Raw genomic sequence first — 218,056 nt, 5'->3', positions numbered from 1 at the left:
GCTATTAAAAAGCAAAAAGTTAGAATATTTTGGACATGTGATGCAACACCCAGAAAAATACAGCATCCTTCACTATAATCCTCCAAGGAAAGATTGAAGGCAAACGAAGGCCCAGGCAGAAAAAGATCATCATGGCTTCAAAACCTAAGGGACTGGTTTGGACAAAACTCAGCAGCACTTTTTCATGCGGCTGTTGACAAAAATAGGATTGCCAACATAATCGCCAATGTCTGATGATGGATATGGCACAAGAAGAAGGAGGAGGATCCAATATATTTGAAGGCAAGATCCAATCTGGGTTGGTCACCGGGACCAGAGGTTTAGTCTTCTTGAGTTTTCAGACTTGCGCTGGAGCCCATCCTCTGGAGATTTCTCTGTACTGGAATGAATAATGATTGAATAATAACCAGTCAAAAGGGGACTGTGAAAATATCTACAGACCTCTTGCATCCTGGACATAAATTGTTTAACTCCAACCCTCAAAATGCTATAGAGCACTGCACACGAGAACGAGACACAAGGACAGTTTTTTCCCGAATGCCATCACTCTGCTAAACAAATAATTCCCTCAACACTGTCAAACTAGTTATTAAGTCTGCACTACTATTATTCTTCTCTTCCTTATTAGTATCTATCTCTTCCCACTTATTACTATAACCATGTAGCTTGTATCTTTCAATTTATGTTGTTAACGAGGGCTGTGAAAATATCTACAGACCCCTCGCATCCTGGACATAAATTGTTTCAACTACTACCCTCAAAAAGACGCTATAGGGCACTGCACACCAGAACAACTAGACACAAGGACAGTCTTCTCCCCAACGCCATCACTCTGCTAAACAAATAATTCCCACAACATTGTCATATAATTTACTAAGACTGCATTACTATTATTCTCTTCTTTACTAGTATCTATCTCTTCCCACTTATTACTATAACCATGTTGCTTATATCTTTCAATTTATATTGTTTTTGTTTGCTAGTACAATTTGATAGCTTATTAGTAACCTTGATTATCACTAAGTGTTGCATCTTATGATTCTTGATGAATGTATTTTATTCTCCTTATGTACACCGAGAGCATATGCACCAAAGACAATTCTTTGTGTGTCCAATCACACTTGGCCAATAAAGAATTCTATTCTATTCTATTCTATTCTATTCTATTCTATTCTATTCTATTCTATTCTATTCATTATAATATCTATTCTATTCTATTCTATTCTATTCTATTCTATTCTATTCTATTCTATTCTATTCTATTCTATTCTATTCTATTCTAAGCCTGGGAAACAGGTCCCCTGTCAGTCAACAGGAGTGCTGATTTACAACCAGCTTATCAGGTACTGTAGGAGCTCAAGGAAACAACAGACAAAGGCAGCTGGCCACAAAGGTTTGTTATAGAATAGAGGTGGGCAATCCATTTTCCCAAGGAGTCACATCAGAAAACTGGGACTGTCGTGCAGCCCACGACCAGTAGGGCTGTGAAGATGCGTAGGCATGCACATACAGACAATACCTTAAGTTGGGGGGATAAAAATAGTTGCCTTCAAAATAAAAGCAATCCCTACGGATTGGCTTGGGGCTTGGGGGAGGCATAAAATGCAAAATAGAGGGTGCTTCATAGAGCCACTTGGTGACTATCTTTTAGTTCTACTTTGTATGAATGCATCCATCACCTGAAGAGACCTTTCGGATTTCGGTTATAGGGAAATCTAAGCCCAATTGAGACAACAAGCAAACCTGTTTTTAAAATTCGAAATTCAAGCTCGTCTACTTTGCTAGATCATCCTTTAACAACCCCATAATTCCTTGCGGGGTGGGCAACTGAATGGAGCTAGCAGAGTGTTTTAATGGCTGGATGCCCTTCCTGTCACCAATGTGGAGTTTGGTTCAGCAGATATTTTCTCATTGTGCCCAGAGAGAGAAATATCTGCCTCTACCTAGGATCGAACTCGCAACCTCCTGATTGTGAGGCAAGAGCTCCACCTCTAGGCCACTGCACCACTGTCCACTTTGCTGATGCTTTGTTTAAAACAAAGAGACCTGCAACCATCTTTTAATGACCTGCTAAACCACGGAATCTGGTCTGAACATTTGTCTAGGATAAAGCTGCACTTCATTTTCCAAACTTGTTCTTTTCCTTCGTAATTCCTAGAAAGAAAGAAAAAAAACCTTCTCAAACACACTCTACAAATTAAATTCCTGTAGTTTTAGCACCTGGGAGTTGTTATCTCTGCCTCTGCTGTCTTTCAACCATCCGCTACTGATGTACTTTTCTTACGTTAAATAAACAATGCATACCCCAGCAGGTAGAAGGATGAATCACGGAGTAAAAAGAAGTTGGCTTAAATCAGGGGTGAAACTCACTTACCTTCGCTACCGGTTTGCAAATGTGAGCTTATGCGTGCCTCCTCCATGCATGCGCAGAGCCTTCTGCGCATGTGCACAGGGTCAAAAACGTGACGTGATGCTGTCCGGATGGGTGGGCGGAGCCTCCCACCACCGGCGCTACCAGTTTGCCTGAACCATATAGAACCAGATGAATTTCACCAGTGGCTTAAATCCTGTCCTCCTAAGTAATTTTTTTGCTACAAAAGAGCCAGTAAACAGAAACCAAATCCAAGAAGCCATTTTATTGAACAGTCTCTGCTCATAATAAATAGAGCTTTGGAACAGAAGAATGGAGTGATCAGGGAGGGCATTACACAACAAAGGCAGTGGAGTCACAGGAATCTTCCCCTGTGTTCTAAACACAGAGACACACATACACACACACACACACACAGCTTCACTCTTCTCCAAGCATTGCTTTCCATGTGGACTACAACCGCAACTAACAGAAACATTGGAGTGTAGGCCTCAGCCAACAGAAGCATTGGCTAAGATGATTGATATTTCTGGGAGATGAGGAACTCCCAACCCCGTCTCCATCACTCCTGGGTCAAGGAGTGGATGATGTCTTTCACCAGCATGGTACCAATCAACATCTTCTCACTGTTGATGGTAAGCTGTGCCGAGTTGTCCGATTTCTTCTCCAACGTGATCAAGATGAGACACTCGCCGCTCACTGTTTTAGCAGCGAACCTGGACGGGAGAAAAACACCCAAGAAAAACGGCAACAAAAACATTTAAGAGTGGCTGCAAATAATGGAATAACGCTCCTAACCAATATAGCTTTCTGAATGTATTGAATGCGAATGCCCATCATCTCCAAGGTAGAAACCAGCAAGGCTAAAAAAGGCAGAAGATGATTGGAGAAAGGAAATCGGGAGTTTTCAAGCAAGGTCAGAATGCTCTAAATACTCCGTGTTAGTCTTCAACTTGCCACGGTTGACAAATACTGAGCATTGGGCTAAAATCATCCCAGTAGTGAAATGCTACCGGTTCGCACCGGTTTCGGCGAACCGGTAGTAAAAAAAGCTAACGGCTCCTCCGAACTGGTATTTCTGACGATCAGCTGTGCCGCACGATTTAAATCCTGCTTTCTAGTGAATCTAAACCGCGCGGAACAGCTGATCCTCCCCTTGTTCTACTTACCTTCCCATGCCTCCTTTTGGTGTGTACTGCGCATGTGCGCAAGCACAGTTTGTGTTTGGCACGCACTGCGCATGAAGCACACATGCGCGGCCAGCGAATTAGTAACAAACCGGTTCAGATTTCATTACTGAATCATCCAGTTGGTTTTCATGCCCAAGACATGACTAGAACACAGTTTCCCAGTGATTGGCCCAGAGTCACCCAGCCAACTTTTATGCCCAAAGTGGCACTAGAATTCACTGTCTCCTAGTGATTGGCTAAAAGTCACCCACTCGTCTGTCATGCCTAAGGTGGGACTAGAATTTACAGTCCCTTGCTTTCTACCCTGGTGTCTTAACCACTAGACCAGAGGTCTTGAAACTTGGCAGCTTTAAGACTTGTGGACTTCAACTCCCAGAATTCTCCAGCCAGCATAGCTGGCTGGAGAATTCTGGGAGTTGGAAGTCCACAAGTCTTAAAGCTGCCAAGTTTCAAGACCTCTGCGCTAGATCAAACTGGCTCTCTTTGGGCTCAAAATCTTTAGCAAAATAGTGAGATGTCCAGAAGACGTACTTCCAAAGAGAGGATCTGCAATGGATCCAAGGAATCTCTCCATTCAAGAGAGGATCCAATAAAGGCGGCCAGGACTAGGAAAAAAAACAGCAGCCATTTCTTCACCTGTACTCTTTGTCCGAACCGCAGGGCACCCGGCTAACATTCGCAGCCGCCGTCACCTTTTGCACAATCACGTGGTCGCTCTGGCAGGTGTCCGGGAGAGTCAGCTTCTCTGTGATTTCACTCATCCCTGTTAGCTTCCCTGGAGGTTAGAAAAGACAAAAACCATAACAATTCAGGCATTTTTTTCCCAGCGTTGTTGTAACTTGAATGGCCACTAAGTGAATGGCTGTTAAGCTGTGGATTTACCTTTACTGGGCACTGTGAACTGATTCCCCCTTTGTGGACTAATGTGTTTCAAAACGAATGCCATCTTGTGCAGGGATGGGCAGCTATGCCCATGGGTGGGCATCAGATCCTTTAGCAACGGGTTCGCTGCCTCATTGCTGGATGGGTGTGGCCTAGTTAGCTGCCTGCACCATGGGGAGAGGGTTGTTTTTCGCCCTCCCCAGGCTCTGGAAGCTTTCTTTGATCCTCCAGGAGGGCAAAAACTGCTTGCCCCGTTTCTGGACTTCCAGAACCTCTGGTAGGCCCATTTTTTACCCTCCCAGACCCTCCGCACGGCCCCTGCACTTACCTGGAATGGTGAACGGGCCGCGTGGAGACTCTGGGGAGGGGACGGGTGGGCGTGGCCAGCCAGGGGTGGCATTTGGGGGTTCGCCGAACCCTGGCAATCCTTGGCTACAGGATCGCCCGAACCCCCAGGAGCCGACCCCTGGCGATGCCAATTTTATGATCTGTGGACTTCAACTCCCAGAATTCCTGAGTCAGCATGGAGTCAGCTCAGGAATTCTGGGAGTTGAAGTCCATAGGTCATGAAATTGCCATTGTTATTCAGCCCAGATCATCAAACTAGGACTAGGAGATCTACATTGAAACCCACACTTAGCTATGGAAAGGGTCACTTTGGGTCAATCACTGTCCTTCAACCCAACCTTTCTCACAAGGGTGTCATGACTGGAACAAGTCAACAACCTCTCTTAAGGAAAGACAGCCATAAGTCAAGCAAGCAAACAATCCTAGCTTACTCCTTGACGTGTTATGTACAGAATCCAAAACGGTGCCTTCCCTGCAGTTTAGCTAAATGAAAGATACCAGTTAAAGCTCTCCAAAGTGAGGTGGAACCAATTGGCAAGTCAAAATCATGTCTGAACATGCAAACTCTTGTGGAACGTGTTGTACTCGCTAGAGAATTGTTGCATTTTCAACACTAAGTGGAGACCCTTCAAAAGTCACAGGAACCTTTTTAATATCAAGCACCATTCCAGAATTAGTATTTTTCATTAGCCACGGGAACAGGCAACTTAAAAAAAGTAGGTTAAGTTAATTAGTGGAGCCAGCTTTGCAGGAATTAGAGGGCTTGTCTGTGAATTGGGCCTGAAGAGTGAAGTTCTCATGCCAAGAGGTGCTTCAGGGGGGGCATGCAGAAAAGTCTGGTGCTCAACAGCAGCCCAGGAAATGCCAGAGGGTCTGTCCAAGACACGGGAGGGCAGGAAGGCGACCGGGATGGAAGCAACAGCAAGGGGCTCAAAACCCAACCCCAGTCCCTCTTATCAAGAAATCTACCTGACGTGCCTTGTGGTGAGAAGCAAGGTATAAAAGACATGCAGAGGTAGGCAGAGAGAAGCTAAGGAACAACCATGCTGGAAGCCTTAGACTGGATTCACACAGTCCACTAGGCCAGGGGTGTCCAAACCCTTTTAAGATGTGTGGACTTCAACTCCCAGCATGGGAAATCCCAAAAATCGAAGTCCACAGATCTTAAAATTGCCAGGGTTGGACACACCTGCACTACGCCATGTTACCTTGATATTTTATTTATTTATTATATTTATTTATTATATTAACCAGAAGTGGCTGGATTCAGACAACACATTAAATCCCCCAAACAAACAAGGCATGGTGTTCTGGGAGTGCAGTCACACGATCAAATTTTGGGCGCCTGGCAAAAGGAGCACACCGCTGCTTTCTGCATCCCACAGTCATGCGACTGGGTTTGACGACAGTTTTGCCAAAAACCAAAGTTACGGTACTTCCAGTGTTCGGCAAAACTGCACCCCTACTGAACCAAGGACCGCGTCTAGATCATGGTTGTCCCAAAGGTGCAAACAAACATTGCGGTCCTGAGTTGCAAAGGTGCTTTTTCAAAAGGCAGCCGGACTTCCTTTTTCCTTGAAGACATTTCGCCTCTCCTCCAAGAAGCTTCTTCAGTTCTGACTGAAGAAGCTTCTTGGATGAGAAGCGAAATATCTTCAAGGAAAAAGGAAGTCCGGCTGCCTTTTGAAAAAGCACCTTTGCGACTCAGGACCGCAATTTTTAACAACCGCACACAGCGCCTTTACAACCACTACAAAAAAAAAAAAAAAAAAAAGATTGTGAAATTGTAAAATATGACCGTCACGACTTATGACTGTGATGGGCAGGCTCCAATACGGTGATAAGTCGAGGTCTACTTGTATTGATCTTTAATTAGGAAGCTAGGAGAAGCAGAGGGCGGGGCTCAGGTCGGCAGGAAGAGGCAAGAAGGGTGTCCAAGACAGAAGCCATCCTAGCACCAGGAAGAGGGAAAGGGTGGGATCAGTGTGTTTGGAAAAGCAGTGCCTGTGCTTAGGGCCAGGCAGGAAGGGAGGCAGGCGAGCAGCAGGGCTATTTGGACAGCAGGAAGAAAGGAAAGAAAGAAAAAGAAGGAAGGAAGGAAGGGAAGGGAAGAAAGAATGAAAGGGAAAGAAAGGGAAAGAAGGAAGAAAGAAAGAAAAAATAGAAAGAAAGAAAGAAAGGAAAAGGAAGGAAGGAAGAGGAAGGAAGGAAGGAAGGAAAAAAGAAAAAGGAAGGAAAAGGAAGGAAGAAAGGGAGAAAGAAAAGAAAGAAAAAGGAAGGAAGGAAGGAAGGAAGAAGAAAAAGAAAGAAAGAAAGAGAAAGAAAGAAAGAAAGAAAGAAAGAAAGAAAGAAAGAAAGAAAGAAAGAAAGAAAGAAAGAAAGAAAGAAAGAAAGAAAGAAAAGCATTTGGGGAAGTGCGGCTAGCAATGTGGCCAAAGGAGCAGAGGTGTGTAGCATCTGTGGCTGGCACTTACCCACGACCGTCCTTAACAGATGCTCTATGAAAAAAAAAAGGAAGAATGCACGAGGCAGCGGAAAAGAACAGAGCACAACAATTAGCACCAGCAGAGTCCAGGGGTGCCGTCCCTACAGCCAAGCAGGGCAGGAGGAGAACATGAGGTCTGCAATGGTTATTCTCCTTCTGGGGAAGGAGGCTCCTCTCCCATGTCTCTATTGACCAAGGAAGGGCGATGCCCACAATAAATTCACAAGATGCTTAGGAGAAAAAGAAGGTGGCACGGGTAACTGGAGGACAGACAGATAGGCCTCAACAAAGAAAGGCGATCTATCGATCGGGGGTGTTTGCAGAATACAGTTTAAAAACACCTGAAAGGCACATAAAAAGCAGGCAGAGCTTTGATGGTGGCCACCATCTTGATGTCTTTGACCATATCTTGCAAATACCTCTACCCCATCTACATGGTTCTTCAGAGGTATATTTCCCATGAGATTGTCTCCCAAGGAAGTGTTGTGGTGTGCTGGCAGCCAGCTGAGCAGAGTCAGACAGTGAGGAGGTTGGGGAGGAACTTGGGCCAGTCCTGGGGGCTGGGGAAAGCTCGGTCGAGGGCTTTGCATGAGAGGCAGAGAGGGGGCCAAGGCCATCTGATAGTTATGTGCTGCCTCCGGAGTCTGACATCAGCGAGGCAGAAGAACAGAGGGAGCCTGTTCCCAGTGTGCGCATGCGCAGAGCTGCCAGAAGACAGGACCAATTAAGAAAACAGGGTTGACTTGGGAGTAAGGCTTGGAGATGATTGGCCCCTCCCATAAGACATAAAAGAGGAGCGAACGGGACGTGAGCTTTTGCAGGAAGCAATTAGTTCATCTGGTTGGTTCAAGCTTTGAAAAGTTCTGTTTGACTCTGTGCCAAGTTTGGCCTTGCCCTGCGTTTGGCAATTAGTTCTCTGGCAGCATTCCAAGGGAGATAAGGTGGGTGTTTATAAACATTCCCCTGAAAGACTGTTTGTGAAGCCTTGCGGACTGGGAATGACAATAATTCACAGCCATGTGAATAAAAGAGGTTTTGCCAGGACTAAGATTGTGCTTTCTACTTTCTAAGGAAGCCTAGGTCAGAACAAGAAGTCTGATCAACTTTGGAAGCGGTGGGAAACGGTCACTCCCCCATTTGAAGAGGCTGGGGTCTGTCTGGCCCTTGGTGGCAGCATGGGGGGGGGGTGGCTGTTTCCCACCACTTCTGTTTTATTTTTCAGGGTGTGTTTTTTTTTCTGCAGGGGGGCGGGAGACGCCTGTTAGCTTTGGAAGCCATATTAGGCCAGAAGCTTCCATGCTGCCACCTTCTCATGTGTGGGAAAGTAGGAAGGGAGATTTAGTAGAGGGAATGTAGTTAGATAAAATAGTATTCTTCCTTTCGGTCAAGGTCATGGCGATCCTGCATCTGGAGAAGGAGTGGTTGGAGTGATGTCTCGAGATGGGACGGATGGTGATTGGAGCATGTGATCGACTGAGGAGTGAGGGGATGGTTTTGGGGGTTTTGATTTACTGAGGGAAAACCCGAACCTCTCAGATTCGGGTTTTCCCAAGATGTGCTGGTTTACCTATTCTAGTAAATAGAACTTTGAAAAATGCTTGCTTTAGAGTTTTAATTATTTATTTATTTTATTTTATTTTATTTTTATACCGCCCTTCTCCTGCGGACTCAGGGCGGTGCACAGCCGAAATAAAACATAACATATAAAATTTAAAAACAGTTTAAAAAACAATTAAATAATTTTGGCCCAGTAATTAAAATAACCCAATTAAAACCAAATTCAATTAAAACTGAGAGGATGGGATCAAGCCACTTGGGAGTTGGGGGGTTTTCTGGAACGCTGACATTTGGTCCTGGATGGGCTGCTCACCGGAAAAGTTCATATGAGGCTGGAGAAAGGCATGAAAGAAGCCAACATGGATCTCCTTCAGCAGAGGTTTGTGAAGCTCTTTATGCGAACGCCATGAAGTATCTGAGTCTTTCCCTGTTTCTCCTACCCCCCAAACTCACTTACCTTGCTCCTTCTTGAATTCATTTTCGCTCATGAACACTGGAGCCATAAGCTCCCCAACTGGCGATTGGATGGATAGGTAGAACTGGCGGGTATGTGTGCTGGAGACAGAAAACACAGCAGCCAAACTGAGCTAGCATTTAACAGTGTCTAGAGAAATTAACATTATTTGCCAAATCACCACTAAAACTCTGCAATTCGTCTCTTACAACCGCTGTTTTTTCCCCTTCCTATTCTTTTTACCGGTTTCCTGCTCCCATGTTTAAAATTCTTTTATACTGTTGGTATTTTAGAACGGGGAAATTCTCTGTATATAACTTTCCCAAGATCCTGTAAGGAGGTTTTGTTTTAAGTATACGTTTCCAAACTTGGAAGACATGCAGATGGATGAACTAATGGCCAGAATTCTCCAGCCAGCATGCTTCTCCTGGGTTGAAAATTCAGGGAGTTGAAGTCACATTGTGGAATAGAGAAACATCAGCTTAGACTCAAAATGATATCTGCCATTCCACAGCTCAATCAGTATTTTGTTGGTTTTTCGACAGCACTTAAAACTCACACCTGCTTCTAGACAATCGTAAGATTTGGTCACTGTATAAGCAATTCTTCAAGACCATCTCTTGCCAGCTGAGATTTTAAACTTTTCCTTCTTCTATCACTTTCTCAAACACCTATTTCATAAAAAAGCGATATTTAAACGGAAAGCTTAACGGGAGAGCTTAGTCACGAATGCTGCTTTATTGATGCTTTGTTTTTCCCAACCTCTCTGGGATGATTATGATTCAGCTTGTGACTCAGCAGGCAAAGAGGACAAAACTTTGAACCCTGGGCTGCCAAGACAAGACAAATGCAGCGCTGGCAGAGAAAGCTGGGGGGGGGGGGGAAATGACCAGTAATCCTTCAATTGAGTCCAACATTTCTGTTGTTGAGTGAGACATTTATATGACGCGGGTTTTGTTCCATTCCACGACCTTTCTTGCCACAGTTGTTAAGTGAATCACTGCAGCTGACAAGTTAGTAACCCGGTTGTTAAGTGAATCTGGCTTCCCTGTTGACTTTCCTTGTCACAAAAGGGGATCGCAGGACACTGCAGTCGTCGTAAATATGGCCCCAGTGGCCAAGGGGCTGAATTTTGATCACATGACCATGGAAGAGTCTACAAAGGTCGTAACTGTGAAAAACGGTCATAAGTCACATTTTTCAGTGTCTTGAGACTTCGAACGGTTACTAAAGGAATTTTTATAAGCCGAGGACTACCTGTATATGTAACATTTGGATGCGATCACCCTTTGGTCACCCTTCTGACAAGCAAAAATCAATGGGGAAGCCAGATTCACTTCACAACCAGGTTACTAAGTTATCAACTCCTCACAACTTGCGGAAAGAAAAGTCGTAAAAATGGGGCAAAACTCATTTAACAAATATCGCCCTTAAGCAACAGAAATGTTGGGCTCACTAAGTGGCCTTAAGTCAAGGACTACCTGTATAATCAATCAACTGAACTCATTGGGACGGGGAAGACTTCTGAAAGCAATCAATTTTGAGAGTGCCTGTAACCTCCTCACAAAGCCCCAAATGTGTCCACTAATCCCCCCAATGATTGCTGAGTCCTAGTTTGGACTGTAATTACGGGATTGATTCCCATCACAGGTGGAGATGCCCATCCATTTTTAACACAGGGCTAGGCAAATCCTCATGGAGGATTGGACCAATCATTGACCTTCAATGGACTCTGCAGACTTGTAATCTGATGGCTTGGTTGCTACCACCACAATCAGAATAAATTGCTGGAGGGCAGCCCTGAAAAGCAGACACATTACCTTTCCCCCTCCCCTTAAGGTAAAGGTTCCCCTTGCACATATGTGCTAGTCGTTCCCGACTCTAGGGGGCGGTGCTCATCTCCGTTTCAAAGCCGAAAAGCCAGCGCTGTCCGAAGACGTCTCCGTGGTCATGTGGCCGGCATGACTCAACACCAAAGGCGCATGGAAAGCTGTTACCTTCCCACCAAAGGTGGTCCCTATTTTTCTACTTGCATTTTTTATGTGCTTTCGAACTGCTAGGTTGGCAGAAGCTGGGACAAGTAACGGGAGCTCACCCCATTATGCGGCGCTAGGGATTCGAACTGCTGAATTGCCGACCTTTCGATCAACAAGATCAGCCACTGAGCCACCACGTCCCTTTCTCCTCCCCTTACAAACTTCCTAAATCCATCTAGTTGGCATCTGTACGATACCAAAAGTAGGACTTGGTAAGTTCTTGATCTCTTGCAGCAGGACTCATCCTTCAGTTTTTCAGTCCCATCTGTCCTGTATAGGAAGTTGGGAAAAGCACAACCCTGCAGCAAAAGGAACTACAGCAGGTACTCACCACAACTGGAAACTGGCCACCTGGGTAGAGTCACAAAAGTCTATGCCCATCACCACACTGACCGTTTCCCCAGGGGCCAGAGACTCTGCAAGCGGAGGGAAAAAAGAGCCAGAGAAAGATGTTAGAGGTGCCATTGTCTACACTGTCAGGTTCCGATGTTATCTCAAATAAATTTCATTCTCAAACACAAAGTCTTTGATGAAATCTCTCATTTATTGAAGAATAACCATCTAGTCCTGAACTCATTTGCAGCCGAAACTGATCCTCTGATCCCAAACCCCTCCCTTTCCGTTCCTCAAATCTTAGTGTCTCATTGGCCATCTTCCAAGTCCATCTTTCATCTCGGCTACTTCAAGTCACAGGAATTCCCCCCTCCCCCCATCACCTAGGTGACGTTATCTGCCGGGGAAGAGAACTGGGTGAAAAGCCAAGCTACTACTTCTAACAGGTTCTTTCTCTTTCATTTTTTTCCCCCACTCATTCATGTCAGCGCTGGGGAAATCATAGTTTGGAGCGCTGACATACACCTCTACCAGACCAGGGCAACGAAGAGATTTCCTCAGCTCTCAAACAGCGTGCAGTGAAGCATGTCAAATGGCCAGAAGCAAGCCTAAATACACTGGAATAGTTGCATTTCTTGTCCACAAATTAAACACACCGCTAGCACTGATTATGTTGCCTAGTTAGGGTAATGAAACGTCTTGCAAGAAAACAAGCAAGCTCAGAGAGAACCAAGGAGCCCTTAAACACATGGGCTAAAATGCTGTATTCTCCGACGTGGGATTTTCCACGTAGACAGAATTATGACTCCATCCAAATTAGAAAATGCTGGGAACCGTGCTTTCAATCCACCAGGGAGCAACAGGTTATGGAAGGGTCCTTTCATTAGCTTGGCCAAATGATCACTATCTATAGAACAGAATATCTGTAGCTCAAATCGAACGGTGGGATCCTTGGTGCTCTCTGAGCTTGGTTGTTTTCTTACACTACCAAAAGATGATGTCATCTAATTCAGTCGTCTGCAAGAAAACCACCAAGCTCAAGAGAGTATGAAGAATCCCCAGTTCTCCTCCTTCTCTTCCTCCACTTCCTTTTCCTCCACTCTGCCAACCCCACTCTCTGCTAGCACTGATGAGGTTAACTAGTTGGGTCATGAAATGTCTGCAAGAAAACAACCAAGCTCAGAGAGCACAGGGAATCCCCAGTTCTCCTTCTCCACTCTAGCACTGATGAGGTTACATAGTTGGGGCAAGAAATGTCAGACAGCACCAAGGGCCCCACAGCTCAACCTAAGCTACAAATATTCTCTTCTATCAGTGATCAGTATCTCCTAAAGGTAAAGGTAAAGGTTCCCCTCGCACATATGTGCTAGTCGTTCCCGACTCTAGGGGGCAGTGCTCATCTCCGTTTCAAAGCCGAAGAGCCAGCGCTGTCCGAAGACGTCTCCTTGGTCATGTAGCCGGCATGACTCAACGCCAAAGGCACACAGAACGCTGCTACCTTCCCACCAAAGATGGTCCCTATTTTTCTACTTGAATTTTTTATGTGCTTTTGAACTGCTAGGTTGGCAGAAGCTGGAACAAGTAACAGGAGCTCACTCCATTACACGGCACTAGGGACTCGAACCGCTGAACTGCCAACCTTTCGATCGACAAGATCAACCTCTTAGCCACTGAGTCACCATGTCTCTTCAGTATCTCCTAGGCTCACCTATCGATGCCTCCCTTCCCAACACTGTTCACCATTTATCCCAGAAAAAGCGTTATACACACATATCCCGTACCAATCTCCTTGAACTCCTGGATACGCATGCCTGAGAGAAGTTTGGGCTCAGTCACACGGATGTTTTTCATTTCAGTTGCCATGTTATTGCAAATCTGGATCTGCACAGCTACCATGCGAGGGTCAGGAGCAAAAGGTTGCCGGCTGAAATAGTATTCCACTGAGAGTCCTTCTCCGGTCATGCGATGCAGCAGCTCGTATTTCTTCACTGCCCCAAAGACGGGACTGATCATCTACAGATGGAAGAGCAAAAGAAGAAGAAAAAAAAAACATCAATTTGACGCCATCAAATGGGAACACAAAATTAAAAAACATCTCTCTTCAGAAATTACTGCGTTTCTAAGGATAAAAATAATGATCTCTATGCCCGATTGGTTTGGGGAGAAATCTATCTCCTTTTAGAGATGTACCATGTTTCCCCAAAAATAAGACCCTGTCTTATATTTTTTTGAACCCTAAAATAAGCGCTTGGCCTTACTGGCATGCGCTCAAAAGCCCGATTGGGCTTATTATCAGGGGATGTCTTATTTGGGGGGGAAACTGGGTAGTAGCACCTCTTTACAAATCAGCAGCTATCAACCCTAATGAAAGAAAATTCCGAGGCTTGGATTTTCTCAAAGTTCCATTTTATTAGAGATGTCATATTGGCACATCTGGGAAAACCCGAATCTGAAAGTTTCCAGGTTTTTCCCACCCAAAAGAAAGTTCAAGTCCCTGCCCAGCACCCACATGTCCATCTCATGATCCAATCAGGCACCATCCAAGACTGGATATGCCTCCCAGTCACCTCATCACAGCTGCAGGGCAAGGTGTCCTTGACTCTCTGAGAAGAGAATGTTATTTTGACTACTTATCACCCATACTCTAGACAATCCCCCCTCCCATTTTCCCACAGTAGAAAATATGGCAGGCCTGAAGGCCCAGATGTAAAAGATGGCTTCCAGGTCTGACACTAGAAGCCAAAGAAGCCACCAGAATGACCGTCAGCATCTCAGTAGGGTTCTCAGATGTTCTTCCCAGTCCTATTTGCTATGGATTGAACCTGGGATAAGCAAGGTCATAATGCTGAGATCTCTCTCTCTTCCTTGCTCCATTTCAGGTCATAGACTCCACACCCAAGAATCAATTTTCTAACAAGCAAAGCCAGAAAAAGCATCTTCATACCTTTAACACTTAGGCGCAGAATTATCCTAACTTGAGCTGTCTTGCAGCCGTATCAATAAAAGAAGAGCAATGCATAGTGGTTAGTACGTTGGAGTATGTTGTGGTCCGCCAGCGGCCAGCAGAGCTGGCAGCAGATTTGGACAGTGAGGAGGTTGGGGAGGAATGTGGGCCAGTCCTGGAGTCTGGGGAAGGCTCAGACGAGGACTCTGCATCGGAGGCAGAAAGGGGGCCAGGGCCATCTGGTAGATATGTGCTGCCTCCGGAATCTGACATCAGCGAGGCAGAAGAACAGGGGGAGCCTGTTTTCAGTGCGCGCATACACAGAGCTGCCAGTAGGCAAGAACAGGTAAGACCAAAGGGGCGACTCGGGAGTAAGGTTTGGAGATGATTGGCTCCTCCCATAAGACATAAGAGAGGAGCAAATGGATGTGAGCCTTTGCAGGAAGCGATTTGTTTATTCTAGTCGGTTCAAACTCTGAGAAACTCCGTTTGACTCTGTGCTCTGTTTGGCCTTGCAAAACTAATTGGCAATTAGGTCTCTGGCAGTGTTTCAAGGGAGATAAAGGTGGGTGCTTATCAGCATTACCTTGAAAGACTGTGGCAGACATCTGTCGGACTCTTCACAGAATGTTTGTGAATTATTACGGGCTGTGAATGACCATAATTCACAGCCATTTAAATAAAAGAGGGTTTTTTTGGGACTAAGCATGTGATTTAAGCTTTCTCAGGGAGCCTAGGTCACAACAGAGTAAATCTTGTGAAGTTCAAATTCTAAGGTCCAATCTCAACTCAATCGAGCTTGACTCTCGTCCCAGTTTTAAAAACATGTTCTATCTCACAAGTAGAACTGTAAACGGGACTGTAAATGGATGGACACTACATTTGCTTCTTTTTGATTATTAATAGCCTTTAATGTCTACCTTTCCAAACCAGAATCAGAGAGGTCACTCACAGCTGTAGTCAGAGAAGTGTCGGTCAAGGTGAGTCCTTCCAGGTCGGTCACGAGGCTAGAGGAGAGAACTGGGCTGCTGGTAATTGGCTGCAAAGATGGGGGTGTGACTGTGGGTTGAAGAAACGGAAAACCAAGAATCAATATTGTATACTTCAAGACCGAGTCAAAGTTGGGGGAGAAAATAATGGAAATTAGACCAGACATGGTTGAGAATGAAAATGGTTTAGAATAGTCACTCAATGCAAGCTAGATAGACTTCAGCACCATGGACAGATCTCATAATTTAAATAGCCGCTGACAGCCATCCCTAAATTGCTACTGAGATATTGATGTGTCTCCAAGACATGTTGAGTAGGTAATAGTCAGCCATGGATACGTTATAGATCCATGAAGGTGAAGGTGGAGGCGGGGATACGACTGTGTAATTAAATGCTTCTGCATCAGGAATGGTTGATCCACTAAGCCAGGGGTGGGCAATTGTGGCTCTTTTACAACCTGTGGATTTCAACTCCCAGAATTCCCGAGACAGCTTGGCTGCACTAAGCTAAAGGTCTCCAAACTTGTCAACTTTAAGACTTGTGGACTTGAACTCTTAGAATTCCTCACCCAGCAATGCTGGGAGTTGAAGTCCACAAGTCTTAGAGTTGACAAGTTTGGAGACCCCTGCACTAAACTTTGGAGCCCCTGGAGAAGGAAGTCTCCCATCATTCATGGAAACAAGACAAGTTTCCTGCAAAGGAAGGAACACAATGAGGGGGGAAAATAGGTACAGAAGAAGAACAAAAAAAAAAAGCCAGATTTATGGCTCTTGGACATATCGTGAAACAACCACCTGGAAGCTCATTTAAAGCAGCCTCCCCCAAGCTCACACTTTCCAAATGCACAGACTTCAGTTCCTACAACATTCCAGCCAACGCAGGCATGGATAAGGGTTTGAGAAGTTTAAATCCATACATCTACCAAGTGCCCAGACTACAGAAAGCTTGATTAAAAAGTAATAAAAGGTAACCCAGAGGAATAGTCCTAGAGAAGGATTAAGAGGAAGAGAGAAAGATTAAGAAGGAGGCTCAGAAGAAGGGTTGGGTGAGGGATGCTTACAGTCATCCAGATCAAGCAGAGAGATCTCCTTTGATCCTTTCTTGGGTGTTTTAAGAGGAGGTTTCCTGCTGGAAAGCTGAAAGAGAAAAGACGAAAGGAAACAGAAGTCCGAGATGGAACTACAACTCCAGGCAGGCCTGATGGGGTTGGGAACTGTACAGGTTCTGAACATCAAACGAAATTAGATTAAACTGGAGACGTGCTCAATGAGAGAGTTAAATAATATGTTTTTAAATTTATTTATTTACTTACATCCCACCTTTATTATTTTTATAAATAACTCAATGCAGCGAACATATAAAACGCTCCCTCCTCTTCCCCACAACCACCCTGTAAGATAGGTTGGGCTGAGAGAGGGACTGACCTAAAGTCACCCATCCAGCTTTCATTCCTAAAGCGAGGCTATAATTCACAGTCTCCTGGTGATTGATTCAAGGCCACCCATCTGGCTTTCATTCCTAAGGCGGGGCTAGAACTCACAGTCTCCTGGTGATTGGCTGAAAGTCATCCAGCTGGCTTTCATGCCTAAGGCAGGACTAGAACTCACTGTCTCCTGGTTTCCAGCTTAATGTCTTCCCCACCAGACCAAACTGTTCTTGCATGAACCTGGTGCCCACATTTTTCATCCATCCCACCCTTCTCGTCCCTTACCAGCTTTTTCTTCTTGGACTCCTCCGGATGAGGTTCTTCCGGTTCGGACTCAGAATCCGATTCGGTGGAGCTACTTTCAGACAAGCTGTCCTCTTCGGATGAGGAGGAGGTCGAGTCTTCCTTTGCTCCCTGGGGGGATAGCTTTTTCTTGCTCCTTTCCTTTCCTCCTCCTCCTCTTCCTCCTCCCTCTTCCTCCTCACTAGCATTTAGAGGAAAGAAATAGAGAATTGAAACATGGGTCGTGTTGTGACCCAGGTCCACGTAGTTAATATTAAATGCAAAACAGTTCCAAAAGACCAAGCAGATTTTATTAAAACAGCTGAGAATTAACTCATTCTCAGCGTGTTCCAAATTAAATGAAAGCAAAGTCCTCAAAACACCATTCTTTAGTTTATCTCTGACCTTGGGATAATTAGGCAAACTGCCAAAGGCTTTTCTTGGCAACAGTTCAGGAACAGAAGATGCTGACAAGGAAGAAATACAGAGAAACAGGAAGCCAATCTCTCAACGTTGTTTTCCGGCAAAGAGGCCAAGAGCCATTGCTGGTCTTTTAAGCCTTATGGGAGGGGCCAATCATCTCTTGGCCTTACTCCCGAGTCGTCCTCTCTGCTTTAGCTGCTCCTGCCTTCTGGCAGCTCTTCTCATGCATGCACTAAGAACAGGCTCCTCCTGTTCCTCTGCCTCTCTGCTGTCAGCCTCTGGAGGCTCCGAAGTCCACGCATCACTCCCCGATGGCCTTGGCCCGATCTCTGCCTCCGACGCAGAGCCCTCATCCAGGCCTTCCCCAGCCTCCAGGACTGGCCCCTGTTCTTCCTCAGCCTCATCGCTGTCTGACTCTGCTGCCAGCTCCGCAGGCTGCTGGCGGACCACAACAGGTCGTCTCATTACTTGTTGAGATGGTGGACATCTTTTCCAAGTCCACATTGCCCAGTCATTGGCTCCGAACTCCACTTTGAATAGAGCTGGAAGGGATCTTGGAGGTCTTCTAGTCCAACCCCCTGCTCAAGCAGGAGAACCTATATTATTTCAGTGGCTGTCTAGTTTCTTCTTAAAAGCCTCCAGTGATGGAGCGCCCACAATTCCTGAAGGCAAGCTGTTCCACTGGTTAATTGTCTTCACTGTTAGGGAAGTTTCTCCTTAATTCCAGGTTGTTTCTCTCCTTGGTTAGTTTCCAATCATTGTTTCTTTTTTTTAAAAAAAGTTTTTAACTTTTATTTCTTATACACATATTGTAAATGTACATTCTCTTATCCATAATTGATCCTACATACATACATACATACATACATACATACATACATACATATAAATACATACATACATATAAATCAAATTAATATATATATATATATATATATATATATATATATATATATATATATATATACACACACATATACATATTTTTCTAACAAAAGCATAAAAATAAGACTTTTTAATTACATTTGGGGTTGCTCTTCTACCCTCTTTTTTCCCTCTTTTCACAACAAACCTTCTTCTTCTTTCTTTCCCCTCCGTCCCTCCTCTCCTACTTTCTTCCTCCTCCTCTCCTTTCCTTCCCTCCTTCCCCTTCCTCTCCCCCACTCCTCCCCTCTTTCCCCCCTTTCTCACCTTCTCTTGCCCCCCTATCCTTTCTTCCTCTTCTTCCCCTTTCTTCCGTTCCCAACCATTGTTTCTTGTCCTGCCCTCTGGTGCTTTGGAGAATAATTTGACCCCCCTCCTCTTTGTGGCAACCCCTCAAATCCTGGAATACTGCTATCATGTCACCCCATGTCCTTCTTTTCTTTAGACTAGCCAAACCCAAATCCTGCAGCCATTCTTCCTATGTTTTAGTCTCCAGGCCTTTGATCCACTCCAGCTAGTGTGCAACCATGTGATTCAAGCCTCATCTCTTTTTAAGTGCCACGCAACAAATATTTTTTTTTTAAAAAAGGGTGGGCTGCATTTTGGACTTTGTGGCCCAGCCCAGGTGGCAGAGGTGACTTCCCAAACTTCTCCCCGTTTGTCTGCACCCAATGCCAGCCTCGCCCGGTGACTCTACCTGCCAGCGCTCTCCTCCAGCAGACCTTTCCGGGGAGTTTCCCTCTTCTTCTTTTTCTTCTTCTCCTCCTGCTCCTCCTCCTCCTCCTCTTCCGACTGGTCTTCGCTGTCTTCCTCATCCTCTTCTTCACTGCCGGATCCCGATCCACTCTCACTTCCGCTTTCGGATCCACTCATGGTCTCAGGCTCTGTAAGCCACAAAAAGAAGAAGAGAGAAGGAGTTTGAGGATAGCTATGTTCTCCACCTTGAGTGTTACTGATTAAAATAATAAAGGCAGGATTATTTAAAAAAAGTCGATTTAGTAAATAGGAATAGTACTCAAGACTTATATACCGCTTCACAGGGCTTCACAGCCCTCTCTAAGCGGTTTACAGAGTCAGCCTCTGGCCCCCAACAATCTGGGTCCTCATTTTACCCACCTCGAAAGGATGGAAGGCTGAGTCAACCTTGAGCCTGGTGAGATTTGAACTCCTGACTGTGGGCAGAGTTAGCCTGCAATACTGCATTCTAACCAGAGGGAGGGAGGGAGGGAGGGAGGGAGGGAGGGAAAGAAGGAAGGAAGGAAGGAAGGAAGGAAGGAAGGTAGGTAGGTGGCAATAGCACTTAGACTTATATACCGCTTCACAGTATTTTGCAGCCCTCTCTAAGCAGTTTGCAGAGTCAGCCTATTCCCCCAACAATCTGGCTCCTCATTTTACCCACCTCAGAAGGACGGAAGACTGAGTCAACCTTGAGCCTGGTGAGATTCGAACTGCCAAATTGCAGGCAGCCGGCAGGCAGCAGAAGTAGCCTGCAGTACTGCACTCTAACCACTGCGCCACCGCGGCTCATAAATATATAGCCCCTGGTTTCCTTTACAGGTAGTCCTTGACTTATGACCGAAATTGACCCTGCAATATGGCTGTACGTTGTGACAGTTATTAAGAAGGTGATCACATCTAATTTCGTGATTATTTTTTTTGCCGTGGCTGTTAAGCAAACATGGCCGTTAAGTGGGCCCAGGGTTTGTCATGGGGCATTTTTTGCCGGAAACAGGAAATAAATGTCAGTTTCTAGCAAAAATGCCATCAATCGTAATTTATGCACCCGTAGCTGTAAATGTGGGCTGGTTGCCAAGTACTCAAAATGGGGGTCATGTGAGCACAGGGATGGGATGGGGTCTCCGGCCATCATAACGTTTGAATCTGGGTCGTAAGTGGCTTTTTCAGGGTCTGTTATTACAGGTAGTCCACGAATTACAATTCATTTAGTGGCCATTTGAAGTTGCAACGCCACTGAAAAAAGTGACTTATGAACTCTTTTCACACTTATGACCGTGGCGGCATCCCCATGGTCACGCAATCAAAAGTCTGGTGCTTGGCAATTGACTCATATTTCTGACGGTTGAAGTTTCTCGGAGTCATGGGATTCCCTTTTGCAATGACAAGCAAACTCAACGGGGAAGCCAGATTCACTTTTTTTTTTTGGTAAAAAAGTTTTTTTTTTTTAAAGACAAACAAACATTTAGTACATCATTCATTTCTTCCATGTGACCTCTCCAAAAACTCCTCCTTTTCTATTTATCTCTATCTATCTTCGTTCTCACCAAGTCCATTACAAAAATTTTCCACTAATAGAACGTTCTAGTTGTAACATTTTTTTATCTATCTCTATTAAAGCTTATTTATATCTCTTTTCTAACCAATAGTAAATTGATTCCATATCTTAAAATATTCTGAGTCTTCTCTTTCTTTTATCGTCATAGTTAATCTGTTCATTTCTGCACAATCTAAATTTTTTTTTAAATTACTTCTCCCTCCGATGGTATATTCTCTGGGAAGCCAGATTCACTTAACAACCGGGTTACTAACTTTAACAACTGCACTGATTCACTTAACAACGGTGACAAGAAAGGTCGTAAAATAAGGCAAAACTCATTTAACATCCGTCCCGCTTAGCAACGGAAATTTTGGGCTCAACTGGGATCGTAAGTCAAGGACTACTTGTCCTTCAAACAGTTGCTAAGTGAAGAGTCATAAGTGGAGGACTGCTTGTGCTCAACTGAAGCCCTCCTCCGCCATTCTCACCACTGTCAGCAGATTCCGTCGCTCCCGATTCTCCCTCTGAATCCGAATAGAAGGGTTTCTCCACCTTCTCCTTCCTCTTCTCACGGCTGGTGCATTTGGTCCATTCCGGGACCTGGATGGAGCCATGATGTAGGAAACATCATTGCAAAGACGGAACTGAGCACGTCAAAAAAACCTACTACACAAAGGAGCAAAGAAAACGAGACTCGAACACCAGAGACCGGGCTCGGTTTCACGCAGTGGATTCCCTGCACGGATATTACCTCGGTGCAAAACAACCAAACGAGTCAGCATGCGGGAGAGGAACATTCAGTGGCATCTCTTTGGTTGCAGCTGGTAGTGCATGTACGCCGTTGAGCCCACGAGAGGGAAGAGGCATGCATCCTTATCAGAGGGGGTCTAGAAGATGTTCATGGGATGCAGCCCTCAAGAGTGTCAGCTAAGGTGAGAGAATCTGAGTGATGAGGCAGAGAAGATTGCGTATTTCTGCAGATTGGCATGACGGTCATGCACTAATAGCTGCGCGGCAGGAGCTCTGAACAGCCATAATTCAGTGAAATTTCAATTTTAGTGGCCTGTGCATACGGTAGACATGGCATGCAACGGACCAAATTTCCACAACAAAACTTGCAAAAACTCGGTAACAAACGTGATTCAATCCATCCTGCCTTTAATGGACATTGGGGAAGATCTGGAGACCTCCCTCCCTCCACCCCATCCGTTAAAATGAGATTTCATTGCACCTGAAAAGCAGGCGTGTTCAGAGTCCAGTTCAAATTATGCCTCGAGGAGGAAAAACCTGAAGTTCTCCTGATGCTGCTGGACAGCAATTCCCAGCAATGGCCACCTTGTAGTTCAGGAACCTCTGGAGGTTTACAGGCTCCTCACCCTTGCTACGTTTTTACTCCACCCAGCCTCCCTTCAGAAACCCCAAATCTCTTCCCATCATCTCCTAGCCTAGTTCTTTTAACTCAGGGCTCTCCAAATGTGACAATTTTAAAACTTGTGGACTTCAACTCCCAGAATTCCATGCAGGCTGGAGAATTCTGGGAGTTGAAGTCCACAACTCTTAAAAGTTGCAAGTTTGGAGACCCCTGTTTTAACTGTCCAGGATAGATTTTTGACCTGCAGCCACTCTTGAAAGATTTTCTTGGGTTTATGTGTCTTAATTTAGATCAGAGATGTCCAATCTTGGCGACTTTAAGACCTGTGGACTTCCAACTCCCAGAATTCTGACACTGAACTGAAGAAGCTTCTTGGATGAGAAGCAAAACCTCTTCAAGGAAAAAACAAAAACAAAGAAAGGAAAGTCCAGTTGCCTTTTGAAAAAGCACCTTTGTGACAACTATGACCTGGAATTTCTATCGATATCCCTCTCTGATCTGCTATGAGAATGGAAATGTGGAACGCCTTCACTAAGAGAGGTCCTGTAGCTTTTATAAACATGTTTTCAAAATAAATCCACGAGGTAAATCTGGGCCCTTTTTTTTTAGTCCATCAAAAAGTATTTTCAATCTTTAGGATTGAAGTCCTAACTAGCACACAGTCAAGAGATGCACAGCACAAGGGAGAGAAGCTGGAAGAGGAGGAGGAAGAGGAGAATGGAAAAGCATCAACTATCACTGCACACACAAGCTCCACCTCTTTGGGTCCACCCAGTAGCCCAATGTGGCTTCCTCTAGGATCAATGAAGTCTTCCTAAAAAAATAAGCATGGGGTGTAGGAACCAACCTTTCACCAAAAAACAGAACAATACATACCACGGGATAATGCAAGCCCAGTAACCTGTAGAAGGTACGGTGGCCTCATCTGCCACAATGACTCTTGTACAAGTCAAAGACTGGATCATTGACATGTTGACACCCAATATTTTCAGAATATCAATGAGCAGCACCGGTTTCAAAGGATCCCCACATCCCATCATCAATGAAAGTGAAGGCTAGTCCTACCTCCACGTTGCGCACAGAGGGGTCTGGAGCTTCACTTGGCCAATCAGGAAGCTCCTGGTAGCCCACCGCTTTTGCATTGAGGAGGTGTGAAAGGGAGCCCAGCTGGAAGTGGTCACGATCTGGAAGGAAGAAGGCAACCGGCAAAGTCCAACCCGTTTTGAAGGCCATGCCACCATGGTCCTTCAAAGGTTCCCGTATTTTTGGCCCGTCGCCATGCCTTACCTTTGAAAGAGGACTCCAAAATGGGAGCAGGCTTTTGTGCCAGGAAAAGCTTCTTGGCGTACTTGCTGAGGGCACCGCTCTTCTCCGTGGGCACAATGAGCTGGCGGATAAAACGGGCACGATCCCGAATGTCATAGTTCTGGTCGTACTTGGCCAAATTCAGCACGTACTGGGTCAGCAGCTTACTCTGTAGGTGCCACAGCAATGTGGCAGAGAACAAAAAAAGAAGGAAGTGATGGGTCAGTCTCAAATTACTAGCTGGGCACTTTGGGCACAATAATTCCTCGCAAAGTCTTACACCAAAGGCTAGATCAGGGGTGAAATCCAGCAGGTTCTGGCGAACCGGTAGCGGAAATTTTGAGCAGTTCGGAGAACCGGCAAATACCACCTCTGGCAGAGTGGGATGGGAATGGAGATTTTGCAATATCCTTCCCCCAGGAATGGGGAGGGAATGGTGATTTTGCAGTATCCTTCCCCTGGAGTGGGGTGGGAATGGAGATTTTGCAGTATCCTTTCCCTGCCACACCCACCAAGCCACACCACACCACGCCCAAGCCACGCCCACAGAACCGCTAGTAAAAAAAAATTTGGATTTCACCACCGGGCTAGATATCGGGAGATTTCAATTACATACATAAATATTATAAATAAAATTAAATTTTATGTAATAAATAAAAAATAAAATTATTAAATATAATAAAGTTAGAAGATCTTCCAAATGTAAAACATTAATAATTGCAAGGGAATTATTTTATATCATTGGAACGTGGATTTTCTTCACTTCTTCCAGCTCTTAATAGCTGAACTCTCCATCTGGAATTCTTTTGACTTTATTTTTAAAAATATATGCCTCCCCCTTGCAAGGATCTCTGGCTTTGTTAGGATAAAACTGTTTCTATTTGTTTTTTTCTTCTTTCCATCTGCTAAAACATGTAGATGTTCCCCCTTAAGGTTGGAAATGGATTTAAGTCGCAGCTGGACTTTCAAATTGAGTGAATTAACTCTTCATTTATTAGATTAAATATACAGTAGCTGGCCTGTCCAATAGTTTCTGGACTTTTTTTTTTTTTCTTCAAAATTTTCTGGACTAAGGATACCATCTGAAATTTGAACCCTTGATTGGAAAGTTGTTACGTATTAAGAGGGCTCTTTTTTGAGATAATTAACTATCATCCTAACATGTGAAATAGTTCCAATATAAAATATGTCTACCTATATTTTGTTTTACTTTGTAAGTTAGGAGGCATTTGATATGTATCTCCTTGACATGTCTATGACAGAACCTTTAGATATCAGCCTACACTACCTGGTTATTTTTAGAAATGACCTTTGTTAGGATAATGATTTAAGAGCTGACCAGCTGCTGCGGTGATGTAATGCTGGAAATGAGTCAGCAAGGTTTTTGGGCTGATATCACTTTAAGAGCCTGTAATAAGAAGTGGCCCTGTTGGGGCGTATCTCTCTCTCTCCATGTGTGCTTCTGTGCTGTAATTGCTGATTGCTGTTTGTTTAAGGTCTGACGTGTATGTATATAGTCTTTGTAGATAAAACCACTATTTAAATACAAGCCTCTGTTTACTGTATTCGCTCCTGGGTTGTCTCACATAGTCACACTGCGCGCACTCTGATAATCTTACCTGCTTAGAATTGGTCAGATAAAGTTTGGCTGCCAGATTGATGACCTGAAGCTTCACAATGTCCTCTTCGCTGGTGAAGGACTTGGCCATCTTGCGCAGAACATCTGGGGCAATCTTGGGCACATGTTCACAGTATTCACCAATCAGCCATAAGATGCTGGCCCGGGCCATGGGAACCTATACACAAAGGAAAGTGACATCTGGGCTTTCTTCATCCTCTTACGGTCCATCACATGCCACCCAAGTAGAGGCCGGAGATTCCTCTTCCTCAGCTCTTGCTCAAACCTGGATGTTATCTGTCAGCTTGGCCATATGCTTGATGATCTCACTGTGTTGAGATGGCTGCATCTGTAGAAGCTTCTTAATCACCACGACTGATTCGGCCACCACCAGTTCTAAGTAGGATGATAGAGAAAATACAACGGTAGACATAAACCAGACCAGCTCAACTCTTGGAGAAAATGAGATAAAGGTCTCAGGAGATCTGAGAAAGCCATCACAGGCAACTTCACAAGACTTCCTCTCGAGAACATGGCAATGAGTCAGATACCTGGCCTCCCTTTCTTAACCTACGACCTCAGAAACAGCACAGGATTCTAGTTTCTGGTTTAAATGGGGATCATCTACATCAGGGGTGTCAAACTCAAGGGCTACAGGCCGGATCTGGCCTGTGGGTGCTTAAATCTGGTCTGCGGGGCCAGGCTGGAAATAGCAAAGGACCGGCCCGTGGTGCCTCTGGCAGCCAGAATGAGGTGCGGGGGTGTGTGTGTGCATGCAGCCCCCGCACAGCCCGTTTTCGGCCTGGATGGCCTCCTGCAGCACTTTGCCGGCTGCAGGAGACCATTCAGGGGTGCGGGAGTCTTGCACGCCCCCCCACATCCCATTTTGGCTGGCAGGGAGCTTCAGGAGGCGTCCGTCCTGTCTCCCCCCTCCCGGCCGGCCCACAGCGGAGAACTACAGTGCTGTTCCGGCCCTCGAAGAAATCCAGTTTGACACCCCTGATCTAGATGGATGCAGTGCACACCTGAGATCTAAAACTAGACCTCATCACCTCCAGAGCCCCTTTGAAAGTGGCCACTAGTTTTCCATTTCCATGTGTGGGGGAAAAGGGCCATTTTTAATGGAATTGGTGGAAGGATGGTGGGAAGGGAGGCTATTAATTACTGTTGTGGTCTAATTCAGGGGTGAAATGCTCCTGGTTTGCCCGATCCGGTAGTGATGGAGGCTGGTGGTTCGGAGAACCGGTAGCAAACATCCCTGCCCCCCCCAGCTGCTTTTAAAAGCATTTTTTCTACAACCTCTTCGGCCGAAAAAAATGCTTTTAAAAGTTAAAAAAAAAAGCCTCTGATGATCACACGCTCAGCTGAGATCATCAGAGGCTTTTAAAAGCATTTTTTCTACAACCTCTTCAGCCGAAGAGGTTGTAGAAAAAAAAATGCTTTTAAAAGCCTCTAGCGATCCCAGCTGAGTTGCCTGATCGTCAGAAGCTTTTAAAAGCATTTTTTCTGCAATCTCTTAAGGTTGTAGAAAAAAAATGCTTTTAAAAGTAAAAAAAAAAAAAAAGTTGGCCACGCCCACCATCACATTACCCACCCCGCCACCAAGCCACACCCACAGAACCGATAGTAACAAATTTTACATTTCACCACTGGTCTAATTGCACTTGAACTCTTTTTTATATTGATAATATGCCATCCAGAGTTTCATTGGTGTGAGTTGGGGGAGGGGAGAAAGATTTCAATTTTAATCAATCCATCCATCAAAAATATTGCCTGCATCACAGTGCTATCCATTTTTTGACCTGGTTCCATCATCTTTGGAGTATAACCACACACAAATGCACACGCACAAACACACACACACACCAGAGTGCGTCCTGTGATTTGTCCACATTATTGCAAGACATTATGTCGATTTGAAGAGCGTGATCTCACCATCTCGGTTGGAGAGCAGCTGAACGAGTCCGTTGAGACACGTGTCCCGAACTCGGCCGATATTAGTGGCGCAACGGCCAATAGCCTGGATTGTGGCTGCCACAAAGTCTTTATCCATGCTCCGGATGTAAGTCTGCAGGAAGAGAAGGAACAAACATCTTGCCCAACGTATCCTAATCCCATCTGTATCCTAAACCCAATCCTATATAGGATTGATCTAGCCCAGTGGTTCTCAAACCTTTCCTTCACCAATCCCCCCTTTAAATACCTGTTGTGGCCATGAACCATGGCCACAGACCCCCAAAACTTAACTCAAGATTTAAATAACATTTCTTCAAGACTTCGCGGACCCCCTGTGACATCACGGCCCTCTATAGGTCCGTGGACCACAGGTTGAGAACCACTGATCAGGTTGAATATTCTCCTTGGAGCTGAAACAAGTTTTCTTCCATAGAAGGGGGAAAAAATCCTAACAGCTGGGAGTTTGCTTTGATGTCTAGATTAATTTCGTATTTCAAAAGTAAACGTACCACAGAACTTAATTCAACCCGAAAATCCTTCCTAGACTACAATTCAATAGATGGATTTGTACCACATCTCAAATGCCTTGCTTCTTTCGGAATATGTTTTAATTTTATAGGACTTCTAAATTAGAGGTGATTTTTTAGTAGCCTGGACAGCATTTATTACAGCTCACAATTTTGTTTTACATTTTATGCTTTGCTAGCAATGTTTCCTGGTATTTAGGCTTGCTTTGAACTTAATAGCTTAATAACAAGCTTTAAATCAATATATTTAATTGGTCACAAACAATTCATGATATACTGAAACATTATAATCTCTGTCAATAAATTATTGTATTTTACTCCTTTATCCCTTCCCTTTTTAGTATTTTCTTTAAACATTTTTAATAAAAATATATCAAAACAAAAAGAATAATTGCTTCAGATAGAAAAGTTCATTATTATATACATTATACCCTGAGGTGGAAAATCACCCTGGGCAACAATTTTCTATATATTACCTGAAATTCCCGCAAAATGGTAGAAATGTTTGTTTCGTTAGCCAAGTTGGTCAAAACTTCCAGCTGGCAGGATAGGAGGAAAAAAGCAGAACAGGTGAGGTTTAAACATCTTTTAATATCATTGCTTCTTTGAGCATGCAGAAATGCAAGCAAATAATTAGAGCTAAGCCAAATAAAGATTGGCAGTTAGGCCACAGCAAAATTAAATAATAGGAAAACTTGAAGAGAATTTGCTAGCTGTCCTCTAAAGAGAAAAACTAAACAGCCAACAACGTGTTGGGGACACTAGAAAGTTCTTCTTTTTCATTCATTTTTGTCCTAAATAATAAACATGGGGTAAATCTCACTATTAGGTTTGTAGCTGGTGTATGATTATGCATCTCTTACTTAGATATAGTCTGCTTTTTGAGAGGACACAAAAAGACCTTAAGCCATGGTTCAATAAGCCATGTGGCCCGTTTCAGATGTAACATTCAGCAAACCATGGTTTACTAATGAACATAGCTGGGTCCATCCATCAGTTTAGGATTAGTGAAAATAAGTCACATTAGGGCTTTGTACCCTATATAATTTTCATCATAGATTAACACCATTAACATACAATATTGTCAATCTTTCACTTTTAATGTCTTTTTTTCCCCATCTCTGCTTTAGTTGGTAGTTTTTAATATTGAAAAGGAAAAAAAGTGTTATTTGGAAATAGATACCGTATTTTTCAGAGTATAAGACACACTTTTTTTCCCCTAAAAGAGGCTGAAAATTTGGGTGTGTCTTATACTCTGAATGTAGGTTTTTCTAAGCTTTTTTTCAGCCCTAACGAGGCGCTAACGAGTGAAGCAATCTATGCTTTGCCTGCTCCCTCCGACTCTTAGCTGTGAAGCTTTTTTTCAGCCCTAACGAGTGAAGCGAGCTTCCCTGCTTAGCCTGCTTTTCTCATTGCTTCTCTCTCCAAAGATCAGCTGTGCTTTAGAAGCTGTTTTTTATCCCTAACACTCAAAACCAGCAAACTAATGTGCTGAAGCTGACCAGACTAAGGACGCTAGCCAGATGAATACCTGGTAGGCAGAATTTTTGTTTCCTATTTTCCTCCCCAAAAACTAAGATACGTTTTATACTCCAAAAAATACAGTATATTTTTGGGGTACGGGATATCCAAACATCTAATATACCTTGAGGATTTTAATCTGGGTGGGATCAGTTGATCGGATGTAGAAGCTTTTGAGGTAGGGCTCAAACATTCCCTGGAGAGGGAGGAGGAGGAGGCGGCGGAGGAGGAAGAAGAAGAGAGAGAAACAGATTCAGTTAAAAAAATCTGCAAGGTTCTCTGGGTTTCTAGAAGTCAAAAAAGATTCTCTTCGGGATTTATAATTGCTCCCTCTCTGACAAATGGAATAAGTGGAACGTGACAGACCTCCATAAAACCTGGGCCCACATTATGTGAATAATTCCCACCTAGAAAAGAGGCACTTACCCTACGCTTGATGGACATGGTGGCCACATTCTGAAGCACCACATATTGAACCTCACTGCAAGACAGAGAGACAGACAGACAGACGGACAGACATTAATCAGGTTGGACCGTCTTGAGATCTGTTTTCATCAAAAATAGGGTTGACCTTAGTTTGTCTAAGAATTTTGGTGAATATCTACTTTCCTTCAATCAATTATTCTCCAGAAGTGATGGAATTACAACTCCCATTTCTAGCCAGCAGATAGGAGTTGGAATACCTGTGTACTACAGTGCTAGTTTGAGAAAAAAATTATTAAACTGATGGCTATATAACTGATAGCAACTTAACATCTACAAATAGTATACTTTGGGGAAGTGGAGATGGAAAAAAGGGAAAGAATGAATGGACTGGAACCTTGTGAGGGGGAAATGCCTGGGACATTGAAAAGAGCCATCTTATACTATAGTATTTTGTCCTTTCTAAGGGACATCCAGGTTCCCAACATTATGACAAAACAAGACGCAATCCAGAGTTGTTGGAAACTGGCAGAAATGCCCTGATTTGGTCACTTTCCTTCAGAAAAAGGAAAATGAGGTTCTGGGGCTGTAGAAAGTGGGAAGGAAGTATCTGCAGACCTGTGGCTTCTCAGGAGTCGCACCAGGGCCTTAGCAATGACCCCAACTTCAGCCTTGGGAGCAAGATGGAAGTAGAGCTGAGCAACTGACATCACCACCTGAAAAACAGAGAAGGTCATTGTGACACAAGCCGGTAGAACCACCAAAGATGTTCATCTGCTTGCTGTAGTCACCAAAATGAAATAAGGCCATCAAGAAGAATCAGCTGAACGCAGAACCTCCAAAATCCCCAAATGCAAGGAATCTGGGGTGGACAGCAGACCAGTAAGAAAAAAGAAAATACTCCGTGGAGGAAGGGAAAACTCAGAAATCATCTGTTCTTCTTGCCCAAAATTCTTAAGTAATGCCTGAAACTTGTGTCAAAGTTATCAACACTCGGGATGGGTAAGAATTGCCACCAGATAACTGTTTTTTTTTCACAGAATAAGGTCAAGTTTCACTTTAAGATTTTCAAGACTGAGAGAAAAGTAAGAGCCATGCAGTGGTTAGAATGCAGTATAGCAGGTTAACTCATTGCTCACTCCAGGAGTTCGATCCTGACCAGTTCAAGGTTGACTCAGCCTTCCAACCTTTCAAGGTCAGTAAATGAGGACCCAAATTGTTGGGGGCAAGAGGCCGACTCTAAACCGCTTAGAGAGGGCTGTAAAGCACTGTGAAGCAGTATTATATAATATACTATATTAGATTAGGTATATTAGAACTGCAGAAAGAAACAATTACTACCAACCTGCCTTCCATTGAGGACCTGTGTACTGCACGAGTCAAAAAGAGAGCTATGAAAATATTTACAGACCCTTCGCATCCTGGACATAAATTGTTTCAACTCCTACCCTCAAAACGATGCTATAGGGCACTGCACACCAGAACAACTAGACACAAGAACATTTTTTCCCGAACGCCATCACTCTCTTAAACAAATAATTCCCACAACATTGTCAAACTATTCACTAAGTCTGCATTACTATTACTATTAATCTTCTCATCGTTCCTATCACCCATCTCCTCCCACTTATGACTATAACTTGTTGCTGTATCCTTACGATTTATATTGTTTCCTAGTATGATTCGATTGCTTATTTGTATCCTATGACTATCATTAAGTGTTGTACCTTATGATTCTTGAAGAATGTATATTTTCTTATGTCTACTGAGAGCTTATGCACCAAAGATAAATTCCCTGTGTCTCCAATCACACTTGGCCAATAAAGAATTGTATTGTATTGTATTGTATTGTATTGTATTGTATTGTATTGTATTGTATTGTATTGTATTTATTGTATTGTATTTATTGCATTGTATTTATTGCATTGTATTTATTGTATTGTATTTATTGTATTTATTGTATTGTATTGTATTGTATTGTATTGTATTGTATTGTATTCTATTGTATTCTATTCTATTCTATTCTATTCTATTCTATTCTATTCTATTCTATTCTACTATTTTCACTAGGGTTCAGCTAGCTCCACCCCATTCCTATTGGCCCTGCCCCCTTTTCTGAGGCCAGCCACAAAATGGCATAACCTTCAAGTTCAATTGGCATGACTACCGAGAATGCCCTTGCATAGGGTCTATCTCCCTTTCTTCTTTTCTTTTTCACCCGTTTTGGTGCCCCCCCCAAGAGAGGGGAGGGGGCTTCTTAATTTTCAAGGCAAGCTTCCCCCCAACCCCCAACCCCAGAAAAAGGGCTCACTGCAGCATTGCGGCTTTGCAACAAGGGTTTGGTGTTGCGCAGTAGTAACCGATGGTCAGGATCCATCACGTAAGGCTTGCGCTTTGCCAAGGGCGTTGACTTGGCCTTGTCGTCTTTGGCATCTTCTTCTTCGGATCCGTAGAAGGTTTTCTCAGCGCTCTCCTCCAGCAGAGATTCCTGTCCATCAGAAAACAACGAAAGGTATTTGAGGTGGAGCGCATGGTCCTTTGTCCCCACCCCAATCTGCAAACAACCTCTAACCTGCTCTACATCGCTCCTTTAGTTGGGCTCATTGAGCCCTCAACCCGATCGTCTGATTTAGTTCCCATCGTTACGTGAAATAAAATGGCTTACTTTTTGCATAATATGCTAGACTCCCAAGAACAAATAAATCGCATTTTGGTTCAGTAGGGATGGTCTGAGTCACCGAGTATACAAAGACAATTGTGCTTCTTGCAATCACAAGCTATTCGGCTCTGTTCTAGTCAAATCGAACATGTGGTGGGAACTGGGACATCCTGTTCTAAGAACATAACAAGGCCCTGGGGGGAGAGGGGGCAGTTTTGCACAAAAACAGGTAGGGTGCCCTTGAAATGTAGATGCTTCAAGTTCTCATGGCTAATAACTCTGACCCCCAGTCACCCTGACAGTATTACGGTTGGATGTTTGAACTGAGAAAAGATTCAGGGAATGTAAATAACCAGTTTGTTGATTTCCCCATAACCTTTTCTCCAATGCACCATTAAGTCTCTGAAAAAGAGATTCAGAACATTTCCGTTTTAATGTCCCTCTGGGATACATTGATTCTAAGCTGAAAATATGTTCCCTTGTTAGGATTCTTGTACCCCTGCCTGTCAGGCCCCAAAAACCAAGAAAGACCCGTGGAAGGACTTCTGAGCAATTTCCTTTATTGTTCTCCTCACCTACAGACAGAAATCCTGCCAAACCAAAGCAATTTTTTAAAAAAAATTTTTTTGATTTATATGCCGCCCTTCTCCGGAGACTCAGGGCGCCTTACAATGCATTAAGCAATAGCCTTCATACTTTTGTATATTTATACAAAGTCAGCTTATTGCCCCCACAATCTGGGTCCTCATTTCACCTACCTTTGAAAGGATGGAAGGCTGAGTCAACCTTGAGCCTGGTGAGATTCGAACTTACAGTAATTGCAGACAGCTGGTGTTAATCACAATGCTATCAGTCTGCTGAGCCACCAGGCCCAGTTCACTCTTGGCATTCACTCTCAGAATTGCTTCTTAACTCTTTTTTTTTCCCCCTCCCAACCAGACTTGGCCGTCTCTTACTCCTCTGGAATGCGGCTCCTCCCTCCAGGGAATCCAGACTGCATTCCACCACACTACCCCTTTCCCATCTCAACTGCATCGTGTCAGAAGCACTGAAGTGCTTCCGGATTGAAAGGATTAGCTGGTGACATCACGGTTGCCCGTGAGATGCCCAGTTGGGGGGGGGGTCCTTTTATGTCTTCAGCAGGAGCTGGAGCAAAGGGTGGAAACTCACCCCGCCTCATGGCAGCACTTTGGGTCTCGAACGTGGGCTTGCTAACCTCCAACCCATCTCAATAAATCTTGCTGAACAGAATCCTCTGAGAATCGTGCTTGGATAAAGCACCACATCCTATTCAGGGAGCTACTAAAGGATCTGATAGGGCAGGGATATCAATCTCAATGCCCCGGGGCCCGGATCCGGCCCAGGGAGCCACCCTGGAAACAGCAAAAGACTGGCCCGCGGTGCCTCTGCACAGCCCTCCCGAGCTGTTTTCGGCTTCAACAGCCTCCTGCAACCCTCTGCCAGCAAACATGGAGTCCGGGCAGGCCACCACCCCCACCTCCGAACCCCATTTTTGCTGGCAGAGATCTGGGGGCTATCACGGCCAAAAATGGAGCCACGATTTTATTTATTTATTTATTTATTCAATTTGTATGCCGCCCCTCTCCAAAGACTCAGGGCGGCTCACAATGCATTTAAAATCATTATAAAAAACATTTAAGAATTAAAAACATTAAAAACATTAAAACTCATTCACACCATTCATGGCCGGATCTCGCCGGATCGCAAGAGCGAGATCAACGGCCCCAGGCCTGCCGGAAGAGCCAGATCTTCACCGCTTTCCGGAAGGCCAATAGGGTGGGGATGGTCCGGACCTCAGGAGGTAACTGGTTCCAGAGAGCCGGGGCAGCCACAGAGAAGGCCCTCCCCTGCGGGCCCGCCAGCCAGCATTGTTTAGCTGACGGGACCCGGAGGAGACCGACTCTGTGGGATCTTACCGGTCGTTGGGAGTTATGCGGTAGAAGGCGGTCTCGATGAGTGATGTCAAGCTGGCCACGCCCACCTCAGCCACACCCAGCCCCCCAAGGTCAAACACAACCCTGATGTGGCCCTCAATGAAATCAACCTTGACACCCCTGTGATAGGGGGACATCTATGTCACCTGCTCCTTGACTCACATTCAGGTTGGGGCTGAGGAACTGGGTGCGAGCATAGCGAGTCAGCATGTTAATGATCACCACTTGGCCCCATTCCTCCACATCGATCAGCAGGTTGCACAGCTTGCGGTAATTCTTGTGAATAAGGTCAATGCGCTCAGGGCAGACTTCCTCGAAGGCCATCACCACGCTGCCAGCCACCAACTGGACAAGAGGACAGAGAACACAAGTCACAAATGAAGAGCATGGGCAGATTCAGAGGGAGGAGGGGAGCAAGCATCTTTTGTAGATTTCTTCCACAATTGTGAGAAGGCTCTTTCTTGGCCCTATTAAAGGAGACCAAGTGACTGTAAGTCCCTTTTTAAAATGGATTTTTTTTTTTTTTTAGTCTTCCCTATCAGTTCATCCTTCTTTAAACTCTTGTAGCACCCTGAACACAAAAATGAAGCATGAGGTTTTATGGATTATCCGGCGCCTAATAATAGCACTTAGACTTATATAGTGCTTTACAGCCCTTTCTAAGTGGTTTACAGAGTCAGCCTTTTGCCCCCAACAATCTGGGTCCTCATTTTTACCGACCTCGGAAGAATGGAAGGCTGAGCCGAACTTGAGCCGGTCAGGATTGAACCCATGGTTGTGGGCAGAGTTTGCCTGCAATACTGCATTCTAACCACAGGAAGGAAGGAAGGAAGGAAGGAAGGAAGGAAGGAAGGAAGGAAGGAAGGAAGGAAGGAAGGAAGGGCACTATCAATAACACTTATATACCACTTCACAGTGTTTTACAGTCCTCTCTAAGCGGTTTGCAGAGTCAGCCTATTGCCCCCAACAATCTGGGTCCCGATTTTACCCACTTTGGAAGGATGGAAGGCTGAGTCAACCTTAAGTCTGGTGAGGCTTGAACTCCTGATTGTGGGCAGTTAGCCTGCAATACTGCATTCTAACCACTGGGAAGGAAGGAAGGAAGGAAGGAAGGAAGGAAGGAAGGAAGGAAGGAAGGAAGGAAGGAAGGAAGGAAGGAAGGAAGGAAGGAAGGAAGGAAGGAAGGAAGGAAGGAAGGAATAGCACTTAGACTTAGAGCCCTCTCTAAGCGGTTTACAGAGTCAGCCTCTTGCCCCCAACAATCTGGCTCCTCATTTTACCCACCTCGGAAGGATGGAAGGCTGAGTCAACCTTGAGCCTGGTGAGATTCGAACTGCCAAATTACAGGAAGCCGGCAGGCAGCAGAAGTATTTATTTATTTATTTATTTCATTTATTTGTTTAAATTTCTATACCGCCCTTCTCCAATATAGGACTCAGGGCGGTGAACAGCCGAAAATAAAAACAAGACATACATACAAAACATACAAAATCTAAAAACTGATTAAAATAATTAAATCTTTTGGCCGTGATTAAAACAATTCCAATTTAAAATCAGTTTAAAATTTGACTCAAGCCAGCCCAGCTAGTTGAAATAAATGGGTTTTCAGGGCCGGACGAAAAATCCGGAGGTCTGTTATTGTACGTAACTCTGGGGGGAGGTTGTTCCAGAGGGTGGGTGCCACCACAGAGAAGGCTCTCCCCCTGGGGGTCGCCAGCCGACATTGTCTGGCGGACGGCACCCTGAGGAGGCCCACTCTGTGTGAGCGTACTGGCCGGTGGGAGGCTATTGGCGGCAGAAGGCGGTCTCGTAAGTACAGCACTGCAGCTCATAATCCAAACAGTATCACTTGGGTAACCTATTAATCTAGAACAGTCATGCTCAATTTACTGGTTCGCACCTATTCGGGAGAACCGGCTGTTAACTTTCTAAGCAATTCGGAGAACCAGTTGTTGGAAAAAAATCTCCTTTTGTTTTTTTCCCACTTTACAGGGCTAATTCTGTAAGAGTCTAAACTTTATTGCCCTGCTTACAGAAACTGCCTCTCAGTTAACTCTTATTACATCTAACAGTGAAAGGTTCTTGGCAGTATGCCCAAATTTACTGACTCCGGAGGGGATTTTCTTCCCCCCCTTGCTAGGGCTTTGCTGGGGCTTGACTTTCTTAAAGGGGAAGAGTTGTTTTAAGCTTTTACACTGCTGTTGGGAGGAAATACTCCCCAGCACTTTGAAGAAATGATTTAATAATGAAGCAGAGCTGCCGGAAAGAAGCTTTCATGACAAGGAACCAAGAGTGACATTCAGACATTCTTGGCTAGCTAGAAAGATTGACGTTCAAACATGAGTTTACATACCCTTTCTGAGTTTTGGTCTAAAACTGGTTTTTGGTGACGTTTAATCCTGTGTTTATTGATGGGATAATTTTTCCTATTCAGCTTTGTTTGGAAGGAAAAAGGTTAATCTCTGTGCTTGAAAAGGAGGAGGATTCAGAAACCTGGCTAGTTCCTGTGTCTATTTGTTCTGGTAATAGTTTAACAAGCAACAGATACTCTGTTTGCTCCTTTGCTTCAATCTAGCGCTAATTGCTTTCTTTGTTGTTAGGCTTATCTCAAGTGTTTACACTTGAACTTGCCTGGGGAGTGAGCTCAGGCAATGAGCTTGTGTTTTAGTTTTAAAAGGATTTAAATGGTTGTGATTTAAGTATTTGTATTGTGTTTGATTAATAGATTAACAGAGTTGGGAGGGACCTTGTAGGTCATCTAGTCCAACACCCAACACCCCCCCCACCCCGCTCAAGCAGGAGACCCTACACCATTTCTGACAAATGGCAGTCCAATCTTTTCTTGAAAGTCTCCAGTGATGAAGCTCCCACAACTTCCAAAGGCAACTTCTGTTCCATGGGTTGATTGCTCTCACTGTCAGAAAATTCCTCCTTATTTCTAGGTTGAATCTCTCCTTGGTCAGTTTCCATCCATTATTCCTTGTTTGGCCTTCAGGTGCTTTGCAAAACAGCTTCTCTTCACTAGACTAGGCATGCCCAGTTCCTTCAACCGTTCATTGTATGTTTTAGCCTCCAAGCCCCTCATCATCCTGGTTGCTCTCCTCTGCACTTTTTCTAGAGTCACAACATCTTTTTTATAGTGTGGTGACCAAAACTGGATGCAGTACTCTAGGTGTGGTCTTACTAAGGCTTTATAGAGTGGTATTAGTACCTCATTTGATCTTGATTCTGTCCCTCTGTTTATGCAATTTAGGATTGCGTTGGCTTTTTTAGCTGCCGCTGCACACTGCTGGCTCATATTTAGCTGGTTGTCCACTAAGACTCCAAGATCTCTCTTACAGTCACTGCTATTAAGCCTAGTTTCCCCCAGTTTTATATGTGTGCTTTTGGTTTTTCTTACCTAAGTGTAAGACTTTACTTTTCTCTCCGTTGATTTTCATTTTGTTAGATAGGGCCCAGTGTTCAAGTCTATCAAGATCCATTTGGATCTTGAGCCTGTCTTCTAGGGTGTTGGCTATTCCTGCCAGCTTAGTATCATCTGCAAATTTGGTGAGTTCCCCTTCTATTCCCTCATCTAAGCAGTTTATGAAGATATTGGATTTTTTTTCCTGCCTCATGGTTTTTCTATCTGGGGAGGGGGTCTTCCTTCCCTGCTTTAGTGGTTCTGGCACTGTCCTTTTGGGGTGTACTTCCAAGAGGCAGGATGCAAGCTTGGCATTTTTTTTACTGTCTTTCTGGGGGGCATGTGATCTTTCCTTAAATCTGGATGATTTCCTTAGGATATCTTGTGAGGTGAGTGAGACCAGCTGGTATCTTTAAGTGGTGCAAATGGTCCTAAGGATTTCTTCACTTGGGTGTGCTCTTTCTGGAGAGCTTAAATGACCTCTCTGCCAAAGGGTTTCACTTTATGAGCAAGCGTTGGCAGCTGATAGTTATCACTGCATTTTAACTATTTTAATTCTTCAAGGTGCTCTGGCACCCTGCCCGATTTGTAACTCCGTCTTGCAGATATTTCTAATCTAATTATTGGTATTTAGGGCAGCTTTTTGCAAGCCTAGAAGCTTTTTGTATTTTTGTATCCTTGACTTACAACAGTTCATTTAATGACCATTCAAAGTTACAAAGGCACTGAAAAAAGTGACACAACTGTTTTTCACACTTACGACCATTGTAGCATCCCCCATGGTCACAAGAGGCCAGGCGAGGTGAAGCCCCGCTTGACATGAGTGACATCGAGTTGGCCACGCCCACCCAGCCACACCCACCCAGTTGGTCATTAGGGCAGAGAACCGGTTGTTAAATTATTTGAATCCCACCACTGCCTTATGAATATTCCCATCCCATCCTTGATCCCATCCTCTCAGTTTTTTAATCGAATTCGGTTTTAATTGGGTTGTTTTAAATTCGGGCCAAAATTATTTAATTGTTTTTTAAAATGTTTTTTTAAATTTTATATGCTATGTTTTATCCTGGCTGTAGACCGCCCTGAGTCCCGCAGGAGAAGGGCGGTATAGAAATAAAACAAAATAAATAAAATAAATATATTTTATTTTATTTTAAATTTGATTTATATGCCGCCCTTCTCCGGAGACTCAGGGCGGCTTACAATGCGTTAAGCAATAGCCTTCATATTTTTGTATATTTATACAAAGTCAGCTTATTGCCCCCACAATCTGGGTCCTCATTTCACCTACCTTAGAAAGGATGGAAGGCTGAGTCAACCTTGAGCCTGGTGAGATTCGAACCAGCATTAATATTGTTAAAAGTGCATGGACTTCAATTCCCAGGATCCCCTTCTCAGCATGCTGTGGAATTCTGGGAGTCAACCAGGGTTGGGAAATGCTATCTCAAGATGCCATTCCTAAAGCGTTTTGCAAATTCATTTTTTTTTTTCCTTTCTCAACTTTCTTCCCTTATCTCCAGAGACAGTGTTACTCACCGTGGTCTTATCGGCCAGCAGCTTCTCAATGACCTCAATTAACTGGTCTTTCTGGTCGGAATCAAGGCTGCAAGGAACAGACAAAGCCATTGGGTGCATAGACTTTTTCTTAAAGGCTGAGTCAACACACCGTGTCCCTACCATAATGTGAATTACTTCACGTTGGGCTGAGCTTTGGCCCGTGAGATGAAGACAAAGAGATGCATTTAAACACGATTCACTGTTTGAAATTCACAGGCCAACTTCATCCCTTCATTCACACAGAAACACGCCTGTCTGTATATATGTTGTGTGTCTCTGTGTGTGTGTATGTTTTTTTTTTTTAATTTTGATTTACATGCCGCCCTTCTCCGGAGACTCAGGGCGGCTTACAGTGCGTTAAGCCGTTAAGTTGTGTTTAACGCACAAAAGCCCACAGTAAAATCTAGGACCACATGACACCCTCAAAAGCTTTGGCAGTCACTCCAGGGCTTTCCCCAATTCCTTCCCACAAAAGGAGACCATCATTAAACCCATCGTGTTAAGTGTCTTTAATGAAAATGAATTTATTTAATCTCCCCATATTTATTTAGCTTTTACCCTGCTTTCTGGTGTATTTGTCCTTGCTCTGTTATGCTATGGGAAGGTGCCTCCCTGCATACTTTTCAAAGAACAAACATGGCACCGGGCCAGAAATTTTGCACACCCCTGTGCAAACAGGCGGTCAAAAGGATGTAAGCCAAGCACACTGTAATACGGTATTTAACACCTGTGTGCTAGCCTCTTGGTCAATTGCTTTAGCACTTATATCTAACCGATTAGATTTAGATTTTTTTAAAACCCTGCATTTATTATGTGTATAAATAACTCAAGGCAGCAAATATATCTAATACTCCTTCCTCCTCCTATTTTCCCCACAACAACCCTGTGAGGTGGATTGGATTGAGAAAGAGAGGGACTGGCCCAAAGTTACCCACCCGGCTTTTATGCCTAAAACAGGACTAGAACTCACCATCTCCTGGTGATTGGTCCAACTCACCCAGACAGCTTTCAGGCCTAAGGTGGGACTAGAATTCACCATCTCCTGGGGATTGGCCCAAAATCAACCGGCTGGATTTTATGCCTAAAGTGGAACTAGAATTCACAGTCTCCTGGTGATTGGCCCATACAGTCAACCAACTGGTTTTTAAGCCTAAGGCAGGATTAGAACTCATCATCTTCTGGTGATTGGGCCAAAATCAAACTACTGGATTTTATGCCTAAAGTGGGACTAGAATTCACAGTCTCCTGGTGATTGGCCCAGAGTCAACCAACTGGCTTTCAGGCCTAAGGCGGGACTAGAACTCACCATCTCCTGGTGACTGGCCCCAAATCAACCTGCTGGATTTTATGCCTAAAGTGGAACTAGAATTCAGAGTCTCCTGGTGATTGGCCCAGAGTCAACCAACTGGCTTTCAAGCCTAAGGCGGGATTAGAACTCACCATCTCCTGGTTTCTCGTCTGATGCCTTCACCTCTAGATCAAGGAACCTCAAAAGACCTTGGTTTTTGCACCCTTGCCTGCTGCCCAAATCTCTCAACAGCTGCAATTGGCACAACCAAGCCATGTTTCGGAAGAGATCACCCCTTACCTGTACAGCTTAGGAATGGCGTGAGCTGCGGTTTTGCGCACATACGGAGACATGTCCGATGCCGCCTCCTTGATGGCCAACATCATGATGGGGACAATGATGGGGACACGGATGCTGGAGAGGACCCGGAGGGCGCTGGCTCGAATCAGCTGATTGGGATCCTGGAGCCAAGAAGAAATTGGGAAGGGGACCCTCTCAAAGGGCTGCCAAACATTCTTCCCAGCTGGAAGATTTCAAGCGAACCCCGCTTTCATAAGGACACAGGTAAACCTGTTGGATGTCAGAGGCAACCACCTCCAGTGCTCAACGCATTCGGACATCCCATTCCACTCCTGTCCCCGTTACAAGTAGTCCTCGACTTACGACCAGTTGCTCAGTGACAGTTCAAAATTACAACAGGTACCCCAAGAGCTACTTACAACCTGATCTCCCAACATCAGGTGTTCCCCTGTGGTCGTGCGACAACTGGCTCGCATTTACAGTCATTTACAGCAGGGGTCTCCAACCTTGGCAACTTTAAGACTTGTGGACTTCAACTCCCAGAGTTGAAGTCCACAAGTCTTAAAGTTGCCAAGGTTGGAGACCCCTGATTTACAGTGTCATGTGGCCACTATTTATGATGATTTTGCTGGCCCCGAGTGAATAATCGGCTTGCTTAATGACGGACTGCTGGGTTTGCCACAAAAGAAAAGTCGCAAAATTGAATCCGGTCTGATCCCTTTATGACCATATCATGACTGTAGTCCCGATGACAGTCCTAATTCGAAGACCTTCTGTATCGGCACACGCCCTACAAGAAGGGATTGTCCTCCGAGTAGATCAATGACCAACCTTGAGTCCTCGCTGGAAAGTCGAGATTGATAATAAGGCCAAATCTTGCTGTTCTTCTGCATATCGGACAAGGTAGACGTAAACCAGTTTCTTCACCTGGCAGGAAAATGGCAAGAAGGATCAGGCCGGAACTGAGAACTTGGCTTATGTTCTTCCTTCAGCTATCAACCCCTTCCGCTTGGCAAAGAGTCGGACGTGACTTAACAACTGAACAATAATCAACCAACATCCACAGGATTAAGCAGGGGTTTGGACCAAGACAATTGCTTCCTGGTTTAAACCGGAAGTCCCCAGCAGCATTAGCATATATGTCGCATGGACCTTTATTCAGAAAATAATTTTGAGTTTACTAAAACTCTCATTATTACTTAATATTTACTTAGGCCAGAGGGAGGCAACCTGGTGCCCTCGGAAAATTTTAGTTGGCGGCTCTTCCTGTTTGTTGTCATGTGCATATACCGTATTTTTCGGAGTATAAAACGCTCCGGACTATAAGACGCACCTACCTTTTTTGGTGAGGAAAAGAAGAAAAAGAAATCTGCCTCTGCCTCCCAGCAATTTTGCCTCATTGCAGCAAACAGCAAATAGCCTAGCTAGCATAGCATAGCTGAAAAAAAAATCTGCTCCCAGCAATTTACCTCCTTGCAAACAAGCAGCAGAGGCCTGCGCAAAACAGCTGAGAGCAAAACAGCTGAGAGTCGGGAGGCCGATCCAATCAACTTGTGCTAATTAGGCTGTGGTGAAGCTGAAACGGGCTGTTTCTTCTTGCTGCTTGCTGCAAGGAGGTAAATTGCTGGGAGGCAGAAGCCAAAGGGTGGGGGCCAGTGGGTGGGCGGGGCTACATTCGGTGTATAAGACGCACCTAAATTTTCACCCCCTTTTAGGGGGAGGAAAAGGTGCGTCTTATACTCTGAAAAATATGGTAATAAAAATTACAATCTGAAAACCTAAGGGGTTCTCCGCCTTGCTGAAACCCATCAAAAAATTAGAAGCATCTTCAGCAGAGAAACATCCTTCTCTGGCTCTCCTTGGCTATGCTGCACTAGGCCACGAGCCACCGTTGGCTAACCACACGACTGGAGTTTGGTTCTGCTTTTTTCAGTTTATTGCAATGTGTAGACTGAGGGAATGCATGCACGAGATGACTTACCTCTATATTCTTGCAAGCCACGTTTTTGACCACGGCTGGAAAGAGGTCCGATGCGTTCTTGCCTCGAGCTATCATCTGGGGGCAGGACAAATAGCCATGGGATGAGTTAGTGGAGAATGCGGTGTAGGGAACATCCATCATCAAATGCTATGGTCCCTTTGGACCAGGAGTCCCCAAACTTGACAGCTTTAAGACTTGTGGATTCAACTCCCAGAATTCTTCAGCCTGCTGGCTGAAGAATTCTGGGAGCTGAAGTCCACAAGTCTTAAAGCTGCCAAGTTTGAAGACCTCTGCTTTGGACCCTTCTTGTGATGGCAAGCTACCTCTCTGAAAACTTTAAATCTGTTTCTCAATTTAGCAATTTTAAGATGAGTGGACTTCAACTCCCAGAATTCCCCAGCCAGCCATGGCTTCTGGGAATTGAAGTCCATTCATCTTACAGTTGCTAAGGTTGAGAAATACTGCTTTAGATAGAAAGCATGAGATGACACACTCTCGTAGTCGTTTTTGGCCTCAAGATCCACTTCATAAAACCTCAAGGGATTGTATTTTTTTTTGACCAGGAAACAAAAGGTGGTCATTAAGTGGAGAAAGGATAACCTTCACACAAGTCCTTCAAACCAGAGAGGAGGGGGATGCTGGATCTTGTTCTCTGTAAAGAGAAGGAGAGAACTTCATGCTGGACCATAAGTTGAGTCTTGGGCATCTTCTCAGAATCAAAGGGTGCGTATCTTAAATAGAAGGCCAGATCCTGAAGATGAAACTCAAATATTTTGGCCACCTAATGAGAAGGACGGACTCCCTGGGGAAGAGCCTAATGCTGGGAAAGATTGAGGGCAAAAGAAGAAGGGGACGGCAGAGATCGAGGTGGCTGGATGGAGTCACCGAAGCAGTCAGCGTGAGCTTAAATGGACTCCGGAGGATGGTAGAGAACAGGAAGGCCTGGAGGAATGTTGTCCATGGGGTAACGATGGGTCGGACACAACTTCGCAACTAACAACAACAACAATCTTAAACAGATGTGACAGCACTGAAGAGATACTCACTGCCACAATCCTCTTCATCGCTTCCAGCTTCAAGGAATCCTTGTTGCTGTCCAGCATCTCCTTGAGATCATCATGTCTGGAAAGAAACACAGAGACCGTTGCAGGAATTCAAAACAATGGGAGTCCCGGTGTATTTGACCCAGTTTCTGGTGAACTTGGTAGACTTCAGGGGCTGAATTCCCACCTCGGTTGAGCTGGGAGCTATGTCCAACTCAGTGGAGGGAGCCAGAGAAAAGAAAGTCCGATTGAGGGAAGGAGGGGAAGAGATTAAGTTCCCAATTCTAAACTAAAGAAAACCTGGAAAAAAGGAAGTCCACATTTTTCAACCTCCATTATTTTAAGCATGCCCGCTGCGGCAATTCTGGGAATTGAAGGCCACACAGCTTAAAGTTGGAAAGGTTGACAAACACTGGCCATAATATCTGGTCAATTGCTGTCCAAAGATGATCTTATTTACTGGGTGAAAAAGAAAGATATTCACAACATGCCAACATATATAGGTTTAATGAAAATAACGAAGAGTAACTCTATGAATATTCTGTCCAAAACAGAATTCAACTTTCTTCTTCCCAACAAAAAAGTCAAATCTCTCAAGTGGGTTTATTCAACTGGGCATACAGTATAAGCCATCATGGGGTTTGCTCAGATTTTAGCTGAAGGTTACGTGAACCCAACTAATCATGGCTTAGTCAACCAATCATTGCTGAGTTCGTTCATGAACACAACAATGGCCAGGATTCAATCATGTAGACCCATGCTTTGATCAATAGGCCAGAATGTTGAGCTACCCTACAAGCTATGATTCATAAAATGGATTCATATATCTTCCTCAATCCCTACCTACCAAGATAAGGGCTTATTGTATTGTGTGAACCCAACACACAGACAGATCTTCAATCTGTGCTTGCCAAGAGATTCCAAAACATGGCAGAGAGAAGATGGAGGAATACAGGTAACCCTTCTTATGACCAGATGCATAATGACTATTTGGACCCCCGAAAGTTACTTATGATCCAGATTCAAACCTGGCCCATGGTCACGTGTTCATATTCTAGCCCAAATGTATAGTCACTTGCAGCATTTTGCAACCACAGGACCACAATTTAAAATGTTTTTCCCTGAAATTGTCACTTACTTCCCATTTCCCCAGCAAAAAACACCCCACAGCACACAATTAAGGGTTCCCTTAATAATCGCAACATTCAGTTAATGACTTTGCAAAATAGGTCATAAAATTGGGTGCGGTCACATGTAACATGCTTAATGACCATCGCGATTCGGGACCAAACTATGGGGCTTAATTATGGTCATAAGTCGAGGACTACCTGTAGAAGGTAGCTTATCGGTCACGCCATCCAGAGAGGAATTTGATCTCAGGGACTTGTTTATACCCAAGCAATCCAATCCCACAGAAGGCTGTGAAATATTTATCACACGGTGAATTCATCCGGAGCAACAGGAAAGTGAGAAGGCAGAGACAGTGAGAAAAGTAGCACTAAGAAAATGGCTTGTTTCACTGTGACTGAGGCAGGTTGCAGAAACCTGGCTTGATTCGCAGCTCAGAAGAACTGGCAAATCCAGCCAACAAGAGTTGATCCAATTAGGCACACTTAAAACCATGTTGGTCACATCTTGCTCCAAGCTGAAAGTAACATCCAAGCCGGTCAAGGAATCCTTTGCATGTCTGAATGCACTCAACAGGCATTGCGATGAAACCGCTGCCCATAGACCCCAATATAAAATGGTGTAAAGCAGTAGAAAGGGGAATAATTCAGCAGTAAAGGGGAGGGGAGTGTGAAATAATACTAGAGAATGGTAACTTACAAGAGACTGTCCCTGCTCTGGAAATGCAGCCTCAAAATGCAACCAATTATAAGCCAATTTTCTTTTTCTTGATACAATTAATCAACTTAGAATAATTGGGCACCAATTCCCCTCGCATGAATGCCAAAATATCTGCAGCACTCACAACACCCACTGGCGTGACTAAATCCTAGCCCTTATTTTATAAGCCACAATGGCCGAGCTCACATGGTGCGTTATGACAGAAAGAAACCATGATTAAACAAGCCATGATTGGTGAACCCAACTGATGAAGGAAGTAAAATAGACCATCCTCTGAACTGATTCGGGGTGGGGGGGCTTCAGCAAGGGGGCATGGGATTGCAACAATACTCTGCATTATCCAGTTTAGGGAATCCCTCTACGAATGTGAGATTTTCATCTTATCAAATCATCATCCTTCTTCTCTCGGGGTCCTACATTAAAACAAAACCCAGCAGGGCATTTTGCTGTCCTCCCCTCCCCTTCCGCAGAAGGGGTTAAGCCGAAGAAACACCATCCAAGATTCACCCAACACTCACAGCTTTGGTGTTTCTAACGTCAGCGGTTATTTTCCCACTAACTGAATTATAATCAGTTTTCAGCAATGCCACCCCTGAGCTGCAAACTACATTTGCACAAAGCTGCGATCCCACGAACTCAGGTCCGACGTTAACCCAGCTTTAGCCTTGTGGGACCAACAAGAGTTCCTGTACTTGGGTTTTTCCCCCCAGGGCTGTGTGAACCCAACACCCCCAGTAGCCTTTGCATGACACACCAGAGAGTTCTACTTTTCCTTCAATTCTCACCACCGACCTGAATCTCTCCCAAAAGGCCAGTTTCACAAAACACCTTAGCCAGGAACCAGCTGAACCCAAGCTCCCCATCGTGAGGATAGCTGCTGCAACACTCAAACAGCCTTTTAAGGTTAAGGCAGAGCAACCAGCTCACTGCTCCCAAGTGAAGTCTGACACGAGAGTGGCTGGCTGGGCAAACCCGGGTCTACTTTGTCTTGGGAATGCAACCCTTTTAAGGTTAAGCCGGAGCAACCAGCTCACTGCTCCCAAGTGAAGTCTGACACCAGACTTCGTGGCTGGGCAAACCCGGGTCTACTTTGTCTTGGGAATGCAACCCAGAACTCAACTGGTTGAAACCTCCCCTTGATTGATTGGCAGGATGGGGGGGGAGAGGGAGGGGAGGCAGAGGCGGTGGTCCCTTGAGCCAAGCCCCTCCCTCCCTCCCTCCTTGCCTCTCCCCCTCCCTTTCCCCACCATACCGGAGCGGCTGCGCCACGCTGCCCTCCAAACTGCGCTCTTGCTGCTGCTGCTGCTGCTGTTGCTGGTGGCCGGCGGGGGCGGCTTCCAAGTCGGGCCCCTTCAGCAGCCTCAGCTCGTCGCCTTCCAGCGTTCGGTACCAGCTCTGCGGCGCTCCATCGGGCACCAGCACGGGGCTCTTGGCCTCCTCGGTGCCCGCCGGCGGCGCCTTGACCAAGTGGGCTGCGCCGGCGGGCAGTTGCTGCAGCAGCTTCTGCATGGTCCGAAAAGGAGGAGGAGGAGGAGGAGGAGGAGGCGGCTGGGCTTCCCCCTCCACCCCCGGAGCGGCTCTTCCCCCCAAACAGACGCCTGCAAACCGCTGGAGCTCGCCGGCTCAGCCGCCCAGCCACGTTAGCAGCTCCGCCGCCTCGCTGGCTGGCCCGGCCGCGGGCGGGGCTTCGGGGAGCCGCCAGCCACTCCGCTCGCAGCCGCCCCGCCTGCCCGCTCCGCTGAAACCAGACGCCGCGCCGGCCGCCGACTCCTCTAGCAGCAGCAGCAACAGCCGCCGCCGCCGCCGCCAAGGCGTTGGGCGCAGCGCCACCTGGCGGCCCAAGGGAGGAGCTGCCTCGCTCTGCAACCCCAGCTGGGGTCTGCGAAGGAGCGCTCGGGGAAAGGGGGAGGGATGGCGAACCGGGAGGAGCGGATTCCTGGCATGCGGGAATGGTGAGGGGGGAGGGGGCAGACGGCCTGTGGGTCCCGCAGCAGGCTTTCGGGTACCCCTGGAAATATTTCGGATGCCCATGGGTTTGTTTCCTCCGCACCCCACCCCCTCCCCTTGTTAAATTCTTACAACCACCCTGTGAGGAGGGAGATTCTCAGTCATCCAGGTGCCGGTTGTCCCAAAGGTGCGTTTTTGTTTTTTTTTCAAGAGGCAACTGGACTTTCTGGTTCTTTTTCTTTTGAAGACGTTTTGCTTCTCATCCCAGAAGCTTCTTCAGCTCAGAGCTGAAGAAGCTTCTGGGATGAGAAGCAAAAGGTCTTCAAAGAAAAAGCAAGATCCATTCCCCACCATCCAGTCAGAACTGAAAAAGTTTCTGGGATGGGAAGCGAAAGGTCTTCAAAGAAAAACAAGAAAGTATAAATCCTTCCATTCCCCACCATCTACTCAGAACTGAAGAAGCTTCTGGGATAAGAAGCGAAACGTCTTCAAAGAAAAAGCAAGATCCTTCCATTCCCCCCCTCCAGTCAGAGCTGAAGAAGCTTCTGGGATGAGAAGTGAAATGTCTTCAAAGAAAGAGCAAGATCCTTCCATTCCCCACCATCCAGTCAGAGCTGAAGAAGCTTCTGAGATGAGAAGCAAAAAGTCTTCAAAGAAAAACAAAGTATAAAGCCTTCCATTCCCCACCATCTACTCAGAACTGAAGAAGCTTCTTGGATGAGAAGTGAAACGTCTTCAAAGAAAAACAAGAAAGTCCAGTTGCCTCTTGAAAACAGCACCTTTGGGACAACCACCTGTGAGGTAGGCGAGGAGTAGTGATTGAAATTAACTCCAAAATAACATCTGAGCTTACTGGCTATGAACCCGACAACTTATACATGAAGTGTCCCAAAAGACTTTTGCACATATACACAAAACTAAGTACCATAAGTAACTCTTAAGTGGCCCGATTGAATTTAAATTGTGGATTGATTCGGTGCCAACAAGCCATTTTTTGACTGCTAGCAGCTATGTAGATAGATTCCCACCCCAAATGCATTACTTTGTAAGCTAAAGACTGTGCTGGCTGGGGATTATGGGAGTGGTAACTCCCTGGCAAGCATTTGATAGGGTCGAAAAGGGCGGAGAGATGAAAAATATGAAGATGGAGGCTACAACTGTACAATCAAATCCCTCCCCCCTTTTAATGTCGCACAATTGCAGCTACCAGATTGAGCCTTTTACCCCCTTGCTCTAGAGCAGTGTTTCTCAACCTTGGTAGCTTGAAGATGGGTGGACTTCAACTCCCAGAATCCCCCAGACAGCAGCGCTGGCTGGGGGATTCTGGGAGTTGAAGTCCACCCATCTTCAAGCTACCAAGGTTGAGAAACACTGCTCTAGATGCAACTCTTAAAAAATGCACTCGCAATGTAAGACCATTCCCCTCTGGAATAAACCCCTTGAGTTCACTGGGACTTCTCATGTAGGTTGGGGTGCAGAGCCATGGAGATAGCCTGCAAAGGGAATTTTGAGATCCCTTAAGTCCAGGGAAGGAGACGGTACAAGCAGCCCTCGATATAGGACTATAATTGGGACCAGAATTCCCTTTGTTAAGCAAAGCAGATGTTAAATGACTCGTGTCCCCGATTTTACAATCTTTTTTTTGCCACGGTTGTTCAGTGAATCTGGCTTCCCTCCCTACTCTACTCTATTGACTGGGCTTGTCGGACGCCAGTTGGGAAGGTTGCAAATGGTGACCACATGACCCCCAGAACACTGCAATCATCATCAACTACATAGAGCAGAGCAGAGCAGAATATAGCATAGCATAGCATAGCAGAATAGAGTAGAGCAGAGTAGAGCAAAGCAGAATAGCATAGCATAGAATAATAGAGTAGAATAGAAGAGTAGAGTAGAGCAAACAGAACAGCATAGAATAGAATAGAAGAATAGAATAGAATAGAATAGAATAGAATAGAATAGAATAGGATTAGAGCAGAGCAGAACAGCATAGAATAGAATAGAAGAATAGAGTAGAATAGGAATAGAAGAGTAGAATAGAATAGAGCAGAGCAGAATAGCATAGCATAGAATAATAGAGTAGAATAGAAGAGTAGAGTAGAGCAAACAGAACAGCATAGCATAGAATAGAAGAATAGAATAGAATAGAATAGAATAGAATAGAATAGAATAGAATAGAATAGAAGAAGAGTAGAGCAGAGCAGAGCAGAACAGCATAGAATAGAATAGAAGAATAGAGTAGAATAGGAATAGAAGAGTAGAATAGAATAGAGCAGAGCAGAATAGCATAGCATAGAAGAATAGAGTAGAATAGAATAGAGTAGAGCAGAGCAGCATAGCAGAGCATAGAATAGAAGAATAGAACAGAACAGAACAGAACAGAACAGCTTTACTGGCCAAGTGTGATTGGACACACAAGGAATTCTAGTAGCCTGAATTTTGATCATGTGGCTGTGGGGATGCTGCAACGGTCGTAAATGGGAGGACCGGTTGTAAGTCATTTTTTCCAGAGCTGTTGTAACTTCGAATGATCAGTAAACGGATAGTTGGAAGTCTTGTATCTTAAAGCTGCTGAATCTGAGAAATAGGGTTAAAGCCTTTCTCAATAATTTGACTCTTCCTATGAAGCCAGTTTCCTCATCTGGTCTGACATGTAAAGAGGATGTTTGCTATTTGGCAACAATTCCACCTAGCAGGCCTCAATTTATTCCCCATCAACTTTCCCCACTTCTAGGCACTTCTCTTATCTTCCCCACAGTTAGTGTTTCAGGGGTCCAGGCTGCATGTGGCAGCTTGAGGGAAGGGGCCGTATTGGCTGAACAATACGCAAAGGCCCTCTCCACACAACTCAACAACCCATAATGTGCTTTGCTTCTCTGTGGCTTCTTCCCTGAACTTAACCAACTCTAATCAAGAAACCATTATCAAGCCAACCACAGCCAAAGGCCTGCAACACTGTTTTGCCTACAGCAGGAATTTCTATCTTCTTTTTCTACACTTCCTTTTATTGCCTTGCTTTCTAAGCTACCTCAAGCTTCCTTTTAGGACAGACCCTTCTGTTCTCTTGTTTTGTTTTGTTTTTTTCTTTCTCCTCTTTTATCAAAATGGCAAGAAACTGCCTGCCTGGATGGTTTTTTTAGCCTGCAGGGGGGGAAAAAACAATACATATAAAAGGTTCAGCACCCTGGACAGTTCCGCAGTTTTGAGTTGGCTTCCTGATGCCCCGAAATGGTAAACTGAGAATTACAGGGAGACAAAAATGAGGCTGAAGGAACGGTTTTCAGCTAAAGAACACAAAACTAGAGAGGGGCTACAAATGTTCCCCTCTCCGAAAGAGGGATCAGAAGTCATCCCAATAATGAATTCCTTCCCTCTTGCAACCACGAGAAGGAAGCGGAGAGAAAGGGAAGGCAATTCATTCATCCAAGGAGCACGTGAGCTGTCCAATGTACCGCACAGAAGTGGCGAAACTACATTTATAGTCTTGCTCCTAAGGGAGAGGTCTTTCTCAACCTAGACCCTGGATTTTAATCTGCCAGCCCCTCCCCTAAAACACTCACACACACATAAAAGCATGTCTCGTTTGGTGACGCAGGTGATGAGAAAAGTCAACACATTTGGCAAATGCCCAATTGAGCAAAACTCACCTTGACACAAATTCCAGAATTATTGAGCAGCTGAGTTTTTCCGCTGAAGAACACACAACCAGGCACCATGCTGGTAATGTGCACAACCACACACACCCCCATTCAAAATCTACCATGCAATGATATATGTGTCATTCAGTTCTCCCTCCCTCCTGCTCATGGCAACTTGAAAGCTTTGCAAGTTGACAATATGCTGTGGTGCCTCAACGTTAGAACAACAACTTTCCTACTTTTAAACACATCCTACCAGAAAAACACAAGGTTTGTACTGGCAGAAGAATTCGGTACCCTTAGGAACGCCCAACTTTCATTTAAAAGCGCTCGCAAGTTTCTAGTCCTTATGGGGGTTCAAAAACAAACCAAAACATTCTGACGCACATAAGTCATCGTTAACCAACTCATGGGAGAAATCTTGCTTCTCACACAGGGGGACCCCAGCAAAGGAAGAAAAGCACCAGAAAGCACAAAATGGGAAAAGCTCATTTCTGCATGAAACTTTTAAGGAGCCACTTTCAACAAGCAAGAATAGTATGACCTGATATTAACTTAGTCTCATATCCATCCATCCATGCATCCATCCAAAGATTTCTTTCATACTGAAAGAAAGATTCAAACACATTTTTAAGGACAGTAAAAATAGCCTGCCTTGATCCAAATAAGATCCCAATTATTAGGCTGAATTGGGTACAAGGGGAGTGAACCAATTGGCTTCTCTATCCAAGGCCACACAGCTCATTCACATGTCTTGGAAAAAGGGCCTGCCCTCAGAGACTGTCTCTGCTGACACAGCCATACCTCCATCTTCCTGTTCATTCTGCCATGTTATCCCTGCCCTACCAGGCCTTAGATCTCTTCATGGCATGCCAAATCACCCAGATGTGGTGTATAGGATGAGTCCCCACATGAGATGAGGGCATGGTTCACTGAACAAGCCAACACAGACTGAATTCTTACAGCACGCTAAACCATAAACCATATTTTAAATCTTGATATGTCTTCATACACTTCATGAAGTCAAAACCACATTGATTTACACAATCTGCCCAGTCAGCTAAAAGATTAGATTTTTGTGACCTTTTTTTTTTTGGTCAAACAGTGGAATCAAAGTGTGGTTTTCTTTATTCCAGGTTACCTTGAACCAGAGAGCTGGAACAAAGCAGGGTTATTTTTTCAGTGCTAAAACCGCTTCAAGTGATACCACCTGTACAGAAAGGCTGTTCTCCCATCAGTATCCTAGGCAGAAAACATCTCAGCTTCTACTCACAAAAACGAGTAATGGCCAGTGCAAGAAACTAATATGACGACTCAAATTTTAGAAATACAAAGCTGTGATGCAGAACCAGAATCAAAATGATGCTTCTCCAAAGGGGATCCAAATATCACTCAAAACTCTTGTGGGATGGCATTGACCATTATATCAGGGGTGAAATCTAGCAGGTTCTGACAGGTTCTGGAGAACTGGTAGCGGAAATTTTGAGTACCACCTCTGGCTGGCTCCAGAGTGGGGTGGGAATGGAGATTTTGCAGTATCCTTCCCCTGCTATGCCCACCAAGCCACGCCCACAGAACCAATAGTAAAAAAATTTGGATTTCACCACTGCATTATATCCAACATGGAACTGCCATTCTCCTTCTCTCCCCCAAAGATCAGCCTCCCTCAAGCTGGTGCCTTGCAAATGCACTAGGACTACACCACCCAGAATCCCTGCCCGCGGAGAAACGGTACGATCCAATGGCAAGATGGGAATTTTAGCCTCAAACCCAACTTTAGCCTAATACCTCACTCAGAAATGTTAGGCCGATTTTTCTTATTGTTTCCCATCCATCTTTCAGGATGACTGGGGATAATATTTGGAGGGAAGGAGAGTGGAGCACTCCAGGATTTGACCCCAATAATTTGGATGTATGTATGTATGTATATATCAATGTATGTTTTCTGAGGTTTTTGCGGGTGTTTGTATGTAGGTCTTTGGTTATTCGGGTTTTCTCCCACGTAGAATTGGAAGTGTCTTGGCACTTCGTCGAAACGTCACCAAGACACTTCCAATTTTACGCGGGAGAAAACCCGAATAACCAAAGACCTACATATCAATGTATGTATGTAAGGAGAAGAAAGCAATGTATGTATGTATATATGTATGTATATAAGTAAATAGAGATATAGATAGATAGATAGATAGATAGATAGATAGATAGATAGAGAGAGAGAGAGAGAGAGAGAGAGAGAGATTTAATTTATTGAACTTCTGGATTGCCCAGGATCTCCATCTACCCAGGATAAAAATCAAATCAAATATATATCAATCTTTAAACAAGACAACATTCTTTGGCTCAACAAGGCAGGTCATCCAGAGCCAACTCCGAAGCTTTGGGACAGGTGTTTCCCCGCTTCCCCCCACCTCTTTCCCAAAATGTTTTCCTTGACTTCCCAGCCTATCCTATCCTAGAGATTCCTGGTGGTCTCCCATCCCACCACCACCAAGGTCAGATCTGCTCCGCCTCTTGAGAGACCAGCCAAGGACGTTCTACCACCCAGGAAGGGCGTAATCCCCCCACCCCCCCAAAAAAAGCCCACTCCCACCCACTCCTCCGTTTCCCCCCCCCCGCCCGGGATTTTTTTTTTTTAAAGCGGGAGGGGTGAAGGACCCCTTTCCTGGCCCAGATTGGCCCGGAGGCTCCTGGCGTCATTGCCCCAGATGGGGTGAGAGGTGGGGGGGGGTCTTAGAAGCGGCGCCGCGGAGCAGCCAAAAATCTGGGCCATCCTTCCTTTGCAAAGCAGGGAGGCATCAGCTGCGTTGGGGAGGGGGAGGGCAGAGGAAATCAGACCCACCTCCCCACCCACGGTGCTCCGAGGCGGGGAGAGGCCCGGGGGTGCAACGCTCCCCCCCCCCAGTTCTCCGGAACGCGATCGGGGCTGCGCTGCCGCCTCCCCCGAGGGAGAGCCGCACCTTTTGTAATCCGATGAGAAGATCCCCCCGCTGGCCGGATCGTGCCCGTACTCCGGCTCTCCCAGGCTGGACGAGCCGCCCTTCTCCTCGTTGTAGGCTTGGCCGGAGGACATGGCTGCGGGCGGAGGAAGGGACGCCTGGGCCGGCCTGGCTTGGCTTGGCTTGGCCTGGCTTGGCTTCCACGGGGGACGCCCCGGCAGCAGCGCCTCTCGCTCTCGCTCTGGATGCGGCTGATGTCAGCGGCGCGGGGGAGCGGCTGCTGCAGCCGGGTTGGGAAGCGCCTCCCCGCCCCTTAAAGGGGCAGGCCGGCTGGCAAGGGCTCGCCCCCCCTCCCCACCGCCCCCCAACCAACCTTGAGCTGGCGCGGGAAGAGGAGAAGCGCTTGCCCCTCTTTCGCAGCTTTGCTCCTGGTTTGCAAAGAGGGCAGGGCTCAGCCTTGGGGCCTGTAAACCGGGTTGGAAGGAGGGTGGCAGTGTGGTTGGGTGGCTTATTCGGCAAGCCGCGATGGGCAGCTTGATGGGTCAGTGGTTAGAATGGAGTATTCCTTCCTTCCTTCCTTCCTTCCTTCCTTCCTTCCTTCCTTCCTTCCTTTCTTGTGGTTAGAATGCAGTATTACAGGCTAACTCTGCCGGCTGCCAGCAGTTCAATCCTGACCGACTCAAGGTTGACTCAGCCTTCCATCCTTCCAAGGTGGGTTAAAATGAGGACCCAGATTGTTGGGGGGCAAGAGGCTGAGTCTGTAAACCGCTTAGAGAGGACTGGAAAGGACTGTGAAGCAGGATATAAGTCTAAATGCTATTGCTATTTCCTTCCTTCCTTCCTTCCTTCCTTCCTTCCTTCCTTCCCTCCCAGTGGTTAGAATGCAGTATTGCAGGTTAACTCTGCCGGCTGCCAGAAGTTCAATCCTGAATGGCTCAAGGTTGACTCAGCCTTCCATCCTTCCAAAGTGGCTTAAATGAGGACCCAGATTGTTCGGGAGCCAATAGGCTGACTCTGTAAACTGCTTAGAGGGGGCTGTAAGTCTAAATGCTATTGCTATTTCCTTCCTTCCTTCCTTCCTTCCTTCCTTCCTTCCTTCCTTCCTTCCTTCCTTCCTTCCTTCCTTCCTTCCTTCCTTCCTTCCCTCCCTCCCTCCCTCCCTCCCTCCCTCCCTCCCAATGGTTAGAATGCAGTTTAACTCTGCCGGCTGCCAGCAGTTCGATCCTGACTCAAGGTTGACTCAGCCTTCCATCCTTCTGAGGTCGGTCAAATGAGGACCCAGATTGTTGGGGGCCATAGGCTGATTCTGTAAACCGCTTAGAGAGGGCTGTAAAGCACCGTGAAGTGGTATATAAGTCTTAAGTGCTATTTCTATCTTCCGGGCATAAAGCGATGGGCTGGTGCGCTCTGCAAAGCTCTTTGGGGGTGATAGGCAAGAGTTGAGTTAATCCTCGTTTTGGAGGGAAAGGAGAAGGTTGCATGCCAGGCATGGAGGATAATCTAAGGGGTTTGCCCAGAAAATTCCCATCCTTTCTTTCTCAAACATTTGCTTTGTTTTATGGATCCCTTCAGTGGAAAGTCCCATCATTCACTCTAACCTCAGAAATGCAGAACCGGTTTTGCTGTTCCCCTAAATGGTCTTTCAAATGCAAACCTCCTTTCTCTTGCTAATGGAAGGAATCTTGCTAATCAACTTGGGCTGATTTCCAGGACACCGTTAAAAGTAGATTCTGAGTAGAATGGACAATCAGCTGTTGGCAGGGGTCACCAACCTTTTGGACCTCAGAGACCACTAAATTCATAATTTTAAATCCCGCGGACCATTAATATGACCTGCCTAATGACCAGCTGGGATGGCGTGGCAAGGTGGTCATGTGACTGGGTGGGTGTGGCCAACTCGATGTCACTCATGTCGAGAGACACCTTGCCAGCCTCTACTCACTGCTCCTTGCCTGCCCACCCGGGCTCCTTAGGGGCCCAACAAGAAGCAGTTGTTGGAGCTAAGCAGCCACCACGAGAAAGAGTCGGCAAAACAGCTCAGTTCAAATTGGATCTGACCGAGAAGGAGGCTCAGAAGCACCACCTCACTGAGAACTAGGAGCATAGGCTTTCCAAGCAGAGGGAAGACCTGCGGGAGTGCAAAGCCAGGTACCGGCGCCTGGAGGCTCAGTGGGCTGAGATGGTCAGCCAGTTCCAGGCCATGATGCAGTCCCATTGGAACAAGGCCCTTTGGCTCTTCGCCACCAGCGGCGCTTCCCTCCAGCCTTCGCCCAAAGCCCCACACCAGGAGGCTGAAGCTGACCCCAAGTCGGAATTTCTGCCCCCCTCCAACCTACACAAAAAGACCCCGAAGGGGAGACTCTCTGCAGCAACACAAACGTTCATTGCACGTATCCGTCCTGGGGGCCATAGCTTGAGGACCCCTGATTTAGTGCAATATAAAAAATGCAAATAATTTTTCTGCAGACCACCAAAATTTTCTCGCGGCCCACCAGTAGTTCATGGACCACCAGTTGGTGACCACTGGCTGTTGGTGTTCACTTCGGAAGTTGGCCTGCACTCATTGTGACAACAACCTTGCCCTTGAAAAAAATTTGGGGTGTCTGTTGCTAAAAATAAGTTACCTTGTCCGAGGCCAACTCAGCCATGCTTTCTGACCGCTGTTTCTATGATTTTATTGCTGGTTTCAAGCTGCTCATTTGCTACTGGTTGGTGTTGTGGATACAGTCTTTAGCCTCCACAATCTGAAACACAAATACTCCAACATCAGCATTAATTATTGTACTGTACATGACATGATAGATGGATAGATAGATAGATAGAATTCTTTATTAGCCAAGGGTGATTGGACACACAAGGAATTTGTCTTTGGTGCATATGCTCTGTGTACATCAAAAGAAAAGATACATTCGTCAAGGATCATAAGGTACAACACTTAATGATAGTCATAGGGTACAAATAAGCAATCAGGAAACAATATCAATATAAATCCTAAGGATACAAGCAACAAAGTTACAGTCATGCAGTCATAAGTGGAAAGAGATGGGTGGTGGGTACGATGAGAAGATTAATAGTAGTGCAGACTTAGTGAATAGTTTGACAGTGTTGAGGGAATTATTTGTTTAGCAGAGTGATGGCGTTGGGGAAAAAACTCTCCTTGTGTCTAGTTGTTCTGGTGTGCAGTGCCCTATAGAGGAGTTGTTTTGAGGGTAGGAGTTGAAACAGTTTATGTCCAGGATGCGAGGGGTCTGTAGATATTTTCACAGGCCTCTTTTTGACTCATGCAGTACACAGGTCCTCAATGGAAGGCAGGTTGGTAGCCATTGTTGTTTCTGCAGTTCTAATTATTCTCTGAAGTCTGTGTCTGTCTTGTTGGGGGACATGACATGACATTATTGAATATACTTTTGAGCTAGCAACCAACCAAAAACAATAAGGAGAGCTTCAGGCTGCTTCCTTTTTTTGCCAAGCTTTTCCCAATGTACATCCTTTTCTCTCAGAAATTGGTGATTGGAAAGCATATAAATATATACATGATGCAAATCCAATAGCTATTGCAATTCCAAATTAAAACAGCAGAGGGAGCCACACACCATTACTGGTATCCCTACCAAGACTTTTTGGCTAATCTTTCCATGCCAATAATAAGCCAATGGAATATCTACAGCCTGTAAATCATACTTTGATGGTAGTCCAAGAAGAAGGGGGTGGTTGAGAATGTCCATCCTCTTTTTGGACCCACTCAATCATTTCATCTTGCGTATGGGAATCACGTGACTAAATGTTCTTTGTATTCCATTTTTGGAGAATTGCATGAAATTAAATCCACACCTTGAAGGCATTACAAGAGCTTTTATCTTTGGCTGCCAATGATCTCAGAAGGCAAGTTGACAGTCCCCATCTTCATCGTTCTTTTTGGTCTACTAACCACCGAAAGGAGGATGCCCCACTGAAAATGATTGAAAGCCAACCTTTGTTGCAGAGCAAGGAAAATGTTCCTGGCTATCTGGGAAACCTAATTATCTATGAAACAGGAGCCAGGCATTATGTTATTCAGGTGGAGGTCACTGTGGGCATGACCATTGTCAGGGTTCCAAGTAACACCCCCAACGAAAGAAAACTCTGAGGCTTGAAGTTCCTCAAAATTCCATTTTATTAGAGATGCCATATTGGCACATCTGGGAAAACCCAAATCTGAAAGCTTCCAGGTTTTCCCCACCCAAAGGAAAGTCCAGGTCCCTGCCCCCTGCACCCACATGTCCATCACATGATCCAATCAAAACACTGTCCCAACTGGAGATGCCTCCCAGTTCCAGCCTTTCAGGTACAGGGCAAGATGTCCTTGACTCTCTGAGAAAGGAATGTTATTTTGAGTATATATCACCTGTGCTCCATACAATCCTCCCTCCCAGCTTCCCACAGTAGTAAATGTGGCAGGCCTGAAGATCCAATGAAAAAAATGGCTTCCAGGCCTGACAACCATATGTGAAGATGTGGCTACTATAAGAAGCTTGATCCCCCCCATCCTCCAAGATATTATTGGCAATCTTCAACCAGGGTTGAATGGTGAGCTTGAGCAGACTGATGCAATCACGCTTGGGGAAAATTGATTATTTATTCTACTAACGCATAGAGAAGAAAGAAAGAGAGAGGCAGAGAGAAGGAGAGAGAGGGGGGGAGAGAGAGAGAAGGAGAGAGAGGGGGGAAAGAGAGAGGGGGAGAGAGAGAGAGATGCCATGTGCGGTCCAGTCTTTTGACTTTCCCATTACTCTGCTTGTATTTCCCCCCCCCCTTGCCAGATGACTTCACTTTAAGTCTCTCTGCTTAATGGGGTTAACTAAATGATTTTGAGGGGCAAAGGATGGCCTTATTCTTTAAATACTTCAATGACAATTAGATTGGCTTCAGGCAGTGATTATTGGCCTAATGACAGATGGTGGGCCAAGCTAATCCACCATCTCTCTCCCCCCTCCCCAAATCCCCACTGGAGAGATGGATTTTTTTTTTCCCCCTCAACTGAGTGGACTCAAGACCAAGGTGCAAAGGCAGCATCCGAGTCAGCCTTTCTCTCAAGGAAAGACCCAAATATGTGCTGCTGCTTAACAGATTTCACATATACAGTAGGGGCCAAAACTGTGGAAACCTTTTGGGCAAAGTGTATTTTTTTAAAATACACTTTTACAAGTGGGAAAAGTGTATAATGATCAGAAAAACCCTTCTCTAGTTGGAAGGTTGATGGTATGCCACAGTTGGTCGTTTTTCATCTCAATCAAGAGCCACAGATCTCATGGAATTAAGCTGGAGCATTATATAGAGAAGGCCTGTTTCATCTCCGATGTGCTGACACCAGCATTTAATTCAGGAGCTGATCCCCCCTCTCCTTCTCTTCCACTCTTCCTTCTTCTCAGCGTCAGTGACAGTTACGTAACAGGTTATGACAGTAACCCTCAACCTGACAGCCTCGCACATTTTGAGATTTGACAGCTTTGGCTTTTGGAAATAAACACTAAGGCTGTTTGCAAGCAGGTGGAGCTCAGGGCTGCGAGAGATTTAAGCATCGGAATTCCTTGCCTTTGAATTGTCTTGGCCAAAGCTCTGAGTTTTGCAGCTCACCGCATTTGAATGCATCCGATAAAGTGAGCTACGGCTCACAAAACTTATGCCTTTAATAAAATGCGTTAATCAAAAACGGTGCTACCAGACTCCTGAAGAGTTTTGATAATATAAACAAGAAAAAAAGTGCAATGAATCTCACCCCTTCCAGTCCGACCACATCTTTTGTTTAAGTAAGTTGCTTGCGAATGTTCTGACCTAGGCTTCCTTAAAAAGCAGGAAGCAGAGTCTTGGTCCCGGCAAAACCCCTTTAATTTACACGACTGTGAATTCCTTTCATTCACAGTCAGCAAGGCCTGGCAAACAGTCTTTCAGAGGAATATTTATCAACACAAACCTTATCTCGCTTGGAAAGCTGCCAGATAACTAGTTTGCAAACGCAGTGCAAGGCAAAACTTGGCACAGGGTCTCTTAAAGTCTCGAATAGAATTTTCCACTCTTGAACTGACTGACCAAATGAATTGTTTCCTGCAAAAGCCCACTCGCTGTTCGCTCCTCTTTTGTTTCCTATGGGAGGGGCCAATCACCTCCAAGGTGTGGCTTTACTCCCAAGTCGACCCTGCTTTCTGAGTTGTTCTTGTCTTCTGGCAGCTCTGCGCATGTGCACACTGGGAACAGGCTCCAGCTGCTCCTCTGCCTCACTGCTGTCTAGCGCCCTCTCTGCCTCCGACGCAGAGCCCTCATCCGAGGTTTCCCCAGCCCCCAGGACTGGCCCAAGTTCCTCCCCACTGTCCGACTCTGCTGCCAGCTCCATTGGCCACTGGCGGGCCACAACAGCGAATCACTAAACTTTCAAGAGGAACGGATGATTGAAAAACGGTTCCTTGATATAGAATGATAAAGTTATGAACACAAAACTGAGCTAATAAATAATCTCCACTATCTACAGGTATCTACAAATATAATCTCTAGAACTTCTCATTGTTTTGAGGGACATCTCATACTACGTGTGGTCTTATGAACCTGAGGCCTTCCCATTTTACATCGCAGAGAGAGGATGTCGGCTTTTAATGTGTTGTGGAACCCATGTCTTATGAGAGACCGTTGCAATATTCCTCTCTGAGGGAGATGGGGGGGGGTTCAGATATGTGGGAAAGAAAAGAAAGAAAGAAAGACAGAAGAAAGAGAAAAAAGAGAAAAGAGAAAAGAAAGACAGGAAGGAAGGAAGAAGGAAGGAAGGAAAGAAAGAAAGAAAGATGGAAAGGAAAGGAAAGGAAAGGAAAGAAGGAAAGGAAAAGAAAGAGAAAATCCAGCTATCCAGTTTGGAGGACAAGAACATCAAGGAAACACATAATTACCATTTATAAAACCTCACCCAGAAGGTGGAATAGGAATAGCAGAGTGACGAGTCCTAAAACTGTATTCCATCCAAGTTCAAACTGATGGCCTACCTCTCGTTACCTTGGATAACTTCCAAAGCAAGGTGATCAGATGTCAGGGCTTAGTCAGATACAGCCATCAAAAGTACCATAAAGCAAGAACTGGGAGGTAAAATCCGGGACAGGGAATTAGATCCATGAAAAGCGAAGATGAGTCTCCCCCAGTGAGATCCCAGCCCCAAACATGACCTCTTTTACAGGTCAACCTGAGGGGACAAAGCAGGCAGGGTGTCAAGGCAGGGTGATATGTCAGAGCAGGACAAACAGCCTTCGTGAGAAATGTTTAGCCTGCTGTAATGATTCCTTTGCTCCGTTGACTCAAATGGAACCTTGGAATTTGCATCAGACAAGCAAAAAAGAGGAGGAGGAGGAGGAGGAGGAGGAGGAGGAGGAGAAGCGGAGGAGGCAGAGGAGGAGGAGGAGGAAGACGAAGAAGAAGAGGACGAGGAGGAGGAGGAAGACGAAGAAGAAGAGGACGAGGAGGAGGAGGAGAAGAAGAGGAGGAGGAGGAGGAGGAGGAGGAGGAGGAAGAAGAAGAAGAAGAAGAAGAAGAAGAAGAAGAAGAAGAAGAAGAAGAAGAAGAAGAAGAAGAAGAAGAAGAAGAAGAAGAAGAAGAAGAAGAAGAAGAAGAAGAAGAAGAAGCAGCGGAGGAGGCAGAGGAGGAGGAGGAGAAAGACGAAGAAGAAGAGGACGAGGAGGAGAAGAAGAAGAGGAGGAGGAGAAGGAGGAAGAAGAAGAAGTAGTAGTAGTAGTAGTAGTAGTTTTCTTGCTACTAAAGATTTGAAAAATAAGTTCTGGGATATACAAGAGTTTATTTTGGGGGAGGGAGCTATAGTAGCAGTGTGCATCTGGCTGTCTTCCTGGTCAGAAAGGGCCTCCTAGAGACATGGAGATCAGGGCTGTAGATTAAGGACCTTAGTGCTAATGTCTGATCAAGCATCCTTCAGCACCATCTGTCTCGGGCCAGCACTGACACACTCAGAGCTGCTCTCTCAATCCTAAAGCTAATTGTTTTTTTTGTTTAACTAGCAGATTCTCTGCAGCTTGCTTGCCTGTCTTCCTCCCCCCACCCCACCCCACCCCTTCCCCTGCCCAGAGTAAAAGGGATTAGCTGAAGGATTGGTTTGCACCCATCAAAATCTGCTCAAACCTGTGTGCTTTAAAAAGGAGGCCGCTTGGAGAATCGGGACCTCCAACCGCCCAACTGTTGGTTTTTTTTTTTTGTTTTTGTTTTGGCAGCCTCGATTCTTTGCAAAAGCTTTGCCAAACAGTTGGCTATAAAAAGGAATCCTTTTAAAATGAAAAAAATAAAATAAAATAAAATAAAAAGCTTTGTGATACTTAGATTGTCGCCTTGGGAATTCCGAAAAGCAGAGTGGCAGATGCGTTCACAACAACCGGAATAGTCAAATAACAGAAGGCGGTGTCAGCCTCGCTGGAAATCAGAAAGTTGCTACAAAGCCTGAATGAATCAAACTATATCCTGTAGCTTCTGTCTCCCCCTCTGTGCGTAGGGGAAGACGGCTGATGTCCTTCTCTTTCTTTTCAGAGCTGGAGCTATGAATAGCACTCAAAATAGCAGGAAGGGGAGGCAATGGCCAGCTTGGAAGGACTCGGAGCTTTGCTGCAACTCAGTAAATCTTCACAGGAAAACAGTCTAAATCAGGGGTCAGCAACCTGAGGCTCTGGAGCCGCATGTGGCTCTTTCACTCCTCTGCTGCGGCTCCCTGTCACTCAAAATATGCGTCACAACCACCAATGTGCGACACCCGCCGGCACGTGATTTATTGAGCTTTTCAACCCCCGGTAGGCCAACCATGGATAAATCCAAGAAAAGAAAAGTTTCAGAAGAAAACAGAACGTTTAATTCAACTACATATGCTAGTTTTGTGGCCACTTAAGAAATAATCGGCACGGGAAGGGTTTTGTGGCTCCTGGTGTTTTCTTTTCTGTGGGAAACGGGTCCAGATGGCTCTTTGAGTGTTTAAGGTTGCAGACCCCTGGCCTAAATGAAGCGGTATTGCATAATGGCGCAATGATGAATAAACTAGAATGATGATTTTACTTGCAGAGCAGAGTGGGTTCTACTTACCTTTACTACTGGTTCGCAACGGGGCCGCACAGGTTGACTGATTGTGGGCTGTCCAGTATAGGCAATTCTTGACATACAAGCATAATTGGGACCCTAAGCGATATGGTTGTTAAGCAAGACATTGTGTAACTGGATCCAGTTTTACAACCATCGTTACCACGGTTCTTCAGGCTTCTCCAACTGACTTTGCTGGTCGAAAGCCAACTGGGAAAGTCACAAATCATGTTTGCAAGACATTGCAACCATCTTAAATGCAAGCCGATTGCGAAGTGCCCGAAATGTGACCGCAGGGATGGTATGACGGTCATAACCTTGATGGGGCACAAGTCGCTTTTTCCGAAGCTTTCATAACTTTGAACCTTTGTTAAACGAACGATCGTAAGTGGGGGACTACCTGCATTCAGCCTCAGCTCATTCCTTTTTGCCACGTCTTCTGAGATCGCAGAACCTTGGTATAGAGCAGGGAGACAAGGAATGTTGTGGGTCTCATCCTCCAAGGAGATATATCTGACGGGATCCAGAAGAAGGGACTTTTCTGTGGTGGCTCCCCTTCTCTGGAATGTCATCCCTCTAGAGATTAGACTGGCCCCCTACTCTAATACTCTTTCAGAAGGCCCTGAAGACGTGGGGGATGTTTCTTATTCTCTTATTTTTTTTTCTCTTATATTGTGCTTTTGTCTTGGTAAGCCGCCTTGAGTTGCCATGTGCGAATAGGTGGCAATATAAATTTTCTAAATAAATAAATATGAGCCTTATATTCTGTGTTGCAATTGCTTCTGCTTCACCTTTCCCTTCATCAATAATACAGAACCTGCTTGCCGAGGTAGTACGCTCTTCTCGCTGAAAAAATCTGCCTTATAAAATATTCAGTTGTGATCAGCAGCTGCCCTTGTAGGTTGACTGGATTTTTCTTACCCAAAACCTTTGCTCCTCCTGGGTAGGACCCAGAGTTGAGGACAAGGTGGTAGAATCGGAGCAGAGGCAGAACTAACGTCTTGGGAACCCAAGCGGACCTCACCCTGCCTATTTGGCGACCAAATAAATGAACCTTCCAGAAAAGGAATCGTCTCTCCAAGAAAAACAATTTAGTGGCAGATGTGTGAAGCCAGAGGACGTAGAAATGGTGCACCCAAAGCCCCTGCCAAGATGGGGCTCATCGCATTCTGCTGTCATCCTGAGCTCGCTGACGGAAATCTTCAGAAATCTTTCTCGTTCTTTGATTATGGAGCTAATGGTCCCACCTTTGAAAACTAAAGATTAAGAGGATGACAGACAGGCAACTGCTTACACAGCGTTAATGACTAATCTTTCCTGCTACACTACAGGAGCCCCGAAGAGGAAGGACTCACACATGAGCATAGCACACATCAAGCACACATGAAGTATCCAGAAGAACCAGGGTTGAGATGGTCTAGAGGACGATCTGTTTAAGAGGCTTGGAGCAGACTTGAGTTTTTCTAGCGAGTCTACACCGAAGGCGTTCTTCTAGGAATTTATCCCAGTCTCTTCTGGAGAAAACTGGCCAGCTCACAAGAGTTTCCTGCATTTGGGCCTCCCAACTCAAAACTGAAGGAGAAGTCAGAACTCTGCACAAAGAACCCGTAAACCCAATCCTCTTGTCCCACAGGTCATCGGCCACTGTTATGACTGCCTCCCCGGTGAAGTCGTTGATGAACAGAGGAATGGAGGCCAGCCAATTAGGTAAGTGATGGTGTCACAACTCTTCAGACCATGTTGTTTTTTTTTCCCCTTTCATTTGGGCCAAAAACAGCTCACCCAACTGCAGGAATTGGCAGGAAGTTTTGCCAATCCTGCTGGGAAGTTCAGCGATATCCTTAAGCGTGGTGGCGAAGTTACGTCTCGTGCCTCAAATCATTTTTCTTTCCCGTATCTCAGGTAGCGGTACGCAATCTGTGGAGCACAGACCAAGCTGGGGGTTCCCGCTCAATATTTGTCACAGTGTCTTGTTGTTCAACAGCGTTGTTATTAATCAACTCGTGTGGGAATTTAGTTAGGAGCTGGTCAAGCTCAGAGTATCACTAGGTTAGTGTAGATGCTGAGCATTGTAGGGCGCATTTCTTTCTTAGTTGCTAAGAAAGCATCAGAGCACCATTGAACACCTGGGAGAATCTTCAGGCAGGTACAATTAAGTTCCGGGGTGGATGGACCACCTACTTCGAAATAGTGGGGAAGGAAATGGCTGAACCATGGAAAATTCTCTCCCCCATCTTCTCTGGATGGATAGAAGATTGGAGTTACTTTTTTTGTCTACATCTGTCAATTATGACAAACTGAACTTGGAAAATAAGTAAATAAATGTAAAGCAAATCAAGATTAAAAAAAAATAGAGCAGCAAGGCAAACATAAACTCCAGCAATATGGAGGTGAACTATCCACTGAAGGTGCTTTAACCCCTCACATTTTCTGTTGAAAATCTGTTGGCTTCACCTCCTTTGTTGTGTGTTGCATCTTTCCGGTCCTTAACTGCCCTCTTCTCTGTTCTCTGTAGAGCTTAGTCTGACTCCTGGCAAAGCAGGGAGCCCCGTCTTGCTCTGCAAAGTGTGTGGCGATACCAGCAGCGGGAAGCATTATGGCATCTACGCTTGCAATGGCTGCAGCGGTTTCTTCAAACGCAGCGTCCGACGGAAGCTGGTTTATAGGTAATGGATACTATTGTTGGGAGTAGAGGAAGGGTAAATGATCTACAATCGTGCACTCTTAACTGGGGTCAAGCTGTGAGAAGATGAAGGGGCTTTCGAGACACGCTGCCTGGCAGAGAGGAAGACTGCAATCGGTTTCTGCACATTTTCATTTTTAATTCTGAAGGACCACCACGGTCCAGGCGTGGTCTCACTAAATCCAACCAACCACCGCACTATATTTTGTCCTTTTCAGACTTCATCTTCAGACTGCGGGGAAAGAAATCTAGGATATAAAAGCACACCCATCAGCCTGCAATGTTTTGACATTTAGGGAAGAAGAGAGGGCAAGGAAGTCAAGTTCTTCTCAATGGGAGCAACTGACACCGTGATTGGGACTTTTCTTGTAGGGATTTCCCAATCGGAGCCCTTCTGGTAGAGACGGGTCACTGTTCCGTTGAAGAGCCAGTCAAGGTTGGAGGGCCCACTTTTGGTCAATTCATTTTGTTTCTAGTTTTAGGCAAAGGTAAAGGTTCCCCTCGCACGTATGTGCTAGTCGTTCCCGACTCTAGGGGGCGGTGCTCATCTCCGTTTCAAAGCCGAAGAGCCAGCACTTTTCTGAAGATGTCTCCATGGTCATGTGGCCAGCATGACTAAATGCCATAGGCGCATGGAACGCTGTTCCCTTCCCACCAAAGGTGGTCCCTATTTTTCTACTTGCATTTTTTACCTGCTTTCAAACTGCTAGGTTGGCAGAAGCTGGGACAAGTCACAGGAGCTCACCCCATTACGCGGCGCTAGGGATTCAAACTGCTGAACTGCCGACCTTTCGATCGACAAGCTCAGCGTCTTAGCCACCGAGCCACCGTGTCCCTTACTTTTAGTTTTAGAGGAAAACCCTTCCAAACAAATCCTTTCTAGGCTTTGGAGAATTGAGCCATACAATTCAGTGCTAAAATGGACCACTAGTCCTGTGATCTCCTACATCAGTTTAGTTCCTCTTTGTACTTTGTGCTCCTCTAGTGTTGCATGGAGAAAGCACGTTCACCCAATGCAACGTGCCGAATTTGGGGATGAGGTGAAGGGATATCCTTAGTTTTGCATTCTTGTCTCTGATCCCACTTTCAGGAGCCTGTGAATTATGACCTCTAGTTTTGTGATGCATCTTAAATCTCCTCCACTCCTCTAGATATGCTATTTTTCTGTTTTCAGGTGTGGATGGGACTTTTCCCGCCCTAATCTCAAATCCAAGGTGCCGATTTTCTTCTCAATACTGAAACGTCAATGCTTGGTGTGTCTCTCGGCTTCAAGAGGACAAATTTCAATTTTAAAGAAGTCGATGGAGACTAAGCGATTCTAGAAGCATTTGGCTGTTCTGTGACAGCAGCTTTCAGGGAACTCACCGGATTTAGCCTTTCTGTAGCTCTGGATTTTCTTTCAGTTTTTACTTTTCTTGGAACAGGTGTTTGTTTTACATAACACAGAAGCCCATCGCCCTCCTCCCATCCCAAATCTAGAATTCCTGGCAGGTGCATCTAATAGAATCTTATCTTGTCCTCTTGACAGGTGCCAGGTTGGCAGTGGAATGTGCCCCGTGGACAAAGCGCACCGAAACCAGTGCCAAGCTTGCCGCTTGAAGAAATGTCTCCAGGCGGGCATGAATAAAGACGGTAAACCTGAATGTGGGAATTCTCAGTTGAGCTGTAAACTGGACAGTTGAAGTCTCTGGCAAGCAGATCTTACAGGCAAACCTTCTCCATCTGGTGCCTTGTAGATGTGGGAATTCATTAATGATATATTTATATCCCACTTTATTTGATACAACTCAAGGCTTTGTATGTAATGGCTCTTCTTCCTGTTTTTCCCACAATACCAACCTTGGGAGGTGGCTTGAACTGAGAGTGACCGGCCAAAAGTCCTCTGTCTGGCTTCCGTGTCTAAGGAAGGAACTGAATTCGGAGTCTCTCTGGAGCTCCAAGAACTAGTGATGGGTTCAGATGAGGAGGGGGAAGACACAGGTTCTAGTCCCATCCCAGCCATGAGAATTCTCTGGGGGACTTTGGACCTGGAATTATTTTTCTTTCAGCCCTATAGTTAAGGTGGAATAGTGGTGAAGGATCTAGATCAGGAGTTGGGAGATTCACCATAGACCTTGGGCCACTTGTGGTTTTTGAAGACACTAGCACAGGGATCAGTAACCTGTGGCTCTGGAGCCGCATATGGCTCCTTCACCCCTCTGCTGCGGCTCCCTGTCACTCAAAATATGCGTCAAACCACTAATGTGTGACACCCGCCGGCACATGATTTATCGAGCTTTCCAACTCCCGGTAGGCCAACCATGGATAAATCCAAGAAAGGAAAAAAGTTTCAGAAGAAAACAGAACGTTTAATTCAACTCCATATGCTAGTTTTGTGGCCGCTCAAGAAATAGTCAGGCACGGGAAGGGTTTTGTGGCTCCCGGTGTTTTCTTTTCTGTGGGAAACGAGTCCAAATGGCTCTTTGAGTGTTTAAGGTTGAAGACGTCTGGACTAGTATAAGGGTTTGAAACTAAAGGATGATCCAATCAGCCCAATGGCTTCTGTTAGGTGAACACACTCAAGAGGAGGAAATGAAACTCTTGTGAGCTGGCCAGTTTTCCCCAGTCGAGGCTGGGATAAATTACTGGGATAAATTAAATGACTAGATGGCTCAGTGGCTAAGACCCTGAGCTTGTCTATCAGATAGGTTGGCATTTCGGCGATTCGAATCCCTAGTGCAGGTCTCTGTGTGAGCAGGGGGTTGGACTGGATCAGTGTTTCTCAACCTTGGTAGCTTGAAGATGGATGGACTTCAACTCTCGGAATTCTGGGAGTTGAAGTCCACCCATCTTCAAGCTACCAAGGTTGAGAAACACTGGACTAGATGACTTCCAAGGTCCCTTCCAACTCTGTTCCTGTTACTAGAAGAACACCTTCAGCGCCGACTCCCCCAAGTCTGCCCATTTTGGTGCTTATCTTGACCGTCTTCCGTTTCCAGCGGTTCAGAACGAACGCCAGCCACGCAGCACGGCTCACGTCCACCTCGACTCCACGGACCTGCATTCGGAACGGCAGCCAGAACATGTGGCCGCCACCCAGGGGGCTCCGACACCACCCCACCACTCCCTGCAGAGCCACAGGGTTCCCCCCGGCTGCTCTGCAAGTGGGGTTTTGCGGGCCCAAGCGCTAACTCCCTCCAACAACCACCGTTTCATGGCCAGCCTGATGACGGCGGAGACCTGTGCCAAGCTGGAACCAGAGGAGGGTAGGTGGCTGGTGCTTGAGAGGGGGACGAGGGAGGAGGTCTGCCTGAAGGGGACTCTTAACAAGTGGGTGAATCTAACCCCGCAGAATTTAAGATTTGCAAACCACAGCGCCCCCTGCTGGTGCAGTCCTAGCTCTTCCAATAGTGGTGAAATCCAATTTTTTTGACTGGTCGTGGGTTGGTGGGTGTGGCAGGGAAAGGATACTGCAAAATCTCCATTCCCATCCCACTCCTGGGAGAAGGATATTGCAAAATCTCCGTTCCCACCGCACTCCTGGGGGAAGGATACTGCAAAATCTCCATTCCCGCCCCACTCCTGGGGGAAGGATATTGCAAAATCTCCATTCCCACCCTACTCTGGGGCCAGCCAGAGGTGGTATTTGCGGGTTCTCTGAACTGCTCAAAGTTTCCACTACCGGTTCTCCAGAACCTATCAGAACCTGCTGGATTTCACCCGTCTTCCAAGGTAGGTTTAAAATTTAGGATGAATTCAGAGAAGAGGTCAGCCGTTTCTAGACTTGTTTCTGCTTCCAGTCTTGTGTTATCGACAAGCAAGAGAGATTGTGGGGAGCCTGGAGAAGGGATGGAAGCAAGGGCAATCAGGAGATGGAAGGCGAATCCATCGGCAGCTTATCTCACAAATAGAAACTCAGCTCAGGCGGGGAGAAAACTGTGGGAAAACCCTTCAAAGCATCTGGAGTCTCTTTCTTAAAAGAAGGATTTCACTATAAGTGTGGAAAATAATTCCTCTTCGTTTCCAAGATTGTGGTTTTGCCCCCAGATTAGTATAAAGATAATTTTAACGATGTCTTTGTAGTTGTTTCTTTCATCCTTATTTATTCATTTGATTTGTGTAGCCACCCATCTCAAACCAAGTAAATCATAAAAATCTTGTATGACAAGAAGACGTTGCATCTGTCATTGCTGTCTGAATCAGGAATTCTGACTTCTGGGCTCCCATTTAGAACTGGCGCCCAAACAAAATATTGGTTAAGCAAGAGAAACATTTGGCAATTCCTCTGTTTCATAGGGACGCGGTGGCTCAGTGGCTAAGACGCTGAGCTTGTCGATCGAAAAGTAGGCAGTTCAGTGGTTCGAATCCCTAGTGCTGCGTAACGGGGTGAGCTCCCATTACTTGTCCCAGCTTCTGCCAACCTAGCAGTTCGAAAGCACCTAAAAAATGCAAGTAGGAAAATAGGGACCACCTTTGGTGGGAAGGGAACAGCGTTCCGTGCGCCTTTGGCGTTTAGACATGCCGGCCACATGACCACGGAGACGTCTTTGGACAGTGCTGGCTCTTTGGCTTTGAAACAGAGATGAGCCCTAGAGTCGGGAACGACTAGCACGTATGTGCAAGGGGAACATTTACCTGTTTCATATTTTAGTGTTGAGGGTTAGGGTTATTTCTCAATTTAAATGAAGTCAGGTTTCTTTTGAGAAATTTTTGCAAAAGGACCTTTGGTTTATGTACTGCCCCTAAATATCACAGTATGTAGTATTTCCCCAGAACAGAGGTCCAGATGGGTTATCAATGTCACTGCGTTCTGTGTGTTTGCCAGCTGAGCTTCCATTCTGAGACTTATGGTAGACTGATCTGAGTCTTATCTCTGAACCACTGCGCATGTCCACATTCTTCTCACTTTTTCTTTTTTTTTCTTTTGTTCGTCTGCCAGAACTTCTGCCGGCAAGGCAGGGAAGTTTGCCAAGATGTAATTAATAGCTAGTAAGATTGTTTTTTTTATTTCTTTATAATAAAATGTGTTTCTTAGAATATATCCCAGCTTATTTTCTCTTAAAGTATGCTGCAAAGGAAAGCCACGGTCCATCTCTAATTAAGTGCAATTACCCCCGGGGGGGGGAGGGAAACGGGATTTATACACCCTGACAATCAAGAGTTCACCAGAGATGCTGACATAGCCGATACAATGGTCACTATAGAAAACGTCACTTCAAAAGATACTTGGGGCTTAAATAATGACAGTACTGCTTCAACTTCTTCACAATTATCATGCCACAACTACTTGCAAATCCTACTAATTGCTGCAGATGATACTGATGGGCTATTTTCCTTCACAGCAGAGGAAAACATTGACGTGACAAGTAATGAACCGGAACACGTGGGGTCAGAAGCTCCCCGGTCCCCACACCCGGCCGCCGGCCCTGAAAGTGTTTATGAAATCTCTGCCCGACTCCTTTTCATGGCTGTGAAATGGGCAAAAAACCTTCCCGTTTTCTCAAACCTACCTTTTCGTGATCAGGTGAGCCTTCCGAGTCAGATCTCGGAACTGACAGCTTTAGCCAGGAGGATGTAGCATGTAGACTTATATACTGCTTCACGTATATGTTTTACGGCCCTCTCTAAGCGGTTTACAGAGTCAGCCTATGGCCCCCAACAATCTGGGTTCTCATTTTACTGACCTCGGAAGGATGGAAGGCTGAGTCAACCTTGAGCCAGTCAGGATCGAACTTCCTAGCTATGGGCAGAGTTAACCTGCAATACTGCATTCTAACCACTGGGAGGGAGGGAGGGAGAGCGGGAGGGCAGGAAGGAAGGAAGGAAGGAGGGAAGGAAGGAAGGAAGGAAGGAAGGAAGGAAGGAAGGAAGGAAGGAAGGAAAGAAGGAAGGGAGGGAGGGAGGGAGGAAAGAAATAGCAATAGTACTTAGACTTATATACCGCTTCACAGGGCTTTACAGCCCCTCTCTAAGCGGTTTAGAGTCAGCCTATTGCCCCCAACAATCTGGGTCCTCATTTTACCCACCTCGGAACGCTGTGTCAACCTTGAGCCTGGTGAGATTTGAACTGCCAAAGTGCAGCTAGCAGTCAGCTGAAGTAGCCTGCAGTACTGCATTCTAACCACTGCGCCATCTCGGCTCCATGTAGTTTTGGAGTTGAGCCAGTGAGAAAGCAAGTCTTCAAGAGAGGCTGGTTTCTAGGAATTAATATAACCAAAGGTAGATGGTTATTTCCACTTGCAATTATTTTCTATATACGGGTTGAATTTAGAGCTTGGGATGCTTAAATAGAACGGTCTGTTTAAAGAGATTCACTGGAAACCAGTCAAGAGAAACCAACACGGGGAGTATTAAAGGAATCTGGCAGCCGTGACCGGCATGTGTGATGGAACGCAGTGAGGTGGTGAATGTAGTAGAAAGCAGATTCCCAGGAGGGCGAGGAGGCATGTCAGAAGAGGCAACTCAGCCCCCGATATTTTATGTGAGAGAACGAGGATGAAGACAGCTCCTCCTCAATAGTTCCCAGAGTTTATCGTAGATGCAGGTAGTAGAGGTTTCAGACTGGCAAGATTTTGTCTTATTAGGTGTGAAACGGGAAAGAACTCAGCTTGAAAAAAAAATCATGTGTTAGTTTTGGGCCAGACACATGTACAGATCAGGGGATATAGCCGTTATGGGTTTGGTGAAAACTGCTCGCAGTTGGGACGGTTTTTTTATGAATTATAATCCAACAGGAGGATTATAGAAGGAAAAAAGGATGTTTTGGCTGAAATACTTAACAAGGTTTATTTGGGAACAGGAATGACTGCAGCACACCTTGAGTTTTAAGGACTCAACTCCGTGTCCTATCTCTTGCAGGTGATTTTACTGGAAGAAGCTTGGAGTGAATTGTTCCTGCTATGTGCTATCCAGTGGTCTTTGCCTCTGGAAACCTGCCCCCTCCTCTCTTTGTCAGAGCTGACCTCCACCTTCCACGCCAAGGCGGTGCCTGGAGGAAGGGACATCTGTGCGCTGCAAGAAATAATTGCACGCTTCAAAACGCTGGCGGTGGATCCCACTGAATTTGCCTGTATGAAGGCCATTGTTCTTTTTAAACCAGGTGAAGCCAGTGGTGGCGATGGGGGAGGCAGGGGGGGCGGAGGAGAAGCACATCTGGGTTACAGGCAAAGTTAAAAGAAATGTTAAGGGAACCAAAATACAAATCTCTATGGAGAAGTACACAATTTTACAGTCTAGATCAGTGTTTCTCAGCCTTGGTAGCTTGAAGATGGGTGGACTTCAACTCCCAGAATCCCCCAGACAGCAGCGCTGGCTGGGGGATTCTGGGAGTTGAAGTCCACCCATCTTCAAGCTTCCAAGGTTGAGAAACACTAGTCTAGATTACACCGATAAGAACTATGATTAGGCTGTGTTTTCTTACCTCCTGATTTTGTCTAGATTACATTTCTTGCTCTGCCTAATCTCTTATTTGAAAATTTAATCGATTTTGCATATAATACACACACACACACAGAGTGTATGTGTGAGCACATTTGTGCACGAGTGTGTGTATTCAGCCAGCACTCCGAAATTTAGAAAACAGAACCTATACTAATTAGAAACATTTCTGTATAACTATCACAGACCCGAAGAACGTAAAAATTTGCACCGAGGAGCAGATCTGTTTATCAAAGTAGCACTGCTTGAATTTCAATTTTGTATCTTTTCTTTTAAGAAACAAGAGGACTGAAGGATCCAGACCAGGTAGAAAATTTGCAGGATCAGTCACAGGTGATGCTGGGACAACACACTCATATACATTATCCTAGTCAGCCAGTCAGGTACCTAGAGATACGAGCTATTTTCTGTGTTCCCTCAAATTTTGTCTCAAAACTTCTTTTAATTTTGTTTTTTTGTGTGTGTCTCCAAGTCAGTTTTCGACCCCTGGTGATTGCAGGGGTCCCCGCAGTTTTCTTGGCAAGTTTTTTCAGAAATGGTTTGACATTGTCTCCTATAAGGTTGCAAAAGAGTGACTGGACCAAAAGTCACCCAGCTGGCTTTGTGTATACATCCAAATAAGTCTTAATATTATAGTCCTTACAGAATTTGGTTTAAAAAAAGGCAACCACCTCTTTATTTATTCTTTCAGCAATAGTAACATGATAGAAATTTTGAGAGATTCTGAGCAGAGGCTTCGGAGCTTCAGTGGCACCCTGGCTAAATTTGGGGTACCAGATTTAAGAACTTTAGTTTTTATTTATTTATTTATTTGGTATTCTCCTGCTTCTTTGATACAATTCTAGTATTGCACGATTGGTGAAGTAGCTATAAATGTCTTTTCTATATCGCCTCCTAGGTTTGGAAAATTACTACTGCTGCTCCCTTCGCTGAAATTTATTACTTCGGAACGCATCGAGGTTCTCTTTTTCCGCAGAACCATTGGGAACACCCCTATGGAGAAGCTGCTGTGTGACATGTTCAAAAATTGACAGGCGAACGTTTTGGAGGAGTGGCTGAAATTCCTAAGCGGGCTCCTCCGTTTGAAAATGCAAGGAGGGGGAGAGACAGACGAGAAACCTGTCCAGATGTTTTGGGATTTGGGCTGGAAGCCTTCAGTGATGACAGACAATGCTTCATATTCAGAATAGAGCTGGAAGAGACCCTTAGAGGTCTTCTAGTCCAAGTCATTCAATTACAAAAGGCGTCCCACAGCACAAAAACTGCTCCCGATTCACTAGTGCAAGAGACGACTGTGTGGGAATGATACTGTTGAACTGTAACGTTGAACTATTGAATCCAAAGCTAGTCAGTTACTACATTCAATTAAACCAATAGTATGGTTAAGATAGCCCTTGACGTACAACCTTTCGTTCAGTGACCACACTGAAAAAGTGACTTCACACTTTCGACTGTTGCCATATGATCAAAATTCGGGCGCTTGGCAACTGACTCATATTTATGACGGTTGCAAGTGTCCTGGATCCCCTTTTGTGACCTTCGGACAAGCAGTGTCAACAGAGAAGCCAGATTCACTGAACAGCCGTGTTACCCACTTAGCAACTGCTGTGATTCACTTACCAACTGTGGCCAGAAAGATCACAGAGTGGGACAAAACTCACTTAGCCACAGAAATTTTGGGCTCGATTGTGGTTGCCAGTAAGAGGACTACCTGTACGACCAAGCTCAGTTTTCTGTCAGAAAACAGCTGAAGTGCCTCTTGCTAAGAAAATCCCATGTTCCTGACTGAGGCACTTTGCTAGCTTGGATGTAGAACACAAGAGTAGTTGAGGCCCCGACCTCATCCCGGGAATGTTCAGCTATGCTGCTTTCCACATGATGCAAGGCATAGATGCTCTCATGGAACCTCTGACAGGATCCTCAATCTTTATTTTTATTCAACTGTGCCCACAGGCCGCCTTTCCATATCGTATTCTGGCAATAAAAACTGGAAATGTAAAGATGAGCTCAAAATCAAATGCCCAATCTAGCTTGGGAAAAATGGGTCTGATCCTCTTCTTAGCCTGGTGGATATCAGCAGCGAGGGCGTCATTAGCAATCTTGTATAAATGTTAATAAATGAGTAGCTTGTATTACTGCTTGGCGTTGGAACTCCTTGTTCCTTAGAACAGGGGTCTCCAACCTTGACAACTTTAAGACTTGTGGACTTCAACTCCCAGAATTCCTCAGCCAGCACATGCTGGGTGAGGAATTCTGGGAGTTGGAAGTCCACAAGTCTTAAAAGTTGCCAAGGTTGGAGACCCCTGCCTTAGAACACCAAATTTTATTGGCTGACCAAGTTTATGTAGGCTTCCACATGCAGGATTTGCTGCCCTGTTCCGTTTTCCTGACATTTGAGCGATCACACGATCATCATCCCATGTAGCAAAATTTATCTTCGGCAAGAGTAGGGTTTTAATAGGCCCTGGAGGCTGTTTCCTCCCATCTGGAAGAAGCACGCTGGCTTATGGGCTTTGTTGCCTCTTTTCCATGGAACCGCAATCAGCAGCGGTGAAAACAAATCACGTGAAAAGTCCTTGGCTGGATCGGAAAGTGGAACGATGCTCTCTCCATTACACTGTATAGAGTTGATTTAGGTTTCCAGGTTAAATCCAGACAACCACACTAATATTCAGTGTTCAAGGAAGCAATTGGTCCCTTGGAATGCTCTCTTTTGAATCTGTATCCACTTCTCAATGAAAAGCAGTTAAGGGTGTTCATGGATAGCGTAGCAGACACTCCACTGGAGTTGAGAAGCTAACCAAGTTTTCTAAGCAATTCTTGGTGTCTGGAAACCAAGGAAGCTGCAGAAACACTAACATGGCATTCTTCTAGGAACATAGCAATACAATATATTTGCTGGGTGTCTACAAACATCAACAGGTAGGAAACACATCTGCCACTATCACTTTATTTTCCATTCTTTTGTTCTTTAATAAGCTGGGGGGGGGGAGGTTGTTATTTGTTCATAAAGTTGTTTTTGTACAGCCATAGAATAGTGTTGTATTTATGAAATATTACAGAAATTGCACTTCAAATATGACGGCCTTGTTTCAGGAAAAAAAAAAGTAATAAAATAACATTAACAAAGGGAAAATAAAACCTTTCAGACGTGGAAATTAACAAGCGTGCTGGCTGACCCAGGTTAACTGCACATCATCCAGCTCCGTGAGCAAAATAAAGCATTTATAGAATTCTTCTTCTCACAGGTAAAATTTATAGAATATGACACAGGACAAGTATATCCTTTTACAATACATAGTCTGCTTTTAAACTGTACACTCAGTATACTTATAAATTACTTTTAAAAATTTCCGTTAAAAATAATTATATGCAGCCAATGTCCTTCCTAGTGGGGAGTACATTCACTTTAATATCTTGGGTGGGAACAGAGCTGGTCCATGAACTTTACAAGGTGGTTCTGGGGTGGAGATGCTAAGAAAAGACGGAAAACTGGAAGACAGCAAGCAGATAGAAACCCAGGCAGGGATTTCTTGCTGCCTGAAATTCAGAAAAAGTTCAAACAAAAGTCTCTCTTGGATATCGACCGCTCCCCTCCAATGCTCCCCAGACCAATCCTAAGGACAGAGCTTTACGCTGGAAGAAAAGGGGGGAAATTAGCCCCCAGGATCGGAGGCAAAGCCTGGAATTTCTCAGCACAAAAATCAACTGAGGGTGGAGGGAGGAAGAATCCGGGGTGGTGGTGGTAAGGGAAGGCAGGAAAAGGTCTTGGTGCACATACTTGGAGGAAGAGTAAGGCTTGCATGGTAAATGTGATATATGTGGGGAGGGATTGGAGTGTGTGGGGGTGGGTGGGTGGAGAGGAGGTGCTTTTCGGTAAAGAGGCAGCTTTAGGATCCATTCACTTAACAATCTCCTGCTTACCAAAATCTTGACAGTTCCTTTTCTAGTTTATTAGAGCTCCTTGGAATTACACTATCCCCTGCGCAGAAAACCCAACTTGCAGGGATCACAGAAATGTTTCTCAGCCTCAGGAAGTTTTAAGATGTGTGGACTTTAATTCCCAGAATTCCCTTCATTCTGGGAATTGGTCCACACATCTTAAAACTTCCTGAGGTTGAGAAACATTGAACTAGAGGCTAAAGCTACTGGGTGCATCACTGCAGGTTCTAAGACTCCAAGGAAAAATAAGAAAAAGATAATCTCCACCAGGTTTGCAAAATTTCAAGAGGTGGGCGTAAAATTCCTCACGTATACAAAATCCCCCTAAACCCTGAAAATGGAACTCATACATTGGACATTCTCTCCGCAAACTGTCCATCAGGAACATCTACTTTGCTCAGAAAACCAACAAACTCAATACCCAAACCTCAAGAGCAAACAGGAATCCAACATCAGGTTTGAAGGGGAAAGTTTTGCCTTTCTGAAGTAGGAAAAACACAAAGAGATTCTTCGGTCAACAGCTGAACAAAACTGGATCAACCTAGCAAACGCCATCTTCGGTCATTGAAAGAACCGTTTGAAATCTCGAATAAGGCCTCTTTATAGTAACACGAACTGTTATAAATATGGGGATTTCTTAATGAGAGTGACATTGCCATTAAGTCAGAGTGCCAATTCTGACTTATTCAACTTGGATGTTTAAAACAACGTTTGACGGGTTACAACACTGCCTGTCTTATATATTTACGAGGTCAAGAGCTCTAGCTTTACATGGTGCCAGATTAAAAACTAAGTCAGTTTTTGAGAGACGCAACTGTGATTCAGCAGACTTAAAAGGCTCCGGGATCAATTTGTAGCTTCCTTCTATACTTTTAAAGAGGAGGGGGTGGTAGTTTTAAACCATTCACCGCTGCAACACTCAGTTGGTCAAAGCTCTTGGGTAGGAAATGAGAAATATATCAGGATCAGCTTGTCCTTCAGATAATACAGGTGTGCGGGGTTTGTAAAGAGGACCAATGATCTCAGGTTTCTGCAGGTGATCACAACATGCTGTCCTTTTCGACAAGTATAAAAAAAGCGGTGGGCTTCGCAGTCTTAACTTTTCTGCCGTACAATCAAAACAAATCAGCGATGGGTTTAACTGAAAAATGGGGCTTCCCAAAGTCTTTTAAATAGACCCCTCTGTTGTCCTCAAGGAGGGGCCCTTCTTCTTCTATATTTGTAATATAGCAATTTTTTTCACAACGTACAGGTGGAATGATCTATTGTCATACCGGTGCAAAACACGGCGACTGTTTATTGTTCCACACTGAAAAGATCCCAGAATTACTTCTAGTAACTCATGTCTGCTCCTCCTCCTCCTCCTTATACTTTTCTGGCTTAAATGTCCCACATTAATAAAGTCCCACATTGTGGAAAAAGAAAACAAACATAAAAAGTTATATTTACATTGAACTTCAGTAACCATAATACTAACAAAAGAGCTTCAAGTAGTCTCTCACTTTAAAAAAATAATAAAATAAAATTGCGCCATGGTTTAATACTGATGCGTAGCAAAGAAAGCGACGTTAAATCATGTGTTAAACTGACTGATTTCAACAGCAGCCTTCCTTATGCTTGTGTTTTGCTTGAGTGGCGTTTTCTCAGCCGGTCAAGAAACTTAAAGAGCTTGCTCAGCTACCAGCATGGAATTGAGCCAGAGACACAGTCAGAAAAGTAAACGGTTCTGTTCCCTAATACTTTCTTTTAGTCTTATCTTAAACGAGTCGGATTTTCTGCCCCAAGGGACAGGACCTATGCTGTGATTATGGCTACTGGAAATTCGGCACAAATATTTGGCTTTGACATACCTGGAATCAAACTGGCATTGGTTATTCTGACACCATCAACCCAAAAGTTTAAACCAAGAAAAACTAGATTAGATAAATAACTCTTGTTCACAACGGAGGTGCACCTGATGTATCTAAGAAGTGCTTGAGTGAAAATGAGCATTTCCCACCACATCTGACAATGCCATGGAGTGCATTATAAACAGCCCTGAACAAAGGCCTCAGTCTCCTTTCTTGCTGTCTCGTTTCTTCTAGGAAGTTCATTGCTTCTCAATCCCAGTGCAAAAACCTAACCCCAAAGTCAAGAGCTTTGACCCTCAGGATCAAGAAAACCTCTCTTGAACTCCGGCTGCCTTCCTGATGTTCTCAGCTGGCTGGCTGGCATACATTCCCTGGCCCATTAAAAAGGGGGAACGCCAAACCTGGTTCACCGGCCATCATTCCCTCCAGCTCTGCTGCAAATTTCACTGCAAATTCCCAGCCTGACTCGCCGAGTTCCAAAAGGCTAAAGTCAGCTAAGGCCACAGCTGAACTTTCCTCCGCTCGTTCTAGATGGAAGAGGGAGGCTCCCTGCTTCTCCACTGGCAACGCGATGCTAGGATTCCAAGCAACGAATAGGGAGGAGATGCTGACTTGGGGGACAGCAGTTGTCCTACAATGGAGTGGCAGCAGATGGCACTGAAGTGGAGGGAAGATGCGATGGAGGAGATGCTTGCCGACTCATACCATGAACTCGTTATTTCCTAGAAGCACCAGTTGCTGAGGGGTCATGTAATCAGCAGCTTCGGGGTGGCGCTTCCGGCCTGTCCCAGCAGACCCCTCTGGGAGTTCTTTGGCTTTAGGGGAGGAGATTTTCACATTCTTCAGTTTCTGCTTGCCTTTCTCCGGATTGAACGTCCCTCGGGTGGTGAACTGTGGCCTGTCGTCCAGGACCTTGGTGTGTCCTGGCGATCGCTCCGATGCCCCAGCGTCCCCAGAGGGAGCCGCTCGATAAAAAGGCGATTTGGAATAGATTTGGAATCGTTTCCTTGTCACGTGAGGCAGGCAGGATGAAGAGGAAGAAGGCGAGAGGGATGGAGAAGAAACCAAGGAATCCACTGAGTCCACAGACTCCTGCTGCTTGCGCAGTTGCCTTCGGGACCGAGAGGTACTGACCGGGTCTGCCTTGCCGGGTCTTGCCGGGTTGAAGGCTAAACTTCTGCCTGGTAGGGAAGAGATACGAGGGATGTTTAAAAGTGGCAGTAGGGATGCACTGACAAGGAGACAAAATTTCCTGGTATGAGTCCAAAGGAAGCTCTCCTGATTCCCATCCATGGAATCAAACATTGTGGCTTATTTATAGACTGCCTGGAGGGAACATTTTCCATTAAGTGTTTTCAGAATATAGCTTGTCTTCTTCAAGTCTTCCTCAGATTTGATCAAACAAGTGTAAAGTTTTAACTGTATACTATTATACCTATATTACTGAATGATCAACCTCGTGTACTAATGACGATTCCCTTAGGACACCTTCTCCAACAAATTTTATTTACCTGATTTGTCCGAAATAGCTCCTTCGGAATCAAAATTCAAGTTTTCAGAACTGTCGGCAGTGCCAATCGAAGCCTCAGACTCTAATGTTTCATCATCAGAGGCTCTGGGCTCCAGTGCCAGCATCTCAAAAGTTAGTTCTTCCCTGCAGGGAGAAAACACAAAATAAACGGAAAGAACTGGATAGAGGGAAAAACAGCAGCAGAAACTAGGAAATAAAGGACTATTAAGGTCGTGAGGGGTCCTTGGTGCTTTCTGAGGTTGGTTGTATTCTTGAAGATGTTTCATTGCCCCAACTAGGTAACATTGTCAAGCTAGAACAGCACTGATGATGTCACCTAATTTGGATAATGAGCTATCTGCAAGAAAACAAGCAAGCTCAGAGAGCACCATCATTTATTATTATTTTTATTTTTTTATTAATCATATTTCTATGCCGCCCACTCTCCGAGGACTCTGGGCGGCTTACACCAAAGACAGTATACTAAATATCCTCATTTTACCCACCTCAGAAGGATGGAAGGCTGAGTCAACCTTGAGCCGGTGAGATTTGATCTGCTGATCTGCTGAACTAGCAGTCAGCTAAAGTAGCTGCAGTACAGCACTCTAACCACTGCGCCACCTCGGCTCATTTCAGGAGGACCCCCTCATTTCAACACTGAATATTTTCCTTTATTGGAATTAAGCTTATGCCCGCAATAGTCAATCTGCACCCAACTTGACTGATATGGGTCAAGCATTTCCTGAAATGTAGCAGACAAACACCCCCAATCTGATTGGTCCAGCTACTTAGGCTTCATTGGTCCAGTTACTTAAGACTCACTTCTCTTTCTGCAGGCTTTCGATTTGCTCTGCCAGCACCTTCTCTTCCTGTTGCATGGCTACTTGTTGCTGTTCGGTGACCTCCATCTCCATGGCCTCCTCGCTGCTCAGGGCCTCTTCGGGAGCATCCGCCATAGAGGGCAACCGGACTCCCGCTGGGGATGTAGGGCTTGAGTAGGTGCCTCGGCGTAGACGCCCTTTGCCCTATGCATAAAGTAAGGCTAATGAGGAATGCGGCCTTCGATCAGCTTTGAGATTAGAAGAATTCATCCCCAGTATATGTATGAGACAACCAGCAAGCAAACAATTTCTTCAAAGACAGATAGGACAGGAAGCAAATATAAATCCAAGGGCATAGGGACTATTTTTGGAAGTCCTCAAAAATACACTTAATCTATAAACCAGAAGTTATTTCTATGGATTTACTTTATAATAGAGTATTTCAGGTTGCCAGCATCAAAAAGTGGTGCAAGAAAGGAAACTGGATTAAAGTATTTTAAAGAACTCTTGTTTATACCATCTTTTAGCTCACTCCCTTTTTAGGACATTGGAAATGCTGAAATGTACTGAGCACTATTTTAATGAAAGAATCCCTCTAGGCAGGGGAAAAAAATGAGAACAAAGGAAGCCATCAACAAAATACAGATAATCCTTATCCTTGTATTTTTCAATGAAATTCTACGAATAAACTAGTAGAAATGGATCACTGTGAATATGAGGAGAATTTATTTCTCTGGATACAGAGCCAAGAAATATGCCCATTTGGTTCATCCAGATTCTCAAAGATCAACAATACATATACAGTATCTGTCCTGGGGTATATTGCAAAAAAAAAATAAAAAAAATAAGCAAACACTTTTAGCCCCTTCATACTTTCAGCAGCATCATGTTCAGCAGCATCATGTTGTTATGTCAATCAGGGGATCTCTAACCTTGGCAGCTTTACAACTTGTGGACTTCAACTCCCAGAATTCCTCAGGCAGCATGGAATTCCTCAGACTTCCAACCTCCTTTGAGAATGGAAGTCCACAAGTTGTAAAGCTGCCAAGGTTGGAGACCTCTGATGTAAATGATTCCAAGAATTGTTAAATCAATTTCGAGATTTCCCTTTCTGGCTGAATAAGAATATATTTTGGGATCTATGTTTTTTGCCAAAATCATATTCAGATTTTCCTTTTAGAAGTTGAGGCTCTGATTAGATATTAGCGAAGCTGCTTTAATATTAACCTTAGGCAGGGCTTCTATGCTGTCTGACTCTAAAAAGGAATCTTTCTTCTATGCTTTGCTTGAAAATTCAAGCAAAGGCAGGGCCAGAGGATGATGTGTTTGTTTGCTGAAAACTGGAAAGGTTAGAAGGCGGGGGGGAACCATATACTGAATTCCTGTTGTGCTTCAAAGGATTGTCTGTGGTCTTAATATATGAAATTGGTCTAGGCCAGAGGAAAGTATGAAGATATAGATAAAAGAATTTGGGAAAATAAAAGAGGATACAGAAAAGAGCTCAACAGAACAGTTCAAGAATTCAAGGGAACAAATTCATGCCAAATTTCCATTAGCTTTTCAATTTCTGTTAAGACCCTGCCTCATTCTCTTCTTTACTATAGTGGGGGGAAAAACACAACTCAGCAAATATTCTTCTCTAAAAACATTTCCTGTGCCAAACATTGCAGAAACCCCTGTCAAAACGGACTCTCTTCTATCTTAAATGGCTACTTGTCTTCCTCCTAATCTGTCTAGATGAAAATGGCCTTATATGCATTCCCTTTTGATGCCTTTTTGTTATCGCGAGAAGTGGACGGCACCCGAAGAGTTGGAAATAAACACACACGCACACACATACCACACACAAGTTATGAAATATGGGCCATGGCCATGGAGCATGCAGAAGGCACTGGGATGGATGGCGAGTTATGGCGTCAGGTCAGTGCGTTGCAATTCGGATACATACCGGGATCGAACTGCGGGTTATGCTCATAAATCTAACGGCAATTAGTACAGGCTTCTGGATTAGAGAGGACAGGAAAAGGAAAGGAAAGGAGCAGGTTAGAGTGCACACGCCATCAGCTGACTCTGGGAGTGGCTGGGCATGGCGGTGGAAGCTGACTCTTTGCTGCAGCTGCTAGAAAGCGCAAAGGAGCCGCAAGCCATTCTATGCCGCAAGAGAGGTGGCGAAGCATTGGCTGCAGTCACAGACGGGACTCCCCAAGAGAGGGTGCCCAGTAGGCCTCACAGCCACAGCTTGTTCAAGCAATGCTTCCCTTGGCCTCCTATCGTGAGGTCAGCCAAGCCCCCAACCTCCATGGACCCCGGCCGGCCTGAGAGGAGGCAAACTGTGGCCGTTTCTAAGCAGAGCAACTGCTTTTCAAGTCAGCAGCCTAGCTAAGAAGCATGCAAATTGTTCTGCGCCTGATAAAAAGTTCATAAGCGGGGAGAGGGAGTGATTTATTACGAAGAGCTCAGCGGGGGGCCAGAGTACAGTCTGCACACCGCATTGTCACCCCAGAGTCTCCCACTGGCACGTGCAGGTGGAAGAGAGGAGAATGGAAGCCTTTCCTGAAAGCAGATGAGTTAGGGGAACAGGGACTAATCATGGAGAAAAGCCAATTACATACAAGCTAGAGTGGTTTGAGTTCACTAAAGCAGGGGTCTCCAACCTTGGCAACTTTTGCCAAGGTTGAAGACCTCTGCACTAAAGGGTATCTGGAAATTAAAAAAAAAAAACCTTCAAGAACCACGAGTTACCTATATAAAGTAACAACCGAGTGATCCCGGTTGCTTTGAAGAGCCAGATATTAGTGCTTAAACCAACTTTTGCATTAGATTTAAATCACATATTAAAGAGCTTGAAATGTGCAAAGAGTTAGACAGATGGGAAGAAAAGGTTAGAGGGGAGAGAAAAGAGAGAGAGAGAGAGAGACAGGTATCGTTCAGTTATTATTATCCACACCCAAGTTAAGTTAACTCTCACACAGGGAATTCTTTAATGTTCCAGAATCTAGGCTATTAAACTAGTACGGTATTAGTAGGAGAGACAAACACAGGTGATCTTCGTCAATATTTCTCTGAACAAGGACACTGGTATCAATTCATGTGGGATAGGAAACAGGGAAGATTGGGTGATGGAGCATTGTCTCTACTTCTTCGTGATCTGGGACTAGGTCAGTCTGTCATGCAGCCAGTCAGTCAGTCCTGCCCCTTACCATGGACCTGCGGATCAAGGACAGTCGGCTCTTTGCTTTGTTCTCTGCAAACTCCAGGCTGCTGATATCCTTGAGACGGGCCCGGTATTTGTTCATCTGTTCTATAACAACCAACTCTACGCAACTGAAAAGAGAAAAAAAAAATCATCAAGAGGGAAAGTTAGGGCTTGAAGGCCAGAATCTAAGCGATTGCTGTCTAAAGCCTAGACCAGAGGTCTGAAAACTGTGGCTCTGGAGCTGCATGTGGCTCTTTCACCCCTCTGCTGTAGCTCCGTTACTCAAAATATGCGTCACAACCGCCAATGTGCGACACCCGCCAGCACGTGATTTACTGAGCTTTTCAACCCCCAGTAGGCCAACCATGGATAAATCCAAGAAAATTAAGTTTCAGAAGAAAACAGAACGTTTAATTCAACTACATATACTAGTTTTGTGGCTGCTCAAGAAATAGTCAGGCACGGGAAGGGTTTTGTGGCTCCCGGTGTTTTCTTTTCTGTGGGAAACGGGTCCAAATGGCTCTTTGAGTGTTTACGGTTGCAGACCCCTGACCTGGAAACAAAGATCTTTCTTGCTGTGAATATTATAAGTGGAAAAAAAAATTGGAAGAATCAATCTATGCACGCAATGTCTTCTTCTGGAATTTTCATTTTTGTAAAATGTTCCTCCCTAAATTATGTGAGTGACATCAGTGGAGTTGAACCAGTCATGGCTGGTGGCAAGTCTTTTTTTTTTTTTTTTAAATTACCTGATGGTTTTACTGACATCCTGAGCGCTCTGCAGAGGGTCAGTAGTGTCTGGACAACGGAGGATACAGGGAGCAAAGACAATGGCCAGAGCATTAGCTGACATTCGATTCGTTTCTTCTTGTAGAGCAATCCTAAACAGAATAAAAACAGAATGGCAGTGAAACTTAATGACAGGTGCTCATAGCAACCCTCACTTGTTGCGAGGTGGGACAAACCCATTGAGTGGAACCTAAGAATTAACACAGAGGCCAAAGAGAAGAGACAGGGTGGACATCAATAGGTGGAGTGAGACAATGGCCGATGCTGGGGAGAAGCAACAATGCCAGAGTTTTAGCTGTTCCTTCTGTCCTTCCCAGCCATTCATTTCTCTTGGATGATAGATCTCTGTGTGGCCTACTTTCTGTCCCATATTTCTAAAACTAGTCCAAACCACAGTGCCTGTCTCTAGCCTAATGTTTCTCAACCTTGGAGGATGTGTAGACTTTGACCCCTAGAATTCCCTGGGCACCATTATTTATCTATATTATCTTTTTATTACCCAATCATATCAACTCACTAAAAGAGAACTGTGGTGACCCACTGTTAAACTAACACGTCAACATAACGAACTGAAAGGACTATTTGCCTTCCAGCTTGATCGTGGGGTTATAAAGGCCTTTTGCTTTGATGTGTGTGCCTTGAGAAAAGCTTTTTGTCACCCAGAATAATGTGTAGAAATGGCTGGCTTTCCTGGGGGAATTATATAATAAGCATGATTGAAAGCCAGATGAAGATAGGCAGAGCTTAACTTTCCAAAGCTCTCTGCAAATAAGCCAGTCTTGGCACACAACTCTGAAAACAGAACCGCCTTTCAAGATTGCAGGTCTCACCAAAAGCTGAACGTGGGAATATATCTGCAGATAAAGCTGACATTCACAAGGAAATCTCTTTATATCCTTATCTTGGCTATTGATACCTGACAAGGTGAAAGATCAGACGTTCCAAGGTATTAAGATGAGTTCGGGAAAGCTGATCAATGACTGAGTAGACACCGCGGATGGCCTCTTTCCTCTCCTGCAAACCTGCAGAAAACAAATTTCACTCACAAATTAAGGCGAATATACCGTACGTATCCCAGGATAGTATTGCAGGATCCAATCTGGGTCGATCGCTGAGACAAGGGTTTAAACTTCCAGTCCTGGTGACCGATGCAGATTGGATCCTGCAACATTTCATTCAACTCATTAGGATTGTGGCTTGCTCTGTCTCAGGAATGAGTATTTTTACAGCAAGCGAAGCTTATAAAATATTATATACACATCTAAACACACGTATCTTGCAAGTCCACTACTGCTCAGGATTTAAGGAAGACTCCAGAAAGGGAATCTCTGAGCAATGAGCCAGATTCTCAAAATACCTTTGCAATTCAAGTGGTGTTCTTAAAGAAGAATACATTGGGAAATCCTACTGCGACTCAAGGCAGAAGATGATTTCCATATAACTGAGGGGTTTGAAATATTTAGGTGAAAAATCAGGATATAATGTCTGAAATGCAGAGAAAGAAGGCAGAGTATAGAAGTGGAATGATTGGTTTAGTTTGGGGTCTCATCAAGGAGATACACTGCATCGCAGTGGGATGCCTCAGTACACCATCCAAAGCAGATCCCTAGAAAAAGCATCATTACGGTTTTAGCTTTCATCGTGACAAAGAATTTTCACAGGTATTTTGTATAGAAATCTTTTCCAGGATAAGGAAAAGCAAGCTGAAGAGATAGTGAAGTAGTGGAGAACATAACTTTCTCAGCAGAAACAGCCTGGGTTTTTTTCTTAGCTTCGCTTTTAATATTTCCCAAAGTCCTACTTCATCTAGGTGTGACAACAACTCCTTACCCATGGCTCGCAAAAATTCTTCATAGAGTTCAAATGTCATGAGAGGATTAGGCAAGTCCCTCAGCCATTGCTTGAACACACTGGCAATGACATGGATGTTGTAGTCATCGAGATTCACTCGTTCGATATCTGGTTATTGGAAAGAATGAAAGCGAGAAAAAAATTAAAATCAAAGGAGAAAAAGCAAAAGGATACTTCACCATGTACTCTAACACGTTGGTGCCAATGTAAGAATTAAATCATGGCCAAGGTACGGTTCGTGTTAAAATGCTGGCTTGACAAGCAGCAGTCCTGCATTCGAGATCCGTGTGCTGCCATGGTGCAGGGTGAGCTCCCGTCCTTTGCTCCAGCTCCTGTCAGAGACCTGAAAGGAGCCCCTAACTGACCATATCCAGGGCAATGGTGATGTCACTGGCTAATCCTTTCAACCTGGAAGCCCCTTGGTGCCTCCAACACAAGTGTGATGCGATGTGATGGCCTAGGTTCCTTAACCAATAGTATAACTGACTGCAAAAAACAGGAGTCAAAATTTCTGAACTTAAGATATAGGTTTATCCTAGCTTTGATACCTAAGGGAGGAGTAGAACTCATAGTTTCCCAGGTCCTAGTCCTTCATTTTAATCAATACACCAAACTGACTCTCAAACATAAATCAAACATGAACCACAGCTACATATTAGCTTTAGCCTAAGATAGAATTAACTAGAGGTACTGTATGAGTCCTGCTTCAGCACTGCCTAAACCCTGAGCTAAATCAAATTGAATACTGTTGATCACCAAAATATTAAACTTTCTGGCCATCATCTGCCCTAAAGTTTCAGCATCTCTAAAATAAACTGTGTTCACTGTATTAGGCCAAATGCCCGATCATTTTGAGGGACCTGTGTGACACAGACATCAGGGTGGAAAAAAACCCCACAATAATGCAAATTCCGCTTCTCTAAGCCTCCTCACCTGTGTCAAGACCCTGCCGTAACTCTTTGATCTTATTTGTTGATCCAGATTTCCGGTAAATGCCCTCTGTATACAAAGCATGCATTTCTATGTAGCTGGTGAGCTTCTCAAACACTATTGGCACAATCCGTTCTTCGCTGGTCAGGCGAGAGAGTTCGACTCCAAACTGGCGTGAAGAAAGCTCTGGGTCATACTATAGGGACAGGGATAATGCAATCAGCGTTACAAACACCTCACAGCCACACTGTCCAAATTCCAACAATATTCGCATGGGTCTAAAGCTGCTAAAATGCAAGGATCAGAACAGTCCTGCTTTAAGATTACAAGCTATGCAAAACATAAAGCAAATATTTAGAGTAATGGAAACATCTCAACATGCTTGTTTAATGAAAAGAAGGACTAGGGGAGACAAGAAAGCAGTGTTCCAATATCTCAGGGACTTCCACAAAGAAGAAGGGGTCAACTTATTCTCCTAAGCACCTGAGGGCAGGACAAGAAGCAATGGGTATAAACTAATCAAGGAGAGAACCAACCTAGAACTAAGGAGGAATTTCCTGACAGAACAATTAATCAGTGGAACAACTTGCCGCTAGAAGTTGTGGGTGCTCTTCCAACACTGGAAGTTTTTAAGAAGAGATTGGACAACCATTTGTCTGAAGTGGTGTAGGATTTCCTGCCTAAGCAGGGGGTTGGACTAGAAGACCTCCAAGGTCCCTTCCAACTATTCTATTCTATTCTATTCTATTCTATTCTATTCTATTCTATTCTATTCTATTCTATTCTATTCTATTCTATTCTATTCTATTCTACTTCACCTTTCCCCAAGTCCTTGCTGTCTTTGCACGGGTTTAGCATTTTAGTCATAGTCTCAATTCAGAGCAGTGGAGGAGCAGGCAAAGGAAAAGCAGAAAACAAGCCTTTAACTCCACCATCTCCCCCAGAGTTTTCGGCCTCCCTTGTTTCTGGCTTTACAGAATGTGTCGCAGTAGATATATGAATTAAGAATCAGCAGCTAGACAGGTGTTTCTCAACCTTGGCAACTTTAAGATGTGTGGACTTCAACTCCCAGAATTCCCCTGGCCTGTATGTGTGGCATACGGAAACGAGAGAAAACACGGTACCTTTTTGGAGCATTTTGTTGTGGTCTTCTGGCAGCACTTTCGGTGGCAAGCGTATTTGCACACTGGAATTAAGAAAAATGTATTTAGTATGCACATAATAAAATGCAGTGACATTTTATTGCATTATAACTTTACAAGAGCTGACAAGGAGACTCTTAACTGGATTTTGCTGTATAATTAGGCTGTGGAATGTAGCAGGCTAAATGCTTCTCCTCTATACAGATTCGGCACTTCCTATAATACAGCTTTCCTTTGGTTTCTTAGTTATAATTACAGCAAAAATTAAAACTATAGTGCAATACTTACTACTGGCCTTTCTTTATTTGGCAAGGCATTTGAACGAAAATTAAAGGAGCTAACAATCTCCCAAGGAAAGGAAATGTAAGAAAGAAGAAATGTAAGGAAGAAAAAGAGTGCAGAAGGATTAACAGTTTATACTTACATTTGCAAACAGCGGCCCTGTCCATGATCCATATCAAGGAGGAACAGAATTCACAGTAGGTAGGGATGCTATATTGAGTAGCCTTAAAAATGTGGCCATTATGTTCTTCTACCTAGTAATGACAAAAAATGCAATTTGACATTTAACAGCAGTTGAAAATAAAACTGAGTATTTATTCTACTGCACAAAAATATTTCATATAACTGTTATTTTTTTTAAAAAAAACAGGCTGGAATGCTGGAGGAGTATTCTTGGCAATGTTGACCATTTCTCAGAAGGTTCAATAATATCATCCATTAGTTCATTCATTGAATTTCTACCCCACCTTTTGTTTCAACAATGAAAGTTGCTTACATGTGATTTTAATCAGATTTATGATTCATTCCATCCTGTTTTATCCTGTCTCAAAAACTGTCAAACCTTCAGGATCTTGATCACTGAATGCCAACATTGACATACCTGGACTTGCTGCAAGCATTTAAACATACATAATAAATGTCTATATAATTTGTAATATAATTTGCTTCACATTAAAAGGAGGAAGTATTTCAGCTTACTATGTCTGTTTCCTTCTTTCGTCTCTTCTTCCTTTCTGTTTTTGTCACCTAAGACAACAAGAGACAATATCAAACAGTTCAGTATTCTTTGAAGACTTCTGTTTCTACTTGCAAATTTAAATCTGTTTTCTTACATAATCTTCATTTACAAAGCAAATCAAGGAGCTATTAAAATCAGACAGACTGTTCATCAACTTGCTCATGGCTCATGAATTAATTAGGGCATCTTTTGGAAACTTGACACCGTTCTTATCTCATTTACTGCTTCTTCTCCTGACCAAGATATTCCTATAACATTCAATATTTCATTATGTGGGCATTACTGAGTCAGAACTGAGAGACTTAACAAGTGTCAAGTAGGCTCAGAATTCCGCTGTCATGGCTTCTGGCAGGAACAGGGATATTTGGAAGGAGATATTAATCTTTTTTTTTTTAAGTAGCAGAATGACCTACAACTGTCCCTTCTACGGCTTAATACTAATCACTATATCTTTGCTTTTCCATGCTGCTGGTTCTCTCCAACATACTTCAAGAACAGAAGCCTTAAAATATGCATGAACATGTAGACATACAATTATGGTTTGTTCTGTTTTTTTTCACTCTGGACCTTTTTGTAACAGAATGGTATGTACGCATTCTGGTTACTTCAGATTCTTCATTTTCAATATAGCATATTATATTTTGTGATCATAAAATGTTTTGTAGGATCCAATCTGGGTTGGTCACCGGGACCAGACCAATCTGACCCACCCAGATTGGATCCTGCAACATTATCTTGCATTCGCCTTCATTCATGATAAAACTTTGTATACATTATTGCAAAGCCAGCCTTTCAAATTCTATTCGTCAATAACAAGAGGCAAGGAAATTATGTTATGTTAGCAGCATAAAGAACTTTCTGAAAGAGTGCTAATGACCAGATGACTGCAAGGAATATAGATCCTTCCATCCTCCACCGTTCAGTCAGAACTGAAGAAGCTTCTGGGATGAGAAGTGAAACCTCTTCAAGCTTAGATTGAGTCAGAACGGAAGAAGCTTCTGGGATGAGAAGCGAAACCTCTTCAAGGAAAAACAAAGTCCAGTTGCCTTTTGAAAAAAGCACCTTTGGGACAAGGTAGATGATTCTTCACAGGGCATCCAGAATACGGTCCTCCTGCCAAAGGGATGCAATTTGAGGTTGTGATTGTGGTGGATTAGTTTACCTTTGCAGCAGAATAATCCAAAGGCATATATTCCGTCATGTATTCATCCAGAAACACCTTAAATGTATTGACCCAGACCCGTACGGGGGATTCACTCCAGTTCCTCTGTTCGAGTTTCATGGTTTTCTCTAGAATCTGCTCAAACAGCGCATAGAGATCCTTGTAGCGGATGCTCTTCCCATCGCCCATCTATTAAAACATGGAGAAACGAAGGTGAATGTCTGAACGTTCCCACAAAGAGGATAGAAATGTATTAAAACGTTCATTCACTAAAATAAATAAACATTTGCATCCAAAGAAAACCGTTAAGCACAGTCCTGAAATCAAATCATAGAAAAGGCAGGTCATAACGACTGATTGCCTAGAACTCAGCAACACAAGCAGGGGTCTTTTGCTTCCTTGCATGATGACTGAACGGGCAGGAAAGGTGTTGTGTCACAATTCTGGATTCAAAGTATTACCTCAGAGCAGTGTTTCTCAACTTCGGCAGCTTTAAGATATGTGGACTTCAATTCCCAGAATTCCCCAGCCAGCAAGGCTGTCAGGAGAACTCTGGGAGTTGAAGTCCAATCATTTAAAACCTTCTCAAGATTGCGAAAGACTGCCCCAGGCATTGCTTTATTGAAGTTTGAGGAAACTGGCACTATAAAAACACACTGCATAAACTCTATTTGCAAAGCTCTGAGTGTCATCTGAGACGCTCCCTCTTTTTATAGCAGAGGTCTTCAAACTTGGCAGCTAGAGCCAGCTATGTTGGCTAGAGAATTCTGGGAGTTGAAGTCCACAAGTCTTAAAGCTGCCAAGTTTCAAGACCTCTGCTTTATAGTCATAATCACACTTCCTATGATATCTGCTTGAACCCCTCTTACTAATTTCATTAAACAAATGACTCATTTGCTTTCATTCCATTCACTATCATTTGGATGATGAGACCATTTTTATTCTTGATACTGCACAAAGAAGCATCTTCCTGAACATTTGACTTTTTTCTTCCTGACTTTCTTCCTCCTCCTTTATTTGCAAAAGCAGGAAAAAAATTTTTTTGTTACATGATACACAATGATCAAGATAACAAGAAGAAGCAGGAACATCAGTTAATAAATCTAGTTCCGCCTTCTATCAAAACCAAAATATTATCATTGTAAACAATTATCTTCCCAAACATCAAGAGCGGCTTTTGTACAGTTTGGCTGCACCAGGAACTTCTGTCATTAGTACTTAATTTTAAAACATAAATAGTTATTTAACTTACTGCCAAAGCAGAAGAGTAGAAACTGAAGATATTTTGCCGGAATTCTTTCAAAGCTTTTTTAAATACCACGTCCACAAGAGTGTCCTTCTTACAATCTTCGCTATCCAAATCATTCATCTGAAAATAATGAAATTAAGACTGTTTTTCAAAATTTTACCATGTGACCGATTTAGTGATGCAGAGCAAGCACACAATTTCCAGGACAGCAGTAAGATGGCTACATGAAGGCTACCCTGTTTTATTTAATGACAAAACTTTTGACTGTTCTGGGTCCAGATGTAAACAGTGCTCTCCCAAAGATGTTATAGCAGTAACTTGCTTTATCCTCCCCTATCAGGAAGAACACTAAAATCCTTCCAGATGTTTCCATCAAGAATAAAAAGCAATACATTCAAGGCTTATTCAGGAGCAAGGAGACCACTGGACTATGAGCCATGGTGGCGCAGTGGTTAGAATGCAGTTCAGCAGTTCAGCAGTTTGATCCTGACTAGCTCAAGGTTGATTCAGCCTTCCATCCTTCCAAGGTCGGTAAAATAAGGAGCCAAATTGTTGGGGGGAAATATGCTGACTCTGTAAACTGCTTACAGAGGGCTGTAAAGCACTGTGAAGTGGTATATAAGTCTAAGTGCTATTGCTGTTGCTAACTGCTATTCAAGAATGAGAAGGGAAAACCTTCCCTACTTATGGCTGGTATTTCATTGCATTTTAGCCTGATTTTTTTCCCCTGCACTTGCTTTCCCTTTTCTTACATGTGTTTTGTTGTTTTTCACATCGAAGAGGCTGGAGCTACCGTATTTTTCAGAGTATAAGACGCACCTGTTTTCCCCCACCAAAAAAGAGGGTGAAAATCTGGCTGGGTCTTATACTCCGAATGTAGCCTTGCTCAGCCTCTCAAACAGAGGTTCCAGAGGCTAAAAAAAGCCTCTGAAATGGAGCTTCAGAAAAAAGCCTCTGAAAGCCTCTGTTTTGGAGGCTTTCAGAGGCAGAAAAAAAAGTTTTTTCTGAAACAAAGTTTCAGAAGTTTAAGAGGCAGAAAAAAAAGCAAGGCGCAGAGCTCACAACCAACGAACCTGTTGCTAAAATTCACCTCTGGGAACAGCTGATGGGAGGTATTCCGGGAGGCCGATCCACCCACCAATCAGCATTTTTCTTATTTTCCTCCCCAAAAACTAAGGTGTTTCTTATATTCCAGTGTGTATTATACTCTGAAAAATTCAGTATTTCTCTTTTAACTAAGCTCTGCTGCTTCAGATATAAGGTACTGTTTGACAAACAGGACAAATATACGGCAGATAAAAGTCCATCCAGAGGCTTCCATGAAGTCCATAAAATCAGCTTGCAAAGACTGCATACTAAAAGTCAGTAATGATTCTTAGCTGGTAAAGCTGTCGATTTAGGTATGTAGCATGGAATATATACCAGTTACCTTTTTCAAGAGGAACTCGTCCATGCTTTTCAAGTCACCGGCACTTGTTATGATCTGAAGAGCGTCGTTCTGCCATTGTGCAGGTTCCATAGTTACGTTGCTGATTTTCAGGCTGCGTTTTCGCTTGACCTTTGGAGATGGCTCTTTGTTTTCTTTACATTCCCTTCGATAGATGCCCGACAGTTCGGGACTCCTTGGAGGACTCAGCTCTGCATGTGCAAAGAAATGTGCAAGTTTTGCTCAGAATTCCCTTGAGAACAACAAGCAGAGCTATCTTCCTAATCAGGAAATGGGAAAATTGGAAACACTAAAGTCACGACACATCATTTCTTTAGCATAATGGATAGAAAGAGCTGATGCATGAGTGCCTGAGATTCCCACCTTCACTGTAGGGAAATCCTAGAAAATTTAGGATTCAAGGCAAATTAGATAATTCAAGGAAGAACTCTGCTGGTGTCTGGAGTTTAGAACAAAGTCTTCTGACAATCAGTAAGGAGCAATTCATGAGCCTTTTGGATTTCTGATGAAGTGTAAAAGAACCAGAAGATTATTCAAACACTGGACATGACTGTCAATACAACCGATTGACAAAGTTGTTCATTGAGAAAGTATTTTGTTTATTCACAATGTCTCGTGCACAAAGCAGGAGTTGAATTTTGAGATCTTTTCCCATTCCAAGATTCTGTTACATCTAAAATAAGTCACAAAGCTGATTTGCCAAGCCAATCTTTGTACTTCTGAAACTCTGAATTACCAGTTATTTTTTGTCTTTGCAACCTACAAAAGAAACACATTTAAATCTTTATCAGCTCTCTAGCTGACCTTTTCATTAAATCAGTGTTTCTCAATCGTGGCATGTTTAACATGGGTGGACTTCAACTCCCAGAATTCCACCTATCTTAAACTTGTCAAGGTTGAGAAACACTGTAGTAAACCACCTGTTTACCTTCTTCAAGCTGGAGTCCCGGAATCATGTCTCTTCCTGGTGCATCTTGGTCAGGATACAGTTCCAGCAGCTCTGACTGGGTAGCAAGCTTCTCCCTGCTTATCTTCTTCTCCCCCTGCCTTCCTTTCCCCCAAAATCTCATCTTGGCTCTTTGAGGTCTAGTAAATGACAAATGGGAAGAAAAGTTTACTCAAGCCATGTTGATTATTTTATCCAGGTGCAGAGGCACACGTACCAGCTGGCCACTCACACAGCACAGTGCGACCCGGTAGTGGGCCGCGGACCACTGGTCTATACCGAACAAAGATAACTTTGCTTATCCTTCGTTCCTCACAATTTCTCTCTTTCAAGCATTATAACTGAAAGAGCTTATCTATATTGTTGAAAAAGAAGGAAAAGAAGCACTGAATCATGTTTAATTCAGACTTGCTTTTTTTTTTCTTGTTGGAAAATTTATACCTTCTGTCCACGGATATGATCTTCTGGGCAACTGGCAGCATTCCAATCTCTCCTTGAGACATTGTTTTGTGAAGCTTTGCTTGGCCTTCATTGGATGCAGAACGTTGTAACATCTGCAATAATTTCAAACATAGCAGAGGATAGAATCATTTGATATTCTAAGGAGACGCAATTGAGCTATACAGCGCTTTGAATACTTAAGCTGCTAAAAAGAAAAAAACACCACTCCCTATGGCAAAGATGCTTTTCATCTGATTGACTTCTCTTCTCCCTGTCTGGATTATAGCCATAGACTAGAAGATGCAGCACAACATTCCGTTACTATTAGTTCAGAAAATCAATACTGAGAGGAATAGCAACACATTAATATAGAATCTTAAGGCAAAAGTAATTGGCTTTTGCATAAAAGTGTGCAATTACTGAAGGCAGTTATGGAAGGTATTCCTAAAAAACCTGGCTCCTGGATTTTTTATTTTTTTTAAAAAAAGAAGTCTGTTTGAAGTACCTTTTGATTCTTTAAAAATAATATTCTCTTTGATGTATTCATGGAAACTGCCAGCTGGTGAATGTTGTCTCCACTTAAAATTTCTCATACATTTAATAGTTCAACTTTTTGGAGGGGAGATCCTTTGATTATTATAAACAATATGGAAATTGATATATATGACTCACTGCTGAAATATCTGAAGACCCAGTTAGGGACAGATCATCATAGAGAAAAATCTATCTATGATGGTTGTTAAGACTCAACAAACTTGATGGGACATAATCCATAATTCAAAATAGTAAACTTTGAGAAAAACGACCGCTCAAAAGGAAAACAAGTGTGAGAGGTCATTATATTCCAGCGCTCAAGGATCAATTACTTTCCCATTTTCGATTAGAATAAATACTTTACAGTGATAATACTGAGGATGGTGATTCACTTAAATACGTTTTTTCACATAAAATGTTGTGCTGAATCTGCTAGAAAGAAGACTGTAAATTACTGCTGTTCCAGATCTAATTTCATCTCAGCAGGGAATGCTGACAGGTCAAATGAATGGCAGGATCTGGCACATATCCGTTGGAAAAGCAGTATTACTTAATGCAAAGGAAATGGCTTCTAATAAAAGTCTTTTCAAGGTTTTGCAACTGTCCAATTTTGAAAAATACAATTCACTGAAAAGGGCGGGGAAACGCTGATAAATAAAGGGAACAAAGAATCTGGTTCCAGGTACCCATCTGGGAAACCACTCTTACATCTTTTAGCTGCTATGCTTCGATTTTTTTCTCAATCCCAGCAAGAAAGAGTAAGCCCTTATAGCTGTTTTTATTTTCCTGGCTCGCTTGCAAAAATGGAAAAAAAGAAATACGTTCCATTTCCACCCTTAACAAAAAGATGAATTGTAAAAAAATTCGTCTCCAACTGCATTCAACAGACATAATAGCAGGAACAGCATAATCTCCTAATTCTTCTCCATGCTGAAGATAATTTGGGAGTTGTACTTCCACAAAGATTTTTTTTTAAAAAAAGATATGCACCCTCTGTCTCTTTACTTAAACAAGTGGATTTAAGGCTTGCTTCAGTTGCATTACTGGGGACAAAAAGCAAAATCCAGACAAGTTGCAACAGCAGGCTCTGCCAGAATGCTAAAGAATTCAAAATATTTCAGGTTCCTTTAAAAAAAAAAACAAGTTGCATCTCTTATCTCTGCAATATTCAGTCTTGTGCATGCTTAAATTGGGATAGTGGCAATCATCCTAACCTTCCCTTCAGGCCTCGTCCACGCCAAGTGGTCAGCTAACCAAAAGCAGAATAGCTGACATGTAATAATGAAAAAGAACAATCAATGCCAAACATATTGTAATGTACTCAAAGATGATGAGCAACGTGCAAAAAAAATATATATGGGAAAAACAGGGACTTGAGAGGCTTTTGTTCACCCACAACTGGTGTGGAGGCGATAACCTATTTCTTCTTCCTCGTGACATTAATCAACTCAGTTCTAGCAAAAGAGAGCTCCTTAAATGACACACCTCTTGTGCTGAAAGCTCAGAATAAACAACCTTCATTTCATGTGCTGAAAATATGCACCAATGTGACCTGATTAAAAACAGCCTTGGCAAATACCAGCCATTAATTTTCCGAACAGTAATGAGCTGCAGGACGATTTATCACGTCTAACAAGACAGTTGATAAGTCTTTTCCGAACAACTAGAACAGACAGGCAAAATAAAAATACAAAACCTAACAACAAAAAACCCTTCAACAAAACACAGGTGACAATTTTAAACACGTCTGAGCAATATTACATATCCGAACAATAAGTATATGTACATTTGAGCAATATTACATATCCGAGCAATACATTTACATTTAGACATCTATAATTCACAACTTGTATGTAACAGCGGTCATGAAATTCAGCATAAATTTAAAAAGCAAGAGCTTGAGTGTGCATGCAGATGTAAGTAGTTGTGCTAAACCACTAATGAAAAAGCTAATGGGGCGCCAAGAGAAGCATGGAAGGAGAAAGGATGCAAGATAAGTGAAGATCTCTAGGAACTATTTGCATGCAGAGGACATCTGTTAAATGGTGGCAGGAGAATAAAAAGAGTGTTTGAAAAAGTGAGAAGAATGAGGCTCCTTCTGAACAAAGTGTTCTCCAAGCAAACAGTGATCCCAGCACCTTGACATCTCAGCCACGATTCCCAGTCTGAAACTAGTTAATGTTGGTGGAAGCAGCACTGTAACTTCCAAGAACACAGCCCATTCCCTCTGGTTATGCCGTCTGGAGCAACTGGGCTCCTTGGCTTTACCATTTCTGTCCGAAAGGATTTTATAATCTTCCCAGGGAGGATGAATTGAATGGAAACATGATCTCGCATGCTCTTCGACATCTCAATGTGAGTAACAGGTCTCTTCAGCAAGCAGGAAAGTTCATTCAGATTAAAAATGCTTTTTAAGCCTTTTATTCATGATGTCCCCCTACTGTAAATCCCATCTAACTTTTTAAATTTTCTGCCTGCTTTACTAAACCAGCCGTATTTCTATTCAACTGAAAGTTGCCTTTCATCCCAAAGTAAAGTCTAGGCTGGTTCTATTGTCTACCTTGAACAGGATTGGAAGGTTGGAAACTGGCAAGCTAAGCAATAGAATACAGGTAGTTCTTGACTTACAAGCACAATTGAGCCCACAATTTTTGTTGCGAAGGGAGACAGTTGTTAAGTGAATTTTGCCCCATTTTATGAGCTTCCTTGCCACATTTAATAAGTGAATCATTGCCGTTAAGTTAGTAACATGGTTTTTAAGTAAATCTGGCTTCCCCATTGACTTTGTCAGAAAGTCGTCAAAAGTGATCATGTGACCCTGAGACGCTGCAAATGTCATAAATATAAGACCGTTGCGAAGCGTCTGAATTTGGATCACGTGACCACGGGGCTGCCGCAATGGTTCGTTAAGTCTGAAAAAACGGTCCTAAGTCACTTTTTCCCCACTGCCGTTGTTAACTTTGAGCGGTCACTAAATGAGCTGTTGTAAGTCAAGGATTACCTGTATTCTGCCTGCTTCATCTTTACTTGCTCAAAGAAAACCCAGCGTGCCGGTGGAAGGGGATGATGGGGAGTATGACCGCAGGGACCTACTGCGGAAACCATGGCTAAGGGAGATGACGCTGAGAGGGGTCAGCATTGGGTGACTGTGTTCTTAGAGGTTACCATCCCATAATCTCCATTACAGGATGGGAGAAACAGCAGTAGAAGGTGTCAGTTCTGCTGAGGGTTAGCCAAGAAATGCCCCACCGCTCCCCGCTACGACTGCTTGTGGAATATATTACCATTTCAGAGTCACTATGACAGGGCTGCCCGAGCCTGACTGCACAACCTGGCTCAAGGTGAGGTGGATGCTCAAAGGAGAGAAGGAATTCAAGATTGTCATCACAATCCTCTTCCTCTGTATCCCCCTCCCAATCAGCAAAAGCACCTCTAGTCAAGAAATTGGAGCGTGTCCGTGCCATGCGGGCTTTCTTTCTATGGACTGGTCGAGCAACCTGCTTGACACCAAATGATAAAACAGATGGTATGAAATGAACAAACAAACAAACAAACAAACAAACAAACAAAAAAAACCCCACCACCACACAAGTCAAAGGATAAGGAACATGGAACCATAAGGGTTTTTTTTAAAAAATAAATCCTCCGAGGGCATCATTTGTTTAAATGACGTGCTAAATTGGACCTCAACAAACAATGAAGGACAGCAGAAATAAGGTGTGTGTGTGTGTGTGTGTCGGGGGGGGGGGCATTTGGGAAAAGTAGAAAAAAAATGCCCTAATTGCTTTTAATATCATTTCGATGACGAGCCAGTTCAGACAGAACATGGACCTGGTTCTCAGTGAAGTGTGGCTGAGTTGCACATTAAAACGCAACGGGAGATTCACCCTGGCACAAAATCTAGATAATCTGATGCCAGAGAAAAAATATGTGACTAGATTCTCCCTTGTTTTCTTGTTTGAACACTCAATTATGGGAATCCCTGCCTACCATCTGAAGTGTACAGCTGAGAAACAGCTTTGATACCACATAAAAAACCTAGGTCAACAATACCAAAAAAAATGTACTGTGGTATACCACTCTTTAATCTTACATCTGCTTTCCAGCTGATAAGACCCTATATTCCTTCCTACAGAGCATTGCCTCCAGTGGTGGGATTCAAATAATTTAACAACTGGTTCTCTGCCCTAATGACCAGCTGGGTAGGCATGGCTCGGTGGTCATGTGACCGTGTGGGTGTGGACAATTCAACATCGCTCACATCGATGGGCGCTTTGCCTTAGCTGTTACAATGTAATAAGGGTTAACCAGAGAGGCAATTTCTGTAAGCAGGGTAATAAAGATTAGGCTAGAAACACCACCAGAACGTTTCCTTCCTGACTTCCTTACAGGATTAGCCCTGTAAAGTGGGAAAAAAACAAAATAAGATTTCTTCCAATAACCAGTTCTCTGAACTCCTTAGAAAGTTAACAACCGGTTCTCCCGAATAGGTGCGAACTGGCTGAATCCCACAACTGACTGCATGCTAACGGTATTGATGGTTTGGAGGGATAGCTGGGAGAAATAAGTGATTTTACTGCTGAAAAAAAAATATGTTTCTTACCTCTCCTCTATCTGTTGTTCTGGGAAGTTTCAGTGGCTTTTTCTGTTCTTCTTTTGGAAGAAGCAGAGGTGCTGAAGATCCTTTATTCAAACTAAAAAACAAAGCGATTGCAAACTTACTTGCAGTAGACCATATACAGGCAGAAGTTGTTAGCATGGGAAAGCAGTGATCAACTTCCTATAAGGCTACTGTATCGAGTTTCCCTAGAACAGCAAAGAGAGTGCCTTGTAATTTTACTGCTGTTTGGTTCAATCATCTAGAGCAGTGATGGCTAACCTTTTTGCCATCGCATGCCAGGAAGGGGGGGGGCACGCATGCGTGTGCCCACACTCATAATTCTATGCATTCTGCCCCCCCCGTACATGACCCCCCCCTCGCTCCCGGCATGTGATGGCCCAGTAGGCCCTTTTCTCTCTCTCACCTGGCTCCAGAGCCTTTGTAGGAGTCTGGGGAGGGTGAAAATGGCCTCCCCCCCCCCGGAGGCCCTCCAGAGGCCAGAAACGGCCCGTTTGCCAACTTCTGGTGGGACTGGAAGGCCTGTTTTTTGCTATCCCCAGCCTCCAGAGCCTCTCTGGGGAGGGTGAAAACGGCCTCCCCCCCCGGAGGTCCTCCGGAGGCCGAAAATGGCCCATTTCCCAACTTCTGGTCCCACCTTCCGGAAGTGAGCTGAGCTCATGTGCCCACTGATATGGCTACGTGTGCCACCTGTGGCACGCGTGCCATAGGTTCGTCATCACGGATCTAGAGAATGGGTGGTCAAAGTTTTGAGTTTAAAGGAACATTAAAGGAATATCTATATTTTTGCTTGTAAGATTTGAAGCCATCAAAGTGGGATATTTTGTAAACATTGGATGGATGGGAGAGAAATTCAAGGCCAAGAAAAGAAGAGTCAAAAGTCTGCTAACTAGAAAAGACAGGAGAGAAGAGATCCGGGATCTGAACCTTGGGACTGACATAAATATGAGGGGTCCTTGGTGCTCTCTGAGGTTGGTTGTATTTTTGCAGTTTTCATTACCCAAGCTATGAACACCCTAGCACTGATGATATTACCTAGACTGGTAATGAAATGTTTGCAAGAAAACAACCAATCTCAGAGAGTACCAAGGACCCTTCATTCCTATCCTGAGTTACAAATATTCTCCTCTATCACTGACAAATATAGAGCAGATTTCATGTGTGGAGGGAGGGAGGGGGGAGGGAGAGGGAGGGAGAGAGGGAGGGAGGGAGATTTACATCCATGCCTGCTATGAAGCTTTGATGCTCTGAGAACTCTCTCTCTCTCTCCCTTCCTCCCTCCCTCCTCTCTCTTATTTATTTTCTTTTAAGGCTTCTATTTTCAAGGAAGATCTAAGTAGCAGTTTTATGGAAATGTAACATACAAGCATCCATTATCGTACTCACGTATTGCCCAAATGAGCATCCTTTGGTGTAAAAAAAATGGAACCAACTCTAGTTTGCTTAGAAGAGCTTTCCTTGCCCTGGCTAGGAATTCGAGGCAGTCTGAACCGTTTTTCCCTCGCAGGTAGATTGCTGACACTTTCCCGAGACTCAATACCCATTTGCAAATTCAACCAATCTGTTCCAACAGATTCCAGGATGACTGGAGTCTGGCTTTCCTTTTTCTCTGGGATTTTTTCCTTCAGGACCGTCTGGCAAATAGGGGGACTTCCTTTTTTGGGGCCAGTAGGAGATTTAAGGACCACCGATGAGGTGGCTTCTGTCTTTGTTGCAAGTCTTAGATCTCCCTTGACTTGAGGATGGGTGATGAATAGAGGTGGACCTCTGTCCATTTTCTTTGGTGAGGTGAGAGGGGTTCCATGGCAAGAGTCCCGAATCCTATTCTGTTCATTCTCTTGTCTCTGAAGCTCTTCAAAAACTTTATGCTGCTTCTCCAAAATTTCTGTCTGCTGTCGTATTTGCTCCATCATCTCTTTTTCGTTCTGCATCTGTTTTCGTTTCCGGCGTTCTTCTTTCTCAACATTTAACTTCTCCAACTTTTCGATAACCGTATCCGAGAGATGCACTTCTGTAGCTGTAACAGCTGGGAATTCTCCACTGCTGGACATTTGACCATTGTCATGTAAGGCTGTGTTTTGTGTGGTCCTTTCCAGTTGAGGATTTTTTTTGGTGTCTGAGAAAAAAAAATTGCTCCCTATTTCCATTTGTTTGTTTCTTAGATTATTGTCCCTCACTGAATGGCCAACTTTCAACTTGTCCTGTGGCGGAAGATAAAATGTAGGCAAACTACAAGAAATTAATGATTCTCTTGTATGCTTATTGGAGACAACGTCGTAAGAGTCACAAACTGACGACCGCTCTTTAACAGCAAGACAGTCAAGTAATTCAGAACTTGAGATCGACCTCTTTCTCTCTGTCATAGTTTTATTTATAGTAGCAGCAGCAAATTTGGAGATGTCTTCTTCTTCTTCATCATCATCATAATCATCATCAAATTTCGGACTATCATGTAGTGATTCTGTGGGATGTACATTGTGATCCAGAGACGAGAGGGGGTCCCGGCTTAGGTTCTCTAGACTTCCGCGAGAGCTTTTACTCTCTGGAGTTCTTCGAGGAGATGGCATCCCTTCAGAAGCGAAGTCAGGGGACAACTGGTGCTCCTCTGATGGAGAAGTTCCGCTACTGGATCGAACCTTTAGCAACTCCAAGCTAAAAATGGCTTGTTCCAGTTCGCGCATCCGCCGGCTCTCTCGCTTTGCACGAACTCCTTTTTTTTGGTTGAGATCTTCCAGGGACTTTGGTCTTTCTCTGACAAGAACTTCCTCTTCCATGCTCATTCCGCTCTGGCTGTTGGCCCTCTCATGGTGTTTGTGCAAGGAATTTGATGGATCAATTCTATTGTCCGTAACCGATGTGTAGCCTTCTATGGCTTTCACTCTGTTTTCCAATGAATTCTCTTCCCATTCAGAAGGGTCTGAATCCTTAATACCTGAGTTATACCCTAGTATTAATTTATCATCTTTACTTGTTAGTCGATTCTTTAGTGATGCTTCACTCAATTGCTGCTCTCTTAATGTGGTAAACCTGTTCAAAGAAGAATAGGTGGAGAAAGAGCTCAGTTATGATGATCACAAATTTGTCAATCTTCCTTTCATTTGACCTTTTCCCAATAGCTTCCCATTCTATTTCTTCTAATAAATAGGAAGCATCAAATATGCATAAAGACTAGGGCATGTCCCACAGTTCTCCTGATGATGGGAACATGCATATTCTCATATATCAAGAAAAAGGTTATATCTTTTTTTCTGTTCCGGTGCAGTTTATATAAAGGCAACAATTGATAGGATTGCAATTATTTTTAACTCAGGATTTACTGCAATGGGTGAAGCTTTACATATAGCTTAGTACTATCCATTAACCCAGTTCTTCCTCAGCTTAAGTACTTTCAGATGAGCAACTCCTAGGATTCTCCAACCAGAATGGCCATTGTATCAAGGTTGGAGGAGACTATATGGACCACAATCCTCATTCACACACATGATAATGACTGTGGTGGTTAAACTAGATTGGGGAAGGCCGATTATACTGGTTGATTGGAGAAGTTGTAGTCCATACATGTTGAATGCAGCAGATTATGGAAAGCCGATCTATTATGTTAGTAGCTTATAACTTTATGTCCCCTTTAGAACTATTAATGAATCCTTAATTAGTAATGTTAAGAGAAGGGATGGAAATTTCCAGATGCAAAGCGTATGTTTAACTGTTTGAAATATGATCTGTCCTCAAATCTTTATTTACAGGGGCTATGTTCATAATATATCTGTACGTGATTTGGGCTTACTGCAATGTATGAATCTAGTCATTATGATTTATCAGCCATAAGATATAGCTTGCTGTACTGTAGTTGAACTAAGGAAATAGCCATTTCTTCTACACACCATAGTGAACAAATGATATACATACGAATCCAGATAAAAGTTTTATTATATTGTAAACCAAATCATTAGAGGGCACTGAACCAATAATTGTAAGTTTTATAACTAGGTAAAAGGGCTATTTTATGCAGCAGCATCAGAACATGATAATAAAGAATTAAATTTGTTTGTTCTATTTAAATATCTCTTTTATCACCCATCCGGTCCCAATACCACCATTTGAACACGTACAGTGGCGGATTAAGGCTCACTGGTGCCCTAAGCACTGACAAATCTTGGTGGCCCCCTCCTTTGTACATACTGTACAAAGGAAGCCAAGCTTAGGCTACATAAAAGTTCTACTCACATCATGTATAATATTTGGCTGCCATTGTTCATGTTTTAGTTTAGTTTTATCTTTTTTTTTTATTATTTTTTTACAAAACTTGTTTTTTTTCTTTTCTTTCTCAACTTTGTGGTGCCCCCTTTGGGCCTGGTGCCCTAAGCATGTGCTTAGTCTGCTTAATGGTTAATACACTGCTGGACACGTATGTCCTTCCCAAAACATGGCATGCATTACCTCTGCCGTGCTTTGTAGCCTCTGTAGGCTGCTTGCAACAAAATGATTTTGTTTCTCTTGGCTCTGTAGAGAGTCCTTGTGCGGTAGCTCCGCCAGTGCGCCTGGATAGAGGTTGCCGCAGCATGCCTACGTCTTAAGCAGTCCCGCCAAGAGCTCTGGATAATGAAACCTGCAATCCGCATCTGCTGGAAACTTCGCCGGGCCATGTAACCTCGCCAGGACGCCTGAAGGACCACAGCAGCTCGCTCTAAAAAGGCTGAATGGTTCAGGGATTCTTCCTCCATTTCAGCTTCCTTCCTTCTCTGATAATGACGCCAACAATGCTGCCCAGGGTATTAAAAAAAAAAAAAAGCAAATACTTTATTGACACAATAATGAGTTTTTATCCAAAGCCATTAGCTGGAATAGTTCTTGTTAAGGCTTTTCTAACGCTTAAGTACCAATTTCTAATATTACGGCAATCCAATTAATTACAAAAATCTTATGTTTACTGGCATTTTAAAGTGTGTGTTTTAACGCAGACAGAAGTACATACCAATCCATACAAGAATTTTATTCTGGCAGTGAGGATGAAGAAAGATGTTCAATTAAAGAATAGTTAGTAATTTTCTTGCACATGGTATGAATACATTGAATAAAGCCCTCCATTTCTAAAGAAGGTTGGTTTAAGATTTGATGCATTGTATGAATCCAGAAAAAAGATAAATTCAATAATTAGCTTAACTGTGTTGTTTAAAGGCAACAGTTACCTATGTTGAGAGTAAGGTAATGTTGTGGCCCACCAGCAGCCAGCAGTGCTGGCAGCAGATTCGGACAGTGAAGAGGTTGGGGAGTAACATGGGCCAGTCCTGGAGTCTGGGGAAGGCTCTGATCAGGGCTCTGCGTCGGAGGCAGAGAGAGGGCCAGGGCCGGATGCCAGTTATCTGCTGCCTTCGGAGTCGGATATCAGTGAGGCAGATGAACAGCTGGAGCCTGTCCCCAGTGTGCGCATGCGCAGAGTTGCCAGACGAAGGGAACAGCTAAAGAACAAGGATCAACTTCGGAGTAAGGCCACAGGTGGATGATGAAGGGCCCCTCCCAGAGGGAATAAAGAGAAACGAAAGTGGAGTAATTGCAGGAGACAATTAGTTTGCTTAATTGGTTTGTGACTCTCCAAGACTCCTTGCCAAGTTTTGAAGATATCAGCCTGGCAGCTCTCCAAGCCAGATAAGGTCCGTGACTGGAAATTCTCCCTTGAAAGACTTGGCTGGATGTGAATGTGAAGAATTCACAGTAACTTAATAAAAAGGGTTTTTTGTTGGGACAAGGGGTCTGCTTCATGCTCTTGGGAAGCCTAGGTCAGAACAGGTAAACAGGGTTTAAGCTTAAGAACAGCATACAGTTGGCCCCCACCTGTATGATGACAGCAGCCTGCCTCATGCTCAGGAAGTGTCTCCTGTACAGCATCGTCCGGAACCAGCTTTGTAATAAGATAATCCTTTGCAAGACCTCCTCGTGCAACAGTCCTTGTAAAAGCTGTCGTCCCTGTTCCTTCATGAACACCTGATGGACAATTGAACAATCACAATTAATGTCATTCCCTCTGCATATTAGCAATCTGACACACATATGTGTTGTCAGCCCTGGAGCCATTTTCCCCTGGCACCTTCAGGGCTGCCCCAGCGGAGATGAGTCGAGCTGTGGGAACGGGAGTGGGGAGGTAGAGATAGCTGGGGGGATTGTAGCCAAAATAAAATTATTTCCTTTGGGAACCAAGGACTTTCCCACTAGGTGCAAGGAGGTGGGATCTGAGACCAAGTGACCCTTGGACTGTGACCTGATTGGACCACAGGGTCAAAAACAGGATGTAAGGACATCCCGGTGGATGGGCAGAGCCTCTTGCTGCCGACGCTATTCGTTCGCGTGAGCCGGATAGAACCAGCCGGATTTCACCACTGGTTTAGAGTCGGGTTTCCCCAGATGTGCCAATATGACATGCCTAATAAATCTATACTTTGAAGAATATGTCTGCCATGGGAGTTTTAATTCCATTGGGTGTGTTACTTGGAACCCTGACACTTTTTTCTCCGGTAAAATATCTGTGCATGTGTCAGGAGACCCAGCCTGATTCTTTCAGTCTCTTTTTACAGAGAAATTAATTCGGTTCTAATCATCCCTCAGATATAATGATAAAAAGATGGGTTCTTTGAAATCCAAGCTTCAATTCACAGGACTTTTTTCAAGGACTCATGAGGAAAGAACATCCCAAAATCCCCCTTTGAAAAGTGTCTGGAAACAGCAGTTGGACCTTACCATGGTTCGCCCGACTTGGAAACTATCTGCGTTGGTCTTTATCTTTTTGAAGAAGCCTTCAATATTCTGCTTAGATGGGACAGTGCCTCGTGGGAGAAGTACATGGAAGTGGTCTACAAAATCCTGGCAATTTAGACACACCATCACCATATTGTTACATTTATAAACTCTTCGTATGTCAAGCATAAAAGGAAATCATGTTAGCAAACTGTATCTAGATTTTTCAATACGCAAAAGTTTGTATCGCTTGAATCTTGAAGAAATACAAATAGGCTGAGGCAGCTCACAAGAAATACTGCCACGCACAACTCTGTACATTTGGAAGCAGGTTTGGATTTACAAATAGCTCCAGCAACAACCTTTATGGTCTTTTTTTTTTTTTTTTTTAAATAAACAAAACTAATTAAACACAGCCAGTTCAACTGCTTTCAGATTCTTTATACTAGCACCATAACCTTTCAGAGAATCAAGAAAGAATAATCTCACCTGGAAAGAATATTTACAGCTATATCCTGACTGTCGGATGCGTACTGTCTCTAGCATTCCTGTGTATCGCAGCTGTCTAAGCACCAAGTTATCATTGAACCTCAAGGGGAGCTGGAAAAGCGAAAAATACAATTTGAGCCTACAGAACCAGCTAGGTATGATAACTCGTTTCTAGGTTTGCGTGTTTTTAAATGGAGCCAAGACACTTTCGCAAAGTAGCAAATTGTCCCACTTTCTAAGCCTAATAGTGTTGTACAGTTTTGTCCGCGTTACTACTTGACAAAAAACTGAATCGGTCTCAAAACCGAATATGCAATCATCTACAAGCGTAGCTTAATGCCCATCTTGATGTGAATATCTATGAAGATGTTAATCCTGTGCCATATTTAGCAACAAAAAGGCATTAGGAAGTTAATAGCATTGCTTATGAAATCAGGAATATTGTATCATGATATGCCTAATAGTCATTGGACACAAGACTGCATCCTTTTTTGTAAAAAGTATTGTAAGTTTTACAGATTTGTCACAGCAAGATGACCTCACATCTATGAACTCTGCACTTACAGTTCCAGCCAAGAGCCAAACTGGAAGAAAAAAATCACGGAACATTCCACATTAATGTTGCTTCAATAATATGTTTTCATCCGGCAGATAATAAGGGAAGGTTTTACACCTACCAAAATTATTCAGTCTGCAAATTGATTCACTAGAGGCCTGTCCAAAATCAGGATTTTAAAGTTAATTTTTCTACATTACTATTCACGCTGACTTAAAGCTCTGGTTTTTTAATATCTCATTTTGATATTTGCTATTTCAACCTGCCTTTGTGTTATGACTGCTCTTAGGGAGTGCATCTTATTCTGCTTTCTGTAATCTTTAGCTATGTGACAAATCGCAGGTTTGAATGTATTTCAGCTGCAAATCACTCGGTGTGGGGGAAAGGTTTACCTTCTCAGCGTTAGAGCGGATGCATTTGACAAAATAGGGTTCTGCCTGTCCAAGAGTCTCCATCAACTTGGTAAGTGAAGCCTGCAAAACAAAACATAGTGTTGGCTTTTGCAATCGTTATTTAGGCTTTGTGAGAACAGAAGCAGATATCCCAAGAAAACCATCTAGCAGCTGCGGTGCTCAAACAGTGCAGAAAAGAGGGAGGATTGAATGGAGGTGCTGAAATTTGTTCGTGCTTAACTATAAGCTTTAGTTAGTATAGAGAGAGAGCTGGCTTGGTGCCATTATCTAGACCAGCATGTTAAGATTCCTCCTCCTCCTCCTCCTCCCACTGAACCAGCCCAAAATAACATTGATTTTCTCTGAAAGTAGAGCCACCCAGGACTAAATACCTAAAAGCAGGGTTTTTCAAACTTAAAGTGTTCCATGACAACTGATGGGGGTCCATGAAAAACAAAAGTTTTTTTCTTCTTCTAAAGAGCTATTAAAAAAAAAAAAGAATCTCTAGAGGCTTTGCCTCTTGTTCAGCTGTTTCTGAGAATTTTTTCCCCCTAACCAACAGAATCCATAGCCTGAAAACGTTTGACTGACATGCTTATTCCCCCCCTCCCCTCCACCCCCGAATTTACACTTCTTGAACCAAACAACTGCAAGGAAGTAACCTGGAACTGGGCACTGATGCTCGGAGGTTTCTTCTTCTTGTGAAGATGGAGAAGAGACTTTGTGATACGGTCGTGCAGAGTCAGGTTTGTCAGGTGCTTGAGGGATTTCACCTCCAGCAAGTGCTGAGAAAGCAGAGAAGAAGCAGAAAAATTTGGAAGAAACTTAAAAGGGCATAAATCAGTTCAAGTAACACCCTTCAGAGAGGCATACTTCGAAATGTAGGGCTACAAACAAACCAACCCACATTTTTGCCCTGGATCCCAAAGAAGGTTAACCAGCATAAGAATTTTCATATTATTTATTATCTGTTGATAAATATGTTGCCATGTTTCCGCCATGGTCAACAAATTACTTGTCTGGTAATTAAAGTCTGGAATAAATTTTATAATTGGTTAGATAAGAAGAAGAATGCCAAAAACAAGGGATAATGAATATCTGGAAATGTATATATCAATGTATATTAATATATCAATGTATATTGAACTTGTGAATGTAATATTGGTTTATTAAATACATGCATAGTTGGTTAGGAAGTAAAATACTGTATACTTGATATATAATGAAGTAGGAGATATGTAAATTTGTAAATAGAGCAAGGAATAGATTACTTATTAACTTGATTTTGACGTAAATGTTAGAAACAAGAGACGTTGAGCAATGTCCATTGTTTTATTTTTAAAACTAATAAAATAATAATAATAGGGAAAAAATTATTTATGCATGAAGAATTATTACATCCATGTGAGAAAAAGCATTCTTTGTGGATGGAGTTATGTATGGATGAGATCCTGTAAGCAAATGAGTAGATGATCTCTATGCTACGTTTTGAATAGACATTTATTTGTATGCAGGGCTTGTAATTTTTTACACCAGATGGGGAAGGACTATTGTGCCTGAAATAACTCTTAACTACATCCATTAGCAGTGGATTTCAGCCAAGGAATAGAATTCTCTCACCTTTGGTAGGCTGGGCTTGACTTTAAAGTTCTTGTTTCGCCTATGGAAGATAAGAACCAAATAAAAGCAGGTTTACACTGTTAATCTGTAAACATTTCAAGACCAAAAGGCTTGATTTGGACGTAACATCAAGCATGAGCTCTGGGTTCACGTGACTCCTTATTTCTTCTTATAAATATATATATATAAACTTTGAGACCAAGTACATGCACTGATTGATACGGAAATGTTAACATGATCAAGTTTTTCAAACCATCCAACATCATAGAACAGGTTACATTATAATCCTGGACACTATACATTTTTAATAAGCAAAACTTCTAAAAAGTTAACCCATTTATTTTAGTTGCCCATTTATTAAGGAAATTACACCATATAAGGGGATTTAGATGGTGAAAGTTATGACATGACGAGAAACTGTAGACAGATTTTGTTTCTTCCAATTTAAATCCTAAGAGATCAAGCTTATATTAAAGGATTTTCTTTATGTTATTGGGCTTATTGGGGGCAGATTCTGAAGAGGAATGTTATGGGTACCTGAAGTAGCTCGTAAGCAGCTTCCATGTTCACTTGATAGTATCTCATGGAAGTTCAATCCACAACATTAATCTCTAGTGCACAGCTGAACAACCAGCAGCCTTGAAGATGTTATTGGACTGAAAGTCGGCTCATCCTCAATCTGTTCTGGTTAGGGCTTATAAAAGATGACATCTGGAGAGCCACATCTGGACCAGAGTTTCTCTAGCATTCCAAATGTATATATTAACCTCTTTTGTAGAGCTCAGGGACTCTTACTGCTTTATAATTTTTTAAAAAAATCTGTTTTCAGATGCACCATGCCATCGATGTTCTTAGCAATATCAACTATCAACTGATCATTCTATGCCCCTGAGATACAGGTAGTCCCACACTTACAACAGTTCGTTTAGTGACTGTTCAAAGTTACAATGGCACTGAAAAAAGTGACTTAGGACCGATTTTCATACAACCGTTGCAGCATCCCCCATGATCAAAATCTAGATGCTTGGCAACATGATGGTTGCACTATCTGGGGATCATGTGATCCCTTTTTGCGGCCTTCTGACAAACAACATCAATGGGGAAGCCAGATTCACTTAACAACTTAACAAATGCAGTGCCTCCCTTTAACAACTGCGCAAGAAAAGGGGGGAAACTCACTTAACAGGTGTCTCCCGTAGCAACATAAATTTTGGCTCAAGTGTGGTCATAAGTCGAGGACTACCTGTATTGAGGACCCAACTTTTTTTACCCTCACTTGTCCTACATCTACCGTTATCCAAGCCACCTTTGGAACAAAGACAAACAGTCACTAACATGAGAATGCCGTGGGCACGCTCCAAAAGCTTGCTGCTAGTCGAATTCACAAATATCCCATCTTTGTCAAGGAAACTGCTGGGGCTGGAGAGTCGGCTCTGTCTGAGTCCCATCCTGCTATTCCACACGCCGTAGGCATCGCTGAAATGTATGGAAGTTGTACACTTTTACTTTTTTTACTTTTCACAGAGAAAGGGAAAGAAAAATGTCAGTCATTGAAAAGGAGAAATGCATCAAACAGCACAGTCCTGGCATCGTAGCAGAGATGTCAAATTTCTTCGGCTGTCTGATGGATCCACTTACCGCTGGCTTTTCTCGTTAATCGTGTTAACTCCCTGCAGGTCGGAAAGGGGTGTTCTCGGCCGTTTCCGAGCAATACCTGTAGTAGCACATCAATAAAAAAAAAAATGTAACGTTCCATTTTGCGCAAATGAAATTCACTGGATCACATTTGAAAAGGACTATTGAAATGTAGGCTAAAAATGGAACATGCTGGGAACAGGGAGACAATAGGATTTTATTATGGGGTGAGGTGAAGTGATATATTTGACAGGCTTCTAAAAATAAAGGAAACCATTTTCTACTCAGTTGCCATAAAAAAAAATGACTTATAATTCTATATACGAGCCATATTTTAACTTGATGCATATCCCTTTTTTCAGAGGCAAAAAGCAAGAGGATTTTGTCAGTCAAGTTGCCTGGCATTAAAATCATTGGCTGTCATAATTAAGATACCAGTTTCTATGCAGATTCTCAGTCATCCAGGTGATGATTGTCTCAAAGGTGCTTTTTCAAAAGGCAATTGGACTTTCTTGGTTTTTGATTGAAGACGTTTTGCTTCTCATCCGAGAAGCTTCTTCAGTTCTGATTGATGGTAGAGAATGGAAGGATTTATATTCCTTGCAGTCGGTCTTTAGCATTTTCACTCTTGCTTGCAGATGACTGCAAGGAATGTAAATCCTTTCATTCTCCATCATTCAGTCAGAACTGAAGAAGCTTCTCAGATGAAAAGCGAAATGTCTTCAAGCAAAAACCAAGAAAATTCAGTTTCGTTTGGAAAAAGCACTTTTGGGATAAGATACAAGTTAGAATGTATTTTTAAAAAGCTCTTAACCATGATCAGAATATCTGAAAATTGTTTCACTCTCCCAATTACCTACATTTGTTAATCATCTGAGAAATACGACCATGTGACAGTAATAACTTTTTGCAAATTGAAGCCTCTGACTGCTGCGAACAGCAGCAATTTTTCTGGTGCCTTTTTTTTAATATGTTATGAATCATAGCTGCTGCATATCTTTAGCAACCAGAGTTTAACAAGGACATTTCGCTATTTTTGGTCTCTCCATTCCTGCCTGAAGCACAATCTCTATGGAGATCTGTTTGATCAATAACCGATAGAAGATTGCACTTATTCCAGTCTAAAAGCCTTTGTCCTTGGTTTAAAAATATTGCCCTTCGTGCTTTAGAACGGCTAATGCTTTTTTTATCATCTGAAAGTTCACACTACAAATATGAATGTTTTTGGTAATCGTTCTTCTGACCACAAAACCACAAGCTTCTATTCTAATTTTACCTCCAATGTGAATTCACTTCGTGGTTTTAAGAAAGCCTTGTTTCAAACTGTGGTCTTAGTTTACTTCACCGGGTGAACAGCACTTCACATTCTTTTTAAAGTAATAAATTTTTATTGGAAGTTTCAAAACAGAAAGATAAAAAGCTAATACAAAGTATGACAAATATAGAAAAGAAAAGGTAAAAGTAAAAAATACAGAGAGAAAAAAAAGGCGGAAGAGAAAAAGGAAGAATAGATAGATCTGATATATAAATATAAAAAGAAACAAAAAAATCCATAAAGGTGTCTGGAGAATTCAGAGGGCTAACACAGCCTCTGTCTGTAACTCTAAAGTAATTGTGTGTAATTGTGCCGAGAACAGCTGTGTGATTTGGGAAAAAGACAAGATTGCTATAAAGATTTCTAGACAACGATCATTGTAGCAGTGACACTTATCTATTCTTCTATGAATTACATGCTTAGAAAAAAACCCTCCCCCTCTACAATAACAATTACTGTTATTTTCAGGGTTTGTTGTTATAAGCGTATCCTGACATTAAAAAGTAGATTATAGTTTTGAGAATCAGTGAATTTCATACAGGTTGTTTTTTGGTTTTTTTTGCCCTCAAAATAAATTAGCTAAGCTAAGCTAATATGTAAAATGGGACAGGATTTACAACTATCAACTGAAATGGATATTTTTTTTCCAGCCTTACTGGAACTATTGCTTATTTTTGACTACAAAGATCTGGAGAAGAAGAGCAAAATAAAACACTGAGACAAAGCTGTAACTGTTTTCTCAAGTTTTTCATTAGTAACAATTCCAACTGAAAAGTTACAAATCTGTCTGTGATCATCAAAAATGTGTTATTTCATGGATTCAACAAACTAAAACATTAGCTTTAAATCTTATTTTATTCATCTAAGTAAACCAACATGGTATTATTGTAATTCCCCCCCCTTTTTTTAGGAAGTACTCATTTACACCTCTTAAAATTAATACTTAATTTCATTTTTCTTTTGCAGCCTTTAAACCAACATGTATAATCTAATGCAGAGTTCCCCAATCTTTCTGGCTTGATGGATGGATGTGGGGGGGAGGGAGAGAGGGGATGGTCCCACACGGGTGGGTGGCAAGCGCACGCACCTGTGTAGCTCCAGTTGCGCGGTTTTCACACGCGCCCACCTTCATGTACACGAAGCATGTGTGTACATGCTTGCCCGCTGCTCGTGCAAGTGTGGATGCGTGTGCATGTGCTCGCCCACCGTTTCCATGGCCCGGCTACAAACAGCTCATGGCCCACTAGTGAGCTGTAGTCCAGAGTTGGGGACCCCTGATCTAACGCATGAATAATACAGTTCATGCACACTTTAATGAAGGACATTATTAATAGGCTGTAAGAAAATTCAAAATCAGGAGGTAAAGGACAAATTATCTTATCAATCTGTGCCTGTTAACTGGGAGTCAGAAACAAGAAGATCTCTGCAAATATTTTTGCTGGGTCCATTGACCTGAAATTGGTGGTGACATGAGATTATTCCCCAATAAAAGCCTAAGCAAATCATAGATGTATTCAGAAGAACAAAGAGTAGCAACGTCTGAGATTATATCAATCATAATTTATTACATTATGCATTTACCCACATGGAAAGCCAAGTTTCTGTAATCTAGGAAGTAAATAAACTGTAAACCTCAAAGCTTGGCAGAAAACAGGTAATTTTACTTAACAGAGAAATGCAATGATTACATTAATAGCTTTGTAGTATCTGAATTTGTCTGGTCACTAGAGCCAACAATTTTAGAAAACCTGAGTATTGTATCAAAATCACTAAACTTCAGTGTAAGTACAAAAAAACAGAGAGTCAGCCAGCCAATATTTTATATAAAAACTACAGAATTCTGGTTGCCTGACCTCGAAAAAGGATGCTGTGGAATCAGCACAAGTAAAAAGCAACTGAAGAAGTGGTACCCTCCCAGCAACTCTCTTCCCTCTAAGCCTGCAGAATAAAAACCTTTACTGCACGGGCTGAGAGCTGTGGTCAAAACCACAGAATAGGGGAATAGGGTGGAGGGACATCAGGCTGGGGAAGACCAAGACTAAGAGCTAAGGTGGCTATTGAGCCTCAGTGGCACAGTGGTTAGAGTGCAGTACTGCAGGTTACTTCTGCTGACTGCCGGCTGCCTGCAATTTGGCAAGTTCAAATCTCACCAGGCTCAAGGTTGACTCAGCCTTCCATCCTTCTGAGGTCGGTAAAATGAGGACCCAGATTGTTGAGGGCAATATGCTGACTCTGCAAATGGCTTAGAGAGGCTGTAAAGCACTGTGAAGCGGTATATAAGTCTAAGTGCTATTGCTATTCCTTCTGGCCCCGAAAAAAACCTGATTAATGAGGTGACATTGCGTTTTTTTTCAAGATTTTGAACAGCATGAAAAGTGATGAGTTTTCCATCTTGAACCCTAGAATTCAATGCTTAATTAGGAATAGACCTGGAGGATAAACAAGTACCATTTCGGATTAAATACTGCACAACTTGTTAGATTTTGCTATCATACCATAAGGCAATAGCTACCAATGCTGATGCTTAGTGTACTTTCATGAATAGTTTGATCAGTAGCTATTTACCATAATGATAATTGGGTCTTTACATTTTATTTTCATTTTAAGCCATAACTAGACTGTTGGCTTCAAACTCTTTATGTTGGATTAGATGGACTTTTTATAGGGACTAGCAGACCAATTCTTATGCAGTTTTATTCAGACCTGTATTTGAATTAGAAACACAGCTAGAGAAGGTTATATAAACCCCCTAAAATTACTCTCCCAAATCACACCACCTGGTCCCCTTTCAAAAGCAAAGAAGTTCTCCTATGTATGTCAAGACTTACCATCTACATGATCTTCACACAGAGCACCCATCTTTGCAGGAGATGGCACTCCAGGATATATTCAAGATATACATGAGAGAGAGGCATTTTCTTTATTCATATATAAACAACGATATGTCATTTGCTACAAACCTGTTTACTCAAAGAAGGGAAGCAATAACAGGCTTCTTGGGACAATTTGTTGAATTGTTGACCCCAAAAAATATCTGCATTTGTTCCTACAGGAAGAGTCAGGCACACTTTGGATATAAAATCTAGCTGCCCCTTTCTGAAGAGCAGCGATGAGGCATATGGTCATTCAAATGAAGTCATCTCGCCATGGCGTATGCAAAGCTGTTTAATGAGCAAGTTAGCATCATGGTACCCTTCGGCGGGCTCTCAATGTAGCTGTTACACTGAAACACCATGCGCTGCTCTTTATGGCAGAGGGGGTTATGTTTCATGCTGCTGGACCCCTTCTCCTCCCACAACAGGAATCCAGCTGTCATTAGTAACAAAGGCAAGGGGGGCCTGGTTTTCATGCAGGACTAGTTCATTATGTAACAAACAGAAGTGAGGAGAAGGAAATGGAGACCAAGGGCATCTTTGCCATTCTCTAGAATGAAAGGAGTTCTCTGACAGCTTACCGGTTTCACGTAAGCTGCACTAAAGCCGTTAAATCCTAGGTAAATGTTATTGTATAAAAGGGGAGAAAAAAGGGAATGAAAATATGGTCAGAGTCTGCTATAAGATTCTGGATATATATATATATATATAAAGATTTAATGCTTTTCAGCAAATTCTTCCTTCAGCATCTCCTTTGTTTACTCTAAAGGCCGCTGCTGCAGAAGAATTTTGAGCCAATCTCCGGGAACTCTGGGAAATCATCAATTGTTACTTTGACCATATGGTTCAAATGCTGTGGATGGGTTTGCGATTAAGGTATGGTTCAGGGCATCGACAGCTAATCTCTAACGTTCACCTTGCCTAGAAAATCCTTGAATCTAAAACTACCTTCCAAATAAATGCTCTCTGGTTTATCGTTTCACACTGTTTAAGGTCTGCTGTGTTAGGTCGTTCTGAGCATGGCTGCCCACCCTGGCTAACACAGCCTGCTCCTGGTTTCCATTTCCTGCTGCGTGTGAGTGTCATGTCAGAGAGATGGTGGTATATGGCGCCTTACTGTACTTCTCCTCCTTGCATCTCTGTAGAATCTCTAAGCTCCTCTGATGAACTGGGTGATGGAGAAAGCTAAAACTATCCACATTTTTCAAAACAGCATCATCATGCCCTTCGGGAAGCAAAACAAAAACATGGAGAAAAGAGAAAGATTACATAAGCAGAAAACCAAGGAAGAGTCAAGAACAAGCGCGGACAATGCCTGACTGACGAGGAGTGTTTCAAAACTCACGGCCCCATTTTGCCCGTTCACTGCTTCAAGGAGTTCTGGTGAATGGACAAGGTGTGTTATTTATTGAAGAAATGTAAAGTAAACCCTAGACAAGGGGTGTCCAACCTTGGCAACTTTAAGGCCTGTGAGTTCTGGGAGTTAAAAGTCCACAAGTCTTAAAGTTGTCAAGGATGGACAACCCCGCCCTAGAATCTTTCATAATTTAAGTGCAGAAAAGGTAGCTGGAATGGCCTAGGCCAGAGGTCTTCAAACTTGGCAGCTTTAAGACTTGTGGACTTCAACTCCCAGAATATTCCTGCCATGTTTGGAGACCCCTGGCCTAGGCAGTTTTCATAAACAACAAACAACACTGAAAGTGCTGCAGATTATAACGTGCATTTTGTTCAAACTTAATATCCCTACCGTTTTAATCAAATATGTGTATATCATATATCCTGATGCTTGATTAGCTCAGATATAAATGCATCCATTTCTGGTGATCAAAACCAATTATGCATTTCCGCAGTGCTCCTTAACGCATGGAACTTTTAGCCACAAAGCCACAAACTTCCAATTCCAGATTAGTCTGCTCATTCTTGACTTGCAAGAATCATATTCAATGAGCTTATAATTCTGTACTGGAAAGGTCAAATTTTGCAACAGAGACATAAAATGTTAGACCAATTTAAGCCGTGTGCCTTATCTGCAAGAAATCCTTCAGATAGGACTGAAAAGAAGAGCCAATGCAGGCTGGGAAAAGTAGACCAAACAGTAGCCAGGGAAACAAAAGACTGAAATTCCTCCAGTACAGCTAATATAAGACTAGCTTTTCAAATGGAAGTATATAATTCTCGCATATCTAAGGAGCAAAGCAGAAAGGGTTCCAACAGTGTAGGTGCTGTGCCTGTTATGAGCTTTGAAGGCATTTATGTTGGCTATCTTGAACTCTACAAAGCTAGATATGGGTTGAGTCTGCCTTGAGTCTGCCCTGACTACCCCATAGTTTTCTTGGCAACGTTTTTGGAATTGGTTTGCCATTGCTACCCACTTCTAGGGGCTGAGACAGAGAGACTAGCACTAGCCCAAAGTCACCCAGCTGGTTTTGTGCCTAAGGCAGGACTAGTACTCAAGAGATGGTTTCTAGCCGTGTATTTTTAACCACTACACCAAACTGGCTCTTTCTGACACAATTATTGTAAATTTGTCCTGTATGTTTGAGAGATTATGTATTTCAAGATATCCCTCTTTAATTAATACCATTTGGACATGGCAACTGATGGCACAAATTCCAACAGTTTTCTTTTTCTTGGTTAAATTACTAGCCAGATTCACACATCACTTGAAGTGACAAACTATAATGGGTAGAATACAAAACCCAATGAAGCCAGAAACAGCCATTTATGGTGTAGCGTGGACATAAATTCAGCTGTTGTGTCTTTGTAATGGAATAGATCTGTACTGGCAGAAACAGTGGAGCAGCACAAAAACAGCGCAGAAGAGAAAGACAAACCAAATTCCAAAGACAATAGTTGGTAGCATGATACTGACAAAACGCTGAAGACAAAAGATTTAAAAAGAAGATGATTCTAGATCAGAGACACCCCAGGAGTGCTAATCATGTCCAAACCGGTGATTTTTTTAAAAAAAATATATAATTATAAATCTTGAAAGTTGGTGATTATGGAATTGATCATCTGACATTCATCTTGGAATTTGACTCTCTTATTTGAGAAATTATCATTAGATTTTCATGGATTGTTTCTCACTGAAAGTTTAATAAAATGTGGAAAAAATTACCTTTAGCTATCAAGGCACAACCTGCCAATATAATATATATATTATTATTTACAAATTCAGTGGATTACGCACATTGCTGACAATAACGTATGACTGATTCTATATTCTCAGATTTGACCACAAATGCACATATAGAAAAAGGCTACTATAAGGACACAAGTACTTCGGAAGCAGCATTGCAAATGAATATTAACATTTCAACCCAAATCTGTTTTCACAACTGCACATTGAACAGCAACAAGAATAATATGAAAACCAGACATGGGCATGAGATACTTCCCATCTGTGGTCTGAATTACCTTAGGTAGATTTTAGAGGAGAATTCAAAAAAGCCTTGAGGCTTTTCAATTCACACAATCTTAAACCAGAAGGAGGACGAAGGGGAGAAATGTACAGTAAAAACAGCATATAGACTGTTCATATTGGAAGGCCAGAGGCAAGAACTGAAATCAAGTTATCTCAACTGTGCTTAGACCCCTCAGATAAACTTGATAAACAGATTTAATTTTACTTATTCACATAACTTCTATCAGTAACCAGACTTGGACTGTAAAATACACGTAATTCTCAATTAATAGATGCCAATTGCCAAGTGCCCGAATTTTAATCACGTGGCCATGGGGATGCTGGAATGTTCCTGAGAAAACCAGTCATAAATCAGAGGCTTTTTTCAGAACCGTTGTAACTTCAAACGATCACTAAACAAATGGTTGTAAGCCAAGGCCTTCAATTTCTTTAAATAGTAGATGGGAGTGAGATACTATCAAACATTATGCACCGATCTTAACATTTCCGTACATGGGCAATGATATATATATATAAGTATATACGCTGTATACAAAACCATCTATTTAAAGAGCTGCTGGTTCCTAGGAGGAAAAACCCTGCAGAAGGGCTATTTTTTAACGGAGAAGATGCATGCACATCGTTAACAATTCCTTTACATTTCGATAACACGTTTATAGAACATCCACTTACAAATCCGATATCAAACATATGGATTCTAGAAGGAAGAGAACTTTCAAAGGAAAAGTAGCAGGCAAGGAAAGCATTAGGAAAAAAAAAAGAATTCTTTGCCTCTTCTGTATTGATAACTATCTCCTTTCTAAAATTATTTTTCTTTCCTAAAGCCACTTTCATCAATATATATTTTGGTATTAGAGTTTATATATAAAGATTAAAAAAAGAAGTTTTTAGCATAAGAAAACCACAGGAGAGGAGCATAACTGCCAAGTTCTTTTGTGCTCAAGACAATAATTAGTAAGTGACAATTCACATTTTAAAGAGCACATCCAGTATTTTTTTCCTTATGTAATAACAGAGTATCTATCCACTGGAACTCTGAATCTAAACAGGTCTATTTCCCTGTATTGCATCATTAGATAAAATTGGAACAAACTTTATTGTAACCAGTGTCAAAAAAAATAAATAAATAAAACATAAGAGAGAAAGGAAAAATGTCTACCATAAAACTTATATCCTTTTTTGCTACTTTACATCCCTTTGTTTGGTGCATGTGAAAATAAGAAAAACAAAAAACAAAATGGAGGAAGAAAATAACTTTGTGGCATACAATATTTAGCAAGGAATTTGCCTTGCTAAACCTGCAGAAACACTGATTGATTCTGTATGGCTTCAAAGCAAATCCTTGCAACTTATGCTGAAATATCTGTATCCATTAGCAACAGATGAAGGCACCATCCTCTGAACTCATGTCAAAAATAAGAATTTGGAATTAATTGGCTGGGGAATCATTAGTACTTTCTACTAATGAGAGACAGAGATGGGAGATCTGGGCCAACTCTTGAAACTCCTGAGAATCAGGTTTTGTTTCTCATATGGCATTTTTCTTACCACAATTCTTGTTAAGAGAACACAGCTACAAAACATGAATGCCATTACTTGTAAGGAAGAAACTCAAGTGTTACTACTTGGACCCACACCAAGAAATTTGGGTCAGTTTCAATTTCCCAACAAATCCTCACAACAAAAAAGCTACATTTCCTGTATATATTTAGAAAGAGAAAGTGCACATGGATTTATCCAGATGTGAAAGTAGAGCAAAGCTCTTATTCTTGATTTTTGAGCCCCCAGATCCCTCTGCCACAAAGCTTTTCTGGAACAATGGTTTCTTAAACATGACTGGCAAACAATACATCCTTGCAAGAACTGAAACTTATTAAAAAGAGCCCCAGATGTTCATGCAAGAACTATTTACTCTGTTTCTAAACTAACAGCTGCTAGACTTTATTACATACATTTATAAGCATACTCGCAAAATTTGTATTCTATGAAGTTTATGGAAATGCCAAAGATTTATTTGAAACATTCTCTTTTGTGTAAATGTTTACATATTCTAACCGTATAACGCAAAGGGAGTTCTGTGCATCCTGTGTGATCCTCTCCAAATGCCAATTTTTAAAACAAATACATTTGTTTCAAACTAGATTTCAACTTTGGAAAAAAAAAAAAAAACCATTGCTTACCAATTTGCTTCCATAGCAGAAAATACTATTTGAACCTTAAGGAAACCATCCTAAATTATTGACAAAATTAACTTTCTCACCAGCATTCATCTAATCAAAAAAACTGTCTATTTGGGGCTACAAATTGGCTTTTTAAAGAGTACAAATGGAGTTTTCTAGAAAGCTTGAGAAAGGATATAGCTATACTCAAGTTCACAGTAGCCAGCAAACTTTCTAGGAAACAGTAAACAAATAATGGGTAGAAACAAAACAAACAATTGGCTCTTCTAATAGTAATAAATAAACAACCAATTCAAGCCAACTAACACCCTAATGGATTAAATCTAACACATCACTATTCAAGAGCTTAAAACAAGCCTCTGCACATTGTACTGCCAACAAAAACAAAAACGACACTCAAAAAATCACCCTGAATATTTACGATCTTAAATTTTTATACTTTATAACACGTTTTTTTCTTTTTCTTATGCCAAAATCTTTGGAATCTTTTTAACATATATTTTAAAGATTCTTTTGGCTATTTCTTAAAGAGGCAGACTGGAAAACAAAAGCTGTTAAAAAAAATGCAGCATCTATAAAGAATCCAAGAGGGATAGCCACTTTTGAGAGCAGAGTACAATGTTTATTTATTCAATTTATACGCCGCCCATCTTGTTTGACACGTACCAGTTTTCTTCTCAATGTACTTCTGCCCAGCAGCTCTAAAGGCAACCACAGCTCTGAAGAACGCTCTGAGGACAGCCCAGCGAAACACCGAAACGGGATCAATCCCTATCATTCCACAGATAAAGGCACTCTTGCTGCTCCTAAGGAGGGCAACAATGTCAGGTCGCATATGATCTGTATTTTTCTCCCGGAAGTCCTGATGAGAAAGAAGAGAAGCAGAGCTTAGCATGGTCTTTCCTTTAAATAGTATTTTCAGAACTTTTAAAAAAAATTTCTTAGTCTATCATACTATCTTGGAATGTCCCACAAGTCTCCTCATCGGAATTGTTCAAATAGTAAGCTGGTTTGATCTTGCCTGATTTTTTTTTAACACTTAGAATTGGAAGAGGTAATTCGGGTCACTGAATTAAATTGTCTACTTTATCCTGAAATCTGCTTTTAAAGCTTCCCAACAGATACCTCTTCATCCTCTGCTTGGACATACCCAATGAAGAGTGGCCTCGAAACGCAAAAGGGGCAACATGTAAATTTAATAAATAAATAACGAAAATGAAGGAGACCATCACTTTCCTTAAATGGTGACTCTTGAGATCTAAACTCATTCAAGATCAGTAGTATTCTCTCGGTATGTCACTATCAAACTCCTGTGTCTTCAACCAATTCTTATAATTGTTTTCTGAGGATAATTAGTGCGGTGGTCAAATACAAGCTTTGCAGGAAAAAGATTCAGATTCTGCCATCTCCAGATTGGAAGAAGGAGGTGTGCTCTTGCTACTGCAGATAGGTTCAACTAAGATCCTAGATTTTCTAGCCATATCTTCCCATTCTTCCCAGTCTCGTCAATGGTGAAATTCAATTTTTTTTTACTACCAGTTCTGTGGGCGTAGCTTAGTGGGCGTGGCAGGGGAAGGATCCTGCAAAATCCCCATTCCCTCCCCATTCCAGGGGAAGGATATTACAAAATCTCCATTCCCACCCCACACTGGGGCCAGCCAGAGGTGGTATTTGCCGGTTCTCCGAACTACTCAAAATTTCCGCTACCGGTTCTCCAGAACCTGTCAGAACCTCCTGGATTTCACCCGAGTCTCATTCAAACCAATAAAATAAGGACAAGCAATCAAATATAGTGTTAAACAGGAAATAAAGTAGGACAGTGTTTCTCAATCTCAGTCACTTTAGTATGTCTGTATTTCGACTCCCAGCTGGAGAATTCTGGGAGTTGAAGCCCTCATTTCTTGACTTAAAAGGACCAAGGTTGAGAAATACTGAAGTAGCAGAAAGACGAGTGATATTGAATAAAGTGTATTTTATACATTTCATGTATTAATCAAGGGAATTAATATACATATATTTTAAAATAAATTGTTAGCAGAGATGAAGTTACAGACCTTCACACCATATTTAACTTTCCCGGCATAGTGTTTTATGATAAAAGCAGGTTCCATTACAGCAGGAAATTCTATGTAGAGATTCCCTTCATGCTGACGCTTAAACTTGTCTAGTAACGTCTGATTGGTTGCTTGTGGAAAACTAAAATAAAAGAAGAACATTAATGTTTTTGCTGATACATAACCAAGCTGTCATAAAAAGGGGCATATTCATCTGAAAGTTCAAATTTCAGATACTCTATTCTGGTCTTAAATTTATTAGTATTTTGAAAAAATGTTATTTACAACACTACACTAAATAATATTTTTTTATAGAGCGTAACATGTCTTCATGAATTAAACTAATTTTATTCCCAAATCTAACTAGGGAATATAATTTTCCATGAAAAAACAAGAACATGATTCCAAGATAATATCACTTCAGCGACTACACAAGTGGTCTTCTAATATTTGGTGCCAACTTTGTAGACATTTGTATAAATTGAACACAATTTTATTATAAAGAAAAAAAAATCCCTGAGGCCTCTCACTGCTAGCAAGTAAAAAAAGAATGCATTTATTCAAACTATTTTTTTTTTTACAATTGCAACTTATTGATTTTTAACTCAGTATTTTCCGGGGGGAGGGGGAGGGGCTCATTTCCCACTAGTCCTCACCAGTGTTTTTTTTTTTACAATTGCAACTTATTGATTTTTAACTCAGTATTTTCCGGGGGGAGGGGGAGGGGCTCATTTCCCACTAGTCCTCACCAGTGTTTCTCAATCTTGGCAATTTTAAGATGTGTGGACTTCATTTCCCAGAATTCTCCAGTCAATGTTTTAAAGTAGCCAAGGGTGAGAAATACTAGTCTATACCCATAACCTCATAAATGTCCCACTCCAGCCAGCTGTGTTATTCAGGCATCTTTATAATGTGACATGGTGGTGCTGGGGAAAATCTCCATTAGTTTCATCTTTGGTTCTATCAAGGAAAGAGTCAAATGATGTTTAAGTTTCACGAAGGAACAGTGAATTGCTACTTATTTAATTACTGAATTTATGTTGTTTTATGGCATTTTTAAAAAATCTCCAGCACAAACATAGTAAGGCCAATCCTTGGATGCTAAGTATTTTGAGTTGGTGTAGGAAGTGCCATGTCTATTTCATCTTGGCAATTATATGTAGTTGGAAAAATCCAGCTCAACAAGTTATAACATACTTGTTATAGTAAGCCGGTACCCAGAGATGAAACAATTCACGTTAAAATGTGTTGTCGTAGCTCTGAACTGTCCTATAAAGGTAAACAAACGATCCTGCTCTCACACCATAAGATTAGTCTGGTCATATGAATCTGCCTGTCTTACCATAGAGATACCTTTCAAACCTGTGAAGGTTTCTTATTTTATTTTCTCCTTTTATGCTGTTACTCACTTCCAACATCTGATAACTACAAAGCTGGGAGGGAGCAGACTCACTTGCTTTCTTCATCCAGTAGATGGAGCAACCCTGTGGGCTTTTTACTGATGAGGTTTATACAGCCAGAGTTGTCGATATAGTCTATGTTATGCCAGCTGATGCCTTCCAGTCTGTATTCCTCCTGGTGTTTGGGGGAAAAACAAATGAAATCTAAAATCCAAGGAACTGTAAAGAAACTAGTCACAGACCTTTTGAACCCCCAGGTCACATAAATTCGGATCTGGTATGGAAGCCCTCCTCATGTATTCATGTACCTTCATATGTACCCTTTCATTGTCTGACCCATATTTCTATATAACTACAGACTATAGGTTAATTGCTGCTATTAGTTGACTAACATCGTAATTTAGTCAATAGACTCAATTGTCCATGTGTCCAGTTTGACAATTTTAAGACCGGTGAACTTCAACTGCTGGCTGGGGAATTCTGGGAGTTGAAGTCTATGAGACTTAAAGTTGGTGAAGCTGGACACCCTGGCATTAATCCATCTCTCATTGGGTAGCTCATCATGTGGAAAAACTTGCCAATGGGAAGCCCTTGGCTGTTCCAAATGTAACCATGTGATCTTTGGATTTCAAGTTGCCCGTCCATATTCTATGCAGGGAAAAATCGGGTCATGTGCTTTTAAGACTGAGCAGGCCTATATTTGAAGGCCATTCAATGATATGACTGTGGCATGTGCTATTGACTTTGAAGCCAAGCAGAAGATGTGGAAAATACTTTCTTGGCCCGGTTATAGGAATTTCTGGGAGGAGAGACATAATAATAATGTATTCCCATTTCAAGGTAGCCAGGAAATAGGAATCTTGGAATGTAATTTAATGCAATTGGGCTATTATAATATAATCCTGAAAGCCTATCACAGTCCCTCTTACTTCAAGCACAATCTAACACAATCAAGATAGGTCTGTTTTAAATCTTTTTCTCACTGTTTCTTTTTTTCTCAGGACTCAAAGATCCTTTCTCTATTGGCTTGGCGTTCTCCTCCTTCTTCTCTGAGTCAACCCAACATTCCTTCATATAATGGGAGACATTTAATTATGTGGGCATCTTTGGAAAACTAAGTTGCCCAAGAATGCAAGGCCCCACATGTCCCTCAGTGGTCTTGCTGACTGTTTCATTTTCCAAAGGGCTGAAGAAACAAAAGATATAGGATCTCCTAGGTCTGATCCTAACCGAGAAGAAGAGCTATTGAAAAAGGAAAAAGCACTAGGAACGTTGAGACCAAATGACTGTATCGTCTTGAGGTTCAAGTTGTTACAGTAAAAGGAAGGGGAATATAGTTAAGTTACATTACGGGAACAATCATAAAAAAGTAATAGTTTTTTCCAGGCTTACTTGCTCCAGTTTAAAGATATGTTGGTTAAAATAGTGCTGTAAACGTTCATTTGCAAAATTAATGCAAAATTGTTCAAAGCTATTACTTTCATAATCTTCAAAACCAAAAATATCAAGTACTCCAATGGACAAAGTCTGCAAGACAAAAAGAAAGAAAGAAAGAAAGAAAGAAAGAAAGAAAGAAAGAAAGAAAGAAAGAAAGAAAGAAAGAAAGAAAGAAAGAAAGAAAGAAAGAAAGAAAGAACAGATATACTGCATTTAATACTTGAACTTCCTGGGTCATCTAACAATAAGGTTGCTATGGCATTTGCAACCATTAAGTCAGTGCCTCCGTTAGTTGGAAAAGGTCAAAAACTCCAACCCAAACCTTCCATCGATCACACAGTAGCCCTATGCCATTCTTTGAACCTCACCACTGTAGACAATGCACTTTAACTGATCTTGAAAGAAAGTGCAGTTCTGACTAAAATATATCACTAATTACCAGACCTCTCCCTCTCCCCATACTATTTCTGGCATTATGCCTTTTAACTTACTTCTCAAGAGAAACTGCAATTACCAGGAAGCATACTTTACTAGATAGATGGTTAATAGCTAATAGATGGAGGCCTTACTAATCACAGGAGCTATTTTCACCCAGAGTAAAATTTAAATAAAATGATCAATGCCATAGACATTTTCCAAGAGAAGCTAATTTAGGACTTGTACTGAGAACAAAAACCATACACGACTATGATGATCAAAAGCTTTTAACTTTTGTTATTTAATTCTCAAATAAACACATTTCCAGGTTTTAAGGCTGAGCTCTTTGCTATTTCTATATGATTTAAGGAAAAAGTGTTTTGGAATGAAACAAAATTCTTTAGATTTATTTTCTGAGTAATTAATTAGCATGAAGAGCTGCTGCCTATAAAATTGCCAAGAGTCAGGCACAATTAATTGGTTAAAACAACAACAAATTAATTTAGAATGTTTTTGCACATGTCCATGTATTCAGCTGTAGAAAGAGATAAGCTTTTTAAAAAGTGGACTTGTCTGACTTATAAAGGTGCAAGCATATACACTGGCACAAAAGAATATATATGAATTAGACAACATTAAAAGGTTATAGTTCTTATAATCTGCATGTAAGCTTTTAATGTAAAAAAAATGTAGATATAGTAGAGTAAAAAAAAAATATACTGGTAATTTTGTGCCACAGATTTTATTAAAGTTTTTAAAAAGAGAAAAGCAACTGGGTGGGAGGAGGGAAAAAAACTAAATGTTTTGCTATGCAATAAAAGCTTCTATAATAAGAAAATTAAACCAGCACATGCTATATAGAATTTACTCCGCAAAGCAGCAGGGTTTCTGTGGCATGTAAGTTCATCAGCATTATATATGCAAGTTTTATATTAAGTCTGAACAATGATCTGTCCTAAACTTGAGCTGAACATTATAGTTATCTGCTCAGGGAGCATTAAGTGCATAACCCCAACTGGATTGATATAGGCAGAAAAACTCCACATTAAACATTGAATGGTGAAAGAACATTGTGAGCTTACGGTCTTACGACATTTGAGAATAATTACTGTAATCTTTCAAATAAAACTGGAGAAAATGGAGGAATTAATCCTATGCAATAATTCAAATTGAGTACACTGCAGAATACACTGCAATAATTCAAGCCATGCTCAGCAAACAGTAATCACTGAGGCACAAAGTAATCTACATTATTTAGCCCAGGAAGAGACTGGGCTGGATTGGTGGCTTTGTATCAGAACAGGCTTCTGTATGTAAGGCAGTATTTTCCTTCCCTCAAGGACATCAACGCATCTAATGCTGTAAAAGTTGTGTGTATATACAAAAACCAGTGTGTGAAATTCTTCTAGAATATATAGTATATTATCAGACAGTTGCCCCAAGTGGACAGTGAGGAGAGATCTCATCCAGCTTTCTATCGCATGGGGTATTCATGAAAACAATGCCTAATAAGGATCCTCTATGGCAGAGTTGGGGAACGATGACCCTTTTATAACTTGTGGACTTCAACTCTCAGAATTCTTGAGCCAGCATGGCTGACTCAAGAATTCTGGGAGTTGAAATCCACAAGTCATAAATGCACTATCGCTCCCCACCACTGTTCTATAGAGACATTTTGCTTCCTGTATCAACAGTTAGCCCTATTTCTGTGAGATTTTGCCCTGGAGTGGATGGCAATTCAATTGTTAAGAGTAATTTTTAACTTGTAAACTGCTTCATTTTAAGAAGAAGAAGCAACTTACATATTATAAACAATTTGCAATTTAGTCTCTGGTTTACTTGCAACATTAACTTTTGGCCGTCAAGTCATTTAACCTCTCCAAAAGGTAAGTGGGCTTACGTGTGATTGTTTCTGTTTTATATTTTAAGGGAAAATGCTCATAGGGACCTTTGGTTCTCTAAAAATGCTGCTTCTCTGAGATAGTATAATCTACCAGCCTCAAACCTAAGTCAGCTGAGTCAATGATAGATAGAACCTTCTTGAAAAAGACATACCTTGGTGCTTTCTTCTAAGTCCTTGGTATTCAAAAGTGCATGGTTAATTCTAAAAACGATCCAATCAAACAGCGCGCTGTACAATGATTTGGCCATGGAATTCCGTACTGTTATAGCCTAGGAAATCAAAAGAAATCATTGGCAGTCAAGCCAAATACTAATTATAAGCACTTAAGACTTATATACCGCTTCACAGCCCTCTCTAAGCGGTTTAGAAAGTCAGCCTATTGCCCCCAACAATCTGGCTCCTCATTTTACTGACCTCGGAAGGATGGAAGGCTGAGTCAACCTTGAGCCTGGTGAGATTTGAACTGCCAAACTGCTGGCAGCTGGTGATCTGCAGAAGTAGCCTGCAGTACTGCACTCTAACCACTGCGCCACCGCAGCTCTTAATTTTTCTTCTCCAAAATTTTCAACAGCCTCCCTGTTCTATGACTAGGCATGTATATTGCTGCAAGCTCATACAGTTTCACTTTATGCTTGAATGATATTTCAACACAACACAGTATCTCTGAAGTGGAACCAACACATTCAGGTGGGAGAAAGATAGAAGGTAGGTGGATATTATTATAAAAAAATTAGTTTCGATGTTACAGAAGAAAAGGTGAAATCTGTGCCTTCTCTTTCCTCATTGTTTCCTGTTTTCTGGCTCAAGTATCTCTCATTTTAACAATAGCAGATTTCAGAACTGAGTTCTCATTGTGATTACAGACAATATAAATGTTGCCTCTGATGGATGCTGCTTAAGCTGTGATAGAGAATACAACCTTCAATCTATCTGAAACAAAGTGATTCCAAGCAGCTAAAAATACACTACAATGTGATCAATTCAAGGTTTTTGCACCAATAGAGAAATCTTTTTAAATGTCCTACATTAGTGTTGGCGAACCTTTTCAGCACCAAGTGCTGAAAGGGGAGCACGCGTGCATGCCAGAAAGTAGAAGAGCAGCCGCCAGATGCACATGTGCGTGCTGGGAAGATGATCTTTGCATGCACACCAGAAACCGGAAGACCAGGTGGCCAGTGCGCGTGTGCATACTGGAAACCTGAAGATCATGTTCCTGGCATGTGCATGAGTGCTGAATGGCTGCTCTTCCTGTTTCCGGTGCTCCCATGTGCATGAAGACCAGCTGGCTGGCACGCTGGAACCCAGAAGAACAACGGGTGACAGGTTGTGTGCCTGGAGAGATGGCTCTGCATGCCACTTCCGGCATGTGTGCCATAGGTTTGCCATCCCAGTCCTACATGAAGGCCCAGTTCCTCTGAGTGTGCACTCTTAACGGTCACTGTGCTCAACGAAGGAAGCTACGGAATGGCGGCAAAAGTAGCTTCTTGAACAGCAATGAGCTAAACAAATCACACAGAAAGTCTTTAGGACTACACATACTATAAAAATCCACACCTAGAACTGCCTTCATTTCTCTGCATCTGCTTTGCTATAAACATCCTTCCACTTTAAAAAAAAAAAAAAGCCAAATGTGTCAAAAATCACTTAGTAGCTATCTTAGCTATTGCCTGCATTTCCTTTTGAGGAGCCAGCCTCACGTTTTGAATTCCTGAAGCTAGAACAACCTGTTCTCCATCAATCATACTTAAACCCACACAACTATATTGACAGGCAAGGAAATAAAAACAGGAACAGAACCTTTGCAAATCTAGAGAATAATTTTCTATAACTTGGCTCTGCCGGTTATTGGAATGTGGTGCTTTCTATCCATTTTATTTTCTTGTAGCTGCCAGAAATGTCATGTTTTCCTGTAGCTTGCAGAAAATATGTAGGCAACTAAAACCGACCTTAACTTAACAGAGTGGTTTAGCTGTACTGTTGAATGAACACTTAAAAATATGAACTTTTTTTTTCAAAAAAGGAATAGATGGCTGCCATATTATCTTCTCTTCCCTCCAGTTTCTTCTTCTCAGACACTTCTTCTGTTTCCTACACTGATTCATTTCTTACATGTGCTGCTAATGTAAGTGGCCAAGTCCACTACATGCAGAAACCACTGCAGAGTGACTCATACAAGAATCGTGACCATTTTTCAACCTCAAATATGCCTTAATACAGTTCTGTATATTAATATAGCTATTTGCAAAACCATTTGCTTCTGTGCAGACAGGAACATCTTTTAATCTTAGAAGACGAGTCTGTATAGTATTTTATATTTTTTCTGATTCAATTCTCCCGCTCGGGTCTTATTTCAAGGAGAGCATTGTATCATAGCGCCTTTTGTAACAACCAGATCTTCATTCCAGAAGTCCATCTTTGGTCAAGAACAGCCCATCTATGCAACTGTTCATGAAGTCCCATCTGCTAGGAAAAGTACATATTCTTATTTAGCACATTCACTGGTTTGATAAATTCCAGAATGACTGCATGTTGTAGAACACTAAGTCACCTGAATGAATGTTAAAACATACAGTGCGGCCACAGGTAGAATGCACCTCCCTAAATGTTTTTGAAAAGCAAAATCTTTCACTTCTGGGCCTATTGGCTGGGGCTGGGAGGAGATGCATACCATTCATCCCTGAGCTAGGAAACAGAAAAGGCAGGACATATTTTATAAATTCTAAAGCAATGACTTATGTCATCACAAAGGCAGTTTAGGGGGACTATTCCCTATTGTACCAACCAATCAATATCAGAAAAATGTCTTCCTGGAAGCTTGCCTGGAACATCTCAGGATAAGAGCTGTTAACCGGTGTAGATCTGGATGCATGACTTATCCAATAGAGTTAAAATTCGTACACAAAATATGAACTAACTAAAAGACCTGCAATATTGTTAGGTTCTCTGATAGTGTTATTTATTTACTAAAATGTCTATGCCACTCAATTTCCATAAGCTCTGAGCAATTTACAAAAACTCAGCATAAGCATCGTGCACCAAGAACAAGGAATCCATGACCTACCAGATGTTGCTGAGCTACAATTCCAGCAATATCAAGCAGAACATGTGTTTCAGAACCATGAAAAAAGACACAAGCAGGAGGCAGCGATTAAAGCAGGGAAAATAAAGCATTGCTTTGTTGTTTGCTTCTTGTTCAACCGTTAACTCCATCCGGTTCAATCAAAGGTTTATTTGCCTATTTTTATTACATCTTTCAGCTCACAAAAATTAAATGCCGTTTGTATTACAGTATCAAATTATGTGGCAGAATGTCACATGATGATTTAATTAACATGACTGTACTGTTTTATTTCTGATGATGAGATGTTATTAAAAGAGGTTGACTTTATGCGATGACTGACATGACTCATCAATATACTAGAGGAAAATTAGCACGTTGAACTTAAGGCATGTTCAATTGAAGGCCAATCTTGAACACTGCAAAATGAAATACAGATTAATCACATGATTTAAATATTCAGATTTAATGAGGTCGAGGGCTTGGCTATCTAATGGGCTGTTTATCAATCTTTTCCTGCAAGAATATTCAGGCATTTCTAAAAAAAAATGATCTCATGTAATTTTCCACATTTCGGATGACTGCTACACGTACCTCTGCCAGTTTGTATGGTAATACAAGCTTTTCTCCTACAGTCACTGTTTTTCTTGTAATCAGCGCTTCAAGCAACATTTCTTCTTTCACCTAAAAGAAAGTCATGATTTTAGACTCATCGTAGGGTTCAAGCTTTGAAAATAAACCAAGTAACCTTTCTATAAGGAATTTGAGGCACATTTTCACTACCACAGATCCACAGAAGGCCTTTACAAAAAATAATGTGTTCTATAGTTATTCATGAATGCTACTCTGTGTGTTAAAAGGAGCTTTTTTTAAAATCAATGATGCTAAGGACCTTCATGAATTTTAAAATGACACATCATCTTATGTGAGACTAGAGGAAGAAACAGTATGGTGTGCTTTCCACACGCTCTCACATAAAACCATGTCTAACAATAAATATCCTCTTCTTGGGAGGGACTGATGGCGGCAGAGAGCTAACTGATGGATAGCAGAAAAAATGGTAGTGCCACAAATAAAGCAACAGCAGTTCTAGAGATAACACCAGGGCTACAATGGAGGGGTCAGTAATGCTAAGTGGCACCCATCAGACCCACCAGAGCAACTTTGCTCCTCAAAAGGCAAAGACACAAAGTTTTGGGTTGGTGGGACACCCCAAAACAGAAAAGGCAGCCGTCTCTTGCTATGAAACTACTGGCATGTAGAAAAAATACACTTAAGATCTGTGGCAGAAAATATTGAGCAGACTGTATATTTGGAGAGGTTAAACTCCCTTGTGAGTTATGATTCACTGAAAGGATTTCATTCCAGTTGGACAGAGATTCACATTCCTCTAACACAGTATCTGTAAAAAAGGCAGCATTTATTAAACATTGCTTTCCTACAACACTCTCTGGCTAGTAAAATAAAATGCAAAATACCATCTCAAGGAATCCTTGGCCTGCCTCTCATTATTGCAGTTTTGTTCCAGTTTCAAGATGGCTCAGATTAGAAGATTTTGTGAACCTCTGACCTTGAGTTCGTTTTCAAAAAGGCAACTATGAACACACGATACTTTAAATGATTGCATATTTTACAGCAAAGAGATTTTTAGCTAGCTCAAACCACGAATATCTTAATAAGCCATCTGTAGTAAAGGACTCTAGTGATAAAGAAGAATTCTATAAAATAAGTTCAAGATCAACCAATTAACTGGCTTCCGATGCCAGATGATGGGGAAAGATTTCTATCTTTCAACAAGCACTTTAAACACTGAAATAGATGGCCATCACATGAGATATATTTTGCAAACTTCTGTTTATTCAAAGTTGTTTCAATAATATCAGTGAAAAGTCCTACTAAGTAAACGTGGATAAATTGGAGGTATTATTTTATGGAGGACCATTTAACCTCACTTATTTTACTCCAGAAACTATCGTGTTTCCCCAAAAATAAGACCCTGTCTTATATTTTTTTGAACCCTGAAATAAGCGCTTGGCCTTATTGCCATGCGCTCAAAAGCCCAATTGAGCTTATTATCAAGGGATATCTTATTTTGGGGGAAACAGGGTAATACACTAACAATACTGAATCCAATTAACTTTCACATTTATCTTTATATATTATGTGGAAATAGAAGAATATATAGAAAGGGGGGGGGAGTGGAAGGCTTATTATGTCCAAATGTGGTATCTTACCTCAAGTAACTCTGAGACAATAGGCAAGACTTCTGGATTACAGATATCTATGGAATCATCTCGGTAGGTTTTCTTCTTGTAACAGATGTTACCCAAGTGTAGTATTGCTGACAGAAGGGAAAATATTCTAAGAGTGCAAAACAGGAACAATAAATGAAAGAAACTAAATTAAATTAAGTTCACCAGTGTTATTACATATTAATGAAGTTGGTGTTTTTGTATCTTCAACTTAAGCCATGTTGTGGTATATGTATGTTTCCCTAAATCACATATAAATCAATTCTCATAAATTGGATAAATACATATGTAAGACAGATTTTCCTGCTTTTCCATAATTTGTTATATGGGAATAATTAGAAAATGCCATCCATGATTAATAGGGTAAAAATGGTTCATATTTTTACTAACAGACACAATGTCTGTCTGGCACAATAACTGTTAAAAGGTCAATTCACAATCACCTTCTAAAGAGAAATAACTTACTGCCTGCGGGTCTTGGGAAGAAAGCCCACCATCTCCATAGCTAGCTGCAAACGTTCAAAATCATGCTTCAAGTCTTCACCTTCAACAGAGAAGCAATCCTATCGAGTCCAATACAAGGAATAATTATTAGGGGGTGGGGATGGGGACAGGCATCCGAAAGTTATACAAATATTAACAATACAATATAAAGTTCAATCCGTACAACACTGGATGGTGAACAGATTTGGAATCGGAATAATCGTCAAACTGTACTGGAGTCCATTCTCCATACCACGCTTCACAATGTCATGTAACATGAGAAACAAATTTAGTTATAAATAAGTAGTGGAGGAATTGCCAGCTGAATGAAGGATTCCTAAGATAACTTTTAAGAAAAACACATGCTGGGACATGACCATTTCTGAAAGGAGGAGTAGGTCTAAAAGAAGCAACATTCTGGCGTCTTCCTAGGTGCCTTCCATCTTTGTAAGAATTACTGTGTTCCGTTTGTTTACATGGAACAGTAAACACAGTTCATACATAGGCTCTGCAGTTAAAAAACAAGCAACTGTAGTGCTCTGCAGTTAAAAACCAAGGGAGAAGACAAACTCTAGATATTCTTTGCCATTCAACTGCATTGTGAATGATGCAAGATTCCCCCCCCCCCATGGGACTTATCAATCACTGCAATGCTTCAACCTATAGAGTTACAGGCTGCATACTTTACAGTATTTTTACTCATTCGAGAGTGGACATTATATTACATAACCTCCAATTCAACAGAGTGGGCTTGAACACTAACAGTTATTTGAAGAATCTGTAAAATGTTTTTTAAAACAAAGCTGAACTATTTCAGAGGTCCATGCAACACTCAACCTCCACCCTAGCACTGCATTCCGTTTTCAAAAATGAAATAACATGTAAGTATCAGGGAAAATGTCTATTTCTATTATTTATACCTTTCTACTCAAGATTAATAGATATGAAGCTAACTGGGGCATGAGGTAAGACAGCTTCATTCTATTCTCTGCTGTTTCTCACGACAGCATTTTTAAACTCTGCATGTTTAATTCATGTGGTGATGTTGCTGTATGAACACTGGGACAGATTTTTTTTGGTTCGGTGCAGTTTGTTAAGACTATTGCAGAAGACTGCAAAAGACTGAGCTTTTATTTAGAAAGAGAGTCTGAGCATAGGAGACCCTATTTTATCTGGTAAGGATGTAAATCAAATTGATACTTGAAGAGAAGAGGAACAAAGGGGTCACCAAGAGCAAAAAGAAACCATGAAGAAAATACAAAGCAAAGTTGGCAGTTAAGTCCTAGATCAATAGAGAAAAGAGAAAAGATGAGCGCTACAGTCTAGAATACAAGACTGTAGTTCTACAGTCTAGAATACAAGACTGTAGTTCTTGTATTAAAATACAAGAACTTTGTATTTTAATAGAAAAACTCAAAATAGGTCAAGGATAAGGAGAGCATTTTTACCACTGTGCTGATTAATACTTTAAGGGTAGCCATTTTAATTTCCAGGAACCCCAAGTTTGACGGACCAGAAAAAAGCTTCAACAATATAGGACAGACCTATTCTGATAGCCCTCTGCTTAACTGAGCAATATTCACCATCAGGCAGGCTAGCAGAAAAAATGATTTCACATCTATAGTTTCACGCAATAAATCCAACTCAGTTCTACAGAGTTGAGCTAATTGAAATCTTTGCCCTCAACCATTTGCTTCTGCTGATTTAAAAACAAGTATTTTACTGAGTCATCTAGTACTTGTAGTTTAAAAACAATAAAATGGAAATGGAAAAAAAATATTCTCAATAAAAATGAAATAAAACATTATTTCATTACATCTTATTTGTAAACAAGTTAGAATTGTTGACATGCAATTAGAACAATCATGCTTTTGGAAATAAAATGGGAATTATAAAAATATTAAAAGATCAGAGCAGTTAATTCAAATGGAATTAAAATGATTATTCTCCAGTTACTTAAATAATTTTTTCCTTTCACTTTACAAACTACACTTTGGTTACAACTTGGAGAGGCCTCTAGGAGTTCTTTCCAAGGCTGTTATTACTATTGTTTTTTTAAAAAAAATATTGAGTTATAATTCTATGTTGACCATCCACAGTCACTATCATGAGATGAACAGTCATACAAATTGATTTAATGCATACATAAAATCAAATATAGTCCTGGACCTAAAGTTAAATCAATTTTACTGAACAAAGGAACTCTATTCTACTGATGTATCTATAGCTGCATGCACCTAGTAATTAGGGTTTTCTAAGCCACAATTAACTGAGGATAGTGCCAAAGTGACCTGGTTTACTCATAAGGATTGGACATAATGGATGGATTTACATATCCTGCTAAAACAAGAACAAAACAAAACAAAACTTGGGTGAACCAGGTCCCTGAAATCAGATAGGATTCAAGAAGTAGCATGGATTTTAAAATCAATGCATTTCTCTCTAAAGCAGGGCTGTCAAACTCATGGCCTGCAGGCTGGATGTGTCATGCGCTGGGCACGCCCGGTTTAGCAAAGGGGGAAAAAAAGTCACGATACGTCACGTGACGGCGCAAGTTTGACACTCCTGCTGTAGAGAATATATTATATCAAATATTATCCTGCAAAAATTATTCTGGGCAAAGTTTATTTGTCTGTATTTTGAAAAAAACAGAAGCAAGAGAAAATGTTATAATCAATTCTATTGGCACCATCCTACGGCACGATACCTTCCCATTTTTAAAAAGATAACTACAGAAAAATGACCCTGAAAACTACTTAAGAGAAAACTATTTAACAGTTGAGGCCATCAACTGTTAATAAAAAGCAACTGATTCTGCATTTGCTTTGCATCTTGGAGCAAAGCCGAAAGGCAAGGAAAGGCCTGTCACCAGTAACCCAGGATGGATGGATGGATGGATGGATGGATGGATGGACTCGTACTGACCGGCTCAGAGTCATAGTAACAGTCATCCCAGCTGTGTTTAGGGGGTTTCTTTGTCATCTGAAAGCAAGGCAGATTGGGTAAGTAGCATTCCAAATCCCACACAACAATCTCTTTCTACTTGTCTTCTGTGTCTGTAAGCATTAAATGTCAGGCAAATTTCCCACTGCAGAAATGCGTCACTATGTTCCTCTGTGTTACTGTACTGTTCACCTTGCTTTGAGAAAGTGTACTCCACACGATTTTATCATATGTTACTGAAAAGCCTTTTCATTTTATAATTAAACTGGAGGATATTGTAGAATGTGTTGGCATTTCTGCATCACTTAAGAATGTTCCATCTTATATATTTTGTTCATTGCCCAAACAATTACATAAAGCAGATCAACTATCTTCCAACCTTTTTAATGTAGTGCTGGTGAAAAGGCAGACAAGTCTCTGCTTGGGGTGATGTACAAATTCTGCAAAATAAGTAACTGAATAACGTACTCCAAGACCAAGCAGAGCCCTCTATGCACTCTACAAAATTACCAGCACTTTTCTGATTAATTTCCAATATTAAAACGATTTGCAATTTTTAATGATTTTACAATCTGAATTAAAATTAAGATTCCCATCTTGTTAATTTCTTATTGTGACCAAACAGAAGTCATTTGGGTAAAACTGAAACCTAAAATTACAATTCATTTTGTAAAACTAATGATATCAAGGTTGCCAGATTCTCTGGCTATCCATCCCAGGAAGCTTGTAAAATAGGAAATCAAAACAAAACTTAAAAGTTCTACTTTTTAAAATTTCAAATATACCTGTATCACTCCTTCAGTGATAATTCAGTCACTATTAAGCTATCTAGGGCTCTATTTATGATTTCCACACTCGTTTTCCTACTGAAGCAATGAATAACAAATGCAGAGAGGAATCATTACTAGTGATCTCACATTATCTTATACTGAAAAACCTGCTGTGTTTTGTACCATTTGACTAGTGGAAGGAAAGTAATTTAGGATTCAATCTTAAAAGTATTTAATTATGTTATGTAATTCTAATGGGATAGCATTTTACCACCTTAACTGTTCTTCCATCTCAGTTTTATTGCATTCAAAACCCCTGGGTACTCAAGGAAATAAATTATATAAATGTTGTGAAATGTTAGTATAAGATGCAGTATCCCCATAATTTCAATTATTTACAGGCAGTTGGGATTAATAGACATTTGTAAATATATTAAAATATCATGCTACCAAACAAAAGGATTAGGAAAACGTGCAAGTTGTTTAAGATGTGCAAACATGTGAAAATAAAATAATAAACATCTATTAGCTGTTAATATTAAAGTTGCTTGGAAAATTATATAGTCTTTTGAAAACCTATGATCCAATATCTTTTATTTCATAATAGTTCTCTATTGTAATGATCAGTTGCTGATCATTTCTGAGCAGATGACATGAACAATAATTTTAAAATACCATTGCAAGAATAGCCCATTGCTCTAAAGTAACACACATGTACACAAAGCTGCTTCCATATTCCCACCTGATTAAGGTAGTGATACTCATCAGGCTGTTTAAGGTGAAAAGCAGATTTCTCTTCTTCGCTTGCTCCTGCCAGCAGGTAATAAAATACATGGTAGTTCCTGATAACAAGTAAAAATGTATTACGGTAAAAAATGAGTAACAACAGATAGACAACAGTGGGAAATATACACATTACTGTCATATCAGGAAGGAACTGGAAAAAAGGTGATTAATCAACAGCATGGGGTACTTTGTATTACTGGAACTCATGGCTGCAAGTATAAAACCTACATCTAGTACTACCTTGTCCTTGCTTTTTCTAAATCCAAAATTATATGATTATATATACAGGTAGTCCTCCATTTACAATTCATTTAGTGACTGCTTGAAGTTACTCCCTACGCACAGTCACTCAGGCACTCGTCACTTCCCGCCTGGACTACTGCAATGCTCTCTACATGGGGCTCCCCCTGGGGTGCACCCGGAGGCTCCAGCTGGTCCAGAATGCGGCCGCGCGGGGGATTTTGGGGGCGACGAGGCGCTCCCACGTGACACCTCTCCTGCGCGAGCTGCACTGGCTTCCGGTGGTCTTCCGGGTGCGCTTCAAGGTGTTGGTGACCACCTTTAAAGCGCTCCATGGCTTAGGGCCGGGGTACTTACGAGACCGCCTTCTGCCACCAATAGCCTCCCACCGGCCAGTACGCTCCCACAGAGTGGGCCTCCTCAGGGTGCCGTCCGCCAGACAATGTCGGCTGGCGACCCCCAGGGGGAGAGCCTTCTCTGTGGCGGCGCCCGCCCTCTGGAACAACCTCCCCCCAGAGCTACGTACAATAACAGACCTCCGGATTTTTCGTCGGGCCCTGAAAACCCATTTATTCCAACTAGCTGGGCTGGCTTGAGTCAAATTTTAAATGGATTTTAAATTGGAATGTTTTAATCACGGCCAAAATTATTTAATTATTTTAAACAGTTTTTAGACTTTGTATGTTTGTATGTATGTCTTGTTTTTACTTTGGCTGTTCACCGCCCTGAGTCCTACATTGGAGAAGGGCGGTATAGAAATTTAAACAAATAAATAAATAAATAAATAAACAATGGCACTGAAAAAATTAATTTATCACTTAATAACTGCAGTGATTCATTTAACAATTGTGGCAAGAAAGGTTGTAAAATCGGTCAAAATTCACTTAACAAATGTTTCACTTAGCAACAGAAATTTTGGGCTCAATTGTGGTCGTAAGTCGAGGACTTCCTGTATAACAAAAACAGAGCAGTAACAATAAACTACCAAAATAGGAAAAAGTGCTCCAAGATTATTTCCTAAACAATGTATACACAGATGTGTATCTTAGTTATTTCTGACTTGTTAAGTTTTGTACAATTATTCATAAATCTGATCTCTTTTTGGGGAGGCTGGTGTGCCATTTTTCAGTTTTCAATACGGTGGAAGATATGTGCTGAAAATAATAATAAAGAAAAACCCCACAACCTTCCATCTTATACAAATTGCTGGAGGGGGCATGGGGAGGAAATAACCCACTGTTCTCTTTCCTGTCTCCGGGTAACAAGCAAGTACAATTTAAACTGGAGTGTTAATAAACTACTGCAGCACATATTTCCCTCTAACTTCCTTGCACATTGAAGGGTGTGCAATCTATTATGAAGAACAATGTAATTTCTGAGCAAGAAACACAACTGTTTATGTGAGCCATTGCTCTTAACCTGCAATCCTTGCTTAGAAACTTCTGGAGTTCTAGGAGCCCAAGAATTTCATGGGACCCTTTATTACTAGCTACTAATTTCCAAGAAGAGAAAAACAGGATTGTAACAACAAGCCCTCAAAGCTGGGACATGAATTAGTCAGTAATAAATACGTCATTCCATATTTTGGATGAAAACCATTGCTTCCAAAATGTGAAAAGCAGGCATGCACAGTTTATAACTGTGAAATAATTATACTCTGAAATTCTAATAGTTGTTTCGATTTATCTTCCTTTATTTGTTCCAGTAGCTTATATGTGTTATTTCATTAGTTACTCACCTCTCATTATGTTCCTGATAGACTAGTCTGGACTTTTCTAGTAGATACTTTTCAACATAAGCTCTAGAAGAAAAAGGAATGGCAAAGCATTGTATGAGGAAGAACACTGTATTGGAGGGGGGGAGCCCTAATTCATACAAGGGATGAAACAATCCTGTATACAAGGGTAGCTGAATCCATCTCCTTCACTTCCTTACTTGGTAGCATTTTCCATTTCCCAAAAGAAATGTAAGTACCCTAAAGACTGCAAAATTTGGGCTTCCTTTAAATTGTGCTGCAAAATATGGTGACCTGATGAGTCATGGTGATGTAGTCTGCTCATATTAGTATTACAGTATTGCATCCATCCTGGAGCTATTTAATTGTTTAACTTTTAGATTAGACTCTTATTTTTTTTTTTTTAACGAAGTTACACTTTCTAAATGGTACCCATGCATTAGAAGGATGGGATATGATTTTTAATATAAATACTCAGAAGACATATGGGACAAAACTGAATTATATATATCTCTTTTACCCCAACTTGGCTGGACAACCTGTAGCACTATCCATTAAATGGATACCATCAAATGTATTTAACAGATAAAAGAAAACGAAAAGCAATTTGCTAAGGCATTGTAAAAGCAGTAGGGTCATGAATGCCCAAAACATCCTTCAGTAACGGAGATAACATTTTTAACAGTTTTTAAAATTTATTTACATGTTGCAACATCATAGCAATATATATTAATATTCTGTATTAAAGAAAAGGTCAGATGGATATAATTTCCTCAGAGCCAAAATCAAGGTACTACTCCTATTCTTGGCATCTCAGATGAACAATTATGCCAAAAATGTTATAGAAAAATACATGTCTTAATGCCTTCTGACTGATACACCTGGAGGCCCAAAATTGTACACATTTATTAATCCTAAATGTGATTGCAGAAAAAAAACACAAGATGTAGCAACAAAAACAGGATTTTTATGTCCTGCTTGCTCTTAGAACTCCAGGAAGATAACAGACGACATAAAAACTGGAACTATGACAGTGTACTGCTCAGGTGAACTACTAGTTTTGTTTCCTTGTTTTTGACAAGGAAAAGCAATAGATTTAAAGAAACTGAAGTAGAGAACAAAGGGAAAAAAATGTCTGCCTCTATTTCTCATCTTTATTTTAGAAGATTAGAGTTTTTACCAGGCCATTAATAGAATTGGAAGATTCTATCTAAACAGCTGAAAATATAGCACAATGATCAGGCTGGCCTTTCAAAACCTGGAAATATTTTACAAAGTAATATCACAGAATAAGTCCCACTGTTTCAGAAGTTTTTCTGCTTTAATATACTTTTAAACTGTAATAGCTCCAGAAGATTGTCAGACGATCATCAATTTTTGTGCTGGTCCTTCATATAATTGAGCATATTTTCTTCTACTTCCCATTTTAAGGCTAATTAATAAAGCCTTAGTGCAGAGGTCTTCAAACTTGGCAGCTTTAAGACTTGTGGACCAACTCCCAGCTATGCTGGCTGGAGAATTCTGGGAGTTGAAGTCCACAAGTCTTAAAGGTGCCAAGTTTGAAGACCTCTGCCTTAGTGGAATCAATCTAGAATAGCTTATTTTCTGATCTGAAGGCACAGTACCTTAAATTAGGGGTTCTTAATTTGCTTTCATAACATTGTAACGGTCTTGAAAAAAACATTTCTTTCAGATTCAAACAGCTATGAATGATCTGTATTATCCAAACCAGAGCCAAAGAATTCTAAAGAAAAATATCTAAGTGGAGAGTGGAGTTGCTCAACAATTTATTATATCAATTAATTAAAAATACATATTTCAGAATTTTTTCCATCTCCCCTGTGATTGAACTGAAAAGTTGTAATGAAAAGAATGTAGGAAGTTACTTTCCTTAAGAAAAGATACCTATATCAAGCCAATTATTTCTCCTACATGACATGCCCACATCTTTCGCAGACAAGCAGCTACAGCCCAGATTTACACAGGATGTTTTACATTCTAATCATGCATATAAAACTACTAACAGCTGCAAACCATTCATGCCTAAAGCTCTTTAGTCACTGCTCATTGCCACTTACCCACGCACAGTGCCAGTCTCCTGATAATTTACTTGAATAAATTTGCCAAAGCGACTTGAATTGTTGTTGTGTGCTGTCTTGGCATTCCCAAAGGCCTGTCAAAATAAGAAGAAAAGTAAGTGTCACAAACCTACCAAAACAATTCACTGCAGAGATAACATGGAGATGAGGATCTGCCATTTCCTACATGCCACTGGCTTGTGTCATCCTACCAGGAACTGAGTTCAAATCAAAATGACCCCGCAGCTGGCTAAGGCCAGCAGGGCTGAATGGAAGTGACATTGTTTCACAGAGGTTAGAGCAGGGGTCAGCAACCTGTGGCTCTGGAGTCGCATGTGGCTCTTTCATCCCTCTGCTGCGGCTCCCTGTTGCTGGTCAGCTCCACAATTGATAGGGCTTTCGGTTAGGACAGGTAGAGGAAAAAGGACGTTGCATTAAGAGACTCTATGGTGGGGGAACTGGACTTCCGGTCGGCTCCAGAATTGAATGGGGGCTTCCGGTTAGGACCTTTGTGGTTCTTCGAGTGTTTAAGGTTGCCGACCCCTGGGCTAGAGAATAATCTGGCCACACCCATACACACAGTGAAGCCTAGATCTCCATTCTGAAACTGTGCCTCAATTGCTTTGAGATACAGGTAATCCTTAACTTTCAGCCACAATTAAGCCCCAAATTTTTGTTGTTAAACGAGACAGTTGTTAAGTAAATTTGGCCCGTTTTATGACCTTTCTTGCCGCAGTTGTCAAATGAATCACTGCAACGGTTGTTATTAATATGGTTGTTAAGTGAATCTGGCTTCCCCAGCCAGCCTTTGCTCGTCAGATGGTCGCACAAGGGGATCGCATGACCACGGGACCCTGAAAGTGTTATAACTATGAGTCAGTGGCCAAGTGTCTGAATTCTGATCACATGACCGTGGAGATGCTGTAATGGTTGCAAGTGTGAAAAACAGTCATAAGTCACTTATGTGACTTCAGTGCCATTGTAGTTTTGAACAGTCACTAAACGAGCTGTTGTAAGTTGAGGACTACCTGTACAAACCAGATCTAATGTGAGCTTCTGATGTATGTTATACCCACAGTGACCTGGGATAAATCCTTGACTGTTATGGAGGCCCTGATATCACAAACTGCGGCTGGCCCATCCTCAGAAAAGACAAACTGAAGTCTTCAAGCAAAGAAAGTCTGGACAGATTGTCCCAAAGGTGCTTTTTCAGGAGGCAACTGGACTTTTCTTGTTTTTTCTTTGAAGACGTTTCGCTTCTCATCCAAGAAGCTTCTTCAGCTCTGACTCAGCTCTGATGAAGCTTCTTGGATGAGAAGTGAAAAGTCTTCAAAGAAAAAACAAGAAAAGTCCAGTTGCCTCCTGAAAAAGCACCTTTGGGACAACCATGGCCTGGATGATTGAGAATCTCCATAGACTTCTGGACAGATTCATCTCCAACCCAGCAGCTTGGAGAGGATCAGATTGTGCCGCACAAGGAAAATAAACTTTATTCACAATCAAAGCTTCATACCCAGTTGCTTAAGGGATAGTGCCTCTGGCAAGTTGCAAGGCCTCACTAACAATGAGGATTTGATGATGAATCATGCTCCAATTCAATACCAAACTGAATTTGGTATTCAAGAAATACATAATTTAATTGGGTTAAAAAATAATATTCTTATTAATAGAAAGTATACGTTATCTTCTCTTTCATTTCCCTATAAACATCTGCTTGGGGGAAAAAAATGGCAAGTAGCAACAAGTCTGTCTTCAAAAATATGTGCGACAGGCTTGGAACATAACATAAAAGAGACTCTAGAGCATAAACACAGCTGTAGTCAACATTCCCTGCATTAAATCACTTACATGGTTTGGATGTATACACTTCTTGGAATTTTACATACTGTTGACATTAATTTTATCATAACAGGCAAGGCATCTGAGAGAATGTTATATGTATTAATTCTTATAATTTAGACATTGAGAAAAAAAAAATCACCATACATCAACTCTAAGATACCTCAAACACTAGCTTTCTTTGTAGTTTCTTGAACAGAAAGATTACGTCCTGTTTCTGCAAAACCAGATCCTAATAATGTCCCTGACTGTTAATCACGCGGAATCTACTTCAAAGGAATCTGGAAAAATCTAAGAATTTTTGTGCTAAATTATCTTTGCCAGTAGGCAAGTTTGGAGAAAGCAGAAATATACAGATACTATTTTCTCAGTAATTCAGTATCTCTTTTTACCAGGAAAGAAACATTTAGAATACTGTTTAGCTGAGTTGCAACTCATCAGGCAATATATTTCTACTGTTGTATCAACTTTGCTGTGGGAATCAGGTTAATGCTGGCTAAGAAAACTACATGCATTGAAAGATCACTTGCTGTTCCTATGCATACATTCAGGTTTTCTATAATTATGAAAAAAATATAGCTTGAGTTGTAAGACGAGCTTAAGAGGAGATAGTTTTAGGACAGAATTCTTCTAAATATTTGCAGAGACTAAAATTTGCCAAAAAAATTAGTCAAGCTGCACATTATATTTGTATTGGTGGTATTCTTCTTGCTTTTACACTTAATAAAACAATGTGTCTGGTTATCTGTTTAAATTTAGAATTGATCAACTGAACTGAATGGCCACTTGCTCCTTTTGTACAAATTTTCTCTTACCATTTCATTATGTTTAAAGATTGCTGTTCACATACTACCTTGGTGTTCTGTAAGGTTATGGTGCCAAAGAAGAGATTTCAGCTATAGATCTGAGTAATTACTATAGCTGAAATCTCCTCTTTGGCACCATAACAGATAGTTTTTTGACCTTAAAGACCTGGGCTGTTAGAATAAGGAAGTTTCACTGTGAGTTAATAGGTGGTTATTAGTCCAATTATATAAGAATGGCAGATTCACAGAAACCTACTTAGGAAAAAAAAAAGCAAATAGCAAAATAAATTGTAAGCAGAATGGAAACAGTTTTCATTGCCTAGATTAGAGGGCGCCTAGATAGGTGATAGCTGAATTCTGGGGATTGAAGCATATGTATCTTAAAGTCACCAAGGTTGGGAAACCTTGCTTTAAACCCTAAATTAGCTCTGTTCATAGTGCATCAGGGGTGTCATTTTCTCCACATCCTTACTAGCTCCCCAAAATGTAGGACAAAGTTTGCTTTCTGTTCTGTGATTGCTCAGGTCAGAGGAACATGGATTTCACCAGTAGCTTCAAATAAGGGGGCTTTTTTAATTGAAGGAACCATGGCCCTGTCAATACATACGTATTTTTCAATTTATATATTTTTTATTTAATTTTTTATTTTAATTTTCTCTGGCTGGAGAATTCTGGGAGTCGAAGTCCACAAGTCTTAAAGCTGCCAAGTTTGAAGGCCTCTGATCTATAGTTTTCTTGGCAAGATTTCAGAAGAGGTTTGCTATTTCCTGTTTCCTAGGGCTGGGAGAGAATGATTGGCCCAAGGTTACCCAGTTGGATTCATGCCTAAGGCAGGACTAGAATTTACCTTCTCCCGGTTTTGGCCTTCTCCCACATTTGAAAAATACATTTTTCAAATACATTTGCTAATTTTTTTTTAGAAGGAAAGGTATCACATGCAGGCAATGTATATCTTTTATTTTTCTACTTACCGTAGAGTTATTATCTATTTTTATTTTTATATATTTCTGCTAACTCAATTTTAAATACTTTTATTTCTCAAAACTGTCACAAACCCACAACTATAAATTGTGTTAAATTGCATTAATAAAGTATGAGGAACTGTAACTAACTGAATCCAAATATTCAACTGTGCCCCACTGGCTACTGAGGAGTAGTTAAAAGTAGTTAAAGATGAAATACTCTTTTATTCACAGAATGAATCCTTTGTCTCTGTCACTAATATGTGCAGCCTCAAGTAATTTCACGTGCTGATCCTAAGGATTCAAGCTGAGATGGAGTGAATCCTCTAAAGAGTGGGGTATTGTCTTCGGCAGATTGCAAGTAGCAGTTGTCACAGTGAATACACAATGTTTCATGCCAGTATTAATGTTTCTTATTCAGAGACATTTGGTTTAATCAGTCTGAATAAGCAAGGATATTGGAGAAAGTCCACTTTGTCTCCATAAATAGCTAGAATTGACAGAAACAGATGCCGCCTATCAGACACATTTTTACCCCTATTTTGAAGGCTCAAAGAATCCCCCAAAGACAAATGGAAAAGGCATGAAATATTAAATTGAGGGAACGCGGTATGAGAAGAGCTATGTAAGTGTGTGGTGGCAAAAAAAAACATCAAAAACTATTCTGGTAGCCGCAGCTCATGAGAGTGCATGCCTTTTATGTAATAAAATGTTATTCGTCAGAAAAAGTGCTACCAGAATCCTTTCAAATCAAGTAAAGGAATTATGCAGCAGGCAAATGTAAGCAAGGATGATGGCTGTGAAACAGGACTGTATAAGGAAGAATCCTAGACAGACAGAGGATGTATGGCAAGATGGGAGATGATGGAGCTGCTTAGGAAACAGCTAATAAAAACAGGAACTTGTTGATGGGGGAAGGGAGAGAATTGGAATGAAGGTAGAAAAAAGGGAAATTCACTCTCATTTATGCTGGCTGTGCAGGGAAGGGAATAACTAAGTGCAGATGTTGGAGTCAAATAAGCTTTTTCTTTTTAAAGACCAATGCACCTTTAGAGGGCCAAATACATCTAAGATCCAAATCTACTTGTAGTCATTCCTTGATGAATATCACTGTTATAGCTAACACGCCCCCTAACATGTTGAAACAATAATCAATGGACATATGTTCCCTATATGGGGAGCTGAGATACTTTCCTCTTAACAACTATAGACATTGGAACGCAAACTAGTCCGCAGTTGGATGCAGTATATATATGGAAAATAGTATTGAGGCAGTTCAACAATAAATACTGGCTTCCCAGAGGTGCTCTACAAAGTAGACATGAAAATAATGTAATTATTAACTTTACTGGAATAAAATTCATATGTGGGAAGAACGCTGAGGCCAAAAACTATGCTTCAAGCTGATTCTAGGCATCTTGTAAGAAGATGTAAAGATGTTTTTTGGGGATGTAAAGTAATGATAAAAAGGTGTGGAATATTGGGCAAAGGCACTCAGAGTTGAGATTTAGGATTAGTTAGCATCAAGGAGAACATCTATGGTTCTGCCCTCACTTGCATCTGGCAAAACTGGAAAAGTAAGCAACCTTGGCTGACTTCAAACTGACAAATGGGAAAGAGCTTTCCAATGTATGATGAAATCTGCCTGAAAGCAATCAACGTTTTCCTCTTGACAATACTACTAAGGTTTTTAATTGTGCAGGTGACACCAAGAAAACAACTAACCAATAATCCACGCATCAGCATTGCCCAACTTCTCAAAACTTGAGTACAGGTAGTCCTCAGCTTACAACTGTTCGTTTTGTGACCATTCAAAGTTACAACAGCCCAGAAAAAAGTGACTTATGGCCGTTTGTCATGCTTATGACCGTTGCAAGCACCCCTGTGGTCATGTGATCAAGATATAACTGACTTATATTTACGACAGTTGCAATATCCCCGGGTCATGTGATCTTCTGACAAGCAAAGATAACGGGGAAGCCAGATTCACTTCACAACTATGTTACTAACTTAACTGCAATGATTCACCTCACATCTGTGGCAAGGAAGCTCACCAAATGGGGCAAAACACACTTAGCTGTCTCGCTTAGCACCTGAAATGTTGGGCTCAATTGTGGTCGTAAGTCGAGGCCTATTTGTATATGCCTTGGAATATTCGATCCTTAGCCTAATCACCTTTTGTTTTACAGTCCCAGGATAGCTTGAAATACTTGGCGTCATGCAAAAGAAACACAAATAATCTCTGCCTTAAATGCGATATTCTTATCCACTGCCACTCTTAATCCTCCAACAAATATAAATCTGCTTGATGAGGAACTAACCAGGGGTGGGATTGAAAAATTTCAGCAACCGCTTCACTGCCCGGTTGCTGGGTGGAAGTGGCCTACTGCACCACGGCGGGGGTGGGTGGTCGCTCTCCCCAGGGTCCGGAGGCTTTTTTTGAGCCTTCAGGAGGCCGATAACGGCCTCCCCCAGGCACTGGAGGCCGGAAATGGGCCCGTTTCCAAACTTCCAGTAGGCTTGTTTTTCGCCCTCCCCAGGCTCCAGAGGCTTTCCTAGAGCCTCCAGGAGAGTGAAAATGGCCTCTCCTGGGCACTGGAGGTCCTCCAGAGGCCGGAAATAGGAATGTTCCAGACTTCCGGTAAGCCTGTTTTTCGCCCTCCCAGAGCCTCCGTGCGCACCCTACCCTTACCTGGCATCCAAAACGGGCAGCGTGGAGACTCGTGGGAGGGGAGGGGTGGGGTCAGCCAGTCCTTGGAACAACCGGTTCGGCAAACCAGATTAAAATTAACATCCGGTTCGCCCGAACTGGCTGAATCCCACCCTGGAACTAATGGTCCTGTTCCTTTAAAATTATTATTAGGCAACTATATCAGCATCTTCATCTAGTCTTCTATCAAGAAAAGTTCTATCATAAAGTTTTGAAGAACACATTTTCAATACTCAAAGCTTTCTACTTACTAAATTTAGCAACCAAGCTATCTACCTCTGTGATGTGCATTCAGCTTTGCTTACCACACGGTCCTTTTGTGTTTACTAAAAATAAAGGTCAACTATAGTTAGCGGCAACTTAGAAGACAGGAAGTGTAAAATAATTATTCTCCACTTTAGATAAAACTATTCTCTATGTGTGGTAAAACATTGCAGTCCTTGCAATAATTATGATCGGTTAAATAAGCAGTGGTGTGTAAGGAAGTGAGATATTACGTAAGAAAAACATTATTTGAAAAGGCAAATTCAGTCAATTGAATAGTTGGGAGAACTTTTAAAGATGGGTATTATTTCACCATGATTCTGGATTTCTTTCCAAAAGAACAACAATTTTTAACTGTACTAGGAAAATAACTGCCATTTGGGAATATTACATATTTGTTTATTTGTCAATTAAAAGATATCGCAAAGTTTCATAATCTTAAATTCATTCTCTTTGAAATTTGGCAAAATCGGTCATTCCTTTCTGGATAAATTCTGTGTGATGTCCACCCAAGCCTTCCCAATTTTAGCCATTAGAAATGAAGTTAGTAACAATGAAAGCCAGAGGGTTCGATCAGTTTTTCTTGTAAGAAAGTCTTAGAGGTTAATGAATATAGGATCTCAGCAATTTGTCCCATATCAAGCTTTTACTCTGATCATGTTTAATGCTGAAATCAGCAATTTTAGCAGATGACTTCAATATACTGTATATTCAGTGCTTTTGTCCTTGTGGCAGAAACTGAGTTGGCAGAACATGCTATTTTTATAAAGAAATACAATCTACTTATATTACTAGGAATATATTAAACTGAGATGGAGAACACACTGGTATATATATCTCATGAGTGACCAATCACTGAAGTGTCTTATATAATGATCAGTTGAGAAGGTCAGTAAAGCCTAACACAATTCTAGATATCCCCTTATAGTGCATTCATCTATTAAGTCATTTTTTAAACTTTTAACAATGGATGGTTGGCTACACTTAGTAGAGGTAAAATTAGCATAATTTTTACTATTGGCTCATCGTAGAACAGGAGACTTATTATATATGCCAGTTTCTTCTGGTAGATGGGTGGCTAAATCAGTTTTGTTTTATATAAATGTGTTAAATGAGTATGAAGTGATAGTTCTCTGCTGATCCACAAACACTATTAACAAACTAAAAGCCCATTTATAGCAGTTCTGCTTCCTCATTCTTCAGATTTAAAAATCAAGATCAACAAAAAATGGAGTATAATACCTAATTATTTCAATCAAATTTGGCACTCTTGCTTAAAAAGATTCAGACAAATCCTCTAATTTTAAATTTAAGTTTCTTTCCACAATAATGTTATACTTCGGGGTGACAAATGTACAATATAATCCATAATTTTTTTAAAGAAAAGATTTAAGAGGAGGATGACGGTGGATCCTGCTCTGAGTTCTTTGGTGAATTTTTTTTAAAAAAAAAGCACATTCCAATCTAATGTTTTCCATATGTATTTCACCAGCAGAATCCTTACAATAGGAAGGAAAGCTTTGCATAGCTTTATCGATTGTTCCAAGACAAGAATAATGATTTGTTTATTAGAAAACCCAATTGTTTTAGCACATGTTAGGGAAAAGAAAACCTTTATCATAAATTACAGGTAGTCGTCGACTTATGATCACAATTGGGCCCCAAATTTCTGTCGCTAAGTGAGACATTTGTTAAGTGAGTTTTGCCCCATTTTACAACCTTTTTTGCAAACAGTTGTTAAGTGAATCACTGCAGTTGATAAATCACTGCAACTGGCTCTTAACTGAATCTGGCTTCCCCATTGACTCTGCTTGTCACGAGGCAAAAGGTGATCACATGACCTTGGGACACCGCAACGGTCATAAGTATGAACCAGTTGCCAAACTTCTGAAATTTGATCACATGATCGGGGGAGGCTGCAAAGGATCGTAACTGTGAAAAACAGTCATAAGTCACTTTTTTCATTGCCACTGTAACTTTGAATGGCTGCTAAAGTTCAAGGACTATCTGTACAGTAAGATTTTAAGATTACCTCCAGCACTGGTCCAGCTCCAAGAATGATTTGTTCTACTCCACTTGCGAATCCCTTTTGGCTTAGTGCAGTGAGGTGATGAATCAAGAAATTTGTGCTCTGGGTTTTGCCAGACCCGCTTTCTCCAGAAATGACTATACACTGGTTCTTCCGACGCAGTAGCATGGCATGATACGCGACGTCAGCCACTGCGTAGATATGGGGCTCCAGCTTACCCAGCTGATGATTATCGTACATCTTGACATATTTAGGGTTATAAATGGGAAGGAATTTGAACGGGTTAATGACTATTAAAATGCTTCCAACATAGGTGTAGATTTTTTCTTGCTTAAAGCGGTTTCTAAGGTTTTCCAAGAGGGTCCTCTCGTTCAGATCTGGCAAAGCACATAAATCATCGTAATCCTTGTACTGTGGTTGGGGAAGGAAGCCACGTTCCATCATCCTGCGCCGTTCTTCGGTGACCTGCAACCAGGACTGGAGACTGGCGTAATGGATCGATCCATCCAGGTTCTTTTCTCTTAGAAGAAAACGATAGTCCTCTCCGCTCAAGCGGTTCTCCAGGGCCATCCGCGGCCAGAGCATCATGCGTTGGACAGGGCAGTCGGTGGGGTTGAGGATCCATTCCTCCCCACCAAATTCCTTCACTTCGGCCAAGACGTAGCATTTTGTTTTGTCCAGTTGCAGTTTATTAATCAGGGAGTCTATCACCTCAGCAGCAGTAGATGTTTTCCGTGCAATAACAGGACAATAAATGGTCCCTTCGGCAATGTTCCCAGGGTAGATATGTAGTGTGTGCTCTGTGTCTTCAAAGCGTCTTCTTCCTCCGGTATCATTTCCACTCATATTGGACTTCTTCCCATCAGTAACTGCAATCCATCTTTAATAAGGTTAGATAAGAGATCATGGCGACAGTGCTACAATAAAAAAAAGAAAGAAAATATTTTAAGGACATTGAGTATTTATAGAACAGACAGAGATTTCAATTATAAAATCCCCTTCTAGAACCAGATCTTTTGAAACAGTAGGGAGAGAAGTGGAAAGCATATGGAAAGTACATGTTCTGTCGCTAGACGGGAGAAATTGGAAAGAGGTCATTCTTTAGCAAACCATTTTAATGAGATGTGGGTGTGCTTAATTTACTTTTTTTTTATTTCACCCTCAATAATTAATATGTTGATCTTCTGTAATCTGCTAGGGACCAAATTAATAGTCACTAGCATCTAAATAAAGGCTGTATAGGCCAAAACATTGTGCCAACAGAGAACATATTTCTTTCAAATACTGATTTGGTGATGAAAGAAATGCAACATTATTCTAGTTTATTCATAAATTATTCTGAGGGAATTATATTCTTACATTCATTGTGAATTATCTACAGTATTCATATAAATCTGATTTATTCTCATATACAATAATGGTGTTTCAGTAACTACCTTTGTATGCTTACAAGTGTAAACAGGTCTTCAATCCATTGAACCATTTATTTATCTTTCTAAAGACAGTATATTAGGGCAGGTCCCTAATGCCCCATCATAGAATTATTACAGCACAAAGGAATATGATGCAGAGAATCATGAAGACAGGAAACTTGCCGCATTGAGCCAGCCCTATCTAAGTTTGCCCTCACACCCTGGAAACACATCATGCACACAGAGAGAAGGAAATTCAATCAGATGGAACTGGTGCCAGCTTGCCCTGCAGTTCTGCTCATGTGGTATGTGATCTTGCACTGGCAGAACGTATTGATCAAAATGTATACAGCCATAAACACTATTTGCAAGCTACTGGCTTTAGGCTTCAGCCTGTAAGAACATTTAAGGCAGCAATTGTGTCACGACTAGTAATGGGACAGTGATTATTTTATCGAATATTGTGTATTACTGTAGATCAGTGGTCCCCAACTTTCTGACACCAGGGACCAGTTTAGAAGAAAAATGGTCTTTTATGGACCAAGGGATGGGGTGGGATGGTTTCATGCACAACCTAGATCCTGAGCATGCTCAGATGAAACTTCACTTGTTCGCCTGCCGCTTGCATGGCCCGGTTTCTAACAAGCCACAGACCGGTACTGGTCCATGATCCAGGGATTGGGGATCCCTGTATTATATGATTAGCTTAGACAAAGGTATTTGTATGGGGTCTATAGTCAGGCAGGAAAGCAAGCCATTCCCCATCATAAAAGTTGTAAGGGAGCAGTGCTTGAATCATAAAAAAATTCAGCACAGATCAGAGATAAATAATTTGATTCTGGATACAATAAAATCTGAATGGTCTTTCCAGGTTGTTCCTGAGAAGGATTCCTGTTGGTAGAAAGTCTGTTTAATTAGCTCACGTGCTGCTTCATTAAATTGTGGGTGGGGGGGGAGAGGAAGGGTTGCTGTAAAGGGAGAATCACTGCTGTGTTCAGTAAGAGTTTATCAATAGCATTAGTGTCCTTTTGCATTACCTGAACAAACAAGATGTTAAGTCCCTCTCTACTTTCATGCACTGCTTTACAGTTGTGAGTATATTATTAGAGGTAACAAATAAAATACAGGGTTTCAATTGATATTTTTCAGTTTAGGTTATTTTTGAATTTCCTCTGCCAGTAACATGAAATATAGATCTTAGAAAGTCGATTAGTGCCCAAGTATTTAGTATGCATTCATCAGCAATTCAACTACTGGACATTAAGCTTTCAAGTATCAAGTAAGTAGGCATTTATGCATAAGCCTAAATCCATCTGTGGACTCACTGAAGTGACTAATAAATCAAAGCATTCTCTAGAGCAGGGGGGTCTCCATGGCTGGCTGGGGAATTTTGAGAGTTGAAGTCCACAAGTCTTAAAGTTGCCAAGGCTGGAGACCCCTGCTCTAGAGCAACATGACCCTGTAAAGCAAAACCAAGCTAGAAACGATTAGCTAGAGAAGCAAATTTGCAAGATGCCAAACAGGAAGTTTTTATAGGCAGTCTTACAGGATTAGCAATCCCCTGCTTCCCACACCACTAATAAATGCATACACAACACAAATGCTTAAATAGCATGCACGATATTACATTTATGCTCACGCATCAAATGACTATGTCACTTTTAACTGAATTAGGTATTTCAAGGCAACAGAATATATTATAACAACATACTGAGCTGAACCAATTTCATACAGTCAATTTGGAAGTAATTTTTCAGGTGCTCACATTGAGATATATCTCATAAAGTAACCTGCTACCAGTCTTTTTCAGCTGATAATAAGGAACTGAATTTGGAATTTATCTGATTTATACTCGACTTCTCTGCTCTGAAAGTCTCCAGGCCAGTATAATATGTGAGAATCAGTGCCTGATTCCCCCCCCCCGCCCCGTCCCCCAATTTGGTGAATTCAACTGTTGTCATATTCAATCCCTGAATGCCAAAGGAATTAAAGTATCTCCAGAAGAAATATATTGTAAAGAAGCTGAATGGCTTTAATTTTAACTGTATTTCCATCTAAATACAGTTAAAGCCATTCAGCTTCTCACAAATCTTCATCCTTGCACTGATTAAATCCCGAAAAACTCCACACCAGAGTTCTAAAATAAATTGAATGTGAATTCGGTAAGTTTTTAACAAAAATATACATTAGTAACATTTCCCTCTATAACAAAATAGTAAAAAGCAGTCACAAAAACATAACAAAAACATATCCAATAAGGATATTATAGGCCATTATTAATACCTGTTTTGAGTAAGCTGGAAACAGAGGGATAGGTCTATTTGGTTAAAAAAAAAAAAAAAGTCAGCAAGGCTATCTTAACTATAAAGAGTTTGACAGTGTCAACAAGCATGCTGATAAGATTTTGAAACACTTTACCAAAGGATCTATGTAAAATTAAGATTGAGAGAAAGGTGCTTTTACATACCAAATATTCCAAAATAATCTGATGGATAACTTCATTAAAACCTTGGTCTCAACAACTGGCCATAACTATTTAAACTAGCAGCCCACAATATAGATCTGGAATGTCTAATGAAATATATTGAGCAATGCCGTACACTGCAGAAAATTATACTGATAATAGCAGTCAGTAATAAGGAGGATCTGACTAGAAAATCTGCATTGTTCTGTTGCGACCAAACGTCTTTCTATGGGGAAAGGAAATAAGCCACTGCTATTTTCAGACATATCCTTACATTTTTCATAATTCTATTTTTATTGCTGCCTCCTGAAATGCAATTCCAAACTTATCTAAAAGAAGAAATGGGCAGGCTTTTGCTGGCTGAGAGATCATACCTGGCACAGGAAGAGGTAAGGGCAGGAGCCGATATCCTGATCATGCAAATTATCACGGCCATGTCATGAACCAGATAGGATGGAATTTGCAATTTCTTTTCCCAGTAATTTTGCCAATTTTTTTTTTCAAGGTACGTTGACAATGGCAATAATCTTTTATAATCACTATTTGAAATGTAGGAACACATCAGCGCCAAAGCAAGCTCTGAAGCTACCTATTAAATGCTCTTTAAGGTAAAGGTAAAGATTCCCCTCACACATATGTGCTAGTCGTTCCCGACTCTAGGGGGCGATGCTCATCTCCGTTTCTAAGCCGAAGAGCCAGTGCTGTCTGAAGACGTCTCCGTGATCATGTGACCAGCATGACTAAATGCCAAAGGTGCACGGAACGCTGTTCCCTTCCCACCAAAGGTGGTTCCTATTTTTCTACTTGCATGTTTTACGTGCTTTTGAACTGCTAGGTTGGCAGAAGCTGGGACAAGTAACAGGAGCTCACCCCGTTATGCGGCACTAGGGATTCGAACCGCTGAACTGCCGACCTTCTGATCAACAAGCTCAGTGTCTTAGCCACTGAGTCACCGTGTCTCTCTTCAGATTTAGATTTAGAAATGCTCTTTAGATTTCCCCAAATGGCTTAGATACAACTTGTCCTTTTCTGGAGGTGAAAAACCAAGAATGGAAGGAGCCGCGTTATGAAAGGATTTGAAACATATACTGTAATTAAGGCAATCCAGAATAGTTTGAGCAACGGCATGCAAAAATCCTGAAGAACACACTTTCAAGATTACCACCATTATCTAAATTCCAACAGAAATCTCTGATTTATTCTATACACTTTCCTCAACTTTAAAGAGCCTCCATTTCCTTCCCACCCCAAAATGGTGGATCAAGAAAATTGCTTACATTAGAATTATATCAACTGAAACTAAGTCACATGTCCTGCATTACTGGCAAGTCTGGATTTATTCCACTTCCTGAAATAAGCACACTATTAAAAAAAAAAAAAAAGGAAACCACAACTTCTCCTATATAATTAGCATTTTTCTGTCTTCTTCAGACATGTCCGTTAAGAAGCACCTATCAACTGGGAATTATTTCCAGGGTTACAAAAGGTAACAAAAGCAACTCCTTTGCTCACTTGAGTTTCTTGCACAATTGCTCATGCAACTAGTTGCTGCAGAATTTCTTTACTTATTTAACTTAAACTATCTCCACTAATTATATCATTTAAATAATGATAGGTGAAGCACTGAAATAATGCCACTCACATTTGCAATGTGTTTCTCACATATCTCTACTCATTCCTGCTTCAAAGTTATGAGTCGCTCTACGAGGAAGATGGGCAGTTTCTAACAATAATTTCAAGGTATTTGGCAGACAAGAAGTAACCAAACTCCACATTATTTAAACAAAACAGACTGACTATGTAGCAAAAGATTACTTGCAATTCTAATGTTTGTTTGGATTTTAGCTTTACTGTTTATTAAAGCAGCATTTGTATTTTTTCACCCATAAAAATGGAAATGCTGGTGTCTAAGTGTGATTACATGCGTTTTGATTGCTGTGAAAAGAAATGCACCATCATTGGAGGCTCCCACCTAAGATTGAATGACTGGGGGGTTGTGAGAATTTAGAAGGAAATAACCCATTAAGAACTAAATCTATATATATAAAAGCGAAATACCACTCACGCATCATCACAAAATCTCCAGAACTGTAAAGCCTACAAACTTGAAATTTGCCACGTATGTTCCTCTTGGCTTCTAGGTGCTCACTAAGAAAGGATTTTTCAAAATGACCATCAGAGCATTAGTATTTCCTGTATTATTATTAATACGCTCTGATGCTAAGGAGTTCTACTCCCCCTCCCCACCTGAAAAGAAATCTGTTACAAATGCAGAGGAGTTTCAGTTTCAGTTTTACTTTCACAGGAGCTTTACTACACAGCAGCTTTACTACAGAACAGTTGAGCTAAGCCACGGCCAGGCTCCTTCCTGTCTCCTTCTTGTTCACACAGCAAATACTGTTTTCACTTTCCAAACAGCCCTCTGATGCTAAGGAGTTCGACTCCCCCTCCCCACCCGAGGAAGCCTCCCCACCCAAATGCAAAACCCAAGCAGAGGAGAGGAGTTTCAGTTTTACTTTAACAGCAGCAAGCAGGGGATAGGATAGGGGAGGCTTCTATGAGGCAAGCCTGAGGGAGAGAAGGGGGATAGGATAGGATAGGATACTGTGGGGCAAGCCTGAGGGAGAGAAGGGGATAGGATAGGAGACGTTTCTGTGGGGCAAGGCTGAGGGAGAGAAGGGGAGAGGAGAGGCTGATCATAACTACTTAATTTTCAAGCTGTGTCGATTTATCCAGCCCAATAGTTTCATAGCACGGGTATTCAGCTAGTGCATAATATAATTTGCTGAGCAGCACATTCAATCCATGATGATTTGAATGTGTACCATGGACTGATAATTGGATTTACCATGAAGTGCCTTTCTGGCTATCAGGAAAGGGTTAATCCACTTTTTCTAAAGCAGACTTTAAGGTTGCTTTCTGTCCTACGTCCCTTTGAATTCAGCCTTACATATTGACTTTACTTGAGAATGGTTTAAATCCTTCTCCATCACATGTTTGAGAAGCCATCCATTTGTGTGTGTGATTCTGAAAGTCAGATGCTTCCTGTCACATGTTTGCTATGCTATCTAGCAAAGCAAAGTGCTTCTAAATTCAGGCATTTCCTCTCCCCCCCCTCCCATGTTATTTCATTCAAATATTGTGCTGTCACTGCTTTTCTGGTTACATTTACAGAGGAATATCTTGAATAAGAGTACTTTGTGCACTAATGCACATTAATTACGAAATGGGGAATACAACAGTACTCTTTTTGTAATTTGTGCTGCAGATCATTCTAGGGTTGACTTAGCACAGGGGCGATGCTTTTCCAACACAGCTTATAAACTCGTCTCTTGAAAGAGTCAGTACTTAAGAACTATCATTCAGAGGACAGGAAAGAAATGTTTAAATTAAAGAAAATGAAATATATCCCAAATGAAAACACTAACAACTAGAACTGAACATAATTAAGACTCCTCATTAGTGATCTTCTGAATATACAAATAATCAAATTAAATCAATGGAATTATACAAATGCCGGTCGTATCTCAGATAATGTTACTTTAGAGATTGTTTCCAAAAATACACACATTATTTATAATCAGTTATACAATCTTAAAACAACTCAATATGCTGTAGATTGAATTTATCTTTAAGAACACTGTGGTCATATTTGTTCTCGGCTAGTTATTATTCACAAGCTTAACCCTTGCTAATTATACTTCTGCAACATATGAAAGCGTGATATTGTAGAATAGCTGAATATTACCATGCCAACAAAAATGGTGGTTCAATCTTAAAAAAACAAACAAACAAAAAAAACACCTGCACAAAATTAGCTCTGTTTTTTTCTTGAGACAAAGCAAGTGCATTATGTAAATGCCACCGTGGTAAAAGATCAGATGCTAAGAAATATAGCCTACTGTTTCTCTTTTAAAAAATTACATTTACTCCATTTTGCTGGCTGAATTAGAAACTTCAGGCAAGCAGCATTTGACACAGCAGGCCACTGCCAGAGGGGAAAGCACTGAACAAGCCATCCATTGAATGGGCAGCCTGTTCTGTCACAGTCCACTAGTAATGGGTCAGTCACAGGGCAGATGCTACCTCTCAGTCTCAACTGGACGCTTGACTACTTGGGTATTTGTCAGTGTCACTTATGAACTCTGAAGGTCTTCTGATAAGATTGGCAGCCAAAAACTACACTTAGGTAGAAAGCTTATTTTCATGCTACAGCTATAATAACCGTGAACGCGGCTCAGATGATTAATCCAAAAAGATGCCCAGCAGTAGCCACACTGAATGAAGTGACACAAACACACACGTGGCCACTAAGGTACCCTAGTCTTAAATCAACTTCACCTTGAGGCCATTAGTGTTCCCATCATATGTAGATGAGGTGAAGACTCCGACTTTTTCCATCGTAGGAGATAAGGTGAAGACGCCAGCTTTTTTTCCTTTCTCAAGAAAGAAATGATCTCACTTGTGTCCAAGCTTGATAAAGAAAACAGAAGGGAGCAGCTGCTATTGCTCCCTTTCTTCATGCTTCATATTTTAGCATGGAAGTGTGAAATTTGTTTTTCTCTAAAGCCCAATGCAGAGGCAAGACAGAAGAGTTGGTAGTGAGGACAACAAGAGGCAAAATATAATCTTCTGGAAAGACAAAACTGCAACCTGGAGTCAGCAGGAAAGCTTAATCTGCATCCTGCAGTAGAGTCCAGTTTATGGAATCTGACTTGTATATGGAAGAATCATAATCATCCCTTAATGTTCTGGAAAAAGCCTTCAGCAGTGAGATAATCAGCTTGTACAGTTGTATCTTTGGGGAGGGGGAGGGGGGGAGGAAGAAGGAAAAAAAAGGAATAACAGCACAAATGGTAGAAAAAGCTTGCCAGACATAGAAGCATAGCAGGACCATATGGCTATGAAGAAAAATCTGAGCTGCAGACAGTGTGGGCGTTGTTGCTCAGAAGAGTTTGGTAACATAAAGTGGAAGTTTTCCCATAAGATAGGAGTGGATATTAAGGAAATAGGTGCAAACAACAATCCCCAGTTATCCTGAGAGATACCCAAGAGCAGCACTACAGCAGCAAGGCCAAATAATGATTGCAAATGAGCCCTATAGCAAAAGAAAAAAGAAATTAGAAAATTAGAGGTCCACATTTACATAAAAAAATTGAGCATAAACCTGCAAAACTGAATGGTTAATGATTATAAACAAACATGTTATCCTAAAAATGATATGGTAAAGATAATTAACTCTTTACAAGACAGCACAGCTTTAGTTACTCACCAATGCACAAGTGATTACCCTCTAATTTTACATGCAATCTCTAACCTACAATTGGAGAATTTGTTAATTCCTTTTACCCAACAACAATAACAACAAGAAAATTAGCTTGAAGGGGTAAATTGTTATGTTTAGTGACAAATAGTTAGCAAGATTCAGGTTCAAAATGTGTTCCCATCAGGGAACCCAGCTTCTGTAATTATGAAAAAATAATTCCCACAAAATTAAGAGTCATCTTCAAAGTGATTCATCTTAAATATGAGGATTATTTAAAAAAAACACATGAAGCCCTGTTGTTTAGACATACTTTGGAAAAATCTACCTAACATAAATCCTACTATAGCTGAACCAGAGCTACTTGTACTTCTGTTTGTCTTCCTCCTGATGCATTTAAAATACTTCCAGTTACCAGAAGCTCGCAGAAAAAATATAGAACTTTAAAATGTATTACATTACAATTTGAAAAACGGATGTAATCTATTCTAGAGTAGAAACTCTGAGTAAGTCTAAGATCAGTTAGCAACAAAATACATGCATTTATGAAATGCTACCCGGTTCGGTGCAAGCAGGCATAAATGTCACATCTGTGGGATTGGCATCCAGAACAGCATTTCATTACATCTCTTAAAAAAACGCTGAATATTTTTAATAGTGAGATATGCCAATTAGAAAAGATAAAGTCAACACAGGCAGTTCTACTAAAACCCTCCAAGAAGGGAAGGGGCAAACTGGTATGAACAAAAGACATGATCAGTAGCATTAATTAAAGGGTTCCTGGAAATTTGATCGTATCAGTTTCTCAGCAATAATATAATTCACATTGCAACCCTACACATATTCTACTTCCTTAGTGATTTTTGGCAGCAGCTTTTTCTAAAGAACTTCTGGAAAACAGGAGATGGAGAAAGAAGAAGCTGTGTTGCTGGGTTACTGAGGGTAGAAAGTGTCTAGCATGCAATAACAGAGGCAGCAATGTGAATTCCTCCAATCAGCATGTTTATTCGCAATTCTACCTTCTGCTTTCTGCCAAATAACTCTGAAAGGGCCTTAGTTCTGACTTACAGTTTTCCGGATTCTTTAAAAGAATTAACTGTGGATGCCATGTTTTAAAATTTCCGAAAGAAATTCTATCAAATTCCAAAATTTTCTTATACCCACCTGTTAATTGGGGATGAATAATTGGGAGGAAATTCTCATATCAATTTTACAAACTTCCTAATCTTGCTTTAAGCATAATGAGATGTTATATGTATTTTAGCTGAATCCATTTGATTTAGAACTCAAACAGGGCCATTAAAAAAAAACAACTTCTGATCTCAAACTTTCCAACATATTTTCACTTTCACAAGAGCATATAAATGGCTCTTTCTGCATGTGACAGGACATTAACAATGTCTTTGAAACAATAATGAGGACAAAAAACTTTCTCCCCCAGAAGGATCACTGCACATCTCACTAACTTTAAATGACTGGCCCTTCAAGGCCCAATCTCTCAATTCCTAGACACCGAAGAGAAAATGAACTATAATTAGGATTTCTAATAATATTTTATGGGGGGGATAGGGAACATCTTCCCATAAATTAAACAGAGAATATTGTTTCAGGAGTGATCTCAACTATAGATTAGGGGGTTATCATAGATCCAAACAGCTATCCATGCTAACCACTGGAAAAACCCACATGATGTGGGAAGGAAGTAGGACAGTGGGTACCCACAAAGATTCCATGACAAACCCACTGGGGCAAAGCAGAAAAAATGGGAAGCGGCTATACTGATGACCATGTTAACCAAGCTGCTGAAAGCTTTCCCTTAACTTGTTTTGTAAATGGAACAAGAGAAGGGAGTAAATTTTAAAACAAAAAACTACAGCCAAGAGCTCACTTCAACTCCTCCCAATGTCTAGAAATCTTCTCAACCAGTCATCTGAGAAAGTACTTATGGTCTTTAAAAGCAAACAGTAAAGGTTGTTTCATATCTTTATTTTCCTAACCATTATTTTTAAAGTAGTCATTTCTATACTTATCTAATTCTTACCTCAAACTTCCGAAGATTAATAAGAACACTTTGCTCTAACTTAATGAGACATGAAAATACTCAGTTAGCTTCAGTAAAGCTATATTTGCCACATTTTTCTTCTCCATTATTTTCCATGATACACACAAAAACACACTAGTGTCAAACACTGTGCAGAACACAACTGACAAGGTCCCTGAGAGAAGGCATGACATTCATTCAAGAAAGACAGGACAAGGTAAAAAGAGAGCTTAAGGAGTTACTAAGAAGAGATAGAAAAAGAGGGATGCTGCAGCAGCAGCCATGAAAACAAGCACACTAAAAATGACTTTGAGAGAAACCTATCAAGTGAGATCATGAGGCACTTCCAACATAAAAAGCAATATTGGGGGAAAGGGCGCGCGACAACATTTACCGTTTCCTGAAAACCATCAGTTGCAGTTTCATTTCAAAATCCTTCAGTTATGCCAATGGTAAGCGTTCATGTAAATGTTGCCCACTGACAATAAATTGAACTATCTATCATTACTCAGCTAAATTCATTCCAAGCCATAAGCTATCAGAAACATCGCTGGATAGTCTAACTGACCCTGTCTTCTTTTTCTGGTATCTATAATTAGACCTAATTTATCCCGCACGCACCAGAAACATGCCCTTTCAGAGCCACACCCAAACAACTACTGCCAATTTTAGACTTTTTTCTACTTTAAAAAAAACACAGATTTGATTGCTTGACAAAGGCTGAAGAAACTAATAAACACATTGTTTCCTAGAACTAGAACACATGTAATAAGGTTTAAATTTTAGAAGATGCATTTATAATCTGTATTACAAGTAGTCCTTGACTTACGACAATTGAGCCCAAAATTTCTGTTGTTAATTGTTAAGTGAATTTTGCCTCATTTTACAACTTTTCTTATCTCAGTTGTTAAGTGAATCACTGCAGATGATAAGTTAGTAACCTGGTTGTTAAGTGAATCTGGCTTCCCCATGGACTTTGCTTATCAGAAGGTCACAAAAGGGAATGACATGATCTTGGGACACTGTAACTATCCTAAATATGAACCAGTTGCCAAGTGTCTGAATTTTGATCACATGATTATGGGGATGCTGGAAAGTGCCGTTGTTAACTTCAAATGGTCACTAAACGAACTGTTGTAAATCAAGAACTACATGTAGTTATAACAGTCTTCCGCTTCACTATAACACAGTAACTATGAGTTACCTAAAATGCCCACGCTGGAAGAATGATGCTTAAAAAGAACTATTTAAAACAATGTAAAAAAAGAAAACATATTATTTATTGCTGGATATGTGGAAACTATATCACTCACAGTTGTATCTCTGGGGTGCTTTTTAGGCCAAGGCCCACATTTGGGGCTTTGGGGTTGTCTGTCAAGAGATTGAGCAGGATAAACAATTGAGCTGGGTTACTTGGTCAGGTAAGCCAGGACACAGAAATGAGTTCAGTCATACCTAATTTTGATATAACTAAAACCAAATTATTTTAACCTGATTATTCCCTGTGGATAAAATTCTCCTGTTATCACATCAAACTTGTGGCAAATGTTTGAGAGGTGGAGGTCACACTGAAGGAACTTAATTAAGGTCAGCATGATTCTGTAGCTTGACTAGGTACTTTTGTTCTAAGCCATGGTTTGTTTCAACACAATTCATTGAAAATACCAGAATGGCTTTCCTCATACATAATGTAACACACAATTTTACAAACACAATAGCTGGGCTGACATATCATGCAAACAAAATTATTATGTAACATAATGTGTGAATCAAGAAAGCAATTATATAAAGCTCTCAGTTTGTTCTAAAACTTTGCTGGGCAAAGAGTGCCTTTTTAGAATTTTAATAGTTAGCTCCTCGTTTCTTCTCCAAATACAGGTCATGCACAGCTTGCCAGATAAAGTTATTTTTCTCAGCTCATTCAGATGGCAAAACTAATGTTAATGAGTTTAAATGATAAAAATAGATGTTCATTGAAAACTGGAAAGGAATATTGTTGGTAGAAGCAATTTACTTAAAATGGACTAATCTTTCTCCTTAGGGGTCTTTAAAAAAAAAAAAAAGGCCAGACAGCTATTCTTCATTGAATCTAGGTTGCGTTCATCTCCCATTTGTATTTTATTTAGTCCAAAAACTGATGCTAAGGAACTTTTCGGGCAGCTTAAGTTCCTCACCCAAATTATTACAGTTTGAATTTGATATTTCTATAACCCATTGTATGCTGTACTTATGTAAAAATCAAAAACCCTATCCCTGTAAAAATATTGTTGCACCAAGCTCTTCCTTCAGATGGGAATAGGCGATAGGGCACTCAAATGCAAAATAAATTAGCTGACAAAAATAACAAAACAAATACTGCAGTTCAAGTGATGCTGCATATTATAGTAGAAGTTTTCCAACAGTAATGGGACTGCATTCTTCCATGATTATGTAATCTACTACTTCACACAAGTTCTATGGCACATATCCAATAAATACAAACGGCTGTGATACTGAAAAGGACAGTTTAAAATCCACCATATTTTGAATAATACTCCTTAGGGCCTGTAACCACAACTGAGGTTATCTTGGGCACTGTTAATTAACTGTGCAGTTTGGCGATAGAAACTTTAGATCAACACTGGTGACTTTTTCCCCCCAGCAAGCTGCCTTCCTATAATTTATGCAAAATTTAACTGTTTGTGATCAGCAAGGATCATGATCTCTTTCCAAATAATATTTTTTTTCTGCAGCTCTGCATCTGAAAACGATTTCTGGTTTAAATAGAGGCAAAAAAGTACACTGACTTAAACTGATCATTTTTCTGATTTCTCAAATAAAGGTATAAAGGTACATGAGTGAAAACTGCCAGGAAACCAGTATCCTGACTTACAGATAGTCTCTGAAAAATCCATTGAGATGACCAATCGTATAGAACTTTCTTTTCTAACTTAATTCTCCATGGGAACATTGCCAAGAATACTTGGTAATGTGGAAAACAGCACATCAAAACAAAAAGCTGCAGAAACTGAAAGCGACAGGTACTAACAAGGACATTAGATTCAGTGTCTGCATACAACAGCAGCACAGAACTACACACAGAAACAGGTGAGGTGCTCACTCAGGAAACAGAACAGTGATTGGTACATGCAGGTTGGGAAGCAGCATTAGCTGAAGTTGTAGGCAAGGAAAAGGGGAGAAAAAATCATAAGGTCCACTTAGGAATCCTTTCACTCAAGATTCTGACCCAGTCAGTGGATGGAAACAGTGGTGGCTGCTCTAATCATTACCTTCACTGGAACCTGGATGAAGCAGGCATGTCCTTTCAGGTCTTATTAGGCCTCTGGGGAGGGTTGAGGGCCATTGACTATGGTGTCCTTCTGGTTTGTCAGTTGGAGCCACCAGTTATTGGGGTCGGGGAAGATAAACTACTTTTGCAAATGAAACCTGAGCAACTTGAGAGAAGCAGCTACAAAAGACTTCAGGATGCAGTTTGAATTCAGATATATGACTTGATATTGCCAAAGCACTGTTCTCTCCTCTCACAGGAACCTTTGTTGACCATGATGTAGATCAACATTGTAGATAAAAACTAATTTAGCAGTACTGTAAGATAAAATTGTGACTCCAACAGTCAGTGAAAGCAACTGAATTCCGACAGCTATGCTGCATTTGAAACTCTTTTAATTGTATTGCTAGGGAAACAGCGATGAGTCCTACTTATAACTAGTCTCCACCAGCGCAAGGGGAAGTGTCCCAACTGCTTCAACATTCATGGAAGCAAACTGACGAAATGCGTAAGGACAAACGGCACTTGGGGTCATAAGCCTCATGATGAAGGCAATCCCATAGCATGAATTTTAGCAACTTCCCATTTCTGAATCTGCTGAGAAGTCCAACATTCATCATCCCATGATGAAAACAGCAAGTCCAAGTTCCAATTAGTTTTCATCACGTTTTAACTAAAGAACAGCTAACTAATGGGCAAAAGTGATTGTATCCAAGAGGCATAATACTGTTTAAAAACAAACAAAAATTAAACCAAGAAAACAAAGTTTCAAAGTCATTTTTTAAATCAATGGAATTTTAAAAAAATGCTGGCTGACTATGGAGTGTTTATACAAAGTAAATGCTTTTTCTTCCTTCTATTTTCTCCAAGAGCTACTAAAATATTGAAATATTTCTGTAAATTAGGACTTTAGAAATTATGTAAAGCATCTTCTTTTGGAGCCAAGTAAAAACACTTGTTTATAATGTTAAAACATTTCCAGATTTTTTTAAAAAAGTTTCATTTGTACTAATGATGCATTAAAAAAAATAGAATATTTCTCTGGAGAATTCATTCAAATAGGAAATACTGGTACATTATGAATTTAAGTGGATCTTTTGATAAGCAATATCAGCCATACAAGAAAGCAGGCAGCAGCTTCATTATGATTCCAAGTTCTGTATCTTTATTACAGCTGAAGATCAGAGGTTCACCTACTTCAATCAATGGCTTTTTAAGCAGTTTATTTCTGATGCTGAGAATTTTGTTTTAATAAAAATGTTTTGCCTGATAAATAATAAAAAGTTTAGAGAAAATATGTACCGGTAAAATATTAATAAACATGCCATGCTAAATCAATAAAACGGAATTCCCTTTTTTTTAAGCATCTTCAGATATCACAGGTAGCTGCATCAGGCTGACCTCAAAAAAGCTAATTAGGTTGAAAGTACCTGGATGAGAGGCCAAGGAGAAATCCCAAAACTATAGGCTAAACTGAAAATTTTTAAAAAAACTTCAAAAGCGAATAGTTTCCATAGTGTTGCCAAGAAACCTACATTGTCATCATTGTATGTAATCACCAGAAGTCAAACTCAAATTGAGGCTGTCTTTTCCTTTTACCACAGCAATTTCAAAAGAGAGCTTTAATAGAGCATTATGACTTTTGACTACTATGTTTCCTTAAGAGAACTGATAATATTTAAGTGACAGCAGCTTTCTAATATATTAATTTGTTGTATCTCCTGTATATTCACAAAATCTTCCAAATGTTCTATTATTTCATTAATTTTCTTCACGTAAATTTTTGATGCCAGGACTCCAAAAATATGCCTTATAAAAATTAAAGGCTGAATACATAAATTGGTGAAATGGTATACTAAAATCTCTCTAAATTAATACAGTATCTGATTTCAGAATATCTTTTAAAAGATTCTATGGAACACATTCCAAATTTAGGCTGTCTTCACCTATTAATAGCAATATTGTAGAACATATAGTAAATGAAATAAAATGACTATTAGTATATGAGATGCAGAAGATGGTTTTAAAGAAGTTGGCATCATTTTCCTGAAAAATTTAATGAACCTGTATTCATTACAGTGAGTTTGACACTACAGTAACCATCAACCATCAGTAACTCATTATTTGCTTACTTTATTCAAATGGATGAATTCATGCACATTTAAAATAAAAAACTAACACCCTACCTGGGTCCAATAAACCCAGAGCCACATACTAGTCAAACATATTTTTCACAAATCTGCACAAGTAAGAAAAATATGACGTTTTATTCATATAATCCTGCACCAAATGCCCAATTCACCTTTGTGGAATCCCTTCCAAGTTTTTCAAAATACTGCATTCATCCTCCACAGAATGGAGAAAAGGAAGAATGTCTTCCTAATACAACCCACACTGCTGTGCTCTTTGTCACTTCATTTGCATTTTGATAAATCTGAACAGCCAAACTGTAAGGCTCCTTAAAAACGAAAAACAGATTCAAGGAAAACAATTCACTCAATGCAAGAAAAGTAGAGCACAGAGACTGCAAGCACTAAAAAGCAGGACAACGGGGAAAAAGAGAGAAACTGGCTGCAAGTGAACTTAAGAGGCTGCCAATCATTTTTGTTAATACTGCTAAAGACATAAATGTTTAAATTCCACAGCACTGGAAAACCCAGTTTTAAAATACATTTTAAATAAATATTCCATGTGACACATGGAGGAAGCAAGAAGATTATGCTCCTTTTCCCATCCTGAAGATTAAGGCAAAGACTGATGGATTTAGAGACTGAATTCACAAAAAACCACTGCATTAACTACTGTCAAAGGAGTGCCCTCCAAGTATGCTTTCCTATAGCTCTCACCGTTCCCAGCCAGCAGGACCCACATCCACAGCCATTCACAATCACAGTCACAGGAGTTTTATTCCACAGCAACAGTTGAGAACGGATGCAGCATCCATGCGGTGTCATGCCATGTCTTCAAAAGCACCCTTGAAGAAAACCACCACGGTAAACGGGAGTATTTTATTTTTTTTATTAGTTAATGCAGGCATGGAACCATGTTTCTCAGCAATAGATCGGAGAGACCCTTTACCAGTTTGACTGGACTGCAGCATTCCTGAAGGCCTGAGCCCCGACAGCAGATCCTAACCGCTGTCCCAAATTCGGCTGCCAAATCAAAATTGGGGAAAGAAAAAAAAAAAGAAAGAAAGAAAGAAAGAAAGAAAGAAAGAAAGAAAGAAAGAAAGAAAGAAAGAAGCAGCTTCCTTTAGTGGCTTATCTAGTAAATACAGCAGCACAGATAAACAAATAATGCCATTAGAAAGTTTTTACACAGGAAGAGCCTGTGAGGATGTGGAGCAAATCCATTGCTTTCTTTCTTTCTCCTGTGGTTTTTTTCTCCCCCCACCCCCTTAAAATACCTCCAAACCTCCTTAGGAGAACAAGGGGGGGGGGAAAAGGTGGGGGGGGAGAAGAGACTTATTTCTCTCCTCTAGCACAGCTTGGGATTCCCCCCCCCCTTCCATGGAGGTGGGATGGTGTGGGGGGGGGGAAATCACAATGCAGCTGCTGCAGCCCAGATTTCGACCTCGCACACCACACGCAATGCAACAGCACAACCATCCTTTCTCTCTTTCACCCCCCCCTTTTTTTTTGCTTTTTTGAGAGGGGAGTGGGGGGGGGGCTGGAGAAAAAAACCGGCTCTGACAAGAAGGAAACCCTCCAAAAATGGATGCTCTCATGTAACAGAACAGCGGAGGGGAATGGGGGGGGGAGAACGGAGTGGGGGGGTGGGTGGCAGGAAAGTGGAGGCTCCGTGACCTTGCAAGGCAGGCAGGCAGGCAGAAGAAGGGGTGCAGGGAAGAAGTGGGGGGGGGTGGGCGGGGTGGAGAGGGAGGGGGGGTCTCTTCCAGTAGCGAAGGAGGAGGAGGGGGGGGAAGGGCTCCCCCAGGAGAGGAAGGATCCGGCAGGCTCGGAATCGGGAGCCGCCTCGAATGAATGAAGCCCCCCCTGCGGATGAGAGGAGCCGCCGGGTCCCCCCCCTTCCCTTATTGGTGTGTGAGGGAGGGGGTGTCGTTGGGGTATATTTATCCAGCCCCCCCCCTTTCTTCTTCTTCTTCTTCTTCCTCACCCGCGCGCATCCCTCCCGTCCGGATCTCGGCGGCCCCATTTCCTCCCTCGCCATCCCGGAGGAAAGAGGCGTCGCAGGTGCGGAAGGGTGGCGGAGAAGAGCGCCCGCTCGCCTGCCTGCCTGCTCGGGTCTTTTCGGGCGCCTCATCACCAGGGCTGAGGGGAAGCCGGCGGAGGGCCGGGCAGCGGGCGAGGCTCACCTGAGGGACCGCCGCATCGCTCGGCCGCGGGTCTCTCTCTTTTTTTTTTTCTCTCTCTCTCTTTTTTTCGTCCCTTGGCTTCGTGCCGGCGAGGGGCAGCACCGCCACCGCGACGGCCACCCGCCCTCCTCCCCGCTTCGGTGGGGAGGAAACGCCGCCTCGCCTCGCCTCACACAGCCGCCTCAGCCGCCGCCGCCGCCGCCTCTCGCTGCCTCGCGCGCGCACGCGCACGCGCACGCGCCACCGGCCGGGCCCCGCCCCTCCCTCTCTCTCTCTCTCTCTCTCTCTCTTTTTTTTTCTCCCCCGCCCCCTCCCACCCAGCCTGGAGCTGACGTGACGCGCGCGCTCGCGCAACCCAGCGACCGCGAGAGGCGGAGGTCTCCTCCGGCTGCTGCCGCCGCCGCCGCGCCCCGAGTCAAGCCCCGCCCACACCTCCTCCTCTTTTTTTTTCCCCCCCTCCTCCTCCCAGGGGGCGGAGCGAGGAGGAGGAGGAAACAGGCAGGCCCATCGGAAAGGCAGGAGCCGCGCGCGCTCACCGGTCCCCGCCCGCGATTCCCGTCGGGGCTTTACGCGAGTGGCGTAGCGCGGGATGTGCGGAGGAGGGGGGGCGGGGTGGTGGAAGCCAAAGGAGGAAAGCGGCGCCTTTTTTTGGGGGGGGGGATTTTGTTTTACGACGCTCGGCTCCGGCGACGTGCTTGGCGGCCGCCCCGGGCAACCAACCCCCGGCGAGGAGCGCGAGGCCCGGTGGCAGGTAAGGCGCCTCCTGAGGGTAGATTCCTCTGAGGGGGCAAATCGGGCGGCGGGCCCGGCTGGAATGAGCGGAAAGGCCGCCTGAGGTGGGGAACCCTGAGCGTGGCCGCGGCCCGGCCTGGATGGTTGAAATCCTGCCGCCTTTTCTCCGTGAGGGAAACCGTCCCTTTCCCGCCATTCATTCGCCCTCATCCCGTGTTAGAGGTAGTCCTCGATTTACGACCACAACAGCGAGCGCCCCCGTCGTTAAGCGAGACATTTGTTCAGTGAGGTGGTTTTTTTTTGCCCCATTTCTTGACCCAGTTGGTAAGTGAAAAACTCCAGCCTTCTCGATACAGGTAGTCCTCGACTTAAGGCCACAATGGAGCCCGAGGTTTCTGTTGTTAAGCGAGGCATTTGTTCAGTGAGTTTTTTGCCTCATAGGGCGCGACCTTTCTTGCCTCAGTTGTTCAGGGAATCACTGCGGTTGCTAAGTGAGGAGCCCGGTTGTTAAGTGAACAGTGGTCTAAAGAAGTATGAAGGCTATTGCTTAACGCATTGTAAGCCGCCCTGAGTCTCCGGAGAAGGGCGGTATATAAATCAAATTTAAAAAAAAAATAAAAATCTGACTTTGGGGGGAGGGGGGGAAGGTCGCAGAAAGGGATCGTGTGACACACACACACACACACACGCGCACCCAGATGGACACAGCAACCGTTGTAAGTGTGAAGCCAACCGTCTGAATTTCGATCAGGTAAGCTGTGAGGATGCTGCAAATGGTCGTAACGGTGAAAAAAAATCTCATTTTTCAGTGCCGCTGTAACTTGGGGACGGTCACTAAGCGAACTGCCGTAAGTTGAGGACTACCTAGGAAGCCAAGTAAAATAGGCCTAGATCACCTTGCCTGCAGGGAAATTCCGTAGGAGCTAATAGGCAATCGCAGCTTTTCTTATTCTACCTGGTGAGATGGCAGCACCTAGCTAACCTTGGCTGATCTTGGGAAAGCTTAAACAAGGTTCATCTCAGTTAATCCTTGGAGGAGACACCACTGGGAAATGTAGGCTAAAAAAGCAACTCGGAAAGCAGCGGTAGAAACTACTGTCATCTTTACCCTAAAAAAAAAAGCTACATGGATGTGGCCATGAGGTCATCGGAGGTTGTGCACAAGATTTTTCTTCTTACTCTACAATTTTCAAGGCTATTTTACTTTTTTTTTTTCTTTTCCTCTCCTACCACTGGAAAGTTACTTGGCCTAAAAAAAGGTTCCTGTATGCCTAGCCCTTCATAATTGCAGGTTCTATTTTTTTTTTCTTTGTATAGTATACTTAAAAGTGCTTTGTTGCTGCTTCCAAGAAAATGAGTTGGTATCTAAAAAAGATTTCCTTTAGATATAGAATTTATTTGGTGAGTCACTGCCGAGAGGTTTCAAGTAACAGCTAATGGATAGAATGAGCAATACTTGGCTATTGGGAAGAAAAGAAACGCAGACAGGAAATGAACAATTTCTTGCTGTGGGTCAATGCCGAAAACCACCATGTTGCTCTTACTGACAGTTGGAGGCTAAGCAAAGAGAAGGATGCAGCATCCATGGTGTAGCAATTAATCTGTGCAAGTCCGGATTGTTGACTCAGGTAATCATAGATGCTCCTGTTCCATTTTAGTATTCCTGTTTATGGTGATCAGCATTATGGGTCTTAAATCCACAAGAATGGGAAGCTCTGGATGCATTTTTTAAAAAAAGGCAAACACCAGTTCATTATAATAAGGGGTCTCCAAACTTGGCAACTTTTAAGACTTGTGGACTTCAACTCCCAGAATTCCTCAACCAGCAGGGTTGAAATCAGTGGTGGGTTGCTCCCGGTTCGGACTGGTTCGCAAGAACCGGTAGTAAAACTGGCGGGAGGCTCCGCCCACTGACCCGGATGTTATCATAGGTGATCTGCGCATGCGCAGAAGAGCACACACGCGTGGGCAGGCGTGATGCGAACCGGTAATAAAGATAAGTAGAACCCACCCCTTGTTGAAATCCACAAACCTTAAAGTTGCCAACTTTTGAGACCTGCATTACAGAAGATCTACTATATAGATCACTCATGTATATCACTCTTAATGCTCATTATTTTCAAAAGGCAATTGTTTAGTTATTGCCTTTGAAGATCTTAACGATTACTAATACATACAAGTCATCAGTGAATTTCCTTTGTCTTTTAATTGTATGCAGGAAAACTTCCCATTCCTTCCTAATGAGTAAATAAATCAGCACATGCAGCGTCTTTCCTGTTGTAATGAATGGGTGTTCTCCAGTTTTCTCTGAGTCATGCCCAGGGGACAGCGCTCACTGTCAGTTGTCCGCTTTCAACATACAGAAGTATTTACAAAAGCAGAACATCAAATAACTTGAAGGCTGCAGTCAGTTTTTTAATTCCTTGAGAAAGTTTTAGTGGCCCCGACCTTTAGATAAACAAGAATACGATCAGGCTGGAAAATAAGCAGTTTTGTCCCTGAATTCAAGCGGGGGACTAAAGGAAGAGTCAATTTGTTTTCCTTGAGGTCGAAAAATATTTTAAAATCCAGTCAACATCTAATCAATTGCCATGCTCCAGGGGTGGTATTCACTTACCTTTGCTACCGTTTCACAAATGTGAGCGCGCTCGCTCGCTATGCTCACACGCGCCTCCTGCACACATGCGCAGAGCCTCCTGTGCATGCGCAGAGGGTCAAAAACGGGGTGTGATTACGTCCAGGTGGGTGGGCGGAGCCTCCTGCCACCAGCGCCACCGGATTGCGCAATCCGGATAGAATCAACTGAATTTCACCACTGCCATTCTCCCATTTGGCAAATCAAACGTTAGTATGTTCTCTAGTTTTCACATTTAACCTTTTTCATTCAGTAGCTCAGATGCAGGAGCACTTCACACTTCTCATGTGTAAAATGTCTTTTTTCATCTCTGTTCCTTTTAGGCTTTGGGCTTTCTCCAGCAGCCGTAGCCCTGCTTGCACAGAATGGACCCTGTTGTCCTGAGTTACATGGACAGTTTGCTGAGACAATCGGACGTTTCTTTACTAGATCCTCCCTGCTGGCTTAACGACCACATCATTGGGTTTGCCTTTGAGTATTTTGCCAACGGCCAGTTCCGAGACTTCTCTGACCAGGCCTGCTTCGTGGGCCCGGAAGTGGCTCAGTTCATCAAATGCACCACCAACCAGGAGGAACTGGCTGTGTTCCTCGAGCCTCTCGACCTGCTGCACAAGAAAATTGTGTTCCTGGCTATCAATGACAATTCCAACCAGGCAGCCGGTGGCACCCACTGGAGCTTGCTAGTGTATTTCCAAGACAAGGACAGCTTTGCTCACTATGACTCCCACAGCAGGTGTAACTCAGCGCATGCCAGACAGGTTGCCAGGAATTTGCAGTCCTTTCTTGGCAAGAGGGGCAAAGCTGCCTTTGTGGAAGAGAAGGCTCCAGCGCAGCAGAACAGCTACGACTGTGGGATGTATGTGATCTGCAACACGGAGGCCCTGTGCCAAGAATTCTTCCAAGGGCCACAGGAACCAGTGCTTCAGCTCTTGACTCCTTCGTACATCACAGGAAAGAGAGAAGAATGGAAAAAACTCATTGCTAGGCTCTCCAAGAAGTGACTTGTGACTTTCCAGCGATTGGTCTCTTTTTAAGAAAAAAAAATCTCGTTTTCTGTGCCTGAGAGGAGCACTAGTGCACAAGATTTCTTTTTCCCTACAGAAAGAATGTACTTATCTTTGCACTTCTTCTGCACTGTTGTTATTCTGCAGGGCTAAGCCCTGGGAAATGGCGACGCCATCTTCCCTACAGTTTGGAGCAGCTGCCGCTTAGCCTAACCTCTGTATCCTCCCAAATCCCCGTGACGCTCAAGTTCTTTGTACGCCTGTGTGTGTGTGTGAGTGAGTGATCCAGTTTCAGTGATGTCAGTGGCAGAGACACGGCCTCTGTGCAATTACAGCAGCTTTCAGTGTCTCTTTCGGAAGCATCTGTGAATGTCTGGGAATGGAGATCAGATTTTTATACGGCTGCAAAATTACTGTTATCGCTTGTATCCAAAGCTTCAGTCTTCAGGCTGGGAAGTAGAGGTCCCTTATTCCTGCTTTTCTGAAAAGGAAGTGGGATAAAGCTATTTATTGTGTGAAGTGTTTTGCCTGCCTCCAGTAACTATACGCTTTTCTGTAGTATGAGGAAGCCAAATTATTGTACAGTACAGCTGCCTTGAAGGCAGGAGTCGGCTCCTCTTTATTTCTAGCTCCATCTCCGCCTCCTGTTTATTTACACAGTAAGGATTTTTTAAAAGGTGCTGTACTTCTGAATGAATGGTATGATGAAACTATTAGAGGGAAAGGAATTTTCCCTTCAGTATCTAGACCAGGGCCCGGGGGAGATCAGAAACTGAAATTTCTGCGTATCACTTTGAGCACTTTGACCTAGAGAGTGCCTTAATAGTGCACTGAATCTATTTCCCTAAATTATATTCCGCTGGAGTGAAGTCCAGTAAGGCTTAGTTTTGTTAGCTAAGATTGCATCCTCTTGATTTCTGAATATATACCAGTACTTGTATGGCAGGAGGACTTGAGTGTTTTGTGCAATGAAAAGGTGACGTTGACTCACATTCCTTGAGAACTGCAGATGCAGACAACTGGCTGGCGCGCCAGAGGTTCTGCTGCAGAGATTCAGCAACACATTAGGAGAAAAGTTGTAATAGCCACCGAAGCACAGGATTAGCGCTCACCCATTTCTCAAGTCTTTTTTAATTGCTGAATATGTGGGATTTGGAGTGAAGGTAGAATCATGACTGAGATTCCTCCATGGTTGTGCGATATAAATTTGCTTCCTTCTGCTGAACATTTGGCTGGGCTGAAAAAAATAACCTCTCGTTTGGTAACATGCCAAGTCAGGTGGTATAGCCTTAAAGCCTATATTACCTGCGTCCGCCCCCCCCAATTAAATCTTGTTTTATTGATTCTTGATGGATGCTGCCTCAGCAACAATCCTTTTTTAAACATTGCACAAGGAGCATCTTCAACAGGATTTAAGTATAACAAGTTCCGTTGTTTTACCCTATGTTGAAACTGTTGAGCAGAAGCACTTGGTAATTTCTCTTATTTGCATAATCGCATTATGTTTGGGAAAAACCTTTGGTCAAAAATTAAAAAGAAAACTTCTCTGAAAAGCTATGCTCGGTGGCAGTAGTCTCGTTTTGTTTCCATACAATTCTTGAATTGTGGAATCCACACCCAGCTGGAAGAGCCACTTAGTTCTGGAGATATTTTCTGAAAGATGAGGAAGCTTCTGCAGACCCCGATGAGCTGTTAAGAGTGCAGTAATAGCTCATTAAAATCAAGGATGCCTTCAGAGGCTTTTTTGAGGCAGCTCCTTCATTCAGTCATGGAATTCTAGGACAGCATCATCCACGGCTGCTTCTCTCTTGCCCCCCCAAAGGGAAGTCTTTAATAGCTCCCTAGGAACTCTTTGGTAGCAATCTACTGTTAAAACTCAGGTCCTTCCATTTGGGTATTTTTAGCAGCAACCTTCACCTTAAAGGCAACTCGCCATAATTACTAGATTGTCAACTTCCTGACGGTGCAGCAGCATGAAAATTCAAGTGTTATGCCATGGTGATTGGGGGTGGGTTGGAGGATCTTGGCACTCCTACGTCTGTAAACAGAATTCAGAACAAAAGAGTGGGATTAAGGAAAGTAACTGAGGCCCTATGTGGATTCTTTTATTTCAGTTTCTGCACCAACTATTGAGTGCCTTCCCATCCACCGAGGATAGGAATAGCAGAGAAACACTAGAAATGACCAATGAAATCAATTTGGATCATTGTTGCATGGCTGGAAGTGTTTTTGGCTCTCAGCTGGGTTGAGGGAAATGTACTCCTCTAAATGTCTGTGGGGATTGTCAATCGTCCAGGTGATGGTTGTCCCAAAAGTGCTTTTCCAAAAGGCACTGAAGAAGCTTCTCGAAGGAGACACAAAATGTCTTCAAGGAAAAACAAAAAAGTCCAGTTGGTATTCTTCTAAATGACCTTTTGCACCATTGCATCAAAAGGAGTCTCCAACATTTCTGGGCCTATTTATCTAGAACAGCAATCCCCCCCCCCCCACCTTTTGGGCATCGGGGCCAGTTCCATGGAGATAAGTTTTTCCACAGATCAGAGGGTGTGATTTTCATGTGCTACCTGCCTCCCACGGGACTTCATTTGTTTGCAAGGCCCAGTTTCTGGCATGTTGCAACCCCGGTGCCAGTTGAGGATCGGGGATCCCTGATCTAGAAATCATATAATTCTAAGCAAGAAGCTCCCTGCCAATTGTCCCGAGTGCAGTTGTGGTCTTATTGCTTGAAAGGCTTAGTACGGGAGTCCAAATGCAGCAGCTTCCTTTAGGTGCAGAGAAAAGCAAACAACTTTGGATGCCAAGGGCGTCACCAGGTAGAGAAAGACAAACACTCTAAGATGCCATTCAAGAGATTCTAAGACTTTCCACCCGTTTCCCCCCTTTACATTGATTTTCCCAAATGACCAACTGTTCTCCCCGTCTCAGCAGGTGGAGCAATAGGGATTCTCCCCCCCAAACATATGAAGGCCTGTAGCCTTTATGGGACAGAAGAGACCAAGAGGCTGCAAGTTGTATTTGAAGGCGAGACAAACTCGGAGGAGCCACAGAAAGGGTAGGTTAGCCATAGCACTTAGATTTATATACCGCTTTACAGTGCTTTACAGCCCTCTCTAAGTGGTTTACAGAATCAGCTTCTTGCCCCCAACAATCTGGGTCCACATTTTACTGACCTCGGAAGGGTGAAAGCTGAGTCAACCTTGAGCCGGTCAGGATCGAACTGGCTGTGGGCAGAGTCAGCCTGCAATGCTGCATTGTGACCACTGCACCACCAGGGCTCTTGTGTGCAAAACTGAACCAGGCAAGCAACGACTGCAGCACCCCTTAATCTCCCACATTGCACACACACACACACAAAGCTATTTACCTTAAAAAAAGATAAAAGTTACTGCGTGATCCCAGTCCTCCCATTATCATTGCTGTGTGTGTCTGTCATTCATTACTAGATTACCTATGGCTTCTGGAAGTCAGCGTCCAAATGCAACAGGGAGGATGACGAAGAGTGGGAAGACTGTTAATGGGTTAAGCAGTTTGGCTTACCTTGGGTCAATCCCTCTCTCAGCGCAGCCCACCTGATAAGAGTTATTGTCATGGGGAAAATAGGAGTATTAGGTTTGTCACCTTGAGTTATCTGTAAAGAAGGAGGGATAAAATAACCCCTTTGCAAATAAGCTTCAGTGGGAAAAGGGAATGATAGCAGATTCAGCTGTAATTGTCGCCTGGAATGAATCACCTTGCTAGTCAAGAACTTTACGGGGTGTTTTCTTAAGACAAAGCAAACACTCCTCAGAAGGATTATGAAAACCTGAAGGAAAAACGGGCAGCCCATCTGCAGTAACGCAGGAGTGGCAATTAGCAGTCCCAGTATAGAAATATGGTCCCAGTTCCCTGCACCACCATCAGAACCGGAAGCAAGACTTGCCTTAGGGATCTAGAACGCACAATCTTAAAAGGAACGAGTTACATAACAAGAACTTAGATTGTCTCTGTATGCTGATGCCTTTTGTTCCACCACTTTGAATATTTTAAGATTCAGCCTGGGGTGGACTTGGCTAAGGAGCTCAGTGGATGTCTCCTAGCTTTGGAGTTGTATGCAAAGTCCACAGGCAAAACCTCTACTAACACGAGGGGCACGGCATCCCTTCGATCAGTGGCTGAGAATTCCCTTCATCCGTTCTATATTCTAAAAACAAAACAAGTTAAGCTGTGTACTATAAAATCAGGTTGCAACGTTACGGTTTTTTCCACAAATATTTTCCGAGATTTGGGGAGCCCAAATCCATTGGGACAATCCAGTTTCTGAAGCTTTTCCAATCTCACATCTGTACAGATAGCTATACGGATATCCTTCTGGTGGATACGTCTGGTGGATCCGAAGAGATTTTTTTTCATCCAGGAAGCTGCAAAATTGCCTTCATAACCTTTAGCCTGCTCCATTTTTTTTCTGAATGAATAGGTAAACGCCGATATGTAAACATTTTAATCCTTGTATTGCACTTCGATAGCCTGGAATGTGCAAAGCATACTTGCATTGCAAGAAAAGCCAGTTGGAAGCCAAACACCTACTCGGGGAAGGGTGCAACTTTAGAATCTCAAAATTTTTACCTTGAGAATTAAGAAAAGGAAACAGAGGGGACTCTTTAACGTTTTGGCAACATTTCAAATACGTATATTTTATCCCGTTTGTCCTTCAGAAAGATTGGAAGATTGCACACGACCTCGCATTCATTTCTGGAACTGGCTCTAACGAACTTCATAACTAAAAAGAAAGTTGAAATCCAGACGTCGCATAGTCCTGGGTCAGCCTTTTTGTTCTACAAATACATTAGATTACTGTTGATTTTGTCTGAGTCTGCAGAGCAAAGGAAATATATCCATACAGGAAACAATCTGCAGGAAGACTAACAGAATGAAACAAATAAACAAACAAAAATAGCTGGTTTGTGATTTCGCTTATTTCTAGGCACTTGAAGCTCCCGTACCAACCATATTCTGGAATGGGTGATCTGAACTGTACAGCATCCTAATCACAATCCCAGCTGCTTACAGGGAGAGTAAAATCCCTGTTTTAAAATGATGGGGTCCCTGACAGCTGCTCTTGTCAAATACTTCAGGCTGCAGAAGAAATAAAGCTTGTTTAATTTCAATTGCAAGGATGCTAGCAAAGGACTCTGGGGCCCTCTGGTGTGCACAAGTGGGAACTGCACCTTTTTAATTCCCAAGGCTAGACAAAAACTCTCCATTCCTTTCACGTATTCTGTACTAATTTTTAGACTACTAATTCCCCATCCTACCCTTCTTTTAAGAGAACCTGATAGGGTGGCAAGTGAAGGCAGAAGAAGAAAAAAATAGATTATTTTAAGGAATAATGGAAAAGTGTTCTAATCAGAAAAGGTCCAAAAAACCTGAATCATGCTTGAAGCATGAGTCATGCCTTATTTTAAAACAATTAAGTGCCATATGCCACTTAATTGAGGGCTAGATAAGGGGACAGTCCCTAGAGAGCTTGACTGATGGCAAACAAAAAAAAAAAAGGATCTGCTTAATGATTTTGGAGGAAGCTAGGATGGGAAGCAGAAAACCTCAGAAAAAGGCAGCAAGAGAATGTCGAGAATTAGTTTCCCAAATCCACCTGATTAAGCCATGCTGGCTGAGGAATTCTGGGAGTTGAAATCCACAGGTCTTAAAAGTTGCCAAGGTTGGACACCCCTGACCTAAGACAAAGAGGATTATGGGTAGTATCGACCTTCTACACTGCTTTTAGTACATGACACACTCTTAATTTCTTTCTGAACTGAAATACCATGAAAAGACCTTCCCAGTTCTGAGCTCCATGGCTGCATGTATTAGCCCCGTGCCAAATGCAGCCGTGTGTGCAGAGAGTGCTCTTAACCCATCATCCAGGGCAACAGATGTCCCCTAATCAGTCTGTCAGAAATTGTGGGGCTGTTCGGTCAAGAGGCGAACCAGGGAAATCTCCAGTCGTTTAGCCAATGGGATAGCAAGAAGAAGGAAAAAAAGCTATTAACGCTGGCTCACAAGTCCTCCAGCAAAAGCTAAGCCGATTAAATCTCCCTTAACAGGACAGGGAACATCAGAATGGCGCATTTCCAATTTGCAATCATGTGCCAGATAAGGACAGAGAAGAAATAACATTTGCTCCACAGTTTTTAAAACAAGTCGATGCAATTGACACGTCGTTCTTGGGGGGGGGGCAAATGCGCAGATCAGAATCGAAGCTGCCCTTCCCAAATGTTGGGAGTGCGGCTGTCAGCGATAACATGCAGAAAGGAGAAAACTGCAGAGGAAAGCTAGGTATGGAAATAAGCACTGCAGAGACACCCCCCCCCAAACACACCCTTCAACCCTCCCAAGGTATTTTTAGAACATGAAAGGTTCCGCTGGCGTTAAGATGCTCTGCAAAGCTCCGAGTTATTCTTGGAAACGGTGCCGGAGAAACGGTGTTCTGCATCAAATGAGCTACCATTTAAAAAAAAAGAGAGAGAGAGAGAGAGAGATTATCTTTTTCATGTTTTAATCTGCCTATCAGGGCAGAAGTTCTAGCAGGCATGAAAGAAGAGGCCTGAAAATTATTCACAGCGACTGATATCTGCCTGCCCACCCCCCCGCCCCCCAGGTCCCACAAGCGAAACCCCGATGCTGGTATTTTAAAAAAAAAAAAAAGAGAAAGGTTTGCATTTTTGCCATTTTGAGTCTGCACCAAACGGCCATTGGCAGCTGAGAAACTCGGACGTATGACCTAAATGGACATGTTGGGGAAGCATCGGTATAGATTATGCAATTGGCATAAAGCTGAGAGCTCAAGGGAGGGATTAGCAAACGCACGGGTACAAAAAAGCTTAACGGGTTTTCTCAATTCCAGCTCTTTTGAAAGAAAAAAGAAAAAGGATGCGTCCCTCCACCATCATCTAGCCCGATCCGGTAGCGATGGAGGTGGGTGGTTCGGAGAACCAGTAGCAAAAATCCCTGGCCCATGCCCAGCTCCATGTCCAGCTGAGCCGCACGATCATCAGAGGCTTTTAAAAAAAAAATTTAAAGCATTTTTTCTACAACCTCTTCGGCTGAAAAAATGCTTTCAAAAGTAAAAAAAAAAAAAAAGCCTCTGATGATCGGTGGCTCAGCTGGGATCGTCAGAGGCTTTTAAAAGCATTTTTTTCTGCAACCTCTTTGGCCAAAGAGGTTGTAGGGGAAAAAATGCCTTTAAAAGCTTCTGGCGATCCCAGCTGAATTGCCTGATCGCCAGAGGCTTTTAAAAGCATTTTTTTTCTGCAACCTCTTCAGCCGAAGAGGTGGTAGAAAAAATGTTTTTAAAAGAAAAAAAAAAGCCTCTGCCGATCAGGCAAGTCAGCTGGGATCGCCAGAAGCTTTTAAAAGCATTTTTTTCCATACAGTCCATTCGGCCGAAGAGGTTGTAGAAAAAAATGTTTTTAAAAGTTAAAAAAAAAAAAAAAAAAAAGGAAAAAAGTTGGCCACGCCCACCCAGTCACATTACCCACCACCACCACCAAGCCACGCCCACAGAACCAGTAGTAACAAATTTTACATTTCATCACTGGATGATACTTTAACTTTAATTTAAACTTAAATATGGTTCATACGATGGTTTTTCACATTTTAGATCGTTTTTTTGAGGGAAATCGGGAAGTACTCGTTAGTATCAACAATTTAACCATAGCGGGGGTGGGGTGGGGGGAGGGAATCGGATTTTCATACTGACTGGGGTTGCTGTTATCAAATTTATCTCAGGTATCAGATTTTTAAAAGGTTTGCTTCCGGCTTTATGCTTTCGGTAGCCATCGCCAAACCGATGGCCTTCCAGCCAAAACAGGAAGCCATTTCCCTTGCTGCCATAATCAGCCTAGGTCTCATAGAGGACAAAGCCCCCTTCCCCCCAAAATGTTCTGAAGCGATTATCCTGAATATTTTTTTTTTTTGAGAAGAAATAAAAACGACATTCGCATTAAGAACAATACTGTGCCTTTATAACGTGCCTTTTGACTGCATTCAAAGTGCCTCCAGGAGTTATTTTCGATAGGGATAGACAACGTGTTGTTAAAAGAGCGAAAGGCAATCCATAAAGCTTCGAGAGCAAACTGGGTTTTGAGCTCCTACGACGACCTGCTAAATCTTGAGTTTCGAGCACAAACATGCAAAAATGACGGGGGGGGGGGGGAATGCAGCGAAGGGACAACCTATACCAGTGATGGTGAACCTATGGCACGCGTGCCACAGGTGGCACGTGGAGCCCTATCAGTGGGCACACGAGCATTGCCCTAGCTCAGCTCTGGTGCACATGTGCGTGCCGGCCAGCTGATTTTTGGGCCTTCCAGGCCCACTGGAAGTCGGCAAACGGGCCATTTCTGGCCTCCAGGGAGATAGGGAAGGCTGTTTTCGCCCTCCCCAGGCTCCAAGAAAGCCCCTGGAGCCTGGGGAGGGTGAAAAACGGGCCTACTGTGCCATCACATGCCAAAAGCGGGGGGAGCGCAGGGGTTTCGTGCGCGCTTGCAGGGGGTGGGTGAGCACACTGAATTATGGGTGTGGGCATGCATGGGTGCGGACACCCCGACTCCCCCCACTTTTGGCACACGACGGCAAAAAGGTTAGCCATCACTGTCCTATACTTTCTTTCCCCATCCGGTTGCACAAATACCTTCCAACCAATAGGCTCAGCAAAGCTTTTCTTGTCGTCACCTAGGGTGAGCGTTGACAGCCTTACATGATGGGTCTTTGCCGTGCCTGCTGGCCGTAGCTTTTTTTTTTTTTTTGGTCTTGCAAACCCCCCTCACTGGCCAATGAAAAAAGGGTCCTTGTCTTAGCAGCGCTTCTCCCAAAATAACAGACCGATAAAATCAGGGTTACACTTTCCCAGCCAACAAGGGGGGAGGTTGAAAGCAAATTGCCTAAACACCTGAGACCTTATTGCTAAGAGAAGAAACCGACCAGCTGTCCGGCAGCCTGGCGGTCCCTGGGAAAGAGAAGAGGAAGAAGAAGAAGAAGAAGCCGTAACGGGCCGCTTCTGTCCAGGGATGCTGATGAAATGGCTTTCGGCCCCCCTGTTCATTCGGAAGCCCCCTGGTAGACACCGCAGAGCCTTTCCACCAATGCCCCACTTTTTCGACCTTTTGTTCGGACCCAACTAGCTGCCAACAGGAGTGTCATTTGCTTCCGATCAATAACGCCCAAAGGTCCTCGTGCAGAATCGTGGGACAAACTGGGAGGATCACAGAGGGATGCCAGGAGACCATCTAGCTGTTGGCACCAAGAGCCGTCCATTCATCTTCAACCCCACCCTCCCTCTCCATACAAGACGCTCCCTTGAAGAATCCAGCCGTCCCTCCCAAAGTGACTTTGGTCTCCTGCTCCAACCCCACCGTTTATTTCCAGCAGATCCTTTTCCTGATGGAACTTCTACCTTGGTCGAATTCCCCACTTGGCCACCAAGAGGTCTTCCAGGGCCCGACAGCTAAGTTTTCTCACCCTGTTGCTGGGTTGCAGCTAACCGGCCATTGTAGAGATAAGGAAGATGACTCTAATGGAGATAGGCATCTATCCCTCCATCCTTCCCTCCACTCACTCATCCCCTCACCCATCCATTCATCCCTCCATCCTTTCAACTCACCCATCCGTTCACCCATCTATTCATCCCTCCATCCTCCCCTCCCCTCACCCATCCATTCATCCCTCCATCCTTTCAACTCACCCATCCGTTCACCCATCTATTCATCCCTCCATCGTTTCCTCCACTCACCCATCCGTTCACCTATCCATTCATCCCTCCATCCTTCTCTCCACTCACCCATCCCTTCATCCCTCCATCCTTTCTTCAACTCACCCATCCGTTCACCCATCCATTCATCCCTCCATCCTTCCCTCCCCTCACCCATCCCCTCACCGATCCATCCTTCCCTCCTCACCTATCCAACCCATCCGTTCACCCATCCCTTCATCCCTCCATCCCCTCACCCATCCATTCACTCATCCCCTCACCCATCCATTCATTCCTCCATCCTTCCCTCCACTCACCTATCCAACTCATCCGTTCACCCATCCCTTCATCCCTCCATCCTCCCATCCCCTCACCCATCCATTCATTCCTCCATCCTTCCCTCCACTCACCTATCCAACTCATCCGTTCACCCATCCCTTCATCCCTCCATCCTCCCATCCCCTCACCCATCCATTCATTCCTCCATCCTTCCCTCCACTCACCTATCCAACTCATCCGTTCACCCATCCATATATATATATATATAACATCTGGAAGTGACTCAGTTGGACACCTCCCTAGTGCACTGAACTATAAAAAGGGGGAGGGGATACAATCCGTATAGCCAATCTCAAAGTAACTGTAATCATCCTGTAGAGTTGATTTCACAATCTGGTCTACTTGGTGGGGTGGTCTCCCCTCCCATCAAAGCCAAGCTACAGCTTCTATTTTAAGGAGGCAAACCAAAAAGGAAGGGCATTTTGGGCTGCAACTCAATCACCGAGACGCTTCTTCTACGTTTCCTTTTCCCGAAAGACCCTAATGTAGCTGCCTACTCAACAGCTCAGCATATGTTCAGTTGGCCGCAGTCCATAAGAACCTTGGGCTTGCCTGGCAGCCGAGAGGCACCCCATCTCACCCACTCAAGTGTCACTTTGGCTCTCTGGAAATTTTGCAGGGGTGCAAATCACTGCAGCAGCATTGTTAGTGCAAGAAAGCCGGTCCTTCTCCTAAGGAGAACTCGGAATACTGGGATGTGAAAGGGCAAGGACGGGACAGCTCCACCCCCCTACTCATCCTTAGTAAAATATCATTTACTAGTCATCTTCGTTGACTGGTTGTGTTTTCATTGCAGGAGTAATAACTATCCGGCCACTCGCCTTCCACGGGAAAAGAGGCCCTGAGTGCTGGCAACGGGCACACCCAGGAGGAACCCTCTCCGGAGGAGAATCCGGCCATGTCTACCTGGCATTTCAAATAGCCCCTTGGAGAGAGAGTGTCCCGAGAGCCATGAAGTTCACGGGTAAGAGCAGCCGAGTCCTTCTAAGTGCTGCTGTTCCAAAGTGCAAGGAAGGACCTTGGAGAAGTCCTCTAAGTGCAGTCTCCAATGCTGCTGGCACTGTTGAGAGTAAGTTCCATAACTTCGTCATCGCTGAGGAGGTCACCTCTGAAATTGTGGCTGGAACTGCCACTCTTGGACCAGACTAGCTAGGACCTTTTCGGTCATGGCCGTAAGCATCCCCAGCAGCCTGGTAGATGTTCTAGCAGAGTCAACGCAACATGTTAAGACTCCAACGGGGTTCTTGGAGGTGAGGAAGCACCTAAGGTGTTCCTCACTGCTTTGGTCCAACAAGAATGGAAAAAGAACCAGAGTCCCACTTGCCCCGTCTTCATAGCAGCCACGTTACCTACTTGGACCCGAGTTTAAGGTGAAGTTTCATCTTCTCCAATCTTCCTTGTGCTACAATCATCTGTCGAAAGAAAGAAGTCCAAGCTGCTTACACAGAAAACAACGAGAACTTCTTCACTGTAAAGTCATCTACATGCATCCTTTGGGACAGAATTTCATGTGTGCAGGCATCACGATGGGTGCTAGTCGAGCCTGTCCTTTGTACCTCAGTAACTGTCCGGTTTGGCACAGTAACCAAACAGGACAGACGCAGACTTCAACGGATAGTTAGAACTGCAGATGGGCCTCAAAATATTGGGCAAACTTTTGGCTTTCAGCAATGAGGGAAGACAATAAAGCAGTGTGCAGACTGCAAGTTACTCACTCCTGTTTTACACAAGTGGAAAGACATAATCTTTTCTGGGAAACAGAATAACAGGATAGGAAGGGACCTTGGAGATCCTCTAGCTAGACCAACCCCCTGCTCAAGCAGGAAACTGCTTGAACAGTTGTAACTCGAGAACTACCTGTATTAAGGGCACGGGGCAGGAAGGACCCCCTCGCAGGCTGTCTCACTGGGTCTGATGGAAGATTTCTTTTCATTCTTGAGGAATTGAATAGAATAACAGAGTTGGAAGGGACCTGGGAGGTCTTCTAGTCCAACCCCCTGCTTAGGCAGGAAACCCTACACCACTTCAGACAAATGGTTGTCCAACATCTTCTTAAAAACTTCCAGTGTTGGAGCATTCACAACTTCTGGAGGCAAGTTGTTCCACTGGTTAATTGTTCTAACTAGCCAAGAAGTTTCTCCTTAGTTCTAGGTTGCTTCTCTCCTTGATAAGTTTCCATCCGTTGCTTCTTTAGTTTGATTTTTTTTTCCAGTTTGAAACTTCTAGTTTTATTTTTTTTTTTTAAACCTGGTTTATTTTCACTGGTTTCCCCCAAACTGGCAATCTATCACATTAATACGGCACTTTTAGCCTCACAAAGAATTAAAAGTGCAATGCATGTTTGGTAGTCCACCTTTTGGAGATAAAATTGGATATAAATCTTTGTTTTTCCTTTCCTTTTTTTGGGGGGGGGGGATATTCAGATATTCTGAAACCTCAGAATATCTCTTACCTTTGAGATACTCGGGAAAGGTAATCCTGGTTCAAGGAGGAGAGTTGCTCCTCCAGCCGGAAGATTCGGAAGGCCAGGTACAATGAGGACAACACCAAAAGGCAGATTCTGTGGATCAAGACCCCCCCACCCCCAGAGAGCCCCACTTTAGATCTGAGCCAAGAGGGAAATGGAAAACCACAGAAAAAATGGGAAAATTCATCCCTTCGACTTACAACACTATGAAGATTTTCAGCAGCTGATAATCAGCTGGTCTCAGTTCTGCTTTGTAGCTTTGGTCCACTACTAACTCCTCTTCCTCCTCCTCCTCCTCCTCTTCTTCTTCTTCCTCCTCTTCCTCCTCAGAGTTTACGGTGCTTTCTGGAACAGAAGCACATAGGGAGAAATTCAGATCACACAGAACCCCAACTGGGAGGTTGGAGACTCCAGAAATGATGATGTTCATCGAAGGGTTTGTAGAAAGAGCTCTGTTCTGACCTAGGCTTCCTTAGAAAAGTAGACAGCACAATCTTAGTCCCCGGCAAACCTCTTTTATTCATACGGCTGTGAATTATTGTCATTCCCAGTCCGAAAGGCTTCTCAAACAGTCTTTCAGGGGAATGTTTATAAACACCCACCTTATCTCCCTTGGAATGCTGCCAGAGAACTAATTGCCACACACAGGGCAAGGCCAAACTTGGCACAGAGTCAAACAGAGCTTTTCCAGAGCTTTTACCAACCAGATGAACTAACTGCTTCCTGCAAAAGCTGAAGTCCCTTTTGCTTCTCTTTTATGTCTTATGGGAGGGGCCAATCATCTCCAAGCCTTACTCCCAAGTCGACCCTGTTTTCTTAATTGTTTCTGTCTCCTGGCAGCTCTGTGCCTGCGCACACTGGGAACAATCTGCCTCGCTGATGTCAGACTCCAGAGACTCCAGAGGCAGCAAAGAACTACCAAATGGCCTTGGCCCCCTCTCTGCCTCTGATGCAGAGCCCTCGTCAGAGGCTTCCCCAGACTCCAGGACGTTCCTCCCCAACCTCCTCACTGTCCGATGTTCCTCCATGTTCCTCCCCAACCTCCTCACTGTCTGAAACTGCTGCCAGCTCTGCTGGCCGCTGACGGGTCACAACAAGCTCAGTCGCAATTCTGAACTTGTAATTTCACCGATTGCAACCAAACTAAAGCTGCAAGCTATGGTTTCAGTCGCACGTCAACCCCTCCTGATGACCTTGGGAGCACTGCACACCCTCTGGGCCGGTCCAGGAAGATGCCGTCCCTCCATCCCAGAAGGTCCTTCAGAGTTCCCCGCACCTGATACCAGGGGCTCCTCCGAGTTGCAGGAGGTCTCTTTAGCACTGAGGCTGCTGATCGAAGTTCGGTGGATACACTGGAAGCCAGCATCTGGGAGGGCGAGCGAAAGTGACGCCGTGGACCTCCTCCTCCAATTCACCTCTGGGACGATGACCGCCTGTTGGGAAAGCATGTCCATGGTTGATAAAAGCAAGTGGCAATTGCCTGAATTTTTACTGATTTTTTTTTTTTAGTGAAACATCAAAGTTAGTGACCCGGAAGGAGATCAGCGAAGTATTTCTGATTCTCGTCTCAAAGATGCTTTTCAAAAAGGAAACTGTACTTTCTCATTTTTTTTTTCCTTTGAAAATGTTTCACTCCTCACCCAGTTATAGAATTGAAGAAGCTTATTAGCAGTAAGACTTAAGACTTATATACCGGTTCACAGGGCTTTACAGCCCTCTCTAAGCAGTTTACAAAGTCAGCCTGTTGGCCCCAAACAATCTGGGTCCTCATTTGACTGACCTCGGAAGGATGGAAGGCTGAGTCAACCTTGAGCCGGTCAGGATCGAACTTCCTAGCTATGGACAAAGTTAGTCTGCAATAGTGCATTCTAACCACTGGGAAGGAAGGAAGGAAGGAAGGAAGGAAGGAAGGAAGGAAGGAAGGAAGGAAGGAAGGAAGGAAGGAAGGAAGGAAGGAAGGAAGGAAGGAAGGAAGGAAATAGCAATAGCATTTAGACTTATATACTGCTTCACAGTGCTTTCTAGCCCTCTCTAAGCAGTTTACAGAGTCAGCATAATTGCCCCCAACAATCTGGGTCCTGATTTGACTGACCTCGGAAGGATAGAAGGCTGAGTCAACCTTGAGCCGGTCAGGATCAAACTCCCTCTGTGGGCAGAGTTAGCCTGCAAAGTTGCATTCTAACCGCTGTGCCACCATTCTCTTGGATGAGAAGGGTGAAAGTGACTGGGTGACTGACTGAACAGAGGTTTTCACACAGAGGTTTCCTCCGGGCCTTTGGGTGACCAAACGCTGTTGTGAAGGAACTCTGCAGTTTAATCTTTCAGAAATCAATCTTACCAAGGCTACCGCATCTGGCTCTTCGGTGAATTCTTTCAAACTCAGACTTTTTTTGCTGGAGACCTGTAGAGAAAGTAAACACCAAAAGTGACCCTCAAAACGACGCTATAGAGCACTGCACACTAGAACAACTAGACACAAGAACAGTTTTTTCCCAAACGCCATCCCTCTGCTAAACAAATAATTCCCACAACACTGTCAAACTATTCACTAAGTCGGCATTACTATTAATCTTCTCATTGTTCCCACCACCCATCTCCTCCCACTTATGACTGTATGATTGTAATGTTGCTGTATCCTTATGATTTATATTGATATTGATAGTTTCCAGCTTGGGAATCGAATGGAATGGAATGGAATGGAACAGAATAGAATGATAATTAGAATAGAATAGAATTCTTTATTGGCCAAGTGTGTTTGGACACACAAGGAATTTGTCTTGGTGCATATGCTCTCGGACCCTTGTTCTTTAGTTGTTCCCTTCGTCTGGCAACTCTGCACATGCGCACACTGGGAACAGGCTCCAGCTGTTCATCTGCCTCACTGATGTCTGACTCCGAAGGCAGCAGATAACTGGCATATGTCCCTGGCCCCCTCTCTGCCTCCGACGCAGAGCCCTCATCAGAGCCTTCCCCAGACTCCAGGACTGGCCCATTTTCCTCCCCAACCTCCCCACTGCTGCCAGCTCTGCCGGCTGCTGGCGGGCCACAACAATACCTGCAAGTGGGTGCAGACACGCCGCAAGACATCGTAGACGCTGTCTCTGGAAATGAGGGACACAAAGATGTACTGCAAATAAAAGAGAACACGAGATGTGTAAGAAGTAGGGAAAGTCCAGGCCATGTCAGGCTCCAAACCAAGAAAGACGCAGGGTGGATCTTCCAGGCTGAGCTCTTTTACAACCTGTGGACTTCAACTCCCAGAATTCCTGAGACAGCTGGGCCACAATTGCCCACCCCTGCCCTATACCATTTCAGACAAACGATTGTCCAATCTTTTCTTAAAAGAGTGGGGTGGGAATGGGGATTTTGCAATATCCTTCCCCTGGAGTGGGGTGGGAATGGAGATTTTGCAGTATCCTTCCCTGGTCACGCCCACCAAGTCACACCACGCCCACGGAACCGGTAGTAAATAAATTTGGATTTCACCACTGCCCACAAAAATCTGGATCCTCATTTTCACGACCTTGGAAGGATGGAAGGCTGAGTCAACCTCGAGCCGGAATTAAACTGCCGAACTGCTGGCAGCCGGCAGTCAGCAGTAGCAGCCTTGCAGTACTGCACTCTAACCACTGCTCAATGTAATAGCCAGCGATTCTTACTTTTCTGCTGGCGTTGGTGGTGATGGCGAGTCCGTTTGGCAACAACCGGGCTGTTTTGTGCTTTTTGATTAGTTGGACAGAGACCACGGGGATAACAACCTGAAATGAAAAAAAGAAGCTGTAGAATGTCAAGTTGCAAAATTTATTTTAGCATCTAAACCAGAAGTCTTCAAAACTTGGCAGCTTTAAGACTTGTGGACTTCAACTCCGGAATTCTGCAGCCAGCATAGGAATACGCAGGAGCCTTCTCCAGGTTCGACGAGTACACAGAGTCAAAGCCAACAGGCCAGAGAAGAAGCCCAAACTGTCCCACCTTTGTGGCCTCCCCTTTCCCCTGTGCAGGCTCACCTTGATATCCTTCCCAAAAAGGTTTGCGTAGAAACAGAGCCAGTTTGGAGAAATGTAGAGGCGGCCTTGGATAAGGATGTCTCGCTGGAGAGCACAGGAGCAGACTGGAAATAAAACAGACGGAGGCTGCAGTGCCAGGAATGCTTTTAACCTCAAAAGTGGTCATCAGTTAAAGGAGGGGATGGACGGATGTCAAAGGCAGCGCTGGGAGATTGACGACCGCCTCGTAAATGAAAAGGTAAAGCAGACCAGGGGATGGAATTTTAATCCCAGTTGCCAAATTTTTTGGAGTATAAGACGCTCCGGACTATAAGACGCACCTACCTTTTTTGGTGAGGAAAACAAGAAAAAGAAATCTGCCTCCCAGCAATTTTGCCTCCTTGCAGCAAACAGCAAAGAGCCTGCTTTACTTTCATTTTCGTTTTCAGCATAGCTTGATTAGCACAAGAAAAAAAAAAATCTGTTCCCAGCAATTTTCCTCCTTGCAGCAAGCAGCAGAGGCCGGCTGAACAAAACAAAACAGCTGAGAACAAAACAGCTGAGAGTCGGGAGGCCGATCCAATCAATTTGTGCTAATTACGCTGTGCTGAAGCTGAAACGAGCTGTTTCTTCTTGCTGTTTGCTGCAAGGAGGTAAACTGCTGGGAGGCAGAGGCTAAAGGGTGGGGCCCAGTGGGTGGGCGGGGCTACATTCGGTATATAAGACGCACCTAAATTTTCACCTCCTTTTGGGGGGGGGAAAGGTGCATCTTATACTACAAAAAATACAGTAGTTAGTTTCCTTTTGAAACTTTCCAGCACCTTTGGAAGAAACAATGCTGGGGAACGATCAGGACAGAGACCTGGGGTTTTTTCTCTTTACCTTTCACCACGCTCTCTTCAGTGGGGATATCCTTGAATAACTTGTGATACTGAGAATTATATTTATTGGGAGCCTAGAGAGAAAACAGATCCAAGTGTCAAGAACATGCCAAAGACTGACCAAAAAGCAAGTCTGGAGTGTTTTAGCAGTTGTTTCACTTCCTTTTTCAAAAAAAAATTTAAGAAGAACAGACCACATTGAAACCACATCATAAAAAAAAAAGAGAGAGACAAGACACTCTTGGCCTTAATTGTTCCTTTTAACCATTGCTGAATCAAGCAAACCAGGAGTGGCCGAGTTCACGCAACACACAAAACCTTCAAAACTGTGATTAGGAAAATATTAGAATGTGCAGAAATGAATAGGCTAATACTTGCAATTAAAGAGAAGGAACAAACTGAATATTATATTGTATGGGAACTATTTTACTGATGGCTAGAGGAATAAATATGAAAGTTAGAAATAAAAGCAGATTAGTGAAATATAGAAAATATATTAATAGAATTAAATAAGTTAAGAATGAGTATTGTTAAAGTATTAGATATGCTATGTATATCAGTATTAAGAGTAGATGAATACTGAATATGGCTGTAAATTTTAATTGGTATTGCACAAGACATTTGTACCCAGACGACAAACTATTTAATGGAAGATGGATTGTTTGTATTAAAATAAAATAAAAAATGTATATATATATATATATTTAAAAAAAAAAACTTCTTGAACTTGGCAGCTTTAAGATGGCTGGACTTCAACTCCCAGAATTCCCCAGCCAGCAGAAGCTGAACCCATGCATATTGACGTCCTCCTCATCTATTCCAACATAGCTATCAAGGAAAGTGGCCAAGTGGTCCATCAAAATTATGACCGTTCTCTCTCTGCCTGGCTTACCGTGACTTCTTGGGGACATTTCTTGAGTTCTTCATTCTTTACAGCATTGTTCAGATTCAAACTGCAATAGAGATGGGGAGAAATATCACTGTTGAACGTCTTTGTGTCCGTATAATCACTGTTCATCAAGGAGTCTCATGCAGATACCCATAAACAGAAAATTTTGGGGGAAAAGGATTCATTCATGATGCTAGCTCCCAGATGGAGAAAGGGGGATGTTTGCTGAATTCTGTCCTTCCAAAGAAGGGGAAAGATTCAGGGGTGGGCTTCAAAAATTTTAGTAAGGGGTCCTCTGCCAGGTTGCTGGGTAGGCGTGGCTATGGTAGGCGTGGCCTAGTCGGCCTCCTGCACCACGGCGGGGTGGGTGGGTTTGCCCTCCCCGGGCTCCAGAGGCTTTTCTCGACCTCCAGGAGGGCGAAAACAGCCTCCCCAGGCTCTGGAGGCTGGAAATGGGCCTGTTTCCGGCCTTCCCGAACTTCCGGTAGGCCCGTTTTTCACTTTCCCGAGCCTCCGCATGTGCCCTGCACTTACCTGCATCCAAAACGGGCTGCGTGGGGACTCCTGGGAGGGGCAGGGGAGGGCCAGCCAGGAGTTGAATTTGGGGGTTCTCCGAACTACACAGAATCTTAGCTAGAGGTTCTCCCGAACCCCCGTGAACCAGGGATGAAATGCTCCCGGTTTGGACTGGATCGCCTGATCCGGTAGCGATGGAGGCTGGTGGTTCAGAGAACCCTGACCCCCCCCCCATGCCCAGCTGAGCCACACAATCATCAGAGGCTTTTTTTTTTTTTTAACTTTTAAAAGCATTTTTCTACAACCTCTTCGGCCGAAAAAATGTTTTTAAAAGTAAAAAAAAAAAAAAAGCCTCTGATGATCGCGCGGCTCAGCTGGGATCGTCAAAGGGATCGTCAGCTGATGATCCCAGCTGAGTTGCCTGATCGGCAGAGGGTTTTTTTTCTTTTAAATGCCTCTGACGATCCAAGCTGAAGTCCAGTTGCCTCTTGAGAAAAGCACCTTTGGGACAACTGTGACCTGAATGACTGAGAATCTCCATCGACATCAATGAGGGAATCTGGATTTGTTTTAACGGCTCTGCGTTACAGTTAAGAACTGCAGTGATTCCTTTAACAACCATGGTAACAAGGGTGCCACAACTTATTTAATAGCCGCCTTCCTTAGCAGCAGACATTCTGGTTCCAATTGTGGTCATAAGTGGAGGTCTACCTGGATTCAGGAGTACATCTTTCAACCTGCATCTTGTACCAAGATGACCGAGCGTGCAACCTGCCAGGAAAAGCAACGGATGGATGTTCCTGAGAGAAAAGCTGGCCTTGTTCCAGGTGCTTGGCCTTCCTGCCAAGTGTGAGTGAGGCCATTCTCACCTGCCATTCGGAGAATCCAAGTTCTTTTCCTTGTGCCAGGATTCCAGCTTGTCCAGGCTGTGCATCAGCCCTGATTTCTCATGCATTGGTTTGGAACTGCAGACAAATGGAAAAGGGAGAGAGAGAGAGAGAGAGAGAGAGAGAGAGAGAGAGAGAGAGAGAGAGAGAGAGAGAGAGAACACATGTCAGAAGGAAGGGGGGTTTGAGCAGTCTCACTCAAGTACTAACAGAATAGTGGAGTTGGAAGGGACCTTGGAGGTCTTCTAGTCCAACATGTCAGAGTTTCTTGCAAAAATCAAATCCAGAAGGACACACAGATAACTGATTCAGCTGGATTCATTCGCTTCTTTATATACATAATAACAGATGAAGTATTTACAATACCAATAGTTGATTCTTTCAGGCAGAACACAAGGCAGGAGAGAACAGTTAGTTTCATTTCAGCAGAGCAGACAGCATGCAGACTGCTTAGTTTCAATTTCTATTTCAATTCTTACGGGACCGCCTTCTGCCACCAATAGCCTCCCACCGGCCGGTTCGCTCCCACAGAGAGGGCCTCCTCAGGGTGCCGTCGGCCAGACAATGCCGGCTGGCGACCCCCAGGAGGAGAGCCTTCTCTGTGGTGGCACCTACCCTATGGAACAATCTACCCCCAGAGATACGAGTGATCTCCGACCTCCGGACTTTTCGTCGGGCCCTAAAAACTTATTTTTTTCAGTTAGCCGGTCTGTCTTGATTTTAGGGTTAGTTTTAAAATTTTAATATTGATTTTAAATTGACAAGTTTTAAATTACAGGCCAAATTTATAAATTATTTTAATCTTTATTTTTAACTGTGATGTTATGTATAGATGTTTTTATTTTGGCTGTTCACCGCCCTGAGTCCGAAAGGAGAAGGGCGGTATAGAAATTTGAATAATAAATAAATAAATAAATAAATAAATTCTCTACACAGACTCAGAAGCTGCAGACTAAGACATGCCCTGGCTCCAGTCTGTCTCAGTTCCCAATTGGCTGACTTAGTTGCTATGCCTATTCATTGGCTGACCTTGTTACCATGTCTCTGCCAATTCATGAATAATTTGACAGAACACCCAGCTCAGGCAGGAAACCCTATATCAGGGATGTCAAACTCAAGGTCCGGGGGCTGGATCCGGCCCGGAGGGGTAGTTAGATCACAGCCAAAAACGGAGCTCAGGAGCCCATTTTCATTGACAGAGGGCTTGGGCCACCACAGGCACCCCCGACACGAGTGACGTCGAGCTGTCCATGCCCACCCTGTGCACACCCACTCCGGCCACCCGAAGTCAAACACAACTCCGATGCGGCCCTCAATGAAATCGAGTTTGACACCCCTGCCCTATATCATTTCAGACAAACAACTATTGAATCTCTTCCTAAAACCCTCCAGATTATAGAATAAAATGCAAAAACACAAAAAGGAAATAGGAGGACAGAGTGGGGAGGAGAAGGGAAAGAAAAGTGAGGAGGGAGAAGAGAGAAGGAAAAAAAAAGGGTTGACTTCCGTCTCCCTCTGTTGTAGTAGAATAAAACATTTAACACCGAATCTCAACTTTTTACTTTTCCATAATGGGTATAAATACACCCAATGGGTGTAAATAGCCTCTTTATCTGAATCCCATGGAAATTTCAAGCCACAGACCACTGCATAAGAACTGAAATAATCTGATTACTGTTTTTAAAGGTAAAGGTTCCCTTCGCACATACGTGTTAGTCGTTCCAGACTCTAGGGGGCGGTGCTCATCTCCGTTTCAAAGCCGAAGAGCCAACGCTGTCCGAAGACGTCTCCGTGGTCATGTGCCCGGCATGACTAAACGCCAAAGGCGCCCGGAACGCTGTTCCCTTCCCACCAAAGGTGGTCCCTATTTTTCTACTTGCATTTTTTACCTGCTTTCAAACTGCTAGGTTGGCAGAAGCTGGGACAAGTCACGGGAGCTCATCCCATTATGCGGCGCTAGGGATTCGAACCACTGAATTGCCGACCGTCCACTGACAAGCTCAACGTCTTAGCCCCTGAGCCACCGCATCCCTTACTGATTACTGTTTACATCACTGCTATTTATATATAAATCATGTACTGATGCATCAATTGTGTAGGTGCGATTTATATGTTTATGTATCTATATATGCACACAAAACCATCATAAATGCAAGGTGTATCTGTCTTAAGGTGTAATGCGTCTTATTTGCTTTGTCTTAGAAGGAAGAATGAATTTACCATCTGCAATTGTGTAGTGAACAACAAACTTAAAGTGCATTTAGCATTGTGCGAAGGCAACCATTGCTAAATGTTCCGGTTTAGGATTATGGGGTAAACTCAGGCAGGTTTTAGCAAGTCCTGGACAGTTTGAAGGACTGGGTTATAAACTATTAATTCCTGAATAATAAGAGGTACCCCTTTGTAGGGATTTATACATAAAAGGAAGCATAGTCTGCCCTTTTTATAATATAATTATTATATTTATATGTTGCTTGTTGCTTGTATCCTTACGATTTATATTAATATTGTTTCCTGATTGCTTATTTGTACCGTATGACTATCATTAAGTGTTGTACCTTATGATTCTTGACTAATGTATCTTGTCTTTTTATGTACCCTGAGAGCATATGCACCAAAGACAAATTCCTTGTGTGTCCAATCACACTTGGCCAATAAAAAATTCTATTCTATTCTATTCTAAATCTTGTTATTGTTTCAGAATAATGATGTTTATATGATATAGCTCTTATTAACAATATATATTATTTAAATAGCTGAAAATAGTGTTTTTCAGACTGGCAACTTTAAGATGTGTGGAGACTGGGAGTTCAAATCCACACATCTTAAAAGCTACCAAATTTGGAAAAAAAACCCAAAAAAAAACCTGTCTTAAAATATTACAAAATTGAGAAAAGAAAGAAAAAAATTCTATCAGCCATCAATTACCATTCAGCATGTTATTATTACAAGCAGAAAATTACTTGGCTTTTTCATCTACAGTTAAATATAACATTTAAAAAAAAAAAAGTACACACCAAAGTACTGATGACATGATAACGGTTTATTATTTTGTGCAGCTAAATAAAGCAATCAATTCATCCAAACTCATCCATGTTGTTTTTTTTTAATTCATTCTGGGTGCATGCAAAGTTGAAACCGCAGATACGGGATTTCTGCTTTTGTCAGAAACACGCAAACTGTTTCAAGATCAGAAGCCACGTTACAAGAATTTGTGTCCGATTTCTAACCGTATATAAACAAACACACGACTTGGAAAAAGTATATCGTCCTGGCACACGCTGAGAGTCGAGAGCAGCTCGCAACTCCTTGAAAAACCTTTTGCAAACAGCTTCCACTAAACAAATAAGTTATTTCGATCTCATTCTTGGCCTCTGGCCTGGTCACCTTATCTGCACAGATAGCTGGCTTATCAGGTACCAGCTTAGCAGGTGGCTTTTGGGAAACCCAGAACAAACAGCCCTTGAGCTAAAGGTTATCCTCCAAAGGCCAAAAGCTGCAATTCAATGGCTCAAGTGGGAGCAAAACAGCCAAGCCATTCCAGATAAAAAAAAAATGGAAAAAGAACGATTGTCAACACAGGAAAAAACGAGTCAGGAAACGGACTTAGGAGAGGGAAGGGTGGTAGCAAAATGGATCTGTTGGGCATTAAAATGGATCAAGTAGGCCTCGTAGAACTGGAAGAATGCTCTTAAGATTTAGGAAGCTCTCTTCCTCCCTCCATCAAAGCCTTCCAGGTCATCTCCAGGTCTCTGGACAAGGCTCAACTCAGGGGTGAAATCCAGCAGGTTCTGACGGGTTCTGGAGAACCGGTAGTGGAAATTTTGATTAGTTCGGAGAACCGGTAAATACCTCCTCTGGCTGACCCCAGGAGTGGGGAGGGAATGGGGATTTTGCAGGATCCTTCCCCCAGGAGTGGGGAGGGAATGGGGATTTTGCAGGATCTTTACCCTGGAGTGGGGTGGGAATGGGGATTTTGCAATATCCTTCTCCCAGGAGTGGGGAGAGAATGGAGATTTTGCAGTAGCCTTCCCCTGGACTGGGGTGGGAATAGATATTTTGCAGTATCCTTCTCCTGGAATGGGGATTTTGCAGTATCCTTCCCCTGGAGTGGGGTGGGAATGGGGATTTTGCAGTATCCTTCCCCCAGGAGTGGGGAGGGAATGGAGATTTTGCAGTATCCTTCTCCTGGAATGGGGATTTTGCAATATCCTTCTCCCAGGAGTGGGGAGGGAATGGAGATTTTGCAGTATCTTTCCCCTGCCACGCCCACCAAGCCACACCACGCCCACCAAGCCACGCCTACAAAACCAGTAGTAAAAAAAAATTGAGTCCCACCACTGGCTCGACAGCTGGGAAAGGTGGAAGGAAAGAGGAGAAGGGGACAACCATCAGCCAGGTGAGCAGACTCGGTTACAACGGCTGTTGGGGGCATCACTGGGAGACCTGAAGGACCAGGTGAAGGATAGATTATTATGGAGGAAATGTATCTATGTGCCACTTGCTTGGCAACGCTTCGGAAACTTTGCCAAGAAAACTGCAGGGATTTGTCTAAAGCAGGGTTTCTCAACCTTGGCAGCTTGAAGATGGGTGGACTTCAACTCCCAGAGTCCCCCAGCCAGCAGGGGAAAGAAATAACTGCGGTACAAAATAACGCAGGTGGGTTCAGTTAGGACCCAAAAGGAAGCGTCTTCAGCAGACTTAACTGGATTAAACAGGATCTTACGGGAGAGCCTCTCCATTTTAGGAAACGGCTGTTTTGAGTTGTACACGGAAACGGTTTGCTGACACAGGCAGCGGAAAAGAATTCTGCTCCACTAGCAGCAGATAAAAAGAGCCTTGGTAGTACAGGGGTTTAAGGCACCCTGTTATTAAGCTTATTAAGACCAGCTGCCTGCAATTATTGCAGGGTTCGAATCTCGCCAAGGCTCAAGGTTGACTCAGCCTTCCATCCTTTCTAAGGTAGGTGAAATGAGGACCCAGTTTGTGGGGGCAATAAGCTGACTTTTTATAAATATACAAAAGGATGAAGGTTATTGCTTAGCGCATTGTAAGCCGCCCTGAGTCTCCGGAGAAGGGTGGCATATAAATCAAATTAAAAATAAAAAATAAAAAAAAATATCCAGTCTTTTAAAATTTCTGACCTTTGTATTGGCACACGCTCCAGTGAGTTCTAATTATTTAATAAGTCTATAATAAATAAGTATATGCACACAAATACAGACACACGCACTCTTGAACGCCAGTGTATATGTGTAGCCTTGGGGATTTTCCACTGACGCAAACAGGAAATCAGCCCGTCCAACCTAGGAACAGATTCCGTCGCCCCAGTTCAGCTCTACCCCGCATGCGCACACGCCTCTCGCCGGCCAGCTGGTTGTCAGGTCTCTGCCAAGCAACACCAAGCTAGAAACACCAAGCTAGAAACAAGAGACAGTGAATTCTAGTCTTGCCTTGGCCATGAAAACCAGCTGAGTGACTTTGGGCCAATCACAGGAGACTGGGAGTTCTAGTCCCTGCCTTAGGCATGAAAACCAGCTGAGTGACTTTGGGCCAATCACCAGGAGACTGGGAGTTCTAGTCCCCGCCTTAGGCATGAAAACCAGCTGACTGACTTTGGGCCAATCACTAGGAGACTGGGAGTTCTAGTCCCCGCCTTAGGCATGAAAACCAGCTGAGTGACTTTGGGCCAATCACCAGGAGACTGGGAGTTCTAGTCCCTGCCTTAGGCATGAAAACCAGCTGACTGACTTTGGGCCAATCACTAGAAGACTGGGAGTTCTAGTCCCTGCCTTAGGCATGAAAACCAGCTGAATGACTTTGGGCCAATCACCAGGAGACTGGGAGTTCTAGTCCCCGCCTTAGGCATGAAAACCAGCTGAGTGACTTTGGGCCAATCACCAGGAGACTGGGAGTTCTAGTCCCTGCCTTAGGCATGAAAACCAGCTGACTGACTTTGGACCAATCACTAGGAGACTGGGAGTTCTAGTCCCACCTTAGCCATATACCAGTGTTGGAAGGAACCTTGGAGGCAGTGGTGAAATCTAAAATTTGTTACTACCGGTTCTGTGGGCGTGGCTTGGTGGTGGTGGGGTTAATGTGACTGGGTGGACGTGGCCAATTTTTTTTTTTAACTTTTAAAACCATTTTTTTCTACAACCTCTTCCGCGAAGAGGTTGTAAAAAAAAATGCTTTCAAAAGGCTCTGACGATCCCAGCTGAGTTGCCTGATCGTCAGAGGCTTTTTTTTCCTTTTAAATGCCTCTGACGATCAGGCAACTCAGCTTGGATCGTCAGAGGCATTTAAAAGAAAAAAAAGGCTCTTCTGATTGCTTTTTTCCTCCTTCCACCACCACTGTATGATTCCTCCACTTCCCAAATACATGCACCCATGCTTTCCTGAGGAAAAACAGCAGGAGCACGTCTTCCCCCAGCAAAAAAGAAAAAGAAAAAAAAAAGTTTAATTCCGTTTGCAGGATCCACTGAGGAGCCTCTTCTAAAGCCCCTCGGATTGTTTGTCTAGGCAACCACACAGGCCTAATCTCATTCCTCCCCCCCCCCCATTGCATTCTCAGCCCTCCTTGCAATTGTGCTTCAAAGTAGGTCAGGACATACATGGAAATGAGCGGAGGAGGACAGGAGGGGTGGAATTGGGGGGGTGGGTGGAGGAATGCAGCTCTCTCAGCCAGCCCTGGTTCCCCTAGGTAGGCACCCAGAGAGAGACACACAACACACACAGAGACACACTTTCAGAGCGCAAAAGAGACACCCACACCCACACCCCTGCAATGCATCTCAGCTGCTCTTGCAACCCCGGTGTGTGACCCGAATCAATATTCAGGAAGGCTCTCCTTGAGCCAACAAGCCAAAATGTCCCAATTCACACACGCGGCAGCCCTTTCGGAGAATTAAAAAGCAATCCAAATAAACACCCTGGAAAGAGAGAGCAAAGCCTGTTTGTGGTGTGTGCGTTGTGTTGCTAATCAACACTTACGGCACGCACCGTGCCGGAGGGCAGATGAGTGCTTCAGCCTTCCATCCTTCTGAGGTCGGAGAAATGAGGACCCAGATTGTTGAGGGCCAAGACGCTGACTCTGTAAACCGCTTAGAGAGGGCTGTAAAAACTCTATGAAGCGGTATATAAGTCTACATGCTATTGCTATTCCTTCCTTCCTTCCTTCCTTCCTTCCTTCCTTCCTTCCTTCCTTCCTTCCTTCCCTTCTTCCTTCCCAAAGTGAGCCTGCAGTATTGCAGGCTCACTCTGCCCACTGCCATAAGTTCGATCCTCACAGGCTCAAGGTTGACTCGGCCTTCCATCCTTCTGATGTCGGTCAAATGAGGACCCAGATTGTTGGGGGCCAAGATGCTGACTCTGTAAGCCGCTTAGAGAGGGCTGCAAAGCACTGTGCAGTGGTATATAAGTCTAAGGGCTATTGCTATCTTCCTTCCTTCCTTCCTTCCTTCCTTCCTTCCTTCTTCCCTTCCCTTCTTCCTTCCCAGTGGTTACAATGCAGTATTGTAGGCTCACTCTGCCCACTGCCATAAGTTCGATCCTCACAGGCTCAAGGTTGACTCGGCCTTCCTTCCTTCCAAGATTGGTCAAATGAGGACCCAGATTGTTGGGGGCCAAGATGCGGACTGTCTAAACCGCTTAGAGAGGGCTGCAAAGCCCTGTGAAGCGGTATGTAAGTCTATCGCTATTGCTAATCAAGGAAAATGACATGAGGTAAAAGGAAAACAGACACAGGAAGGGACACAGGAAGCCAGCAGTGCTGGCTGGGGGATTCTGGGAGTTGAAGTCCACCCATCTTTAAGCTTCCAAGGTTGAGAAACATTGGCCTAGAGACTCTTAGCGGCACCCCTGCAATCACCTCAGCGGGGAGATCAGAGACTATTGAGCAAAGCAATTAAAATAAGGCCACCGATTTCCAGATTGCACCGGAAATTTTCTCTCTGCTCTATATGATACGATCTTCATAACGTGGGCTTGGAGCTGGCTAAAGGAAGAAGGTCAGAAGACTGTTTTTTTGATCTTCAGAAATGAGCCTTTCTTGGAAGGCTTGTCGCTATTTTGCGGCCAACCACCCCCTTGGCTAATTTTAGCTACTCAACATCAATAGCAATCGCCCAGTTTATCCTGTAAATGGAGGAGGGAAAGGAAAGGTTGGGCTGGATTTAGTCAATTAATGTTCCCCGGGCCAGGATGCGAACAAAAAACTGGAATCACGGAAGGGTGAGCTAATTGCAAGTTGGAAACTAGACAACAGATAGAAAACAGATAGGAGCCAAGATCTACTAAAGTAGTTTTATAGGGGAGACTTAGGCTTAATTGCAATTTGTGAGGGACTAGTATCCTGTAGCATCCTACAGCCTAATATCCTATAAGGTAAAGGTTCCCCTCGCACATATGTGCTAGTTGTTCCCGACTCTAGGGGGTGGTGCTCATCTCCGTTTCAAAGCCGAAGAGCCAGCGCTGTCCGAAGACGTCTCTGTGGTCATGTGGCCGGCATGACTCAACGCCAAAGGCGCATGGAACGCTGTTACCTTCCCACCAAAGGCGGTCCCTATTTTTCTACTTGCATTTTTTACGTGCTTTCGAACTGCTAGGTTGGCAGAAGCTGGGACAAGTCACGGGAGCTCATCCCGTTACGCGGCACTAGGAACTCGAACCGCTGAACTGCCGACCTTTCGATCGACAAGCTCAGCGTCTTACCCACTGAGCCACCATGTCCTATAGCCTTACATTTTAAGGATTATGGGTCTACCGCATGGGAGGGCAAGAATATATCTCAGCTTTTCCTAAGTTGAATGACTTCCGGTGGACTTCAACTCCCAGAATTCCCCAGCATGGCAATTGCGGAGAATTCTTGAGTGTTGACATCGACGTATCTGGGAGTTGCTGTTGCTAAGACTGGGGAATTCTGAGAGTAGAAGTCCAAACATCTTAAAGTTGCCATGGTTGACAAACATTGATTCTAGAATCTCGCAAATATGAGCTCTTGAAGAGGCAATAAAAATGGCGTGCGAGGGGAAAAGTCAGCATTTTTAGGCTGAATTCCTGGTCTGAAGCCTGATTTGTATTCTTTATTTTTGGAATCTCTGGCTGGCACATAGGCCCCAGGAGACCAATCTGTTTCCCGGGGGAAGAAAAATCACGGAAACCCAATAATGTGCCACTGGGCAGCAGCACCCCATCTCACTGTAACCTGATAAATATTTTCTCTTCCGCTTCCTTTTTCACCCAACGCAAAAGCACCTGGGCTGGTTCTGAATCAAAATTCCATTAGACATGAAGAATCTCTTCAAACTTTCGTTCCGTTCTCTGGTGTGCTAAAAAAATGCAGCCGGTGCAACTTCACAAAACTTTCCAAGTTCATTTTAGGCCTTTTGCGTACAAACCGACACAATCAAATACTATTAGTGCAACTGAAGCCCTTAACCAGGGGAATGTCAAAATTCAGAGCAGAAACAGAGTGGATTTTTCTTGTACTAAAGAGCACCAATGAGAGTGACACTTATGAGAAAAAAAGAAAAAGAAAAAGAAAAACCTAACTTGACAGTCAACTCAAAAAAGCTGTAGTTCTACCTTCTGTGCCAAATCTTAGGGTGGAAGGCAAATAAAAGTAGAAAAAGGAAAACAGACGGAAAATGAACTCCTCCACAAGACCAAAGTTCTTCTAACCCAGAATGCTGAATTAATTTTTTGCATTTTGCAGAGAAAAATCACTCTTACTTCCTTTTGCAACTCCTACATTTTGCCCCCTGCCCTGTGTTTTCTACTTTCTTTCCTTCAGTTTTTCTTTCCATTTTTTTCGTTAGGAAGTTCTTCTACTTTAAACTTTTCTATGCACTCTTTGTAAGGCACTCTAAAAAAAAAAGCCTAAAAACTCAAAAGTCATCAGATGAGTGATTTTGGGCCACCAGTCCCTCTCTCATCTCTCTCTCTCTCACCTCGCAGGGTTTTGTCCATTGCTGTGGACAAAATAAGAGGAGGAAGGAGTCTTCGGTATGTTCACCGCCTTGGGTTATTTATAAAAAAAAATAAAGGTGGGATAGAATGAAACATGAATAAATTCCTTCTTTACTTCCTCTTGTACAACTCTGAGTGTTGCAGTTTGCAACCTAAGTAAATAAAAGAAATAAAAAAAACTACGTGCTGAAGCAACAGGTGATGGAGGAAATCGCCCGATTTGCTGATCTCCATTAAAGCTCTACCCACTCAGGAAAACCCCACTGGAGACCTTTCTGCAGAAGGATTCATCAATGCTTGACTCAGGTTGACTCAGCCTTCCATCCTTTCTAAGGTAGGTAAATTGAGGACCCAGTTTGTGGGGGCAATAAGCTGACTTTGTATAAATATACAAAAGTATGAAGGCTATTGCTTAGCGCATTGTAAGACACCCTGAGTCTCTGGAGAAGGGCGGCATATAAATCAAATTTTAAAAAAAAATGCCCCATGGCTTAAGTTGCCGTCTAGTCCTAGTTGTTTTGACTATCCAAGTCAAACTTCAGTGCCACTGCCAGGAGCTGTACAGAAACAGAGGTTTTGCTCAGACTTATGTGGATTTTTGGTCGCCATCACAAAAAAAAAGGTACAATTTGTCTGAGTGCATTTTCAGCTGGCATTTCTCAAGATAAGGGAAAGGGAACAGCTAGGCCAGCAAAGGTTGAATCGGGCAACAATAAAAACCAAGAGGGCATGTGGAGCATCCAGAAGACGCTCAGCCTCGCTTTGTCCATTCCAGAAAGGATGCAGAAATAATCTGAATTATATATTCTGAATAGTTCAGAAATCAGAAATAATTTAAATTATAGCAGAAAGAAAAAAACAACAACAACAGCCCCTCAAATGGGCACAACTGCCACAGTGGCGTAGCCTGCCCCACCAGTCAATTGTCTTTTTTTAAGAAACCGGTGCCCCAGATAAGCAACATTGCATCAAGGATGAAGATATGCTTAAAAGCATACATCTGAATCCCTTGCCAGCCAGCCGAGGGAGGGAGTTACCAGCATCTATCCCGATAAACACCTAAGCCAGTGTTTCTCAACCTTGGAAGCTTGAAGATGGGTGGACTTCAACTCCCAGAATCCCCCAGCCAGCAGCGCTGGCTGGGGGATTCTGGGAGTTGAAGTCCACCCATCTTCAAGCTTCCAAGGTTGAGAAACACAGACCTAAGCACAACTTAAACAAACATTAACAGTTGCTAGGAATGCAACTTTAGAAGTGTAATAGGAAACTTGCGTTCACACAAAATGCTTCGCCTACAAACCCAGGTTAATTGCGGCATTCGGGTACAATAAAACCCAATGCTTCCACTTAACCCAACGCCCGGCCTGCATTAACATACTAAAAACATCTGGCTGGGTTCTTCATAAATCGCTGAACCTCAGATTAAACAATCTCACTTTAACCTAGTCTAGCGCAGGGTGGATAAAAATCAATGATTTTTTTAAAAAAATCAAAAAAAAAATCAATTTTTTTGATTTAAATTGGATTTTTTTTATTTAAATCAGATTTTTTTGATTTTTATCGAATTTATTTTAATAAAAAACTTTTGGGGTAAAAATCTATCGTAAGATAGTTTTCTGTTTAAGATACATAAATAATTTAGTTTATTCAGCATGTAATGGAGCTTAGTTATGTAGCAGGAGGCTGTATATTCTGCAACACTGGGACTATCGGTGAGTTAACAGTGGATCAAAGGAGTAGCAGAGATGACAGTTGCTCTTTAAAAATTATGATTTAAATCGAGTTGATTTAAATCAAGCCTTTTTACTAGTGATTTAAATCATGATTTAAATTGTGATTTAAATCAACTTGATTTAAATCAAATCCACCCTGGTCTAGCGTGTTGCAAAAATTCTATCCAAAGTCAGCCTTTCTTTTCCCCGTGGTCTTCAGTCCGTCTCCCGCTGCTTATCTGCCCGGATTTCACTCATTCACACCATCCTTGCAACTTTGCACCAACTCAAGACACTTTGCAACTAGAAACAATCTCTGACTCTTTCAACCCTACCACCCTCAGGAATTTTGGAAAGACCCGGGAGCTGAGGAGGTCCCCTTTCCCCGTGCTGTTTCTTACCAGCCCCACATCGAGGTACGTTGTGCTGCCATCCCTCGCCGGGCTCAACTGCTCAGCCGCGGCCGAGAAGCCGAGTTAGACAAGGTGAGAATCCGGAAGCTGGCAACTGACAATTGAGGCATTCTTAGCGAGTCAGCCTTCAATCTTACGGCACCAAGGTGATCTCCTTAAGACGCTCACCGGTGGGCAGAAGCTTTCCGTAAGAGGAAATTTGAAGCTTAAGAACAACACGCACCTGGGGAACCAAGCGCATACTTGTTCCGCCGAGAAGGTGTAAAAATACAGGACTGTACGCCCTCATTACACACGGACAACAGAGAACGAAGTTGGAGAGGGATGTTTAATGTCCTGAATCCATCCACCTTCGTTTAGGAGATGTATTTTAATTCTGGGTTTGGACAAAAAATCTAATTATAGTGATATGCAGGTTATTGAAGGGGACGGAGGGACTAGAGTCGTGATGGTGACCCTCTGGCACGCGTGCCAGAGGTTCCATGCAGCGCCCTCTCTGACGGCACGCGAGCTATCGCCCCAGTTCAGCTGCGTCGCGCATATGCACGTGCCTCTCGCCAGCCAGCTGCTTTTTGGGTCTCTGCCGCGCACGCGTGGAGGGCAGGGCTTGTGTGTGGGGTCACGCCTGCATAGGGGGAGCAGGGCACGTGTGTGGGGGTGCATGGATGCGCGGGGGCTGTGGCACATGCGCGGAGGCCGCAAATGCATTGCATTTTAGGGGTTAGCCATCATTTAAAGGTTAGCCATCACTGGATTAGAGGGACCGCAGAGCCATTATTACAAATAACAAAAGACCACCTACGAAAACAATGCTCCACATGCGTGACTTTCATTTGGCGCTGCAATATTACAACATTCAATCTCTGCGTCGGAACAAAGCGCTAGCAACCTCCAAAATGTTAGGAATTCAAAACAAGCCCGATCACCACTCTGTCCCAAATATTTTGGAATCATTCCAAGCTCAAAATGTCACTTTCAAAATAGAGCCGTTTTTGAGCTCAAAACTCTTCCCGAATGGATGGAGTCGGTCTGGGACTCTTTCGGTGGGATAAGAACATTCTGTTCTAAATCCAAACTTGTTTTGAACTCAAGACATTTTCCACGGCCCTAGAAAATATCCGGGAAGTCTCTCTCCTCTTGAAAAGTGATCAGCAACTATGTTGAAAGAGAGACAGCACAAACAAAATGCATTTAATAGAAGCCTGCTGGCGCAGCAGACTAAACTACTGTTAAAAGTAGCATTTAGCTTCCAGCTGCCTGCAATTACTGCGAGTTCAAATCTCACCAGGCTCAAGGTTGACTCAGCCTTCCAATCCTTCCGAGGTAGGTAAAATGAGGACCTGGATTGTGGGGGCAATAAGCTGACTTTGTATAAAAAAGAACACCGCTGGGGGGTGAGGGGCGAAAGCCCTACTAAGCAGGTATATACAAAAGTATGAAGGCTATTGCTTAACGCATTGTAAGCCGCCCTGAGTCTCCGGAGAAAGGCGGCATATAAATCGAACCAATAAATAAATAAATAATAAATTTAGGGAGCGTGTGTCTCCCATTATTTCAGTGAATTTCCTAAATACCAAAATATTTTAAAAGCTGTGTCAGAGGAGGCAGCCAAGAAGCCTAGATCCTTGCTTCGTCAAGTGGGTAAACATTAAATCTAAGATTTCTCAGTCAGTACAGTTTCTAGAGAGAAGCTCCCTGAGGATGGGCTCCACCAGGAGTCCGAAAGTTCAGAAGACAAAACCTCTGGTCCCAGTGACCGACCCAGATTGGATCCTGCCTGATCCTGGGACACATATATTCACTTTCGTTCATTTCTCGGCAGGGTGGATTGGATTTAAATCCACTCGATTTAAATCACGATTTAAAGCACTAGTAAAAAGGCTTGATTTAAATCCACTCGATTTAAATCATAATTTCTAAAGAGCAACTGTCGTCTCTGTACCGCAGCAGCTCCTTCTCTGACTCGCTGTTGACTCACCGACAGTCCCATTCACTTTAATGGAACGGCTGGTGATGTGACAGTGACACAAGGTGAGGGACGTGGCGGGCAGCAGGTGAGTGGATGCCCGCTAACAGGTGCTGCCATGATGGATCTGAAATGACAGGTGCTTTTCCAGTGTAAGGACTCGTTCTTGCTGGCAGTTAGAATCTTTAATACTGTTATTTGCAAGCAAAATGAAGGTTTCCTATTTAGCTTGCAGAGCTTGGATTCCCTGAATGAGTTTACCAAAAATGTAAATATTGCAGAATATACAGCCTCCTGCTACATACCTTATTTTTCGGAGCATAAGACTCACCTGTTTCCCTCCCTAAAAGGGGGTGAAAATTTAGGTGCGTCTTATACACCGAATGTAGCCCCGCCCACCCACTGGCCCCCACCCTTTGGCCTCTGCCTCCCAGCAGTTTACCTCCTTGCAGCAAGCAGCAAGAAGAAACGGCTCCTTTCAGCTTCAGCACAGCCTAATTAGCACAAGTTGATTGGATCGGCCTCCCGACTCTCAGCTGATTTGCTCTCAGCTGTTTTGCACAGGGCTCTGCTGCTTGCTGCAAGGAGGTAAATTGCTGGGAGCAGATTTTTTTTTTCTTGTGCTAATCAAGACGTCTCCGTGGTCATGTGGGCGGCATGACTCAACGCCAAAGGCGCACGGGATGCTGGTACCTTCCCACCAAAGATGGTCCCTATTTTTCTACTTGCATTTTTTACGTGCTTTCGAGCTGCTAGGTTGACAAGAAGCTGGGACAAGTCACGGGAGCTCACCCCATTACGCTGTGCTAGGGATTCGAACCGCCGAACTGCCGACCTTTCGATCGACAAGCTCAGTGTCTTAGCCACTGAGCCACTGCTCATAAAAGGACATAAAAGGGGGTGCAATCCCCCCCAGGAGAGAGGCCAGGTATGAAACAATAGGAGTGCTAAGCCTCTGGAAATTAATTTAGCATCCAGAGGAAAAAGAGGGCTTAGCCTCATTCTTCAGCTTTGAAACTAGGTGGGGAGCAGGAGGTGGGGGGGAGTCTTAAGGCTGGCTGGTCAGCTCTTAAAGCCTCTATTCACCGTACCTGGAAGCTTCTTTAGTTACTTATATTTTTAGAAACAGTTAAACAAAGGGCCATTCACAGCTGATCGCTAAGAAGTAAGCTCCTTGGCCACAAAAGATCCATTGCTCCTTTCCTAGGCAGTCAGCCAGCAATGAGGAAGGATTTTGACACCAGATTTTTTTGGCCCAAGAAGATCCACGTGGCAATGCTCACATTCATTACCTTAAGCAGCATCCAGCGAAGGATCCCAAGGGCTCTACTTCCACCTGGAAAATTTCCCCAGGTTATCCCAACTGATCTAGGGGTAGCCTCGGTAGCCTTTTCTGCAAGAGCCCCAATGTTGGGATGGGACAAGAGTCTTATAAATGGGCACACAGGAACACAGCGAGTTCAAAAAGGATAGCCATGCACCATGTTCTGCTGTTCGCTCTACATCGTATCCTTTCTTTCTTCTTTCTTTTATTAGATTTATATACCGCCCTACTCCCGAAGGACTCAGGGCGGTGAACAGGCACAAAAATAAAATACAAAAATACAAAAATTTAAAAGCAAAAATAAAACCAGATTAAACAATTTAGCCCGAGACAAATTTAAAACATCCCAATAATTTAAAAACAGATTTAAAAGTTTCAATTTAAAAGAAAAGGGGGGAAAAGGTTAGGCCAGGCCAGCTTGCTGGAATAGGAAGGTCTTAAGAGCGCGGCGGAAAGTGCGCAGATCCGGGATCCTCCGTATCTCCGGGGGGAGCTCGTTCCAGATAGTGGGTGCCCCCACAGAGAAGGCCCTCCCCCTCCAACCCTTTAGGTTGGAGATCCTAAACCAGGGATCTCCAATCTTGGCAACTTTAAGCCTGGCAGACTTCAACTCCCAGGAATTCTGGGAGTTAAAGTCCGCCAGGCGTAAAGTTGCCAAGGTTGGAGACCCCTTTCCTAAACCAAACACACCAGGGAATATTTCAGAGATATAAGGTAAAGGTTCCCCTCGCACATATGTCCTAGTCATTCCCGACTCTAGGGAGTGATGCTCATCTCCGTTTCAAAGCTGAAGAGCCAGCGCTGTCCGAAGACATCTCCGTGACCATGTGGCCGGCATGACTCAACGCCAAAGGTGCATGGAACGCTGTTACCTTTCCACCAAAGATGGTCCCTATTTTTCTACTTGCATTTTTTACGTGATTTTGAACTGCTAGGTTGGCAGAAGCTGGGACAAGTAATGAGAAGGGAAGGGAAGGGAAGGGAAGGGAAGGGAAGGGAAGGGAAGGGAAGGGAAGGGAAGGGAAGAGAAGAGAAGAGAAGAGAAGAGAAGAGAAGAGAAGAGAAGAGAAGAGAAGAGAAGAGAAGAGAAGAGAAGAGAAGAGAAAACACAGAACATAGTCAACCTCTATTGCAAACAGGAGCAATAAAAACGTTGAGGTTTGTTCTGAATGCCCATAAACCCAGTTAGGAAAGCGTTACATGCTTATTTTCCAATCAGGCTTGTAAAGGGGGCCGCAGGACACGAAGAGGGGACAAGGAGAATCAGAAGAAAAATGTAAGCTACCGGATTGGAGGTGGTTGTAGGGGTATGGCCCACAAAGTCAAATTTATTTATATCTTGCCTTATTTTTATAAATAACTCAAGGCGGCACTTGGCACTCTCTTTTAAGATTATCTATTTGTACTTCCCACTGATTCACAGTCACAGCTCGAGAACCGCACTGGGATCTTGGCTCGTGTCTCTGTTTTCCCAATGGGGCACAGGTCTTTTCTTAGCTCAGATTTCTGATTGTCTTTAAAGCAGGGTGGGCAACTATGGCCTCTTTATGGCCTGTGGAATTCAACTCCCATAATTCTTGCTTTAAAGCAGGAGGTCTCCAACCTTGGCAACTTTAAGCTTGGCGGACTTCAACTCCCAGAATCCCAGCTTTGCTGGCTGGGGAATTCTGGGAGTTGAAGTCCGCCAGGCTTAAAGTTGCCAAGGTTGGAGACTTCCTGTTTTAAAGGGTGCCAGCCGCTGGGTTCCTCTGAGAGGGGGAAGATGGCACAAGAATCTACCAACCTGCCAGGATCAAATCCGGCTGGTCAAAAGGGAAGATTTTAATTCTGTGTAATGGGCAGCATCTAAGCCAAGACGCAGCCTCTTCTGTGTGTGTGGTGCCAGAGACAAGACTACATACAGCAGAGGGATGAATGGCCGAGATGGATTGAGGGCAAAGACACCCGTCTGATGCCAGCCTGCACGGCCTCCCCATTCCCAAAAATCTCAAGATTGCCAGACGTCCCAATTTCTCAGATTCCTGGTATCCTCCGGGGAGAGCGTCTCTGCTCCGAAGAGATATCTCTGCCAACAGGAACAGAACCAAGCAACCCCAACGAACTGACATGCCCACGTGGCACAAGAGGAAAACATTGGAAGGGAAAAAGAACCAGGCATTTTGTCCTAACGGGGCAGAGATGGATTTGCAAGACGGCAAAACAACAAAAACCCCACCACACCAATTCTGCGCAAAGAGGCCAACCTCACTACCAACTCACAAAGCCTATTCAGAAGCCTATTTAATTTCGTTGTACGAGGTGCGATGACAGTAAACGAAACGAAACGAAATTGGGAACAAGAAGCATCTTCAGCCAGGAAGGAAAGCAAGAGACGGCAAAGAAAGCAGCCACAATTGCCCATAAGCGCAACCAACGGAAAGCAGAGCAGAATATAGAATAACAAGAGTTGGAAGGGGTCCTGGGAGGTCTTCTAGTCCAGCCCCGTGCTCGGGGCAGTCCTCAACTTACAATACCATGACAGCAGCCCTGAAAAAAGTGACTTATGACCGTTTTCCACGCGCCGGGATTTACGTGATCAGCTTTTGCAACCTTCCGATAAGCAAAGTCAAAGATTCACTTAGCAACCGTGATATTAATTTAACAGCTGCAGTGATTCATTTAACGACTGTGGCGAGAAAGGTCATCAGATGGGGCAAAAAATAACTGGGCCTGGTGGCTCAGCAGACTGATAGCATTGTGATTAACACACCAGCTGTCTGCAATTACTGTAAGTTCGAATCTCACCAGGCTCAAGGTTGACTCAGCCTTCCATCCTTTCTAAGACAGGTAAATTGAGGACCCAGTTTGTGGGGGCAATAAGCTGACTTTGTATAAATATACAAAAGGATGAAGGCTATTGCTTAGCGCATTGTAAGCCGCCCTGAGTCTCCGGAGAAGGGCGGCATATAAATCAAATTAAAAAACAAAACAAAACTCACCGAACAAACGCCTCACTCAGCAACATAAATGTTGAGCTCACTTGTGGCTGTTGGTTGAGGACTACCCCATCCCATTCTGGACGAATGGCTGTCCAACCTCTGCTTGAAATCCTCCAGGGATGGGGGCACCCACAACTTCGGAAAGGCAAAACATTCCACTGACAAATTGTTCTCACCTTCTGCAACTTAGCACCATCAACCCCAGACTGAGCCAAACTGGGTAATCTCAGTTTGCAGGAATCACTCCGTGTCCCAGCCGCCCAGCTTGACCAGGTCCAGGCTCCCCTCCCTCAGCAGAAATTAGGACACCCAAAACTTCAACAGGATACTTTCTTCCAACCCCCCCCCTCCCTTGTTCATGTTGATAATTGCAGACAAAGCAGGGATTGTGAAAAGAGAAAGAGCAAAGAAAGGGCTGGTGCCAATTCTGTGGCTCACCCTCTCTCCCTCGGCCAACCCGGAGACAGGATGCGGTTTTTAAGGACCGAGAAGCATCAACTATGACATTGGTGGAACTGGGAAACCTTTGAAGCAGGGTGGATAAAAATCAATGATTTTTTTAAAAAAATCAAAAAAATCAGATTTTTTAAATTTAAATCGGATTTTTTTTTATTTAAATCGGATTTATTTTAATAAAAAACTTTGGGGGTAAAAATCTATCGTAAGATAGTTTTCTATTTAAGATACATAAATAATTTAGTTTATTCAGCATGAAATGGAGCTTAGTTATGTAGCACAAGGCTGTATATTCTGCAACACTGGGACTATCGGTGAGTCAAAGGAGTAGCAGAGATGACAGTTGCTCTTTAAAAATTATGATTTACATCGAGTTGATTTAAATCAAGCCTTTTTACTAGTGATTTAAATCATGATTTAAATTGTGATTTAAATCAACTCGATTTAAATCAAATCCACACCCTGCTTTGAAGGCACCCTTATTGGTACCGTCCAAATTATTTAAAGGGGTCTTGATGTCAGCTGGAAGGAGGAGGCAAACTTCCCCAAATTTTATAACGGTTCTTTTTCTTTCCCCCCTACTTACATATTCGTATGTCTTGGATTGCAAGAGAACAAATTTAAAAATAAGAGTTTTGATTTTAGATTTTGGGTACTGGTGGGGAACCCGTTCTGATATTGAAGTGCAATTCCTAAGCTGCTGGAACTGGGGAAACAAGCAGTATAGCATGTTTCATAATATCTGGACTGAATTTATTTGCAATTCCCAGACCAATGAAACACAAAATCCAGAATTTAAACCATTAAAACCACTTCTGCAATGCCCATACAAACCAGACAAAACTTCATGGAGACCCTTCTGGTTACCATTTGATTTTTTTGATATCCCACCCCCACCCCGTATTCTGCAGACCTGCCAGCTATCTAAAAGTGACTGTTTTGGATCTACTTAAAAAGTTCAGCATTCTTTGCCAGCCTAATTTTATATATAAAAAATAAGCCACATAGCTGGCCAGGAATTCTCGTCCTTTAACATTTGCCAACCCTCCCCAAGAGGGAGTCATAATCCAACCCAACTGGACAGAATTAAAGAGCAGCAATCTGTTGTAAAGAACAATTCAACATTATAGTTTTGTCCGTGAGGTTAGGAGAAAGGAAATTCTCTCTATTAGAAAGCAGCGGAGCTAAATTGGGGATCTAAAGTCACGTTTTGCTGAGAAGCTGGCAACTCTGTTCCCCCCCAACCAAGAAGAAAGCCAATTAAAGTTTATTTCTTTTACAAGCCTTACAAGAGAGTCAGTTTGGTTTAGGCCTCAGGCTAGAAAGCAGGAGACTGTGAGTTGTAGTTCCACCTGGGACACCAAGCCAGCTGGATGGATCTTGGGCCAGCCACATGCTCCCAGCCCTAGGAAAGAAGCAATGGCAAACCGCTTCTGAAAAACCGTGCCCAGAAAGCTGCAGGAACTTGTCTGGGCAGTTGCACTGACTCAAAGTGGAAAAATTGCTCCACTCCAAAACTGTAAATGGCATCCGGTGCCCATTAATCATCTCTTGCATGCCAGGGCTCAATTCCACACTTTTGTTGTCACAACAACCCTCCAAAGTGGGCCAGATTAAGCAGGGCCACCCCAGGACACCCAGCATTTAAGCAGGGAATTGGTGGAGGAGCGCAGGAGTGGCTGTCCGGATGCTGCTCAACTCGTACAGATAGTCCTCGACTTACAACCGTTCATTTTTAGTGACCGCTTTCGACAGTTACGACATCACTGAAAAATGACTCACGGCCATTTTTTACACTTCACGACCGTTGCAGCATCCTCACGATCACCTGATCAGACGCCCGTCAACCGACTCATATTTATGACCTATTGCAGTGTCCTGGGATCATGTGATCCCCTCCTGGGGGAACCTTCTGGCAATCAAAGCCAACAGGGAAGCCAGACTCACTTAATAACCGCGCTACTGCGGTGATTCACTTAACAACTGTGGCAAGAAAGGTCGTAACGGGGGGGGGGAGAAACTCACTTAGCAAGTGTCTCACTTAGCAACGGCTGGGCTCAAATTGCGGTCCTAAGTCGAGGACTAACCTGTACCAGACTCCCCATTCCTGCTTTTCCTTTAAGGCAGTGTTTCTCAACCTTGGAAGTTTGAAGATGGGTGGACTTCAACTCCCAGAATCCCCCTTTCCTCTTCCCGCCACACCTCCTTTCCTCGCTGGCTCCGCCTCCAACGACCAGCTTCTCCGACCTCAATCCTTCCCGGGAAGGCCGGGTGACCCCGCACTCCTTTCCCGCCAGACCCTCACCCTCTCCCGCGTTCCCACGACGGCAGAAGGCAAAGGCCAAGCAGGGCTTCTGCAAGGAGGTTGTCTTACCCGAGTTAGACCCCTCCCCGAGCAAAGACGGTCTCTTTCACTCCTTTCCCAGGAGATGGGAAACAGACACGTGTCTGCACACACACACATGCACACATATACACCCTGCCTCCCGGGTTCAGCAGAAAGCCAAGCCCCCGCAGAGCTTTTTTTTTTTTTTTTAATTTGATTTATATGCCGCCCTTCTCCGGAGACTCAGGGCAGCTTACAATGCGTTAATTAATAGCCTTCATCCTTTTGTATATTTATACAAAGTCAGCTTATTGCCCCCACAAACCGGGTCCTCAATTTACCTACCTTAGAAAGGATGGAAGGCTGAGTCAACCTTGAGCCTTGGCGAGATTCGAACCTGCAGTAATTGCAGGCAGCTGGTCTTAATAACCAGCTTAATAACAGGGTGCCTTAAACCCCTGTACTACCAAGGCTCTTGGTAGTGCAAGGAGGTCGCCTTACCCGACTTAGACCTGCCCCCCTCCTCTCCTCTTCCACTCCTTTCCCAGGAGGCGGGAAACAGACACGTGTCTACACATGCACACATACACACATCCTCCCGGGTTCAGCCAAGCCCCCGCAGAGCCTCTCCAAGGAGGTCGTCTTATCCGAGTTAGACCCCCCCTCCTCTCCTCTCCCACTCCTTTCCCAGGAGACGGGAAACAGACACGTGTCAGCACATGCACACATACACACACCTCCTTCCTCCCGGGTTCCGACGGCGGCAGAAAGCCAAATCCCCGCAGAGCTTCTGCAAGGAGGTCGCCTTACCCGAGTTAGACCTGCCCCCCTCCTCTCCTCTTCCACTCCTTTCCCAGGAGGCGGGAAACAGACACGTGTCTGCACACACACACACACACACACACACCCTGCCTCCCGGGTTCCGACGACAACAGAAAGCTAAGCCCCCACAGAGCTTCTGCAAGGAGGTCGCCTTACCCGAGTTAGACCCCCCCTCCTCTCCTCTCTTCCACTCCTTTCCCAGAGGGCGGGAAACAGACACGTGTCTGCACATGCACACACACACACACCCTGCCTCCCGGGTTCCGACGGCGGCAGAAAGCCAGGCGCCCGCCCGAGTCAGACCCGCCCTCCTCTCCCCCACCCACCCACCCACCCACCCACTTCAGCCCATCCCGACGTACATACAAAGGCGGCGGCGGCGGCGGCGGCGGCGTCTCCGTCAGTTCCGCAGCTTCCTCGGGGCAGCAGCAGGACAAGGGCCCTCCGACCCGCCATCCCGAGGCGCGGCTGAGGCCCGGAGCTCTTTTCCCGGCTCGCGAGTCACGGCCTCGCCTACCGCCCCATTCCCACGAAGCGGCCGACACGGGCACCGGGGGACTCGCATAGCTGCGCGGTGGCCGCGGCTCCCTCCCCTCCTCCTCCCGTCCCCGATCGCCTGCGGCGCGCCGTCACTCCCGGCGGGCTCGCGATTGGCCGGTTTAGGCTCCGCCCCTCTCGGCAGCCTATGAGCGGCGGCGGTCCGGCTCCCGCCTCGCGCCGCGATTGGTTGCTTTCCGACACCGTCGCTGCAAGGCCACGCCCCACCAGAAAGAAAGGGGGGGGGAAAAAGGTGGGAGGGGGAGCAGCCGGCTTGGGAAGGAGAGGGGAAAAAAAAATAAAAAAGGCTCCTTCGCTCTTAAAGGGGCCGCTGCCTCCTGAGGACAGAGGGGGCTGATGGGGTGGGGGGTGGGGGGTTCCTTCTCGGGCAGAGACCCCGCGGCGTCAGGGGCTGCAATGCAAGGGTGCAAAAAGTCTCAGCCCTTTTCTCCAAATCGGATTGCCGTTTCTGGGGTTTTTTTTTTTTTCCCTTTGAAGACGTTTCGCTTCTCATCCAAGAAGCTTCTT

The 218,056-nt window shown here is 43.0% G+C and overlaps 5 protein-coding genes and 1 long non-coding RNA gene across 38 annotated transcripts; 3 read left to right on the top strand and 3 right to left on the bottom strand.

Annotated features, from left to right (window-relative positions):
- Positions 1-2,616: 2,616 nt before the first annotated feature.
- Positions 2,617-54,525, bottom strand: AP3B2 (adaptor related protein complex 3 subunit beta 2). 11 transcript variants are annotated; one of them, XM_087878194.1, is made up of 29 exons: positions 54,219-54,450; positions 43,832-43,907; positions 42,786-42,860; positions 41,636-41,731; positions 40,805-40,965; positions 39,196-39,262; positions 34,419-34,601; positions 31,954-32,130; positions 30,261-30,358; positions 29,646-29,700; positions 29,344-29,415; positions 28,175-28,237; positions 27,151-27,283; positions 25,502-25,611; positions 25,217-25,393; positions 23,580-23,766; positions 23,358-23,476; positions 23,050-23,106; positions 21,409-21,520; positions 19,343-19,529; positions 17,302-17,500; positions 16,651-16,726; positions 15,553-15,659; positions 13,438-13,669; positions 11,655-11,739; positions 9,291-9,388; positions 7,266-7,289; positions 4,198-4,336; positions 2,617-3,087 (listed from the first exon to the last, which is right to left on the bottom strand). In XM_087878194.1, the coding sequence occupies exons 1-29, from the start codon at positions 54,329-54,331 to the stop codon at positions 2,934-2,936; spliced, it is 3,432 nt and encodes a 1,143-aa protein (XP_087734320.1). In that variant the 5' UTR covers positions 54,332-54,450; the 3' UTR covers positions 2,617-2,933. The 11 variants fall into 11 exon arrangements, with proteins under 11 accessions (XP_087734320.1, XP_087734322.1, XP_087734317.1 ...); XM_087878196.1 differs by having other exon boundaries at positions 23,041-23,106; positions 54,219-54,443; XM_087878191.1 differs by lacking the exon at positions 54,219-54,450 and adding an exon at positions 46,929-47,484 and having other exon boundaries at positions 23,041-23,106.
- On the top strand, positions 30,560-39,326 carry LOC132711161 (uncharacterized). The gene is made up of 2 exons (XR_009621994.2): positions 30,560-30,644; positions 39,180-39,326. It is a non-coding gene; the product is annotated as an uncharacterized LOC132711161 (long non-coding RNA).
- Positions 54,526-64,924: 10,399 nt separating the features above from the next.
- On the top strand, positions 64,925-74,518 carry NR2E3 (nuclear receptor subfamily 2 group E member 3). Its single transcript, XM_034432637.2, has 8 exons — positions 64,925-64,982; positions 65,791-65,941; positions 67,487-67,590; positions 68,937-69,203; positions 71,280-71,461; positions 72,796-73,036; positions 73,652-73,757; positions 74,273-74,518. Exons 1-8 carry the CDS (start codon positions 64,925-64,927, stop codon positions 74,403-74,405), a joined length of 1,242 nt encoding a protein of 413 aa, XP_034288528.2. The 3' UTR covers positions 74,406-74,518.
- Positions 74,519-76,322: 1,804 nt separating this feature from the next.
- MYO9A (myosin IXA) lies at positions 76,323-171,382 on the bottom strand. Of its 16 annotated transcripts, XM_087878179.1 has the most exons (45): positions 170,966-171,198; positions 169,497-169,624; positions 152,206-153,119; positions 143,593-143,687; positions 141,518-141,580; positions 139,496-139,595; positions 137,966-138,022; positions 135,023-135,120; positions 134,540-134,666; positions 132,900-132,989; positions 129,400-129,516; positions 126,883-127,017; positions 125,544-125,665; positions 124,091-124,232; positions 122,703-122,898; positions 117,547-117,654; positions 112,245-112,320; positions 111,942-112,082; positions 110,607-110,646; positions 109,649-109,771; positions 108,987-109,067; positions 108,039-108,149; positions 107,553-107,675; positions 106,653-106,802; positions 105,261-105,583; positions 102,210-103,850; positions 100,809-100,899; positions 99,490-99,705; positions 95,672-95,784; positions 95,213-95,370; positions 94,267-94,475; positions 92,841-92,957; positions 91,589-91,777; positions 90,387-90,434; positions 89,830-89,941; positions 89,388-89,449; positions 88,267-88,459; positions 87,313-87,441; positions 86,399-86,504; positions 85,443-85,574; positions 84,698-84,821; positions 83,446-83,499; positions 81,499-81,701; positions 80,678-80,820; positions 76,323-80,347 (listed from the first exon to the last, which is right to left on the bottom strand). In XM_087878179.1, exons 3-45 carry the CDS (start codon positions 153,046-153,048, stop codon positions 79,866-79,868), a joined length of 7,983 nt encoding a protein of 2,660 aa, XP_087734305.1. In that variant the 5' UTR covers positions 153,049-153,119; positions 169,497-169,624; positions 170,966-171,198; the 3' UTR covers positions 76,323-79,865. The 16 variants fall into 16 exon arrangements, with proteins under 16 accessions (XP_087734305.1, XP_034288531.2, XP_087734306.1 ...); XM_034432640.3 differs by lacking the exon at positions 169,497-169,624 and having other exon boundaries at positions 170,966-171,231; XM_087878180.1 differs by lacking the exon at positions 169,497-169,624 and having other exon boundaries at positions 99,490-99,702; positions 170,966-171,231.
- On the top strand, positions 171,296-176,893 carry SENP8 (SUMO peptidase family member, NEDD8 specific). 4 transcript variants are annotated; one of them, XM_034432647.2, is made up of 2 exons: positions 171,296-171,716; positions 174,656-176,893. In XM_034432647.2, exon 2 carries the CDS (start codon positions 174,698-174,700, stop codon positions 175,331-175,333), a length of 636 nt encoding a protein of 211 aa, XP_034288538.1. In that variant the 5' UTR covers positions 171,296-171,716; positions 174,656-174,697; the 3' UTR covers positions 175,334-176,893. The 4 variants fall into 4 exon arrangements, with proteins under 4 accessions (XP_034288538.1, XP_034288539.1, XP_087734323.1 ...); XM_034432648.3 differs by lacking the exon at positions 171,296-171,716 and adding an exon at positions 172,330-172,448; XM_087878197.1 differs by lacking the exon at positions 171,296-171,716 and adding an exon at positions 173,248-173,325.
- Positions 176,894-185,624: 8,731 nt separating this feature from the next.
- On the bottom strand, positions 185,625-217,643 carry GRAMD2A (GRAM domain containing 2A). Of its 5 annotated transcripts, none has more exons than XM_087878177.1 (12): positions 217,354-217,643; positions 195,008-195,103; positions 193,626-193,686; positions 192,735-192,807; positions 191,874-191,977; positions 191,526-191,624; positions 190,922-190,993; positions 190,205-190,267; positions 189,143-189,299; positions 188,067-188,211; positions 187,852-187,959; positions 185,625-186,811 (listed from the first exon to the last, which is right to left on the bottom strand). In XM_087878177.1, the coding sequence occupies exons 2-12, from the start codon at positions 195,091-195,093 to the stop codon at positions 186,808-186,810; spliced, it is 972 nt and encodes a 323-aa protein (XP_087734303.1). In that variant the 5' UTR covers positions 195,094-195,103; positions 217,354-217,643; the 3' UTR covers positions 185,625-186,807. The 5 variants fall into 5 exon arrangements, with proteins under 5 accessions (XP_087734303.1, XP_060545414.2, XP_087734304.1 ...); XM_060689431.2 differs by having other exon boundaries at positions 217,358-217,596; XM_087878178.1 differs by lacking the exon at positions 217,354-217,643 and adding an exon at positions 213,388-213,503.
- Between the last annotated feature and the right edge of the window lie 413 nt (positions 217,644-218,056).

The sequence above is a fragment of the Pantherophis guttatus genome, chromosome 13 (genome assembly GCF_059756535.1).
Source record: "Pantherophis guttatus breed Tessera chromosome 13, ASM5975653v1, whole genome shotgun sequence".
Taxonomy (NCBI): domain Eukaryota; kingdom Metazoa; phylum Chordata; class Lepidosauria; order Squamata; family Colubridae; genus Pantherophis; species Pantherophis guttatus.
This window is presented reverse-complemented; position numbering and strand designations above follow the sequence as displayed.

Bases quoted from the DNA above. Each gene is read 5' to 3' on its own strand.
- SENP8 (XM_034432647.2), top strand. From the start codon at position 174,698: ATGGACCCTGTTGTCCTGAGTTACATGGACAGTTTGCTGAGACAATCG.
- GRAMD2A (XM_087878176.1), bottom strand. From the start codon at position 207,139: ATGGCAGCACAACGTACCTCGATGTGGGGCTG. The intron at 192,808-193,625 runs GTAAGCCAGGCA...TTTTCTCTCTAG, and splicing joins AATGTCCCCAAGAAGTCACG to GCTCCCAATAAATATAATTC. The intron at 190,268-190,921 runs GTATTGTTGTGG...CTTTCTCTACAG, and splicing joins GTGTCTGCACCCACTTGCAG to GTCTCCAGCAAAAAAAGTCT.
- NR2E3 (XM_034432637.2), top strand. From the start codon at position 64,925: ATGACTGCCTCCCCGGTGAAGTCGTTGATGAACAGAGGAATGGAGGCC. The intron at 64,983-65,790 runs GTAAGTGATGGT...TGTTCTCTGTAG, and splicing joins AATGGAGGCCAGCCAATTAG to AGCTTAGTCTGACTCCTGGC. The intron at 67,591-68,936 runs GTAAACCTGAAT...TTCCGTTTCCAG, and splicing joins GGCGGGCATGAATAAAGACG to CGGTTCAGAACGAACGCCAG.
- AP3B2 (XM_087878191.1), bottom strand. From the start codon at position 47,185: ATGCAGAAGCTGCTGCAGCAACTGCCCGCCGGCGCAGCCCACTTGGTC. The intron at 23,107-23,357 runs GTAGGACTAGCC...TTATTTTTTTAG, and splicing joins CCTCTGTGCGCAACGTGGAG to GAAGACTTCATTGATCCTAG. The intron at 4,337-7,265 runs GTAAGTGCCAGC...TCTAACCTCCAG, and splicing joins TCTGTTAAGGACGGTCGTGG to GGAAGCTAACAGGGATGAGT.
- MYO9A (XM_034432640.3), bottom strand. From the start codon at position 153,048: ATGAGTGGAAATGATACCGGAGGAAGAAGACGCTTTGAAGACACAGAG. The intron at 109,068-109,648 runs GTTACTTCCTTG...TTTGTTTTGCAG, and splicing joins GCATCAGTGCCCAGTTCCAG to GCTTCACTTACCAAGTTGAT. The intron at 84,822-85,442 runs GTAATTTAAAAA...TTCTCTTTTCAG, and splicing joins GATGTCAGTAAAACCATCAG to TTGCGTAGAGTTGGTTGTTA.